Raw genomic sequence first — 288,358 nt, forward strand, 5'->3', positions numbered from 1 at the left:
ATATTGACATCAATTATATAACCATCAAAGTATTTACTAATCAGTTTTTCTTTTCCATGTAGTCCATATTTTCACATAAATCTAACCTCTGTATCTATCAACTATCCATTTGTAAAAAAATTCCCAAGTCATAAAATATTCCGAGTCTTCTTTTTCTTTGATTTTTAGGGTTAACCTATCCATTTCTGTGCATTCCAGTATTTTTTTTTATTATATTGTCATCAGTAGGGGTTTTTCATTTTCCCCAGTATTGTGCATATACAATCCTGGCTGCTGTTAAAATATGTAGAATTAAATATGTATTACCTTTATTTAAGTTTTCTGGTAACATGCCCAACAGGAATATCTCAGGTTTCAAGTCTATGTGTTGTTTTGTCATAGTTTCCAGCCATATGTGAATTTTTGTCTAGTATTTTTTTGCTTTGGGACACGTCCACCACATATGATAATATGTACCTGGTATTTGGCAGTTCCTTGATTGGGTATTGTTTACTTCTTGATTGTTGGTTTGATGTTAATCTTACTGTTAATCTCTGCTCATTTGGGTTTTATGAGAATGGGGAGGTGTTCTAGTCTTTCTGTCCCCGTTTTGGCTCCAAGGACCCCTCATTTCAACCTTAAGGTACAAATATTCTTTATTGCTTTAATTCCTGCTTTTCTACTCATATGCATATGTGGTGTATATTAGCACATTTTCTGGCTAGGAAAAAAATATTTCTACCATGGAAAAAGATAATCATGTGTTCTTCCCTGTACATAAAATGATAATTTTTCATTATTGATACAATCAGTAGTATCTTCAAAAGAAGAAATGACAGGTACATTATTTGGGGGAAGCAAAAGCCACAATATTTATTAGATACAGCCTCAAAAGAATAAGGGATGTCATTCTAGAAAAAGTTGGGCATATCCATCAATTTTCAGTTTCTTTCCATTTTTCATTAAAAAAAGTGTTTTGCCTATTTCCATATCCATTTAAGAACTCGGCCAAAGAGGGAAGAAACACACCCCAAAATCATATTATGTATTTCCTTGGCTACATGCCTCTAAACTTCACATTTTCTGTGCACGCTTTCCCCCCAAACACATCTTTGAGTATATAAATTGTCAACAACCTATGCTGAGTTGTACCACACAACTCTGAAAATGTGCACTTGAAAGGTTGAATGGGATGTGATTGTAGAAAAATTTGCACTAAGTAAATTTCTCCTCCATTCTTATTCTGGGCAAGATTCCAAATTACTGTCTACCTGAGCACTGCCACAAATGTTTTGACCAAATCCGATGACTGGGGTCATGCTGAGAAGCTGGAAAGAAGTCATTGTAACCCAAAGCCATTGCTGTGAGTAATTGCCCTTTCCCTTGTGGATGTGATGGTGCAATACTGTAACGTAGCTTCACCTTTTCTTGTCTCCCCAAATCTCTACCCCCTTTCAGTTAAAGTCTACTTAGTAATAGCAACCTTTCAAACCCCATTCCATAATCACAGCATGGATCCCGAGGCTCACTAGGTAAAGCTTCTTTTATACTTCTGCAGATTGTGTGTATGAATTCTTTTGAGCCCCTCGATATTTCTATTTAAAAGTCTTTCAACCGAGAGAAAATACAAACATGGCACGGTCTGATAAAAGCCGAGGAAAGGTCAACATTGCTCAACCTACGCAAATTTGAACGGGCTCCATGGAAGATCCCCCGGGGACTTAATGACAATGGCCGCATCGTAAGGATGCTAAGGCTTGAGATGAATGCAGATCATCAACCGGAATAACACAATCCACAATCAATTGCAGAAAATACGACTTCAGCAATAGAGTGGTTAATGCTGGGAACACTCTACCTGATTCTGTTAGTTCCTCAAACCCCTGTATCTTTAACCTTAAACTGTCCACCGTGGACCTCACACATTTCCTAAGAGGTCCCTAAGGGGGTGTGCATAAGTGCATCACCGTTCCTACCGTCCCTGTCCTACTGTCCCCATTGAAATGTACTCATTTTATGTGTCCATGGCCATGTTATACTTATTTATATCCATCTATGTGTACCAATCTCATGCGAAAATTTCCATGGCTGTACTAATGCCTGTTACCTTGTACATGTTGACAAATAAAATAAATAAAATAAAATAAATAAAATAAATAAAATAAATAAAATAAATAAAATAAATAAAATAAATAAAATAAATAAAATAAATAAAATAAATAAAATAAATAAAATAAATAAAATAAATAAAATAAATAAAATAAATAAAATAATAAATAAAATAAAATAAATAAATAAAATAAATAAAATAAATAAAATAAATAAAATAAATAAAATAAATAAAATAAATAAATAATAAATAAATAATAAATAAATAATAAATAAATAATAAAATAAATAAAATAGAGCAGGAAAGGACCTTGGAGGTCTTATAGTGCAACCTCCTGTTCAAGCAGGAGACCCCTTCTTCTTCTTCTCCTTCTTCCTCCTCCTCCTCTTCCTCCTCCTCCCTCTTCCTCCCTCCTCCTTTTTCTTCTTCTAATCCTCCTTCCCCTTCTTCTTCTTCTTCTTCTTCTTCTTCTTCTTCTTCTTCTTCTTCTTCTTCTTCTTCTTCTTCTTCTTCTTCTTCTTCTTCTTCTTCTTCCTCCTCCTCCTCCTCCTCCTCCTCCTCCTCCTCCTCCTCCCTCCTCCTCCTCCTCCTCTTCCCTCCTCCTCCTTTTTCTTCTTCTTCTTCTTTTCCCACAGGTGCAGGGTTCGCTTTTCGGACCATTGAACGGCACTTTGCACCATCAGCTGCACCTCCAGGGCGCAGGCCCGCAGCTTGCATATCTTTCTTGATGATGTCTCGCCATGTCTCTTTTGGACACTGCGAGTTCGCTAGCAGCAGGAGATCTCATATCGTTTCAGAAAAGTGGTTGTCCAATCTCTTCTTAAAAACCAATGTTTGAATGATTATCAGCAATTCATCGATCCACCCACCCACCCATTTATTATGATCACAGAGCAGAATCAAAAACTAAAACATTAAAAATAAATAAAGCAGAAGAACACATAATAATATAATAATTATAACAACACGTAATAATAATATAACAACACATAATAATATGTGCTTACGAGAAAGAAGGACTAGGGGAGACATGATAGCATTGTTCCAATATCTCAGGGGTTGCCACAAAGAAGAGGGAGTCAAACTATTCTCCAAGGCACCTGAGGGTAGAACAAGAAGCAATGGGTGGAAACTAATCAAGGAGAGAAGCAACTTAGAACTGAGGAGAAATTTCCTGACAGAACAATTAATCAGTGGAACAGAAGTTGCCTCCAGAAGTTGTGAATGCCCCAACACTGGACGTCTTTAAGAAGATATTGGATAGCCATTTGTCTGGAACGGTATAGGGTTTCCTGCCATATTGCAGTCGCGAGGAGCGTGCGAAATCCAGCAGAGGCAGGAAGGTTCTCATCGTTCCCCAGTCGCTTTCGTGCCTTCGTCATCCGGGAGCGCCGACAACATTTCTGCCTCCGCCCTCCACAGCTCCCGGGTGCGGCCGGATGGATGTATATAATATTATAATATTATATATATAATACTATTATTTCATGAAGAGAGGTGAGGCTCTGCCTCCCCTGCCCCCCCTGACCGCACGTCCCTGCACCCTGGATGCCATTGACTCTTATCTACCACCAATTTGTTTGGAGCGTTAGTAGCTCAGATTCTTGTAGAGAGCTTAAGCTTGCAATCAATCTTTATACTCATTTACATTGCCCGGATCTCCGGATTTCCCTGGCATTTGACATCCATGTTAATTCCACCCACCCACCCAATATTCCAAATTTGTAAGCATCGCTTCCATTATTTTGTATGGGTAAAGGGCTTGTTGTCTACAGTTTATGTCCGTTCGCTTTGCTGCTTGCTTTCAGGAAGGAAAAAAAAAAAACACCCCACACACACACAGCTCTGTTAGTTTTTTGTGACTATCCTTGGATGGAAGCCATCAAGCTCAGATGCTGGCATATTTATCCTACATGGAAGCTTTGCCTGCCAGATTCTGCTTATATGTATAAAAGGAAAAGTGTTCCCACTATGCTCTTTCGTGTGGAGTGTGTTATATATAACTTGGATGAAACTCCAGAAGAGGTCATGTAAAATATGCACAGTAACATCCCCGAGAAGAGGTCATGGATTGTATGCGTTGTATGTACCGTCAGCTTCCTTTTCCCTTTCCTCTTCTTCTCTCCTCTTCTCATTGAGTGCAAAGGAGAATGAGAAGAGTTGCCGGATTCTCTCTGCTCATTGACCTTCAAAGGCACCCAGCAGATTTCAGCTTGGACTCTGACTCAAGCAGATGGCCTGTCCAGGCCGCTTTTCAAAAGAATTGATTCCTGAGCTTGCTCCAAGGAAGGGCCTAGCAATACAACCTATTAAGTGTGTGCTACTGGGAACCCAGCCATGGACCCCAGCTTGCTAAGAAGGGCTGGGCAGGATCCAACTGTAAGAATGGGTTGGAATTAGATAGGCCAGAACATTGCAACACATCCCAGGATTCCTTCCTTCCTTCTCTTTCCTTCCTTTCTTCTTTCTCTCTCCTTCTCTTCCTTCCCTTTCTTCTTCCCTCTCTTCCTTCCCTTCTTTCTTCCCTCCCGCCCTTCCTCCTTCCCTCCTAACTCCCTCCCTCCTTCCCTCCCTCTCTTCCTTTCCTTCCTTCTTTCTCCCTCCCTCTCATCTTCCCTCCTTCTTTCCTTCCACTCTCCCTCCCTCCCTCTTTCCAATCTAAATGTGAAATAGAAAAAAAAATTGGAAAATTAGATAGGCCAGAACATTGCAACACATCCCAGGATTCTTTCCTTCCTTCCTTCTCTTTCCCTCCCTCTTTACTTCCTTTCTTCTTTCTCTCTCCCTCTCTTCCTTCCCTTTCTTCTTCCCTCTCTTCCTTCCCTTCTTTCTTCCCTCCCTCCCCTTCCTTTTTTCTCCTTCCCTCCTCCCTCCTTCCCTCCCTCTTTTCCTTTCCTTCCTTCTTTCTCCCTCCCTCTCATCTTCCCCCCTTCTTTCCTTCCACTCTCCCTCCCTCCCTCTTTCCAATCTAAATGTGAAATAGAAAAAAAGATTTGGAAAATTAGATAGGCCAGAACATTGCAACACATCCCAGGATTCATTCCTTCCTTCCTTCTCTTTCCCTCCCTCTTTACTTCCTTTCTTCTTTCTCTCTCCCTCTCTTCCTTCCCTTTCTTCTTCCCTCTCTTCCTTCCCTTCTTTCTTCCCTCCCTCCCCTTCCTTTTTTCTCCTTCCCTCCTCCCTCCTTCCCTCCCTCTCTTCCTTCCCTTCCTTCTTTCTCCCTCCCTCCCAACTTCCCCCCTTCTTTCCTTCCACTCTCCCGCCCTCCCTCTTTCCAATCTAAATGTGAAATAGAAAAAAAGATTTGGAAATCTTTGCAAAATAGGAATAAGAGGACCGAGGCAGAGCAGAACAGAACCCGTTCTCCTGCACAGCAGGCAAACTCCAACCTTGTGTTTGTAGAGGATGTATTATACAGCAACTACGGACAAATAATGCCATGAATCTAAAAGGCAGCTGTGAACAAATGACCTCTTGCAATTCTCTCTTACATATGTGGGCAGAGAAGCTGTGTGTGTGGGCCCACAAGTGCATGTTAGAAAAATCCCCCTAGACTTTTTTCAGGGAAAGGGTTCATGGAATTATTTCTTTTTCCGAAAGAAAACATATTTCATTGCCTTTTTAATTCTTGCAAAAACTTTCTTTCCTTCCGTCCACTCCCCCCCCCCCCCGTCCCCCGTCCCCATTTGCTATCATGTTAGCAACAATTGTACCGGCTTCAGTTTTATATCCTTCCCATTGTCCTGCTTTCTGCCTATGATTAAGAAGGGATGGATAGCAGCAGAATATGTACAGGTATTCCTCGACTTACAACCAGTGATTGTTTGAAGTTACAACAGTACTGAAAACAGGGACTTACAGCTGATTCTCACACTTATGACTCTCACAGACAGGGAACAATGGATGCAAACTCATCAAGGAGAGAGTCAACTTAAAAACGAGGATAAATTTTCCGACAGTGAGGACAATCAACCGACGGAAGAGAAGTCGCCTTCGGAAGTTGTGGGAGCTTCATCCCTGGAGGCTTTCAAGAAGAGACTGGACTACCATCTGTCAGAAATGGTGTAGGGTCTCCTACTTGGGCAAGGGGGGTTTGGACTAGATGACCTACAAGGTCCCTTCCAACTCTGTTTATCTGTATCTGTACCTTCTTGCCACAGTTGTTAAGTGTATTGCTGCAGTTATTATATCAGTAATACGGTTGTTAAGTGAATCTGATTCCCTCATTGACTTGGCTTTGTCAGAAGGTCTCCTGCTTGGGCGGGGGGGTTGGACTAGATGACCTACAAGGTCCCTTCCAACTCTGTTATTCTGTTATCTGTTATCCTAATTATGGACATCAAGTCAACGATGACCCGTATGCACCTAAAATGGTGCTGCTATCCATTTACACACTTGCCTGCTAATCAGCTCATCATTTCTTTGTGATCAGATCCATGTGGTGGGACACTATTCCTCCAGAAGTCCTGCGGCTACATCTCTCTTTCTGGGAGTCAGGTCTTTGCGCATTTGGAAGCGATCAGGTTGAAGAAAGTTCTATGGCCGGCTAATTAGAGGAACTGTTGTGCTATTTCAAAAGGTGGAGCTGTCTTTGGGCCCGTTTATGGAGGAAACAGAAGCCGTGTACCTTGCAATCCTTGGATGGCAATTCCTTGCTTGCTTTTTTTTTTGTGAGGTGGGTTATTCACTCGGCCGAAAGCTCAAGCCAAAATGGCTTAGATGCCTGGCCTTGGTTTCACTGTGGAAGTTGCCAGTAATAACTTCAGGCAGCAAATGTATCTCAATGGGGAAGCGTAATTAGGTTGGGCAAAGGAAGGCCCAAGTTTAATCCACCAGCCCGTCGAACTAAAATTGCAAAAGGCATCTATCTTCATGGTTGGAGAGCTCCTCAAGCTGATTTAAGAAATATGAGAAATAGTTGGAGAATATATTTTTTTCTGAAGAAATAGCCTTCTGTTCCCATTCATTTCTTCACAACTCTTGCAATTTGTTGGCGGTTGTGGGGTTGTTCATGATTCTAGAGTTTGGTTTAAAACCTGATGGGGAAGAATGCTGAATATTGTGGCTGAAGCAACATCTAGAAGAGGGGTGTCAAACTCGATTTCATTGAGGGCCGCATCAGGGTTGGGTTTGGCCTTGGGGAGCCAGAGTGGGAGTGGCCAGGGTGGGCATAACCAGCTCAATGTCACTTGTGTCGGGGGTGCCTATAGTGACCTGAGCACTCTGCCAGAGAAAATGGGTACCTGAGCTTCGTTTTCGGCTGTGATGGCTTCTTGCAGCCCTCTGCCAGTGAAAGGGAGGACTTGTGCGTGGGCCCGATCTAAGCACCCCACGGGCAGGATTTGGTCCCTGGGCCTTGAATTTGACACCCCTGATCTAGAATGTTCCAGGTTTAATGCCTTGCTTCAGAGAACTTATTGTGAAGTTGACAAATATGCATAACTTTGTAAGAGCATATCTCACTATGGAAGATCTCCACTATTGACTTTAGTGATCTAAAATGTCTTTTTGCCTACAGATACTGTGGGAGCTCCAATGCTAGAGATTTAAAAGATGAGATTGGGCAGCCATTTGTCTGAAATGGTGGTATAGGGCAGGGCTTGGTTTCAACCGGCGTGACTGCTGGTTTGCTCATGCTGTGCGCATGTGCAATTCAATGGAAATTGTTCTGCGTATGCATAGAACTAAAAGAAAATGGCGGTGGTGATGGTGGCGACTGGGGAACCAGTTCAGAGGTGTGGCCAGCCTGGGTCGCTGCTGGTTCTGCGATGCAGGTCAGCATACCACTACCAGTTTGGCCGAACTGGGCCAATCTGGTAAGAACCAGCAAGCATGAATTCTGAAAGTTGAAGTCTACATATCTTAAAGTTTCCAAAGCGAAGAAATTTAGACAAAAATCCCATCTTCCTGGAGCAGCATTGCCATATTGGTGAAGAACAATGTAAACTGGGGGTGTCCAATCTTAGTAACTTTAAGACTTGTGGACGTCAACCCCAAGAATTCTGCACCACAGGTCTTAAAGTGGCCAAGATTGGACCCCCACCTCCCGATATAAACTGTAGTCTGACGTGCACGGAAGAGCTTCTCAGAAGACTGTGTGCAAAGTGTGAGGTTCATATTTCAACTCCCTGTCTCATCGTAAATATGTTATCCAGAGAGATTGTCAATTAAGTAAGGAGAAACTGAACATGTGTCTTCTTGATTATCAAAATATATCATAAAGGAAAAATGGATACATTTTCTTCGATGCCTTTGATGCTGGCCTTACTTCCCATTTCTCTGATCTGATCAAAGGAGATTGTGCTGTTATCTGAATGTGCTTCTGTGGCTAATTCATTTTCAGTGATGAAAGTTTACCATGGCAATAGAAACTTGTCGGAAGAAAATGACAGTGGCAGAGGAAAAAAGGTGTTTTTTAGATGCATCAAATGCCCATGTGAGCTATCAGGTAAGCTTCTTAGCATGCTTTCTCTGGGAAAATGGGCTCTTCAGATTATCTGTAGATTTGAAGTAGGATCTTATAAATCTAACGAACTGACAATGATGAATTAAAAGTGTGTGTGTGTGTGTGTGTGTGTGTGTGTGTATTTAAATCGGCCAGTTTCTTTTGTAGATTTTGTAAAACATCCTTTTCTAAACCATTCTCTTGGCTCAGTTGTAAATCTAGCTTTGATACGATTTCTATCTTGTCAGGCCAAATTTGTTCTACATTTGTCATTTCTTCAATATATCTTTTGCTCATTCAGGTAGTCTGTCCATAGAAGCAGAATTAATTGATACCATGGCTACTACTTTCTGACTCCATACTTCAAAACATCCTTAAATATTTTCATTGTTATAAGGTTTTGCAACGTTTAGTCCCCCCTAGTGTCCAGTTTTTAAAATCATGAAATTGCTTATTTTTGTTGAGTCTTGTAAAAAACAAAACACAATCTATTTCCCACAGGAAGCTTTTTTGTTCTTTTCCCCAAGTCTTATTGTAAAAAAAAACCTCAGTATTCCAGTTTTATGTAGACCCCCAGTCCGTTTATAACTTTCTTAGATCAAATAGTGGTAGTAGTTAATGAGCAATTTCTGAGAGTGATCACAAAATGAAGTTTGAAAACCTAGTGCCCTTTAAAAGTCTCCACCTGATAGAATTATTCAGCCAAAGTTTATTTCTTTATTTGCTTACACCCTGTAAGACAGAATCTTGCCAGACCAAACCTATGTTACTCAAAGCCTAACATATATCATGGGAGATTCTCAGGAGCGGCAGTCTTAAATCTCTTTCTCTGTTTCTGATGTAGCTGAGGGCTGGGTTTTGTCTTGTTTCACCCCCTCTTTGGAATGTGCTCCATAACAGAATAACAGAAGGGACCTTGGAGGTCTTCTAGTCCAACCTCCTTCCTTTCCTGGAAAGCTGCTTCATTCACACCATTGTAATTGCAAGCAAGATGGCTGATCTATTTCTCTGCTGACACTAAACCTGGGAAAACCTGTGTTCTCCTTATGAAGAGTAGCCACTGGAGCATATGTGAATAATCTCTCAGACTCTCCAGTGGTGGGATTCAATTTTTTTTTACTACCGGTTCTGTGGGCATGATGTGGCTTGGTGGGAATGGCTTGGTGGGTGTGGCAAGGGAAGGATACTGCAAAATCTCTATTCCCTCCCCATTCCAGGGGAAGGTTACTGTAAAATCCCCCTTCCCTCCTGATCAACTGGAACTCGAGAGGCAGAGAATAGATGGGGGCAGGACCAGTCAGGAGTGGTATTTACCGGTTCTCCGAACTACTCAAAATTTCTGCTACCGGTTCTCCAGAACTGGTCAGAACCTGCTGAATACCACCTCTGAGACTCTCCTTATCCAAAGAGATTCTAAAGAATCAGGCTATAGTATTTACCAGTTCCTTGGTCTTTACTCCAGTTATCACCTCCACTTTTGTGAGGGTTAACTTAAATTCACTATACCTCCTTGGAAGTCTGCAATTATTTATTTCTTTAATTTGAATTTTACGGTATTTTACGGTATGTTCATATTCTCAAAAGAACATTAGAGCAAATATAAATAAACTCAATGAAACGAACACATTCTCAATCCCCCTCCCCCAAATATGGACATTTTTCTGTCAAAAATTTGGAAACTATTGCTATCCAGCTCTCAGTGGTTTATCCCATTCTTCTTCTGTGTGCTAGTCAGAGTAACCTGTCACAATTCCCATTATCTTGAACCAGGACCACTGGGAGATTCAGCAGGAGCAGAGGGCTGGACTAGATGACTTCTGATGCCTCTTCCAGTTCTATGTTTCTATGATCTCTGCAAAAGATCAGTTGGAGGCTATCTGCTTCTTCCAGCACCAGATGGAATCTCTCTGCTGCTTTTATTACAAAATATGACCTGTATGCTATTGAACTAACACAAATATTACTTCAGAACAATTACTCAGTCTACCTTTCCATCTCAAAGGAGGTGAAATTCAGCAGAGGCAAGCCGTCTAATTTCAAATAAACCACAATCGCAGCTTACTAGCTTTCTCCAGTCTAGGATCTTTGAAATGCATGGATCCCGTAACTCCACTAGAATCGCCAGCTGAGAGAGGAAGGCTGACTCAACTATGAATTTCTTTTCCCTTTTTTCACTATCATTTTTCTACGGAGAAGTGGCAGTTTTTAAAAGTTGCATGTTTCAAAAGTGCCAAGCCCTCCCAAAATATGTTCTTCGACCTCATATATCCAAAGAGGTGATTAGCATGACTGGTTTGATGATTTGTGTGAGGGAAAAAAATGAAGTTTCTGACTCCACTTCCCACCCAGAATGGAATCCTGAGGAAAAAGGTTGTGTGTGCAGAATGTAATTTCCCAGGATCTGAGCCCATGACAGGTTCTGTCTTCAGACAGAAATGTTCCTGATTCTTTCTCCAAGCATTTCTGCCATTTTGGCTAACAGCAGAGGAAGTTTTTCCCGCGTTCTAACACCAAACCAGATTTTATGTCCAGTTGTGCTTAGCTAGGCTGTAAATGTTTTCCTACAATACAATACAATAGCAGAGTTGGAAGGGAGGTCTTCTAGTCCAACCCCCAGCCTAGGCAGGAAACCCTATACCGTTTCAGACAGATGGCTATCCAACATCTTCTTAAAGACTTCCAGTGTTGGGGCATTCACAACTTCTGGAGGCAAGCTGTTCGAGATACACAGAAAAATAGATCAGTTTCTCTGGATTAAAGTACATCCAGCCACTTAGATAAGAAAGTTGCATGGACTTTTTTTCTAGTTTTAGTAACAAACATATTATGGGGTTGTGATAATTGTCCCTGAGAGATGTCCCACAAACATCCAGGTACTGCGTGGTACGGATATAAATTTTATGGCGTACTACAATTTCTCTGATCCTACATCGATTCTTGCAGTGGCCAAGGCTGTTTCGATTTCTATCCCTTTTTCTTTAAGGGAATGAAAATAAAACAGAATTAGACCCATAATTCAATGCAATCCAATTGGATATGGGTGTCGGGTCAGTTTGGTTTGGAAAACAGAACAGTTGTTGTATGTATACCCAATTGGAAATCTCTTCCAAAGCATCTCATTATTGAATATTTGCTGATCCTTACGTTTCTTTCTGCTCTTCTTGGTTTAGCAATTGCATTTTCAGGATTTTGGGCAGATACTCCTGTCCACCTTTGACTGAACAAACAACATGGTCCCAAATGGATCAGGCTGATTTTCTAAAAGTCTAAGAGAAATAATGTCAGTTAAGGAAAGGAGGACTCCATTAGACCATTAATTGTCAGCCTTACAAAGTAGACCAGAAAGGAAACAGAACCAGGTGAGCTAATTCTACTTTAAGTCTACATTAGCAAATTCTTGCAAGTCTGAAGGTACAAGTACTCCCTGGTTCCCTTACACCCTAGAGAGTAGGGAAGGGTCTTTTTCTGACCTTTTGCCCCACCCGCTATCCAACTGTGGACTATGCTATTTATTATCTGACACTCCCTAGGCAGCGTCTCTATCTTAGTCCCCTTAGTCCCCTAGGTTCATTATATTACAGTCATTGCATCGTTACACTGTCAATTCACTGAATTATGGTCTGTCACTATAAACTTGCTTGTCCTGAAATTCAAGGGAAAAGATTTGTTCTGACCGAGGCTTCCCAAGAGCATGAAGCCAACTCTTTGTCCAGACAAAAACCCCTTTTATTAATTTACTGTGAATTCTGCTCATTCACATCCAACAAAGTCTTTCAAGGGAGGATTTATAGTCACAGACCTTATCTGGCTTGGAGAGCTGCCAGGCTGATATCTGCAAGGAGTCTCAGAGAGTCACAAGCCAATTAAGCAAACTAATTGTCTCCTGCAAACTCCACTCCCCTTTCGCTCCTCTTTTATTTCCTCTGGGAGGGGCCATTGATCATCCACCTGTGGCCTTACTCCCAAGTCAACCACTGTTCTTTAGCTGTTCCCTTCGTCTGGCAACTCTGCGCATGCACACACTGGGAACAGGTTCCAGTTGTTTGTCTGCCTCACTGATGTCTGACTCCGAAGGCAGCTGATAACTGTCAGATGGCTCTGGCCCCCTCTCTGCCTCCGACACAGAGCCCTCATCAGAGCCTTCCCCAGACTCCAGGACTGGCCCATGTTCCTCCCCAACCTCCTCACTGTCCGGATCTGCTGCCAGCTCTGCTGGTGGGCAAGATCAAGCAAGTAAATGTTCATGCCAGCCATGAGAAATTTGCAGCGTTTGGGGATTTCAGTGGTAATACCCTAACTTTAAGCCTTTCCAAGAACCTGGAAGCCAGAATTGCCTAATCCTGGTGCTGAATTCTGAAAAAAAAACAAAAAACAATCAGGTCTTTCACTTTGCTTCTTCCAGGCTTACTCTTGGCAATGCCCAACACTGCCACCTGGGCAAAGCCATTATGCAGCCTACGGCATCCACATATTATGATTCTCTCAATAAAGATGATTATTTTAATAGGGTTCCTCCCAAGAACGTAGTTTAGGCTGCCAACTGGGCATATCAATCTCTCTGTTGCTTAACTGGAACACATCACCATCTCTTTGCTTTCCTTTTAGTTTGCTCAGCCAATTTCTACAGGCCAGCAACTTCAACTGGCATTGGAATAATTTGTATACTTCCAGAGTATTCTGGGAATAGTGAACCGAAGGGCACCAGGAGCTGTACAGAAGTTGGACTTCATCTCATCAGCTGAAGACAACTGGCAAACAAAATATTGTGCCTTATTTTTTTTCAGCATGTTGGACATTACGTTTTATTCCCCCCCCCTCAATAGTCTACGAAAAGGAATATTACATACTGATGTGGTGTTCTGTAAGTTAAACAACTGTAAATGTTTGAAGGCACGTCTGACCATCCTCAGGTTCCTCAGAAAAGACGAAGAGTATTTGGACACAATAGATTCCTGCCAAAGAACAACAAAGAATGAAGGAAGGCTGGTGGCATCCGTAACTCAGAGGACCAGGAAGTGGTCTCTTATTGCTGGAACTGGGCAATTCTTTTCATGTCATCCCTTTGGAGGTTGAGATACAGACTTCTAGAGAAGGGTTCACATTCAGCATTTCAGGAACAGCAAATAAAGAAGCTCAGGCTTTCATGAAGAAAGCTAATGGATGTTCTAAAGAGTAAAAGAAAGATGTGCCACTGATGTAACAAATGGAAACAGCAATCTGCAGATTAGACATGAGATCATTGGACACATATTGTCTCCCAGGTTTGAAGGCATGAATATATTGGAGAAGCTGACCTGAGTAATCAAACCTAGTACGCCAATGGTTCTCAATCTGTGGTCTGCAGACCTCTGGGGGCCCCACAATGTCATCATAGGGATTACACGAAGGCTTGAAGAAATGTATAATTTAAATCCTGGGGGTCCGTGGCCATAGTCCATGGCCACAAAAAGTATTTCAAGGGGAGTTGTGGTAAAGAAAAGGTTGAGAAGCTACTGTACTATGCTATTCTCTTGTTTCAGATAGATGCTGTGTTCAACCATACTTTCAACTGAAACTCATGGCCCCCAAAAGGAAGATAACATTCTGGAGGTGAGCCAATGTCCCAAGAGATAGTATCAATCATTGGACTGTGTTTTACACCAGGAGTCTCCAAACGTGGCAACTTTAAGACTTGTGGAGTTCAACTCCCAGAATTCCACAAGTCTTAAAAGTTGCCACGTTTGAAGACCTCGAGACTAGAAGATCTCAAAGGTCCCTCCCATGGCTATGCTTTTATGCAACTACTCAAAATTTGGCTTTGAGCATAGAAGTCATTTAAAATGTTGTGGTCCATTATTCTTGGGATGGTCTACTTCAGTGGATCGCAACCTGTTTTAGATGTACAGATGTTTTACAAGTCAATAGGGATTTTTTGGGGTGTGTGTGTGTGAAGAATTATGGATCAAAGTATAGGATGGGGAAGCCTGGTCTAATAAATCAAAAGTTGGGATGGATGTTCAGGGGAAAACATCAGAAAATTATTGGAACCTTTTGTCTTTTAATAAGATAAAGTCTCCTTCAAATGGTGTTATCTGCTGGATGTATCCATGGAAGGACTTTGACAATGGTACAAAACAAGCTTGTTGTTGCCTTCTTGGATTTCTTCTTCTTCTAAGTTTCCAGTCTAGCCCATAATAGAGGGACATCTCATAATCTCCCATCTAAGTGCTAATCAGATCTGATGCTGCTTACCTTTTGGGAAATCAGCCAAAGTCAGTGAGATGTTGCCTTACAACTGAGCATGGCCTCTTTTAAAACCCGAGCCATTATTAGGAAACAGGATTGCCTTTGGCACAATATTTATATTAAGGGAAGCCGTCACCTACCTCCTTCTTACCCCCTAACCAGACATTTGAGGACCTGCAATTTTAATGAAGAGAACAGATGCTGACATGCTTTCGTGTGCACACGCCAGCTCCTCCTCCTACAACTGGGTGACATCTCCTCTCCCTAGCTTTCAGAGGATGATTGCTAATTATACCCTTGGCTTGGATGGCAGGTGTCTGACTTAATTCCAGTTGCATTGCCTTGTGGTGAGATCATTGGGAGTGACCAGCTCAATTATAGGGGAGAGTGTGCTGGGCTATCCAGCCGCACGGAGAAAGTCTGGGCTTGGAGAACAGAGGGAAAATGCTGGGAAATGTAGCCAGAGATGGAAGAGGCAGAGTATCCAGCAAGTATCATTGTAGCAAATATAAGATGCCTTTTCTAACTCGAGTCCCCTTGAGATGCGTGGAATTCCACTTCTAGGAATTTCAGCACTAGATGTACTGGCTGGGAAAGCCCACACATTTAGAGGCTTGCAGTTGGGAGAAGAATTGTGTAAAACACAGTGTTTGGCAGGAAATGACCATATTTTCCCCCAATTGTTTTCTTTTAATTGGATGGCAATGTTTTTTTTTTCCTTCAAAGGAGAACATTTTAGGGAAATTGCATGGACGCAGCACATGAATTTTAAGCTATTGCCTTCCTAAAAAAAAAGATGGCTGAGACTTATGTCTAAGCCTTTGAATCAGGGATGAAATCCAACAGGTTCTGGAGAACCGGTAGCAGAAATTTTGAGTAGTTCAGAGAACTGGCAAATGCCACCTCTGGCTGGCCCCAGAGTGGGGTGGGAATGGAGATTTTGCAATAACCTTCCCCTGGAATGAGGAGGGAATGGAGATTTTGCAGTATCCTTTCCCTGCCACGCCCACCAAGCCAGGCCATGCCCACCAAGCCACGCCTACAGAACTGGTAGTAAAAAAAATGAATTTCACCACTGATTTGAATATATAATACAGTAGTTTCTAACCTCAATGGCTACCTCCCCTCCTACAAATAACCCACTCCTAGGAAGATATCAACAAGGAATTTTTTTTCCTGGGGGAAGGGTCCTAGCAGGATCCGGGGCAAGCCATGTACCTATGGTATAGTGCAATCCAAGCAAACTTAATACAGCCAATACATGCAGTGGTGGGATCCTGTCGGGTTAACAACTGGTTCAGTGATGCTCTGAGCTTTAACAAAACATGCCTTCCCCGTTACTTCTGGGGAGTTACACAGCTGAGGAACAGTAATCCACTCTGTCAGGTGAATCAGTTGAAAGGCTATAGGTAAGTAAAGCACAGAGGAGGGGAGGTGGGCAAACCTGATTGTCGAACCGGTTTGTTCCCCAACTGATTGTCGGAGTTAACGAGTCATCCGAACCGGTCTGAACCGGCTGAATCTCACACCTGAATACATGTAATCCTCAATTTACAACCAGAAATGGGACCTGAATTTATGTGGTTAAGCAAGGCGGTTAAGTGAGACGTACTCAATTTTATGACATTTTTGCCATGATTGTTAAGTGGATCACTGCAGTTAAGAGAATTAGGAAGTTGTTAAGCAAATCCACCCCCCCCCCCCAATTGATTTTGCTTGCCAGAAGACAGCTAGGAAGGTTACAAGTGGCGATCATGGGACACTTCAACTATTGTAAATCTATGCTAGGTGCCAAGCATCTAAACAAGGGTTTCTCAACCTTAACTATTTTAAGATGTGTGGACTTCCAACTCCCAGAATACCCAAGCCAGCATTGCTGGCTGTGGTATTCTGGGCATTGAAGTCCACCCATCTTAAAATGGCCAAGGTTGAGAAATACTGATAAACTATGGTCACAGAACCAGGGGGAATGCTGCAAGGGTTTTAAGTGTGTGGATCTGTTGTAAGTTTCTTTTTCTAGTGCTGTTGTAACTTGAATAGTCATTATATGAATGGTTTTAAGTTAAGGGCTAGATGTACTCCAGGACAGGACTCCACCTTCTACTCCCCAAAGTTTTCAAATCTCTGGAGAACGAAGTAAACAAATAGAAGCCTCTTCTACAGGAGAAGAAAACATTTGGAATGGATTGCAAATTTTGGCAAAATACTAGCAAAAACACCTACGACATTTATCTCTAACTGGAAAGGGTTGGATGGTACGATAATTTGGAATATTTTAGAAAGGAATGTGGCTCCTGACAACCTGAGTGGGAGAAGTCTCTCCTCTTTCCCTGTAGGACCCAACAGTCTGCTGTGCATACCACCTATTCGTGAAGGCTGTCCAGCCCAATCTAAATGAAAGACAGACCCATCAAGTGAGAACAGAAGGCCTGGAAATTACCCAGGAGGTAAATTTTGATGACAGACGTAACATATTGATCTAGACTGAGAAGTGTCACATGGGAATTGTTTATCTTGCTAGGTTGAGCTTATTAATTAGACGAAAGTTAATAGTTGTTACAATTATATCTAGATTTGCATATAATGATATACCCATTAGCATATTTCAATGTTCCTCAATCTTGGCAGCTCAAAGATCTGTGGAATTCAACTCCCAGAATTCCCCAGCCAGCTTAACTCCATGCACATTTTAACGTTGAAAAACACTGGCATATCTGAATACCATTTACCTCCTCCTTGTTAGACTGACACGTTTTCTCTTTCTGGTGGCAAACATTTCTTGCTAGTCACTGGAATTTTGAGAATTATTTCTGCAAGTTGTAGGCCTTTTACCTAAACGTGGCTTTTGGGGGGCATCTTCTCACAAATTCCAGCAAATTTTCCTTGAGAAATAATCCACAATGGAATAGAACAGCAAGAGCATTAGATCATAAGAAAGGTAACGGTAAAGGTTCCACTTGCATATATGTGCTAATTGTTCCCGACTTTAGGTGCTCATCTCCGTTTCAAAGCTGAACAGCCACTGCTATCCAAACATGTCTCTATGGTCATGTGGCCAGCATGACTAAACGCCAAAGGTGCATGGTATGCTGTATCTTTCCCACCAATTTTTCTACTTGCATTTACATGCTTTCGTACTGCTAGCTTGGCAGAAGCTGGGACAAGTAACGGGCGCTAGGAATTCGAACCGCCAAACTGTCAACCTTTCGATCAACAAGCTCAGCGTCTTAGCCACTGAGCCATCATGTCCCTTTTAGATCATAATAGCTCTATAAAAATTAAAACAGAGACTCTAGGAACATTTTCACCTGTTCCAGCTGGATCTCTTCCTGCATCTCTAAGCACCATTTTCTCCTAACCCTGCTGCTGACCACAGCTATATTTCAACTACTTAAAAATGAGAATTAAAAACCAGGAAGAATTGGAAGCCAGTTCTTCTGAAAAGATCAGATTGGAAACAATTCTTTGCATGCATTTCTATGCATGGGTGATAAGGAAGTGAGCTGGAGTATATGAAGATTCATCACCACTCTCATTAATGCAACCACCACAAAGATTCTTGTGCCTTTGATGCTAAGGACTACGTGGGTGTGCTAAAATATTTAGCTGAAATATTTAGAGGCTGTCAGAGAAACCTGTTTTGTCAAGGGCCCCATTTGTTGGAAGAAATGTACACCTGGATTCAGTTCCAAGTGGGGAAAAAGACATGGGATGCATGGAAGTTGCTTGGAAAGGAGGTTTATTGATGAACAGGATCACATGCCTTGAAGATCTTGGGCGAAGAGAAAGGGAAGAGATGCTGAGAGTGCTTGGGTTTTATGCCCTCTCTGGGCTTTTGAATTTGAGCTTGTATTCTGATTGGTTGTCAGACTCTCATGGGGCCATGCAGGGGCAACTCTGTAGGCTGTCCTGAGTCCCAAGCTTGGTTGAGCCTTGCTGGGTGATGATGTAATGAAGGGGCTTTGGGCAATTCCTATTATGGCTCTGCCTGAAGGAGGTAGATCCTTGTTGTGTAGAATAGACTGGCCAGGCCTTACTGGCCCATTAACAAAGGTGTGTGTGTGTGTGTGTGTGTGGGGTGAGTTTCTGCCTCCCTTTTAGGGGAAAATATTTAATATTTCCTAAAATATTTCATTTTTCTAGGAGAGGGGTGGGTGCTAACTTCCAAGAGTGTATTTATGTCTGCCCTACTACCAGGCATGGGAACAAGGACTTGCACGTGTGAAAGTTTATTGGAGAAATCTGTCTCCAGAATTCCCCCATTATGTCTCTTGATCTCTGATTTTGAGGAACTTTCGATTACAAAAACAATAGTTTGAAATTTCCTGTCAGAACAATTAATCAGTGGTACAGCTCGCCTCCAGAGGTTGTGGGCGCTCCATCGCTGGAGTTTTTAAGAAGAGACTCAACAGCCGTTGAATGGAATGGGATAGATTTTCCTGCTTGAACAGTGGGTTGGACTAGAGGACTTCTAAGGTCCCTTCCAACTTTATTATTCTGTGTTCTGTCTACATCTTGCAAATTCTCTCGCTGGGCTTGTTTATCTAAATCTGTCCAGTTTTTTTTTAATTCCATATTCCAATCCAGCTGTCACTTAAAATCAAGATTGCTCACAACTGTATCAGTTGGATACAGTTTGAGCCTTTCCTTGAATACTGGCTGCATTCCTACTTATAGGCAGCATGGGTCCTCCTGGATGGAAGAAAGGTTCAGCTCTCAAGGCAGCTTGGCTAAGTTCCAGCCCAGGTGCTCCCATTCAAAAGAGTTGGCACGCCCTCCGTGTCCTTAGCCCAACCTGCTCATCGCTGCACAAAGGAGGTGAGGTTAGGTTGCTGTGAACAGCTGGGATGACATACACAAAGTAATGTACCTTTCACACCTGACAACGCTTGTCTTCCTAGCTGTGCTGTGGTGGGACCAGCTCTTTGGCAGACAAAGTTAATTGAAACCCCACTACCCAGGCAGTTCCTGGGGGAGACAGTGAGTACCACCAGCCTTCATACAAAGACAGCCTCAATTCTCACAAGAGCTACTTCCAACCCTAGGAAAATCAGGGGTGGAGGTACTGGGCAGGGAAAGCTGCCTGCATGCATGCTTGCCGTTGAGATTCTTGGCTTAGACTATGACTGTGTTAGCCCAGAGGGATGCAAAGAAGACAGCAACTGTCTCTCGTATTTTCTTACTTGCCAGATCTTATTCTCCAGAAAAGTACAGTATATCAGCTGCAAAGCCAAGACAGATGAGCTGGCATCAGTACTGCGTTGACAATCTCTTACTTATTTAACCATCCATTTATTCCTAAGATACACTAACATGGAAAAATTGCAAAGCATGGAGAGTAGCTTGTTGCTAAATGCAGAGAAGACTAAAATGGCAGAGATTAAAGTTTTTTAGTTTAGAATACCACATTGCAAGTGAAGTGCAGAAAACTACAATTACGATAAAAAATAAAAAGCCCGGGAGAACTCAACAGTCTTTGCCTGGTGCCAAAAAGATGACAAAGGAGGCCGTAGGCATGCCTTTTGGGGGATGCATTCCAGAGATTGAAGGGAGGGCTGACTGCTACCAAAAATGCTGCTTGCTGTATCCCAGGAGCATTTCCTCCCATGCTTTCCTCTGGACTCAGACGAAATATATCCAGGAAGGAATACTTTGTTCAGAAATTGTGATCCTCAAGTTGTACAGAGCTTTCCAGATTAGAAGTGAACTGGTAGCCAACATCCCTGATGCAATGCTGCTGTAACTTAATTATAACTTCCAGTTTATAACACTTTATAACTTTAGAGACATTTTTGCATATGAGGGAGAAAAATGTAAGAAGCTGCCTTGTACCCGGCTGAAGCATTGATTCACCACTCTCAATGTTTTCTTACTGGGATGCATCTCCCCAGGTTCCTCAAATTGAGGTCTTTGGTATTGTTTTTCATCCCATTCTTTGACCTGGAGATGCCAAGCAGCTCTAATTGGACCCCAAATATATAAAACATGTTTGCCCATTTGCAATGGGTACCACCCCACTTCATTTTCCCTTTGTGGTGTATATGGTTAGTTTTTGCAATTGGTACTCAGCTTATTTTCAAATGTGCGATTGTAATGATCAGTTTGTTCACAGTTTGTTTGCTTGGAAAACTGGAAATGATCCATCCATCCATCCACTTTCACATTTCTAAACTGCCTCAAAAGTTAAAACTGGCTGCCCTTCTCAAAAGAGGGACTCTGGATATGGAGCCTGTTGAAAGAAAAAATCAGTGATGATTTGGGGATTAAAAAGGACAAAAAGGTTGGGGAAAAGTTTATGAGGGCAATTACTTGATAGAATAGTGGAAGACATAACTGTTCCCACCCACCCCTTTTTTCTCTATTTCTTGTTTTCAATTTTTGGTCTTGTTTGTACTGTATATTTTTCCTCCATTGAAAAATTATAATTTCACACGATTGTGGATTTTGGCGATGTATTCACTAGGTAGCCTTTTTGAGCGTTCCCTTTCGTAATTTAAGAAACCTAGATGAGTCTTTTGGGAACTCTGGCAAAAAACCATTAAGACTAATAAAACCGACACCGTGTATTAACTATCGCTGTATTTGAGAAATGGTTTAAAAAGAGAAGAAGAAAAAAATTACGGGCGAAGGAAAGAGCACTCAAGGTTAGGGCAGAAACAATGGCCAAATCTGAAGGACTTAATTGCAAGGAAAATGCAAAATAAAAACGAATGCTAAAAACCCAGAGGCGCCTGGGTTGAGATAATTATCTGTGAATTTGTCGTTTTGCCGTAGTGTGAAGTTAGTCATTAGAGCACTAGAAGCTAAGGCACATTAGGAAGATTACTTGAGGCTAGCCAGCCCTTGCATTTATTGGTGTGTAGTGAGGCATGTTGTGTCATCTCAGGACACCGGGGTGAATGCTCCCTTGCTTAAGCCAGGTGTCTGCTGCAAACGGGCAGAACCAGCGCTGGTTCTTGCTGCTTCCAAGCCTATCCACCCTTATTCACGTCATTATCGTTTTTTTTTTCATTGCAACGGAGACATCCGTTTAAGAGTTTCTGAGAAAACAAGGTTTATTTATTTTATTTTTATTATTTTACTTGTCAAGCGTGTATAAAATGACAGATATAAACATGATTATGAATACAGGGAATGGACGCAAATAAATGGGGACATTAGGAGAGGGACGGTAGGCATTTTGGGGCGCTTATGCACGCCCCATTCAAGAGAAAAATAAGGTTTTTCCTTCATGACGGACGGATAACTGTCCTCCGTAAAAGGTAAGCGGAGAAAGGTGTGCCAGCTTCTTGGAGCACGAGGGCTTTGAAAATTCCCGCCGAAATCCGCAGGACTTCATTCTGCATCGACGCAAAGCGCGTCAGGCGGCATCCCTCAATGTGGGTCAACGTTGAAGAGCCGCTGAGGAGACGCTCCTAAAGGGCAAGCCTGGAGAGGAAACGTGGGCGTGGCCAACCGTCTTTTCGCTCGCAAGAGAGTCAGTCAGCGGAGGAGGCGGGGCGTCGACTGCCTCGGCGTGAATGGTCGAGGCCGTGGGCGTGGCTTCGCTCACGGCGGTCCGGCTGGTGAGATTCGTTGCCCTGGGTTACCCGCGGGTAACTCAAGAAGCGTAAGACCTCACAGAGGGGAGGTTCCCTTCGCCCGCCAAGCGCGTCTCTCCCCTGCCCTGCCTCCTTTCCTTTTTTTTTTCAACGCTGGCTTGGGATCGAGCCAATGAGCGAGCGCGGAGGTCTAGGTCATGTGCTGCGCTCCTTCCAATCAGGAGGCGGCACAGGGTCAGGTCAGTGTAACGATTTGGAGCAAGCCAGGGAGAAACCCGGGAAAAGCCAGCGGGGGGGGGGGGGGGAGGAGAGGGGAGGGGCTGGGAATAGCCCGGCGGGTGGGCGGGGTCAGGAGACCAGCTGGGGCCTCATTGCAAAGACGGGGAGGAAGCCGGCTAGTCGCACGGTAGTCCTGCCCGGCTCTTGCGGAGCAGCGTCTCGCAGACAATTCCCCCCCCCCTCCCAAGGCTTCATGCACCCTGCAGACCGTTGCAGACAAGGGGCGCAAACCGTCTTTCCAAGCTTGGTGTGAAGAGAGTCTCCTCCCCCTCCCCTTTCTCACCCTGGAGAATGCCGTGAAGGCACAAGAGGGACTACACCTCCCATGCGCCTGCAAAGCCGCCCCCCCCCCAGATCCGCTTCGCCCCCAACCCTGGGGAAAAAGCAAAGCGCATCGGCCGGGAGGGGGGCAGTTTGGTGATTGCAACCGGACGGTGGTGGTGGTGGTGGGGATATCGAGGCAGGGTCCCCGCCAAAGCCGCCTTTGGTCCGAGCGCTGTCCTCAGGCTGCTGCTGCTGTGCTCGCCTTTCCCTCGGCTGGGAAATACCCGGCGTGTTGTGGTCACGTGCCTTGCCGGACTCCCGGGGTCAGGGGACGGCCGTGGAGCCCGTGCGACTTTGGCACCGGCCGGCCAAGCAGCCGGAGAAGCGCGGCCAAAGAAGGCGGAGGTTGGGTGGGGGCAGAGAGGGAGGGAGGGAGGCGGGCACGCTGCTCCTCCTCCACTTCGCCTTCGTGCAAGGTGCTGGGCGGGGCCCCGCCTTTCTGCCCCCCCCTCCCCAACCAACCGGCCCAGCCCTTCCCTCTATCCCACCCCCCCTCCCCGAAGTGCGACCGGGTCGCCTGGCGGTCTCGTTGGCTGCCCTTCCAGCGCGCGCTGCTTGTCCCTGTGGCAGGCACGGTCCGTTCGGCTCTCGGGTGACGAGAGGGCAACGGAGCCTGGAAAGGGAAGAGGGAGAGAGAGAGTGAGTGGAGTGGCGGTCGCTCCCGCCGCCGTTTCCGCCGCTTTCCCCTCCTCTGCCGCCGCCGCCTCTTCCTCCTCCTCCTCAGCATGTTGCCATCCCGTCGGGTCCCCAGAGAGAGGCGGCGCCCGCTCGGGGCGGCACGAGCGCAGCAGCAGCAGCAGCGGGAGGAGAAGCAAAAGGAGGAGGAGGAAGACGACGGGTTGGCCAGGAAGATGACAGCGACGGCGACCAGGGCTGGCTGCCGCCCCGAGCCTGCCAGCAGCAGCAGCGGCAGCAGCAGCAGGTGCTAATCGTCAGAGCGCGCCTCTGGCTCGCCTGGCGAATCGGCTTGCCCAGTCCAGCCGGTGCCTGCCGGCTCCCGGTGCGAGTCTCCCCCCGTCGTCGAGGAAAGGACGGCGCGACCATGGTGGCGCTCGCCCCGCGCCTCCATCCCTGTCTCCGGACCCCTTAGCGCCGGATTCTCCCGCTACGCCCGAACCGTCGTTTGAATATTAATATATACATAGACATTTTCTTGAAATCCTCGTTCTGGGAAAACAATCTCTCCTCTTGGAAGAAGCGAGCGAACTGCTTTGGCCTCGAGCCTGAGGGGGTCTCCCCGGAAAGCTGTCAGGCAACCCTCGAAAGCCCGCCGCGTCTCTCCTGCGCTCCAGCTGTTTCATCTGTTGCACGAACGGGCGTTCCCCTCCTCGCCTTTCTCTGGCATTGGCTGGGCTCGCTGGAGAAAACCCGTCGCCTCCGCCTCCTCCGGCCGTTCTTGGCCCTTCCGCCGGAGCCTTCCGGAGAACCGGCCCGGCTTGAGCTGTGGGCTCCGGGCTCCCCGCCGCTCTTGCTTCCCTCCTCCCCTTCCCACCGCTCCCCCGACGCACCTTCCTCCCCGAAGCCGGCGAGGCAACGTCTCCAATCCCGCCTCCCTCGCGCTCTTTCTCTCCTTTTTTCCCCCCTCTCCCTCCCCGACCCACTTTGGTGCGATGCTGCTGCTGCTACCGCCGCCGCGGAGCGTCGCTTCCTAACGCGACCGTCTGCTCCGGAGCTGCCAGTCGACTCTTTTTTTGGGGGGAGGGGGCGGGGAGGTGGAAACCTTTGGCTGGAATTTGTTTTTAATTTTTCTTTTTCTTTTTTTTTTACAAAGGAAGACCGTCTCTTCCCTTTCCCGGGATATAAAGCGGAATAAAAGAGGGGGGGAAAGAGGGTGGGGGGGAAAAGGCGGTCGCGGGGGGGGAGGGGGAGGAACATGGATGAGAAGCTGCAGGCGCATCAGGTTGACATCGACCCGGATTTTGAACCTCAGAGTCGGCCTCGCTCTTGCACCTGGCCGCTGCCTCACCCCGACTTCCCGGGCGAAGAAGACGATGGAAGCGGCGGTGCGAGAGGAGGAGGAGGAGGTGGCGGAGGCGCCCCCAAGCACCCTTTGGCCGGCGGCCCCGAAGGCGCCGAGAACGCCGGCGTGGCGGCGGAGCGTGGCAAAGCGACCCCCGCGCTGCCTTCCTTAAGCGCGGACGTTGGACAGCTCCGCAAAGCGAAGACTTCGCGGCGGAACGCTTGGGGCAACCTGTCTTACGCCGATCTCATCACCAAGGCGATCGAGAGCTCCCCGGAGAAACGGCTCACCCTCTCCCAGATCTACGACTGGATGGTCCGATACGTGCCCTATTTTAAGGATAAAGGCGACAGCAACAGCTCGGCTGGATGGAAGGTACCTGGGGGTCCTCCCCCCCTTGCGCCCTCTTCCCCTCCCGCTTCCTACTCCTGCTTACCCAAGACCTAGTTTCCTTGAGAGGAGCTGGGGAAGTTTTACTACTCTCATCCTCCGTGGGGTAGAGGGGCATATTTTTCTTTGGTGTAGATGCCCAGGAGAAGGGACTGGCCAAGTAGTTTTTGTCTTCTGCTAAGAGAGGTTAATTAAAGGCTGTTCAAACTGCTGGTCCTCTCCCCTTTTCTTCCATCCCTAACTTGAGAGAAACAGCTTTGTAACATTAGTTAAGTGTCTGGAGTATTCAAGTAGTGGCAGGGATGGCCAACTCCGAAATCCTTCTAAGAGACTCTGTAGCATCCTTGCTAGCATATGTTGGGTCATAAAAGGGCCAGGCCCTTGGCTTTATTGCAAGAGTTCCCCACACCCCCTCAAACCAAACTCTCTCCGAGTCCAGAACTAGATTCCCGAGACCCTTCTAAATTGTCTTTGACCCAGGGAGGCAAGTAACTCTTGAAGCCTTGTCGAACGCAAACTGGTGAGCACTTTTGCATCTCTCACTGAGCCAGAGGAGGAGGAAGTATTGTTGGCAGTAGTGAAGAGGGTGTGAGTGATTGGTTTTAAATGTACATTTTTCTTTTTTTCTTCTTTGCACTGGGAAAGAGAGAGGTCATTTATCAGTAGCCTGGTCACTTATTCACCCGTTTTTTTTTGGCCGACCTCCCACATTTCCTTCGGCTTCTTCAGTGCCCAGCAGCCAGGAGGTGGGAGGGGGGGAAACGATTCCCTCCCTCTCAGATTGCAGTTAAGTGGCACCTGTCTGTCTGGTAGGGAGGGGAGCCAGAAGTACTTTTCGAAGCTTTCTTCTGCTCTGCTTGATTGAAATGCCACTTGGAGAAAGGACATTGGGGGGTGGGGGGGGGGAAAGGAGGAGGGAAGGTTGCTTTTCAGCTTTTTTGCTTTTGAATTTGGGCAGTGGGTTAGGTGGATAGGGTGAGGAGGGGGGATGATGTGGGGGTGGGAGATCTTTTTTCTTCTGGAATGCAGCTTGGATTCTTGGAGCCTCTATCATTAAACCAAGGAAAACTTGAAATGTGATTCCTTCTATTAAGTTACTCGGGTTTTCTCCACCACACTGAGCCAGTGAGACAAATGTTACTAATCCCATATGGATTCCATCAGGTCCAAAAGTGGACATTTAATAAAATAGCCCTCATGTGCTTGTTGCAAACTTTGTACATGGTCAACATCTCTTTCCCTGAATCAAAATGGAATTATTTCTCCTCCTCCTTCTTCTCCTCCTCCTCCTCCTCCTCCTCCTCCTCCTCCTCCTCCTCCTCCTCCTCCTCCTCCTCCTCCTCCTCCTTTCTCCCCCCTCCCCCTCCCGCTGCTCCTTCCTTGCTTTGGTTTCTCTTTAAGGTCAGTGGATGAAAATGTGGTGATTTGGAAAGCCATTGCTGTGATACACTCTTAATGGAGGGGCTTGAAACAGAGTTTCCCCCATGTGTGTCTTGGCCCTGGAGAACCCTTGTAAATCTGAAAATAAATGATAGGGGGAAAGAAGACAAAAGAGTCACTTGTGTTTTCTTTATCTCTCTCTTATCTGTTGGTCTTATCCAGAAGAGTTAAGCTACACACCTCTCTCAATTTAACTCTATCAGTAGTAATCAATTCCTCTTTTATTGTGATTTAGTGTAGAGTTGGGCTGCATTCCCTCAATTTACAAGGAAAATGTGTATGTGGGATTGGGTGAGAAGAGTGTACTTTTTCAACCAAGGCAACTGCAGTAACTCTCATGTGAGAAAAAGATATTTATGAAATACCTTTGAAAGGGGAGCAAAAGATGAGCCATATTAGCAGCAGAGGGTTCCCATTTTTTTTAAAAAAAATCTTTTTTACTCTCCAGTTACTCCGTAATGACTGTTCCATCAAGTATCTGTGATGGCATGATCCAAATATTTTCTGCTGGATCTCAGTTCATGGGAATGGCTGTAGGAACAGGTTTTTTTATTTGTGTTTTGGGATGTGGAAATAAAGGTTAGACCAAGAGTTCTACTGCTTACAACAATGTGCACTTCATAGTTGGCAGATTTTCCTACCCCATTCAGCCCAACCTTTTCCAGTCTGGTGCCCTCCAAATTTGTTGGGACTGGAACTCCTCAAGTTCCCAACCAACATGACTAAACAATCTGAAATCCTGGAAACTGTTTTCCCAGCACCCTTGAATAATGCGATTGGGATAGGCTTGGATCAGTCTTATGCAACCAACTGCTAATTTAAAAAAAATGTTTTCTAGTGCCCATTCACCCCATTCTCATTTTCTCTCTCTCTCCTCTGATCAAGAGTGGCTGATAGACCCACTCTGGGTTTTGTTTAGAAGTGTGCTTTAAACTGGTTATTCTATATCAGCAGGATTATGATCGGTGCATCCTTGGGTACCAAGGCTTGCCCAGTTCAAATCTGCAAGAGTCTTCCTTTTTCCATACATAATACAGGAATGCTTCCCAACCTTGGCCTTTTTAAGATGTGTGGATTTCCAGACTTCCAGAATGAATTCTGCGAGTTGAAGTCCACACCCCTTAAAACTGCTAAGGCCGAGAAGCACTGCAATATAATATTGAGTTGACCAGTGAAACTTTATAGGACTACAACGCAATATATGTTTATTGCTTTGGGAATCCATGGCATAGCAAGGACCTATGCCATCGCTTGGTCCCCTGACAATTAATACCCACAAATTTCTTCCCACCCCTGAGAATGTATGCTTCATGAGGCCCCACACGAAACAAATCAAGACCGTCTCTTTTTTGATGAAGCCAAAATGTTCTTTTCGTCCAAAGCATAAAAAACAATGAATCAAACCCAGCAGTGTATCTGTGTAACCGGTTAGTAGGAATCAGTGGGGATGGTAGCATTTTTACCTTGCAGTACTCTCTACCCATGGGGGAGTCGAGACACATGGAAGAGCTTCAAGGTAGCATCCAGACTTCCAGAGCTCTTATCATTCGAGGTCTACAAGTTCTCCGGTTCCCATGTTTTGGTTTTGGAAAAGCTCTAATGAAGTTTGCACAGTGCCTGGAATTCTGGCAATGAGAAGGTGGACACTTAACACTTTGGTCAGTACCTGTGCTAGTCCGAGCTGAAATCTTTTGCTCCTCTTCGTGGGGTAAATCAAAGGGATTCTGCCAAAGCATATCTCCGCCTTCCAATCTGGACCTGCCCGTACGTGTTTTTGTGAGATTTGGCATTGGTGCACTTACCAGGTTCAGAAGTTAAGCAGCTGCTTCCCCCCCCCCCCTCTCAAAAGGATTGCAACACCGGCACGAATCGGGTCCCACGAAGAACTGATATTGCAGATGAGAAATATTAGGAAATTTTTGCACTTTGGATTCTGAACTGTAGGGAGTTTTGTCTGTCTGTGTGATCCTGTACATTCCCTACATTAAAAAAAAAAAGTATGGTGTAACAGAGGTGACTAGATTCCATTGGAACAAACTCTGGAATGGGGTCGGAATGTCCGGTGAACCTGTTTTATAGATCTTTTGTGTTTCTTGGAACTAGGTTATGGGCCTTCGGCATGACTTACATTTTACATTTTGCTTTCGTTGTTCATTTGCTGTTTATTGTGGATTTTTGTGTGTCTGCTTGTTTTGGTTTTAAACCTCGTTACCTCCCTGGAGTCACTTATGTGAATGGACGGCCTTAAAAATAAATGATGCAACAAATAAATCGAGGGAAGAATTCATTGGAAGAAAGATCCAAAAGATATTCTAACGAGCGCTATTTTTCTAGTTCTGTTTCGTGCTTTTAAAGAAAAAGATTTGGTGCAGTAATAAGTGGGCTTTGCCCCAATCAAAGACATTTTAGATGAAGGTTTTTGAAAATGCTCCTATTTGAAATGGTGAATGATTGGTGAGGGCCTGCTTCATAGCTGCTTGCATTATCTTAGACTCTTCTCTTTTCGTGCTAAGAGTCGGAGCGTCAATTTACCGCATCTCAAGGTGGGGCTGGAAGAAAATGCTGTTGAAAAAACTCTAAAAATTGGCCAGAGTGTGCACAAATTGCCACTGATCATCTTATGAGGACCCAGATTGTTGGGGGCAATAGGCTGACTCTGTAAACCACTTAGAGAGGCCTGTAAATGCACCATGAAGCCGGTATATAAGTCTAACTGCTGTTGCTATTATGGCACCTGTCCAGATAACTCCTAGTTGAAATGGGCAGATACGACTTGGTAGTGCATGATGGTGTCTCACATGCTTGGTACTTGGTCATCCTGGGAACTGAGAAGAGAGGTTATCCCAAAGCTGCTTTTTCAAGAGGCAACTGGACTTCCTTCGTTTTTCCTTGAATGGATGCCTGAGAATTTTCATAGGCATCGAGAATAGAGGTTGCAAGATTTAGGAGTCCTGCGGCAAAGGAACTCTGTAGCTTTCTCTTTTGGCTCCCTGAAAATTGGCTTGAAATGTGATGAAGGAAGAAAAAAACTCTACAACCCCCTAACAAAGTGATAAGGTAGATCTTATCACAACATTATCTAAACACTTTCAGATAATTTTGTTTGTGGTCACAAGTCAAAGACTTTGGGTATCACTGTGTTTTGAACGGTTGCTGAGAAAGAGAAAAGATCCTTTTGGGAACAGTGAATCCGTCCTTCAGTTGTGTCACTAAAAGGAGTAGAAGCTGCATTGTTGATTACCGTATTAGGATTCTGTGATTTTGGACTTTTGGTATTCCTAATCCAGGCCAGCAGTTTCTTTCCGAGTCTATTTTGTCTGGGATGGTCTCTGACAATTTAAGCCCAGCTGCTGACTCTTCCTCATTGGTGATCAGCCCTGGTGTCATTTTTTTTTAATTTTGCAGTTTTACAGCGACACTTTACCAAAGTACATTGCCGAAGTATTTTCTCAGGCTTGTGATCCAGACCTACTACTGTATTGCCTGGTCTGTAATTTCTTCTTTTCATCCCTCATTTTTTCCCCCTTCTCTTTTTTTCCCCCTACACTTATTTTTCCCAATTCAATTTCCCCCTCCCTGTTCATAACTCTGAATTCTGGGACATTTTATGCAAGAGTCTTGCACAATATTCTAAACCCCAAACTGGGTCAAAACCAACCAAAATGGATACATTTAGATTGTATGCTACATCCAAACAAATAAACCATATTATGGTTTACTGCTGCTTATATATATTATGGTTTTCTGACTGCTTATATAACATGCTAAGACAATAGTTGCATTTCCCTAACATACTAAAGCTATAAGCCCTATTGTAGCCTAGTTTAACAAGTCGTGCAAACCCAGTCTGTATATCTGAGATTCAGAAGCATCACAGTTTCCTTTGCGTATGTGTGTGTGTGTGTGTGTGTGTGTGTGTGTGTGTATGAGGAGGGGGAATAAGGGAGGCTTCTTCCTACGGTAGTTACCTTACATAATTAATATCTTCTCTGGTCCATAATGAATTGTCAGCCATCGAGCCCTCTTCCCGATTCACCGAGAATTCCAAAGCATTTTCCTGTGTTATGGAAACAGCTTCTCCCCCTCCCTCTTACCAGCCGCTTCTTTGAAAGGTGGGATTACAAGGTAAGATTTAAAGCTCCCAGTTGCCCCCTCCATCCTCTTCCCTAAAGCCAATTGAGAACTTCAGCTCCTGTGCACCATTTAACTTGCATCATCGCCCTCCCTCCCTCCCTCCCACCTCGTGCTGTTAACGTAGATCTATTATCCTTCTGGGAGCAGGCTTCTGCTTTTGAACGAATTATTTAAGTGGGATGGGGAGGGGGTGGGTTTAGGCAGAGACAGGCAAAAGTTACCGAGTTTAAAACTTAACCCAGCTCAGCGTGTTATGTACAAACAGGCATCAGGTGTGTAACTCTGCCGGTTAAGCATGTTGTGTGGGCACAACCAGTCTCTCCATCTCTCTCGCTTTCTCCCCTTGCCTCCTGGCCTTTAACAGACAGCAAAAGCCTACACATTTGTTTTGTTTATTTATGATTAGATTTGTGTGTCGCCCATTTTGTCTTTTTCACTCTTTTAAGAGACTATGGGTCCTCCACAGAACGAGAACCGTTCAACTCCAGCTGCCTCAAATCAAAGGCTTCTAGGGCTAAGTCTCTGAGCTTGTCGATCAGAAAGGTCGCCAGTTCAGTGGTTCGAATCCCCAGCGCCGCGTAAAGGAGTGAGCTCCCGTTACCTGTCCCAGCTTCTGCCAACCTAGCAGTTCGAAAGAACGTAAAAATGCAGGTAGAAAAAATAGGAACCACCTTTGGTAGGAAGGCAACGCCGCTCTGTGTGCCTTCGGCATTTAGTCATGCCGGCCACATGACCACAGAGACATCTTCGGACAGCACTGGCTCTTTGGCTTTGAAACAGATCAAGATTGCACATTTGCTATTTTTGTTTGTTTGTTCCTTTGTTTTAATGGAGCCACATTCAGTTTTAAAAGCTTCTGAACTAAAAAGCCTGCTAGGTCCCATTGAACCCTAATAATCACCTCTGCAGAACAATGGGGCTTCGACGAAGCCAGGAGGAACTCAGACCCCAGGAGATAGGATAATTGATTTTTAATGTGCAGACCTGGAAAGTTTGAAGGAAGAGTATCCTTTTCTGCAGAATAATCTTCCTGCTATTGCCTGGAAGTGGTCCTAAAAGCAATGGGTCTTGTAACCTGTATGAGAGCGTGTAACCTGAATCAGGGATTCTGGATATCTTCCTTGCTGACATGCAGATCGCAACTGCTTTGGCCTGTGTGGCTTTGCGTGTGGGATGCTGGTTTTGTAGTTAAGGACTCAGTCTTAGGAGTTTGCGTAGTAGACCCTTCTATTTTGGGTTTTGGAACTGCGAGGCCGCGCACGTGTGGGGGTGGGGGTGGAGGGCACGGGGGCTATTTCCCCATCGTCGTCAGGCGCTGCACGGAAAGCCTCTTGACTGACAGTTCCTATTTAATTAGGGAATTGTTATTTTATCAATTCCAAAGCGCTTTGGAGTTTTCTGCTCCAGCTCCTGCATTCTACTTGTTAATGGGAAAACCAACACCCTCTGTCAAAGAGGCAGCAGCTCGGATGCATTTTAAAGCACTGTTTGTGCCGCTTTGACGTCCAAAAATATAACAATAAAGCTATCAGCTAGTGGAAGCCTGCTCGAGGCAGCTCTGACAGTGCCAAAACCTTAATTGCCAAGCCTCCCCTCCCTTTCCTCCCCCCTCCTTCCTACATGGGAAGGCTGCCCTTTGGTGATACAGTCTTGGAACTAGCAAAGTGGCATCAGGACATGGAGCAGGGGAGGAGGCAGATCTTGCCCGCCGTGGAAGCTTGCAAGGAAGCCTCCTCATTCCCTCTGCCCATCATTTCTCTTGCTCCTGAGCAAGGCGATGGAGAGAATGACGGCCAGAATTATACAATGTCCAGGTTCTAATGAGCAGCGTTAGGAGAAGGACAAGTCCATTGTTTGGCTTAGTCTACTGGTGTTGCAGCTGGTTGAGAGCCACTTGTGGTGATTGTCAGTCACGCGTGATTCCATCCCCCTAAATCAGGGGTGTCCAAACTTGGGAACTTTAAGACTTGTGGACTTCAACTCCCACAATTCCCCAGCTCCCAGAATTCCCTTGCCAGTCGGCTGGGGGATTCTGGGAGTTGAAGTCCACAAGTCTTAAAGTTCCCAAGTTTGGACACCCCTGCCCTAAATGGAGGCAACCAGATTTTGGGGGGGAGGGGGGACAGGTGGGTTGTAATGGGGAGATCAGAGTTAGTGTGTCATTAGAAACGGCTTCTAGTCTGCATAATCTTAATTGTAATTTCTTGGTTTTTTCTCTCTCTTTTGAAGACGTTTCGCTTCTCATCCAAGAAGCTTCTTCAGCTCTGGCACTGGGGAATGGAAGGTTGTCCTGTCAGAGCTGAAGAAGCTTCTTGGATGAGAAGCGAAATGTCTTCAAAAGGGGGGAAAAAACCCCAAGAAAGTCCAGTTGCCTCCTGAAAAAGCACCTTTGGGACAACCATGACCTGGATGACTGAGAATCTCTACACATTGCGGTGATTCTTCAATTATTCTGCATGGGAAGGGGGAGAAGATGTCTTATCAATTGATATGATGTCGGAGACATGATGGTTTGGAAGAAATTGCCAGGCTGTCCTATGGCTGAGGAGAGCTTCCTGGGCCCTGAACCAGGAAGTCACTTTATATGGGATTCATTTGTGCAACTTATTAAGCAAATCAGTTAAAGACATACTAGTTATCCGCTACCCACCTTTGGTTAAGTTTTCACTCTTCAGGGATTTGTTTCCTCTCTTCTGGTTTAGCCTCCTGTGCAAATTTAGCTCTGGGGATAGGCAACCTGGTATTCTCCTGATAGTTTCCCATCAACCTAGGAACCATGGTGAATGTCAAGTGTTCATGGGATTTGTAATTAAAAATACAGCGTGACACTAGATTGCCTATCTTTGCCTGTCCCTTTGGCCGATGGCCGATTCGGGGCATTGTAGTGATCTAGGAAATGGGTTCATTCCTAAATCAGAATCGAATTGTCAGGCAAATGTGGCCCTAAAATTTAGACTACGGAAGGGGGAGGACCACGCAATACATCTGTTCCTTTTCTTCTTTTATTGGCTACATTCCCATAACACACTTAACCTGATATAGGAATCACACTGATATCTGGGTTTTCTCCCAAACCCTAAAAAGGAGCAGGGTTAACATGGGAGGAAGCTAGGTTGACACAAGCCACCAAAAAATAACCTTAACCCTAGCCTAGCTTAGCATGCTCTGCACCAATGCATTTTTACCCGACCTGATTTTGTGTATATAAACATTTCCAATGTGTTGTAACTGAAGAAAAATCATTTTCTCTACTTGGAGAATTTCTCTGAAAGAGGTTTTCAGAAAGGAGCTTTGATCAAAACATGTATTACATGCTCCTCCTGTATTTCTGCTATAGGTTTTGTTTAAGTGTTCTTAATTCCTTCCTTCCTTCCCTCCCTCCCTCCCCCCTCCCCATTTTATACAGATAAGGTTTAAAATAAATTCCTTCCTTCCTTCCTTCCTTCCTTCCTTCCTTCCTTCCTTCCTTCCTTCCTTCCTTCCTTCTCTTCCTTCCTATTTTATACAGATAGGGTTTAAAATAAATTCCTTCCTTCCTTCCTTCCTTCCTTCCTTCCTTCCTTCCTTCCTTCCTTCCCCATTTTATACAGATAGTTTAAAATAAATTCCTTCCTTCCTTCCAGTCATCCATCCATCCATCCATCCTTCCTTCCTTTTCACCTTTTTCCAGAATTGCTTTTCAGGCAGTGCTAACTGCTGAAGTAACACAAACCTGCTAAACGAACGAGCTTTATGAGAGCATAAAAATGATACTACAGCAGTGAGTAGAGCTTTATTAAACCCCAGAGACAGGCTGCAAATGAACAGCTTGCTCTGCTCTTCATTCTTTTTTCCCTCCTATATTAAAAAAAAAACCTCAAATATAAATTACAATTAAGATGACACAGACTAGAAGCTGTTTCAGATGACATACTATAATTCTGATCTCCCCATTATAACCCACCGGCCCCTTCACCCACCCAAAATCTGGTTGCCTCCCTTTAATGGGAGTTTTGATGGAATCGTGATTGCCTAATGTTTGTCCTGCCCTGATTGCTCAGATGGGGTCCAGGGAAAAATATGAACTGGTGAAGATGGGGAGATGCCCCCCCTCCCCACTCCATGCAACTATTGTTTTTGAGTTGTGTTGCTTGAACGACAGGCTGTTTCCCCAGCCTTTAATATTGTTAGCAGAAAAGTGGGATTACACAGTTGAAACAGCATGGAATCATAGATTAGGTTCGCAAAAAACAATAAAACCCTTATAGGAACCCAAAATGCTTTGTCCACCTAGCAAACTCATTGCCAGTATGCACACTGGATTACCTTTGAGGTGGCAGCTGCTTTGCACGGTATCCTAAAAGCGAGGGCCAAGATCCTACACCTTGCTGAATTATAGTCTCCCTAATAGCATTTTAGCCTAGCTAAATATACAGTGCTAGCTGGATACCCATGCTTCGTGACAAAACTATGTCATCGGGTTATGCAGGAGAAATTGGGTTCACAATTTGTTGGCTCAGTAGTGGTTGGTAATTGAAGCACATAAGGGAATATTGCTCCCCCTGCCTTGGGTACGGAAGCAGTTCCATAGGTGGAAGGCGTAGACATTTTGGTGAGGTACCGACGTTTAGTACTGTAAGGAGCCCCAGACCACTCCTGAGTGAAGGAGTAGAACGTCTGCCAGTTTGAACTGAGGTAACGGAATGTGAGGCAACTGGCAGTTGGAACAGAGTTCTTTTCAGGTGGGGAGGGGGAGTAGAACGCCTTAGCATCAGAGCGTGCTAATTACTGTATAAGAAATACTAATGATCTGATGGTCATTTTGAAAAATCCTTTCTTAGCGAGCACCTAGAAGAGGGACGTACTGTACGTGCCAAATTTCAAGTTTGTAGGCTTTGCGGTTCTGGAGATTTCATGATGAGTGAGTGGTATTTGGCATATATATTTATTCGGCATATATATTTATTGGGGGAAGTCAGCCTTATCTTCTAAGAGCATAACTTTCCCAATGCCTTCTTCAGCACAGAATCGGTAACATAGGGTGCAACCATAGTATCCCTTCCTGAGGAGCGCCTACTTTCAGTATTCCTGGCAAGCTTCCACAGATCCACTACTGAAAAGCCCTCGTACAGTAAAAGCACTCTCAGCTCTTGCATCAGCAATAAAGAGAAGGAGTAAGACCTGCAACAAAATGCACCCAGAATCCTAGAATGGTACACTTGGAAGTGTGCTAATCCAACCTTCTGCAGGCTGCAAGAGAACCGAATGAATCATCCATGAGAGGAGACTGGGCTGTCCAATCTCATCTTCAAAACCTCGTGAGAAACTCCCCAAGGAGAGAAGCAACCTAGAACTAAGGAGAAATGTTATGACAGCGAGAGAACAATTCATCAGTGGAACTGCTTGCCTCCAGAAGTTGTGAGTGCTCCAACACTGGAGGTTTTAAAGAAGAGAGTGGACAACCATTTGTCCGAAATGATATAGGGTTTCCTGCCTGAGCAAGATGTTGGACTAGAAGAACGGTCATCAACTGTTGGTCCGTGGGACCACTGGCGGTCCGCAAGAAAGTTTTGGTGGTTCGCAGAAAAAATCTGCATTTTTTATATTGCACTAAATCAGGGGTCCTCAAACTGTGGCCCCTGGGCTGGATACCGCCCGCTGAAGCAATTATTCCTGCTCGCTGACAGGATGGGGTCCTTCAGGCACTTAGCTTGGCTACCTGTTTCGTAGCTCTAGCCCTTCCCTCCCTCCCTCCCTCCCTCCCGGGACTTCAGTGAGCTGTGCGCAAAACTTTGGCCCGGCTCCTTGAGAGACAGAGTTTGCAGCAGGCCGATCTAGCGCCCAGGCTGGCTACAAGACGAATATTCATTCTTGGCAGTATTTGAGATTCTTAGCTGCAATGGACAGCAAAGCTAGGGTTGACCCCAGGCGCTTCTCTCCGCTAACAGGTGGCCAAGCTAAGTGCCTGAAGGACCCCATCCTGTCACTAATTCATATTCATATTATGAATTTAGTGGTCCCTGAGGTCCGAAAGGTTGGTGACCCTTGGACTAGAAGAGTCCAAGGTCCCTTGGAGTTCTGTGTTCTATTCTGTGTTTTTTATTCTATGCGATGGAGAACCCACAACCGGCAAAGATAGTCTGTTCCACCCTTGCTCAGAGTTCAATAATAATAGAGGTTGTTTAAACAAAATATGCAACATTCTGGAAACATACAACCACCATTTGCAAACCTCCCAGCCTACTTACAACAAGCAAAAGTCAAAAGATATGATGAACGGTTACAGGAACTGGGCATGGCTAGTCTAGTGAAGAGAAGGACTAGGGGAGACAGGATAGCAGTCTTCCAATATTTGAAGGGCTGCCACAGAGAAGTAGGGGTCAAGCTATTTTCCAAGGCACCTGAAGGCCAGACAAGGAATAATGGATGGAAATGGATGACCAAGGAGAGATTCAACTTAGAAATAAGGAGAAATTTTCTGACAGTGAGAACAATCAACCAATGGAACAGAAGTTTCCTTTGGAGGCTGTGGGGGGCTTCATCACTTGAGACTTTCAAGAAGAGATTGGACTTCCAGTTGTCAGAATCGGTGTAGGCTCTCCTGCTTGAGTAGGGGGTTGGACTGGGTGACCTATAATGTCTCTTCCAACTCTGTTAATCTGTTAAAAATGATGAGGGCGCAAAGGAACACTTTTGGGCTTTTAAGATTCTGTTATTGTACCCTACAACAATGAAATGGGGTTTCAGTAGTCTTTGTGAAGTTTGGTTCCTGGCCTGGCATACTTTGAAGGGCTGACACTGGCCTGCACACTCTTCCCAAAATTGCCGCCAAACTTCAGTTCGTACAAAGGAGAAACATTCTTAAATACAGGGAGGCTAGCCACATAACTGTGAATGAAATCAAGTTTAGATCAAATTACATTTAGCCTGGTTCATGTCTCTGTTTTTGTTCCATCTATATTTCTAATGCAGGGGTGTCCAAACTTGGGAACTTTAAGACTTGTGGACTTCAACTCCCAGAATTCCCCAGCCAGCATGGCTGGCTGGGGAATTCTGGGAGTTGAAGTCCACAAGTCTTAAAGTTCCCAAGTTTGGACACCCCTGTTCTAATGTGACTGCTGATTCCAAACAGGCTGTGCCTCTTACAGCATAGAACCACAATATTTCAGAGAATGTGTTACGGCCTCCTTCTCAAAATGTCCAATCACTGGGCATCCCTTAACAACAGGAGGTAAATTGGGCAAGGCTGCTGTCCGTCACCTTTTCAGGGATGCTCTTCTTTACCTGAGCATACCTGGCAGGAGTCCAGGTAATTTGAAAGAATATGGGCTTATTGTATGCTAAAACTCTCTACAAGAATCTGAACTACTAACAGTCAAAGCAAATAGGTGGTAGCTAAGAGCCAACAGAATTGAAAGTGGGCTGGACTTCTTAGATCTCTTGTGGTATGAAGGCACTCGAGACTGATGACGTGTTTGATTCTTCCCTTGGGCTCAGCCTGATAATCTCCTACAGTGCCTTTTTCTTCTCCTTTCCCCCCCTGAGAGGGCAGATATTCCTCCCTCCAAAATCTGCGCTGCAACTCCCTATCATTTTTATTTTCTAAGCATGCCTCCAGGGTTTATACAATATTTCAAAGTGCTTTTGGAAATCAAGATTATGCCCCAGGTTGTTGTTTTGCTTTGAAACATGCTAGTTTCCCTGAGTATTTTAATTATGTAATCTATAAAATAACACTGGGCGGGGCGTGGAATGCATAGGGCAGCAAAGGAGGGGTGTGGGGGGTCACTTGTAGTGATGCAGGATTGGGAACCCAGGTTTCGCAACAGCCGGGGTGAAACCTGGCATCAAGCTGGCAATTTGGGATTAGGCTTCCTTGAGGAATTGGAGTTTTTAAGGGAACTTTTAGCTCCCCCCCCCGCCCCGTGAGACTTAAAAGCACACACTTTGCCTTTAACCTTCCCCCAGTACAGTGCTAAAAATGTCTAAAAGAAATGCGCCCTGAAGTTGTTTGCCTCATCCCTTCTGCGGAAAGGACGCTGGAGAGATTTCTTGGTCTCTTTCCCAGGCTTCGACTTCGCTTCTTTGAACGTCTTGTTTATAGCTCCCATCCTCAAATTGGATGGTAATTCCCCCTGCCCCCCCTCCCCTCCCCGCCCCGCCAGAGTACTCACTGTCTGGGCTTTTAGTCCAGCACAATCTCCCCTTTGATCCGCAGCCGCTGCCTGCCTATGCGTTCCCAGCTTCCCACCCCTTTCCGCGAACCAGCTGCTTTGTCTATGCCCTTTTGTCCCGCGGAAGGTGTCAGTGCAAAGCGGTTGGAGGCGAAAGGCGGCTGATGTTATGGAAGGATCCTCGGAGCAGTTTCGCTTGTGTCCTGCCCAAGCCTCTTTTGAACAGGAATCCGTTCATTATTTTGGGCTGCCTTGATAGCAAGGGGGGAGGGGGAGAGAAGGAGGGAGGGAGGGGGAGAGAGAGAGGAGGGAGGGAGGGAGGGGGAAGGAAGGAGAGAGGGAGGCGAAAGAGGAGGGAGGGAGAGAGAAGAGAAGGAGGGAGGGGGAGAGGGAGGGAGGAGAGAGAGGGGAAGGAGGGAGGGGGAGAGGGAGGGAGGAGAGGGGAGGGAGGGAAAGAGGAGGGAGGAGAGAGAGGGTAGGGAGGGAAAGAGAGGAGAAGGAGGGAGGGGGAGAGGGAGGGAGGAGAGGGTAGGGAGGGAAAGAGAGGAGAAGGAGGGAGGGGGAGAGGGAGGGAGGAGAGGGTAGGGAGGGAAAGAGAGGAGAAGGAGGGAGGGGGAGAGGGAGGGAGGAGAGGGTAGGGAGGGAAAGAGAGGAGAAGGAGGGAGGGGGAGAGGAAGGGAGGAGAGAGAGGGGAGGGAGGGAGAGCGAGGAGAAAGAGGAGGGAAGGAGAGAGGAGAAAGAAGAGAGAGAGAGGAGGAAGAGAGGGAGGGAGGAGAAAGAGAGGAGGGAGAAGGGACGGGGGGGGGGGGAAGAGATACAAAGATTGCTTTCACTGGCTGGAGGAGAAAAACAGATGAGACACTGCTAGGAGGGAGTCATGCTAGTTGGGAAGGAAGGGCAGGAATGGGGGTTGAATGGGAAAGGCTACCATTCAGGGATTAAAGCTCAGCTGGGTTTGGGCACCTCCCCTGCCAAGGTTTGAAGGATTTGTTTGCTGGGTGCTCCCTAGGCGCCAGAGAACGATCTCTCAGATCCTCTGGGTGGTAGCAAACTCAGTTTCCTAGCAGTGCTTTTGTCAGAGCATGGAAGAAGGAAGACAAGGCAGCCAGCCAGTGGTGTATTCTGCTCTCCCCCCCCAAACCCCAACTCTTTGTTTCCTACATGTGCCTCTCACGAGCTCCAACCTGATTCCCACTAGTGCCCTATTCTATAATATATGGTGTTTTCTAGATTGTTGCGGCAGCTTCCTTCTACCCTTTCCCACTGCATCATGCTCTTCTACCCCACTTCACCCTCTGTTCCATGGACTCCATGCCATGCCCTAACTCACAACAGAAACAGAACAACAGAGTTAGAAGGGACCTTGGAGGTCTTCTAGTCCAACCCCCTGCTCAAGTGGAAGACCCTATTCCATTTCAGACAAAGGGTTGTCCAACCTCTTCTTAAAAACCACCACCGACGGGAAAGGAAGACGACGTGCCACACCCAGTATGATTAAGAAAGCTGAAATGTTCTTTACCACGTATCCGAGGCTATAAAGTTTGTCGGATCAGAGAAACAGCTTCAAAATAGAGTTTAACTCCATCCTTGGCTCATTTTCTATACTTGTAGTGGTAGCTCAGTCTCCAAGTTTCTGTTGAGTTCCCGGTTCAGTTCAGAGCTCTGCCAGTTAAAAGGTCACTCCTGCTAAGCCTCAAAGGACTGTTCTAATCAAGCGTGCAATGCTTCTTTTTATGTGAAAGGGCCTTTTGGGGATTTTGATGGGTGTACTGGGGTCTTCCTTCCAGAAAACAAAGGATGGGGCAAGAAAACCATGACATGCAATCTTATTTCATTCCCATGTAATTTTTCCTCCTTTCTGTCCCATTAAAATTTACAGTTTGGGGAAAATAACCATCTTGGGCATCCTGAGGCCTCAGGCTTGTGTATCTCTGATTTATGTGATTGGAGACTTGTGAATGTCTTAGAGGGTACTAAGAAAAAAGGAAGAAGAAATGGCTGTGGGCCAAACAAAGCTCCTTAGGTCAATCCTATTTATTTATTATTAATTGTTTGAATGTATGCCTTGCCTTTTGTACTAATGGGGATGACCCGGAGATTATGTGAAATAATAAATCAATCAATAGGAGTACCTTGAGATTGACTGAATGATATTACCACCAGTAAGTAGAAGAACATTATGTACATCAGCATAGAAAATTCAAACTAGTTCAGCCGTTACCATCCTGGTGTTCCTCCAGATATAGAATCATAGAACAATAGAGTGGGAAGGGACCTGGGAGGTCTTCTAGTCCAACCCCCTGCTTGAGCAGGAGACCCAATACCATTTCAGACAAATGGTTGCCCAGCCTCTTTGAAAGCTTCCAGTGATGGAGAACCCACAACTTCGGAATGCAACTCATTCCATTGGTTGATTGCTCTCACCATTAGGACATTTCTCCTTAGTTCTAGGTTGCTTCTATATCAGGTTGCCTTTATTGACATCAGTTTGGGTTGTTGAAGAGAAACTCTGAATAGAGGAAGAAGCAGTTCATCCATATTTCTGTATTTGCCCATCTCATAACTATCTCAAGGGGATCTCTTTGTCCCTTCCGTATCTGAGATTGGCGCACAGCCACTGATCTTGAAGGAAGCGGCCAGACAAGAACTTGCCCCAGGTGATGCTCCAGAGGAAAAATGCAGAGATAACGTTGCAAGACTTCCTCTGGAGATGCACGTCTGACAATTTCCTGCTGGTAGTAAATCTGCCATGCCTTATTTCCTAAGGTTTCCCCTTTTCTTTCATTAGCGGAGATGCAGCTATGCTATCTTGTCATCATTCCATTTAGTGAAAGGAGAGGAGAATGAAGACTGGCTACCTGCCTTTGATGCTTTCCCATTGATCATTTGGGAGAAGTGCTAGCCAACTCCATGGGAAGGAGAAATACAGGATTGGCTGGGAAATTCTGGGAGTCGAAGTCCACACATCTTCATGTTGCTGAGGTTGAGAAACATTGACTTACTATAATGCACGAGGGTCAGGAGCACTGCTTCCCCAAAGATTTGCATATCATTAGCGAGTGAATGCTTATGGATGAAGCAGATTATAAGCCTTATGGAGCAATCTGGGTTAATTATATGGAAGTAGAAGGGTGTGATCTTTGGCAAAGGGCATAGAGCATAGGACCTTTCTATTTCTCTCTTCTAGTCTTTTATACTTCTTTTCCCATTTGTCTCTTCATACCTTTCTTCTTTGGCAGGTAATTCTGATTGAGTGTTGAATTGGCAGCCTCAAACTTTTAAACACAAAAACCACAGCAAAACCCTGTGGCCGTCAAGGCCTGAGAGGCAGGTGATTGTAGGGAAAACTACGGAAATTAGAAATGCATGGTTTGCTTGGCATATGCAGTATGAATAATGTAATCAATGAACAAGAGATCAAACTATGGTGTTCTGACCTAGCTTCCCAAGAGCAAACTCCTTGTCACAACAAAAAAACCTTCTATTAATTTACTGTGAATTCTGCTCATTCACATCCAGCAAAGTCTTTCAAGGGAGGATTTACAGTCACAGACCTTCTCTGGCTTGGAGAACTGCCAGGCTGATATCTGCAAAACCTGGCAAGGAGTCTCGGAGAGTCATGAACCAATTAAGCGAACTAATTGTCTCCTGCAAACTCCACTCCCCTTTCGCTCCTCTTTTATTTCCTCTGGGAGGGGCCATTCATTGTCCACCTGTGGCCTTACTCCCAAGTCAAGCCCTGTTCTTTAGCTGTTCCCTTCGTCTGGCAACTCTGCGCATGCGCATACTGGGAACAGGCTCCAGCTGCTCATCTGCCTCACTGATGTCTGACTCTGAAGGCAGCTGATAACTGCCATATATCCCTGGCCCTCTCTCTGCCTCTAACACAGAGCCCTCACCAAAGCCTTCCCCAGACTCCAGGACTGGTCCATTTTCCTCCCCAGCTTCCTCACTGTCCGAATCTGCTGCCAGCTCCTCTGGCCACTGGCGGACCACAACACTTGGGTGATATAAAGCAGGACTTAATGTTATACACAAGGCTGGCTGTATCCAAAAATCATAGGTTTTAAAAGGAATTGTAAAGACCAGTTTGCTGATGGAATGTAAAACTTGTTATCATTGTGCCCAAATGGCAGAGTCATAAATCTGCTCGCATTGAGAGAATCGATGACTGGAAGGGACTTTGCAATCTGGGGAGAAGCACACTTTATTTTGACGTTTATATCCTGCAATCCAGAAATGGCATTCAGAAACCCTAATGCCCCTCTCTCTCCAGTTCTGTGCGTCTGATTCTACAGCATTCTGTGGAGCAAACTCTGCATAGGAATATTCTGACTGACTGAGGCACATTAAGTTGCCGATTTAGGAGGCATTGAAGACTGCTTGGAAAAGACCAGCTGAAATCTTGCCTGCAGAGAGAGCTGTTAGTTGGTGCCCAAGGGCATGAATGCTTCCATCTGTTTACCTGGCTCTCTTTGTGAGGAGGGGAGAAAATAGCAGAGTTGGGCTGAGGAAGTGGGTACAGGGACTTGCTGGAGACAGGCTGGCTGCTATTCAAAACCCTCTTATTATGCAACCAGGGAAGAAAAGGTCTGGAGGAATCTCTGGGGTAGCTAACAAGCTTCTGGTTGTACCCAAAGGACCCTGACATATTGGGGATTAAAAGAGGAGATAGCAATGAGGAAATTTCTTGGGACGTTAATTTCAAATTTCATTATCTCCTGTGTCTAACAAAACCACTGAGGTCTCTGCATAGAAGCAGTGTGGAAGATTCCCCCCCTCCCTCCCCCCCCCCAAGATGCATGGAAGCACCATGACAAAGCAGGGTGGAGACATCAGTTTGTTTTCTTTAGGGGCCAGCTAAGGCTCAGTGGCTAAGACGCTGAGCTTGTTGATCAGAAAGCTCGGCAGTTCAGCGGTTCGAATCCCTAGCGCCGCATGACGGAGTGAGATCCCGTTACTTGTCCCAGCTAGCAGTTCGAAAGCACATAAAAAATGCAAGTAGGAAAATAGGGGTCACCTTTGGTGGGAAGGTAACGGCATTCCGTGCGTCATGCCGGCCACATGACCACGGTGACGTCTTTGGATAGCACTGGCTCTTCGGCTTTGAAACGGAGATGAACACCGTCCCCTAGAGTCGGGAATGACTAGCGCATATGTGCGAGGGGAACCTTTACCTTAACATTTACTCTGAACCTGCTTTGAAGGGGAAGCTTTATTTGAGCTTTCTCTTCCCACTTTGTGTAACGCCCACGATGCTACTTCCACAACTCAAGTAAGACCTTGCCTTGAACTCACCTACCAGCAAAGGAAATCAAAGGGCTTGTCTGCAGAGCGTAGAAATTACACCCCGGGCCCACAGGCATTTCCAGACTCATACATATTTTAGATATCCAGCATTTAAATCTAGGCACCAGTGCAAAAGATAACCCGGAAAGACGCCTGTAGTAATAATTGCTTAAAATCAAGTTATTAAAGCATGAATGAACTCACTGTCCTTTGAATAACTGATACACATATACTTGTCAATTGCTCTTCGGGATAGGTCATTGGTTTGGGTAGTAGAGCCACATAATTCCTTTTTTATCTCAGGGATGGGAAAGCTTAGATCAGGGATCAGCAACTGCGGCTCCAGAGCCACATGTGGCTCTTTCATCCCTCTGCTGCAGCTCCCTGTCCCCGGTCGGCGCCACAATTTTGAGAGGAGCTTCTGGGGTTTTTTTTTTGGGGGGGGGAAACATGGTGTGCCAGGAGAAGAGACTATTGCAAGGGGTGGGTTTTCCAGTCAGCTCCACAATTCATAGGGTTTTCGGTTAGCACAGGTGGGGGGAAAAGGATGCAGCGCTAGGAGGAGACTCTATGGTAGGGGAACCAGACTTCCAATCGGCTTGAGAATTGAACGGGGGGCTTCCAGTTAGGACCTTTGTGGTTCTTTGAGTGTTTAAGGTTGCCAAACCCTGCTTTAGATCAAAAGGGTGTTCAGAACATCTTATGGCACCTGCACAAAACCACAGCTGTGAGTAATGGGCTTTTTCAGATGATCAAGTGATAACATGGTGGGTATGTTCAGTCAAAGAGCACATCTTGACGGGGGTGGTTGTCTCTGGATAATGGTGTGCTTTTTGACTGAATTATGTTCAGTCAAAAAGTACACCTTTACCCAAAGACAGCCACCACAGACTAACCTTTCCTCCCCCCCCTGAACAGGTAAGCTTACTTTCTACCCAAAACATTAGGTTGCAGCTACTTACCACATGTTTATTATTATACCTGGAGGCATGCCAGCATTTAATCAACAAAGAAAGGAACTGAATAAAACAGGGAGGCTGTTGCACCCCAAGGGAGCCACCCTAATATACATGGGTGCCTACAAGCGCTACAGTACCTACTTTTGCCTGACCTGAAAATTGTTGAATATACTAAACATCACTGCTGTTGGATGAGCTCTTTGCATTAATGTGATCCCTAGGTAAAAGAGCCAAAAAGTGGCTAATGGAGGAAAATGACAACTGTAGACCATTCTAGCTTCCCAGAGGCTTCCCAGAGCAGGGGGCTGGACTAGAAGACCTTCAAGGATCCTTCCAATTCTGTTATTCTATTCTATTCTGTTCTGTTCTATTTTTTCCTATTCTGTTCTGTTCTGTTCTGTTCTGCTCTGCTCTGCTCTGCTTTGCTCTATTCTATTCTATTCTATTCTATTCTATTCTATTCTATTCTATTCTATTCTATTCTATTCCATTCCATTCCATTCCATTCCATTCCATTCCATTCTTTGCTGATTGATACAAAACAGAGGGATTCATACTGAGCATCTATGAAAGGTCTGCCTTGCCTATCAGTTGCCTATCAGGCAATATCTAAGTTCACGGTTGACTTTCAAAACTCTACGTGGTTTATGATTTGACTCTTTGTGAGATTGCCTTTCCTCTAAGACCCTGGTCAGCTGCATGGCTCAGCAAAGGTCCTTCTGAAGATGGCCTTTCCTTCCTGTTGCAAGAAAGGGCCTTCTTCTCTTGCGTTGGAGGTTCATTGACCACCCAACTCTTCCAGGGTTAGGTTTAGGAAGAAGATGCCTCTCAGATTTTCTTTTAAAAAGAAATATCTGTTCCTTGAGTGTTGGATTATCCAGGAAGGCAAGCTATAAATTCAGAAATAAATATATTGGCAAGGCTCTCTGCAGCCTTTTGGAATGAAGACTTTTTGTAAAGCAGGGCCTACCACCGCCCCCCCCCTCGCCCCCTCCCCCCAACCTCAATCAGGGGGAATGAATGAGCAGATGGCCCCCTGGAGTCTTACTTCACCTCCATCCAGTCTCGTCGGCAAAACAAGAAGGGACAGGCCCTCCTTCTCTGCTGTCGGCTAATTTGTCTGAATTCAGGGAGGTCAGCCCAGTGGGAAAGAGGCAAGTTTCGAGAAGTGGTGGGCACGAAGAGATGGGGAGGGGAAGGGAGGGGGGGGCAGTGAACTTCTGAACCTGAAGACTGGAGGAGACCAGTTCATTACCTTAAAACAAGTTTAAAAAAAAAGCCTCATCTTTCTAAAGCTGTCTGTCTGCAATTACAGCTTGGCACGCCTGCTTCGGAGGCCCTGGCATCCGTCCAGGTGGCAAGCGGCTTCTAAGAACCTACTCTAGTGCTCTCTCGCTCTCTCGCTCTCTCCCTCCCCTTTCCCTTTTTGTAACAAATCAAAGGTGTCTGCTCGGCTTCTCTGTCTCCAGCTCCCCCTGCTCTGCATGCTCCCGAGACGCCAGAGTTCTTCAAAAGCTGCCCTGAGCTTCCTCCAGCCGTTATGTTACCCTCCGCTTGATCAAAAATATTCTTCCTTTGCTTCTTTCGCTGATTCCTGGAGTGGCTCTGATTAGTGTCTTCTTCTAAAGCAGGGGTGTCCAAACTTGGGAACTATTGGTGGCTACAGACCAAATTATTTGGAAAGCGCCCAGTTGCCTTCTCTTAATTTCTTCTCCTGCTTACTATTATTAGCATAAGCTAATATTCATTGATTTTGTTGTTGTTGTTAGTTGCAAAGTCGTGTCCGACCCATTGCGACCCCATAGGCAATGTCCTCTACCATCCTCCGGAGTCCATTTAAGCTCACGCCTACTGCTTCGGTGATTTCATCCAGCCACCTCATTCTCTGTCATCCCCTTCTTCTTTTGCCCTCAATCTTTTCTAGCATGAGGCCCTTCTCCAGTGAGTCCTTCCTTCTCATTAGGTGGCCAAAGTATTTGAGTTTCCTCTTCAGGGTCTGGCCTTCGAAAGAGCAGCCAAGGAGCAGTTAGGGTTGATCTCCTTTAGGACTGACCAGTTTGATCGCCTTGCAGTCCAAGAGACTCGCAGGAGTCTTTTCCAGCCCCACAGTTCAAAGGCCTCCATTCTTTGGCGCTCAGCCTTCCTTATGGTCTAACTTTCACAGCCATACATTGCAACTGGGAAAACCATTGCCTCCTTCATAGTCAATAAAAGAATAAGAAAAGCAATACTGGGATACAATCCCCAAAAGATTCATTGATAGACTTCCTAATAAGATTGTGGTTTCAACCTGTCCTGTGAAAGAAACCAGGGCTTACTATGTAGACTTTTCATTTAAAGAAATTGTAGAGTGCCTTTCCCTGATCCAGGATCATTCAGAATGTGAACAGGGGAAGAGAAGGGTCAGGCTCTAAAGAGTGAACATCCCAGGACTGACCAGTTCACCTTAGTTCTTCTTCTCTTCTTAATTAGCTGCACTTCAGGTCAATTATAGTGAGTCAAAAGAACTTATTTGGATTAAGGTACATGGCGTTAAAAGAAAATGCAAAATAACTCATGATGAAAGATCTGCTGGAAGGACTAAGCAGACTCATAGTTTAAGGCAGGGACTTAAGAAGGTCCGATGGTCAGCTTTCAGAGTTAAATGGAGAAGTTACTTGTAAGTGACATAGAAGACCCCCTGAGATATTACAGAGCTTTTTCCAGAGTAGAGTCTTGCTAGATAGATAAATAGAGTAGGTCTATAAATGACACTAAATCAGCATGTTTTAACAAAGGTTTGTTGAGAAGACAGAGTAGCTGAGAGTATACAGCATGTCAAGCTATTAAGCAAAGTTTAATTATGAGCCACAGTGGCGCAGTGGTTAGAGTGCAGTACTGCAGGCTACTTCTGCTGACTGCCGGCTGCCTGCAATTTGGCAGTTCAAATCTCACCAGGCTCAAGGTTGATTCAGCCTTCCAGCCTTCCGAGGTGGGTCAAATGAGAACCCAAATGGTGGGATGCAATAGGCTGACTCTGTAAAGTCGCTTAGTGAGGGCTGCAAAGCACTGTAAAGCGGTAGATAAGTCTAAGTGCTATTGCTATAGTTTAATGAGTGAGTCTGGTCTGCAGCTTGCGCTAAGACAAACCCAAACATGCTATATTATGGCTTAGAATGATGTTTGAACCCAATTAATCGCTAACCTAAGAGGTCTGGCATCCATGAAAGGGAGAAAGGTAAGGAGAAAAAACACATTTCGGCACCAGCTGCTGTGAAAACCATTGTTCAGGTACACTATCATGGAAGATTGCTGGCTAGATTGTTTAGGAAGAAACCAAAGTAATTGATCTGTCAGCCAAGGGACTGTCTTGAATAGCTGCCAACTCTGTGGTAGCTGGGGAGAAGAACGCTAGGTTTTCCAGGTAGAATTTAGAAGGATACCTGCTTTTGTCCTTATTCAATGATGTCAAAATGTGACAGTTACCCTAGATCAGGGGTGTCCAAACTTGGGAACGTTAAGACTTGTGGACTTCAACTCCCAGAATTCCCCAGCCAGCCATGTTTGGACACCCCTGCCCTAGATCTACGATCACAATTGAGTGTTGCTAAGCAAGGCAGTTGTTAAGTGAGTTTTGCCCCATGTTACGACCTCTTTTTTCCACCGCTGTTAAGTGGATCACTGCAGTTATTAACTGAAGCACACAGTTGTTCAGGGAATCCAGCTTCCCCCCTTGACTTTGTTTGTCAGAAGCCGGCTGGGAAGGTTACAATATGGAGATCACGTGACCCTGAGCACAGTGCAACCGTCATAAATACAGGCCAGTTGCCAAGTGGTCGCAAGTGTGAAAGCCAATCGAGAGTCATTTTTTTCAGTGTTGTTGTAGCACCGAACGGATGGTTGTAAGTTGAGGACTACATGTAGTATTGGTTGCCACACAGTGGTGAAATTCAATTTTTTTTTACTACTGGTTCTGTGGGTGTGACTTGGTGAGCGTGGCTTGGTGGGCGTGGCAGGGGAAGGATACTGCAAAATCTCCATTTCCACCCCACTCTGGGGCCAGCCAGAAGGTGGCATTTGCCGGTTCTCCGAACTACTCAAAATTTCCGCTACTGGTTCTCCAGAACTTGTCAGAACCTGCTGGATTTAACCTCTGGTGCCACATGGTGATTGACGCCGAGTATGTAGAACTGTATTTAAAGTGACTTAATAACCATCATAATCTTGGCTTAACTTTGGCGTTGCTAGATGCCCTTGTCCACCAACTTCTGTCTTGCATATTAGTGCCTCCAATCAGGGAGTAGAGCTGCAAGGTGAAGTCCATGCTGTTGGGAACTCTTGCCTTCTTGCAAGAAAGCGAATGTTGACATACCTGTGGGCGTGCGCCCATTTGCACCCTGTGATTCCCAGAGAAGAAATGGAAGGAGAACATTCTGTGTTTTTTTTCTGACCACAGAATAGAGGAATGACACGGTAGCACAGCGCATTGTTTGCACGCCAAAGATCTAAAGATAGGGTTCCTGACAGGGGAAAGATACTAGTTTGAAGCTTTACAACAGGGCTGTGTCCAGCCTTGGCAACTCTTAAGACCTGTGGACTTCAAAACTCTAAATCTTCCCCATGCTGGCTGGGGGATTCTGGGAGTTGAAGTCCACAAGTCTTAATGTTGCCAAGGTTGGGCAGCCCTTCTTTATAGCAAAACCCCCAAACTTGCTGCTTTCTAATGTTGGATGTCATCAACTCCCATAATCCCTTGTCACAGCCGGAATCATTGAGAAATAGAAAATACATCAGTCCAGGAAAGATTGTTTTAGGGCATTGCTTCCCATCGTTGAAGACAAGACTGAGCTAGTGGAACAATAATCTCATGTTTTAGAAGACGTTTTCCCTGGATATTGCTGTTTTATGCTGTTCTCCATTTTTTATTCATCATAGATGATACCCTGGCGTTGCCCGGGTATTTATTTATAGGGGGGGAATGCCTGGACCTAACATAATTTCTAACGTTGGATTTTCTCCCTTACCAGAGGGAGCCCTCTTATGGAGTACTGTGAAGCTGTTACGATGGCAAATCCATTGCTCTGCACAGTTGGAAGCCATTTTGCGGCAGTACAGTAGAAGCCATTTTAAGGCACAACAGGCTGTATCTTAACAGAACCTCCCCCCCCCAAGGGGTGTTAGGGGTGTCTTACCCACACAGTATTTGTTTACAGACTGTAAGACATCTGTGTACCAAGTTTGGTTGAAATTGCTCGAAGCGTTCCAGAGTTATGCTGGAACATATGCCCACCCACCCACCCACCTTTATATATAAATATCTTGACCAATAATGGGATCTTACCATGATGGCTTCCGTGTACTCCCAACAGCAGTATCAGTTGCTCATCTCCTCCGATAATTTTTTTCTCCTCTGCTGCACCTCAGATTTATTCAAATGGCTTTTTCATTTGAAAATCTTGTTAGCAACTGACAGTGGATGAGTTAAGATTTCAGATCTTTTCTGGCCTCCCGCGTTTGCATTCTTAATGATGATTTATAATTAGCAGGGCGCTGATCGCATGCATCTCCAGAACTTGCCAGTTTTGAGGGACACATGCCAGAAGAACAGGTGTGTTATGGTGTCAGAGCAAGATTGAGATCGACGTTTCACAGAGAGAACTAGGGAGCTTCAGCTTTTGTTTTTGCAAGTATAACCTCCTCTGTTTTGGAGATGGACGGTTATTATTGGATCGGTCGCATTTCCCCGCATTATGGCAAGCTGCTAGTAACTTTATGGCAGCTTCTGAATGAGCTGTGTTCCTAATCTGACTCTAGCAGTTTCCTGCAAAAAAATAAAATAAAAATCTTAAGAATGTGTAATGCGTCATCTTTTAAAGCAATGGTTCTCAACCTTCCCAATGCTGCGACCCTTTAATACAGTTCCTCATGTTGTGGTGACCCCCCAATCATCAAACTGGTGTCTCGGTTCCTAACACCATCGAAAATATGTGTTTTCCGATGGTCTTAGGCGACCCCTGTGAAAGGGTCGTTCGACCCCCAAAGGGGTCCCGACCCACAGGTTGAGAACCGCTGTTTTAAAGGATCTGATGATAATCTTGCAATCTTTGACCGTGTGTGTATGTGTGTGTGTGTGTGTGTGTGTGTGTATCTATGTATGTATGTATGTATAATGTTGTATGATATGTTCTGCCTTACGTTTTTTGGCAATTAGCTGAAGTTAATTTTCCCTTTATTTATAAAAGAAATAATGAAGGGGAGAGCAGGTTAAGTAGATTCATACAGACCTTGATTTGGTTTCTCCTTTTTGGGGGGGTAGTTCAGGGGTGGGATTCAAATTATTTTACTACTAGTTCTGTGGGCGTGGCTTTGTGGGCGTGGTGTGGCTTTGTGGGCATGGCTTGATGGGTGTGGCAGGGTAAAGATGCTGCAAAATCCCCATTCCCACCACACTGCAGGGGAAGGTTACTGCAAAATCTCCATTCCCTCCCAACCCCACTAACTTGCTTTCTAGCTCTGTTCTCCTGTGCAAGGACAACAAAAGAAGACCCAGCCGATCAGCTGGGACTCGGGAGGCAGTGAATATATGGGGGCGGGGCCAGCCAGAGGTTGTATTTGCCGGTTCTCCAAACTACTCAAAATTTCCACTACCGGTTTGCCAGAACCAGTCAGAACCGGCTGAATACCACCTCAAGGATAGTTTATCCTGATGTGCAAACCCAGGCAATTTGGTTGGTTGTTGGCTCAGTGACTTTATTTCCTTCTTTTTATGATTGCCCATCACACAATACAATGACTCCAGGCCAGTGTTTCTCAACATTAGCAATTTAAAAACGCATGGATTTTAACTCCAAGAATTCCGAGAGTTGAAATCCACGCATCCTAAAGTTGCCAAGATTGAGAAACACCGCTCTAGGCAGTGAACGGAAAGATTAAAAGGGAACCTGAAAGACAATATAAATAGCTACCAGAACCAAAAAGACTACCGTGTGAGTTTATCTAACCCTTCTGTAGTGGTGATTGCAGTAGACTACAGGTGGGCTCAATTTTGCATGCCCCTCAATTTATAGAAGGCAAAAAAAAAAAAAAGAGGACCGAAGAGATGGTGGAATGGAACAGAGGGCAACAAATGAATGGGAGAAAGAAAAAAAAGAGAAAAAACAAGGTTACCTCACCTACCCATTACAGGCTTTCTTCCAGCACAAAAATCTGCATGCGGTCCTTAACATATGATCCTCAGAGTAATATGCCCTGGACAATAAAAACTTTTATCTCCCCCTCCCCCCCATCTTAGCTAAATTATAGCATTTGCTGTCAGAAGGTGTGATGAGTATCGATTTGGAGGGCAGGTTAATGAAGAATTGGGTTATGTGTGGATACAGGTCATAAGGATTATGTAATATTTCCAAATCAGAGATAATATATGCCCCTAAATATCACTTGAGGATGTGGTGGTTGAGTGGCTAAGATGCCAAGCTTGTCAATCAGAAAGGTTGATGGTTCGGCAGTTTGAATCCCTAGCGCCACGTAATGGAGTGAGCTCCCGTTACTTGTCCCAGCTTCTGCCAACCTAGCAGTTTGAAAGCACCTAAAAAATGCAAGTAGAAAAAATAGGGACCATCTTTAGTGGGAAGATAACAGTGTTCCGTGCGCCTTCAGTGTTTAGTCATGCCGGCCACATGACCACGGAGACGTCTTCGGACAACGCTGGCTCTTTGGTTTTGAGATGAGCACTACCCCGTAGGGAACGACTAGCACATATGTGCGAGGGGAACCTTTACCTTTAAATACCACTTGCTAGGATCCTGAGTTGGAAAATGCAATTATCCTCATGTTCTCTTTGTGTGTTCCCCTTAAATGCTCCACAGTGAGAAATTAAAGTAAGCAAAAACTCCTTTAAAAAAAACAACAGCATTCGTGTGACATTTGAAAGCCCAGAATGACTGATATATTCTTCTGACATCATCATTTCACATTGGGTCCTTTTGACGAAGTGATTTATTTTGAAATAAATCAAGCCACTCAATACCATGGTGAGTCATCCCGATTCTCCAGTTGGGTTCTTTGCTACCTATGTGGCCTTGCTGATCATGGGTTTGGCTCGATGGATCAATTAATCTGTCAATCTGTCAGATTGACAAAAAGAAAAAAAAATGAGTCATCCATTGGAAACATATTTGGAATCCAGTAGGAAACAAGCTGGAGGGAGATATTAGGAAGACGATTATTAGTATTGGTGGCACCCAGAAAACATTGGGTATGTTGCAGCTTGACAGGAAGCTTTGGGTTCCTGCTTTCAAAAAAATAAAATAAAATAAATGGCTCCGTAATTTAGTTCCTTTGGTGAGTTTGGCAGTAGAACACAATGGGACGAAATGAGTAAGGCTTTTCAAATCCAAAACCCAACTTTTCAGCAATGAAAATTACAGCCCCTTATTGCTCTGATTAGGAGGGACGCGGTGGCTCAGCAGCTAAGACGCTGGGCTTGTTGATTGAAAGGTCGGTAGTTTGGCTGCTTGAACCCCTAGCACTGTGTAACAGAGTGATCTCCCGTTACTTGTCCCAGCTTCTGCCAACCTAGCAGTTCCAAAGCACTTCTTTCGAGTAAAACGTAAAAAGTAAAAATGCAAGTAGAAAAATAGGAACCAACCACCTTTGGTGGGAAGGTAACAGCGTTCCATGCGCTTTTGGTGTTTAGTGCCACATGACCACTGAGACGTCTTTGGACAGCGCTGGCTCTTTGGCTTTGAAATGGAGATGAACACTGCCCCCTAGAGTCGGGAACAACAAGCACATATGTGCGAGGGGAACCTTTACCTTTACCTTATTACTCTGATTATCTGAGGAGAGAGTATAGAATCATGAATAAGTTTTGGACTTGCACTTTGTAGAAATCAGTTACCTAAAAAGGCTGTTTCTGGATGTGGTTGGATCCGGCCCACCAGGCCATCCTGGTCTACCATGTCACTCTTCTAATGTGTGAAGAGGAAAGATCAGGCCAACCTAACTTCAACCCTATCTACCCAATGCGAAGAGGAAACATGCCAGAAGTTTGTGGAGTGGCGTTTCAAGCTGGCCATGCCCATCCACTTGGCCACACTCACTCAGTCAGCCACACCCACCCAGTCAGCCACGTCCACCTGGCCCCAAGGTCAACCACAGCCCTGATGCGGCCCTCAAGGGCAGGAGTGTCAAACTCCTACAGTAAGAGAAGAGCAGGCAGAGCTGGGGGCGGAGTTAAATGCATCATTAGTTTGGAGTCATTGGGTTGAACTTGACCAGATCCTTGTGTATGGGCTAGAACAGGGGTGTCCAAACTTGGAAACTTTAAGACTTGTGGACTTCAACTCCCAGAATTCTGGGAGTTGAAGTCCACAAGTCTTAAAGTTCCCAAGTTTGGACACCCCTGGGCTAGAATATATCTTCTACGCTGCAATGTTATGAATAGTCCGGATTCTTCGCACCTGACATTAATCTGTTGGATAATCTAAGAATCGATGGAGTTCAGGAGAGGTTGGACTTGGAGCGCTTGTGGAAACACAACAATTTTAAAACGGTGGTGCATTTAACTCCACCCACACCCTCCAGCTCTGCCGGCTCTTTTCCTACATCCACCCGAGGAACGAATAGTTTGCTGGGCTGCTTCTGCAATTTTTCAAGTGGTCCAGTGATGCTCTGAAACGGCTATGCTTATATATCTTTAGGGGTGTTTTTTTTTCCTAAATCAAGGAATTTGCGATTTAAAAAAAAAATCATATGATTTGGATAGGTGTTCATTTCTTTGCAATGATTTAGTTTGGGAAAAAAGGGTTCACTGTTTGCGGGAATGCGAGCATGGCATCTGAATGCAACTCACGAAGTAGCTGGGTCCGTTTCTAGACTTAACGTAGCTTTTCTGTAGCTGCTGTGTAATGCTAGTTAAAGAGGCAGTTGCTTTTATGCATCACAAACAGGTGGTGCATTTGTACTCTGCATGTTCCAAAGAACTAAGGATGTGTTATAGTTTAAACAGGAATCCAGAACAAAATTTTTGGAAAGAAAAGGTGCAAACCTGGTGCCTGACGGCAACTCTTCAAAGGAGCTATATCTTTTTGTGTGTGTGTGATAATATAGCAGCTGCAGTGAGGAGCACTGAGTTCCCAAGAGAAGATACCGCTGCTTTAAAGAGTCATAGACAAATGCCCATTTATGTTCCTGCATACTCCAGGGTGACTTTATTTGATTATTTTTAAAATACTGCACAGTCCAGTAAAGCAGAGTTCCCCAACCTTTCTGACTTTGTGGACTGGGGGGGGAGGGAGGGGAGGAAAGGGGATGGTTCCGTGTGAGCGGCCAGCATTTTTGCTGCTTTCAAGGCAGATGCATCACTGAATATCTGAATTTTTAAGAACTTTTCCAGAGTAGTCAGTCCATGAGGAACTTTCATCATTGTTGATGGCATTGAGAAATCGGGTTAGGAAAATACCTTTGAAAGGATGACCCAGTGGGTCAGAGGTCGGTTAGTTTATCTTCAAAGCCTCCGTGGCTAGTAAATAGGTTAAGACCTGTAATGGTATCTGGGAATGGCCTTGGGAGACAGAGCAATGAGACACAACAAAAGGAACAGTCATATAAAAAGCAGTTTGGCCCTCAGCAGGAATGTGGGTGGGGCAAGACGTTCAGAAGAGATCCTCCCTAGTTTTTATTTTAAGAGGAAGAGAGGCGAAAAGTACTTTCAGATTTGCTGACTGACTGATGTCAGTCTTACAGTGCAGATCAGTAGATCAGATGGGGAACTTGACCAGATGAGCTAATTCTGTTTTCTTGTAAAATTTACATTAACAGAATTTTGCAAATCGGAAAGTACTTCTCCCCCTGCCCTCATCCTCTTCTCAGCCCCAAACCTAGCGAGGGTCTCTTCCAGGGGTGAAATTCAGCAGGTTCTGACAGGTTCTAGAGAACCGGTAGTGGACATTTTGAGTAGTTCGGAGAACCGGCAAATACCACCTCTGACTGGCCCCAGAGTGGGGTAGGAATGGAGATTTTGCAATATCCTTCCCCCTGGAATGGGGAAGGAATGGAGATTTTGCAATATCCTCTCCCTGGAGTGGAGAGGGAATGGATATTTTTCAGTATCCTTCCCCTGCTACACTCACCAAGCCACACACACCGAACCGGTAGTAAACAAATGTGAATTTCACCACTGGTCTCTTCTGACCCTCTTGCCCCTTCCCTCATTCCTGATGTGGGCTAAGCTGCCTTTTATCAGACTATTTTCTTGGTTGCCTTCTCTTCGCCCTAGCAAGATCATTCCCACATACCATTACGGGATGGCCGCTATCAGAAGTTCTACTCCACACAGCTTCTGATTGTCTTTAAGAATTTGAGGAGCCGTAATCCAACACTCCCGAATGGCACAGTGAGGAGACATGCACTCTTGTAGCCTTAATGGGTTCAGTAAAGGGCAGATTAATTCATAACAGAGCAAATTCATTCTTCATTGTAAGGGTCACATGTCACTCTTCTAATGTGCCGTTGCTTTGAAAGTCTGTATTTATAACTTCACTTTTATTCCCCATTCCTGCTAAAGCTCAGATCAGTCTAACTCTTCCCCATTTTACCCTCCCAACAATTCTCCAAGTTGAGGTCAGTTAAATGTCTAGTGTTAGAAGTGGCCTTTTAGCAGAGCAAACCGTTTTCCCATTTATTCCTCTCCTGTACCTTGATTAGCTAGGGTCTCGGGCAGAGATCTCGAGTTTATAGTTTATAAGAAGCTTATTGTTCAGATAGGTAAGGTTCCCAGGTCGCCCTACAAGAATAACAAACAATAAATATTCTATTGGATATGGTATTATGTGCTATTTGGTTCTTTTCATTGAAACTACCAGGGAGTGTAGTACGTTCTGCATACAATACTCATATTTGCATTCCTTCAAGCTCACAGTGTCCAGTCCTAACCATGGTAATTCAACCAGCTTCATTATTTAGGTTATGGTGTTTCCTTACTATTCACTTTACACCATCTCCTGATGTCACCTGCTGTCATTGAGATGATATAACAGCTGTCCTCATTATTTTATATTGGCACAATGACGGATGGTGCTAAAAGACGCCACGGGTATCTGGTGGAGAAATGTAGTCTTATGTGAAGCTTCCTGTCCAAATTTCAATGCCATTTGCTTGGGTTTAACATTGCCTTTCCCAACCTGATGTCATTGATGAAAGTTAGAGGGGCGTGGCCTAGTGGTAAAGATGTCACCTCCCACTCGGAAGGTTGAGAATTCAATCCTGGGGTAAAGGCAGATGTTTCCCTTCTAGGATGCAAAGAAAAAAAATATCTGCTGTGAACTCTGCGTAGTGTCAGGAAGGGCATGCGGCCAGTAAATGCTCCTAAACTCCATCCAGTCGCCCTGACCCTACCCCAAATTAAGGGATTATACAGTGATGGTGAACCTTTTCAGCACAGAGTGGCCAAACCAGAATATTTGCACGCATGCACATGCTGGAAACCCAAAGACCCCAAAACCAGCTGGCCGCTGCACATGTCCACTGGCCTGCATGGACATGTGCAGCGGCCAGCTGTTTTTTGGGTTTCCGGCACTCTGGCGCATGTGAAGACTAAGTGGCTGGTGCACATGCACACGCTGGAAACTAGAAGAGCAGCTGGCGATGGTGTGCATGCCCACAGAGAGGGCTCTGCATGCCACCTCTGGCAGGCGTGCCATAGGTTTGACATCACAGGATTATAGGATCGTAAAAAGGCAGTCACTCAGACAAGCTGAGAGTGTATTTCCCCAAAATCCTAGCCAGTGTGGTCAACAATCAGGGAGTAAGGAGGTTGTATTCTAACACAGATGGAAGACACCAGGTTGCAGAACATTGTAGAAACTACTCAATGTGCCAACTTGTTTTAAGTATTGCATACGTAATTACTTTGAGCCAGCTTTTTGAACTTGTGAAATTGGGTCTAGCCTATTGTCTCTGAAACAATAGCGGCAAACTTCACCTACTAAAATGATGCAAGGAACAAGTTATCTGCCCCGTATCGCTTTTTTTTTGAAAGGGTTCAAGGGAGCCAGAAACGTCACAGCTACGGTTAATTCAAGATTTCTTTGGACTGCTGCCCTATTCTCTTTTCCTTGGACAGACACAAAGGATTAACAAGCTTGTTAGGAAAATGACAGCCTCATAAATTCTTCCTTTCTCTCCCCCTCCACTCTTCCCACCCACACGCCTCCCTTTGAAATTGTCAAACCTGCTTGAGTCCCAGAGATGATGGCTGCTGTTTTATTTCCTCTGTCCTAGAAGTTGACTCTCCGTTCTGCGGCCTTGATTTATCTCTGCACTTTGTACTGATTGGATTAGAAGTTTAAATGCTTAAGAGCGCATAATAATATATTTTTCTTATTAATATTAAAAAATCATTATTGGCTTCTTCTTTTTTTTTATCGTTCTGCCCTGAATTGAATCTCCTGTTTGATTTATTCTCGCTCTCAAAGTGGAATTTAATGCTAATAGAAGCAATCATTGCTTTGTTTTGATTCTTTGACTGTTTGGAAAACTTTAGCTGCAAAAGGAAATTACAGCATTATTAAAGAGTCCATTAAAAAGGGGTTTGCCTGGTGTTGCTAGTGATTACCTGCAAGGCAGAGGCAGAAGAAAGCAAAGACAAAGGACTTGTTTTTTCTTATCCTCCTTGGATATAATATAATTATCCCAGTTATTATAATCAGGTCTATTATATTACAGGTATTAATTGCAAGTCCCACTGGTTAAATTTCTTGTGGGACATCAGGCTAATAATGAACTTAAAAGCCCTGGGATGCATAATTCTTTTGTTTTAACCTTTGTGTAGCTCTTTATGGTTCATTGAGGGCCAATATCCGGGTCTTGTTTAAAAACCCTTTCCCCTTTTGCATATGCCACTTAGCCTCCATACCTGATTCATTTGCAAAACGCTAGCTGGTGTGAGGTTTACTGCCATATAATATATAATATAATATCAGAGTTGGAAGGGACCCTGGAGGTCTTCTAGTCCAACCCCCTGTTCAGGCAGGAAACCCTATACCACTTCAGATAAATTTACTAGACTAGCCATGCCCAGCTTCTGCAACCGTTCTTCATATGTTTTAGTCTCCAGTCCCCTAATCATCCTGGTTGCTCTTCCCTGCACTTCAGACAAATGATTATCCAATCTCTTCTTAAAAACCTCCAGTGTTGAAGCATTCACAACTTCTGGAGGCAAGTTGTTCCACTGATTAATTGTTCTCACTGTCAGGAAATTTCTCCTTAGTTCTAAGTTGCTTCTCTCCTTGATTAGTTTCCACCCATTGCTTTTTGTCCTGCCCTCAGGTGCTTTGGAGAATAGCTTGACTCCCTCTTCTTTGAGGCAGCCCCTGAGATATTGGGACACTGCTATCATGTCTCCCCTAGTCCTTCTTTTCATTAAACTAGACGTACCCAGTTTCTGCAACCGTTCTTCATATGTTTTAGCCTCCAGTCCCCTAATCCTCTTTCTTGCTCTTCTCTGCACTCTTTCTAGAGTCTCCACATCTTTTTTACATCGTGGTGACCAAAACTGGATGCAGTATTCCAAGTGTGGCCTTACCAAGGCCTTATAAAGTGGTATGAACACTTCACGGGATCTTGATTCTATTCCTCTGTTTATGCAGCATAGAACTGTGTTGGCGTTCTGTGCTCCTTCGGTGTTTAGTCATGCCAGCCACATGACCATGGAGACGTCTTCTGACAGCGCTGGCTCTTCAGCTTCGAAAAGGAGATTAGCACTGCCCCCTAGAATCGGGAACGACTAGCACATATGTGCGAGTGAGGGGGGGAGAACCTCTCTACCTCCTCTCTTCCTTTCATTCACTTCCTAAGGATCTCTTTTCTCTCTCTCTTTCTCTTGCACCAAGTTGTCAGGGAAAGGAGGACAGATAGCTTTTCCAGAAATCTGAATTAATTACTTGCGATGGAATTAGGCAGAGGGCTGTTTGGGCTTCTCCGGATGCAGATTTCCAAGATCTGCTTTAGAGCAAGGCTGCCACTTAGGCAGAGAGATGGAGAGAAAAGAGGGCTCCAAATTCCAATGAGAAGAGACTGTATCTTCTGTGTTATCTGCACTCTGTTGAGGAATCAATGCCTGGGTTGGTTCTTGAATTGGTTCTGCAGGCGTTCAGCTTTGAGTGTGGATCTCAGAAGCTCGCTCAGCCTGTATCTGAATCAAGCAAGAGTTCTGCCTTTATTGTTGGAATGGGTATATGAAGTGAAGCCGGAGCGTTTTCTTATGTTTATTAATTTTTCTACGCAAAATTAGAAAACCTAAACAGAGATAGATATGGAGCTTTTTTTTTGGATTTGGTCAAGGCTGTAATAAATCCTTGCCAGGGATGTCTGCCCAACAGCTAATTCTGTAATGTTTTCAAGTAGCAAAGAAGAATGATTTTGTATAACAAAACATTCTAATTGTATGATGCCCGGCTTAATAATGTGTTTTTTATTGTCAACATTGTGTTGATCACGGGTTTTTTTTTTCTTGTATTACACCGTTTCTTGATTTCGTTGACTGAATTCAATCCCTTTTCAGAGCCGAAGACAGGAATATGAACACACACACACAAAATATGTAATGAGACAAGAAAAAGCATGTACAAATGCTCTTTCTCCTTTGCTTTTATTTATTTTCAAATATACAGGTTAAACATGGAAAGGAGAGGTTTTTTTTTTTAATGATTTATTTAGGACGACTTAAATATTGCCAGAAGATGTTAGTTTGGAAATACCTTAAGGTTGTGGTGGAGAATTTATGGCATGTGTGCCAGAAGTGGCACACAGAGCCCTCTCTGTGGGCACAGTTGTTGTCGCCAGCTGTTTTTTGCAGGCACCGGAAAACAGCCTGAAAATGGCCAAAAAAGCCCAGCCCAAAAACAGGGCATTTTTTGGGCTGTTTTCAGGCCACTTCTCGGGCCGAAAAACACCCTGAAAAACACCAAAAAAACAGCCATGCCGGCCAGCTGGTTTTCGGTTTTTCAGTGCTCATGAAGACCAGCTGGCTGGCGCATGCATGTACACTGGCCAGCTGATCTTCAGGTTTTTGGTGCTCTGGTACGTGCACCTGCGCATATATGCATGTGTGTTCCGGTTTGGGCACTCAGTGCCGAAAAGGTTCGCCATCACTGCCCTCCGACTTAAGAGGTCAAACTATTTTATCTCAATAGTAGGAGAAGATAGGCAATAAACATGCAGGTCGAGTGGTTATTCCAGGCTTTCTTCTGCTCTCCTACTGTTGAACTTTTGCACGCATGTTTTTTTGTTTTGTTTAAGAATTTGGATTTAAAATCACGGGAGTCCAAGAGCCTGACTTCAAATCCTGCACTTTTATGCAGGAGACCACACTCAGGTGGAGTGCTATGTTATTTGCCTTTTTCAGGTGGGCCTAGGAACATCCGGTTTCTTCTAAGGCTATCCTATCGCATTTGAATCTGATCTGTTCCACTTCCTCCTCCCTTCTACCTTGAACAGTCGCGATAGGTAATGTTTCTTGATAGGAGCGAAAGGAGAGAGTTATTCCGCTTCGTACACAATGCCTCTTTTGACTCTCATTTCTGAGTACAGGTGAGAGGCTCAAACGTTACAGTAAAGGGATGATTGCATGCCAACTTGGCAGATAGGCACAGTGTGAACTGATTTGGAGTCAAGAAACAACCTCCTCGAAAAGACTTTATAGCTGGCAACTTTTTCATTAGTTCTGCTCTTGCGCCTGATTGCTAACTCCCACAATCTAAGCATCCCTCCTGCTCCCCGTGTTACTTTATCCTTCAAGCTAGGAAAAATGCTAGTCTGGGGATTACCAGTGTCTCACCTTCTGATGGCAGATGTTAGCATATAATAAGGTTTGCGCAGGAGTGTCCTTACCATTAGACTAGAAAAAGACAAAGGCCTCTTTTGAGTAGTTCGGAGAACAGGCAAATAGGCTGGCCCCGCCCCTGCTGCCTCCCAGCCTCCCAGCTGATCTTCTTTTGTTGCCCTGAACAGGAGAAGGGAGCTGGAGAGCAGGTTAGTGGGGTGGGGAGGGAATGGGGATTTTGCAGTATCCTTCCCCCAGGAGTGGGGAGGGAATGGGGATTTTGCAGCATCCTTCCCCAGCCATGCCCACTAAGGCACGCCCACCAAGTAACACCACACCCACAAAGCCATGCCCACAGAACTGGTAGTAAAAAAAATATGGAATCCCAACACTGATCAACATCCTTTCTTCAGTTGAATTTAGGAGAGACGGTGCTATTGCCACAATCAAAACCAGGGTCATTGACCAGTTGCCTCCGATAAGGTTTGCACACTACATGGAATGGTGAACTAGCTGGTCTTGTTTGGGCTCGAGCGCTGGGTGCCCTTTTTTTTTTTACAGTTGACTCAGTCGTTCTGTGGACCAGGAGTCGGCTGCCAAAGGACAAGCATCACTTAGACCAGAGTCAGCAACCCGCATGTAGTCCTTTCATCCGTCTGCTGCAGCTCCCTGTTGCCAGTCGGCTCCACAATTGATAGGGCTTTCAGTTAGGACAGGTAGAGAAAAAGGATGCCGCCCTAGGAGGAGACTCTATGGTGGGGGAGAACCAGACTTCTGTTTGGCCGAGGAAAAAGGACACTGCGCTAGGAGGAGACTCTATGGTGGGGAACCAGTCTTCTGGTTGGCAGAGGAAAAAGGACGCCGTACTAGGAGGAGACTCTATGGTGGGGGAGAACCAGACTTCTGTTTGGCAGAGGAAAAAGGACACTGCGCTAGTAGGAGACTCTATGGTGGGGAACCAGACTTCTGGTTGGCAGAGGAAAAAGGACGCCGTACTAGGAGGAGACTCTATGGTGGGGGAGAACCAGACTTCTGGTTGGCAGAGGAAAAAGGACACAGCGCTAGGAGGAGACTCTATGGTGGGGGAACCGACCTGGTCAGCAAAGGAAAAAGGATGCTGCGCTAGGAGGAGACTCTATGGTGGGGGAACCGGACTTCCGGTCGGCTCCAGAATTGAATGGTGGGGGGGGGGGCTTCCAGTTAGGACCTTTATGGATCTTTGAGTATTTAAGGTTGCCGACCTCTGACTTAGAGACACTGAAAGAGAGAGGCATATCCTTGCTTTTGACTTTCAGCAGCCAATTGGCCAGTCTTGAATCAGGACTGCTGCTTGCTCTGGCATTTTATCTATCTATCTATCTATCTATCTATCTATCTATCTATCTATCTATCTATCTATCTATCTATCTATCATCTATCTATCTATCTATCTATCTATCTATCTATCATCTATCTATCTATCTATCTATCTATCTATCTATCTATCTATCTATCTATCTATCTATCTATTTTGCAGATGGAGATTAGCTTAATGCAGCCTTCTCAAATCTGGCTGCAATCCACTTGGCTGGATTTCACTTTCCTAGAAATCCGTGATCAACTTGTTCAGAGTTGTGAATTCTCAGGGAGGGGAGGGGGGGACGACGACATTGATACTGGTGGAAGCTCAAAGGTTGGGGAAATCTTACACTTACTGGCATTGGAACAAGCCAAGGATGAGCTCTCCCGTTCCTTCTTCTGTGCCCAGGTGGATAATACTACACTATTTTTTTTAAATGAAAAAAAAATCACATTTTGGCACGGCAAGTTAAAACAAGAAACAACCCTTCCAGTCCAGCCGGATGTCTCTGAAGCCCCATGTTTGTGAGCAACAGCTCTGTCTGGTTGGGGAGCCAGGGGCTTTGGGGAGCTACCTGCACCTGCCTCCTTCCTTCAGAGTAACACCTGCCTCCTCCGCTGAGGAAGGTTTGGGGTGGAACAAAGCCAGCACCTGCTGCAGGCCTCCAAGGAGCAGAGCTTTGCTGCAGTTGTTCCCTAAGAAGCTGTGGCAATCATCTGGGCCAAGTATAGCTCTGTTGGCATCTTTGGTAATTTTCTCCCCCCTCCAAATCTCCGTGATTTGAAAGACCCTGATCTGACTCTGGAAAGTCTTGGATGAAGGTGCTTTTTCAAGAGGCAACTGGACTTTGTTTTTCCTTGAAGACGTTTCACTTCTCATCCAAGAAGCTTCTCCCATTCCCTAGCCGGTCCTCAGTCTATCCAAGCTCCACGTCCTTCCCCTCCCTTAGGGCTAAATTGGGTGTGGGGAGCTAAAGTGGTTGTAGCCTGTAAGAGTTTGTGCCGTGAAGGGGCATTTCCCTGAACCGAAGAAGCTTCTTGGATGAGAAGTGAAATATCTTCAAGGAAATCCAATTGCCTCTTGAAAAGGCACCTTGGATGATTGAGAATCTCCATGGACATCTCGGATGAAGGACTTTGTGTGTGTGAGAGAGAGGGGGGGGGGAGAGAGAGAGAGAAAGAAAGAGAAATGGAGAGAGGGAGAAAGGGAGAGATGAAGAGAGATGGAGAAAGAGAGAGAGAAATGGAGAGAGGGAGAGAAATAAAGAGAGGGAGATAGAGGGAGAGACAGAGAGAGAGAGGGAGACAGAGAGGGAGGGGGAGAAAGAAAGAAAGAAAGAAAGAAACTGAGAGAAGGACAGGGAGAGGGAGGGAGAGGATGAGAGAGAGAGAGAAAAGAGAAAGAGAAATGGATAGAGGGAGAGAGAAAGAAATGGAAAGGGAGAGGGTGAGAAGGAGAAAGAGAGAAATGGAGAGAGGGAGAAAGAGGGAGAGAGAGAAAAAGGGAGAGAAAGAGAAATGAAGAGAGGGAGGGAGAGGGAGAGAGAAAGAAAGAAACGGAGAGAAAGACGGAGAGGGAGGGAGAGGGTGAGTGAGAGGATAAAAAAGAAACAGAAATGGAGAGAGGGAGAGGGACAGAGAGGCAGAGAAAACAGAGGGAGAGATGGCTTTTCCAGGTGACCAATTGCAGTTCATCTTCCTCTCCCTTCTATCTGGATTCCTCCAGTCCGCTGGCCTTCCCACGACTTCCCTCGTTCCTGCACTGCCAGCAACTAGCATCCTCCCGCATGTCACAGTGCTCCAGATAGCGTGGCTGGGGCTGGCGGTCTCGCTTGCTGTTACAGGCATGTTGCCCGTTTGCTCTTTGGCAGTTTCTCTGCCTGGACTGCCCCCCCACCCCCAAGTGCATGGAGGTTTTCCTTAGTTCGGCTCCTGCCAAGGCGGAAATGAGGCTTTCTGTGCTCTCAGGTACGAAACAGGCACATTGTACTGGGAGCTCCTGAGCCTCTCAGTCCCTCTCTCTCTCTCTCCCCCTCTGTGGGTGTTTTGCCTGTTGGGATTCAGCAGCTAGGGGGAAAATGCAAAAGCTTCCAGAACTACCTCAAAGTCTTCCCTCAGGGAGGGGTTGGGCTTCTGGGAAGCACCAACTCTCCCTTCCTTCCCCATTCAAATGGGGTGTCTCCAGTTAGTTAGAACCAGAGGTGGATTTCACATAATTTTACCATTGGATCGCCACGCACCGGAATTGTAAGCGTGCACGCCAGAGGTGGCTTGCTCCCGGTTTGGCCTGGATCAGGCGAACCGGTAGTAGCGGTGGTGGGAGGCTCCGCCCATCCACCCACCTGGAGGCTTCTGCACATGCGCAGAAACGTTGGGTGCACATGCGCGCACAAGAAAACTAGTAGTAAAAAAATTACTCATACACTTTGTTCATGCACACGGCTTGCACGTATGTGCACGGCTTCGGAAACATGGCTAAATAGGACAGCATAGCGCCGGGGCGGTGGGGTGTGTGGAGCCCATGCAGGTCACCACTACTGGTTCCCCTGAACCGGTCCGAATCGGCTGAATGTTACCACTGGTTAGAACTCTGAAGATAAGTCCTCCTTGCTAGAAGACTTGGATACGTTACAGAAACTAGAAGTACAGTTGTAACAACCCAGATTCTCCAATCCAGAACAATTGACATAATCCACCGCTGGCTGCCTCTTGAAGGATCCGCTCCATTTGTTCTAAACGGTACTATATTTATTTCATCTGTTATAACTTGGCCGTCATATTCTTTCCAAGAAGAGTGATGGGCCGCTGCCGTTCAGGAGGGAAACAGACTCGCTTCAGCAGTTCAAAATGAGTCAAAAATGTTTGTAGGTGTGCAATATAAGGATGCGGTGGCTCAGTGGCTAAGACGCTGAGCTTGTTGATCAGAAAGGTCGGCGGTTTGAATCCCTAGGACCGCGTAATGGAGTGAGCTCCCATTATTTGTCCCAGCTTCTGCCAACCTAGCAGTTTGAAAGCATGTAAAAATGCAAGTAGAAAAATAGAAACCACCTTTGGTGGGAAAGTAACAGCGTTCCGTGCGCCTTCGGCGTTTAGTCATGCCGGCCACATGACCACGGAGACGACTTTGGACAGCACTGGCTTTTCGGCTTTGAAACGGAGATGAGCACTGCCCCCTAGAGTCAGGAACGACTAGCACATATGTGTGAGGGGAACCTTTACCTTTAGGTGTGCAATAGACACAATAGAACAGCTTGCTATCCTTGGGTATACATCTGCGAATGGGTGTATTCGAAACCTGAAGTTCAGAGGAATCAGGCATTTTGGTAGCTTCAGACAACATTCCAACCCAGCATTTTTGTGAAAGTAAACAAATAAGCAATTAATAGAAGCAGTCATTTAATATGCTCACATTTACCAGAAAAAAAGGTGACACGATAGAAGGGCAGCCCTGGTTAAGAGTCGCTTTTCAGAGCGAGATGGGATTATTAGATACATAAAAATAAGTAAATAATCTGGAGTGGCAAAAATCAGGAGAAGGAGTCTGATAGCACCTGTTCCGGCGATCCAATTTTTATCAGAAGGAGTATGTTTTTCTTAAGCTTGTTGCAGCAAAACATAACTGATTTTCTGAAAGACAAAAAAAAAAAAGGGGGCATCTGATCTTTCATTAAACCACAGAGCTGGAAAGGGAGGGAGGTGCAGCGGTGAAAGAAATTAAGACAAATCAAATGCACAAGAGAAACCTAACAATATTTGAATGCACCATTAAGAGGGGAGGGGGCAAGAAACCCTGAATAGTCTATTCCTTGGCAGAGAATTCCACCACCTCAGTGTTGTAAATGAAGAAAGCTTGTTGCTGAAAATATTGGACGAAAATACATACTTGGTTGGAAAAGATGACAAAGAAGGAGTGAAATCCAGCAGGTTCTGAAAGGTTCAGTAGCGGAAATTTTGAGTAGTTCGGAGAACCGGCAAATACCATCTCTGACTGGCCCCAGAGTGGGGAGGGAATGGGGATTTTGCAATATCCTTCCCCCAGGAGTGGGGAGGGAATGGAGATTTCCCAGTATGTTTCCCCTGCCACGCCCACCAAGCCACGCCCACAGAACCGGTAGTAAAAAAAATTGAATTTCACCACTGTGACAAACCAACACATAGATCATTAACCCGAAATATTTTGGGTATAATGCAGGAGGGCTACGATAAAGGGACTATATATTTAGTTTTGCATGTATTGACAGCAGCAAGGATTTGTACAATATTGGAAAAAATGACAATACTCTTTTGGATGAGGATGTAATTTGGAAAATATTGGACTGTACATTGATGGACAGATTGACGTTAAAAATAAAGGACAACAAAGACACAGAATATTACTTAATATGGAATAGACTTCCCGGGTGATTAGAGATAAGAGGTAGTAGAAATTAGATGATGAAATATTATTGCTATGTGTGAATTAAATATCAAGATGTTTTATATTTATCAATCTGCTAATATAATTAACAGAATTACAAATAAGCCTATATAAAGAGAAACCTAGTTAAAATTGTTCTGTTACACTATTATCATCATTCTTGGTATATGTGTTAATATTTCTTTTTGTTCGTTCTAATATAATTAACAGAATTACAAATAAGCCTATATAAAGAGAAACCTAGTTAAAATTGTTCTGTTACACTATTATCATCATTCTTGGTATATGTGTTAATATTTCTTTTTGTTCGTTCTTCGCTTTTTTGCAAATGATATGCCCTGGCAATGCACTGTATTCAAAATGTTTACGAATAAAAGAAGAAGAAGAAGGAAGCTTGTTGCTTCTCTCCCAGCCAGCTACTTTTCAGATTACAGTAACGCCTCTTAATGGCGGGGGGGCACTTCGTGTTGCATTTAGAATGTGCCAGCTTCAATCCCCAGCGTGATTAATTAATTGTTTGTAAAGGTGTTCCCAATTAAATGGCCACGAGATTTATTAGACAAAAGCTTTCTTAAAATGCCATCTTAAAGCAGTCTCTCGCTCTCTCTTGTCTGTGAAGGAAAATCTAATGCATGGCACAGTGTGTCTTTTGATTTTCACTGCTGGCACTCTACTAAAGAGATGACTTTTCTATATATGCAATATGTATGTATGTATGTATGTATGTATGTATGTATGTATGTACGTATGTGTATATGTGTGTGTGTGTGTGTGTGTGTGTGTGTGTGTGTGTGTGTGTTGTATTTGTGCTGATAAATAAATAAAGGGAGACTAGTATAGATCTATTTCAAGCTATTTAGCTCTCATCAGCTAGCCATACCCTTACTGGGATTTACCAGTAAGGGTATGGCTAGCTGATGAGAGCTAAATAGCTTGAAATAGATCTATACTAGTCTCCCTTTATTTATTTATCAGCACAAATACAACACAAATATAAAAAGGCAACATTAAAAATAAAAATATGGTTTTCTACCTGGATGGTTTTGGTTGTGTCTTGTTTGGCCTGGGATTTTTCTTCATGTTGTTTTGAAGGCACTTTATCATCTGCCAACATTTTGTTCCTTGTTTATAGATTGCCTGCCAACTTCTAAAAGGAAATTGGGTGTATTCTATGGATATAAAGTGATCTTCCTCACCTGTCTTCTCTATGGAGATTTTCAGTCATCCAGGTCATGGTTGTCCCAAAGGTGCTTTTTCAAGAGGCAATGGGATTTTCTGGTTTTTTTCTTTGGTGATGTTTCGTTTCTCATCCAAGAAGCTTGTTCAGGTTTAACTAGATGGTGGGGAATGGAAGGATTTATACTCCTTGCAGACAGCTGGTTATTTGCATTCTTTTAGAGACTTGACGAGGCCACTTGGAGGTTTGTCTGTGTCCTCAGGGTCACCTGAGTAGTGGAAATGGGTGTGGAGCCTTCTTGGAACTGCTGAAAGGACTGTGTTGTAGATTGGAGATAGATGATGTTGTATCCCTCCCCCTCTGTTGAGAGAGGCCATCTACCTCAAAATTGAACAGCTCTCTCCAAGTGAGATCTCCAAGTGGCCTCAACGACTCTGTAAAAGAATGCAAATGGCCAGCTGCCTGCAAGGAGTATAAATAGTATAAATCCTTCCATTCCCCACCATCCCGTCAGAGCTGAAGAAGCTTCTTGGATGAGAAGCAAAACATCCTCAAAGAAAAGCCAGCAAGTCCAGTTGCCTCAGTTGACCCAACTTTCTGTGGGACAAAATTAGACCGACTGCTACTTCTCTTAAGCAAAGCTTGAGTTCATTGTTTAACCATCACATCTTCTAATTATTAATCAGCACACATGGCGCATACAATATGGTGGCAGCTGTCAAGCTTGCTGACACCCAGCACAAAGGGAAGGATGATTGCAAATTGCACCTCGGGCCCAAAAAAAAAAAAAAAAAAAAAGAAGGGGAAATGAGTTCAATGGAGGGGGAGGACATAGATTGCGGTTGGAGAAGGTTTTTAGGTTCAAGACAAAAATCTAAGAATTGCCTTCAGAAGAGGCAAAGGAAATGTCCTTTTTTTCTTTTGAAGGAAGGAGGCGGCCAGGGATGCTCAGAAAATGTCAGTGTTGGTCTTGTTAGCCCAGCAAAAGGGAAGGGGATAAACAACAAACCATGGTTGGGCAAATCTTTATGACCTGTGGACTTCAACTCTCAGAATTCCTGAGCCAACCTGTGTCGGGGTTCCAAGTAACACCCCCAACGAAATAAAACTCCAAGGCCTGAAGTTCCTCAAAGTTCCAATTCATTAGAGATGTCATGTTGGCACATCTGGGAAAACTGGAATCTGAAAGCTTCCAGGTTTTCCCCACCCAGTTGAAAGTTCACAACCCTTGCCCCACAGCCACAAGTCCATCTCATGGTCCAATCCAAGACTCCAACGGAACTGAAGACAATCTTCAACCATTCCCATCCAGGTGCAGGCAAGTGTCCTTGATTCCCAGAAGAAAGAATGTTTTTGTGGCTCAAATTCTACCGCTCCAAGCAAACCCCCTCCCAAATTCCCAGACTAACATATGTGGCAGTCAGGAAGCTGCAAAAAGGGGGAAAAATGGCTTCCAAAACTGACAACCTGACTCAGGAATTCCGGGAATTGAAGCCCGCAGGTTGTAAAGGGTCCAGAGTTGCTCACCCTTGCAACAGGCTCTCCTGTTACCCTAAGCCTTCCATTATCTCAGCCAGCAGATGATAAGATTGAGGAATAGGAGGACGCGGCTTTCTTTGTGCACTGGAAGAAGCTGGAGATCACAAGCAGCGTCTGGGGATGGCTGTTGGGCAATACTTTAGGGGAAGTCATTCTGTTGACTTTCAAACATTCAGGCTTTCATTGAGGCTTGACAGTTGTGTGAAAGACTGATCAGGACACCAAGGTAGCAGTGCCTGATGCGGTGTGTGTAACAGGAGCTGTGTTTTTTGTTTTGTTTTTGAGTCAGAGCCCTTTCATAGATGTCACAATGTCTGAGAGCCAAACTGTGCTCTTGCGGCATGCATGGTATGGAAGGGTTTAATGCGTTTTCCTTTTGAAATAAGAGCAAGAGAAGGGAGGGGATAAGGACAGGGTGAATCTACGTGTATCTCTGGGTTAATATCACAGTCCCAATGATTCGCCTTCCCCTCATCTGAAGACTTAGAGCAGACCCTAGAAGAGGGCTGGTCCTGAGGAGCCACGTATAAATGTGGGACTGTTGTGGAGGGTCGAACCCATAGGGCGAACCTATGGCACAGGTGCCACAGGTGGCCCACGGAGCTCTCTCTGCGGGCGTGAGAGCTGTTGCCCCAGCTCAGCTCCACTTCGCATGAGTGCATGCCTCCTGCTGCTGACATGCACATGTGCAAGGGGTGGGGTGCATGGGTGCACGGTTGCCTTATGGGTGTGGGCTCGCACGGGTCTGCTGTTGCGTGCATGTGCTTTTGGCACGCAAGGACAGAAAGGTTAGGCATCACTGCCACAGGGTCACTGCCATGGTCTCCAGCATCAGAGAGATTAACAGAGATTAACAGAGTTGGAAGGGACCTTGTAGGTCATCTAGTCCAACCCCCTCCCCACCCAAGCAGGAGACTCTACACTCGTGATGATGGCTAACCTCTTTGTCACCGGGTGCTGAAAGTGCACGCACGCATCCACACACTTGGGATAACCGCAGCGCTGCGCGATCCCACCAGTGGCTTTTGGGGAGCCCTTGATTCTTTTACCTCCTGCACTCGGTTTGATGTGAGAAATAAAGGCGGTGGGAGCAACCCTGAGCTGTGGGGAGCATTCCAGTCTCCTCTCCCACACGCTGCTTTTGCATGACAACTCCTCCCGGGGAGCAACTGGTTTTGCAGCTCGAGCAAGTTAGGCACGAAAGCTTGCAAGCTGCATCTGGACAGGGCTGCCTCTCGGCTTCCCACCGCTTGTCCTCAGAGCACCCCTGGCAGGCAGAGAGCAGCCATGTGGCTGCCTTTCCCACTACCCTCTTCACAGCCAGCCAGGCAGCTCTGGAATCCCAGCCATAGGATCGACTTACCCGACATCATTCTTGGCTCGGCTGCGGTCCCTTGCTTTCTTTTTCCCTTTAAGAAAAGAAAAGAAAGAGAAAAAAAGGACGCAAGAGACCAAATGCTTGCAGAGGAAGCTGTAAGCCAAGCTTGGAGACAGCGGTTGAGGGCTCCAGAAATCTGCTAGGCTGATGGGCCAGGGAGAAGGCAAGGGGGCTTAATTTTGCATGCTCGTCTGTATTTATTTATTTTAATTTACGTGCCACCTGTCTCACTCCGCAAAAGCGACCGTGCCGATTCCTAGCTGGGAAATACCCGGTGAGCGGGAGAGTCCTATCCTGATTTGATGGCAGATTTGGCATTCACCCACCTGCAGGGCTCCAGGCAATCTTTGGCTTTTGTAAGTCAGTTTTGGCAGCTGTTTGCAAGGCCTTCTCCAGCCAGTTCTTTGGATTGGAAAAGTTGGCTGTCAGTTGCTGGAGAAACCCGATTGCCCAGTTTTTGGTACCTATGCAGCAGCCACCACGTCCTTGCATACTCTCTTGTGCAATAAAGCAGCAGAAGGCAAGGCAAGCACCAACGGATGGAAACTAATCAAGGAGAGAACCGACCTAGAAGTCAGGAGAAAATGCCTAACGGTGAAAACAAACCAGGCTTGCCTTCAGAAGTTGTGTGTGCCCCATCATGGGAGGCTTTCAAAAAGAGATAGGGCTGACATGGTGGACTAGATCAGTGGCCACCAACTGGTGGCCCATGAGAAAATTTTGGTGGTTCTGCAGAAATTTCTTTTGCATTTTTACATTTGTTTATATTGCACTAAATCAGGGATCCTCAAACCACAATCCCTCGGCTGGATACAGCCCGCTGAAGCAATTCATCCTGTTTGCTGATGGGATGGGGTCCTTCAGGCACTTAGCTTGGCTGCCTGTTTAGTAGCTGCAGTCCTTTCCTCCCTCCCGCCTTGGGAGTCCAGGCGCTTCAGTGAGAGGTGCACGAAACTTTAGCCAGGCTCCTTGAGATACAGAGTTTGCAGGGTGTGTGTGTGATCTAGCCCCCAGGCTGGCTATAAGACAAACATTCATTCTTGGCTGTATTTGAGATTCTTAGTTGCAATGGACAGCAAAGCTAGGGTTGACCACGGGTGCTTCTCTCTGCTAACAGGCAGCCAAGCTAAGTGCCTGAAGGACCCCATCCTGCCACTAATTCATATTAGTGATCCGCGGGTGCTTCTCTCTGCTAACAGGCAGCCAAGCTAAGTGCCTGAAGGACCCCATCCTGCCACTAATTCATATTAGTGGTCCGCGGGTGCTTCTCTCTGCTAACAGGCAGCCAAGCTAAGTGCCTGAAGGACCCCATCCTGCCACTAATTCATATTAGTGGTCCGCAGGTGCTTCTCTCTGCTAACAGGCAGCCAAGCTAAGTGCCTGAAGGACCCCATCCTGCCACTAATTCATATTAGTGGTCCGTGGGATTTAAAATTATGAATTTAGTGGTCCCTGAGTTTCCGAAAGGTTGGTGACCCTACACTAGATGACCTCCTTCCAACTCTGTTATTCCACGTTGCATAGGACAGTTCAAATTGCAAGTTCAGTATCATTTAGGTGTAATTCGGAAAACAGCAATGAATGTTGAACTTCCCTCTGGAATTTGATCCAGCTGTTTAACCTCTCCAGGAAATAAAATAAAACAGGTGAAAAAGTTGTTGCATAGGCTAAAAGGAGTGGCTTTCGTTTGGTGGGTAATCTTAACTTAATCTTAATCCAGTAGGAGACATGCACGATGCCATAGGTTCTGGAAAGTGGGGACAGCATTGGACTTCGGATGCAGTTTGGGCCATATGTCCACCAGTTCGCAAATGTGAGCGCACGGCACACCACCTCTGCGCATGTGTAGTTCCTTCTGCGCATGCACTTTTGGCAGGAAAAAAGGCCTAAATGGGATGCCATAGAGGCAGGTGTAGGTGGGCAGAGCCACCCGTGATTTCCGCTACTGGTTCAGGTGATTTGGTCCGAACTGGTAGAATACCACCTTTTTAAATATATATATTTAAAATTTTAATTTTAATTTAAAATTAAATTAAAAAAATATATTATATGTAACACAAATACATACATACATACATACATACATACATACATACATACATACATACATACATACATACATATATTAGTACAGCTCAGGTTCAAATCCCAGTAAGGGTATGGCTAGCTGATGAGAGCTAAATAGCTTGAAATAGATCTATACTAGTCTCCCTTTATTTATTTATCAGCACAAATACAACACACACACACACACAATCCTGGGTACAAATATACAATCTTATTCATTCTTTAATCTCATCTTGGCTTAATTTCCAATACCTTAAGTATCCAATCGACTAGAATATCACCTCTGATGTCCACCCAATTTCCTCAATGGGGAAAAAAAGGTCAAATACATGAAACGAGGAGCATAAAGCGATAAGACAGGCGTTGAAGAGCTGGCCTGTTCATTCTATGCTGCACCTTTTCTCCAAAGTGCCTCCTGGACAGCACCCCAATTCCTGTTCTTCTTCTGATGGTTGGGAACGGAAAAATCTTGATTTCCCAGAAGATACGGCTCCTAAACCTTTCATCTTCCTACGGAGGGAGAGAAATACGAATGTTATCCGCATAGGCTTACGAGTGAGGCAGCCTCTGGTCTTTGTACCTCCCAAAGAGAAGTAAGGTGATGATGGAGGTGTTGCAGGGGGAAATGTCCTAACCTAGACATTTGCTTGAAGCTAGATTATAGCTGTAGGTCAGAGGTCTTCAAACTTGGCAACCTTAGGACTTGTGGACTTCAACTTCTAGAATTCTCCAGCCAGCAATGCTGGCTGGAGAATTCTGGGAATCGAAGTCCAAAAGTCTTAAAATTGCCAAGTTTGGAACCCCTGCTGTAGGTGATGAATTTGGGGCGATCCTGCTACTCTTTCCTGGGCATCCCCTGCAACCTGTCACATTTATAGGTTGGGCAACATTCCCTGCAAGCTTTCGCGTTTTAAATAGCACTGTGTTTTTAAAATCCCCGTTACAGTCCAAAGATACATTTTTAAATACCTATCCAAGGGTACAGTGTAATTTCCTGGGGATATTTTAGGAGCCAAGTAATTGTTTCTTTTTTTCTTTTTAGGGGTTTAAAATAAAGGTCAGGTAACTTGGAGGTCCGAAGCCTGCAAATTACACTTAGCTTAGTTTTCTGTGCCCTTTAATGGGCCGTCCTTGGACTTTTCAATCAGGCCATCGGGAAGAGGGTGAGAACAGGAGAGAATAAGCAGCAAAAAGCTTTCTCTTTTGGGTCACACAATCTTGAATTATGTTCCTTTGTAGCTTCTGACAGATTACTCCTATGGAAATATGGCGTTCAGTAAGAAGGAGGAAGTGTTTTCCCACAGATAGGTTAGAGAAACACGACTGCCCAACAGATTAACAGAGTTGGAAGGGACTTTGTAGGTCATCTAGTCCAACTCCCCCCCCCCCCGATCAAGCAGGAGGTCCTACACCACTTCTGACAAATGTCAGTCCAATCTCTTCCTGAAAGTTTCAAGTGATGAAGCTCCCACAACTTTCAAAGGCAACTACTGTTCCATGGGTTGATTGTTCTCACTATCAGAAAGTTTCCTCCTTGTTTCTAGGTTGAATCTCTCCTTGTTCAGTTTCCATCCATTATTCCCTGTCTGGCCGTTGGGTGCCTTTGAAAATAGGTTGACCCCCTCCTCTCTGTGGCAGCACCTCAAATATTGGAAGACTGCTATCATATCTCCCCTGGTCCTTCTCTTCACTAGACTAACCATGCCCAGCTTCTGCAACTGTTCTTCATATGTTTTAATCTCCAGTCCCCTAATCATCCTGGTTGCTCTTCCCTGCACTTCAGACAAATGGTTATCCAATCTCTTCTTAAAAACTTCCAGTGTTGGAGCATTCACAACTTCTGGAGGCAAGTTGTTCCACTGGTTAATTGTTCTCACTGTCAGGAAATTTCTCCTTAGTTCTAAGTTGCTTCTCTCCTTCATTAGTTTCCACTCATTGCTTCTTGTCCTGCCCTCAGGTGCTTTGGAGAATAGCTTGACTCCCACTTCTTTGTGGCAACCCCTGAGATATCGGAACACTTCTATCATGTGTCCCCTAGTCCTTCTTTTCATTAAACTAGACGTACCCAGTTCCTGCAACCGTTCTTCATATGCTTTAGCCTCCAGTCCCCTAATCATCTTTGTTGCTCTTCTCTGCACTCTTTCTAGAGTCTCCACATCTTTTTTACATTGTGGCAACCAAAACTGAATGCAGAATTCCAAGTGTTGCCTTACCAAGGCATCATAAGACCTAGAAGGTAATGGCAGGTATGCTGCCCCCATACCCATCATTCTGACTCTCCCTCCTGCAATCTCTATTGATAGTGAGGTGTCACTTTGGAGACTGACCCTGCAGTGGGGAAGAAGGCCGCCCCCAAATGTAAGCCCTGCCAGCTCCTTCCTAAGTGAGTTAATGGCCCCTAACCAAGCACTTGTGGAAGAATTGAGATTCAGATGCTGTTTGCAGGAGGAGGGCAGTGTCTGCCAGCCTGAATAATTGATGGCACCATTAAAATCGTCAAATGTCCTTCTCTTCACGCCGGTTCTTCTGTCTGCAGAAGCTCCGTCTCATCCTTGCCAAGGGCTCCCAGACAGGAGGGGGATTGAGGCCTAGTGATGGGCCAAGATGCATTTGTCAACTTGGAGAGGTGGCAGTGAAGATTCCTGTCTGCTTCTTGGGGGGGGGAGGGATTCCTATGTTGCTCGATCCTGAATTAATGTCAGGGTTCCAAATAGCATCCAAAATTAAATCAGAGTCCAAGGCAAAGTATTGCTCAAAGTTCCAATTTATTAAGAGAGCCGTTGTTGGCGCATCTGGGAAAACCCGAATCTGAAAGCTTCCTGGTTTTCCCCACCCAGTTGAAAGTTCACGATCTTGCCCCCACACCCACAAGTCCATCACATGGTCCAATCTCCCACTGCCATGCTGGCAGTTCCACCCATCCAGTTCCGCTCAGGTGCAGAGGTGCAGAGACAAAGGATGACCTTGGCTTTCTAGAAAGAATGTTGTTATGGCTACATATCATCTAACTCCGTAAAATCCCCCTCCCCATTTCCCCACAATAGAAAATGCATAATAGAATAATAGAAAGTGTGGCAGGCCAAAGATCCAAAAGGAATATGGCTGCAGGCCTGACAACAAGAAGGTTTGGGGGCCCACAGCAGCCCAGTTTCTGCGCCTGAAAAAACGAGGATTCCCATGGACACAGCCTGGTTAATACAGACAGCAGGATGGGTTGGCCCCTTTGTGGTTGCCTTTCAGATGCATTCTGGTTGCTGGGACAGACCTCCCGAGATCAATCTTATCGCCATCATCGTATGAATTCGGCATCCTGCATAAAATGGGCTTTTGCCTACCGTCCGTTGGCCAAGGTTTAAATCCCACAAGTGCCTTTGTATCAGAGAAATGGGGACTGGGGGGCGGGGGGAGAAAGGGAATTATAAAGACATTTATGAGTCCCCTGCTGAATGATGCTAAGCTTGTTTAGTGAGGAACAAATCCCCGTGAGTTCAGGAGGATTTACTCCTTGGTGAAGTTTGCATAGGATTGCTGCTTCAGGCTTCTAATTAAATCAATGATGTTATCTTTCTCCCTATGAGAAGAACCATCTCAGCTACTAGTCTGTACATGTACAGTATTGCTTTAAATGGCCCAATCGCCCAATTTAGGATAAGATGCTTTCTTACTACCTTTAAAACCCATACACTGCCCAAAATAGGCAAATGGAAGAATAGAATAGAATAACGGAGTTGGAAGGGACCTTGGAGGTCTTCTAGTCCAACCCCTGCTTAGGCAGGAACCTCTATACCACTTCAGACAAATGGTTATCCAATCTCTTCTTAAAAACCTCCAGTGTTGGAGCATTCGCAACTTCTGCAGGCAAGCTGTTCCACTGTTTAATTGTTCTAACTGTCAGGAAATTTCTCCTTAGTTCTAAATTGCTTCTCTCCTTGATTAGTTTCCACCCATTGCTTCTTGTTCTACCCTCAGGTGCCTTGGAGAATAGTTTGACTCCCTCTTCTTTATGGCAGCCCCTGAGATATTAGAAGCAATGGGTGGAAACTAATCAAGGAGAGAAGCAACTTGGAACTAAGGAGAAATTTCCTGACGGTTAGGACAATTAATCAGTGGAACAGAAGTTGCCTCCTGAAGTTGTGAATGCTCCAACATTGGAAGTTTTTAAGAAAATGTTGGATAATCATTTGTCTGAAGTGGTGTAGGGTTTCCTGCTTAAGCAGGGGGTTGAACTAGAAGACCTCCAAGGTCCCTTCCAACTCTATTCTATTCTGCATTCTATTCTACTGCTCCATTTGTCAGTTTTCCCTATTTTCATCTGTGAAATGTTGGTGGCGCCATCATTATATTAACTTACATGAATACTAGCATTTTAGATGATGATGATGATGATGATGATATACACCTGATAGGAGCAGAGCACAGCCAGTACTTGCTAGATACTTAGTACTAGCTCCACTCCCCTTCCTACGTTCACCCGGGACTTCAATGTGCTGCCTGTGATGGGTTAACAGGAATAAAGCCCCTGCAAAAAATTTGATTTGAGAGAGCTGCAGGCCAAAAGTACATTTGTAACCTCAAGTGGCTACTACCTTGAAGACACTCCAGCTCTGTCTAGCAGCCGTCTGCAGCTAAAACCCTTTGATCCACTCACTCTGCTCTGGGGAGCAGACTGCAGTAATGGTGCTAATGCCCCCATGGCGACAGGGGTTTAGCTGCTAGACGGATGGAGGCAAGGACCTCTTTCCTCCCCTGCTGGAAAGCAGCTCAGCATGGGGAGGGCGAGTTGGGGGTGGGGGAAGAGAGGGTTTTGTGACAAAGAATGGATTCCTTCGGGCCTTAACTCTTGAGATGCCCAAATGCTGGGTGTGGAATGCGCCTCTGGAAGGTTGCATTGAGAAAGACATAGCAGCCTGTTCATGATTTCCAGGCCTATTAGAGTAAACCAGCTGGGTAAAAATGGTTGTGGGGTGTGTTTGTGTGTGTCATTCTTTGTATATAAAAAAAAGAAATCGTCAGTTCTGGGCCACTGAGTGATGTTGCTGCAGCATGGAAACCGCCTGGATTGTCAAAGGAAGGGTGTCCTTGAGATCACAATTTGTGTATGTACGTGTGTGAGAGAGAGAGAGAGAGAGAGGGAAAGTGAGAAACCCATTGCACTTTTCCCAACAAACGGTTTCTATTTAAAAAAGCGCTACGCTTTCTGAACTGCGGCTCACTTTAACAGAGGTGTGTGTGTGTGTGTGTGTGTTTACTATGGTGCAAGTGGATTTTAGTGCAAAAGGGAGAGGCCCGCAGACCCCAAAATGTAAAAGTGTAAAAAAAAGAGCCCTTCCTGTCCACAAATGCTCAAAAATTTGTCGATTGTATCTTTGTGGTTTTGAAGCAAGACATGTGCAAAACCGGCACGTCACACGCCTCAAATTGGGCTTCTCAGCTCATGAAGAAAAATGAAAGAAAAATTTCCATCCCAAGTGCAAGAAAAAATTACAGCATCCTGGCTGCACCCATGTGTGTCACACGGTCCCCCACCCCGTAGGAATTCTGGCAGCTGGAGTCCACGTACATCTGAAACCCGGGTCGTCGGATTAACGAAGGCTGGTTTGAAGCACAGGGACCCAGGGTGTCTGCTTTTTCTCTCTCGCCGTCCTATAATTTTAAAGCCCCTTTTCTCTTTTTCTTCTTATGCAAGTTGTGAGCAGGGGTGGGCTTCAAAATTTTTAGCAAGGGGTGCTCTGCCTGGTTGCTGGGTGGGCGTGGCCTAATTGGTATCCTGCACCACGGCGGCAGGGGAGGTGTTTATGCCCTCCCCAGGCTCTGGAGGCTTTCCTCAGGGCCTCTGGGAGGGCGAAACAACCTCCCCAGGCTCCAGAGGTCAGAAATGAGCCCGTTTCCAGATTCTGGAACTTCCAGTAAACACGTTTCCCCTCCTCCCTGAGCCTCCCCATGCCTCCTGCACTTAACCTGCATCCAAAACGGATTGCGTGGGGATTCCTGGAAGGGGAGGGGAAGGCGGGGCCAGCCAGCAGTGAGATTTGGGGGTTCTCCAAATTGCACAGAATCTTAGTTAGAGGTTCTCCCAAACCCCTGCGAACCCGCAGCGAGGGGGATCGTATGTCAGTCAATATACCGAACTGTCCTTGACTGATCTTGAGAGAGAGAGAGAAAAGTAAACTTTGAGACAAACCACTCAAAGGACCCCAAGAAACCACTAAGACCTCACTCCCCCCGCCCCCACAGGACCTTCTCAGCGATCTGTGAAATCAACATGATCTGCCAGCTGGTGTTGGAAAACAATCTAGTATTAAAATTCCATCAGACAATGTTGATAGGTGGTAGCGCAGCAAATGCATCCATTTTAATTTTAATACAGTAAATATTAATAAATATAACCCATACCAACAAAAGCTCTTTTTCGGGTTCACTTTCTCCATGGGAAGAATTTGTGCCTATGGCATGTTAAGTGGCCTTGAGGGAAATGCACCTGTTGCAGGAACTGGCCATGGCTAGTTTAGTGAAGAGAAGGACTGGGGAGACATGATATCAGTGTTCCAATGTTTAAGGGGCTGCCACAGAGAGGAGCGGGTCAAGCTTAGTACCCGAAGGCCAGACAAAGAATAATGGATGGAAACTGATCAAGGAGAGATTCAACCTAGAAATAAGGACAAATTTTTTGGCTGTGAGAACAATCAACCCATGGAACAGAAGTTGCCTTCAGAAGTTGTGAGAGCTTCATCACTGGAGGCTTTCAAGAAGAGACTGGACTGCCTTCTGTCAAAAATGGTGTAGAGTCTCCTGCATGGTTCACAGACGCATTTTCTCTCTCTTTGGAACTCAATCAGAAAGGATTTATTTTTAAAAATTTATTAGTTGTCCATTTGGCCAATGAATCTAGTCTAATTCAAACTTTGGCACATGAAGGGAATCATGAAAAAAATATGGGCAGATAGGAAGGAACTAATGGGGCTGTGTCAGTACAGTTGTTTAGTAAACTGGTTAAAACAAACAAGGGCTTAATATTGTGAGCTAAGGCCATGTGACGTTTCAGTCCTATCAGAGGAAAGCGATACTTGGAGAACTTCTAGGTCAGTGTTCCTCAACCGTGGTAGCTTGAAGATGTATGGACTTCAACTCCCAGAATTCCCCAGCTGGAACACTGCTCTATGTTGTTTTTGGAAGGTCCTAGATGTGTCCCCAAGATCTTTAAGTAAATGCTTTAAGTCACCCATCACTTCCTTGAAATGGGCTCTGTCCCATCCATTTTGTGGGGAAGAGCCTTGACATGCCATCATGCAAAGACTGCTCATCAGCAGAAGCAGTCCATTTCTGGTTTAACGTATTAAGTGCACCAACTTCTTAAACTACAGGTTGTGGCTTAACCTGCTGTGGGACCCAGCTATGTGTATTCCTTAAAATCCCACCTTTATTACTTTTATAAATAAGGCGATGAACATACCTAATTCTTCTTCATGCTCCACAACAAGCTTTTGAGGTGGGTTGGGTTGAGAGAGAGTGATTGGCTCAAAGTCATCCAGTTAGCCTTCATTCCTAAAATGGGACTAGAACTCACAGTCTCCTGGTGATTGGCCCAAAGTCACCCAGCTGGCTTTCATGCCTAAGGCGTAACTAGAACTCCTAGTCTCCTAGTGATTGGGTCAAAGTCACCCAGCTGGTGACTGAGGTAGGATTTAGAGCTCGCAATCTCAAACTCACAATGTCCTGGTCAGTTTGCCAAAGTCCCCCACCCAGTTTTCATGCCGAACACAGGACTAGAATTCATAGTCCCCCCCCACCAATTTCTAGCCTGGCGCCTTAAAACCACTAGACCAAACTGGCTGATCCAATAAAGCAAACCCTTAGCTCTGTATGGTATGTCCACCCTGATCATCTACCCACAACTTCCTGGGTTGCTAAGGACAAAGATAAGCCCTTTTTCTGCCTGAGACCTAGCTGGAGTTCAAAGTGGTGTTTGCTTTCCCTGAGCTAGGCAGCTTCCTGTCTTCTGAGTGACAGCTCTGGCAGCTCACCCTGAAGGGGAGGAGGAGGAGGAGGAGGAGGAGGCCAGGCGGGTGCAGCACGTGGGATGAAATGAGCACAGGGTGTCCTGGCCCGGACTGCGCTGCTATTTGGAACATTCCACAGTGGAGCTGGGAGGAAGCCATCTCCTTGGCAGACCATCGCTGACCCCGGCTGGGAGAGGCTTTTTAGCCCCGGGGTGTGTGTGTGCACACACATACGCATACTTGTGTGTTAGAGGGGGACTGTGCTGCTTCGCTATGCCTAATTGTGTGCATAATGAGCCTCATTCAAGCCAGCCAATCCTCCCTCTGGCAGCAGGCGGTGGAAGGTTTCCTTTGGCTTGAAGAAGTCAGGACAAAATGGTTGGAGAAGCAGCGTCCCCATTAGGTCAGACGTCCAGCAGCAAAGGCTGATGTCCCTCCTGGTCAACTGGGGTCATCCTTGGCCGGCCTCTGCCTCTTTCCGAGCAAGGATAGCTTATCCGGAATATGGATTGTGATCAAGTATTATCTTTCAGGCTTATTGTTAACGTGGTTTATTTAATTAATTTTTTTAAAGGAAAAATAAAAATCAGATTTCCCCAAAAAGCTAACAGGCAGCGTGTTTTTAACTGTGTGGCTGGATTAGATTGGATGTACTGTATTCCTAAATGCAGGAAGCAGATGTACCCCTCCTCCTGATGGGACAGAACCACTACGTTGCATTTTGTACAACAGGGCAATTCATCTTTGGGATGGATGAGCTTTCTCTAACAGGATTACCCTAATCCAGTGTGACTTGCAGATGTTGGCTGGATAAATCCAATCAGACTCCCTAGCAATCCTCTATTTGAAAATATTTGAGGGAGGCAGGCAAATATCTAGATAAACTATTTGTCCCCTTTATTTTACTATGCAAGGAAGGGGAGTGACCTAATTTTTTTTACTCTTGTTATGGAATGGCTCAGTGGCTAAAACACTGAGCTTATCAATCAGAAGGTCGGCAGTTCAACGGTTCGAATCCCTAGCTCCGCTTAACGGAATGAGCTCCCATTACTTATCTCAGCTTCTGCCAACCTAGCAGTTCAAAAGCATGTAAGAAATGCAAGTAGAAAAATAGGGACCACCTTTGGTGGGAAGGTAACAGCTTTCCATGCACCTTCGGCATTTAGTCATGCTGGCCATATGACCATGGAGACATCTTCGGACAGCGCTGGCTCTTCGGCTTTGAAACGGAGATGAGCACCGCCCCCTAGAGTCAGTAACGACTAACACATATGTGCAAGGGGAAACTTTACCTTTACCTATTTTATGTGAGTGAGTGGTGGGAAACGTTCTGGAAGGCACCAGGTTAGTGCATTGGCAGTGAGATAAACAAAATGATATTTTTTTTTTAAAAAAATGTCAGAACCAAAGATAGAAACATCCATTTAAAATGAATCACTAGAACACACTAAAATTAGTGAAATATTAAACCCCAGCTAGGTGGCAGCAACATAGCTGATCTTGGTTTATTTCCAAAAGCTAAGCAGAGTCTAATATGGTTAGTACATGAATGGTAGACCACCAGGAGTCCCACAGCTGTAGAAAAGACATGTTGGAAAAAGGTGATAGTGAATTACCTCTGTATTGTTAGCTTCAAAATAGATGGATACGTCTAGGAATTGAGTTCAAAACAAGGTTTGTCATAAAAAGCCGCAGCACCAAATTCATTTGGATTGATCTTGACCAAGATAAATTGAATCAGACTTGATCGATTATTGGATGAGAAGCAATTGAGTCTTATGGACTCGACGGGACAGTCACAAATATCCTGCAAGTGAGACAAAAGCAAACTCCTTCCTTATTGGGGTCAAGAACGGTGTTATTTTTAAATATACTTTTGCAGAGGCAATTTCATCCCTGAAATAAAACTATATAAGTAAAACAGTTATAAAATAGAGAAATGCACTTAAAAATTTAAAAGGGCATAAAAATCATTAAAAAAGAAAGTAGGCACCACAGTTTTGAAGTGACGCAATAGAACCTACGTGAAAAGAAAAGAAAAAAATCCCATGTGAAAAGTGGAAATCTATAATCTTATAAATTAGAATAGTGGCGCAAATTCATAATAAAACCAGTAGCTTTTATCAGCCTGTTGAAAACTTTGAAGCTGAAAATCATATTTGCCTTACTATCTCTTTTCTCCAAGTTGCAAAAGTTTTCTCTTTTTTCAAATTTATTTTGTGCACTTATTAAAATAATCCCGTTCCAGCTGTCAAGCAATGGCTTTTCAGGCAGCGAGCAATATTTCAAGAGAAGAAAATGCTGCTAAACAATTCCAAACCACAAAAAATAAAACCCCCATATAGAATTTGAAACAAAGAACATGAGTAGATTGAAAAAAAGGAGCTTTGCTCTACAGCTACGCAAACACCTCTGAGTCTAGTATTTGGCACCTCCAGTGGAAAAAAAAAACACATAGTCTTGGAAAAACTGTCTTTGCTGGAAATTTCAAAGAACGGTTGAGGTTATTGCTGCTGATGAGAATACGGTAGGCAAAATTGGATCGCCATCCCCACTCTGAAATTCAGAGGAGATGCTTTCCAAATAGGTTGGCTTTTAAAAAATCTTGGTTAGCTCTTCAGCAAAAATACTTTGACGAATGAAGACAAATATGCTTGTCGCAGGATAATGTTGAAAGACCCAATCTGGGTCGGTCATTGGAACTACAGGTTTACTCTTCTGAGCTACAGACGGGACGAAGCTAAGCACCAGATTGCAAGAACACAAGCGAGCGGTTAGGGGAGGAGAACCAAATTCATTGGTAGCCTCACATTGCAATGAACAAAGACATCCATTCAATTTCGCAGCTACTAAGATTGTTGGTCGATTAGGGACAAAGATAGCCAGAGAAATGGGCCCCTTGTCAATCAACAGGAGTGCTGATTTACCACCAGAGTATCAAGTGCTTAAGACCCGAGGACTTTGCAGCCCAAGGGAACAGCAGCCAATCACTGGCCAGCAACACACCAATCAACCAATAGGAAGGCATTACATAACTACAACTCATAGAATAGCTCAGAATGCATATTCCAGTATAGATAAGTTCCCTGAAGATGGACTTCAGCCCGAGTCTGAAAACTTGGAAGAGTAAACCTCTGGTCCCTGTCACCGACCCAGATTGGATCTTGCAAAAATGCTTTGATTTTATGAAGGTTTTGGAACAAGGAGCAAACAAACCAGGATTTGGCTAAGACGGAATAATAAACAGACTGTGAGAATACTAGATTCTGCAATTCATTTCTGAAACCATCCTTTAAGTTAGGGCATTCGATGGCCAAGCAGTATTGACAATTGTCATCTAGTACAGGTAGTCCCATGAGTCAGTTACCAAGTGTCTGAATTTTGATCACATGACGATGGGGATACCGCAACGGTTGGTAAGTGTGAAAAATGGTCTTATGTGACTTTTTTTCAGTGCTATCGTAACTTCGAACGGTCAGTAACAGAGGTAGTATTCAGCCAGTTCTCTCCAGTTTGGATGAACCGGTAGGGGCTGCGGCTGCGGGAGGCTCCGCCCACCCGCCCCGCCGTAATGCACGAGCATCACGCATGCACAGAAGGCACGTGCGAGCAAATCGTACGTGTGAGCACGCTCACATTTGTGAACCGGTAGGGAAGGTAGGTGAATCCCATCGCTGGTCAGTAAGTGAACTGTTGTAAACCAAGGACCATCTGTAGTCGTCTGGATTTTGGCAGGCCAATCCAATAGCTCTATTCCACATGCCTTGATATTCCCTATATCTTCAGAAGAATATTGTGTGAAATGTGAGAGCTCCATTTTTATTAAGACAGGATGATTTTAGTCCTGGTTTTTCTCTGCAGATGGAAAGGAGGCAGTTTAAGTAACCCCTGGGCCTTGAAATTTCCACATTCCGTAAGATGGCAGCCAAAACGTCATTAAAGAAATAGGCACATTTTAGATTTTTATCAAATTGAAGCGAAATTTAATTTCGGTTCTTGCCTTCGGTTTAACTAAAAGCCCTCAGCTGCCTCCTCGTCTGGTAGGAACAGATGAAAATCTTAATGTTTAAGCCTTTCCCCATTCAGTAATAATGCGTTTTCCTTTTCAAGTGATAGTAAGTGTAAGAAATAATCATTCTCAGGCTGCGATCACAAAGGAAAGTTAACCTGAGAATTGAATTTTGCTGCTTCTTGGATTTGCAGAATATGTTGAAATAATGAGATGGCCACCCAACTTTGTTGTTGTTAGTTGCAAAGTCATGTCTGACCAATCGTGACCACATGGACAACGTTCTTCCAGGCCTTCCTGTCCTCTACCATCCTCTGGGGTCCATTTAAGCTCATGCCGACTGCTTCGGTGACTCCATCCAGCCACCTCATTGTCTTTTGTCCCCTTCTTCTTTTGCCCTCAAATCATTCCCAGCATGAGGCTCTTCTCCAGTGAGTCCTTCCTTGGATCCCTCAAAATGACTTGGAAAAAGCTCTCTTAAAGTGACTTACAAAATGGGAAGCTTGGAAAATTGCAAAATGACCCGAAGAAGTCAAAATCCAGGGTTTTGGAGTGGTGCCTGTTAAAGTTCAGCAATAGTTTTGGTATGCCTAAGCATCCACGCAAGGGACGCGGTGGCACAGTGGTTAAGACGCTGAGCTTGTCGATCAGAAAGGTCAGCAGTTTGGCGGTTCGAATCCCTAGTGCCATGTAACGAAGTGAGCTCCTGTTACTTGTCCCAGCTTCTGCCAACCTAGCAGTTCAAAAGCATGTAAAAATACAAGTAAAAAAAAACAGGAACCGCCTTTGGTGGGGAGATAACAGTGCTCCGTGCACCTTCGGCATTTAGTCATGCCAGCCACATAACCACAGTGACGTCTTTGGACAGTGCTGGCTCTTCGGCTTTGAAGCGGAGATGAGCACCGCCCCCTAGAGGCGGGAACAACTAGCATGTATGTGCGAGGAGAACCTTAACCTTTACCTTTAAGCATCCACGCATATTATTCATGGCAACCCTTTCCGCTGTGGGAGTAGAGTTAATAGGTTAAAATAGTTGCAGGTAAGGGTTTGCTATTAATACTGTGAAGTGTGACATACCAGGGGACTTGAGAAATGCTTTTTATAAAAACGTAGTTGATTTTTAATCATACAGAGCCATATGCAATAGACGCAGGAAACACTAAATCAACAATTGAAGAACAGAAGACGACAAACGGCTTAATCCAACTTTCTCTAACCAGGTGTTTCTCAAACTTGGCAACTTGAAGATGGCTGGGGAATTCTGGGAGTTGAAGTCCAGACATCTTCAAGTTGCCAAGGTTGAGAAACACTGCTCTAACCTGTTACCTTAAGTACAGGTAGGTGTGACTTGCAGTTTAGTCGATAGTGGCTGGGAATTCTGAGAGTTGTAATCCCTATACCAGGGATGTCCAAACTTGGGAACTTTAAGACTTGTGGACTTCAACTCCCAGAATTCCCCAGCCAGCCATGCTGGGAGTTGAAGTCCACAAGTCTTAAAGTTCCCAAGTTTGGACACCCCTGCCCTATACCCTTGGCTCATTAGTCAATCATGACAGGAGGAGGATTTTGATTAGCCAACCTGACACATTTTTCGATTTGATACAAATCGAGAAACAGACCATCACCTTGCTTTGAAGTCATGGATTTCCCTGAGCAAAAGCTCACCCAGCTCTGGCCCATAGAATCAGCCAACTTCCAAGGCAACTTTATAGATTCAAGGCCAACTCTGAAAGAGGGAAGGGCAACAAAAGATGGTGAAAAAAATGGAACATTGAGTAATCATTTCAGATCTATTTTTTTTTTGTGTGTGTGCTTTTTCTGGGGAGGCCACACATTGTTAGAGACCGAAGATGAATTCTTCAACCCTTCAACCCTTACTTTGAGCCCTGGTCTGTTTTCTCCACTGCTGCACTTCGTCTCTAACTGAAAGTTTTGTGCAATAGTTCAAACGGTATTCTAGATCCGGGTGGGGAAGGATTTCATTCCGCGAGACATCCTGGAAAGATTGGCAGGATCACCTCCGAGATGTGGATTGCAAAAGCGCAGATAGCCAGAGGTCGATCTTACATTCCCTTAAGCAATTACCGGATACTTTTCATTGCCTTTACAGCTGTATTTTGGCTGTCAATAATAGCTTGCAATGGAAAATGACAAGCTACTCTAGACAGGCAGAAGAATGGTGTGATGTCAAGGTCTGAGGGGGAAAAAAAGAGATATCTCTCTTTTTCTCCCCTTCCCTCTTCCAATTATGTGCAAGCCCTATTTTTGTGGAGTGATTCCAACTTGGAGTTACTGCGTTTTCCAGGTACCACCGTGCGAAGGATAGGTTATCCACGCGGTAGAGAAGGGGCTAGTTACAAAGCAGTGATGACAGGACCTCAGCCTGGATTGTCTACAACAAGGGACGTTGGCTGCCCTCTTTTCCTCCAGAAGAAGACGGCTCCTGCAAGGTTAAAAGCAAAGAAAGGCGCTGCCTTGAACATCAGCTCTTCGCTAACCTGCCAGGACCCAATCTCACGGTTCTGCGTTTCCCTGGCAACAGTCGAAGGCATCCCTAACACCTAAAGCAGAGAATTTCCCCGCTTGTCTCTAAGGTGGTTGCAATGTCATCAGCCGTTTCCTGGGTAACACAGAATCCGGAAGCTAAGTCCTGACAGGTGGGGGGCTGGGGAGATGCTGAGTTTGGCAGCCCCCCTTCTGTCAGACGCATGGTTTTTGCTTTATCCAAAGCTTTGCTTGTTATATGATTGACTTGTACAGATGGAATTCACCGTTCTCCTGCTTAAGACACAACCTGTGTTTTCTCCCACTCCCGCAGCGCGAGAGGGTGCTCCCAAGGCTTAGCAACAGGCTCCCGAGGCAGTGCCAGGAGGCATCCCATAATTCCCCATACCCTCTTGGGGCCGGAAGACCTGAGATAGCCTGGCCATGTTAGCACAGGATTCTGGCGCTTTCAGCCTCAACTGCTTCGGAAAATATCTGATTGGGGAAATTAACTCCTTCGACTTTTTAAGAGACCCCACGTTTGGTTCCTCCCTGATGCTAAAAATAATGATTTGAGATAAGTCGCGTGGCACTTAGCGGTCAAAGTATCTTCCTCTCACAAAGTATCCTCCATAAGAATGGCAACTTCTCGTGGAAGCTGTCATTGTGGAAGACAACTTCTTTATCTTCAGCCATTGTGTCCAAGCTTGAGATGTTTGTTGAGGACGGGAGTGGTGGGTCAAGGGTTGTGAAGGCCCCCTGATTAAGATCAAGAGTTGGCTTTGAAGGCAGACTCGTATAGGGGAGCTGTGTTAATCTAGACTAGCCAAAATTTAGAAAGGTTCTGATAATACCGTTCAAGACCAGGTAATGCCTTAAAGATGCTTGCAATTAGAGGCTCAAGTTTCTAGTGGCTTTTAGTCTAAAGTTTTTTTTGTCTGAAGAGATTAAATCATCTTTTTTTTTTACATTCTTTCATGTTATGGTTATTTTTCTTTTAATTAAATTATTTCCTGTCCAACCATTCCTTGGGGGAGGGGGGAGGGGAGAAAGAGGCCGAAAAGACGCCTTTCTCTTTTATCTTCTTGATGCTTCCTCATTCTCCAGTTGCTTTCATAATGCAGCTTGGTTTTTTTTCTTCTTCTTCCAGAGAAGCCAATCTACTCAGTGTCATCATTTTGTAATCGGTTTTACAATGCACATTTCCTTGTTAATATTCCACAACAGAAACTGATAAAACATGGGTCTGAAATGTATCTTATCCAACAATCTACTGAATCTACAATGACCCAAAAAGACCTTTTACAAGAGGAGACAAAGAGAGAGAGAGAGAGAGAGAGAGAGAGAGAGAGAGAGAGAGAGAGAGGGAGGGAGGGAGGGAGGGAGGGAGGGAGATAAAGAGAGAGAGGAGGAGGGAGGGAGGGAGGGAGAGAAAGAGAGAGAGAGAGAGGGAGGGAGAGAGAGAGAGAGAGAGAGAGAGAGAGAGAGAGAGAGAGAGAATAACTTGGCAAATAGCTTTGAACCTATGCTGTGGAACTAGGGTGAGGCAGTTGTCACATTGATAGACATAACATCTCCATCAACCTGGCCTAGGTTTTCAACCCTATTAAGCCATGCAGTGTATGCCTAGCTATAAACCTACCACTCAGACAGGCTTGGCTGTATATTATTGAGCTGCTTATCCTCAACAAAGGAGGTAGAAATATAATAGATTTATTCTTGGCAAGAATCTCTCACTCTCTCTTTTTTTTTACTCTCCTTTGGCTTTTTAGTAGGCCATAAGAGAAACATCCTGCAGACAAAGCTGCATTTATTCCTACTCTGTTGCATAAGTAGATTTGTCGGTCCTTTCCAACGGCTTAGCTGGGTTTTCTTCTGAATCACTCTTCTTACTTCCCAGTTCAGCTCCACCCTCCCTTTCTGGGCTCAGAAGAAGCCTTCTTAGTGAAGCCAGTGATGTGTGTGTTTGTGTGTGTGTCTGTGTGTGTGTGTGTGTGTAACATTCCTCACCGTTAAGCAGGCGAGTCACTTAACGATGAGGTCAAGACTGCAACCCAGCCTGTGATCAACCTGAGGTTACTTGGACAGCTGCAGTGAGTTGTTCTAGCTTTGCACAGCTGCCTGGCTGGAGATAGAGACTAGATTGAATGTGCAGCCTTGGGGAATGTCTGATGGCTCATCCATTCTTTGTCCTGCCATTTGAGGGACTTCCCTGAATCTCAACACGTGGGACCATCAGTCATGTTCCAGATTCTTTTCTGCACGCATAGACCAGGGGTGGATTCCTGCCAGTTCTAACCTCTTCTATAGAAGAGGTTCCACAAATCTACCGTGCCAGTTCCCTCCCCCTGCCCGTCCGCAAATCATCAAGATGAACAGCGAGAGGAGGAATTCTGGGAGTTGAAGTCCACAAGTCTTAAAGCTATCAAGTTTGAACACCCTTGGGTTTTCTTTTCTAAAGTGTTATGGGTGCAAGGGTCTTGTAACTTGTCAGCTTTAAGACTTGTGTGCTTCAAATGCCAGAGTTTCTGAGCCAACATTCTGGTTGCTAAGCAAGAGCGTTGTTAAGTGAGTTTTACCACATTTTACAAGTTGACCACCCCCACCTAGTCACATGGCTGGCAAGCCACTCCCACCCGGTCACATGTCTGGCAAGCCACTCCCACCCAGTCACATGGCTGGCAAGCCACTCCCACAAAGCAGGCCACACCTGCAGAAGATGTTCTAAAAAAATTAGAAACCCACCACTGCTCTAGCCTATCCCAGCCTTCCATCTACCTCCTTGGGCTACATGGAATGAATACAGACACAGCATGGAGGATATAAGGGGATGTGGGTGGCAGTGATGGGGCTTGGCAATCAGATGTCTAATCATTATTTGGGTGTGGATTTGGGCCTCGTCTAAACATGCAGGAAAGAAAGCAATGAAATCCTGTGGTAGCTGGATGGAATGGAGAACTCTAAATAACAAAGGGGTAATGATATCAGTGGGACGCGGTGGCTCAGTGGCTAAGACACTGTGCTGGTCGATCAGAAGGTTGGCAGTTCGAATCCCTAGCACCGCATAACGGAGTGAGCTCCTGTTACTTGTCCCAGCTTCTGCCAACCTAGCAGTTCGAAAGCAGGTAAAAATGCAAGTAGAAAAAATAGGAACCACCTTTGGTAGGAAAGTAACAGTGTTCTGTGCGTCTTTGGTATTGAGTAATGGTGGCCACATGACCACAGAGACGTCTTCGGACAGCGCTAGCTTTTTGGCTTAGAAACGGAGATGAGCACTGCCCCCTAGAGTCAGAAACGACTAGCACATATGTGCAGGGGAATCTTTACCTTTTGATGATATTAGAGCATACCCCATCAACTAAAATGATACAACAGTGTTCCATATAGGCTGCCTTTTAGGTTCCTAGGTTTTATTTTTTTTAAAAAAATATTTTTAATGTACATGGGGACTTTTTAAAAAAAATTGAGATTTTTTTCTCTAAAACCTGAAATAATTTAGACCAGACACGACTCTGCTACCTCTTTCCCATCATTTTCAGGACTGTACTGGATTTTTAAGATTGAAAAAGGGAATAAAGGATGCATTCCATTTTTTTTTTTTGTTATTTGTTTTTGGTGGTGTGTGCATATTTGTGGGTTGTAGTCTTGCGAATGGTTACACTTGATTGCGGTTCATCTTTCTCTCCCCCTGCATGGTGTAGAAAAACAGTTTTAAAGTGACAGACAGAATGAACCATGGGGGAAATCCAAGGTTCTCATTGGATGAGGAGGAGGAGAGGAGGAGGAGGAGAATTGATTCATGTAGGAACAAAATCAGAAAGACTCAAGGCAGAATGCGTAGTGAAAGCATCCTAAAAGATGCAAAAGATACAACCGTCCACAGAAATATTAGCAGTCAGGGAAGTATTCAAACAAAATGCCAAGCCCCTTCACCAGCCCAGTTGGGTTACAACTGACTGACTTTCCATAGTTGTGTAGTAAATATTACATTATTGGAGGAATAAAATCCTGCCGTGTCCTGGATTGGCCTCCTCAGTGTTTTCCCCTCCCTCTAAACTATGTATAGGAATGATAAACAAGTACAAGTAGTCCTCCACATATGACCACAAAGGAGCCCAACATTTCTGTTGTTAAGTGAGACATTGGTCAAGTGAATTTTGCCTCATTTTACAACCTTTTACAAAAACTGAGACACAGAACAGGACAACGGCATCACCCTCCTTCCTTACATCAAAGGTACCACAGATAAAATCAGCAAAATTCTCCACAAACACAATATCAAGACAACCTTCAACACTGACCCAAAAATAGCCAACATCTTAAGAAACCCCAAAGACAAAATCCACCTAGAAAACCAAGGAGTCTAAGAAATACCATGCAAAATCTGCCCTGCAACATACATAGGACAAACGAACAGGAGAATAAATGCATGCATCGCAGAACACAAAGATGCAGTAAGAAAAAAAGAAAACACTTCCTCCCTTTTCCAGGATCTTAAAGCTACAGGACATGAAATTAATTTTGAAGGAATCAGGTTAATCTCCAAAACTGAAAACTTCAACAAGAGAATAATTATGGAAGCTATCAAAATAGAGAAACACCCCCACAACATGAATAAACATAATGATACCTCCCGCCTACCAGACATCTGGAAACCAGCTCTAGTCAACAAACAAGGCCCACCCACCACCCAGGCCATTACAACACAAAACAACAACGGACACACAGCCAGCACCAATCAGCACCAATCTACCAATCATGATACAACCACACAACCAATCATTCCACTTACTGAAAAAAAGCCAGCACTCCACATACCCCCACCAAGATTTATAGAAAGACAGCAGCTCCGATCACACTTTAAGCCCAAAACCCAGCCTGAAGATGGCGAGTGAGACCTCGCTGAAACGTTGCCAAGACAATCTCAATCTTACATTGGAAAAGTCCCAAATTCAACAAGACCAGCATACACACACACACACACACACACACACACACACACATCTGCTTTCTCTCCTTTCTTTCCTTGCCTGTTTTAACTTTCATGCCCTTTCCTGCATACATGCAGCTGCAACTGAAGCCTCCCCAAAACTAGTGTGTCTAAACCAGGGGTGTCAAACTCAAGGCCCAAGGGCTGGATCCGGTCCACAGGGTGCTTAGATCTGGCCCATGTGGCTGCCCTGGATACAGCAAAGGACTAGTCCGCCATGCTTCTGCCAGCTAAAACGGAGCTCAGGAGGGCCATGGGCAGTCCTCTCGAGCTCCGTTTTCACTGGCAGTGGGTTGCAGGAGGCGGTCACAGCCGAAAACGGAGCTCGGGAGCCTGTTTTTGCTGGCGGAGCACTGATGTCACCACAGGGAAACCCAACATGAGTAACGTTGAGCTGGCCACACCCACCCTGCCCCCCTCCACAGAAGCCAAACACAACCCTTATGCAGGCCTCAATGAAATCGAGTTTGACATCACAAGCAGAGCTCTGAATCTTTGTGATCCATCCATCCATCTTACACCCATCCATCTATAAACTCCCCCCCCCATTCTGCTGGCCTCAAAGTGCCTGATCCTTTTGGCAGCTAAAAGTGAAATGAAGATTGGGCACCAAAAGATTTAGATCAGCTCTTATCTCAGTAGGAGTGGCATACCCGTTTCTTCAGAAAGATTGGGCTTCACCTCCAGTCTATAGCTTGAAAGTGATCTTCCCTCCCTACAACATGGCTTTGCCACCAAGATCATAGATGAACACTATATTGGATGGTCACAGGGCCATCTTAGATATTGTGTTCAACCCAGGGGTGGGATTCAGCTGGTTCGGATCCGTTTGGGAGAACCGGATGTTAATTTTAATCTGATTTGTCGAACCAGTAGTTACAAGGACTGGCTAACCCCGCCCACCCCTCCCCTCCCAGGAGTCTCCATGTAGCCCATTCATCATGCCAGGTAAATGCAGGGCACGCACGGAGGTTCTGGGAGGGCAAAAAACAGGCCTACTGGAAGTACCAGAAGTCTGGAAATGGGCCTGTTCCCAGCCTCTGGAGGGCCTCCGCAGCCCGGGAGGCTCAAGGAAAGCCTCCAGAGCCTGGGAGGGCAAAAAGGCCCCTCCACCCCTTGGGGCAGGAAGCTGACTAGGCGACGCCCCCACGGCCACGGCCACCCAGCAACCAGGCAGAGAACCAGTTGCTTCAAAATTGCAATCCCACCCCTGGTCCAAACCCTTCTCAGTTCATGAATCAAAATCAAAGCTTCCCAAAGAGATGGTTATTTAGCTTCCATGTGGGCACAGCCAATGAAAGGCACTCACAGTTTTCCTGGATAACAGATTCTTGAGTGGAACTGCTGTTGTGGATAGGAATTTATTTGGCTAATGATATTCAGCTGAAATCAGCTTTCACGTCAGGCCATTAAATCCTGTCCTCCATTCTAGGGAAATGGAGAACCAATTTTGATCATCGCTGGGACCCATCTTTGGGAATTAAAAACTGCTCTCATATCTCCTTCCGTCTTCTGGATAAAGATACCCCAGTCTTCTGTCTGGCCTGATAAAATATAATTTCTTGTCTCCTCTTGGCCATTACTTTTGCCTTATATGGACAAATCAAATTTATTTGGATGATAATGACATCAATGCAAACAACTCCATTTATTTGAGTGCATCATTTCTCAGCATCTCCCAGAATATCCCAACCACTCTAACCCTAACCAATGTGACTATGAATTCTGGGAAATGCAGTCCTAATATATATATATATAAAATTTCCAGATTGGGCAAAACTAGTTTAGCAACTTAGCTCTATTTCTGGATGGGCTGACTGGAGATTGTAGGAATCATAGTACATCATTCTGGAGGACACTGAAACAGAGAAGGCTACTTTAAGTGGACAACTGTACAAAATCATTTTTGCTTTTATAGAAACACAGAATCATAGGGCTGGAAGAGATCTTAAGAGGTCTTCTAGTCCAACCCCTTGCCCAAGGCAGGAGTACTCTTACCATTCCTAGAAATGGAAGTCCCTACTTCCTCTCCTCACCATTACATATCTCCTATGTGTAGTTGCCAAGAGAACTTGGTCACTGTGAAAGTCAGAATTGTAGCATTTAGGGGGCAAAACACCAAAAACGTTTCTATGTCTGCTGTGTTGAATTTAGAAGTCAACTCCAAATTTTACTAAATAATTGGACAAATGCCATGAAATCACTTATAAACATAAGTTACATTTATATCATTCATTTTTTAAATTGATACCCCCAAACTCCAAAATCATTTTGTTGGTGACTTTTCTAACAGTTTGTAAATTACACTTTGCCTGTTTACAATACAATACAATACAATAGTAGAGTTGGAAGGGACCTTGGAGGTCTTCTATTCCAACCCCCTGCCTAGGCAGGAAACCCTATACCATTTCAGACAAATGGCTATCCAACATCTTCTTAAAGACTTCCAGTGTTGGAGCATTCACAACTTCTGGAGGCAACTTCTGTTCCACTGATTAATTGTTCTGTCAGGAAATTTCTTCTCAGTTCTAAGTTGCTTCTCTCCTTGATTAGATTAATGCAGGCAGAGAAATAGTGAGATAGCCATCTTTGGGTGAGATGCATGTCACATATTTGCTTTTTAACTATCTGATAAAAGAAAATCTGGAAGAAGTCATTTGCCCAATTCATCTTACCTTGTAAATTTTAGCCTTTATTGATCTTCCTGGGCCATATGGCATTAATTATCCATGTTCACAAAATATATCATTTTCTGAATTTGCAATATATTTTGAGCCATAAACTCAAGCAATAGTTCATATATGCCCTTGAAAACATGCACTCACAAAAACATACAACACAGCTGATCCAAGCATAAAAGTAACCAACATTAGCATGCTGGTTGAATCTACTAGGCTTGATCTGGTCAAAGGTATTGTGTGAACCAAGCCATGACTGTTAGCTTTGTCTCCCACTCCCATATAGGAAAATTTACTGCAGTTCCTAAGGCTGTGCAGGAGAGATGGATTTGTGATTGTCCAAGATTTCACCCCTGCAGAATAACTTGTGCGATCATGCCAACTTTAGAAGAAGAAAAAATAACTCTGTCTTTTTCCAAAGATGGAGGCACCTTTTGAATTCTGTTCAAAATAGTTAAAGTAGGAACGCTTTTATTAAATCATCATACTTGATTTCAAAAAGGGTATTTCTGAAAACATGGAAGGGAAATACCATAACATAGGTAAATGCATCCCTTCTCCCCAAATCAATTTCCAAAGAACTAACATATTCAAATGGCTCAGTGGCTAAGATGCTGAGCTTGTCGATCAGAAAGGTCGGCAGTTTGGCGGTTCGAATCTCTAGTGCCGCGTAACGGGGTGAGCTCCCATTGCCTGTCCTAGCTTCTGCCAACCTAGCGGTTCAAAAGCACATAAAAAATGCAAATAGAAAAATAGGGACCACTTTGGTGGAAAGGTAACAGTGTTCTGTGCACCTTCAGCATTGAGTCATGCCGGCCACATGACCATGGAAACATCTTCGGACAGCGCTGGGTCTTCAGCTTTGAAACAGAGATCAGCACTGCCCGCTAGAGTTGGGAATGACTAGCACATATGTGCAAGGGGAACCTTTACCTTTAACATATTCAAACGTTTGCTGTTGAGTGTCAGTGGGATTGGGGATGGGAGGGAGGAGATGTAGGAACTGGTGTGTGTGAGAATCTTGAGGCTGGCTGTTTTTACACAGTCCACTGAATTTGGGCAAGTATTACCAATTCAAAGAAACAAACAAACATTTTCCAGACCAAAGACCATGTTGCACAGCACGTATTCCCCAAAAAAGTAGCAGGTGGGTGGGCGGGACAAGAACAAAATTGATTTCATTTCATTTAAAATTAAGTGATTAAAATTAAGTGTAAGTCCAGTGTAAATTAGTCTGATTAAAATTAAATATGTCCAGTATAAATTAATTTAATTAAAATTAAATGTGGTTAATAGAATTACTCTCCACTCCTGGATTTGATTGGTTTCCTTTTCTGTCTCTTAAAAATTACAGTTCAGTAATGACTTTTGGAGGTTTCCAAGTTCTGCCAAAACTTGTGAGAGCCTCGTGCAAGCCTGTGAGAGTAGGTGATGCCCCTTCATAAACGAGGATAAATAGGAAGGAACTAGGAATAGCAACAGAGCACAAACCCACAGCCACACTTTGCCAGGAATTATCCAGAACCAAAGACAAGATACAGAAGGATGAAATACACAATGTAATCTACAAATTCAGTTGCAACCACTGCAACCTATTCCACATGGGACAAATACCATGCCAATTAAAAAACATTATCTACGAACACCAGCTGGCAGTCAAACGCCATGATCCCAAATCCTAAATCTCTGCCTACACTGACACCAAACAGCACCAGTTTGATTGGAGCAACACAAAAATGTTCGGACACGCTACCACCCACCACACTGGTGAGAAGCCTGGCGCTCCACAAGCAATCCCATCAACAGACACGCTGACTTACGACCAGCCTATGAACCCCTCAGCATCCAAATCAACCGCCCAGCCAACCTGGGACAGGCCTGACCCTCAACCAACCCATGCAACCCTTCCCAACCAGCAGTTCACCTCCCAAATGACCCTCACCTGATGTAACCTCCGCATCACAAGACTCTCATTGATGACTCACACCCGATCCGTCACAAGACCCGTTACAAGATCCTCACTTGACACATCCATACCTGACCCATCACAAGACCAGGGGTGAAATACTACCGGGTCTCCTGAACCAGTAGCAAAAAAATGCTACCGGTTTGGGTAAACCAGTATTTTCGACGGTCAACTGCGACACGCGATTTATATTAGCTAGAAAGCAGGATTTTTTGCCTTCTCACTACGGTAATCTAAATCGTTTGGCACAATGGATCCCCCCACCCACTACTTACCTTTGCAGGCACGCTGAGTAGCAGGCTCTGCCCACCCGCCTGGATGTCATCACGTCCATTTTTGACACTCTGCAGAAAATCCTGTGCATGCGCAGACGTGGCACATGCGCTCACATTTGCAAACCAATAGAGAAGGTAAGTAGATTTCACCCCTGCCCTCAACCAACCCATGCAACCCCCCCCCAACCAGCTCTTCACCTCCCAATGACCCTCATCCGATGTAACTTCCCCGTCACAAGACTCTCATTGATGACTCACACCTGACCATCACAAGACCCATTACGAGATCCTCACTTGACACACTCTCACCTGAAGCCCTTATAAACAGAACACTCGTCATCCCCTAAACTCCGCTGAAGACGTTACCTACCCTGGTCATGAAATGTTCGGAAATCAACCCAAAAGCTCAGAGAACAAACCTTCATCCTCAAAGGAGCATAAATGTTGGTTAAGAAGGAGGACAAAGGGGAATCATCGTGTAAGCTAACTTATAGGAATGCAGGTAGATGATACATGTTGAGAAATAATTACTGTAATGGAGGCTCAGTGTTCTACCTAGGATCGAACTCACAGCCTCCTGATTGTGAGGCGACTGCTACACCTCTAGGCCACCTCAACACTCCACAACCATTCACTTAGTGACCGTTCCAAATTACAGCATTGAAAAAAGTGACTTACGACATCAGTTTTCCCCACTTAGGACCATCCCCGTGATCACACAATCAAAATTCTGATGCTTGGCAACTGACTCAATCATTAATCAGTGGAACAGAAGTTGCCTCCAGAAGTTGTGAATGCCCCAACACTGGAAGTCTTTAAGAAGATGTTGGATAGCCATTTGTCTGAAACGGTATAGGGCAGGGGTGTCCAAACTTGAGAACTTTAAGACTTGTGGACTTCAACTCCCAGAATTCCCCAGCCAGCATGTCTGGCTGGGGAATTCTGGGAGTTGAAGTCCACAAGTCTTAAAGTTCCCAGGTTTGGACACCCCTGGTATAGGGTTTCCTGCCTAGGCAGGGGGTTGGACTAGAAGACCTCCAAGGTCCCTTCCAACTCTACTATTGTATTGCATTGTATTGTACGACTCATACTGATGACGGTTGCGGTATTCCAGGGTCACGTCATCACCTTTTGCGATCTTCCGACAAACAAAGTCAATGGGGATGCCAGATTCACTTAACCACCGTGCTACTAACTGAGCAACGGCAGTGATTCACTTAGCAACTGGAGCAAGGTTGTAAAATGGGCAAAATTCCCTTAACAACTGTTTTTGCATAGCGACGGACATTTTAGGCAGAGTTGTGGTCGTAAGTCGAGGACTTCCTGTATACTCTATTTTTACACCACAACATCTGTGCCACGGTGCTCTGGCCCTCCGTGCAGAGAAGGGGGAATGCATGATCTGCTAAGGCCTCCAGAGGTGTTGAAGACCTCCTACGTGGCCGAATGCCTGGTTTTTATGTGTAGGCTTGGAAGACGACCAGCTGGACTTTCAGGTCAGGGGGTGGGAAAATGAAAGAAGCTGGCTCTTCCTCAAAGGGATTTGGTTTATGCTGGTGTCCAGTGGCCGGCCGCTCCCTTCTTCCTATCCCAGGGCTTTTGGGCTGGAATTCTGCTGGAGCTCCCACTGGGAACGGCTCTGAAAGTCTCTTTGTGAATGAATACTTTTCTCTGTGGGACTCTGGCATTTCTGCTTTTGCCTACAGCGTACGTACTCTAAGGAAGGAGGGGTGGGGATGAAAATCTCTTCAGAGGCAAGATTTAAGCCCTACCCTTGTACTCTATTTATCATTGGGCGGTTGGGGGAGGGGGGGGGAAGGAGAGGTTATCTTGCAAACCGGACAGTGGAGTCCGTCTGAATATTTTAAAGAGCTCCATGTTATGTACTATTTGCCTCTGGAAGTGGTGGGTGCTCCATCCCTGGAGGTTTTTAAGAAGAGATTGGAAAACCATTTGTCTGAAAAGGTATAGGGCCATGATGGCGAACCTATGCCATGCACGCCAGAGGTGGCACGCAGAGCCCTCTCTGTGGGCACGCCGGATTTCGCCAGTTGCTCTTCTGGTTTCCATCAGCTGGTCTTTGTGGGCACTGGAGCACCAGAAAATGGCCTGAAAATTTGAAAATGACCCCCAAAATGCTCCCCAAAAACAGGCCATTTTGGGCTGGGACTTTTGGGCTGTTTTTGGACCAGTTTTGGGCTGTTTTTCAGGCTTTTTAATGCTGTTTTCAGGCCAGTTTTGGGCTGCTTTCAAGCCAAAAATGGCCTAAAATGACCTGAAAAAAGCCAAAAAACGCCCAAAACACAGGCATGCTCATGCCAGCCATCTGGTTTTTGGGTTTCCGGTGCTCCGGCGAATGCATGCGCATTCCAGTTTGGGCACTGAGTGCCAAAAAGGTTTGACATCACTGGTATAGGGTCGTTTGGTCATTTCAAGAGTGGAAAGTTCTGTTTGTCACTATAAGAGACTCTGTGGCAAGTGTTGCCTTGCTCTGCATTTGGAAACTAGTTATCTGGCAGCTCTCCACGCGAGATAAGGTTCGTGTTGATAAATATTCCTCTGAAAAGACTGTTTGCCAAGTCTTGTTGACTGTGAATGAAAGGAATTCTCAGTCATTGTAAATAAAAGAGGTTTTGCTGGGACCAAGGCTCTGCTTCATGCTTTTTAAGGAAGCCTGGGTCAGAACAGCCTCCAGCACCACAGTTTAAACCCTTCTCCTACCTGCCTTTTTCAGAGACGATGTTTCGGAGCCATAAGTAACCACTGGAAGATGACAATAGTCGTAAAACATTTTTTATGAGCCCAGAGATGTCTTTAAATGAGATTGGTAAACATTTTGAGCCGGATCGAATCCATCTCTGTGTTCCAAGCTGATACTTCCTACCACGCATTTGTCCTACGTGTTGATGTTTCTTCAGCAATTTTTGGAACAGGTTTCTGAAGCCTGGTCTTTTATTCTATCCTTATGTTTAAATTTCTCAGCTTTTGAACAATAGCACATGTTTCAGATTCTCAGCTTGATAAAGATAGCCCATCCAAACGGTTTGAATTCCAAAAGAGAAGAACCAACTGGGACTTTCCAAATTCTGTTTTTTTCCTACAGTTTACTGGAGGTTGGGCATGCTGTTGCTATACTTCACTCCCCAAACATTCTCATTTATATGTACCCTGTTACCCCGAAAATAAGACCTCCCCAGATAAGAAGCCCAATTAGGCTTTTGAGCGCATGGGCCCTCCCCCCAAAATAAGCCCTCCCTGAAAATATTGCAACACAGCAGCAGCCATGAGGTGACTACGCTCACTGCCTCCTGCACCTCAAAAATAATAAGATCCCCAAAAATAAGGCCAAGTACTTATTTTGGGGGTGGGGTCAAAGAAAATAAGTCACTGTCTTATTTTCGGGGAAACACGTTATGTCTGTATACAAATAGTCCTTGACTTACGGACACAACTGGGACCAGAATGTTTGTTGCTAAGTGCGGTGGTTGTTGTGAGTTGTGGCTGATTTTACACCCTTTGTGTCATGGTTTTTAAGTGAATCGCGGCAGTTGTTAATTGAATCAGGTGGTTATTGTCCCTGGGGTCGCAGTGGGTCGGACACGACTTTGCAACTAACAACAATAACAAAGCTATCTCCTTTTCCTCCACCCTGGGTATTTTTCCCTTACAATTTTGACAATAAAATTAACAACATTTTGCTTTTTAAAAAAATTGGAATATTGTTGATTGTATCAGTACACTAGCCTGTAAGCTTCAAAAAAGTAAATAACACCTCCCAAGATCCACAAGTCCGTAAAGTAGAATATACTATCTCTGCATTTCAGGTATATTGTGCTAGCCCATGTAAATGTATGCAAATTTAATCAATGTTTGAAATGTCTGAAAACCTTAAAATTAATGAATTGATTGGTCCTATTCAGAAGAGAGAAAAATATGGCATTTTGCATTTTTCTTGTGTATTGATATTGTCTTTCTAAGTGGCAGCATATAATGGAGCCTTATTCAGAGACGATGTGACAACTCTGCAGAAGAAAATTCTTGAAACTAAAAGGCATGTGCAGTCAATCAGAGCTCTTTTTTTTCTGTCTATGTTATATAAACATTTAATTGTGCCACAGAGATAGATGGCCATAATAAAAGCACCGGAAACAGGTTTTTTAAAGGAAGTTTTGCATTTCACACTGTAAGTTGTTAGTGAATACTTTGTCCAATGCAAACGTTTCACTAATTTTGCTGCAGCCTGTGGAATAAGATTCAGGTTTCTTATTTTCCTCATAGATTATACACTTGAGTTTATTTTGCACCACAGTTGTAGATAAGCATAAGTTTTACAACCAAGGAATGTGTGTTCTTTGAGTGAGCCCAGGGCCAAATAATTGGCAGAACCACAACAATTAAATTTGATTTAATTTTTAAATTAGGATCACACTACATTAATTAGATTTCCGTGATTGTCTCCATGGACAATTGTTTCATTTTCCCTTTTTGCCATGGTGCAAAACAAAACAAATAAAACAAAAAACAATTCAGCGCTAAAATTTGGGTTCAGGGTTTGTTTTTTGTTTTGTTTAATTTTGGGGACTTGCAGATTACAAGACTGCTGTTTGGGTAAAGAGATATTGTTGAACAGTTGAAGATATGTGGAAAGTCCCACCTTCAGCCTGTAAAACGATAAAAATGGACGGAGTCATTTAGAAGATTGACTACACAAACACATAATACACACAAGCACACACCCTGCTTTATGCTGGAATCTCAAATTGCCAACTACTCTAAACTCTGGGGAATGATAGGCAGATGTAGGCTGAGTTCAGCCAACAAAGAGAAAATGAAGCAATCTATATTCTGGTTTTGCTCGGCCATTAGTATAAGGTAGGTTAGCTGGAACACTCTTCTGTCACTAGATTTGGCAACAGACCAAACACAAATGTTTGAAATGGATCCATCTTTTCTATTTCCTCCACTTCCTCCACAATTTAATGCACAAACGCTGCAGCAAAGTGAGGAAATGACCACTGTTGTGGCCCGCCAGCCGCCAGCAGAGCGCACATTCAGACAATGAGGAGGTTTGGGAGGAACATGGACCAGTTTTGGAGTCTGGGGAAAGCTCTGATGGATGCTCTACATCAGACGCAGAGATAGAGCCAGGGTTGTCTGAGATTTCTCAGCCACCAGAGAGGCAGCTGCGTTTGGAGCCTGAGATGAGTGAGGAGGAAGAACAGCTGGGGCCTGTTCCAGATGCATGTATGTGCAGGGCAGTTAAGAGAGGGGAGCAACAGAGGACAAGGAGTCGACTCTGGAAGCAAAGCACACGTGGACACTGAATGGCCCCTCCCTGGCTGAGGAATAAATAGAAGGAAAGAGGAGTGGTGGTTGTAGGAGACAACGGTTCGTATTTCTGAAGATTTTGTTCATCATGTTTTGTGCCACAGAGACTGCTTGCCATAAATTAATTTACAGCCTTTTGGCTGGGAGCTCACGGGGTCTTGGAATTATCACAAGGAACTGATAAGGTCTGTTGCTTCAGTTAACTCCTTGAAGGACAATTTTTAGTGGTGAATGCAATTAATTCACATGAGGTAAATAAAGAGGGGTTTTTTTTTCCATGAGAAGAAGTCTGTTTCTTGCTTCTGCCAAGGTTGGGTCAGAACAAGCCCAGACAGGCTAGAAGTCTGTACCTGTCTAGGCTCTTAGCTTCTAATTTTATTCTTTCTTGCTCCGTATCTGGCCTCTGTTCAGCTGGTGACCCAGCTAGCTAGGGATCGTGGCCTTCCAAATGCTAGGCCTATCTTTAGGGTCCTGAAGTTGCAGGTGTCAGTTCCCAGCTGGCTAGCAATTCTGACAGCACATCTGAAGGTCGCCAGCTGGGGAAAGCTGAATTCATCTCTTGATTAAATTTGCATACATTTACATGGGTTAACACCACATCCCTGAAATGCAGAGATATACTCGGCTTTACAGAAACTGGACTTGTGGATCCCCGGAGGTGATATTATTTTTTTCAAAAACAGACTTATTCCTAACTGGGATTTTTTTTTTTAAAGAAAGTGGGATATAGTCTTTAAAAGTCATGCTCCCCTTTTTTCTCTTCTTGAAAAAGGATGTTTATATTCTTTGCACAAAAAAATAATTCTTTGCCTGTGGTTAATCGGGACGGCATTTTGCAAATGAATTGCTGGTTGGTTATTGAATTGTATGTGCAGGTAATTTTCCTAAGGCAGGTACTTCTACAGATTTATATTCAGCCACGCCATAGGTGCATGATAGAGATTACTTTAAGAGGTCCCTCTCCACTGTTCAGTTCTCCCTTTTCCAATGTTTCCAAAATAACTGTTGAGATACAGAGGATGAACACATATTCCTTTTACTCTTTTATTTTAAGGGAAGACCTGTGCTGCTGTTAGCCCTTCGGGGTAGTCCCAAATGAAGGAATACCAACCGTAGGAATAGCACCAGCCCTCAGACTTATATAATTATATACCACTTCATAGTGCTTTAAAGTCCTCTCTGTTTACAGAGTCAGCATATTGCCCCCAACAATCTGGGTTCTCATTTTACCGACCTTGGAAGGATGGAACGCTGAGTCAACTTTGATCTGAATCGAACTGCTTGCAGTCAGCAGAATTAGCCTGTAATACTGCATTATAACAACTGTGCCGCCACGGCTCAATACCAACTCTATCATTATTGTAAGATTACATTAACCAAATTTTGCAAAACTGAAATGATTTCTTCCCTCAGTTCCTCTTACTCTCCAGAAAATACAGGAGGGTCCCTTCTAAAATCCTTCCCACACCTCATTTCCTTTTGTAGGCTGAGAAAATTCTGCTGGCTACTCTGTATCCTAAAGTCATTCCCATATACTATGAGAGTTGCGATTTTGAAGTTTCCAATCAAGGCTGCAAACTTAGGAAACTTTGGGAGTCTCAAAAAAATTGTGTGTGTTGTGGCCCACCAGCAGAGCTGCCAGCAGATTCAGACAGTGAGGAGGTTGGGGAGGGACATGGGCCAGTCCTGGAGTCTGGGGAAGGCTCTGATGAGGGCTCTGTGTCGGAGGCAGAGAGGGGGCCAGGGCCGTATACCAGTTATCAGCTGCCTCCAGAGTCAGACATAAGTGAGGCAGACGAACAGCTGGAGCCTGTTCCCAGAGTGTGCATGCACAGAGTTGCCAGATGAAGGGAACAGCTAAAGAACAGGGGCTGACGTGAGAGTAAGGCCACAGGTGGACGATGAATGGCTCATCCCAGAGGAAATAAAAGAGGAGCAAAAGGGGAGTGGAGTTTGCAGGAGACAATTAGTTCGCTTAATTGGTTCATGACTCTCCGAGACTCCTTGCCAAGTTTTGCAGATATCAGCCTGTCAGCTCTCCAAGCCAGAGAAGGTCTGTGACTGTAAATCATCCCTTCAAAGACTTTGCTGGATGTGAATGAGCAGAATTCACAGTCGATTAATAAAAGGGTTTTTTGCCAGGACAAGGAGTTTCCTTCATGCTCTCGGGAAACCTAGCAGAACAGCCTGTTTGGAGCAGGTGAAAAATAGCTCCCAGGTTACCAAACTCTCTCCTGACCAATTAATTGATTAAACATTGCAGGCTGACTTAAACCCCTTTCCCCTCCTCCCTTCCCATTAGACAAATCTCAAGGCTTTTTCATTCTGCCTGTGGAACACTGCCTTAAATCTACGCTGTGACAGAATGCTGTGCACTGATTTATGGATCAGGCATCTTAGCAAACTGACCATAACAATGTTCCTTCTTCTCCCTTTCTTTTATTAGTAATAGATTTATGCGCTGTCTTTGAAGCTCACCCCAAAGTTTGAGGGTTTAAAAAAAAGCATTAGAAAATTTAATTTGGTGGCTCTTAACTGATCAACTTAATCAAGAACTGCGCTGTATATTCAGATAGCTCAATTTTTAGTCCTGGGGTAAAAGGACATAATAAAGAATGTTTGAACTCATAGATTTCTAAAATTCACGTTTTTCCCAGTCCATGCCAGGACTTATTTTATTTATTTATTTATTCATTTACAAGATTTATAGACCGCCCCCTCTCCTCGAAGGGACTCGGGGCGGTGTACAGGAGTCTCATTAAAAACAAATACAAAAAATAAATACCCTATACCCTTAAAAGCGAATTAAACCTAAACACAACTGAAGATGGTTAGTGGTTTCCCTATGGGATTTATATTTCTTTACAATAATAATATGGAATTTTCTGAGTAATTAATGGTAATGTCTAAAATCCAAGGAGCTACTGTGGTATAGTGGTTAAGGTGTTGGATTCAAACAGAGGTTTGTAACTATGATCTTTAACTATTGTGGACTTCAAGTCCCATAATTCCTGAGCTACCCATGCTAGTTCAGGAATTCTGGGAGTTGAAGTCCAGAGGTTGAAAAGAGGCCATTGTTGCTAACTCTGGATTGGAAGCACTGAATCCAGATTCTGTTGTGGCCCGCCAGCAGAGCTGGTGGCAGACTTGAATGATGAGGAGGTTGGGAGGAATTTGGGCCAGTCCTGGACTCTGGGGAAGTCTCTGATGTATGGACTGCGTTGGAAGCAGAGATAGAGTCAGGGCAATCTGACATTTCCCAGCTGCCTTCAGAGTTAGATATAACTGGGGAGGAAGAACAGCTGGGGCCAGATGCGTGTATGCGCAGAGCTGTTAGGAGAGGAGAACAACTGAGGACAAGGAGCTGACTCGGGGGGAATAAGGCACACATGGATGTTGAATGACCCCTCCCTGGCAGGGGAATAAATAGAAGCAAAAGGGAGGGGTGGTTGCAGGAGACAACAGTTCGGATTTCTTTCAGAAGATTTGCTCATTGTGGTTGTGGTTCATGCCTCAGAGACTGCTTTCCAAAATTTAATTTCCAGCTTTGCATCTGGAAACTCCCTGTCTGGCAAGTATCCCCAGGAACTGATAAGGTTTTTTACTGCAATTAACCCTTTGAAAGATTATTGCCTGGATTTTTCAGTGTGTGAATGTCAATAATTCACAGGAGCTGAATAGAATGGAATAACAGAGTTGGAAGGGACCTTGGAGGTCTTCTAGTCCAACCCCCTGCTTAGGCAGGAAAACCTACACCATTTCAGACAAATGGTTATCCAATCTCTTCTTAAAACCTTCCAGTGTTGGAGCATTCACAACTTCTGGAGGCAAGTTGTTCCACTGATTAATTGTTCTCACTGTCAGGAAATTTCTCCTTAGTTCTAAATTGCTTCTCTCCTTGATTAGTAGCCACCCGTTGCTTCTTGTCCTGCCCTCAGGTGCTTTGGAGAATAGTGGGGTTCTAAAGAAGGTTTTTTTCAGAACAAGGAGTCTGTTTCTTGGTTCTGCTAAGGCTCGGTCAGAATAGATTCTAGTCTCCTCTTAGAATCTTTGGCCCAATCACTCTCATTCAGCTCAACATACTTCTTAGATTTTTTTTGGGGGGGGGGATAATTTAAAAAGGAAACTTCTTCCACTTAATGCTTCTGGACAATAGTCAAGTTATAAAGCTGATAAAGTCCGTTGGCAAAAGGAACCCAATTTCAAAACAAAAACAGGGTCCAGATTGAAATCAAGTGTCCTACTGTCAACCTCAGAGCTAAAACTTCTTAGTAGACTGGAAGATTGTAACAACGATGCTGCTCTTATTTTCCTCTTGATGCCATCAAGATTATAGCTTGTGTGCTGGGCAAAGCTTTCTGGTGGTAGATGTCAGGTCTTGATAAGACCACACCTGGAATACTGGATCCAGTTTTGGTCACCAGACTATAAAAAGAAAATGTTGAGACTCTAGAAAGAGTATAGAGAAGAGCAACCAAGATGATTAGGGGACTGGAGCCTAAAACATATAAAGAACAGTTGCTGGTATGTCTAGTTTAATGAAAAGAAGGACTAGGGAGATAGCAGTGTTCCAATATATCAGGGGTTGCCACAAAGAAGAGGGAGTCAAGCTATTCTCCAAAGCCTCTGAGGGCAGGACAAGAAGCAAAGGAGGGATACCAATCAAAGAGAGAAGCAACCTAGAACTAAGGAGAAATTTCCTGACAGTTAGAACAATTAATCAGTGGGATAATTGCTAAATAAGCAGCTGTTTAGCATCTATCTACTGTATCTCCCTGCCCAAGGCCTTCCATTCCTTGCGACGTGCCCCCATTTGTCCCCACTTCTTCCCATGACAAAGAGGAGTCGGGATGGAGGATGGGATCCTTGCCAGTTTCCTCTGCAACCCAGGCAATGTGACTCTTCCTCTGGTCTTCAACCTGTGCTGACTTGCCACGGCCCACAAGTAATTTGGGAAGGGCGTGTGCTGGAGGAGTGCCTGGGTTCCCTTGTGAGAAGCGTGCGCTCGGTTGTGCTCTAATGACGGGGATGCGATAGGAACTCTTGGTGGAGGCAATTGAACCCAGGGGAGAGAATACTGTAATTTCATGCAAAAATTACAGGTTAGCTCAGCTAGATGTTCTGCTCGGCTTCTGGTGACCAGCGCAGAGGGGTAATTAAAACCCTGCCTGTTGGAAAGCCCACGGCTTTGTCGGCTCCTGGGGGAAATAGAGCCCCACGGCATCATCTCTCGAGTGATCAACTAGCACCCGTGGTAATTGCTATCCTGGAATGAGGGTGCCGCCTGGTTTTCGGGTTTGTGCAGAGCTCACCTCTAAGTGCTTAATTGCCCTGCTATTCTAATTCCTAACCTTCATCCACTGCACGCTGGGCAGCAGGCATGAGGCTCCCCAGTGGTCCTGCTATCAAGGCATCACCTGGATTTAAACTTGTTCCAGCAAGGTTGCCTTCAAAACATGCAGGTAGAGACAAACATCTGCCAAAAAGAAGCCTTCAGAACGTACCTCCTCTGCTTGTTATTTGTTGGATGAAAGAATTCAGTGGTTTACAAAAACAGGTAACTCTATCATCCAACAACTGAAACATATTCATACACACACACACACGCACACACACACACACACACAGGGAGAAAGAAAGAGAGAGAAGGAGGGAGGGAGAGAGGGAGAGAGGGAGGGAGAGGGGGGAGGGAGAGGGAAGGAGGGAGACGGAGGGAGAGTGTGAGGGAGGGAGAAGGAGGGAGGGAGAGAGAGTGGGAGGGAGGGAGAAGGAGGGGGGAGAGAAAGATGGAGGGAGAGAGTGGGAGAGCGAGGGAGTTGGAGAGAGAGAGAGAAGGAGGGAGGGAGGGAGAGAGGGATGGAGGGAGAGAGTGGGAGAGCGAGGGAGGTGGAGAGAGAAAGAGAGAGAAGGAGGGAGGGAGAGAGAGAGTGGGACAGAGAGGGAGGGAGAAAGGGAGGGAAAGAGAGAGGAAGAGATAGGGAGAGGGAAATGTACAAAACTTGAGCACAGAAAAAAGAGACACAGTATACATTCCCAAGAGATGCAAAATTTTGCACATGCATTTCTCTGACGTAGAAGAAAGGATTAATGATACAATGCACGTTTAAGATTCCTGTAATCTACTCTACATGGGTCTGGTTTTTAATGAGCAGTCCAATTGCAGATACCCACAGGCATGGAGAATCCAAGAGACAGAACTGATAAAACATCCTGTTGTGTGGAGCTAAGTCATTGTTCAGTTTCTTTCCTTTCTTTTCTGGGTTCTGTTCAAGCGACGTTTTCACTTTTAGAAGTCCTGAACAAAGAATGGAGAAGCTGTGCCCTTTCTTCCCCCAATTTTGCTAAATATCAGCTTCAGCAAGTGCTTGGCTTGGCCAATAGTGAGGGATTCTGGGGCTTGTAGTTCATCAAGGCCTGGAGAAGGACAGATTCACCACATGTTATTTCTTGCATGCGCCCAAGAGGTACGTGCCCTATGGAATGGGACAACTTGCCATAGCCAACTCACCATGGCCATCTTAATGCAGGACAGTTTAACAATTCTATTTAATTATTTAAAATAAATAAAAAATATTTTAATTTTTGTCATTCACATTTCATTCTGTCCCTCCTCTTGCATCCTTTCTTTAACGAGTCTATTCCACTACTTGTTTAATATTAGTGTAACTTTTGTCTTGCAGCAAGTTGGCCACGACAAGCTGGTCAAGCTGAGTTGGCCGTGGCGAATTGTCGTAGACCCTGTGCACCAATGCTTCTGCTTGTGACCTCTCATCCATGCCATGAGAATGCCAGACATTAGTGAAGGCAGGGAGGATTCAAAGTCAGTCTTGACAAAAGCACCATTGAGATGCAACCTCTGCCCTTTTAGGTCCCCAAGGGTTGATGCTCGTTGCCCAACAGCATGATGCTGCTTTAACCAAACAAGAAACTAGTGTTGTGGCCCACCAGTGGTCAGCAGAACTGGCAGCAGATTCAGACAGTGAGGAGGTTGGGGAGGAACATGGGCCAGTCCTGGAGTCTGGGGAAGGCTCTGATGAGGGCTCTGTGTTGGAGGTGGAGAGGGGGCCAGAGCCGTCTGACAGTTATCAGCTGCCTTCAGAGTCAGACATCAGTGAGGCAGACGAACAGCTGGAGCCTGTTCCCAGTGTGCATATGTGCAGAGTTGCCAGACGAAGGGAACAGCTAAAGAACACAGGTCGACTTGGGAGTAAGGCCACAGGTGGACGATGAATAGTCCCTCCCAGAGGAAATAAAAGAGGAGCGAAAGGGGAGTGGAGTTTGCAGGCGACAATTCATTCGCTTCATTGGTTCGTGACTCTCCGAGATTCCTTGTCAAGTTTTGCAGATATCGGCCTGTCAGGTGTCCAAGCCAGAGAAGGTCTGTGATTGTGAATCCTCTGGTCAAGAACTTTGTGGCTGTGAAAGCAGAATTCACAGTAAATCAATAAAAGGTTTTTTTTTGTTGGGGCAAGAAGTTTGCTTCATGCTCTCAGGAAGCCTCAGTGAGAACAACTAGTCGGATCCTCTGGGCACCCATATTACCAGAGGAGGCTGAGTTTATTGTGTATCTGCCTTTCTTAGAGATGTGGTTTTAAGCAGAAAGAACCTGGACATTCTCAGCCACGGTCCCAGCTCTGAGCGGCTAAAGCTATTTAAAGATCTTTGGGGAAACCTAAGACCTAGAATCAGAGGTTTTATTCTGCCGGTTTGGACCAGTTCACCCGAACCGGTAGTGGAAATCGCGGGTAGCCCACCCATCCCCCTGCCCCGGCTCTATGTCCTCCCATTTATGCACACATGCATGCTCACATTTGTGAACTGTTAGGGAAGGTAATACCACTCCTGCCTACATGCAGTCTGCAATATTGTTGAACCTAAATTGGAGAAATTGAGTGGGACTGTACTAAGTGACTTGGGGGTAAATTTGTTTTCCCCTTGCTGGGAAGCTTCTGTTTCATCTCCCCTCCCTCTTAGCTGTCCAGGAAGTTTCATAAAGTTCATCAGCAAACCTGATCTCAATTGTAATCCATTTTTGATCAGTTACACCCAGTTAAAAAAAAAACCAACAACGGCCGGGTTTGATTTTCCCTGTGCAGCACCGGCAGCTTTTATCGGCCCATCTGTCCTTGATTCTTCTAATCAGTTTCACACGGGTTTCGCAATCCCCATTTAAAAGATTGTGCCTGGCTTAATTTCCCCCTCTGTATGTACCAGATATAATTTCAACGGGCTGCTGGATGAAGTGATTGAGAGAGAGCTGCAGATCTTCAAACTCTGTCTGGACACATCTCACTCAGCTCAAGCTTGACCTCAAATTCCAGTGCAAACTGTAGCTGGAAGGAGTGTCACTTCTGAAGCTTAAATAGCGTGTGAAGCTCAGCAAAAAGTCTTTAGAGCTTATGTTGCATGCTTATTAAGCACTTAATTTCCAATTTACTGGCGTTTTGGAGCAAATGGAAATTGCAGTGAGCTTAATACAAACATTTTAATACTAACATCTGACACTGAAGATTTTTTATTATTAAATAATATCTGTTCCCAACCATGCAAAGTTGCAGCTGCCAGTTCTTTAACTGGTGTTGGCCTTTCTATGCATTCAGTTCTCCCCAAGAACTTAGAATGTTGTCATGGATTGGTGTAATCTATGTGTAGATCCAAGCAAGGTGGCCTTTTGCAACTGGCAGATGGAAATGTCAGTGCAGAGATTTTGTTAAGTGCTGTCCAAGATTGTTTTGGTATGGAACCAGAGGTGGCATTCAGCAGGTTCTGACCAGTTCTGGAGAACCGGTAGCAAAAATTATGAGTAGTTCGGAGAACCCGTAAATACCACTTCTAACTGGCCCCGCCCCCATCTATTCTCTGCCTCCCGAGTCCCAGCTGATTGGGAGGAAATGGGGATTTAGAAGAGCCGTGGTGGCAGAGAAGTTAGAATGCAGTATCGCAGGCTAATTCTGCTGACTGCCAACAGTTCAATTCTCACTGGCTCAAGGTTGACTCAGCCCTCCATCCTCCCAAGGTCAGTAAAACGAGGATCCGGATTGAATAGAATAACAGAGTTGGAAGGGACCTTGGAGGTCCTGTAGTCAACCCCCTGCTTAGGCAGGAAACCCTACACCATTTCAGACAAATGTTTATCCAGTCTCTTCTTAAAAACTTCCAGTGTTGGAGCATTCACAACTCCTGGAGGCAAGTTGTTCCACTGATTAATTGTTCTGACTGTCAGGAAATTTCTCCTTTATTAGTTTCCACCCAGTGCTTCTTGTTCTACCCTTAGGTGCTTTGGAGAATAGTTTGACTCCGTCTTCTTTGTGGCAACCCCTGAGATATTGGAACACTGCTATTATGTCTCCCCTAGTCCTTCTTTTCATTAATTGATTGTTGGAGGCAATCTACTGACTCTATAAACTGCTTAGAGAGGGCTGTAAAGCATGGTGAAGTGGTATAGAAATCTAAGTGCTATTGCTATTTATCTATGGCACTAACCTAAAGTTGAAGAAATCACATGTTAGTTTATTATAGTGCATGAATCTAGAGTAAATATTTTTCTAGCCCCTAATTGACTATTCTGATGGATAACCAATAACCAAAGCATTGGAAAAATATTCTGTTTGCCAAGTGAGGCTTTTAACTTAACTGCCCGGGATAGGATCTTTTGTGGCAAAGCATTGCTGGCTACTAAATTAAAACTCCTAACCTTCACTTGTGTCCTGTTTTCCGTGGGCATTTAATTCCTACCGTTCTCCTGTTTATAGGTCTCTTTTGAGCATTTTTGCTGTGGTCTTTTTTTAATCTGTGCTAAATTTACGCATAGTTAGACATCTGCCTTTCCCAGACACCACTCACTTGTGCTACGGCTTGTAAAACTAAAAGTTAAAAAGAGAGAGAGAGAGTGTGTGTGTGGGGGGGGGGGGGGGAGGGTTGTTGAAAAGATACACCGTGGGATGGTAAAATAGGCGGGTGTTTGTGGAACAGAAGATAACAAAGTCAAGAAAGCTGAAGAGGAGGTGGGCGTGAAGAACTCAGATTTTTAAAGATTTTTTTTTAAAAAAAATGTCCTGATAAATGTGGGGGAGGAAGGGTGGGACATTGACCAAGATGACGAGACTTGTGAAATGTTTTGCAACAGCTAATTGCAACCAGCAGCTAAATAAGCAAATAAATAAATAAATCAAACCCATACCTATATTAAGAGCCAGATCTTTTTTTCTAAGGAACCCAAAAAGAAGAAACCCAAAGGGAACCTGAACTGGTCTTCTCACTGTAAGGACAGCTACAAACCTGTGAACGGACGGAGACTTGAATGACGTGTGTCTAGTGCAGGGGTGTCAAACTCGATTTCATTGAGGGCTGCATCAGGGTTGTGTTTGATCTCGGGGGTGGTGGGTGGTCAGGGGTGTGTGGCCCGCTTGACATCACTAATGTCAAGGGCGCCTGTGGTGGCCTAAGCACTCTGCCCGTGAAAATGGGCTCCTGAGCTCTGTTTTCAGCTGGAGCTCCCTCTTGTAACTCTCTGCCACAGTGGTGAAATTCAATTTTTTTTTACTACCGGTTCTGTGGGTGGGGTGTAGTGGGTGGGGTGTGGCTTGGTGTGGGTGTGGCAGCGAAAGGATACTGCAAAATCCCCATTCCCACCCCACTCCAGGGCAGCAAATCGATGGAGATTCCACCCAGAGGTGGCATTTGCCGGTTCTCCAAACTACTCAAAATTTCTGCTACCGGTTTGCTAGAACCTGTCAGAACCGGTTGGATTTCACCCCTGCTCTGCCAGTGAAAACTGAGCCTGCGTGCGTAGGCGTGCATGTGTAGCCCTCACAAGCTCCCCTTTTCAGCCCGCATGGCCTCTTGCAACCCTCTGCCAGTGAAAACGGAAGACGTGGCCCTCCTGCACTCCATTTTTGCTGGCAGAGACATTGCGGGCTGGTCCTTCGCTGCTTCCAGGGCAGCCCCATGGTCTAGATCCTAGTACCCCCTGGGCCAGATGTGGCCCGGGGGCCTTCAGTTTGACACTCCTGATCTAGTGTAATTCTGTGTCTTCGGATGGTCTTTGGAGCAGTCAACTTTGCTAACCCATTGCTTTTGAGTTTACATAGTGAATCAAGTTGACCAACCTGATACACCTGGAAAACATGGAGTTGGGGTCGTGTGTGTGTGATGGAAATATAATGATTTCAGAGAGCCTGTAGGAATATCAATTGATGGCACTCGTGATTTCCAAGTTTTTGGATTTTCCTGTAAATTACCTTAATGATCCCTTGAAATCTTGACAGTTTTGTTCTGGTGGTTGAGGCATCAGGCTACAAATCAGGAGGTGGTGAGTTCTAGTCCCCACCTTAGGCATAAAAGCTGGCAGGGTGACCTTGGGCCAGTCCCCCTCTCTTAGTCCAACTCATCTCACAGGGTTCCTCTTGTGGAGAAAAAGATATGTGTGTGTGTGTAGCAATGATGATTGAAGACATAAAATAACCTGAAAATGGACTATGGAGTCAATAGGATTTTTGTGCTGTTGTTTCTTTGTTGTGCCGTTAAATTTGGGCTGACTGTAGATCACAGTCCATAGTTGTACTATTCTTGCTGGTTACAAGCCTGCCGTTCCTCATCTACCTGCAAGGCCTGGAGTGTTGAGGTGTGTTGTCATGGTGTTAATGCTTTGTCCCCAGGGAGCTTGTCCTGCCTTCCTCCTCTCCCTCCCCATTGCCTGCGATGCTCCTTCACCACCCAAGTGCTTTGGGAGACCTTTGTCCTTGTCATGGTGATTGTCAACAGGGGTTTTTTTGTGTGTGACTCCCTCTGCTCGGGCTGTCCAGGGAGAAGACAATGGCAAGCAGAACATCTGTGCCAATTAAAATAATACAGGCTCCACTATCAAGGTCCCCAAGGCCCGTTAACATCTTAGTTCCAATGGAAGAGGGTGGGGTGAAAAGGAACTAGTATCTATTATAGTGTTTCTCAAGCAACTTGGCAACTTTTAAGATGCTTGGACTTCAGTTCCCAGAATTCTCCAGCCAGTAGGGGGATTTTCTGGGAGCTGAAGTCCACATATCTTGCCAAGGCTGAGAAACACTGATCTATTCAGAGGATTGGGAGGGCAGGTTCACATTTGTGCAAGGAAAACTGGCACATTTTTGTGTCTGAAGGAGCATCTGGTTTCGGGTCTATATTGCAACGTGAGTATTGCAATGTGTTTTACCTGGATATGCGTGAAAAGTATCTTTTTTATTTTATTTTTATGACCCTGAAATCCCTTTTATCGGGGTGGAGTTGGGGGCAATTGAATGGAGCTGAGCATTTACTGGCCAGATTCCCTTCCTGATGCCTATGCAGAGTTTGTAGCAATTTTTCTCTTTGCACCCTGATAGAGAAACACCTGTCGCTGCTTGGGATTGAACTCTCACCCTCCCGAGTGTGAGACAAGCTCTTCACCTCTAAGCCACTGCATCACTCACAATTTGCAATATTTAATAAATTCTTAATTTTGAATGCTGCCAATACCTTTCTTTAAAAAATCTGCAGTGGTGGGCGGTTTGATTGGAGTACAGCATATTGACTTTGGGGCAGTTATGAAGTCTTAAAAAGGTAAAAGGATTCCTCTGCCAGTCATGTACAATTGTAGTGGGCAGCAGTCATCTCTGTTTCCTAGCTGAGGGAGCCAATATTGTCCGAAGACGCTTCCGTGGCCAGGTGGCTGGCATGACTCTATGCCCAAGTGCACAGAATAGAAATAGCACTTAGACTTATATACTACTTCATACTACATAGTACTTAGTAGTACCTAAGCAGTTTACAGAGTCAGCACATTGCCCCCAACAATCTGGGTCCTCATTTTAGCAACTTTCGGAAGGATGGAAGACTGAGTCAATCTTGAGACGATGACGAACAAACTCCTGGAGTGAGCAGTGAGTTAGTCCTGCAGTACTGCATACTAACCACCGCTCCACCATGGCTAAATGTTGCTATCTTTCCACTGAAGTAGTACCTATTTATCTACTTGCATTTAATACGTGCTTTCTGCTAGGTTGGCAGGAAGCGGGGCAAGAACAGGAGCTCACACCATCATGCAGCGTTTGGGTCTTGAACCACCAAAATTCCGGTCGACAAGCCCATTGTCTTAACCACTAGGCCACCAAGAGATCTTAAATCTGAAGGACTGTTTCTCTTCCTTTATGAACCCATCTGGGCATGATTGTTACTGACTCGTATTTCTATCAAAATCTTGTTTCACAGAGAAGCAATATATTACACGTGCAGTATATTTCTACTAGCTGTTGCAGCTAGTCAGCCATGCCTTCTTCATTGGTATTCTATTGCGTTCCCCTCTTTCCTCTGGCAGTCGGCATTTCTTAGCCTCTAAAGCTTCACAGACATTTTTAGGCTATTTTTGGTGGGGTTTTCTCATCCTTCCCAAGATAGATTTTTCTTTCCTAAAGTCTCGGGGTTCTCCCAGCACCGGCTGATAACTTCTCTCTGGCACGGGAGTGGTGCCATTTGGGTTCCATAACCGGCAACAGCACTCACAGTGGGAATGTCAGAAATAGACAGAATGTTATTTACATTCATCATCTCCTCTGTCTCCAGGGAATGGCAACTAAGGTATTAAGCATGCAAGTGTTATAAAAAATGCCACCCATGCTTCCAGCTTTTCCCCTGTAAAAAGCGCATACACACACACACACACACACAGACACACACATGAACCTACATTGACTGATGTTTCAGATGTTGGTATTTTCTTGCTTCACCAACGCACTGTCAAAGCTCTGCTCTTTTTTTTTTCCCTTTGGATGGGCGTCATGATACACACTAAAAAGCGGCAGGAATTTAATTGCGCAGTTGCAGCCTCCATCTTGGTTCTTTTTCATCCCTTGTTTCCACCACCACCGCCCTGCCCCATAATCTCTTTGGCCTCAATTATCACTCATTGGCTTCCATTGGCTAGGCAATTAAGAACTTTGGAACAACCCCAAAAGACCTACTGTCAGGCCTGCCGCCATCTTTTCTTTCGGATCTTTGGCCTGCCACACTTTCCATTATTCCTCTATGCATTTTCTATTGTGGGGAAATGGGAGGGGGGATTGTATGGAGTTAGATGCTATGTAGCCATAACAACATTCTTTCTAGAAAGCCAAGGTCATCCTTTGTCTCTGCACCTCTGCCCCTGACCGGAACTGGATGGGTGGAACTGCCAGTATGGCAGTGGGAGATTGGACCGTGTGATGGACTTGTGGGTGTGGGGGCAAGATCTTGAACTTTCAACTGGGTGGGGAAAACCGGGAAGCTTTCAGATTCGGGTTTTCCCAGGTGTGCCAACGTGGCTCTCTTAATAAATTAGAACTTTGAGGAATGCCTTGCCTCGGACTCTGATTTAATTTTGGATGCTATTTGGAACCCTGACATTAACCCAAATCTACACGTACATTATGCTAGAAGCTAAGTAGTTGAGAAAGGAAAGCCAGAATATACAGGTAGTCTTCGACTTATGACTATTCATTTAGTGGCCATTTGGAATTACCACGGCAGTGGTGGGATTCAAATGTTTTTACTACCGGTTCTCTGGCTGGGGCTTAGTGGGCATGGCATGATTTGATGGGCGTTGCTTGGTGGGCATGGCAGGGGAAGGAAAACCACCAGAGGTGGTTTTTACCAATTCTCTGAACTACTCAAAATTTCCGCTACCAGTTCTCCAGAACTGGTCAGAACCTGCTGAATACCACCTCTGTACCACAGCACTGAAAAAAGTGACTTATGACCATGTTTCACACTTACAATCATTGCAACAGCCCCGGCGGTCATGGGAGTCAAAATTCTGACACTTGACAAGCGGCTTGTGTTTATGATGGTTGCGATGGTCCTGGGGTCAAGTGATTACCCTTTGGCAACCTTCTGACAAGCAAAGTGTCCATGAGGAGACCAGATTCACTTAATGACCGTGTTACTAACTTAACAAGTGAAGTGAGTCACTTAACATCTGTGACAAGAAAGGTCGTAAAATGGAGCAAAATTCACTTAACAAATGCCTTGTTTAGTGACAAACATTTGGGGCTCAATTGTCTTCGTAAGTGGACGGTGAATGGCCCCTCCCATAGGGAATAAAAGAGGAGCGAAAGGGGAGTGGAGTTTGCAAGAGACAATTAGTTCATTCCTGCATTCTTGCCAATTATTGCGGCGCCTGGAAGATATTGGCCCAGCCACTCTCCAAGCCTGATCAAGGTCGGTAATTGTGAACGATCTTGAAAGACTGTGGGAGAGGACAGACTTTGGTGTAGAGGAATTGACTGTATATTAAATAAAAGGGGTTTATCAGGATGAGGACTCACCTTCGTGCTGCAGGGGAAGCTTAAGTCAGAACAGGAAGATTAACCCTCTGGTCCCAGTGCCTGACCCAAATTGGGTCCAGTACAGTGGTGGGTTGCAGGCGGTACACCCCGGTACGAGCGTACTGGTGCCTACCCAGAGCACTGGGTACCGTTCCCATACGGAGCTCCATAGGGCCCACCCGCCAGCCCGAGCTCGTTACCTATATTTGAGCTCTTCGGCGCTTCTGCACATGTGCATGGAGCGCATGGCGCCTGTGCGATGCTCCGCTGAGCTGCTGGAACGTAGCGGAGGCTCGTGGAGGCATTGCAAGAGGTAAGGATGCACACGCTGCACGCATTCATGGGGTGGACACCGGGCCCCGTTGCAACTGTATTGGTTGCAACAGGATCCAGAACCCACCACTGGTCCAGTACATTGTCATATATTCCATGAATGAGGCAGCTTTCACACTGCTGCGATACTATGCCTCTGTATAGACTTATTCTTCATATAAGGACATCTTATGCTCCTAAAACACCTAACTCTAAACCCTGAGTTGAATTGTGCCATTGCTGTTGCAGAAATCTGTTCTTCACTTGCTCCAGCCATTCACGGAAGAAACAATAACCTGGAGAGGACTTGCCTCTAGGGTTCTCCCTGTTCCCCCAATGGAGTTTTCAGCCACTGTTTCCTAGATCTCTTCCCCCCCCCCATTTTTTCCCAAGCTACATTCTGCATCTTGACGGGGAGAGTCCTGCCGGCAGCGTGGTTAAAAATAGCCTGGAGGAGGCTGTGCTTAAGCATCTAATCAGCCACCAGTCAATTGCCTTCCCGTCTGAAGAGCGGTTCATCAGAGGCAGGGCTGCCAGCGGAGATGGCAGTGGCAGCAGTTGCTAATTAACAGTTAACCTGGGGTTGCAAGAAGATCCCAGCCCTGGATGTGTCTCTAACTGGGAGGACCAGAATATAATGTGCCTGGAATGGATACAGCAAATGCAGCCCACAACTGGTGGATCCTTAATGACACACCGGTGGCAGCTTGCAGGGTCAGGCTTGATGATGCTGTCCACATGTTTTGGTGGTTTTACTCACCCTGGAGGAGGGAGGGGGGGAGGATGAGCTGGAGCAGATGAGCTGGAAGAGGGACAACAGCTCAAGCCTGAAAAGGTAGATACATGGAGTTTATGGATCAAGGCAGCATGCTGACATGGTTAAGCTATGTCAGGGGGTCCTGGCAGAGACAGGGTTTCTTGCTTGAGTAGGAGGTTGGACTAGAAGCCCAAGATCCTTCCAGCTCTATTCTAATTGAACTAAGGTCCTTGTCTAATTGAATTGTGAAGTCCCAAAACAGGTGAGCGTCTTCATTTTCCATTACTTTGTGGTCTCACCAGTTCTTGCTTGCAGACATTCTTGCCGATATTCCAAAGCACTTGTTGTTGCTACTTTGCCGTGCTGTTGTTTGCAGTCAGTCTGTGATCTTCTTGCAGCAGCTAAATGGGGCATCCCCTCTTTTGAATAGCAGAGTTGGAAGGGACCCTGGAGATCTTCTAATCCAACCCCCTGCTTAGGCAGGAAACCCTACATCACTTCAGACAAATGGTTGTCCACTCTCTTCTTAAAAAACTTCCAATGTTGGAGAATTCACAACCTCTGCAGGAAAGTTGTTCCACTGATTAATGATTCTAACTGTCAGGAAATTTCTCCTTAGTTCTAGATTGCTTCTCTCCTTGATTAGTTCCCACCCATTGCTTCTTGTCCTGCCCTCAGGTGCTTTGGAGAATAGCTTGACTCCCTCTTCTTTGTGGCAATCCCTGAGATATTGGAAGACTGCTATCATGTCTCCCCTAGTCCTTTTTTTCATTAAACTAGACATACCCACTTCCAGCAACCATTCATCACATGTTTCAGCCTCCAGTCCCCTAATCATCTTCGTTGCTTTTAATTGCTGGTTCAAAGGGAACAAAAGACTTTGATGCAATCCCCTCCCCTCCCCCGCTTTATCTTGGTTACCATGGGCCTCCCTCCTTTCCTCTCTCACCCAGGTGTGTATATGCCTTCCCAGCAGTTGTGCAGTATCCCTACCGCTACAAAATCCTCCCAGCAACTTATTTGTATCCATACGATCGCAAAACTATCATCCCCTTGGGTGTCTCACCTTTTGCAAGCTACAGTATATTCCCATGTTGCTTTAAGACATTGTGTGGTCTGTTGGAGTATGCAAACTCAATCCTTGGGGTGGTGGCGTAAACCACTATTTGTGGCTTGACATGATATGTTGCCGAATGTGCAATTTGCAAAGAATGATTAAAGAAAAGATGGCTTAAAGTAGTGCCCGATCCAGATTACTATGTCTGTAAAGTGGCATGTAGGCCTACATAGGGATGGTGTGGTGTAAATCAAAACATATGCTGCCTCATATCTGAAGCTATTTTCACACCCTTGTTTTCCATTTTTTTTCCTTGAGAAGAGATACCAGGAATAGAGCTTTTTCTGTTTCTTTGTGTGCCGCAGGAATCTTTCCTGTCATCTTTTTGTAGGCGAGCTAATCACCGGTCCTCGTTTATTTATTTAGCTATTTTACATGGTTGTCTGTCGGGCGCAAGCAACCAGAATCACTCGCGAATAAGACCGAGAAGACATTTTATTGTCGGTCGCCAATATTACAAGAATCTTTTCAGATTGTCTGCCTTCCCTTGCAAAATGGCCAATATTGACTTAGGAGCTCGATCTCACATGTTTCCTCCCCAAAACAGACTCTAAGCTGGAATGTCTTGCCATGGTGGCACAGTGGTCAGAATGCAGTACTGCAGGCTACTTCTGCTGCCTGCCGGATGCCTGCAATTTGACAGTTCAAATCTCACCAGGCTCAAGGTTGACTCAGGCTTCCATCCTTCTGAGGTGGGTAAAATGAGGACCAAGATCGTTGGGGGCAAGAGGCTGACTCTGTAGACCGCTTAGAGAGAGCTGTAAAGCACTGTGAAGCGGTATATAAGTCTAAGTGCTATTATGATTGCTGTTGCTACTTCCTATGGAGAGGCCTCCTCTCTTTCAGTCTGTGGTTCCACCACACTGTCTGCTTAATCCTAGGCTAGCAAAAAGTATAGCTAACAGTGCAATATTAACAAATCTCTCTAAGCACCAACTTATTGAGGTGCCTCACAATTACTTCTGCTCAGGGAACGGACATAGCTTTGTGGTTGCTAAGGGTTGACACTGACTTGATGATGCCTAATGAATTGATCACTACACCCAAGCCATACTTAGTGGCTTCATTCACGCAATACCCCGTAGCCAGCTCAGTTCCCAATCTTCATGCTGCATTTGCACGATAGGCCAAGCTTGGTTCACATTGACTTTGATAGCATGCCATGTGAAGCCAGCGTATTGGACAAATGTAAAGTTTAGAACGTTATGGAAGTCCACCAAGAAGGTTAGTTGGGTTGAACTGGTGCTTCATTGAGTCTGCTGGAATCACTTTGAAGTGACCTTTTCTGGTTCATCTCAAGGGTTTACTGCCATGGGAGAGGAAAGAAGGCTTTGGGGGCAACATTGGCATAAGCTTTTCATCTTCCAGCAAAGATTCCCATGCTCCGAAAATGCTGATGACATTCCGCATTTCAAGAGAGCATCGAGCACTTTTATCGTGCAACGCCCTGCAGTTGTTACTTTGCTTTTTTTAAAAAAAAAAATTCTCTTGTGGCACGCTCAGCTTCCAAGTGTCACTGTGAGAATGGGAAAGGGTGGAGCAGGGTGGGTGGCTGATGCGGTTGACTTTACGTCAGTCGCCTCTCCTGTCGGTTTGAAAATAGCTCTTGTGGTTTGTGGTCAGGAGAGAGGAAGTTGGACTGATTGGGAAACAGCCTGCCCCAGTCCTGAGTCTGAGAAATAGAAAACAAAGAGGGTAATCTTCACTTAGAGATCACAACTTGTCCCAAAACTAAGGGTGGAAGGTCTGCTGGCCCTGGTGATCAGAAGGTGCGCCTGAGTGAAGGCCTCGAAGTGGGCTACATAATGTAAAAGGTAAAGGTTCCCCTCGCACATATGTGCTAGTCGTTCCTGACTCCAGGGGGCGGTGCTCATCTCCATTTCAAAGCCAAAGAGCCAGCGCTGTCCGATGGATGTCTCTGTGCTCATGTGGCCAGCATGACTGAACGCCGAGGGCACATGGGAACACTGTTACCTTCCCACCAAAGGTGGTTCCTATTTTCCTACTTGCTTTTGAACTCCTAGGTTGGCAGAAGCTGGGACAAGTAAACAGGAGCTCACTCTGTTACACGGTGCTAGGGATTCGAACCGCCGAACTGCCGAACTTTCTGTTTGACAAGCTCAGCATCTTAGCCACTGAGCCACTGCCTCCCTCGTCGACTACACAGATGTATTTAAATAAAAGCTGGACAGGGGATTGTTTGGGATGCTCTGTTGTGTTCTGTCCTGCACTGAGCTAAGAGCCGAACTAAATTAGGGTTTCTCAACCTTGGTGGCTTTAAGATGTGTGGCCTTCAACTTCCAAATGCTGCCTATGGAATTCTGGGAGTTGAAGTCCATACGTCTTAAAGGTAAAATGACCCTGCGTGCTCCCTCCATCGAAGCACCTTTCTTTTGTTTCTCTATTTTTCCTTCTCTGATTCACCTGCAGTCTCAAGTGGGAAGCAGCTGCCAGACCTTGCTGTGTAAGACAGGAAGCCAACATGGACATGATGGAAAATATAACTCAGGTGATCTGTCTTGTCTGGCACAGTCCCCCGGGTAGGATAGAGAGAAGCCGAGCGATGCATTGATGATCGGCTCCTTTTCCCCTTAATCCAAACCAGATGGGTTTAGCTTCTGTAGGCAAAGGTTGCCTGCCATGCACTAGTGGCCTCCTGCTCATTAAGCACACTAATGAGATGTGAGCCAAGTTCCGAATGACAGGGCTGTGGAGAGGGGAAGAGGGAGGTACGCAGCAGGCCAGTGTCCGTGACAAGCAGGGGAAGAGCGGCTACTAATCCGCACTGATTTTCTCGCAAGGAGATGCCATACTGTGGGCCAAGGAGAATACAGTGAATGAGCACCCTCTTGTGCCCTGGAAGGTGTGGTTGATGATCATGCTTCTTAGAATGGAACAGACTGGAGTAGAATGGAATAGAATGGAATAGAATAGAATAGAATGGAATAGAATAGAATAGAATAGAATAGAATAGAATAGAATAGAATAGAATAGAATAGAATAACAGAGTTGAAGGGACCTTGGAGGTCTTCTAATCCAACCCTCTGCTTAGGCAGGAAACCCTACACCACTTCAGACAAATGGCTATCCAACATCTTCTTAAAAACTTCCAGTGTGGGAGCATTCACAACTTCTGGAGGCAAGTTGATCCACTGATTAATGGTTCTCACTGTCAGGAAATTTCTCTTTAGAAATGTTGCAGGATCTAATATGGGTCGGTTACAGAGACCCGAGGTTTTGTTTTCTGAGTTTTCGGTCACATGTTGCAGCCAATCTTCAGAGAACTTCTCTCTAGCAGATTGTATGCTGTTCTTTGTGTAATATTTATAGTGCCTGTTGTATGTGGCTTTTTAGATGTTGATTGGGGTGTGTCGATGGCTGGTTTTAAGTCATTGGCTGTCATTTGCTTGTGCTGCCCAGCCTCGCCTTCTAAGTACTTGATAGGCTAGTGGTAAATCAGCACTCCCGTTGAATGATGAGAGGCCTGTTTCCCAGGCTTCAATCATTTCCCTGGGTGTTTTTCTCCTTGCTCGGCCAACAATCTTAGTAGCTAAGAAATCGAATGTACTTCTTTGTTCACTGCAGTGTGAGGCTACCAATGAGTTCGGGTCTCCTCGTCTGACCACTCGTTTGTGTTCTTGCAATCTGGTGGTTAGCCAGGGAATGAGGCAGAGGTGGGTTGCTCCCGGCTCGGCCAAACCGGTAATAGTTTTTTTGCCTGGGTTGCAGAACTGGTGCATGCACGAAGAACAATGTACAGTGAACTACACATGCACAAAATGTGCATGAAATGAACCGGTAGTAAAACCAGCAGCAACCCACCCCTGGAATGAGGGAATGCGCAGCAGGCAAACCATGCATCCTAATCTGGAATGCTTGATGCTCTCTGAGCTTAGTTGTTTGTGTTCAGACATTTCATTATTTGGCTAGGTAGCATCATCAGTTAATGAGGATCTGTTCTGACCCCCCTCTCCACACTTGTGAATAAACCAGAACACAGGCTTGGCTGTTTGCCACTGTTTAATTACTGAGATAACGAATCCTTTGGCTGAGGGCCCAGACAACTCACGTTCAATAGAGCAACCCAGATAATTCAAATGAAGCAACGCAGATAGTTCAAACGAACCGACACGGCTAGAATACACAGATAGATTTTCTTAACTACTAATTCGAACGGTTGTTTCCTGCAAATGTCCCCTCCCAACGCCTCACCTATAATCTCTCTTGGGAGGGGCCAATCTACAACCACCCATGCTTAATCATCTTCTGTGAGTCTGCCTACGGAGTTGCTGCTTCCGTTTCTCAGCCCTTCTCACTCTAGCATCAGGGACAAACTGCCTTTGATCCTCCCCACTGCTCCATGCCTCAGGCGCCTCCTGGTGGCCAACCAGCCTCTCTGGTCCCTGCTCTGAGTCTGAACCCTGCACAGGGTCCTCCACATCGTCCAGGCAGGCTCATATGGTTCATCGCTATCCGAGTCCATCAGCAGCTCAACCGGATCCTGCTGGGCCACAACAGGACCCATGGTGTTACCTAGTTGTGTAATGAAACGTCTGCAGGAAAACAGCCAAGCTCAGAGAGCACCAAGAAAATCCACACAGTTCAACTCTGAGCTACAAACATTCCCTTCTATTGGTACATATCATCATGCTGTGATGCAAACTCTGCCCCTTGCATACAGGTTTGCAATATGTTAGTTGGGAAGTAGTGGGAGGCAAACCTCCCAGGTTTTAAGTTCCCTAAAATCAACTTCCTCTTCAGAGAAAATGTTTGTCTGCGAGAAATTGCTTTGCCCGGCTTGCTGTCTTCCTGAGCAGGTGACACCAGGGAGGTTGCCCCAGAACACCAGTGGGAAAGGGAGGGGTGATGCCAGGATTATGGAGCAGGGAGGCACCTGTGCCGGGATCGTCCTTCTTCTGTAAAGCTTTTCCCTTAATGGATTACGCAGAGACGTTGGGCCCAGGCTGTGCTGCTGTGAGCAAAGATTATCACAGCAAGAGCAGCATTTCTGGGGAGTTGGAGAATTAATTAAGGATGAAAAGACAGATTTATCAGCTCAGGATTGAATAGCTTAAATGCTGCCACTTTACTTGGCTTCTTTTTCTCACTGTCTCTGCCCCAGACAGGGATAACTGTGGGGCAGCACAAGGAAGCGGGCCCTGAGCTAATGCAGACTTTGCCAAGCTGGACTTCAGCTCCCATTCTGTCATGTCTGACAAACGTGGCTAACAGCCACTCCTAATGACTTAAAGGTCCACGTCAGTGTTTCTCAACCTGGATCACTTTTAAGACGTGTGAACTTCAACTCCGAAAATTCACCAGCCAGCATTGTATTTTGTGATTCTTTCTCCAGTTCTTTCTCATCTATTCTGCTGTCTACAGGCACTGCCACACCCACTATCCACATGCCACACCCACTATCCACATGCCACACCCACTATCCACATGCCACACCCACTATCCACATGCCACACCCACTATCCACACTATCCAGGCATTTTTGTCTTTTTAAACAATTATTACGTCTGGGGTGTTACATGACAGAGACTGGTTTGGACAAAATTCAGCAGCACTATTTCGTGCAGCTATTGATAAAAATAGGATCAACCGCCAACGTCCGATGACTGATATGACACAAGAAGAAGATTCTTGTTGATAGAGGAATGGAGTTTGTATACTTTTGATTTAGCTGAGAGGATTCTGGTGCTTAACATGGCACACCTACATACTTTTTAGTTCAGTGGAACGGATATGAGCTGGCACTGAATTGATATCCTGGCATATCTTTATACAAATCTTTAGAGGTTGCTGGCCTAATATTCAAACAAGAGGATGTGGATGTGACATCAGTTTTAGCCTGGGTGCGAGTTCTTGACTAAGGTTCTAAGTGGTGCTCAGAGCTGTTGCAAGAATCATGTTAATTTTTGCTAGCTGCAACTCGGCTCAGTACCTAGCCCCATTTAGTTAAGACTGGCAGAGTGCAACATCTATTTGTACCTGACTTCAACATTGGCAAGTCAGAAGGCGCTAATTGCAGAGTCATGAATTGCAAATGACAGCAGTCACTTATATACAAAGCCCCGAATGCTTTCCAAAGGCTAGGTAGTCAACTGAAGTACAGAATTTAGAGGTGGAAAATTGACTTGCTGGTGGAGAGGAAAGCAGATTTAAAATCGCTTCTAGGGAGTTTAGTTATACTCCACCATTGCGATGACATTAAATGTAGAAAACCTAACGATCCTCCACTGGGTTGAATGAATTCAGTCAAACAACTGCACATCGTGTTTTGCTGAATTGGAAAAGGCTGATTTAGTTGTATGTGTTACTTGGTGCATATGGGAAGATCTGTAGAGATTCTCAGTCATCCAGGTCACGGTTGTCCCAAAGGTGCTTTTTCAGGAGGCAACTGGACTTTCTTATTTTTTCTTTTCTTTTGAAAACCTTTTGCTTCTCATCCAAGAAGCTTTTTCAGCTCTGACAGGATAGTGGAGAATGGAAGGATTTATATTCCTTGCAGACAGCTGGTCATTTGCATCCTTTTAGAGGGTCCTTGAAGTGTTTGGAGACCCGGAGGACAACAGATAAAGTGCTTCAAGGACCCTCTAAAAGGATGAAAATTACCCGCTGCCTGCAAGGAATATAAATCCTTCCATTTTCCCACCATCCCGTCAGAGCGGAAGAAGCGTCTTGGATCTGAAGCGAAACGTCTTCAAAAGAAAAAACAAGAAAGTCCAGTTGCCTCCTGAAAAAGCACCTTTGGGACGAATGGGAAGACCCACTCTGCTGTTCCAAATTTAAGCCCATTGAACTAAGGTGAATGGGTAGGTGGACTATTAAATATGTCCTCGTCCTGAATGCCCACCCAAGCTGATCTGGATTTGGGTGTCCCTGGCTTTTCTTTCCAACATTTTCCATGAGGCATGTATGTTTGTGCCTGCTGCGTGCAAAATAAACAAATGGCAATTAACTTTAAAGCAATACCCATGATTAGCCCACCATCGAGGGCGCCACTGACTTGTGCGACCTCAGCTCTCATTAGCAGCCTGTCACCATTTGCTCTGGTCAGCCAGCATCACACGCATTGAGACTGCTCCCGGGAACTGACTTGTTAAGCAAGTGGCCTGCTATCAGGACAGGTGCTGGCAGAGGTGGCACTCTCTGTCAGCTGAATGACCTTCGCCTTCTGCAGTCCTTTTCTGAAATAAAGATAAAACGAGCCCCATCTGATGCCTTCCTAGCAAAAAAAGGACTCCTTTCCCAGTGCCTTCATCTGCCCCAAACACGTCTCCCGTTGGTGTGCATGAATTCTGAACATCATGCCTAGTGTTTTTATGGGGAAACTCTAATGCATCTCGCTCTCTATGGAGAGTACAGCTCTAACTGGGAAGCAGTTGTGTATGTGATGGTGATGCATATGAAGCAATAGCACTTAGTCTTACATACCGCTTTACAGCCCGTCTCTAAGCAGTTTACAGAGTCAGCCTCTTGCCCCCCAACAATCTGGGTCCTCGTTTTACCAACCTCGGAAGGATGGGAGGATGAGTCAACCTTGAGCCTGGTGAGATTCGATCTGCCAAACTGCTGCTAGCGGGTGATCAGCAGAAGTAGCCTGCAGTACTGCACTCTAACCACTGCGTCACCGCAGCTCTTGTACCCATCTTATCAAGCACACACTTACAATATAGGCAGAGATGCAAGGTATCAAATGCAACCCTAGTTGGAGATGCCTTCACAGAAACTCTTTAACCTGGCTTCTGAACGAACTCACATTCTGGGTTCACATATTCCACTGAGCCACAAACTCACTGAGTAAGTTTGATCTGCACAAGATGTTAACTTCCCACCAAACCAAACCAAATCTAAGATTGAAAGTACTAAAACTTAGTGGGTTGTGTGAAAGCAGCTGCTAAGACTTAATCTGGCCTGATCGAATAGATTAGTGAAAAGAAGGACTAAGGGTGACATGATAGCAGTGTTCCAATATCTCAGGGGTTGCCACAAAGAAGAGGGAGTCAAGCTATTCTCCAAAGCACCTGAGGGCAGGACAAGAAGCAATGGGTGGAAACTAATCAAGGAGAGAAGCAACTTAGAACTAAGGAGAAATTTCCTGACAGTGAGAACAATTTATGAGTGGAACGACTTGCCTCCAGAAATTGTAAATACTCCAACAATGGCAGTTTTTAAAGAAGAGATTGGACAACCATTTGTCTGAAATGGTATAGGGTTTCCTGCCTGAGCAGGGGGTTGGACTAGAAGACCTCTAACATCCCTTCTAACTCTCTTATTCTGTCAATAGGGACATAAAGTATGTTTAAGTGACTGTCTCATCCAGGATATCCTAGAAAGAGGGAAAAGGGGAGATTATGATTGTGCACAGGAATTCTGAAAGAATGGAGTCTAGAGTTGAATTTGAGGATTTTTGCAGGGACCAGGGGTGGGGAATAGAAAAATCAAGATTGCAGCAACTGTTATGTGATCAAAGCCCACCTTTTTCTTTTACATCCACTCTATGTAAGAAGGGACACTGTGGCTCAGTGGCTAAGATGCTGAGCTTGTCGATCAGAAAGGTCAGCAGTTCGGCGCTTCGAATCCATAGCGCCATGTAACGGAGTGAGCTCCCGTTACTTGTCCCAGCTTCTGCCAAACTAGCAGTTCGAAAGCACGTAAAAAATGCAAGTAGAAAAATAGGAGCCAACTTTGGTGGAGAGGTAACAGCGCTCCGTGTGATTTCGGAGTTTAATCATGCTGGCCACATGACTACGGAGACGTCTTTGGACAGCGCTGGCTTTTCAGTTTTGAAACGGAGATGAGCAATGCCCCCTAGGGAACAACTAGCACATATGTGCGAGGGGAACCTTTACCGTTTACCTTTTATATAAGAAGGGGTGCAACTTTAATTGGCCAGCTATGAGAGGTGCTTCTGGATGGATTGGCATTAAATCAGGAGGAAATCAAACTAGGGAAGATTGGATTTGTGTACAAAGCGCCCAATGTTGGTTTGCGTTGAAGCTTCCAACTGGCCACCGAGAAGCCAAGCAGGGAAATCTTTTATTTATTCCATTTAACATCATAGAATTCTTTGCCGCCGATAACCCTTCAAAGTGACAGTGGATGTTGTGGAAAACCAAATAACAGAATCACGGCAAAACAATTTTATATGCTGAGAAGTGACAGCAGAAACATCACCAGGGAGAAAAGGCTGTGTGAAAAAAATAAGGTGCTTTTAATAACTGCCTTTCTTTTAAAGCAGCCGTTTGCATTCATGACGGCGATGAAAATATAACTTCGCGACCAGTCCTCATGCTTACGACCTTGGCAGGTCTGAAAAGGAAAAACTGAAGTCAGATCATAAGCACAGCTTAATGACTGAATGTCTATGGAGATTGTCAATCATTCAGGCCATGGTTGTCCCAAAGGTGTTTTTCCAAAAGGCAAGTGGACTTTCTTGGTTTTTTTTCCCCCTTGAAAATATTTCGCTTCTCATCCAAGAAGCTTCTTCAGTTCCAGGAGCTTCTTGGATGAGAAGCAAAACGCTTTCTAAGGAAAAAAACAACAAGAAGAAGTTGGAACCACTTGCCTTTTCGAAAAGCACCTTTGGAACACTTAATGACTGCTTCACTTAACCACCAAGCTGCTTGTCCCAATTATGCTTCCTAAACAAGCGGAAAGATTCTCTCTCTCGCTTTGTGTTTAGATTAGAATAGAATTCTTTATTGGCCAAGTGTGATTGGACACACAAGGAATTTGTCTTTGGTGCATAGGCTCTCAGTGTACATAAGGAGAATAAAACACATTCATCAAGAATAAAAACAGTGTTAGTCAAGATCACTAATAAGCTATCAAATCATACTAGGAAACAAATAAAAACAATATAAATTGCAAGATACAAGCAACATGGTTATAGTAATAAGTTGGAAGAGATAGGTATTAGGCAGGATGAGAAGAATAATAGTGCTACAGACTTAGTAGGTAATTTGACAGCGTTGTGGGAATTAGTTGTTTAGCAGAGTGATGGCATTTGAGAAAAAACTTGTGTCCTTGTGTCTTGTTGTTCTGGTGTGCAGAGCCCTATAGTGTCATTTTGATGGTAGAAGTTGAAATAATTTATGTCCAGGATGTGAGGGGTCTGTAGATATTTTCACAGCCCACTTTTTGACTCGTGCAGTTTACAGGTCCTCAATGGAAGGCAGGTTGGTAGCAACTGTTTTTTCTGCAGTTCTAATTGTCCTCTGAAGTCTGTCTCTGTCTTGTTGGGTTGCAGAACCAAACCAGACAGTTATAGAGGTGCAGAGGACAGACTCAATGATTCCTCTGTAGAACAGAATCAGCAGCTCTTTGGGCAGTTTGAGCTTTCTGAGTTTGTGGATGGAGGTGTGTGTGTGTGTGTGTGTGTGTGAGTGGGTGGGCCGACACTGTGTGTGTGTGTGTGTGTGTGTGTATGGATGGACATGTGTGTGTGCATGTGTGTGTGTATGAATAGAACTTGCCTTTTTCCTGCCTGAGCAGGGGGTTGGACTAGAAGACCTCCAAGGTCCCTTCCAATTTTTTTATTCTATTCTATGTTTATTTTAGGAAACCAGGTGGGGCAGAGTGCACGGTTCTGCAGCTTGGTCACATCACATAGAACAGCCTTGGGATGTGACCGCCTCAGGCCCTTTCCATCCACTCTGGTTTTGCAGCCTCGATCGTTTTTCCACGCTCCTCGTTTATCTTTCCTCGTAGCAGAAAATCCTTGAGAGTTTAATTTGCCCTGTTCTGGCTGGCAGGGAGCAGAGCCGGGCAATTCCAGTCTGGAGGCCCCTCGGTCTAGACCAACAGCTGCTTCTCACCAGTTCATTTCAGGACAAGCACGTGGTGTGCTGGGGAGAGAGAGAATGAGAGAGAGAGAGAGAGAGAGAGAGAGAGAGAGAGAGAGAGAGAGAGAGAGAGAGAGAGAGAGAGAGAGAGAGAGAGAGAGAGAGAGAGAGAAGCTTGCTGGGTGCAGCCGCCAGACTTGTGCAGTGTGTGTATGCACAAGTGTGCTAGGATAGGGGAACTGTCTACTGTAGACTGCATGACTTTTCCTGCCTGAAAAAGACAGGAAACCAGCAGAGGCTGCCTATTTAGCAAAAAAGCGCAGAGATAGCTCTGCTTTTCATATCTTCCTTGACTTCTTCTTCTTCTTTATTTATTTTTAAATGCAAATAATACAAACATAGTACATATACATCTAAATGCAAAAAAGGAAAGAAAGAAAAAGGGAAAAAATATTACAGTACACCCCTCCCCTCCCCCCCAAAGACCCTGTTTTCCCCCTTATATTTCTTTGTCTATAACAACTAAAAGATATACACTGTATTCCAATTGCGCCCTTATCCCCTCCAAAACAACATCTATTCTTGAGTAGGTTTTATTCCCTTTGCCTTCCACCAACACTGATTTTATAAAATCCCCCCCCAGATTTCATTATCATTATTTGCTTTGATCATCCCTTTTTAAAATTTAATTTCTGTTGTTAATTTATCATTTGTCGCCATGCTCCAACTTTCATTGTACCACTCATTTTTTGAATATCCCAATTTCGTCCCCAATATTTAGCCATCACTAATCTAGCTGCCATTATCAAATTTACAATCAATTCTTTTTTGCTTGTTTGTTTCAAAACTGTATATCCCGTTTTTCCACCAGAAACAGTCATGCGATTCTGGGTGACATGTCTAAATTTGCATATCTTCCTTAACTTCTGGGGGCCTTTACGCATGCAGTTTTTGGTAATTTCTGCACCCAGCTAGCCTCTGTGGGCAAGACAAGTGTAGATATTTTGGGGCCTCCTACTCTCGCTCTTTCTCAGAGCTGCAATTTCCCCAGAAGAAACCTCAAAGATGCTTTGTTTTTTCCCCCATCTCAAAAGACAACTGGGTCTTTTTTCCCCCTTCGGGAAGAAGAAGAAAACATTTTGCTTCTCATCTAAGAAGCTTCATCAGTTCTGATAGCGAGGGGATGGAAGGGTAGCCAGAACTGATGAAGCTTCTTAGATGAGAAGCGAAACGTTTTCTTCTTCTTCTTCCTCAAGAAAAAATAAAATAAACCAGGCCAGTTGCCTTTTGAAGTAAAAAACAAAAAAAGCACTTTAGAGGCGACTATGACCGGATGACTGAGACGGTCACCAGAACAGGCATTTCCACTGCCATAAATTGCCTCCTGGAAGTGTTCCTGAGATATTATCTGAATGCTGGACCTCTCTCGGTTGCAGGAGGCAGCATCTCACCAGCCCCAGGCCTACTGTGTGATTTTGCCAGCGGGAAAGATGTGGCTCTTTCCATTACTCATGCTATTAACTTTATTTATTTTTATTTCTAAAATGTATCATTTGCCTGCCCAATGGCAACTCTTGGGGTGACTAATGATTATAATAATATCCAAAATTCACGTTAAAAAAAACACAAGGAAGGAAGACGAGGAAATAACCCAATGATTGCAGAGATTTTTTTTAAAAAAACTGCAGCTATTTTGATTCAGCTTAATGTAAATAGGAAATCACCGGAGGAGGGGATTAGTAGTGGTTTTCTGCCTGGATGGTCTTCTGTAATGAGCCGAAGGACAGAAAGGGGGAGTAGTGAGCTTCCTCTCATATTTGGGCATACCAGGGGTTGTAACACAAATATATATATATTTGTTCAAAAGAATCACTGCTAACAAAGCACTGTCATAAAATTTACTCTGTTGAATAAGCTGAATGACAGGTTCATGTCATAGTTTGATTTATATAATGATCCTAAGCTGGGCTCCCACCGTGTGCTGAGCCATTTTTCTCTGATTTAGTTGATTGTATGAACCTAAATATGAACACTAGAAGTGGCCCTTGACTTATAACCACAATTGGGACCAGACTTTCCATAGCTAAACAAGATGGTTGTTAAAAGTGAATTGCACCTGATTTTTCTTCCCACAGTTGTTAAGCAAATCACTGTACTTGTTAAGCGAATCAAGCAATCATTAAGAGAATCCAGCTTCCCACCATTGATTTTGCTTGCTGGAAGCCAGCTGGGAACGCCGTAAATAGCAATCACTCAACCCTGGGACTCTGCAGCTTTCATAAATACGTGCTGGTTCCTAGTGCCCAAATTTTGATCATGTGACTCTGCAGATACTACCATGACCATAAGTGTGAGGACTAGTCATAAGTCACCTTTTTCAGTGCCATTGTAACTTCAGTCATTAAATGAATTTAAATCAAATGAAAGGGCAGGACAAGAAGCAATGGGTGGAAACTAATCAAGGAGAGAAGCAACTTAGAACTAAGGAGAAATTTCCTGACAGTTAGAACAATTAATCAGTGGCACAACTTGCCTCCAGAGGTTGTGAATGCTCCAACACTGGAAGTTTTGAAGAAGAGGTTGGGGATTTGTCTGAAATAGTATAAGGTCTCCTGCCTGGATTAGAAGACCTCCAAGATGCCTTCCAACTCTTCTATTCTGTTCAAACTTGATTATTCTATTCTGTTCTGTTCTGTTCTGTTCTGTTCTGTTCTGTTCTATTCTATTCTATTCTATTCTATTCTATTCTATATTTCCATTCCATTCCATATTTCCATTCCATTCCATTCTGTTACAAGTCAAAGACAACTACAACTGATCTAGTCTTTACTTAGCTGTCTTTCTCCTCAATTTCAAAAATCCCTAGTGCTTTTCTCCCTCTCTCTCTCCCCTATTTTTATGGGGAGCAGAGGGGGAAAAAGACTCCAATCAATTTGATTGTCTTGGAGATCTTTTTCCTGTATCTTTCCCCAATGCCACAATCTTTCTTTGGAGGAGGGAATAACAAGAAGGTGTTCTCCGTGTTCTGAATGGTTCTGCATTTTAGATTTATACGGCAAGGCATTATATTTTCCTGACAGTTAAATTGTTTTTCAGCCAGATATGTAGTGCAGATATCTTCATTCCCTTTATTTCCAGAATTCAGATAGGAATGCTGTTGCTTTAATAGTCAAACAGAATACAAGAGAGAGAGAGGCATCAGTGGAGAATACTGCTGGGTTTTGCAAAAAAAAAACCTCCACCTCTGAAAAACAGGAGGAGTCGGTTTAGTATGTTTTTCAGGCTAATAACTTTTATTAAAAAGGCATCAGGTGTGGGGAGCTATAGCTCAGCATTGCATACGGAGGAGTGGGCTTCAAAATTTTTTAGCAAGGGGTTCCCTGCCCAGTTGCTGGGTGGCTTAGTCAGCCTCCTAGACCACTGCGGTGGCGGCGGCGGAGGGGGGGGCGTTTTTGCACCACTTCACCGGGCTCTGGAGGCTTTCCTTGAGCCTCCTGGAGGGCAAAAATGGCCTCCCCGGGCTCTAGAGGCCCTCGGGAGCTTCTGGTAGGCCCATTTTTCACCCTCCCTTAGCCTTACATTCGTTTGACAACTGGTTCATATTTACGTAGGACAGTTGCGGTTTCCCAGAAGGTCGCAAAAGGGATCACGTGATCCCCTTTTGCGACCTTCTGACCAGCAAAGTCAATGGGGAAGCCGGGTTCACTTAAACAACCAACGTTGCTCACTTAGCAACTGCAGTGATTCACGTAACGAAGGCGGTAACAAAAGTCGTAAAACGGGGCAAGACTCACTTAACTAATGTTTCACTTGGCAGCATCAACTTTGGCCTCAATTGTGGCCGTAGGTTGAGGGCTACCTACATCTCTGCATTCACATGTGGAAAGGGGGCATCTGATCTCCGGTTATGAATGTTAATTCAGCTCTTTTAAGGGGAGGGGATACAAACATGCAACCTTTGCAACCTTGGAGCCTTGTCTCCTTCAGCAAAAGAGACTGTGAAGCTGGCCAGGTGGTCCTTCTCAAGCCACACACCCTTTGTCGCAATGAAAGCGGTTTGTGGCTGAAAGTTGTCCAGGAATAACATCGTTTTTTCTGTCTCTAAAAGCTCCGTCTGATCCAGATCGTAGGCTGGACCCAGCTGAAGTTATTTTGAATTCACACAGGAATGAAGCGCACTTGCGTAACTTGCTTTTATCTTATTTGTTAAATTCATATAGCTGCTCATCTCACATACAGTACGTGACTCAAGGAGAGAAGCAACTTAGAACGAAGGAGAAATTTCCTGACAGTGAGAATAATTAATCAGTGGAACAACTTTGCCTCCAGAGATTGTGGATCCTCCAACATTGGAAGATTGCAAGAAGATGTTGGATACCCATTTGTCTGAAGGGGTGAAGGGTTTCCTAGATAGAAGATCTCCAAGGTCCCTTCCAATTCTGTTATTCTGTTCTGTTCTAGTCCATTCCAGTCCAGTGTAGTCTAGTTTAATCTAGTCTATTCTGTATCTCTGATTACAGGGTAACAGAAAGGAGAAAGATAGTCACCTAAAGAAGATTACAGTTTAAAGTTCAAATAAGCTGAGACAGTAGAAAAGGAAGGAAATGGAATCAAGGCCAGCAAAAAATTAAATAGGATTGGTTCAAATGCAGGTGAGCCGAATCCTGCTATGTATTAACTACACATACCTATATAAATTATAATTGGGGATAGGTATAAATGCAAAGAACTTCGTGTTTGTGTCTGTCAGATTTCAGCATTTCTGATCTTTTCTTCCATGGAGTTTCTTCTTCATACTAACTGCATAACTTCTTCACAAGACGTTTAGATTGGTAGGTAAACTAAAGGTTGCATTTCATTTTACTGAATAACCCTTGATAATGTTTCAGGGCAAACTTACTCTCTCAGAAATAAGCATCTCTGTCTTCAATAAAAGTCGGTCCCTGAATTGCAATCACGCCCCATAAACTTAATTATCAATTTTTAATGGTGGTTGGCATGCAAATCTTAAATGTCTCTTTAGCTTTTTTTTTTTATTTGAGTGTTAAATGCTTTGGCAGGGTTCACACAATATAGAAAGCTAAAATAAAATGAACTTAGTTTGTTCGTTTGTTCACTTAGCAAAGATCACGTGAAGTGTGAATACCACTTTATAATGCCTTGGTAAGGCCGTACTTGGAATACTGCATCCAGGTTTGGTCGCCATGATGTAAAAAAGATGTGGAGACTCTGGAAAGAGTGCAGAGAAGAGCAACAAAGAGGATTAGGGGACTGGAGGCTAAAACATATGAAGAACGGTTGCAGGAACTGGGTATGTTTAGCTTAAGAGAAAGAAGGACTAGGGGAGACATGATAGCAGTGTTCCAATATCTCAAGGGTTGTCACAAAGAAGAGGGAGTCAAGCTATTCTCCAAGGCACCTGAGGGTAGAACAAGAAGCAATCAACTAGAGAAGCAATTTAGAACTAAAGAGAAATTTCCCGACAGTTAGAACAATTAATCAGTGGAACAACTTGCCTCCAGAGGTTGTGAATGCTCCAACACTGGAGGTTTTTAAGAAGAGGTTGGATATCCATTTGTCTGAAGTGGTGTAGGGTTTCCTGCCTAAGCAGAGGATTTGACTAGAGGACCTTCAAGGTCCCTTCCAACTCTATTATTCTAATGACTTGTTTGTTTGCAATACCATATTGTTGAAGGAAGCTCAGCTGTTAATACAGTGTATAAATCAGACCACTGCAATTAGCCAAAGTAGGGCTGCAGAGGTTTGTGGCAGGTAGGTAAAAATTCTAAAATACGTATACCTAGTTATTTAATTCTGGTAGCCTGGATTTAAGGTTACTGTGCTGTTGAGTGGAGATTCTTTCATAGGTGTCCATTTTATTAGAGATGTTATATTGACGCATCTGGGAAAATCTGAATCTGAAAGTTTCCAGGTTTTCTTCACCCAAGTGAAAGTTCAAGTCCCTGCCCAGCACCCACATGTCCATCACATGTTCCAATCAGGCACCATCCAAAACTGGAGATGCCTCCCAGTCACACCACTCCAGGTGCAGGGCGAGGTGTCCTTGACTCTCTGAGAAAGGAATGTTATTTAGGCTATACATCTCCCATAGTCCATATAATCCCCACTCCCATTTTCCCACAGCAGAAAATGTGGCAGGCCTGAAGGCCCAATGTAAAAAATGGCTTCCAGGCCTGATGGACGGAAGGAAGGAAGGAAGGAAGGAAGGAAGGAAGGAAGGAAGGAAGGGAAGGGAAGGAGGGATCCACAAGCACCCACTGTGCTTGTGGATTGAACACATCTGAACCAGTCCTTGGTGCTGTTCCTGTACCTTTAAGAGCCCCTAAGCAGAACATTGTCTCAGAATGGGAATAGTGGGAGTCTGTCCTGACAAGTGAAAGAGTCGTGGTGGCGCAGTGGTTAGAATGCAGTGCAGCAGGCTATTTCTGCTGACTGCCAGCTGCCAGCAGTTCGACAGTTCGATTCTCACTGGCTCACGGTTGACTCAGCATTCCAGCCTTCCGAGGTTGGTAAAATGAGGACCCAAATTGTTGGGGGCAATAGGCTGACTCTGTAAACCACTTAGAGAGTTCTGAGATTCTAAGCTTACCGCTTCTAGGGGGTGGGGGTGGAGTAAGGGGCACTACACCACCTCATACCTGTCAGTTGGGTACTAGTGCTTTTGTGCGCGGTCAGCTCTCTGGACAGCTTCTGTCTTGCATTTCTCATTCCGACAGAGCAAGCTATTCGGTTGGGGCAACTGCTCATCACTGCCCATCGCCACTGTTGACCAACCTGGCTGTAAAGGACACCAGGAGAACTAGCGTCAAGGGCAGCTTGTTCCAGATGCAAATTGATAGTCAAGTCACTCATCAGAACAATGCCTTCGCCTGTCCTCCCCTTAATCCTTTTACAATGGGACTAATTGCTAATCAGACTGATTTCACACTGGCTCTTTTCCCTTGACAGCCAGCCACCTTGGAGGAAAGCTCTGGGAGAGAGAGAGAGGCGGGGTGTGGGGGGTGTGGGGGAGGGAAGGGAAGGCACCAGCAGTCACCCTGGCGCATAGCTCCCCGGCGCCCATTTACACAATGGCCTCCTGCTCCAAGTCTGGAGTGATCCACTCCCTTCAGCTTGTGCCTTCCCAGCTGGCAAAGGGGACTCTGATGGCTGCAAGCCCGCATAACAGATGGTCTTGCTTGGCTTCTGACAGTGTGTGTGGGGGCGGGCGGGGGGAGGAGGGGTTCTGTTAGAGGCCTTTGCCTGCCTGATGGACCCCATTTGGAACGCCTTCACGTTCCAGGATTTCTCTGGCTAACTCCATATCTCTTGCTGTGGGGCCACTCATTCAGCGGAGGCAGCATTTTTGGCTTCGTGCAAATCTCTCCCCTTCCTCTCTTTGTCTGCCTTTTTTGCATCGGGGATTAAAGGACCGCGACATCCGATGGAACAGTGCATCACTCTTGGCAGAGTGGTGGCTGCCAGTTCCAGATATGGGGCTTCCCTATCCAGAGCTCAGCGGTAAATCACTGCACCCCCCAGCTGAACTCAGGGTCTCTAAGCTAGGAAGTAGATTATTACCCTGTCTCCAGGCACAGGCGAGTTAGAAGGAAAGCAAAAAAGGCAGCGCCTGGGCCCGATCGGTGTCGAATACGCGAAGGCTGATCTCTACCGCCTTCAAACCTATCGCTTTTTTCCTCCTGGCTTTCCCAGGAATTTAACCAATTTTCTGCATGGGGGCTTAGCGGCCTTGAGGCGGAGTGGTGATAGAGTGTTTACTGAGCTACCAAATTTGGCTGAGAACAGCTGGCTCTCCGCTTACTTCTCACACATGGGGCATGCTGGCTTGCCAGAGCGGCTCTCTGGAGGCTGAGCTGAGTGGTGGCAGCTGTCCTCCCTCCCTCCCTGTGGACTCCTTCCTTCCTGGCAGAGGGTTTGTTTGCTTGCAAGGACAACCTGGTACTTCGCCTCTTCTCTGCTCCCATCACCTGTGGTCACATGGGTTTCATCCACCTCTGCTCCCAACTTCTCCTCTGTAGGATTCTGAGTTACACTTAAGAACGCAGCCAAAGGCCATAAAAGATACACCTGTTTACATAGCTAATGCTGGATGGGAGATGGCATTTTCCCCATGATAGCTGTCAATCAATTGATGACAGCACGTTTAAATTCACGTTCCCATGAGCTGAGTGTGGTTTCTTACACTTTTTGTTGTTGTTAGTTGCGAAGTCATGTCTGACCCATCGTGATCTCAAGGACAACATTCCTCCAGGCCTTCCTGTCCTCTACCATCCCCCGGAGTCCATTAAGCTCACGCCGACTGCTTCGGTGACTCCATCCAGCAACCTCATTCTCTGTCGTCCCCTTCTTCTTTTGCTCTCAATCTTTCCCAGCATCAGGCTCTTCTCCAGGGAGCCCTTCCTTCTCATTAGGTGGCCAAAGTCTTTGAGTTTCATCTTCTTACACTTCTTACACTTAGTTAAAGGTTAATCAAAGGACCTCATAGGATGCTTGGGGGGGGGGGGGCGGCGCAGAGATTCCTTCTTTGAGGTTTTTCCAAGAATTGTGTTACTGTCACTAGAGATGGAATCCTATCCTGAAACACTGTTGGAGAGTTTCTCTTCTGGAAAAAATTGAACAAATGGTCTATCCACTTTTTCCTATCCACAAATTTCGCAGATAATTTGATTAACAGAGTTGGAAGGGACCTTGTAGGTCATCTAGTCCAACTCCCTGCCCAAGCAGGAGATCCTACACCATTTCTGACAAATGCCAGTCCAGTCTCTTCTTGAAAGTCTCCAGTGATGACGCTCCCACAACTTCTGAAGGCAACTTCTGTCCCATTGGATGATTGTTCTCACTGTCAGAAAGTTCCTCCTTATTTCTAAGTTGAATCTCTCCTTGTTCAGTTTCCACCCATTATTCCTTCTCTGCCCTTTGGGTGCTTTGGAAATTAGCTTGGCCCCTTCCTCTCTGTGGCAGCCCCTCAAATATTGGAACTCTGCTATCATGTCTCCCCTGGTCCTTTTCTTCACTGAACTAGTCATTCCCAGTTCCTGAAACCATTCTTCATCTGTTTTAGTCTGCAGTCCCCTAAATTTCAACAGGCAACTTCGTGCCCAGATCAATTAAATGCATCAGTACCTAGAATCCTTTAAGTTCCCAAAGAGATATCGTAATGAACAAAGATAATCTTCTTCACCCATTCAAAGCTACTTGTTATGCTCTTTAGAATCAGCTAGCAACGTTTCTTGTTCTCCTTCCATTCCCCTTTTCCTCCCCGAAACCTCATTCCAATTCATGTGACCAGGTTAATTGGGGAAATCACTGTTTGGCTCCGTACACATGGTATTCCCTGCATCATACTGATTCAAGTGATCTCCAATTAAAAAGCCACTTGTCTGAATCTTTGGAGACCTGTCATGACAGATGCCATGGAACTAAATAAAGGAATTCAGAAAATTATGTTCAGGGAGCTCTTGACTTACCGCCATTCATTTTGTGACCATTCAAAGTTACAAACGGCACTGAAAAAAAGCAACTTATGGCCGCTTCTCACTCACACATTGAAGCATCGCCATGGTCACGTGATCAAAATTTGGATTGCTTGGCAACAGGCTCATATTTATGACAGTTACCGTGTCCTGGGGTGACCTTCTGACAAGCAAAGTCAATGGGGGAAGCCAGATTCACTTAACAACCACGTTGTGCCAAGGAAGATTGTCAAACGGGGCAAAACCAGGGGTGGGTCCCTGCCAGTTCTAACCTCTTCTATAGAAGAGGTTCCACAAATCTACCGTGCCGTTTAGAACCGGTTCCAGCTCCCTCCCCCTGCCCGTCTGCACATCATCAAGATGAAGAGCGAGAGGAGGAATTCTGGGAGTTGAAGTCCACAAGTCTTAAAGCTGTCAAGTTTGAACACCCCTGGGTTTTTTTTTTTCCTAAAGGGTTAGGGGTGCAAGGACCTTGTAACTTGACAGCTTTAAGACTTGCGTGCTTCAAATGCCAGAGTTTCTGAGCCAACATTTTGGTTGCTAAGCAAGAGCGTTGTTAAGTGAGTTTCACCACATTTTACAAGTTGGCCACGCCCACCCAGTCACATGACTGCCAAGCCACTCCCACTCAGTCATATGGCTGGCAAGCCCCTCCTACCCAGTCACATGGCTGGCAAGCCACTCCCACAAAGCAGGCCACACCTACAGAAGAGGTTCTAAAAAAAATTGAAACCCACCACTGGGCAAAACCTCCTCAACTGCTGTCTTGCTTAGCAACAGAGATTTGGAGTTCAATTGTGGTCGTACGTCGAAGGCTACCTGCATGGAGCAGGTTGGTGTCTGTGTTATTACTTAGCCTAAACTAGTTTTAAACTAGTTTTTTTTTTTTAGGGACACGGTGGCTCAGTGGCGAAGACGCTGAGCTTGTTGATCAGAAAGGTCGTCAGTTTGGTGATTTGAATCCCTAGCGCTGCGTAACAGAGTGAGCTTCCGTTACTTGTCTTAGGTTCTGCCAGTTCGAAAGCACGTAAAAATGCAAGTAGAAAAATAGGAACCACCTTTGGTGGGAAGGTAACAGCATTCTGTGTGCCTTCGGTGTTTAGTTATGCTGGCCACTTGACCACGGAGATGTCTTCGGACAGCGCTGGCTCTTCGGCTTTGAAACGGAGATGAGTACCGCCCCCTAGAGTCAGGGACGACTAGCACATATCTGCGAGGGGAACCTTTACCTTAAACTAGTTTTCCAAAATGCAGACTATGTTCAAGGCTTGGTCTACCTAAATAATATAAATACACAAACATACACAAAAGTTTAGAGCTTGGAGTAATATGATTCATCTTCTTAAAGGGCAGAGCGTATCACTTCCTTAAAACCCGGAGGCTCTTTTGCTCATTCGGCTGAAATTCTTGGATGTGCACTTCAAAGCTCTACCTGTCCCTGGACTCTATTTGGACTCTGTATTTTGTTTGTGTTCTCCTGTATTTCATTTGCCTTTTGCATTTAATTTGCATCTGGGCCTTCACTAAGGCAACATCTCCTCCTGATGCAGTGAGTGATGAAATAGTCACTGAGGGCCACCTTGAAGATAAGCCATTCAGTTAGCATTCACACAACCAGTTTTATCTATATCTGTATCTGTATCTGTATCTGTATCTATATCTATATCTATATCTATATCTATATCTATATCTATATCTATATCTATATCTATATCTATATCTATACCTACCTACCTACCTACCTACCTACCTACCTACCTACCTACCTACCTACCTACCTATATTGCATCCCTCCCTCCATATCTATCTATCTATCTATCTATCTATCTATCTATCTATCTATCTATCTATCTATCTATCTATCTATCTATCTATCTATCTACCTACCTACCTACCTACCTACCTACCTACCTACCTACCTACCTACCTACCTACCTATATAGCATCCCTCCCTCCATATCTATCTATCTATCTATCTATCTATCTATCTATCTATCTATCTATCTATCTATCTATCTATCTATCTATCTACCTACCTACCTACCTACCTACCTACCTACCTACCTATATTGCATCCCTCCCTCCATATCTATCTATCTACCTATCTACCTATCTACCTACCTACCTACCTACCTACCTACCTACCTACCTACCTACCTATATTGCATCCCTCCCTCCCTCCATATCTATCTATCTATCTATCTATCTATCTATCTATCTATCTATCTATCTATCATCTATCTATCTATCTATCTATCTATCTATCATCTATCTATCTATCTATCTATCTATCTATCTATCTATCTATCTATCTATCTATCTATCTATCATCTATCTAAATTAAAGCCAGGGGAATATGCATTGTGGATCTTGATCTTGGCATAAAGCTAAGAGGATTTCAGTCCTTGGACTCTTCACCTGCTATCTACATTGATAATAAAATCCCTATTTCTTCTACACTGAAACAGGGTTGTTTTTTTTTTAAAAAAATGTGTGGTGAAATTTATGTATTTCTTTGTTTATTACATTTATTAAACGCCTCATAAAATAAATTCTCTCGGCATTGCACAATTCAATTAAAGGCAATAATAGTACAACAAAAACACAATAGATCAATAAAATTCAGTATAGCGTTAAAATAAAAAAACCCACCAGCCTATCGGTACAGCTTGATAAACTACCATTAGGTACTAAAACTGTTTTTTTTACCCCCTTAATCCTTCCAGTGGACTTAAACAATAAATCTTAAATGATTAGAAATGCTTGCTTTAGGATCAAAGAGGGAGGGGGCTTTCCTGGCCTTCTTCGTAGCAAGATATCCTCTTTTCCCCCCAAAATGGAGGCAGCAAAAGCCATAAACCTTGGTTAGGGCTGTGGTACCAAAGGGAGCTTAGTGAGTCTTTCCTCTTGTCGTGTTTAATTAGTTAGCCGAGCCCCGTTATATTTGAGTGTCCCTGCAGAAGAGGATTTCACTTCCAAAGTGTTGTGAAGAAAGCGTAAAAATAAGTATAACAATTCTATTTTTGAAAAAAATAATAGCTGTTCTGAGATGGAGCGGAGTCACTGCCAAACTTCTCGTTCTGCTAATTGTAGAGCAGACTGCTCACCCATTGCCGTAGAGGGCAAATACAGGTATTCCTCAGCTTATGACCACATTTGGGACCAGAATTTCCATTGCTGAGCGAGCTGGTTGTTAAGTGAGTTGTGGCTGATTTTACACACCTTTGGACCATGGTTGTTAAGAGAAGCACAGCAGTTGTTAAGTGAATCCTGAGGTCATTGAGCAAATCTGGTTTCCCCCATTGACTTCGCTTGTCGGACGCCGGCGGGAAAAGGTTGCCAATCGGGATCCCAAGACCCTAGGACTGGGGCGTCAAACCCAAGGAGAGTGCGACAGATTTGGCCCATGACGTTATTGGATCCAGCCCGCGGGGCGGTCCTGGAAAATATATGCTGGCCCCCATCGCTTCCAATGCGAAGAAGAAACATAGGGCCAGTGTGGCTTTGACCCGGTCTGCCCAAAACAAGGAGGAAACATAGGCAGTTTGGGGAGTGGCGTCAAGCTGGCCAGGCCCACCCAATTGGTCACGCCCACCCATTCGGCCATGTCTTCCCGGCCTCCCAAGGTCAACCACAGCTCTGATGCAGCCCTAAATGAAATTGAGTTTGACACCCCTGCCCTAAGACATTGTAACTGTTGGAAATATATGGCGGTTGCACACGACAGTGGGGATGCTGTGACAGCCGCGAGTGCGAGGACTGGTTGCTAGTAGCTTTTTACAATGGCGTTGCCATTTTGAATGGCCCCTCAACAGATGGTCATAAGTCGAGGACTACCTGTATCCTTTCAGCACCGTTTTTACCCATCTGAAGTGAGCTTCAAAATAAAGTTTTAAAGAGCAAGGGGTTGGATTAGAAGACCTCCAAGGTCCCTTCCAACTCTGTTATTCTGTTATGAAAAACATTGTAGGTCATTTCAATCGATCAGTCACAATAGAGCTGGAAGGGACCTTGGAGGTCTTCTAGTTTAACTCCATGCTCAAGCAAGAGACCGTATACCATTTCAGACATGTCCAGCCTCTTAAAAACCTCCAGGGATGAAGCAGACACAATTTCTGGAGGCAAGCTGTTCCACAGGTTAATTGTCCTCACTATTAGGAAGTTTCTCTTCAATCCCAGGTTGCTTCTCTTCTTGATTCGTTTCCATCCATTGTTCCTTGTCTTCCTTCTGGTGCTTTGGAAAATAGGTTGACCTCCTCTTCTTTGGGGCAGCCCTCCCAAATACTGGAATGCTGCTACCGTGTCACCCCCTTGGCCTTCTTTTCTCTAGACCAGCCAAGCCCAGTTCCTGCGACCTTTCTTCATATGTTTTATTCTCCAGGTCTTTAATCATTTCCACCCAATCTGGCAAAAGTACCCATTGAATCTGTGTCCTGATGGGGGGGCCTCTCAGAAGTGAAGTGTCACGTGAAGTGTTAATACCACTTTATAATGCCCTGGTAAGGCCACACTTGGAATACAGCATTCAGTTTTGATCACCACGATGTAGAAAAGATGCAGAGACTCTAGAAAGAGTGCAGAGAAGAGCAACAAAGATGATTAGGGGACTAGAGACTAAAACATATGAAGAACGGTTGCAGGAACTGGGTATGTCTAGTTTAATGAAAAGAAGGACTAGGGGAGACATGATAGCAGTGTTCCGATATCTCAGGGGTTGCCACAAAGAAGAGGGAGTCAAACTATTCTCCAAGGCACCTGAGGGTAGAACAAGAAGCAATGGGTGGAAACCAATGAAGGAGAGAAGCAATTTAGAACTGAGGAGAAATTTCCTGACAGTTAGAACGATTAATCAGTGGAACAGAAGTTGCCTCCAGAAGTTGTGAATGCTCCAACAATGGAAGTTTTTAAGAAGAGATTGGATAACCATTTGTCTGGAACGGTATAGGGTTTCCTGCCTAGGCAGGGGGTTGGACTAGAAGACCTCCGAGGTCACTTCCAACTCTGCTATTGTATTGTATTGTAAGTAACCTTCCTCTATGGCAGGAGCGGCCAACGATGGTATAACATTATGACTTGTGGACTTCAACTCCCAGAATTCCTGAGCCAGCATGGTGGGACTGGGAAACTATGTTATGCTGGCTGAGGAATAATAATAATAATAAAAAAACAGTGGCCTTGTTCCAGGACAAAAATTTCCAGAGCATGAAACATCCTTGTCTCACCAAGTTTAGAGTCTTTAGAGGACTTTCCCCTCTCTGAATGGTTGTACATGTTCCCATGTTTCTCACTGTTACTCAGCTGACAGCAGACAACACGGCCTGGGGAATGCTACGTGGGTGTTGCTTAGGGGGACAACACCCTTCTCCTTTTCTCTCTTTCTCTGAGTCAGAAAAAGACTCCCCAGCCAAAGCCTGCCATCCAGACTCAAAAATAGAAATAATTGTGCTGTGGCATGGCGGTGGCAACGATGCTGGGGCTCCCCAGGGTGAGATCATCTCCATCCCTGCCCCTCAGGACTGGAGTACTTGATCTCTTGGTACAGTAGACGCCGTGCCAAGAGCAAATCGGCTTCTTGCCATCCAATTCATTAAACTTGAGGTCCTCACCCTTCTTTTTTCGGCTCTCATTCTCCTGGCCCAACCACCGGTGCCTACGCATCCCTTCGTGGAGGCCAGGCGGCCTAGTTTGTCTCCTCTTAAGGGCCATTCCTGCTCTGTTGTCAACCATGATTTCGGAGCTAAACATCTCTAAACCCACCACCATAATTTCAGTTTTTTTTTTGCCTAAATGGAAAACTTTGTGAACTATAGGCTTTCATATCATGTGCAAGTGGCAAGTGAAAAGGACTGCTACCCAACCCTAATCATATTCATTTTTTTTTGTCAAAAGCCAAAGTTTACTTGCTAAGAAAGCAAAATGCTTCCCACAAATAGAAGAATTGGGTACCTATAAAAGGACATATGATTGGCTCAGTGGCTAAGACGCTGAGCTTGTCGATCAGAAAGGTCGGCAGTTCAGCGGTTTGAACCCCTAGCGCTGCGTAATGGAGTGAGCTCCCGTTACTTGTCCCAGCTTCTGCCAACCTAGCAGTTCAAAAGCACGTAAAAATGCAAATAGAAAAATAGGGACCACCTTTGGTGGGAAGGTAACAGCGTTCCGTGCGCCTTTGGTGTTGAGTCATGCCGGCCACATGACGTGATGTCTTCGGACAGTGCTGGCTCTTTGGCTTTGAAATGGAGATGAGCACCACCCCCTAGAGTGGGGAATGACTCGCACATATGTACGATGGGAACCTTTCCCTTTACCTAAAAGGACATATAGGTAGCTCAGGGTTGAAATGAGAGGTCCTTGTTGCTCTCTGAACTTGGGTGTTGTCTTGTAGACATTTCATTATCCTAGGTAAGATAGCAGTGTTGATCTTACCTAATATGGGTAATGAAATGTCTGCTAGAAAACAACCAAGCTCATAGATCATCCAGGACTCCTCAGAAGCGCTGGGTTCCCACCATGCTTAACCAAGGCAATTAAAACTTGAGTCACTGCATTGATACAATTTGAATATGTTGGTTATTTTTAAACGTGGTTTGCTTTATTATGTCTTAGTCTGTTGTGCATATCCACCCTGTTTATTTAGTTTACATATTAAGGTACTATAAACTGACAGAATAATTAATTCAGTAATCAAGTTAAATTTGTTATATGAACACAGCTGCTGAGTATTTTTTTTTTAAAAAAAGTAAGATTTTTTTTTTTAAAAAAATAAAAGCATTCATAGATCTCAATTCGTAACAACTTATTCCTGGCCAATGCGAAGGAGAAAATATGCTAAAATACTAATAGCAAATCCAAATCTAATAAAAATAATAAAGCAGGAAAAATATCTCAATCGATTAGTTTTTAAAATAGAGCGCCTTAAATTCCTCGGGGCATTAAAATATTTTAACTTTGCTCACCGCCTGGAGTTCAATCCTGACCAGTTGACTCATCCTTCCATCCTTCCGAGGTGGGTAAAGTGAGGACCCAGATGGTTGGGGGCAAGAGGCTGACTCTGTAAACCGCTTAGAGAGGGCTGTAAAAGCACTGTAAAGCGGTATATAAGTCTAAGGGCTATTGAACATTTCCTCTAGACTGGTATGCTGGAGCACGATGGAGCTAAATTGAAGCACCTGTCCAAAGGTCTGCATTGCATGTTCTCTTTGCAAAGTGATGTTGCAGCCTATAAGAAAACACAACGCAGCCTGTTCAGGTCCTCAACTTACGACCACAATTGAGCTCCAAATTTCTGTTCCTGGCTGAGACATTTCCATGTTACGACCTTCCTTGCTGCAGTTGTCAGGTGAATCACTGCAGTGGTGAATTTAGTAACACGGTTGTTAAGCGAATCTGGCTTCCCCATGGACTTTGCTTGTCGGAAGATCGCAAAAGAGGATGATGTGATCCTGGGATGGTCATAAATATGAGTCAGATGCCAAGCGTCGGAATGTTGTTCCTGCCTCCGTCAGGATGCCGTAATGGTTGTAAGTGTGAAAAATGGTCATGTCAATTTTTTCAGCGCCGTTCTAACTTCCAATGGTCACTGAGCGAACCGTTGTAAGTTGAGGACTACCTATGGTCTTCGCCACAAGAGATGTTGCTTGGCTGTGGCTCCATCCTGAAAATAAGTCCTTCCCGGCTAATAAGCCCATTCGGGCTATTGAGCGCATGCGCTAAAATAAGCCCTCCCGTGAAAATAAGCCCTCCCCTTAAAATAAGTCCTCCCCAAAAATATTGCAACAGAGCAGCAGCCATGAGGCAACCACACTCGCTGCCTCCCACACCTCAAAAATAATAAGACCTCCCCGAAAATAAGACCAAGCATTTTTTTCAGGGCGGGGGGGGGGTCCTGTCTTATTTTCGAGGAAACACAGTACTCTTGTTATGCTTCCTGCAGGAGTTGCGTTGCCAGAGTCGTACAAGTTGCCTCAAGCTTGAGTGGACTGGCCCAGTACACCGAGCCACTCTTAGAACGTATTGTCGCTTCTCCTTCCAGGCCTTCCCTTGGCTCTCCTCAGAGCAGCTGGCGGGCTGTCAGGTTCGACAGAAATGTGGAGTCCCCACGCAGCTCTTCTGCCGACTGCCTGTGATGCACTGTCACCTCCATCATGCTTTTGTGTAGTTCTTGGTGTCTTGCATTTCTTTCTGAAGAGGCCATGGGGGGGGGGCAGCGAGGAGAGGGGGGGGGGAGCATCCCTTTGCAAGAAACAGCCTCTGGCAGTTCTCCTCATGCATAAAATGAAGGTATTGCTGTGGCTTTTTCTGCTTCATGGGGGGGGGGGAGGGGAAAAAAAGGGAGCTGAACCAACCATTTTCTGGATCTTTCATGGAAGTTACCGGAGCTGGTTCCGTGGAGCTGCGGAATGCCTAAATAGGAAGTAGCAGCTGCCACCGTGCCTCTACTCATTGGCTCGGTCTAGATCAGGGTTGTGTTTGACCTTGGGGGGAGGAGGGGCTGGCCAGGGTGGATGTGGCCAGGTCGACGTCACTCGTGTCAGAGGCGCCTGTGGTGGCCCGAGCACTCTGCCAGCAAAAACAGGCTCCCGAGCTCCGTTTTCAGCTGCAACGGCCTCCTGCAGCTAACTGCGGGTCAAAACGGAACTCAGGGGGGGGGGGCACGTGCAACCCTCACAAGCTCTATTTCTGGCTGCGACGGCCTCCTGCAACCCTCTGTCAGAGAAAACAGAGCTTGGGGGTGGTGGCCCTGCACGCGGCCCTCCCCAAGCTCCATTTTCTCTGATTGAAGCACCATGGGCTGGTCCTTTGCTGTTTCCCGGGCAGCCCCACGGACCATATCTAAGCACCCTGAGGGCCAGATTCGGCCCCCGGGCCTTGAGTTTGAAACCCCTGGTTTAGATCCTTGGATACTTTCTGATGCTTCTTTTTAATAAGTCTTTATTTAAGGTCAGGTTCTCTGGCTTGCACCTCCCCAGAAAAATGTAGAGAAGAGGACAACATTGGATTGCCAGTTCACTAATGTTGTCAAAAGTGGGTTATTCATATATATATTTATTAGATTGTAGTTGAGGAACAGATCACGGCTTTGCTGGTGAAGAGGAAGATTTTCTCTTTTACTAGCATCCAGTTGGTTTTAAGGTTGAAGACGTTTCACTTCTCATCCAAGAAGCTTTTTCTGCTTTGACAGGTTTGTGGGGAATGGAAGGATTTATATTCCTTGCAGACAGCTGGTCATTTGCATCCTTTTACAGGGTCATTGAGGCCACCTGGAGCTTTATCTATGTCCACAGGATCTCCTGAGGGCCCAGATTGTTGGGGGCAACAGGCTGACTCTGTAAACCGCTTAGAGAGGGCTGTAAAAGCACTGTGAAGCGGTATATAAGTCTAAGTGCTATTGCTATATACCTCAAGAGGAAGATAGGGACTTTACTTTATTTTTTACTTTATTTTAAATTTCTAGACCGCCCCCTCTCCCGAAAGGGACTCGGGGCGGTGTACAGTCAAATTAAAACACAAGGAATACATAAGAATAGATATTAATTAAGGGAGAAGGTGATTTGTGCTGGTTTATGACGGAGACAGGCTCAATTCCCCCATGAATGAGACCCTCTATCTTGTTGTTTTTCCAAGGATGGCTTGTAATTTCTTTGACCCACCCTCTCCGTCTTACCTGTTGTCTTACCATTCTTCTACTTTCCTCAACCGTGTCCCTCCTAATCTTTTTGAAAGGCAGCAAGTTCAGAAAAAGGGTAGTCTTATTTTTAAAGATAGGCAGCCAACTTTGATCTTGTTCATGCTCTTTTCAGCGTCGGGTTTAAAATTGCTTTGGTCCTCTGGGTCACATTGGGGGGAAAGCCTTTTGCAACCTGGTGCCCTCCAGATGTATCGGGACTGGAGAATTTCCCCTGAATTCCCCGATGCCCTGGGGGAAATCAAGCAGGGCTTAATCTGAGCTATATTTTCAGGGCAGGCATGGCATTGGATCCAGGAAGAAAACTACAAACAGGAGAATTTAGCTGCTGTCTAAAACGGAAAGGTTTGAATCAGGCTGATGAATTTATTAGACCCAGCTCTGAGCTTAGTGCCTGAGTTCAGAGCCGTGTGTGTGTGTGTGTGTGTGTGTGTGTGTGTGTGTGTGAGAGAGAGAGAGAGAGAGAGAGAGAGAGAGAGAGAGAGAGAGAGAGAGAGAGAGAGAGAGAGATATGGAGAAGAGGGAGGTAGGGAGGGAGAGAGAGAGTGTGATAGATAGATGATAGATTAGATAGATAGATAGATAGATAGATAGATAGATAGATAGATAGATAGATAGATAGATAGATAGATAGATAGATAATTGGCACATCTGCAGGGAGGAGGGAAGTAGAATGTTAAAAGGTCTCTGCCTAAAATCCTGCCTCCAACAATATTTTTTTAAAAATCAACCTGGCTAAAAAGATAAGGCGGGAAGGAGTATGATGAGGATGGGGAGAAGGTGGGATCTGCTGTCAATCCATAAAAAAAAAACCCTTCCCCAATGTGAACCCCTCTGTTGGAGCCCCAACCCCCAACCCAAGTGTTGAAGCTCTTACGGAAGGTCAGGAGGGTTGGGGCCAATCTCACGGGGTGGGGGAGATGTTGCAAAGGACCCCGCCAGCTGGAATACTGTGGCCAATGGGGCCCCGCAGCAACATTATTGGTGGAAGTGATTCGTTAAATCTTCCTTGCTACGTGCCATACATTTTTGAGATACCCAGAAGAACTGCTCTTCCTGGGAAGGCTGGTAAATCCAACTAGCATTTGTACAAGGGACCGGTGCATATCTCTTGGCCCCTGCTGAGGCTGGTGGGATGGAAGGGGAAGACACTCATGTTAGTTGCTGCTCTCTGATCTTCCTCCCCCCCCCCCCCCGAGTCCCTCCCCCCTCTTCTTCCTCCTCATTCTTCCTTTTCTTCTTCTTCTTCTTCCTCCTCCTCCTTCCTCCTCCTCCTCCTCCTCCTCCTCCTCCTCCTCCTCCTCCTCCTCCTCCTCCTCCTCTTCTTCTTCCTCTTCTCCTCCTTCCTCCTCCTTCATTCTCCTCTTCCTTCCTTCCTTCCTCCCTCCCTCTTCCTCCTCCTCCTCTTCTTCTTCTCCTGCTTCTTCTTCTGGGTTTCCAAGTTGGCGTGCCTCGTCTCCTGCACTGCGGGATGGAAAGAGTTAACAGCCAGGCCCTACCTGCTATTGCATTTTAAAGATGCCGAGATGAAAGCCCATAATTTATTCTCCCCACACACGAAGGAGCAATTAGTTCTAAACACGGCTTAATCAGTCAGCGAGAGATTGATTTCTGTAGACTTGGATTTGGTGGCTGCTGGCAGAGTGCCAGCCTGCAAGCAGTCTCCAAATAAATGAAGTGCAGAGAAGCAAGCCATTCCATAATATGATCTATGGGCCTCTGTAACTTTCTTGCCTGCTCATTAGTATGCCTCTGGACAAAGGCACGGATTCAAACTCTGCGGTCGCCTCGTCAGCCTCTCACCGGGCAATTTTCGACCCCTGTGCCTCCTTCCAGCCCATCCCCCTGTCTGTATGTGCAATTCCTCGCTTAGTACATTCAGCCCAGCAGCTGCCTTCACCCAGTTCCGGACAACAACCAGAACAAAAGGAACACTCAACACACAGCAGACATCGAACAGTTGATAGGTGTCAGCTTCGGGGTTCCATAAAACTCTGCATCAAGCTCAGTGGAGAGAGAGAGAGAGAGAGAGAGAGAGAGAGAGAGAGAGAGAGAGAGAGAGAGAGAGGGAGGGAGGGAGGGAGGGAGGGAGGGAGAGAGGGAGAGGGAGAGATAGATAGATTGGAGAGAGAGAAAGAGAGAGAAAGAAATATTGGAGAGGGAGAGAGAGTGATTGGAGAGAGAGAGATTGGAGAGAGAGAAAGAAAGATTGGAGAGAGAAAGAGAGAGAAAGAAAGAATGAAGAGGGAGAGAGAGAGTGTGTGATTGAAGAGAGAGAAAGAGAGAGAAAGAAATATTGGAGAGGGAGAGAGAGAGTGATTGGAGAGAGAGAGATTGGAGAGAGAGAAAGAAAGATTGGAGAGGGAGAGAGAGTGATTGGAGATTGGAGAGAGAAAGAGAGAGAAAGAAAGAATGAAGAGGGAGAGAGAGAGTGTGATTGGAGAGAGAGAAAGAGAGAGAAAGAAAGAATGAAGAGGGAGAGAGAGAGAGTGATTGGAGCGAGAGTGAGAGATTGGCGAGAGAGAAAGAAAGATTGGAGAGGGAGGGAGGGAGGGAGGGAGAGAGAGAGAGAAGCATAGAAAAATATTTGCAAAAACCTTGACTTCTATGTACAGGAAGTCTTCAACTTACAACTGTAATCAAGCCCAACATTTATGTTGCTAAGTGAGACATTTACGGTGAGTGTGGCCCATTTTATGACCTTTCCTGCCACAATTGTTAAGTTGTGAAGTTAGTAACACAATTCTTGAGGGAATCTGGCTTCCCTCAGTGAACCATTGACTTGTCAGAAGGTCGCAAAAGAGAATCACATGACCCCGGAACACCGCAACCGTCATAAATATGAGTCAGTTGCCAAGAGTGTGAGTTTCAGTCAGGTGACCACGGGGAGGCTGCAACGATCACAAGTGTGAAAAAAATGGTCTTTCCTCAGTGCCGTCGTAACTTTGAACGGTCACTAAATAAACTTGACTTGGAAGTCAAGGACTGTCTGTTTCGCCCATTGTTGTATAAACCTAGGCTCAGTTTACCCCGTTAGATCAGTGCTTCTCGACCTTGGCCATTTTAAGAGGTGTGGAGTTCAGCACGGCTGGCTGGAGAATTCAGGGTGTTGTGCTAGACAATTTTAACTTTTCATCTTTTAAAAGCATTGAAGTCCAGAAGGATATGAAAGTGGAAAGAGGGATAACTTGCTTTAATCTCAGAAGACAGAATATGAACGGTCGGGATTTGGGTCACCAAAGTTTGCTGCAAAAATGGCAGCAGGTAGATCTTTGTGGAAATCCAGAATTTGATCACCTCTTAGCACAGCGACAGTTTGATCTTTTTTATTTCTCACTCAATATTCCCCTAACGAGCGGAAGGAAACTGTGGGATGAAGTGAAGGATTCATCATAAAGACTCTCGAGAAATTTATATTCAATTTCCTTTTTTCTTTCCTTTTTGATACTTCATGTTTCTCGACCGCCTCTCTCGCTCGCGGAAAGGTTGGGTCAGTGATTTTATTTAGATTCTACCCTTCCTAAAAAACAAAAAAGCCCAGCATGCCAAATTGATGGCAATTTTATTTTAATTTATTCTATTCACTAAGCAACCTTGCATGGCAACTGAAGTTGAGAAACAGAGTTGGCTCTCTCCATAGTTTTAACCCCGGGGAAAGATCTTGAAAATGGTTATCCCTCCATAGCCAGCTTATTAACTTCCCAAACACTCCAAATCAGCTAAGTCTTGTCTTTTCAAGCAAGTAGAATTGCACAAAAAAGGTTGGTACGTGTCTGGTGTAGCCAATGCTTCAGGTCACATATTGGTTGCCGTCTTTGCTCCACTAATGTTTGTTTATTTGATTTATTTATTTGTATCCTGCCTTTATTATTTTTTATAAATATCTCAAAGGGGCAAACATACCTAGCATACCTTTCTTCCTCTAACTTTTCCCACAATAACAGCCCTGTGAGCGAGTTGGCCCGAGAAAAGAATGATTGGCCCAAAGTCACCCAGTTGGCTTTCATGCCTAAGGCGGGATTAGAATTCCCAGTCTCCTGATGATTGGCCCAGAGTCACCCAGCCAGCTTCCATGCTTAAGGTGGGATTAGAACTCCCAGTCTCCTGATGATTGGCCCAGAGTCACCCAGCCAGCTTCCATGCTTAAGGCAGGATTAGAACTCCCAGTCTCCTGATGATTGGCCCAAAGTAAATGAACTGTTGTAAGTTGAGGACTACCTGCATGACATAATGCAAGAAAAGATCATAGCCAATCCCTGTTCACACTGTTATCAAGAATACAACTCAAGGACACCTCTAGAAAGTCCCCAGGAGTTGAGTTTGGCTTCAAGGAGATTTGACTATAATCACGTTAATGGAATATTTAATTTAGTTAATTAGGGGCTTATTAAGTTTATAGCTGATTTATTTATTTTTATCCTGGCCATTTCCCAGTCTTTGTATCGGTGCGTCCCATTTTGAGCAGGGTGCTGTTTTTTATATCCCAAATGTGTCTCTCGATTTGAGAAAAGGGGGGCTCTCTGCTAACCACAAGCGGAACTGAAAAGGTTTGGTGCATGTCAGCTGTAAAGCCAGGGGACGGGTAGCTTTGGGGTGGGGTGGGGGTAGAAAGGAGAAAGAATGGCAAGTGAGAGATGTGAGGATTGCTTCTGGCCAACAGTGATATATTTTTTTCTTCTTCTTCTTTTGGTCTTGTTTTGCTTGCAGAATTCAATCCGGCACAACCTGTCCTTGCACACCCGCTTCATCCGCGTGCAAAACGAAGGCACTGGCAAAAGTTCCTGGTGGATGCTGAACCCCGAAGGTGGCAAAACTGGGAAGACGCCCCGCCGCCGAGCCGTCTCCATGGACAACAACAGCAAGTTCCTGCGGATCAAAGGCAAAGCCAGCCGGAAAAAGCAGAGCCAGACCTCTCAGGAACGAGGAGAGGAAAGCCCAGCGAGCCAGCAGGCCAAATGGTCAGAGAGCCCCACCTCCCACACCGGCGAGGAATATGACGCTTGGGCTGACTTCCGGACACGGGCCAACTCCTCGGCCAGCACGCTGAGTGGCCGCCTCTCCCCCATCATGGCCAACCATGAGCCGGATGAGCTGGAGGAGGAGGATGGGACCCCCTCCTCCCCGCTGATGTACCCCAGCCCTTCGAGCACCCTGTCCCCCTCCCTGAACGCCCGCTGTTCAGTGGAGATGCCCAGGCTGACCGATCTCACCGGTACCATCAACCTGAACGAGAGCCTGGGGGAGAGCCTTCTCGATGACCTGCAGGACAACTACAGCATGAGCCCATCCCAGCCGCTTTCTGCTGGAGGACTTCGGCCCAGGACCTCCAACTTTGGCTTCAGCTCAAAGTGCTCCTCCGTGGGGGCAGGAGGTGGGGGAGGGGGAGGAGGTGGGAACACCTACTCTGGGACTATTTATAGCCAGCCCGCCATGAGCATCATGCGCCGTCTGCCCATGCAGACCATCCAAGAGAACAAGCAGGCCACTTTTGTCCCCATGAATTCCTACCGCAACGCCTCGTTGCAGGACCTGCTCTCCTCCATTTCCTATGCGCACAAGGAGGGGGAGCCGCACCTGCCCCCGGCCAGCAGCATGGGCCTGCCTCGCGGCCACAGACCAAACGCCCTGGTGTGTAGCGGTGGGGGTGGAGGTGGAGAGATAGGGTTGGTTCCCTACCCTCCCCACTCGTCCTCTCTCATGAAGAGCAACACGTTATACCACCACCCGTTACCAGCTGGCCATCACCCTCCTCTTAACAACAGTGCCTTACCGTCTCCGATCAGCCTTATGAGCCTGCCCGGTGACACTTGCAGCATGGTGAACATGGCTCACCACGGGCATCTCCATTCCTACGTCAGCAACCAGGGAGCGCACATGAGCTTGCTAGATTCCTTGCAGGGACCTTACCCAGAAGCCATGCACACCCCTGTTTTGAGTCAGGACAGATTCCCAGCCGATCTAGACTTGGACATGTTCAACGGGAGCTTGGAATGCGATGTGGAGTCCATCATCCTCAATGACTTCATGGACAGCGACGAGATGGACTTCAACTTTGACTCGGCTCTTCCGCCACAAAACGGTCTCAATGTGGCCCCTTTGCCCAGTGCCCCACAGCCCAGCAATCAAAGCTGGGTACCTGGATGAGGCCGGTTCAGGCTGCTCAGGCCCAGCAATGAGTGGGGCAAAGAGGGTCTTGGGGAAACGGAACTCTTTCCTCCATCATTCAGTCCTGCTCTTCTACTTCTTCTTCTTCTTCTGTTCTTTGCCTTCATTTCTTCAGCCAGGCTAGAGCCATCTGTTGAAACTTGACAACGACACTACACTACACATGCACGCACACATGCACACACAAACACATGCACACACAAAAACACACACACACAGACACAAAATGTAGGGTAAAATGTTTTGACAGGTACTGGCGGCTTCCCGCCTTGTGCCAGGTGTATTGTGCAGTAAGTCGGATCTGTCTTTGATGTGTGCAATAGGCACAACTTAGCCATGGCATTGCAAAGTCGCTTCCCCTTTCCCCCCTCACTCTCTCCCTCTCTCCCTCCGTGGGCATTTGCACTATTGCACAGAAAGGGAACAGGTGATCTGTGACCTGGAGAACAGACTAGAGCTATTGCCAAGCATCCATGCTAATTTAGAGCAGGGTCCCCAGCCCTGAGTCTGTGGACTGGCCCTGGGCCGTGGCATGCCAGAAACCAGGCCACGGGATGCAGGCAGTACATGAAACCACACCCCCTCCGGTCCATGGAAAAACCTCTCCATGGAACCACTTCCTGGTGCTCAAAAGGTTGGTGGCCGCTGACTTAGATGGCTTCCATACAAAGGTTTTAGAACAAGTTTTCTGCTGGCTTTCCACTTTCCTAACTATCTAAATTCTGATTTGATTTCTTCTTCTCGCTCATTCCTTGCCCGTATATGGCCCCCCATTTCATGCAGCGGGCAACAGCAACAGGGAAGAACTAATTTCTCGTGTGAAACCTAGGTTTATCGTGTGATAGCTCCATTATATCTCCATCCTTTTAGCCGAATTGCTGAAGATTTGCTCAACAGGTAGGAAAAAGAGATCTGAGGCATTTGTGGCATGGCTGGCACAGAAAGAAAACAACAACAACAACAACAACAACAACCTGGGTTTGTTTGCTATAAATCTAGCCACTGACTCTGCATTGCCCAGTAGACATGGGGGGTAACAGGACCTGAACTCGTCAACTTTGCTCATTTTCGTGTTCATTTTCATGCCATCTGGGTTTGCAACAGAAACAGCTTGCAGGATGAAATGTGCATGCACATGGCCATGTGGTAGAATGGGCCCTAATACCATTTGCTCCGGCATACAAATATGTGCAGTTTGCCCTTACCCATGGCATTTGGCATTGTGGCAGAGATGGCTGCTGGGATGGGCAGGTTAAGTAGGAAGGTGGAATGGAAAAGACTGGTGGCAGCTTATTTTCAGTGTTTGCACCTCCAGTAATGAAACACGTAAGGCTGAACCTAACAAGTAGCTAATATAATGCCCCCTAATAATAAATTTTGGTTATAGAAAGTGATTATTCCTGGCAATCTGGAGCAAGGAGGAAATGGGTAGTATCTTTTCTTCCATGCAAAGGAAACTGAAGGTCCAGAGTTGAATGGGCTGAAAGAAAGGACAATACAGTATCTGGAAAAAGCTTTATTAGAATAGGGGCACAAAAAACCCAAACCACAAGGTGATAAGAGAAAACTAGAGTTCCATCCAGACATGGCACGATAGATAATGAATAGATGCCAGGGTCAATGTGAGAAAAGACAAAATATCTGGGACCTGCCTAAGATCTCATTGGTGTTATTAGCCGTCTCTCGGCTTCCGTCTGTCTCCTTCCTGAGTGTTTTTTGCTGCACTGAGACCCAACATGGATATTTGGTTTCTTGAAATGTTCACCTTGAAATAATAAGCAAAAGGTTTGTAATTTGAAGTGTGGAACCTCTAGAGGAAGGGTAAAAAGTTCCCCAGAGCCTTTTAGCAGAATGTTCATTGTGTCCCTTTCTCATGTACATTCATGCTCTCAAGTCCACGCATATCTGAAATGAGAGCATGGATGGAATTATCATTACTGCAGGCTGCCCAACTCATTTTAAATCCCAGATCCAGGCAGGTCTTCAAAACAATCCAATCAGAGGTGGTATTCAGCTGGTTCAGACTGGTTCTGGAGAACCGGTAGCAGAGATTTTGAGTAGTTCGGAGAACCGGTAAATGCCACCTCTGGCTGGCCACGCCCCTGCTGTTGCCTGTCCTATATTGCCTTGTTTTTTTTTAGCTTAGCTGATTCGCGCAGCTGAGCAGATTGCCGCGCCTCAGGTGAGCTAAACAACAGCTCAGTTCACCAGTGCTGACACCGAGGGTGGTCTTTGAGTGCTGCACATGCACACAAAGTGCTCTCTCATAGAACCGGTAGGAAAAGATTTGGAATCCCACTGCTGAACCCAATATACAGGTTTATTTAAAAGTTTAGCATTTTAGTGCAAGCTAAAATCCAATCAGCATGGCTGTTGGCTGATAGCTTCTGTGTCCATTCAGTATAGAACAGGATGGTATTCAGGGCAAAATCAAAATGATAGTAGAATAGAATAACAGAGTTGGAAGGGACCGTGGAGGTTTTCTAGTCCCTGCTAAGGCAGGAAACCCTACACCACTTCGGACAAATGATTATCCAATCTCTTCTTAAAAACATTCACAATCTCTGGAGGCAAGTTGTTCCACTGATTAATTGTTCTAACTGTCAGGAAATTTCTCCTTAGTTCTAAGTTGCTTCTCTCCTTGATTAGTTTCCACCCATTGCTTCTTATTCTACCCTCAAAGGTAGATGAAAGAGATTGTATGTGCACAGAAAGAGTGGTTGGAAAGACCCCAGTTTCCAGCTTTATCTACAAAGCATGGTCCCCATTTATGAACAATGAAGAGAAAAACTGTGAGATGATCTCCTGACTTCCCTCCTTCATTTTTGCATTGTTGTTTCAGGTGTTTCTATCAGCCCCACTTTGATTCTTACCTGGGCCCGGTGTCCATAGGCCATCTGCAATAGGGAGGCATAGTTTTCTCACAATCACCTGAGTTTGTCATGGGTAGAGTTCACAAAACCAATATGATTTACTTGCTTGTGGTTTAGTGTGCGGTATGAATTGAGCCAGCGTGATCTGTAAACCAGGGTTTATGATTTAGTGTGTTGTATAAAGTCAGGTCAATTGTAGTCTATTCAGTAAACCATATTAAGGAAATGTTGACTTACATATTGGATAACTCACTTTTGCCCAGGAAAATAGCAGGCTAAGACTCCAAGTAGCCCATATTGCTCTTTGTTCTGGGTCTACATTATTGCCAAGCTTTAATCCTTCCCCTCAGAGGGTTTCTTCAGACCATTACACCAAATTTACTATATTTTGATTCCACAGGAGTCTCTCTCTCTCTTTCTGCTAGTTTTCATCTGTTTTTTTGTAATTACCACTACTACTGCATTCTACTACTACAATTGGGATCCAGCTCACGAGTTTATTTTGTACGTTCAGCCTCACTTTCCCCAAATGTAGGTAATGAAATATGAAACTGTAAACTCAGTGGCCATTTCTAGAACTTTCTGAACCTGAGGAGAGGAAGAGAGAGCACGGACTCTTAACGTATCATCATGTATACTGGAAAATGTGCAGCCGCTTTTAAATTAAACCCAGTGAGATTTGTGACTAAGGAGACTATTGCAGGGTGACATAACAACATCCTGCAAGATAAATACAAGTGGAAAAAAAAGAAGAATAAGAAAATGGAACTCCCGTTCTGTTGAGGTTTCTTCCCTCAGTCTTTTGTACAGGCAGACAGAGCATAATTCATTTGGGATGTTGGGTACCATCCACATTGGATTTCCATCTCCAGAAAGGGTCCCATTTGCTGAGTCATCTAGGTGACATGTCCTTCAAGTGTGCAAGAGCAGCAATATTTGCCCTGTGTGACATTTGTCACTTTTTCTGGGTGTCCAATGCAGTGCTGAGGGAACAGGAGAATCTGCGGGATGGCTGTGTGTTTAGAAATGGCAATATGGCGGACTTGTCCATCATCTGACTGGATGCTTTGGCAAAAAGAAGGTTTTGAAAGGCTGGGCAGGGTGCAATTTTTTTTTTTCTCCTTATCAGGGCTCCTTCAGTCAAACAGAAGACAATTTATCTTAGAAAATAGTTCAGGGGAGAAGAGAATTTAGGTGCAATTCTCAAAGCTAGCGTTCTTGCACTTGTGTAGTTAAAAGATGGCCAAGAAGAAAGTGTTTTTGTGTGTTTGTGTGTGAGTGTGTGAAGAACATGTATTTTGTTTCAGCTCTCTATAGTCCTCTGGCTCCCTGCCGTACCTCCATTAAATTTAACGGAAAACATTAGATAGAAACCCTTCCCATAAAGTATTTTCAGTAATGATAATACTGTCATCACAAATTTTTTTCCTTTCCCTGGTCCTCCTAATTGCTCTGCCCAGAAGTTTGATGGAAATTTATGAAAGATCATTTTGCCTGGCACTTTTTCAGGAAGGCGGGGATTAGTTGTTGCCTTTAGAAATGGATGTGATGATTGATTTTCTTCTGGATCCCTTTGTGGTCAATCATCCTCTAGGGCCAAATTGAGTGTCAACAGTCAAGCTGGCTAACAGATGCAGCCTTGATCATCTCAATTATTATTAACTTGACTTGGTTTTTTTTACATATCGCCTAAGATGTGGGGGGGGGGGGAACTGCCTCTTGCCCTATGTCATTAAGCTACTGACTCTGACCTCATCTTCTCTAAGCTGCTGCCCTCCAGAAGTGCTGGATTTTCACTTCTGTAATTTAAACCACTTCTTCTAACCTGATAACCTTCCAGATGTGTTTGGATTTATAGGCTCCAGAATTCCTCAGCCAGCATGGCGCTGAGGGATGATGAAGCTTGATGTCCAAATCAAAGGGAAGAAAATAAAGTGGGGCAAGGCTGCCGTAGTCATTTCCAAGCCAAGTCTCATCTGCATGCTTTCGATGGGTACGTTGTGTCGAGCAAACTAAACCTCTAATGAGAGCACTGAGGTACATTAGTGTGCCCACTGTCCCTAGATTCCACAGGGTATGGCTCAAAAAAGATGGATTTTTTAAAAATGTATAAATGGGACCTTCGATCATAATATCATGGGTGCTTTGATAGCTTTTTAGACCATACCCAGTGGGCAGTTCTGCTGGTGTGGCCAGAAATCAGCAAGGAAGTGGTTCCTTTTTCAGTGCAAAATTAGGATGGTTCCCCTCAAAAAAAAAAAAAAAAAAAAAAACCCACCACGTTCTTTTGTCATGCCTGTATTTAGGACAGTTTCTTTTCTATTTTTTTTTTCTTTTTGTCATCCTGGATTCAGTTTAATTCACACGTTTGGAGGGATGGTGGAAATTTCTTCTCAAGTAGAGGAATTATTATTAGACGGACTTAAACTCATGCCAGCAACCTGATGCTTATAGATAGAGAAACATTTCTTTAGAGAAACATTTTCTCTAAAGAAAAAACCAATATCTCTACTGTTGAAGGAATGATTCTGTAATCATAACTGGAGGCCATCGCTCGGTACTGATATTCATAGGGCCTATTGTTCCCTTCCCCCCCCCTCCTTCTCACAACTTCCTGAAAACTCCTCAGGACCAGGAAGGACTGCAAGGCATGGTAGATATTAACCCAAGATGGCCGCCACAATGATTCTATTGAAGCTCACCAAGTTCTTAGGCATGCCCATGTAAGGGTGTGTGTGTGTGTGTGTGTGTGTGGAGCTTCGGGTGCACGATTGCTTCTGCTCATCCAAAAGGGGTGGGGCTTTGATTGCATCATCGTGGCTCCCATGCTGGCTTTTTGACCATGCCCTGTGCACATCCCTACCTGGCGAATAGAACATGTTCCTCAACCACTCAACCTGTACACGCAACCAAGGCAGCGCTCACATAGCCGCACATGAAAAAGATGCTCAAAATGTGCTCCATTTCCTTTTCTTAACGAAGCCAGCACAAAAGAACTCATGAAACCAGGATAGATCTTCCAAACCAAAAGATACGTTTCATGGCAAATAATGTTTAGATGTTGAAAAATAATAATAATCCAAACTCAAAAAAAAAATCAATCTTCTGTATTCTATTACTCTGTAATATCTTATATATGAGGTCAAGAGCAGCCACACTAGCGTTCTGCAGCTGAAGTTGGTGGTCAACAATGTCCTAAACTATAAAGTGGGTAACGTTTTGGCTTAGTTTATTGGGCAAGCTTAACCATCTATGGCTTATTCAATGAAACAAATGTAAACGAATCAAGTGCAAACGTAGTCTCTACATCCCATAGATTGCTGCGTGACTTCTGATTAAATTGTGCGGCTGACTCTTCTTGGGCAACGTTGCCTTGTTTATTACATCAAGATTGGTTTAGGTGCCATGTTTCAAGGTCATAGGAGACTGACATAAATGCAAGGGTTGGGGGACCAAAACATTCAGCTTATTTTTTTCAGGAAGTTGGGAGGTTCAAAGACCATTGCTGAAACAAAATATAGGAGGTATATCAAGTCTCCCAAAAACTGACACACCTATTTTGAGATGTTATGGCTATGTTCACCCAAAAGATTTAACCCGATTAATGCAGTCGGTGGGTGCCAATGCACAACATGCTAAGCTTGACTAGTGTTAACCTTGGTTAGTATTTCTGTGGCTTAGTGTGTTGCGTAAACCCAGGCCATTTGGTTAGTTTATGGTTCAATGTGTTGTACAAACTGAAAAAATGGATTCATCCAATCTCTAGGTTACAGGTGTTCTGTTCTGTAAAGAAACCTGAGGCTTCAAAAACCCCATTGTTTCGCCATCAAAGGTTGGCAGGGGTGACTTTGCAAGGCTCAGCTGTTTGCACAAATGAGACAGGTGGTTCTTGTGTTGCTCATATTAGACCTCTTGGACAAAGTGCAACCACAGCAGACCAGCACGGCCATCTCGACCTGGCCTTATCGCTTGCATCAGCTTCATAGCTCCATGGGGCAGGAGAGAAATAGAAGCACGGAATGCCAAGCTGCTTTCAGGGATGGGGTCTGTGAAATCCCAGACCCTCATTGGAGGGGGCATCCCGATGTCCCAATGTTTTGCAAAGAAGGTTGTCCCAAACCAAGTTCCCCCCACCCCCCCCAGTAAAATTAAAAGAAAAAAGTGTGTCTTTCTCCTCCTCCTCGTATTTATAACTGTACAGATGCTGGGGCGGGGGTGGGCTTAGGGGTTTTTCAACAGGCTGTTATCTCTCACCACACATATATTGTACGCAATGTAACCTTGATCGTGCTATTCTAGTTTTTGTGTATGTGGCAATGTAAAGAACTGTGTATAGTGCATTGTACAGCATATTTTCATGAATAAAATTTGTTTTAAATATGACGAGGAGTAGCGTGTTATGTGATGAGGGATGCAGGGCCTGAAAAGCCATCACCTATTGAATGTTGGCAAATGTTTCGCTGTTGCCAATATTGGAGTTATATTTAATCCTGCGTAGGAGTTGGAAAGATGGCACCACATTGGCTTCTTCTTCGCCTCCAGAAATACAATTCATTTATTCATTAAATTTATATGCTGCTCATCTTACTATCAAGTAACTCTTTAACCATCTTCTGAGCCCCAATTTTCTGCATCTAAACACTGCTAGTCGTGCCAGTTTTATTGGTAGCAGAGGAATCATCTGAACTTACTAGATCCAGACCATTTTCACACAGTATTTAGATTGATATCCTGACTCGTATACAAGAAGTCAAGCAATGTATGTTTGATCCCACCTCCCATTTTAACAGGCCTGTGAGGTACATTGTCCTGAATGAGTGACTGGCCCAATATCCAATCCAAGGAGCTTCTTTCCATGGTTGAGAACCCCATTCTGGAACCAGATTTTGATTTTCTGAAAACCAGGTTCTAGACCATATGATTCCACCGTGTTTTCCCGAAAATACGACCTACTCTGAAAATAAGCCCTAGCTGGATTTTTTTTGGGGGGGAGGGCCTAATATAAACCCTATCCCCAAAATAAGACCTAGTGAAGGGGTGGTCATGGACAGCACAGGAGGCAGCCCAATTGCGTGTCCCCCAGCGATCCCTGAGATGTGCCGGCTCCTTCCTTTCCCCAGTCACCTCACAGAGGTTTGGCTCCTTAATCACAGCCCTGATTACGCTGATCTGATTTTAGAATCTGTTTCTGAACCAGATTGTCCCCATTTCTAGATCAGCACCTTTCCCATTACCCCACCTTGACTCTTGGGTTGAGAGGGAGGGACCATCCTAGAGTGCTCCAAAGAGTTTCTATGACTGAAGGGGTTCTAGAACCTGGTTCTCGCCAATCCTAACCCAACACTTGAACTTGACTCCTATTGTACCTAAAATAATGCCTCTATCTGTCGTGGTCTTATTTACCTTTGCCTTCTTTCAGGAATTTTTCAGAATTGATTTCTTAGTTTATCTCCCTGCGTTTTCCGGGGATCCAAATCCAAGAATTCTGACCCTGCTTAACTTTTCAAGATCACCTCTAGGGTGCTGCCCTCTGCTGTGATATTGACACAGTCCTTGGGAAGAGAAAAAAGAGCCAGCCAAGTATGAATCTTCCACCAAAGAATCCTGCATCCTGGAACTCCCTAGAGCAGAGATCTTCAAACTTGGCAACTTTAAGACATGTGGACTTCAACTCGCAGAATTCTCCAGCCAGAATTCTGGCAGATGAAGTCTATAAGTCTTAAAGTTGCCAGGTTTGGGGACCCCTGCCCTAGAGAAAAATGACCACCAAGGACCTTTCAGCTTTTTAAATGTTGCAGAAGGTGATGCTTAGGCTGCAAACCTTTGGTCAACAGAGTACTGTAAAGCAAGCCACATTTCAAGCGATGTACCTGGCAATTCCTCAAAGAGTTTTAATATAGGAAAACCTCATGAGTCAGGAGGGGGTTCCTGGCCTTTTCTCCTCCCTTCCCCCACCTGACCTGAACGATATAAGTAACCAGAAGGGAAGGGAAGAGAAGAGAAAGCTGAGCAACATAGTTGAGCATAAATTTAGCTATCTCTATCTGAAGAATTCCACAGAGGAATAGCAATGAAAAGGGAAATAAAAATAGACCAAATAAAAGCCTATTTATAGGCAAATTAACGCAGGAAAGCCGAAGTTAATGATTACTTTACAGATTGGGGGGGAAAAAAGGCAAGAGAGAACACAGGCAGAAGTACATATGTAATATACACATTCAGCTCCTCACAGTTAAGAATAAAAATGAAAGAAGTCACAAAAATAACAAAGGTAGGCCAAATATTTATATAAAATTAGGTATCTAATTGAATCTAGAATTATCTACAACTTTTGCATCAACATGATATATGTAAACTTGTCTCTCTCTCTCTTTGTGTGTGTGTGTGTGTGTGTGTGCTAAGTGGAGTTGCTGCCATATCACTGAAGCTGTTTTCTGTATATAACACTACTGTGTTAGAAAACTGGACTACCAAGGTCAGCCTCTGGCCAATCTAGATGACTTTGGGTTGCAAATGAATGAATGGTCTATTATTATATGCACCTCAAAACCCTTTGTGGTCCCTTAGTCCTGTTTTTTGAGAATAACAGATTTGGAAGGGACCTTGGAGATCTTCTAGTCCAACCCCCCAGGAAACCATTCACCATTTTAGACAAATGGTTATCTAATCTCTTCTTAAAAACCTCCAGTCACAACTTCTGGAGGCAAGTTGTTCCACTGATTAATTATCCTAAATGTCAGGAAATTTCTCCTTAGTTCTAGATTGCTTCTCTCTTGATTAGTTTCTACCCATTGCTTCTTGTCCTACCCTCAGGTGCTTTGGAGAATAGCTTGACTCCCTCTTCTTTGTGGCAACCCCTGAGATATTGGAAGGCTGCTATCATGTCTCCCCTACTCCTTCTTTTCATCAGACTAGACATACCCAATTCCATATAAAGCAACCGTTCTTCATATGTTTTAGTCTCCAGCACCCTAATCCTCTTTGTTGCTCTTCTTTGCACTCTTTCTAGAGTCTCAGCATCTTTTTTTACATCATGGCGACCAAACCTGGATGCAGTATTCCACGTACGGCCTTGCCAAGGCATTATAAAGTGGTATTAACACTTCACATGATCTTGATTCTATCCCTCTGTTTATGCAGCTTAAAATCGTGTTGGTTTTTTTGGCAGCTGCTGTACACTGCTGGCTCATATTTAAATGATTGCCCCTTAGGACTCCAAGAACCCTCTCACAGATACTACTGTTGAGCAAGGTACCACCTATACTATACCTGTGCTTTTTGTTTTTCTTTCCTAAATGTAGAACCTTACTTTTTTCCACCATTGAATTTCATTTTGTTAGATGGCACCCAATGTTCAGGTCTCTCAAGATCCTTCTGTATCTTAAGCCTATCTTATGGAGTGTTGGCTATCCTTGCCAGCTTGGTGTCATCTACAAATTTGATGAATTCCCCATTTATTCCCTCATCCAAATCATTGATGAAGATAGGTCCATGTCTACCAAAACGTTTATGCAGTGCCCTGGTTTTATGAGCTCAATTGCCTTGGGCACTCTTTTCCCTCCATACTATTAGTGAAAAACACAAGTGTGTGTGTTTGTGTGCACATATGTATGGTTTTTTTTTGCCAGTTTTAGACATTAACATGCATTTATTCATTTACCTGTCTATATGGGAAAACATGCCCAAATCTTTTATCCTAGCAAAGTAAGCTTGCTGGTGTTTCCCACCATTCTGATCTCAGGTTAACGGTGAATTGTTTGCATCTGTGATAAAAATTCATGCTATGTTCTTCTTACATCAGAGTCCTCAATGCTCTCTGAACTTGGTTTTTTTCCTTGCAGACATTTCATTATCCAAACTCTTTTTATATCAAACAGAGTTAAACATTTCAGGGGTTCTGTATTTGGGTTTTGTTGCATGAGTAGGCCAGAACATGTTCCAACGTTTCTGGTGGGCCCACCAGCATAAAGGTTCTGGAGACTCCCACAAGGGCAAGTTAATGGACCAGCACAGGGGTCAGCAATCTTAAACACTCAAAGAGCTGCAAAGGTCCTAAATGGAAGCCCCCCTTTCAATTCTGGAGCCGACTGGAAATCTGGTTCCCCCACCATAGAGTCTCCTCCTAGCGCAGCGTCCTTTTTCCATTGCTGACCGGAAGTCTGGTTCTCCCGCCATAGAGTCTCCTCCTAGCGCAGCATTCTTTTTCCTCTGCTGACCGGAAGTCTGGTTCCCCCACCATAGAGTCTCCTCCTAGCACAGCGTCCTTTTTCCTCTCCTGACCGGAAGTCTGGTTCCCCCACCATAGAGTCTCCTCCTAGTGCAACGTCCTTTTTCCTCTACCTGTCCTAATCAAAAGCCCTATAAATTGTGGATCCGACCAGCAACAGGGAGCCACAGCAGAGATATGAAAGAGCCACATGTGGCTCCCGAACTGCGGGTTGTGGCCCCTGGACCAGCGAAAGCAGTTCTGGAAGCGGCTGATGAATCATTGGGAAAGAGGCTTCGATAATTCCATGTTGAAAGTAAAGCCTCAACCCTTCCTAAGCATGCACCACTTCATGCTTTGCATCTGCTTCTCACCCGCCTTCTCAGGAGAGGCGACTTCTGCTGTGGAAACAGAGCCCCGTGTCTACTTGCCCCACCCTTCCTAGTCATCCCACATTTTGGTGGCTTTGAAGAAAACTGTCCTGTGCGCTTGGCACTTTCCCTTTGAAAATGCAGAGCTGGATCGATGCCCATCCTGGTTCCCAAAGAGCATTACGGGCCTTGTTGCCTTGGCTGCTCCCTTTCAACCCCATAAGGCACTGCCCTCTTTGGGAGAAAGAAAAACACACACAAAGAAATGACGAAGCGCAATAGACCATATGGTCCAATATAGCCATAGCCGCCAATGTGGCCAATTTTCTGTATGTTACCATATGGTGTGGCGTATTTAGCAAAAATATAACTTGACTGTTTCTCTTTCCATATGGGCATTCTTTTGCTTTAATTAATAACAGCAAGGAGAAACTCTTTCAAAGGCATCCAAAATTCCTGCAAATGAAATATTTTATGACAGAAACATGCCCCCTTAAGGTCCTCTGAGTTACTTGGAACATGCCCTGAAAGCCAGCTTCCTCCACCCACAATTTGGCAAAGAGTTTCTTAACACATTTACTCCCAGGACTGCCACAAATGTTGTGTCCCTTGTCCCTTGATTGATGAGTCTGGAAGCAGTTGCATGACTCTCAAAGAGCTGACTGGAGTTCATCACTTCTTGCAATTGAGTAGGTTCATAACCAGAAAAAAAGTGTTGTTGTTGTTTGTTGCGAAGTCGTGTCCGACCCATTGTGACCTCATGGACAACCTTCCTCCAGGCCTTCTGGTCCTCTACCATCCCCAGGAATCCATTTAAGCTCATGCCGACTGCTTCGGTGACTCCATCCAGTCACCTCATTCTCTGTTGTCCCCTTCTTCTTTTGCCCTCAATCGTTCCTAGCATTAGGCTCTTCTCCAGTGAGTCCTTCCTTCTCATTAGGTGGCCAAAGTATTTGAGTTTTCATCTTCAGGATCTGGCCTTCTAAAGAGCAGTCAGGGTTGATCTCCCCAAGACTGACTGGTTGGATCGCCTTACAGTCCAAGGACTCGCAGGAATCTTCTCCAGCAACATAGTTCAAAGGCCTCAATTCTTTGGTGCTCAGCCTTTCTTATGGTCCAACTTTCACAGCCATACATTGCAACTGGGAAAATCATAGCCTTGACTATACACACTTTTGTTGTCAGAGTGATGTCTCTGCTTTTTAGTATACCATTTAGATTTGCCATAGCTTTCCTCCCCAGGAGCAAGCGTCTGTTAATTTCTTGGCTGTAGTCTCCAGGAAAAGGTAGAAGGAACCAAAATATATACAGTATTTTCTTCCCAGTAAGCTTGGACTGTGTTGGGGTTCTTTGAGGTTCTTCTATGCACACTCTGCTTTATTGTTGCTCACCTATAGGCCAAATGAAAGCAAACTGTTTGCACCATTAAACATATACCCTGAGAATTATTAGGGGGGAGGCATCTCTTTCTCCCACACAAATTATCTAAACTTCACTGTCTTGATGATATTCCATCACAGAGTAGCATGCTTTGTCGACTCTTTCCATGGTTTCTCTTCCATCTTCATTTTGCAAAACGGAGCTCCGGCCCCTCTTATCTGACTATTGCCTTGGTAGTGGCTCTTCCTTCTGTTCCTCAAGGCCATTCCCTATTCTTTCTAAAAGGCAGCTTATCTCATAAATTGCATCTCAGTCTACCTGACAAGAACACTGGGAGACAGTATTTCAAACCATTTAAAAAAAAAACACCTCCACCTAAATAAACTCACCATAAATAAGGCTGGGAAAATTATTCTTACCGTTTGCAAGATCCCGGATTTACCTCTAAGCTAGCATAAAACACCCCTTACTGAACTTCTCCGTAGTTCTTTCTTCCTTGATCTTCCTCAAGCGTTCTTCTGATGATTTTTAACGAGTCTCTTATGAATCAAGCAGTTGTTCTTTTGCTCTCACCTCTGCAGTGATCTTGGCTTGGTGGCCAAAGGCAAGAGGCAGTTTTCTAAACTTTTCTAGCAATGTTGACCCATAGCATAAGAAGATCATTTTATAAGTGAGAACATTTTTATAAAGTGGATGCAGACCTAAGGCTCGGCTGGTACTTTGCCAAAATATTCTGAACCCAGCTGATGGTGGTATACAGGTAGTCCTCAACTTACAACTGTTCGTTTAGTGACTTCTCGAAGTTACAACAGCCCCGACAAAAGTGACTTATGACCGTTTTTCACGCTTACAACCGTTGCAGTATTCCCATGGTCACATGGCCAAAATTCAGACGCTTGGTAACTGACTCATATTTACGACGGTTGCAGTATCCTGGGGTCATGTGATCCCTTTTGCGAACTTCTGATCAGCAAAGTTAATGGGGAAACTGGATTCACGTAACAACTCTGTTACGAATTTACCAACTGCAGGGATTCACTTAACAACTGTGGCAAGAAAGGCTTTAAAATGGAGCAAAACTCACTTAACAAATGTCTCACCGAGCAACAGAAATGTTGGGCTCAGTTGTGGTCATACGTCGAGGACTAGCTGTATTCAATAAGTCCTAATTGTGCAAACAAGGACTGAACACAATGTGTTAAGACATATTTAGTACAGCATCCAACTGAAGTCATGCTCGATGTAAGTCCCACTGATTTCCGAGGATTTCACATTATCACCAATAACAATAGCAGCATATTTTGGATCTAGTTCTTTGGCAATGATGTGGATTACTTGTGGTTTCAAGTGGTACAGGTATACCAGAGACAATGAAGCAGTTGGTTTGAGTTTGCTGCTCTTGTAGTAAACACACCCAAAGACACATAGAGACACACGAGTTGGAGACATTTTGCTTCAAATCCCTGCTATTTTCAGAGACCTTGTTGAATGATTTATTCGTAAAAAGGCCCATTATTTATACCAAAGAAAGAAGACAGAATGGTTAGCTTTTTAAGTGCTTATAATGCATTCTATGGTACCGAAGTCTGCCTGACATCATTTATAATTGTAGAATCTCTTCACCTCTCTCTTTCTTTCCCTCTCCTCCCCCCCTCAGCATCTCATTTTATTTTGTACAGGGAGGGGGGAGGTCTATGCTCTCCTTCAATATCAGCATGGAAGGTGATAGGAAGCTCAGTTAATTAGCAGAAGTTGACAGATGTGCCAAGGAGAGGTAAGGTGAAATATCACTCACAATGCTGCTTCACAGGCCCCTAAGTGGGGTGAGAGGACACTTCCTCCTTATCTCGGTCTCTTCCACGCAGGGAACGGAGGAAAAAAAAAGATGTTCAGAAAGGCCTTATTGTCATTTGACACACGTCTTCATCCAACTTGGGGCGGAATTTCACACAGTTTTGAGTTCACCATTGGAATAAAAGCTGGAGACAGATTGTTTGACATTAGGACATTGTGTGGTGGCCCAGCCATTATGGTTTGTGCAATATGATTTACAGGTAATCTTCGACCTGCAACAATTTGTTCAAAGTGACAAAGGCACTGAAAAAAAGTAAACACATGGCTATTTTTCACACTTATGACTGATGTAGGTCATGTGTCCACGGTCATATGATCAAAATTCAGACGCTTGGCAACTGACTCATATTTATGACCGTTGCAATGTCCCAGAATCATGCGGTCACCTTTTGCGGTTTTTGTGACCAGCGAAGTCAATGGGGAAATCGGATTCACTTAACAACCATGTTATTAACAAGCCTTTCATTTAACAACTGTGGCAAGAAAGGTTGTAAAATGGAGCAAAACTCAGTTAACAAATGTCTCATTTAGCATCGGAAATGTTGGGCTCAGTTGTAGTCATAAGTTTGAAGACTACCTCTATTGACATCCATTATGACATACGCAACCAATTTTAGACTCTACAAATCCTGGTTTAAAGCTAAGGTTCCCCTCACATATGTGCTAGTTGTTCCCGACTCTAGGGGATGGTGCTCATCTCCGTTTCAAAGCGAAAAAGCCAGCGCTGTCCGAAGACGTCTCCGTGGTCATGTGGCCGGGATGACTAAACGCCGAAGGCACACAGAATTCTGTTACCTTCCCACCAAATGTGGCCACTATTTTTTCTACTTGCATTTTTACCTGCTTTCGAACTGCTAGATTGGCAGAAGCTGGCACAAGTAACGGGAGCTCACTCCATTATGCAGTGCTAGGGATTCGAACCACTGAACTGCCGACCTTTCTGATTGACAAGCTCAGCGTCTTAACCACTGAGCCACGAAGGGTATTTACACGAAGAGGCCCCAAAATGTTTGAGGAGGCTAAACATTGGTCACCAAATTAGAATGTAAGAGAGTTGAAGTGGAAAATTACTAAATGCACACTAAATTCTGTGTGGACAGAAGTAATTTTTGTAGGCACATTTTGTGTCGTCATTAAACAGGCCATCCGGAGAGTCTCTGAGAATAGATGAGTTCAGATACTAGTTAAGTGAGAAAAAGCCAAGGGATGAAAATTTCCTGACTAAAGTTCCTTTTGTGGCTATAACCCTTCCTCACAAGACCTCTAATCAGATACTTCATGAGCTGCAGCTGGGCCTTGGGTGGGGCCTCCAAAAGAGTCTCAAGGACTTCAGTGTTATGCTCTTAACTGTCAAGGTTTGCTTGACCTGCTTCATTCTTGGACTTGGATTTACTTGACCAGGTATGTCATATTTTCACCTTCTGAAACCTTCTTCTGTGGTTGTCCTCAAATGATTATTCTATCATGTATTGTCTGTGTGTGTTGAAGCCAGCGGAGGATAGATCTAGCTGCTGTTGTAAATTAAAGCTATTTTTTTCCCCACCTTCTGCTGCAACAAGTGAACTCTACCCTGGTTTTAAAAACAGTTCCTTTAGTCTATCTTGAACCTCTTGAAAACGAGTCTTTGTATAAGTCGCTCTTCAGTCAGGAATAATGAAGATGGGTAGTTAAGTGTTTAAAATACAGGCCTCTCAACCACCGCCGTAATGCTCTGCCTTTTTTTAAAAAAAAACATAATGTGTTGGATAATTGAATGCATACAATTTTATGTACTTGCTAAAATGTTTACTTTTTCATATTTTTGGGAGGTGAACATGCAGGTGCTTGGCTTTGAATGATGCTTTTAGGGCGCCCCTCCCTACTTTTACATCTGCATCTTGAGCATCCCTGCTGCTTCACTCCTAGTATTTAGGATAGTTAACTACTAAATGGTTACAGGCTATGTTAGAGTATGGTAAATATTTCAGTGTTTGAAGTCACTCCCTTCATAGCCTCAGTGTTGACGTCAGGACTGTCTCTTGTGTCCACCAGAAGCTACCTTGAACAGGTATCCTTTCCCCGTGTCGCACCTATTTTTGGGACCACTCCCCCCCCCTTTTTTTTGTTTATTTGATTCAATTTCTCTGTAGTAGGCAGCTGGGAAGACCTGGCCAGCTCTTCTGGAGACATGAGTAGGTGGCTTACTAACATTTTTGAAACTAGGCTGAAATGTGGATTATTTTATTTGAATAATTATTAGAGGGTTATTACCCATAAGGAGGACCACAAATAAATTATGTAGTAGAAATTTTAAGGCCTGGAAGAAGAGCTCTCTGACTTTCTCTTGGGAAGTCCTAGTCAGTTCTTCAACGCAACATTGCCAAATTGAAGAGCAAGTTGGAATGAGAGATCCATCTGAGTTATCTCAAACATAAATAAAAACTCTCCTCTTGTTTGATCAGAGATTAAGATATGGGATGAGGATTTCACTTGTCTTCTCTTCTCCAGCAAGCTGCATAGATGATTAGATAGGTCTAAAATGATCTCTTGTGTAGGGCAAGGGCAAGTTAGATTGATGGCTAAATAAGATCGCCCGGGGTTGCAGATAGCATTACCAGTTTTAGAGTTGGATTCTAAAGCCGAGAAGGGTAGTTGTTGTGGATGGCAAGGTTCATCAAGGAAGGGGGGTTATGCAAAATGTCTGAGGGTATATTGTGGAAGATGGTGCAAGGCACTCCCACTTTTAAAACTGTTTGATTTGTATTTATTAGTTTGTCAAACATGTACAAGATAGCAGGTATTAATATAAACATGGACATGAATGAAAGAAATGAATACAAATAAATGGGGACAATAGGGCAGGGATGGTAGGCTGGCTGGTGCGCTTATGCACGGCCCCTTTACGGACCTCTTAGGAATGGGGTGAGGTCCATGGTAGACAGTTTAAAGTTGAAGCTATGACAGTTTGAGGATGTAACAACGGAGTCAGGTAGAGCATTCCAGGCATTGACCACTCTGTTGCTGAAGTCGTATTTTATGCAATCGGTTTACCTTGAGTTTGTATCAATTGTTTGTCCGTGTATTATTGAGGTTGAAGCTGAAGAAGTCGTTCACAGGTAAGACGTTGTAGCAGACAATTGTGTGTACTGTGCTTAAATCATAATGCAGGTGGCGCAGTTCCAGATTGTCCAAGCCCAAAATTTCAAGCCCTACTGATGGCAGTTCCTGTGTTTATGAAGATTTTTATTTCAGTTTTTATTTGCAAAGATTGGTTCACAGGGAAGGATTCAGGAGAGGGGTTTGCAATCAATGGCCCACAGAATTTGTGCTTGCTTTCTAGTGGCTTTCCTTTGAATTGACAAGAAGACAGTTCTTTACACTGATAATGGAGTCTCCACCCGAACATCTTGGTGGGGTAAATTGGCTGTAAATTGGAAATAGCTCAGTTGCTGAGATTCGTGTAACCCTACCTCTTTCATCTCAATACATCTTATTAAGGAAGGCCGTCTGAGAGTCTTGTTTGGAAGAAATATTTTTGTTATGAAGCAGCTGTCGATGTTATGTGGCATGTCACTATCCCCAAAAGTTGGAAAGCTAGCAATTGTTATCAGACAAAAGCTCTAATAGCTGCGAGAAAGAGGTTTAGGAGGTTACTCGAAGCCTTAAGTTGCCAGTATCCTCTCTGTGGAATCCCTATCCTGGCTGGTTTCTCATAGATAGTAACCTAAAGGTAAAGGCAAAGGTTCCTCTTGCACATATGTGCTAGTCGTTTCCAACTCTAGGGGTCGGTGCTCATCTCCGTTTCAAAGCCGAAGAGCCAGCGCTGTCCGAAGACGTCTCCGTGGTCATGTGGCTGGCATAACTAAACACCGAAGGTGCATGGAACACTGTAACCTTCCCACCAAAGGTGGTTCCTATTTTTCTACTTGCAGTTTTTACATGCTTTCAAACTGCTAGGCTGGCATAAGCTGGGACAAATAACGGAAGCTCACTCCGTTACGCAGCGCTAGGGATTTGTACCGCCAAACGGCCGACCTTCTGATCGACAAGCTCAGCATCTTAGCCACTGAGTCACCATGTCCCTTCCCTACCAGTTCACAAATGAGAGTGTGCCCTCATCCGCACATGTGCTCAGCCTTCCACACATGTGCTTTGGCTATCTATATGTGCTAGTTGTTCCCGACTCTAGGGGGTGGTGCTCATTTCTGTTTCAAAGCAGATGAGCCAGCGCTGTCCAAAGACGTCTCCGTGGTCATGCGGTACCAACGCTGTTACCTTCCCACCAAAGGTGGCCCCTATTTTTTCTACTTGCATTTTTACATGCTTTTGAAGTGCTAGGTTGGCAGAAGCTGGGGCAAGTAATGGGAGCTCACTCCGTTACACGGCACTAGGGATTCGAACTGCTGAAATGTCGACCTTCTGATCGACAAGCTCAGCGTCTTAGCCACAGAGCCACCATATCCCTAACCTACTCTGCAATTTATTTTAAATCTATTTTCATGTACAATTCAAACCAAGGCCAGTTTAAAGATCTATTGCTGTCAAAAAGTCAAAACCTACCCTGATTAATTTACTGCTTGCATTTTAGATAAGGCAAGATAAAAAAAAAATTAGGGCATCCGGAATAATGTAATGTAATCAGCCCCTGGATGAATCAAAGGCACAACTTGTGCAAACACTCACACATGCCCAAATGCACACAAATATAAATGTAGGCACACATGCAGAGTGCAAACACATTTTCAAGCCAATTAAATTCCCTTTGCAGAAAGCTCTTTCACCCACATTCCCCGGGATGGAAGGGTGTCTGTTTCTTTGGCGCTTGGGATATGAATAATTAAAAACTCAACGTATGTTAAAATTACAAACCGTATATGGTAACAGTGGCGGGCTTGCACAATTAACTTGAGTTTTCTAGCAAAAATAAATAAATAAATGAATGAATGAATGAATAAAATTAAATTTAAAAGGCAAGGAGAAATAACACTCTGTTCAACGGGGCTCCCCTGGTAAGCAAATACAAGTTTTCCCGAACCAGCCAAGGAGGAGTTAAAGCTATTTGGCAGAGACTAACCCATTAGGCCTAATAATTATGAAATTATAGAGGTACTCAGGTGACTGTTAATTTCACACATACTGTTCAGCTCTGTGGCTAATGAGGGCCTGAAGAACTCAAGTGCCTCATCTTTCTTGTTGAATGGTGACCTGCAATTAATGAGCTTCTGCAAGAAAAGGCAGCATTTTGCACTTGGGGCTAATAAGATGGCTTTTGTGAGGCAGCATTGTGATACCATGAGCTTTTGAATGAAGATTAAGAACTCTTCCACCCCCCCCCCCACTTATTTATGAGCAGCACTGCATCCCAGAGATGGCACATGGTGAGAAGTGGCCTGGCTGCGTGTGAGCAGACCCCCCCCAAAAAAGTAACTTGAACATTGACTTGTTCAGAGGCAGGAGAAAGCACCCTTTTGTCCTTTCTTTCCTTCTGCTGCTTTTCTCTCTGGCTGTGGAGACAATTTAAGAATGGGTCGTGGCCTGCCAGCAGCCAGCAGAGCTGACGGTGAAGAGGTTAGGGAGGAACATGGGCCAGTCCTGGAGGCTGGGGAAGGCTTGGACGAGGACTCTGCGTCAGAGGCAGAGACGGGGCTGAGGCTATCTGGCAGTTCTCAGCTGCCTTTGGAGCTAAACAGCAGTGAGGCAGAGGAACAGCTGGAACCTGTTCCCAGTGTGCGCATGCGCAGAGCTGCCAGAAGAAAAGAACAGCTAAGAAACCAGGGTCGACTTGGGAGTAAAGCCACAGGTGGATGGTGAATGGCCCCTCCCATAGGAAATAAAAGAGGAAAAGGGGAGTGGGCTTTTGCAGGAAACAATTCGTTCGTTCGTTCATTCGTTTCAGGAGTGTGAAGATCTGTCCGTGAATCCCAGAGACTCTGTGCCAAGTCTTTCCTTGCCACAGCATCTCATTTGGGAAATATTTACATGGCAGCTTTCCAAGCTAGATAAGGTCTGTGGTCATAACTTCACCTTTGAAAGACTGTTTACCAGGCCTTGGCTGAATGTGAATGAGAGGAATCTGGGCCGAACCAGGAGCAACCCACCTCTGGTCTGGAGGGGGGAAAGAGGCATTTGAGAAGAAGGAAGCTTGTTGCTAGCACAGAATGAGTGAACAATGTTTGACTCTCTGCCTCCCCTCTGTATTAAGTAGGTGGATAGATGAAAGTCCTAAACAATGTTTAGAGACTTGCATAATGAATTTTATCTTCAAAGGCTTCTTCCTTGTAATTTGCTGCTTCCAACATTCTGCCTGGTGTCATGCCTGCTCTCTTGCTTTCACTGTATAGCAGGAGCACTAGGCTGCCTATCATCACCAGACAACAGGAGACGGGGGTTTGGGTGGGAGGGGGTGGGAGGGGGAGGGGAGGGACAGAAGGAGCAATGTTTGCTAACGAAGAAGGAGATGTGCCATATTGGGAGCATCTTGGCAAGTTAATGCACACTGAGGGGTGCTTACAACCTGTCATAAGCTGGCATCCCGTCAGTTTTGTGCGTCTTCCGTTGCTCAATCTTGTCACATTGAATCTGTCATTTGGGCGTCTATAACTGTCTGGTTTGGTACAGCAACTAAACAGGACAGGTATAGACTCCAATGGATAGTTAGGACTGCTGGGGGGGGGAGGGGGGGGAACCAAACAATTGCAACCAGCCTGCCTTCCATAGAGGACCTATACCAGGGGTATCCAAACTTGGGAACTTTAAGACTTGTGGACTTCAACTCCCAGATTTCCCCAGCCAGCCATGCTAGCTGGGGAATTCTGGGAGTTGAAGTCCACAAGTCTTAAAGTTCCCAAGTTTGGACACCCCTGAGTCCTATGCAGTGTGTGGGTTAGAAAGAGGGCTGAGAAGGTATCTGCAGATCCCTCACACCCCTCAGGTCAATTGTTTCAACTCCTCCCTTCGAGACGCCACTACAGGGCATTGCATGTCAAAACAGCTACAGATACAGGGACAGTTCCTTCCCTCGGGCCGTCACTCAGTACTGTCTTAGGTCTAAGTATGTTCATCTATCTCCGGGATGGTGAACCTACGGCATGCCAGCCATCGGCCTAGTTCAGCTCTGCTGTGCACGGCCAGCTGGTCTTCAGGTCCCTGCCGTGCATGCGCGGGTGGTGGGCCGTGTGCGGGAGGCCTGGGCATGCATGCATGCGTGTGGGATGCATATGGGGTCTCACATGTGCATGCACGGGAGGGTTGGGGGGGTATGTGGAAGGCCCACACTTATGCACTGGGGTGCGTGCATGCATGGGGGCTGCACACGCATTGCATTTTGGGGGTTCAGGCATGCACATGTGCATTTGCGCACATACACATTTTGGGCACTGAGTCTGGAAAAGATTAGCCATCACTGATCTATGTTGTATGGCATTATTATTATTATTGTTATTATTATTATTATTATTATTATTATTATTATTATTATTATTATTATTATTATTATTATTATTATTATTATTATTATTATACGATTGTATCACAGCGGCCGGATTTGGCATTGATTACTAGTCGGGCCCCACCCAGGGGCCTAGGACGTCATAACGTATTTTCGTAATATACGTGCAGATCCAAGCAGTGCAGCTTTTTGCATTTGACTGATGGTGATTTTGTCAAGTTTTAACTGTTTTAAATGTAATTCCAGTGCTTTTGGAATAGCACCCAGAGTGCCGATTACCACTGGAATTACCACTGCTGGTTTGTGCCATAATCGTTGGATTTCAATTTTTAAGTCCTGGTATTTCGCGACTTTTTCATGTTCCTTCTCCTCAACCCTGCTATCACCTGGTATTGCGATGTCTATGATTGTAACCTTCTTTTTCTCAACCAGTGTGATGTCTGGCATGTTATGCGCCAGTATTTTGTCTGTTTGTATATGAAAATCCCACAGGATCTTGACCATCTGATTTTCGGTGACTTTTTCAGGCTTATGTTCCCACCAGTTTGTTGTTGTTTTAATAATATAATTTTTGCACAAATTCCAGTGGATCATTTGTGCTACTGAATTGTGCCGCAATTTATAATCAGTCTGCACGATTTTTTTACAGCAGCTGAGTGTGTGGTCAACAGTTTCATCAACTTCTTTGCAGAATCTGCATTTGGCATCATCAGAGATTATGATGATGATGATGATGATGATGATGATTACTATTGCTACTACTACTACTACTACTACTACTACTACTACTACTACTACTACTACTACTATTATCCTTCTCATCTTCTCTACCAACCCTACCTTCTCAGTATCATTATTATGTCTATGGAGATTCCCACTCATCCGGGTCTCAAAGGTGCTTTTCTGAAAAGGCAATTGGATTTTCTTTGTTCCCCCCCTCCCCCAAAGATGTTTTACTTCTTCTCCAAGAAGCTTCATCAGATGAAGAACTGATGAAGCTTCTTGGACAAGAAGCGAAACGTCTTTGGAGGGGCAGGGACAAAGAAAATCCAGTTGCCTTTTGAAAAAAGCACCTTTGAGACTACCGTTATTATGATGACGTGATTCTGTTGCTTTGCATTTACACCGAGAGCTTCTGCACTGGAGATAAATTCCTTGTGTGTCTAATCATAGTTGTCCAATAAAGAATCTCCTCTCCCCTCCCCTCCTCCTCTCTCTAGTCTCCTCTCTTCTCCCCTCTCCTCTCTTCTCCTCTTCTCTTTCAGGAAGCTTCTGATCAAAATTAGAGGAAGGGAGGTAGGAAAGGCAGTGAACTATACCTGGTCAAAGAGTTTATTTTCAGCATTTATCAGAAAGGACAACAGGCATGCTAGAAGCAAAACTGGGAGTTTTTAAAGCAATTTGGTGGCCCTGTGAGACTTGAAGATGCACAGAGGAGGGGAGAATTTAGTTTCATGAATCAGACCCAAGTAGTGTGACATTGTCCAAATCCATCCTTGTCCAGGCTGAAGGACATATTTCATCCCACGGTTCTTGTGTCTATGGTGACAAGCAATCGGGTGTGAATTTGTATGAGCTACAGCATGTCATGCACATCCAGATTTCTACGGCAGAGCAAATCCCAAGGAGTTGCACTGGGATTTCCTCTGATCATTTAGTTGTGTAATGGAGGGAAATGTTTCTCCTGTATTTCCTGGGATTTTTGCATGTCTGTTCCAGGAACTGATTTTTCCAACAATCTTAATAAATGCTGGGAAATAAGTATTCCATGTCAACGTTTTAGATGCTGAAAATGACAGGAGGGGGGGGGGGAACCCATTTTATTTAACCTTTCCAAATCAGCACACCCTCCAGATGCATGGATTAATTCACAGAGGTCCCAGCCATGATACTGGTGGATAGTATGTCAGCACCAGAAAGGCTGGTCCAGTTATTGTATTAAGCCATAAGCAGGAGGGATCCTGCCAATAATGCTATTCAGCCAGTTCTATCCGATTCGGGCGAACCGGTAGTGATGGCGGCAGGAAGCTCCGCCTACCTGCCCGGAGGTTATCACACCCGTTTTTGATGCTCTGTGCATGCGCGGAAGGTCCTGTGCATGCATGGAGGTGATGCGTGCAAGCAAAGCGAGCACTCACATTTGCAAACTGGTAGCGAAGGTAACTTGATTTCACTCCTGGATCCTGCCTCTAGAAATTCAACTCCTGATAGTGTGAAATTAATGAATATAACAGTGATTATTAAACTGCAAAGTAAGATGCTTAGTGTGTAGGGAAACACGGGGATGTGGAAAAGCAAATAATGCTCAAGCTACGTATATTTATGTATAGTTTATACTTGACTGGGGGCAACAGGGTAACAGTGTTCCAATATCTAAGAGGCTGCCACAAAGAAGAGGGAGTCAACCTATTCCCCAAAGCATCTGAAGGCAGGACAAGAAGGAATGGTTGGAAAATAATGAAGGAGAGAAGCAACCTAGAACTAAGAAAAAAATTCCTGACAGTTCGAACAAATAATCAGTGGAACAACAGAGTTGTGAATGCTCCAACACTGGAAGTTTTTAAGGAGAGATTGCACAACCATTTGTCTGAAACGGGTTTCTGTTTGAACAGTGGGTTGGACTAGAAGACCTCCAAGGACCCTTCCAACTGTTCTCTTATTCTTTAGGCTAAAATACAACTTCTATAAATCAACTTTGAAAGGATGAAAGTAGTGTACAATGCTTTTTTTTTAATCACAAGGAAAGCCCATAATCTCTGAATCAAAGAAACTAACTGTTAACTTGAGTCTGGCACGTGGCACCTGAATCCCACAACTGCAACATTTTGAGAGGTGGCATGGTGAATGAATGAGGTTGGTCTCCTCCTTGGTTTTCCTGGTCTATTTCCTAAAGCAAGTGTTTCATTGGATCTAAGAAGCATGGCGTTCCAGAGCGACCACTGCTCTGCTGGCCACTTTGCAGGAGGTCGGAAGGGTGGTATCTACAGAACGCACAAACAAATGGAAGTCAAAGGAGGAGAGACGACACTGTTGCAAGTGGGAAACAAAAATACAAGGTTAGAGCAATGGTCTGAGGAATTCTGGGAGTTGAAGTCCACATGTCTTACAGTTGCCAAGCTTGGAGTTAGAGTTAGCAGTGTGGATTGGAAAATTGGAGGAAAGGCATGTCACTACGTTATTTTGTTTGTCTACTTGAGCCTCTATTATGAGTTATACTGTAGAGAAGTTTTTCTTATCTGACAATGATTTACTGTGCATGCTTCTTAACACGTTTCATATATATCACACACATTCCAGAGACTTCTTTACTTTTGTTCTTCTGTTCGTCTGCCAAGAAGGTGGACGATAATTGCTCTTGCCAAAATGTAACAATTAGATAGATTTGTTTATTTTTTCTTATTTTTATATTAAAAGTTCTGTTTTTAATTAGAACATGTTCTCGGGTTTTTATTTTCGCTTTTTCGGAAGATATGCTGTTTGGAAAGCCGTCGATTCTAGACCTCATTAGCTCAGGGTGAAATTTCCCCTGGCAACAAGGCAGATCTTTTGTGGCCCATGAATGTCCATCATTTATCCCTTAGCTCAGTGATGGTGAACCTTTTTGGCACTGAGTGCCCAAACCGGAATGCGTGTGCATGTGTGTGCATTGGAAAGCTAGAAACCCAAAGACCAGCTGGACGGCATGTACATTCCTCTTTTGGGGCTGTTTTTCGGGCTGTTTTCAGGCCATTTTCCAGGCTGTTTTTGGCCTACAAACCAGCCTGGAAACCAACCTGAAAATGGCCCGAAAACCGGCCTGTTTTTTGGCCCGTTTTCAGGCCATTTTGGGGGGCAGTTTTCTGGTGCTCCAGTGCCCACGAAAACCAGCTGGCTGGTCCATCAGAATCCAGAAGACCAGCTGGCGACGGCGTGCATGCCCAAAGAGAATGCTCTGCATGCCACCTCTGGCATGCGTACCCTAGGTAGGCCATCACGGCCTTAGATGAACAAGTTCCATAATTGCAAGCATCAATAAGGATGCAGGGACACAGGGACAATCCCTCTTTCTCCCCCTGTGCCTAAAAAGGGGGTTGTGGCATGGGAGTTAGGAAACTGCAAGAATGCTTTCCCTTTTTTTCTTAGCAAAAGGAAGGTGGCCAGGCAAAAGCCAAGGGAGCAGCAGGAACCAAACAAAGGGCTATATATCATAAGGGTCGGAAAAGCAAGCTTGCAGCTACCAATTCACACCTGTTAACTGCTGGGTGCCCCTCACCAGGCGTGCCATTTAAAGCAACTTTCTCCCATGCAGTTGTGCCATTCGCCCATTGTTTGGTGCCACCTAACTTGGCCCGTTGGAGCTCTCTCTTTAGCAAGCTTCGGAAGGAAGCACTTTTGTCAAGTTTCAGCAGCCACAGAAGTGGAGATCCCCCCCCCCCACGTTGTCAAAAATCAGCCGTGGTTTAGATGCACAAAGCAGGCAAGTTGGTGACACCGCTGTAGTATTTATTGATTGGATTTATACCTCATCCTCCTGCCAAAAACCATGCTTTGGGTGTCTGCCAATAAGGATGCAAAACCAAGTTATGTAAAACTGTCATTTAAAAACAATTAAATCATAAACAAGGCAGCGAAATCTCCTCAGTGAAGAGCTTCAGTAGAAGGATTAAGATAGTCCCCTCCGAAGACTCCCTATTATATTACATTGTATTGTACATTGGGATATAGAAACTCAGGGTGCTGATTAATCCAGTTGGGTTGGATCTAGATTTGTTTGTTTGTTTATTGGATTTATATGCCGCCCTTCTCTCAAAGGACTCAGGGCGACGTACAACATTAAAAAAAATGCATATTACAAAAGGTAAAAAGGAAATTAAATAAAGTATCCAAAAACAAACCCAATTAATATTAACAATAAAATTTTTAAAAATTTGATTAAAATTAACAATTACATGAATCATTTATTTTATTCTGTTCAGGCCAGGCCGGCTTGCTGGAAAAGCCAACTTTTTAGGGCGCGTCGGAAGGACCGGAGGTCTGGGATTATGCGAAGCTCCGGGGGCAGCTCATTCCAGAGAGAAGGCGCTCCCACAGAGAAGGCTCTCCCCCTGTGGGTTGCTAGTCGACACTGTCTGGCCGACGGCACCCTGAGGAGGCCAACTCTGTGGGATCGCACTGGACGGTGGGAGGCTACTGGTAGCAGTAGGTGGTCTCGCAGGTACCCTTGGCCTTAGCCATGGAGCGCTTTAAAGGTCATAATGAGTACCTTGAATCATACCCGGAAAACAACCGGCAACCAGTGCAGGCTGCCTAAAAGGCGTGTAACATGGGAGCACCTAGGTACCCCCATGATAACCTGCACAGCTGTATTCTGGACCACCTGAAGCCTCCGGATGCTCTTCAAGGGCAGCCCCATGTAGAGAGCGTTGCAGTAGTCCAGGCGCGAAAGGACGACGGCATGAGTGACTGTGCACAGAGCAGATTTGGGGGGGAAGGGGGACAAGGATCTGTTTTTAGGCTGAGGGTTGTGCCTGATCCTGCAGTGAGGCCTGGGATCATCTTTAACCAAGTTGGTAGCCTCGGGTTGAGGAAGATAAAAGCCCAAATTTGGTTTAACTTAACCAAAAGTGCCCACAGAGAGGGCGCTGCATGACATCTGTGGCACGCGTGCCCTAGGTTTGCCATCATGGCTATAGAGTCTCCTGCTTGTGCAGGGGTTTGGACTAGAAGACCTCCAAGGTCCCTTCCGACTGCATCCTGTTGCTATTCTGTTATTCCTTGCTTCTTTATCAACAACGGTTGTTATTGCTTTCCTTTTATAGCTGGATCTCCATAATAACAGCTTCAATCTCCATGTCTCCCCCACCTCACCTTCCCCTCCAACAAAGAGTTTCTAACATTCACAGTGGCTTCCCATTCCCATTCTTTTGCCACTCACCGAGCGCCTTTGTATCAGGGTCAGGTCTCCACCTTATCGACACTTCCCCAAAGATGTGCAGAGGGGGGAAGGGACCATCTACAGATGGGAGGCACATGTGGGATGTATTGTGGGGGCTGGGGAATGGGGTCAGGGCTTCCTGGTGTCCTGCAAAGGGACACATGGCGCTTATTAGCCTGTCTTTTCAGAGGAACTTTGATTGATGGGGGAAGGCAAGCTAACCGACTATCAAAGCAGGCGTAGTACGTGTGAACCAGACACCAATTAGCGATGCCTTTTTAAAGGCTGCCTTGTTAAGAGGGGAATGAGGGGAGAAAGAATGAAATTGGCCAGAAAACATGGAGCTATTTAACCTTAATTAGAAGGAAGGTGTAGGCTTTGTTGCAAAAGCGATCTCTGAAAAGGTTTTTTTTTCCCTCCCCCCTCCCCTCTTTTATTTCCTTTCTCTCCTTCACCCTCCCCAATCTCGCCCCCTTCCTTCCTCCCTCCTTTCTCTCCCCCCCCCCACTCCCATGGCTCTTGCTTGTTATAGACTTGTTAGAGTTTATAAGATTGGGCAGGAGGCTAACTTGTCGAAAATGCCTTTTATGCCACTTGAATGCGAGGCTTCCTTATTACCAGCCTGCCACATTGCCAGGGACAGCGGCAGGAAAGGAGCGGAAAGCGCGTCGCGCTGCCAACTGGCTATAAATTTCATGAACATCATAAATGTAAGTGCTTTCTGGAGAGCTATACAGATTGCACATAAAAGTCCCCCTTCTGTCCCTGTAAAACGGGGGAAAGAGGGCTTTCTTGGCAAATTAAAAATTGTGGATTGCGTTTGCCGCCAAGGCGAGGAAGCAGAAAAGTGGCAAGGTTCCTACTGGCCTTCTGCAGCTGGGGGAGGGGGGAGTTCTGCCACCACCACCACCCCTTTCTACTTGAGGGCTTCCCCCCCCCATTTGAAGGCTTTGGGACAGTTACATAAATGTGCTGAATATTGGGGTCCAGGGGATGTATCCATTGATCAGAATCTCTTATTGACTTCCCTAGAATCTATATATATAAAAGCAAAATACCACTCATGCATCATCATGAAATCTCCAGAACCGTAAAGCCTACAAACTTGAAATTCATCATGTATGTTCCTCTTAGCGTCTAGGTGCTCACTTAGAAAGGATTTTTCGAAATGACCACCAGAGCATTAGTATTTCTTATATTACTGTTAACACGCTCTGATGCTAAGGAGTTAGATGTTCTACTCACCCTCCCCACCTGAAAATAACTCTGTTCCAACTGCCACTTGGGCAAAGGAGTTGCCAGTGCATGACTCATCTGCTCTGTAGGCTGGGATGAGGATCAATGGGGCCAGCCTGAGGCAGAGAAGGGGATAAGATAGGAGAGGCCTCTGTGGGGCAAGCCTGAGGGAGAGAAGGGGAGAGGAGAGGCCGATCGCAACTACTCATTAAGGTTCAAGCTTTAACTGTCAATTTATCAAGCCCACACATAGTTCCGTAGTGAAGCACAGGTATCCAAACGGCTAGTACAATATAAGTGGAAAGTGGCAGCAGAATGGGGATTTGAGTCATAGGGCTGGACGGGACCTTGAAGCTCTTCTAGTCCACCCTGTACCCAGAGCAGAAATTCTCATCTCATCTAGGACACATCATTGTCTCTCCTTTTCTTGAAGTCCTCCAGCGATGGAGCACAGTTCTAGGGGGCTTAACAGGAAAATTCTCCTTATTTCAAGTTTGTCTTTCTACAAAGCTATTGCTTCCTGCCTTAACTTCAGGTCCCCTAGAGAATAAATCCACACCAACTGCCTTCTCACATCCCTTGAGCCTGGGACTCAAGACAGCTTACAAATTTACCACTGCATGGGAGCCTGACAACCAACCAGAATACATGCCCTTGCCACAGGAACAGGAAGCAGGTTCAAAGCCCAAGAAAAGTATAAATCTCTCTCTCACACACAAACATGTGTGCTCTATTGCTCAGGACTTCAAACCATGTGGTCCTGTCCACTATTATACCATCTTTCCAAACAGCCTCCATGTTTCCACTAGAGGATTTTAAGAAGAGATTGGACAGGACCACATGTGTCTGAAATGGTATGGGTTTTACCTGCTTGAGTAGCGCGTTGAACTAGAAGACCTCCAAGGTCCCTTCCAACTCTGTTCTATTCTGTTCATATAAAGTCATCCAGACCAACTCTTTGCTCAGAAGAATCATTGGAGCACATCTGTCAGGAGACTATCCATACTCTGCTTGAGGACCCTCCAACAAAGAAAAGCTCACTATTAGCTGTGGCAATCTGTCCCCTGTGAAGCCATTTACAAATCCTCCAACTAATGTGGAAATGGCACAATCTGTAAGGGACAGAATGCAAAAGTGGGAAGCTGGTTATTGAGGGATTTGCAGAGATGGGAAATAGCATTGACATACATCTCCATCGGGGATGCGGTGGCTCAGTGGCTAAAATGCTGAGCTTGTCGATCAGAAAGGTCGGCAGTTTGGTGGTTCAAATCCCTAGCACCGTGTAATGGAGCAAGCTACCGTTATTTGTCCCAGCTTCTGCCAACCTAGCAGTTCGAAAGCACATAAAAAATGCAAGTAGAAAAATAGGAACCACCTTTGGTGGGAAGGTAACAGCATTCCGTGCGTCTTCGGTGTTCAGCCACATGACCACGGAGATGTCTTCGGATCGCGCTGGCTCTTCGGCTTTGAAACGGGGATGAGCACCACCCCCTAGAGTCGGGTACGACTAACACATATGTCAGAGGAGAATCTTTACCTGATATCTCCATCTCTACAGTAGGCACGGCTAGGGAACTCTCCCAGGTAAATATCTCCTGAGCTATTTGTAGGCAGTGTACGTATAAAATATTGGGCAGTTTTATCAGTGAGCCCACTCAGCCTAAGGCAGCATTACATGCAGAATCAGATTTCCAAAATGCTGCCTCCTATTGTTGTTTTTTTAACTTCCAGATTAGTAATCAGGTGGAAGCATCTCATAGATGACAGAGTCTGAAGCATTAGGTGCTTAGTTGGTTGGAAAATTTGGCCTTCAGCTTGACCTTTTGCTGAGCCGACTTCTGTGGGTTTCTTGCTGAGGGAATTTCAGGGTTAAAAAATATGTAAGCTTCACAAGTAGATTAGCTATTCTTTCAATGCACACAATGAGGGCAGCCTCTTGAGCCCCTTTGGCCTTTTAACTCCCCCCCCCAAAAAAAACTCCAACCCCAGTTACCTACAATTGAAAAGGAATACAGTTGATTTGATGGCATCGGCCATAAAGTATTCTAATTTCTGTTTTGAATTCTAAACTGTTTCTCTTAGTAGCCTCTGTACACTTAGTTTATTGCATCCAATAGAGCTAATTCCAAAGCAAAAGGTAAAGGCTCCCCTCGTACATATGTGCCCAACTCTAGGGGGCGGTGCTCATCTCTGTTTCAAAGCCCAAGAGCCAATGCTGTCCAAAGACGTCTCCGTGGTCATGTGGCTGGCATGACCAAACGCCGAAGGCGCATGGAACACTGTTACCTTCCCACCAAAGGTGGTCCCTATTTGTCTACTTGCCTTCTTATATGCTTTCGAACTGCTATGCTGGCAGAAGCTGGGACAAGTAACAGGAGCTCACTCCATTATGAGGCACTGGGGATTCAAACCCCTGAACTGCCGACCTTTCTGATCGACAAGCTCAGCTTCTTAGCCACTGAGCCACCGCGTCTCTAATTCCCAAGGAAGCTTTTGTAAATTTACAGTTGTAATAGAGGGGAGTGATGTCATTCTGAAGGGCTTAAGTCTTCCAGCCTTTAAAAAAAAACCTGCTTTAAAATTATTTTTTTACATATATACCTGTCTTTTTCCTAGATATATATATATATATATATACGTAGTATATGGATGTAATTTCTTGCAGATATGAAGAGCCCATGTCTGTCATACTTTGCTTTCAGCTCAGCTGTTGCATTGTATGCCTGAAAATTGTTTCTCGGGACATCAACATTTCAAGATCTGTACACACACACATTCAGTTGTGTGTGTTTGTGTTCAACCAGGATGTGTCTGTGTTGTTAACGTAGACATCTTTCCTACTTCCTTGCTGCAGGGAGGGTTTTAATTGGAGAGACATAATTCAATATATTTAGAGACAAGTGAATATCTTTCTTGGTCCCGTCTTCAGTCTTATGTTCTCCAGATGTGTTTGGGTTGACATGGGTGTGAGTAGATCTTTTGGCCATTAATCAGTAAGGCTAGGTGCATCATCATGCTAGGCTACGGCTTGTAATGGAGTAAATTTCAATTCTCTGGCTTTACTCAACATGTACGAAATAAACCATGATTTGCATCTCTTACCTACCACTGCCTATGTTCTAATCAGTGTTTGAGATAGATTAAATCAAGTCTCTTTTAGATCGTAGAGTTGGAAGGACCTTGGAGGTCATATAGTCCAACCCCCTGCTAAAGCAGGAGACCCAACACCCTTTCAGACAAACCATTGTCCAGTCTCTTTTGGAAAACCTCCCATGATGGAGCACCCACAACTTCTGAAGGCAAGCTATTCCATTGGTTGATTGCTCTCACCATTAGGGCATGTCTCCTTAGTTCTAGGTTGCTTCTCTCCTTTTAAATGCGTCCTTACCCTACCACGCACGTACATCTTGACGAAGTAGAATATCATTTGATCACTCGCCTCTGTGACCTGGATCCTCTATGGAGCTAGCGACAAACGAATTAGCCTGCTTGTTTTCCGTACAAAATTGTGTTCTGTGGTTAAAAGCAAATCTGGAAGCCGAGGTAGCAAGATAGTAGTGAGGCTAAGAAATGTGATTGTTCTGCCCCAAAGGAATGACTCCTTGTCTCATTTTGCATTTAGCTACAAATGCATTGGAGTTGTCATGAGCACAATGAGCCATGGATTACCCTAAGCCAGTGCTGAGCATTCGCAACACTACAGCTTAGTGCCTTGATGGTGAACCTATGGCACACATGCCACAAGTGCCAAGCAGCACCCTCTCCGTGGGCACATGACCCATCGCCCTAGCTCAGCTTCACCATGCATGCCTGCATGCCTCCCGTCAGCCAGCTGGTCACTGGGTCTCTGGCACACATGTGCAGGGGGCAGGGGGCATGTGGGAGGCCATGTGTGCATGTGGGGGGGCTGTGGCACATGTGGGCAGCACACACGCATGGAGGGCAGGCGCATGCACAGCTCTGCATTGCATTTTAGGGGTTCTGGCGCATGTATGCGCATTTGGACATGTGTGTGCACTTTGGGCACTCGCTCCAGAAAAGGTTAGCCATCACTGGCTTAGTGGATCATCAATGCCATTTCAGAAGACAGTTCCTGCTTGCGTCGGATGTTCCTGGACAGTTCTCCTAGGACAGCTGATGCATGGTCTTTGAAAGCTAGTAGATCTGCATCATTGTCAAGTGACCTGACATGCTGACCCTTTTCTCATCAAGGCTGACAGCCCGAAATCATGCTTTGCCATTTTCCCCACCTTTGTCAGCTTTAGTGGGACATGCTTATCCCTCCATGCTTATTAACCTCTCTCTCTCTTGAGTTGTTACTCCTCAGTCTGGTCCAGTTATTTAGATATATTCAATTAAGCCTTGGTGAAGCTGGCGTGTTTGGCCATCATGTTTGTTTCAAAGAATGGATCCTTTTGATTAAGGCTTTCTCTGGGCACTGATTCCTTGTTTGGCTGTGATTTCACTGCATTGCCCACGCTGCCAGATTGAACTCCAAAAATCTAGGAGGGCACTGTGTTGCTACATCTGCTTCAAGATTTGCTTTAACTGCAGAACATGGGCCCAGGAAGCAAGATTCACATGCGGTTTTTTAAATTTAAAATGAATTTTAATTCCAAGAATCGAGGTTTAGGGCACAGAATTTAAAAATGCAGATAGGGATCTTCCAGTCCACCTTTATCATATATATATATATGATAAACATTATTATATATAATGTTAAGATGCAGCCTGTTGTGCCTTAAAATGACATCTACTGTACTGCTTTAAAATGGCTTCTTCTGTACAGCACAGTGGAGTTGCCATGGTAATGGCTTCACAATACTCCAGATGGGAAACCCTTTAAAGCTAACTCTAGGACCTCTCCTATTCATAAAAGCTAGCATGACCTCTACAGAGAAGAGAGGACTATTCATAGCCCCTTCATTAAGATATTCAGAATTCAGGTTATACTATTGGATTCTTCCCAGCTCCTATCCATAGTTTTTGATTTAACTCCATGGGCACCCAATGCTATACTTCCGCCCTAACGGGGCTCCCGTCCTTTCCTGGGAAATTCCGATCAACATTCAGATGCTTGGCAACTGACTCAACACAATGGTTGCAGTGTTCCAGGATCATGTGATCCCATTTGGTGACTTTCAAAAAGCCAAGTCAATATGAAAGCCACATTTACTTAACAAACATGTTACTAACTTAAAAACTGCAGTGATTCACTTAACAGCTGTGGCAAGAAAGGCCGTAAAATGGGACAAAATTCATTTAACAAATGTTCCTGCTTAGCCACAGAAATTGGGGGCTCAATGGTGGTCTCAAGTTGGGGACTGCCCGTGCTTGGTTTCTTGGATCCTGAGCATTGTCCACCCAGTACTTCAGGATGCTCAAACTTGAGATCAGATATGGCTGTACATGAAGCAGACACACCAATTTTCTATTTCTATGGTTGATCTAGTTCACTTTGGAAACCTGGAGGATCCTAGAGGTCCTTTGGATGGGTCTGAACCAGGGGTGAAATCCAGCAGGTTCTGACAAGTTCTGGAGAACCGGTAGCAGAAATTTTGAGTAGTTCGGAGAACCGGCAAATACCATCTCTGGCTGGCCCCAGACTGGGGTGGAAATGGAGATTTTGCAGTATCCTTCCCCTGCCGTGCCCATCAAGCCACACCCACAGAACCGGTAGTAAAAAAAAAAATGAATTTCACCACTGGTTTGTACTATGATCTTTCAAGAATTCTTTCTCTGGTTTCCTGAGACGTTGATGGTCGTGGACGACACAAGCCAACACCGTGTTTGATTTTTCATCCTACTTACATTCCAAACCCAATTCTTTCATCTGAGCCATTACCGCGTGACAGGTAGATATTATGCATTTCCTGAATTAGATATTTGACCAACAGACCGTAACTGCAGTGACAGGACTTCCAGAACTACTCAGGCATGTGGAAATGGTCCAAAAAGCACAACCAGCAGGCAGAGAGCGTGCATGCACATGGGGGAGTTTAGGGTAAGGCATTCTGTACTTTGGGAAAGTAGAGCGATAAGGATTGTCTGAATCCCATGACTGCTAATTGGGAAGATAAACGCATTTCCCATGGGAAGAAAGACCCTGTTTAGACATTTGCCCAAGGGACTCACGTATAGGATAAACGATAGCCATAAGTCACAGCTTTTGCAAGAACAGCTCTCATTAGACCATCAGGTGGAGGCACTCCACCGCCAGGTAAGTGCCATGCATTCAAAAGTGGCATTGTGTTTTCCACTCTGTTATTTTCCTGACCCACTACCATTTGGAGAATCATATTCTGACTGCTCGTGTTCCTTATGCTGATCCAGATAGGCATGGCAGCCCATTATTAGCAAGAGAGAGTGTATGGGGAGGGTTCATTTCTTTCCAGGGCTGCTGTGGTCCATATGGAACACTTGGCTTACTTTTGCCATCAGCATCTTCAATTCCAACTGCTTTCAATCCTTATAGGAATCGCTTTTTCCTCCCTTATTCCTCTGCTGCAGAATTTTCTCAAAATGTAACTGAAATCGGGGGCGTTTAGCATGGGGCACGGTGGCTCATTGGCTAAGACCCTGAGCTTGTCGATCAGAAAGGTCAGCAGTTTGGCGGTTCGAATCCCCAGCGCCGCGTAACGGAGTGAGCTCCTGTTACTTGTCCCAGCTTCTGCCAACCTAGCAGTTCGAAAGCACGTAAAAATGCAAGTAGAAAAATAGGAACCACCTTTGGTGGGAAGGTAACAGCGTTCCATACGCCTTCGGTGTTGAGTCATGCTGGCCACATGACCACGGAGATTTCTTCGGACAGCGTTGGTTCTTCGGCTTTGAAACAATGAAGAGCACTGCAGGGATGGGTTACTACCAGAATTACTGCCAGTTTGGCATGCAAAAAAGACCCCAGAGGGAGAGGCTCTCTGCAGTAGTACAAATGTTCATTGCAAGTATATGGCCCAGGGGCCATAGTTTGCGGACCCCTGGTTTAGTGCAATATAAAAAATGCAAATACGTTTTCTGCAGACCACTAAAATTTCCTCACGGACCACCATTTGGTGAGCCCTGATATACTGTATTCAATACACAATTCAGGACAGAGAGAAAATTGTACCATTTGTATTTTCTCAATAACTTTACACCTCTTCACCTGACTGATTTATTCCCTACAAAAAGCCAGGCTCAGTTCAGCTTTTATCAGTGAGTTTTATCTATTTCCAACTCATTTCTAGTTTGTCAAAAAGGACTAGCTGTTAATGTTAATAATGTTCGTTTTAAAATTATGATTTTGGGGGGGATTGCATGTACTTTTTTTTTCTTTGCTAGCCACTTTGAGTTTCATGTGTGCAAAGGCAGAAGGTAAATTAGAGGAACGAATATGTCAAAGCAGTATCGTAAACCTAGATCATCTGATTCCATAACTTAGTGTTCTGAAAGAGGAACATCCATCTGCCTCTGGGTATCTTATTATTAGACCTGCTGCTCAGTGACAGAAATCTTAGTCAATAAATCATTCAGATGATCTGTATGTGCTTGTAGAGGCAGGGGGCAGGCGTGGGAATTTTGCATATTTTCTCCACATGTTGAGTCATCCTGGGGAGAAAGGTTGGGTGATTGGGCGGCAAAGACTTTTTACGTAGGGCCAAATGACACTGAGTTGTCAAAATAGTATACACACCATGCTAAATTGGATGCCTTTGAATAGATATGGACTCTATTCAGAAATGTGACTGGCTTTCACACTGATGCATACACAATTTTTCACATGATCGAAAACCTTTGAATATAATTTATGCCATTTTTCAAATTGGTTCGCAGCTCCAAATTGGATTCGATCAATTCAGCAACCTATTTCAAAAGAGGGCATTGAATCAGTCTGAATCAGCTGAGAAACTCATGTTTCATGAGGGCTGATTTGCAGACTTCTGCAGGTGGAAGCACCTGTTTAAAAAGTAAGCTGGTTTTGACTCGATTAATTATTTGCTATAGGGACACGGTGGCTCAGGGACTAAGACGTTGAGCTTGTTGATCAGAAAGGTTGGCAGTTCGGAGGTTCAAATCCCTAACGCCGCGCAATGGAGTGAGCTCCTGTTACTTCTCCGAGCTTCTGCCAACCTAGCAGTTCAAAAGCATGTAAAAAATGCAAGTAGAAAAATAGGGACCACCTTTGGTGGGAAGGGAACAGCCTACTGTGTGCCTTTGGGGTTGAGTCATGCCAGCCACATGACCACGGAGACGTCTTTGAATAGCGCTGGTTCTTTGGCTTTGAAACAGAGATGAGCACCGCCCCCTAGAGCCAGGAACGACTAGCACATATGTGTGAGGGGAACCTTTACCTTTACCTAATTCTTTGATGGATAGATGATTGACCATCATAAAAGTTGTAGATCCCACCAGTAAATTGGGCAGTATATGTCTGTGAGAAGACATCCTGGAAGAAAGCAATGAATTGTTTTGTTGTCCTGAAAACCACCCAGATGTGTCCACAGAGCCTTTAGGAGACAAGCTCAAGCTGACGTGTAGATCTGTCGTTGTTACACTTTCTGTAGCAGGAAGCTTCAGGCTGTGGAGAGAGTTGATGGAGGTGAGGGAAGAGGAACCACTTAACTTGCCTTGTTGCTAATCATTTAGCTGCTCAAAACCCCATTTTGAACTGTTCCCCCCTTTGTAATAGAAAATACAAGGTAATAGCAGCCAGTGATGGAATTGGGCAATTGTAAAACAGGAGGAAAAAACGACCTTTGGCTGCCTGCGTCACTTCACCTACAGCCCCATCATTCCCAGATCACAGTCATGAAATTCATTGGCAAAATAGCTGATTTTTTTTGTACCCTAAACCTAGAAAAACGAGAGCCAAGATTGTTCACTTCTTTGCTTAGGTGATGTTCCATATCTCTACCACATCCTCTGTGGCTCCTGGTACTGAAAAGAAAAGTATTGTCGGAAGAAATGTCTATTTGGGTTCAGTTCCAAGCGGCGAGAAAGACACTGGAAACATGGAGGCTGCTTGGAAAGATGGTTTTTAATGGTGGACAGGACCACGTGGTTTGAGGTCCTGGGCAAAATGAGCACATGGGTAGGTAACTTTGTAGGTTTGCTGGGTGATGTAATCTTCCCAGGTGCCATGTGGTGAGATGGCTAGAGGGCTAATCCTAGCATGTTGTGAGGGCCATGTCTTAATCCCATCACCCTGGAGCTGAAGGGGAGTGGGCAAGGAGCTGCAGGAAGTGACTTTGTTTTAAAAACATGTTTCTCCTTTTCTCATCCAGGGAAATATAATATTCTGCCTTTCTAATATTTCCTATAATATTTTGTTCTTCTAGGAGAACTTTCTACAGTATCTTAGAGGGTCTTCTGACCCTAAAATGATTGTCCACCTTTATTGTCCTCAATTTAGGACTTAATGTTCTTTGGAGGATTCTACTCTTTAGATTGTAATTTGTCTGCTAGACAAGACTGCATACCTTCTCCCCAAACCTGCTCTCTGCATATAATTATTATTAGATTTCATCCATCCATCCATCCATCCATCCATCCATCCATCCATCCATCCGGAAAACATTCTGTATGTGATATAATCTTCCCATTTCCTCCATAAGAACAATCCAGTGAGGTGGGTTGGAATGAGAAAGAGCGCCTACGCAGCTTTCAGGCCTAAGGCAGAACTAGAACTTACTGTCTCCTGGTTTCTACTGCACATGAGCAGCATTTCCTCCAGAAAGAGGAACACCTAAGAACTTGGACCTGTGTAGCTACTGAGCTGCAGTGGCGCAGTGGTTAGAGTGCAGTATTGCAGGCTACTTCTGCTGCTTGCCAGCTGCCAGGAGTTTGGCAGATCGAATCTCACTAGGCTCAAGGTTGACTTGAGTCTTCCATCCTTCTGGGTAAAACGAGGACCCAGATTGTTGGGGGGCAAGAGGCTGATTCTGTAAACTGCTTAGAGAGGGCTGTAAAGCACTGTGAAGCGGTATATAAGTCTAAGTGCTATTGCTATTACACAGGCATTCTGATGGATTCTCCGCAGGCTGCATTCAGGGATGACATCCATCTAGTAAAACAGCATTCAGACCTCTAGTTCAAACATCCCTCAGATCTGCCTACACCTAGAGTTTGAGAGCTCATCTCTAATAACGGCTGGAGCAGAAATGGTTCTAAGAAAAGCAAATTGCGTCTGTTTAAAGCTAAAATGAATGTTAGCGACCAGTTCAAATCCAACCCAGTCACATGTTTCTCGGGTGGAGAAAAACACTGGAGCCGAGCTTTCAAATCTACAGTCCCTCCCATCAACCATACTTGTATTCAGTTGGGAGATGCAGTTTGTCTTTGCATCTCTGCCTTCTGCAATGTATTCCAGGTTGCCCAGTGTATCTGAGGTGATGCTCCCGAGTCACACACTTGCACTAGTTACACACTTATACACCCCCCCACACACACAATTGGGTCCTGTGAAGGTCAGCCCTACTAGCTCCCGGTGCAGAATGAAAGTTTATGTGCCTGCAGCTTTGGGACATAAGTGAATTTTCTCCCCCTCTTAGGAAACTCGGGGCAATTCCGCATCTAGCAGAAGTGGAGAATATTTTCCTCTTCTTCCTTTCCCCCCCTCTTGCAGCTCCGCTTTGTCTTTGTGCCTTAAACAGCAATTAAGAACAAAAGCGGAGCTTCTTTCACTCCGTCTGAGGCCTGTCTCCTCCAAGCCGCGTTGCTCTGATTTCCATCTCATGCATATCTTATTTAACATTCTGGATCCTGTTTTGAGTGCCCCAATATTTTAAAATAAATTGCCACATGTAAAAGGCTTAATGTCACATTCTGTTATTGTGACTGTTAAAAGAAAAGTGAAATCTTCAATGGGGCTAGTGGAGCAGAAGCGATCAAACAGTGGGAGGTCCTATTAATGTGTATTGCATTTCATTATTCTGGCGCAGCGTGTCAAGTCTCGCCTCATCAGAAAGCATGCAACAGATCAGAGCATTAACTCCTTGCAAGCAAATGGGAGAGGGAGAGAGACGCTTCGCCCAAACTTCGATTTTTTTTTTAGAAAAAGGACTTGCTTTTTGTGTGTGTGACAAAGTCCTTGCGTCGTTGCTTACAAAAACAGGTGTCCATTAAGGCAACGCAGGGGGGCTTGGAAGCTGAGCCACACTAGAGATGCAAACAGCCTTTTGCCTCTGGGGGTCCTAGATGCGTCATCCAGACATTTTGAAGTGACATAGCAATAGCACTTAGACTTATATACCGCTTCATCAGGGGTGGGTTGCTGCTGGTTTTACTACTGGTTCGCAACCCCCATGCGTGCAGACACGCGCTGCATGCGATTGCACTGTTCAATGTAAATTGTTCTTCACACATGCACGGAACAATTTACAGTGAATTGCGCAGACGCAGTCACTAAAAACCAAAATGGTGGCCGCCAAGCAGTGACGAGGGAACTGGTTCAGGGACTTGGCAGGACTGGGTCGCTGCCAGTTCTGCAACTCAGGCTTGAATTCCACTTCCAGTTCAGCCGAACCGGGCTGAACCAGGATCAACCCATCTCTGTGCTTCATAGTACTTTACAACCCTCTCCAACGGTTTACAGAGTCAGCCTATTCAGAGGTGGTATTCAGCAGATTCTGACCAGTTCTGGAGAACCGGTAGCAGAAATTTCGAGTAGTTCGGAGAACCAGTAAATACCACCTCTGACTGGTCCCGCCCCCATCTATTCTCTGCCTCCCAAGTCCCAGCTGATTGGGAAGAAAAGGGGATTTTGCAGTATCCTTCCCCTGGAGTGGGGAGGAAATTGAGATTTTACAGTATCCTTCCCCTGCCATGCTCACCAAGCCATGCCCATAAAACCAGTAGTAAATTTTTTAAAATCCCACCACTGAACCTATTGCCCCAAACAACCTGGGTCCTCATTTTACCCACCTCGGAAGGATGGAAGACTGAGTCAGCATTGAGCCTGTAAGATATAAAATGCCAAATTGTTGGCAGCCGGCAGTCAGCAGAAGTAGCCTGCAGTACTGCCCTCTAACCAATGCTCCACCTTGGCTCAAATCTAAAAGAGTGCTTGGTACATAAGCAGAGGTTGTTTTCTAATAGAGCAAATCCTCTTGGAAATGAATCCAAGGTGTGTGGCGAAATGGCTTGATTTTTGGGGGGAGTTGAGGTAGCACCTCAGATTGGATGGGAGAAAGCAGAGTGCTGTCGTTCACACATCCTGTTCTCTTTCTCTATCACTCTCACACACACATTTTGGGGGGAAAGATATATTTGCTCTGTTCTTTGGGGAAGAAAGCACATGTGTGTATATATATATATATATATATATATATATATATATATATATATATATATATATATATATATATATATATATATATATATATATATATATATATATATATATATATAGAGAGAGAGAGAGAGAGAGAGAGAGAGAGAGAGAGAGAGAGAGAGAGAGAGAGAGAGAGTATATCAGTATTATCAGCAGTGTGAAGAACAGGTGGGAGCCAACTAATTCATATGAGCATGTGGAAGGCAGATGGGTTTCCTTGCAAAGATTCATGGGGAGGGGAAGCAAGAGACTTGAGTTCTAGATACAGAAGGTAACTGTAGGAGATGACCAGGCTGAGCCCGGGGGAGGTGTCAAATGCTTCATCAGTCATGAGTCCAGTTGCACCCATAAGAGATCTAAGTCCAGCCCACCTGAAATTCCTTATCTACTGCCAATTTTTCTTTCACTGTTAGTAGTACAGATTCTTGCAGAGAGCTTATGCTTATGCTAAGCCTATACAGCAATAGCGCTTAGACTTATACACCGCTTCACAGCGCTTTACAGCCCTCTCTAAGCAGCTTACAGCATCAGCCTCTTGCCCCCAACAATCTGGCTCCTCATTTTACCCACCTTGGAAGGATGAAAGGCTGAGTCAACCTTGACCCTGGTGAGATTCAAACTGCCAAATTGCAGGCAGCTGGCAGTCAGCAGAAGTAACCTGCAGGACTGCACTCTAACCACTGCCTGTCATTGTTTTTCCTCTTTGCCTTCATGTCTAATAGTCTTCAGCAACCTCTTTCCCATAGACTGGTCTAATCCCTCCTGTTTAAACTTTCTACACTGGTAGCCACCGGCACATCTCTGTAAGCCAATTCCATCACTTAATTAAGCATTTTATAAAGGAGTGGTTGCTTTGTCCACTCTGGTCCCCTGCCGAGCAATTTCATCAGATAACCCCAAGCTCTCTCTCTCTCTCTCTCTCTCCATTTGATTCTTGATTCCATGCATAATTTTATTGTGCAATGCTTTTTTAATGAAGCCTGTTCATGCTACTGCCAAGAAAAAAAGAGATATTTTTTTAAAATAGAAAAGATACCTTCATTCCTCAGTTTTTCCTTTAGTAGCTCAAGGTGACATTAGCCTGGTTTAAAATACTATCCTACCAAACAAAAATGTACATTAGCTAGAATCTCTGTGGTTCTAATCCAACATACTAAATAGTACTAGGTTTTTTTCCCAGCTTGATCAGAAAGATACTGCTCTCCATTTTTAAGGGGGGGGGGGAGGTGGAGGAGTAGAAGCAACCTGGACCTTAAGATGCAGAGGAATAGTGATTTTTATTGAAGTTTCTCATTCCTAAAGAATTCTATCCTTCTCTCTGCAGGAGGAATAAAACCCTCCAACTTAATGTTGTACGGTGGTAACCATGAAGACTCTTTATCTTGCTTGCAAGAATTTACGGATATCCTCTCCTCTCTCTTTAACTTGGCTTTCCGCTGTCAGGGAAGTTAACCCCCCCCCCCAGAAGTGAGTTTCACAGAAGTTTACCACTGCTTTGCTGCGTGTGTGCATGCTTGCTTAGTGAGCGTGCATACCTTCCGTGCATGTGCGCTGCCTTCTACGCATATGCTTTGCTCGCACACGGCTTTCATGCATGTGCATGGCTTCAAAAATGTGGCTAAATAGGACGGCATAGAGCCGAGGTGGCCCACCCGCAGATGGGCATGGCCTAGCTGGCCTCCTGCATTATAGAGGGGAGGAGTTTCCCTTCCCAAGGCTCCGGAGGCTTTCCTCGAGTCTCCGGGAGGGCAAAAACTGCTTCTCCTGGGCTCCGAAGGCCCTCTGGAGGCTGGAAACAGGTTCATTTTCCAGACTTCCAGAACCTCTGGTAGGCTCGTTTTCCATCCCCCTCAAGCCTCTACGCAGGCCCTGCACTTACCTGAAGGGGCTGCATGGAGACTCCTGAGAGGCGTGGGGCATGGTGGGCATGGCCAGCCAGGGGTGGCATTTGGGGGTTCACTGAACTGGGCAGAATCCTAGCTAGAGGATTGTGTGAACCCATGCGAACCCCCAGCAGCCCACCCCTGGCTTCAGAAGAGGTATGTATGGGAGCATGTTATAAGCTCTGACTTGTTCCTGTCACGATCGACATTGGAAAAAATGTCCCTTTGGCCCCTGTCGTATCTAAAGGCAACTCACTTAATCTGAATCCATCCTCTGTTTCCAGCTTCAGTGGCAGCGGGAGCCTTCTGCTAAAATGCCATCCAGAGGATGGGTAACTTGCCAAAAAAGAAGGGAGTTCTGTTTTATGACGTAAGAAATAGCCGTAGCAGGAGAGAGAAGAAGGAGGCGCAGTGAAAGTCTCTTGCAAAAATGTTGATTCACTCTCAAAGGTGCTTTTTCAAAAAGGCAACTAGACTATGCTTTTTTCCATCAGGAAGAAGACAGAGGAAGAATATAGAAATCTGGGTAGAGAGGATCATGGGTTTGAAAGAGGCCATCCATGTTAGAATTGAACAGCTCTCCCTCAACAGAGGGGGAGGACTAGGACCCACCTTCCGTCTACAACACAGTCCTTTCAGCAGTTCCAAGAAGATCCAACACCCATTTGCACTCCGACTGAGGTGGTCCTGAGGCCACAGATAAATCCTCCACAGCCCCCAACAGCTCTCACAGAGAGCGCTAACGACCAGATGACTGCAAAGAAATATAACCCTTCCATTTCCCCACCGCCCCCACCCCAAATCTTGTCAGAACTGATGAAGCTTCTTGGATGAGAAGCGAGACGTCTTCTTTCCCAAGGGGGGGGAGGGGAAACCATAGCCCAGTTGTCTTTTAAAAAAGCACCTTTGAAACAACCACAACCTGGATGATTGAGAACCTCTATAGATGTTGATTCACGATGTTCAAATAATCTCAGCTGCGTGCTTGGCCAGTCTGCCTGGTAATAGTGTCTTAATCAGGAAAGGAACAGCACAAGCAGAGGGGCCCCTTACTAATCTGTGCATGTTGACCCTTCAATGCACCTTGTATCATATAAATACAGCAACTGGATGTCTTGCTGGGTATCCTTCTGGTTTTTCAAGCCTCGTGCATAGTTCAAATGTTTTATCATGTTGATTAGCAGTTGCTGCACAGCATGTTTTTAATGTTTCAACACCCGGTGTTGTGGGAAGGGCCAATGAAATAAATATACGTTTAATTATATCGGCCATTTACATTTTTATTCCTGTGAGTAGCTGTCGTGGGGGGCCCCAGGACACTGCTTTGCCTGGGGCCCATCGTGCTGTTTAAGACATTCCTAGCAGTTGCGTCTCTCCTTGTCTGGATATGCAAGTAGAGAAATGATGGCTTGCTGTCCAGTTTGCAACCTGCTCATTCACATTCCACAGCCGGTAAGGTGGCTTAGATGTCGTAGGGTAATTATTATTTCCCCCTGTTATGGAGGAAGGATCAGCCCCCTTTCCAGATTTGACTGTTGGGAAATGGTATAGGTGTCATAAATGAATTGGCAGTGACAGGGCTGGTGCAGTCAATAAATCAGGGGTGTCCAAACTTGGGAACTTTAAGACTTGTGGACTTCAACTCCCAGAATTCCCCAGCCAGCATGGCTGGCTGGGGAATTCTGGGAGTTGAAGTCCACAAGTCTTAAAGTTCCCAAGTTTGGACACCCCTGCAATAAATGCAGCATTCCAAGTGGAGATTCCTGTAACGAGCCTTCAGGTGGTGGTGGCGGTGGTTTTGAGCCTCAGGTGAGTCTAGGTGCGAGAATAATGTCACAATTACAGCCCTTTTTTTCAAATCGATAAACGGGATTATTTAGGGAGGTTGGTGGGTGGGAAGTAGCGCTGGTCGACATCGTGCCCATCAGTGATGGGACCTTCGCTGGGTCTCCAAATTTGTCCCGAAAGGTCTCTTTCAACTCCTATATGAGGCTCTTTAGGAGAATACTAAACAGGCAACAAAAGGGAGGGGATATTCCTCCCCAAACGATTTTTTGTAATAATGTGGCATAATGGAGAAAGTGATACAGGAGGGGGTGGTGGAGAAGAACTCAAATGCACAGGCAAAAAGGAAAGAAAAAAACTCCTATCATCTGTACATCAAAGGCAAAGACGGCTATGCTGCATTTTTATTTACTGCTGCTCTACATTGATAACTCTAGCATTCTTCCTGCAGAATAAATTCCAGGCATTGTGTTCTTTGCTCCACTCTCTGGAGCATTGCATTCCAAAGGGGATCACCAAGGCAAGGTGGAATCAAGATTGGGTGTGGGTCGTGGGACATTTTCTCTCTTCCTCCCTGTACACACACTCACTCCCAAATCCAACATGGCGCTGGTACAATGCACCTATCTTTATTATTTCTTCAAGCATGAATTAGATAACAGATATAAACATGATTATGAATCCATGAAATGGATACGAATACAAGGGAATATTAGGACAGGGGCGGTAGGCACACTGGTGCACTTATGCACGCCCCTTAAAGACCTCTTAGGAATGGGGTGAGGTCAACAGTAGATAGTCTAAGGTTAAAGTGTTGGGGTTTTGGGAAGAAACCACAGAGTCAGGTAGTGCATTCCAGGCAGTGGTGGGTTTCAAAATTTTTTAGAACCTCTTCTGTAGGTGTGGCCTGCTTTGTGGGAGTGGCTTGATGGCCATGTGACCGGGTGGGAGTGGCTTGCCAGCCATGTGACTGAGTGGGAGTGGCTTGGCAGTCATGTGATTGGGTGGGCATGACCAACTTGTAAAATGTGGTGAAACTCACTTAACAACGCTCTTGCTTAGCAACCAAAATGTTGGCTCAGAAACTCTGGCATTTGAAGCACGCAAGTCTTAAAGCTGTCAAGTTACAAGACCCTTGCACCCCTAACCATTTAGAGAAAAAAAAGACCCAGGGGTGTTCAAACTTGATAGCTTTAAGACTTGTGGACTTCAACTCCCAGAATTCCTCCTCTCGCTCTTCATCTTGATGATGTGCGGATGGGCGGGGGGGAGGGAGCTGGAACCGGTTCTAAACGGCACTGTAGATTTGTGGAACCTCTTCTATAGAAGAGGTTAGAACTGGCAGGAACCCACCCCTGATTCCAGGCATTGACCACTCTGTTGCTGAAGTCGTATATTCTGCAATCGTGTTTGGAGCAGTTTACCATCAGTTGGTATCAATTGTGTGCTGGTGTGTTGTTGTGGTTGAAGCTGAAGTATTCATTGACATGAGCAAAGCAAAGTTGATGGCGGCAGGGGTGGGTGAAGAGAGCACGGCAACATTTATTCAAATTTGGGGGAGGGGGAAGGTGCAGGGGAAACAAAAACATAAGACTCTCAACAGCTGGTGCTCTTTCTTGGTTTGCTAATATGTCAAATTAGAATTAAGGGAGCCCTTGGCGTTAGCTGGTCTCCTAGGGGCCTCTCTTCTTTAAGCAGTGCTGGGTCCCCAAAGTTCTCCAGGTTGTCTCTCTCCCAACTTTTATGCCAGGCAGTTAGGAGAATACTAAACAGGCAACATCGGGGAAGGACATATTGTTTCCCCCAAACAGTTTTTCTGCAATAATACAGCATGACGGAGAAGGAGCCATCCTTGTTTTAATCTTCTATTTCCCCTGCTTTGACCTTGCATCGCTCTGGGGGCAAACCCGGGAATGAAAACAGCGGTTCGCCTCCCCGAGTTCTGTTTGAAACCTCCTTTGTGGATGTTCTTTCACCTTTGCTGCAATTTGCCAGTGGCGATGCTGCTTTCAGTGGAAGCCAAATGGTTTAAACCTCAACTGGTGTTTTTTTTTTTTTGCTAGCTGAAAGAAAGGAAAAAGGAGCGAGAAAGCACGCTGAAGCATGCATGCCAATCAAGGATACATTTGGGGATACATTTTTTTAGAGGGGAAGTGCTGCAGATTGATAGGCGCATTTATATATTTATCCCGGTGACCTTTTGGAGGAAGGAGAGAGGAGACCTTCCTCAGGGCTGAGCTTCGGGGGCTACCCGTGGCCACTTTGTTGGAAGAGCTCAAACGTGGACTTACAGCCTGGAGATCCAAATCGATTTGTTGTTCTCCTTTTGGCTCCCGTTTGGAAATCTCCCCCCCACACACATACTTCCTGTCTCTCTGAATTAATACAGTGGCCTGACTTGTGGTCCTCCCCTCCCCCTCGATCTATTAAAAATTGTTTATTCCCTTTCCCACCCACCCCCTCCTTCCTTTTCCTTCCCACGTGCGGCAGCTGTTTTTCCTGCTGGCCCAGGGCTGCCACGAAAAACGGATTGGCTCCCCTTCATTGCTTTCATAACCACCATTGCCTCTCGGCTCCAACTCACGTCGTCGTCTTGCGGGGCCCAGAGAGGAAGGGATTCAGCAAAGTAGGAGCCGAGTTTTTGAAACTGGAGGATGTTTTGAATAATCAGCCTTAGATCAGAGGGTCTGGAACGAAGGCAGCTCTTGCCAAGAGCGCCTCTCACTCGGAGAGGAGTGCTCCGTTTTTTTATTCATCATTTCTTTTAACTCCGAGAATCAAGGCAGGGATAGAGACCCAGAGCTCGAGGTGGCAGGGAGCACACAAAGCACGTGGCAGCCCAGGGTCCAAAGTCTGGCCCCTCCCGCTGCTTAATCTATTAAAAATAAATTTTCCTAATTGTGCTCTAAAAATATAAACCTGGGTTGGAAAGGATCTGGTAGCAGATGATGTCAAAGGCTTCTGGTGGAATGCTTGGATGGTGTGCCAGGATATCTCCCGGGAGCTTGGAGGAAGGTTTTGTCTTCCTATCTCGGCTTTAAAATCAACATGAAGTTTCTCTTGGGTCTGCAAATTGGACAGGAGGTTTTTTTTTGAGGGGGGGGGGGAGAGGGGAAGGGCCCACTTCTCCCTTCAAGATTTGGGTGGACAAACTGCATGCAAAGCCCTACACCCATTTTTGCATCCTCTCCAAATAACCTTCAGAGAATGCTGCTGCTGGTGTGTGTGTGTGTGTGCTTCTCACAATCGAAGGCAGGGGTCAGCAATCTTAAACACTCAAAGAGCCATTTAGACCCGCTTTCCACAGAAAAGAAAACAGCAGGAGCCACAAAGCCCTTCCCGTGCCAGGGAAACTAGCCTATGTAGTTGAATTAAACGTTTTCTTCTGAAACTTTTCTTGGAGTTATCCATGATTGGCCTACTGGTGGTCGAAAAGTTCAGTAAATCGTGTGCTGGCAGGTATCGTACATTGGCGACTGTGAGGTATATTTTAAGGGATAGGGAGCTGCAGTAGAGGGATGAAAGAGCCACATGCGGCCCCAGAGCCCCGCTGTCCCAAAGAATGAAATCAGTGGAGTAAATGTCATAGTAGTTGGATGCTCCTGGGCAGAGGGTAGATTAGAGGGCTTCTGAGAATGCTGGGTTAAGAGGAAACTCTTTGCCAAGCTTTGAATCTGACATCAAAGAGATGCCCTTCAGTTCCCTGGTGTTTAGAAAGCCCATTGTTAGGAAAATTGAAAGTCTAGTTTCAATGGAAATGTAAAGTGGACTGAATACATGGCCTCGTCCATGGTTAAGAGCTAAATACTTTGGACAGATAGTCCTCAACGTACCACCTACAATTGAACTCAAAGCTTATCCTGCTCAGTGAGAAATCTGTTGTGAGTTTTGCCCTATTTTACAATCTTACTTGCCACAGTTGTGAAAGGAATCACTGCAGTTGTTATATTAGTAAGTGTCAGGGTTCCAAATAGCATCCAAAAGTAAATCAGAGTCCAAGGCAAAGTATTGCTCAAAGTTCCAATTTATTAAGAGAGCCATGTTGGGGCATGTGGGAAAACCCGAATCTGAAAGCTTCCCGGTTTTCCCCCACCCAATTGAAAGTTCAAGATCTTGCCCCCACACCCACCAGTCCATCACATGGTCCAATCTTTCACTGACATGTTGGCAGTTCCACCTATCCAGTTCCGGTCAGGTGCAAAGACAAAGGATGACCTTGGCTTCCTAGAAAGAATGTTGTTATGGCTACATAGCATCTAACTCCGTACAATCCCCCCTCCCATTTTCCCACAATAGAAAATACATAGTAGAATAATAGAAAGTGTGGCAGGCCAAAGATCCAAAAGAAAAGATGGCTGCAGGTCCGACAGTCACATGATTATTGAGTGAATCTGGTTTCCCCATTGACTTTGGTTGCCAAAAGGTTGCAAAAGGGACTCACATGAGGCTGGCATATTGCAACCGTCATAAATATGAGTCAACCGCAAAGCATCTGAATTTTGATCAAGTGGTCATGGGGATGCTGCAATGGCCGTAAGGGTGAAAAACAGTCATAAGTCACTTTTTTCACACCGGCAGCAACCTAATTGAACTGTTATAAGGACTACCTGTACAAGACTTGATATTGCGCTGATGGAAACTCAGATTGATCAATCACAACTGGCCAAATCACGATGAATAAAGCTGCTTTTCATAATCAGGAAAGATGTCCTCTGGGTGAACTTGATTCCTTTTTTTGAAGTTTTGTTGAGTTCACAATAAACTAATTAACATGCAAGCATGACCAGCTGAAATCTTATTAACACAATTTTCCAACTCTCCTGGGATATTAGCCCAGATGTTTGGCAGAGAGGCAGAGCAGCTCAGAAAGGACCTCTATAAAACAGGTGTGAAGTTTTTCAATACTCCTTTCAGGAATAAGAGGCAGACAAGAGAGGAAAGCTGAAATGCTAACCATCAGGGACCTCTCCATCAAAATGGCCATGGCATTAATATGTCATCTTGCAAACCAGAGATGGATAACCTTTTTGCAATGGGATTGTCCTTTTTAAAAATTATTCCCCCCCCCCAGTGGTCAAAAGTTACAAGGCCTTGAGAGGGAAGGGATAATTCCACAAGAGAGGATGGGAGGCAGAGATCTCAACCCGTGCCTCTCCATTGTATTGGACTTTAAAAAAAATAGATGCGCTATCAGCATATTGGAAGTTCAGCATACACTTTTTGACAACACATATGGAAAATTGCCCTGTGATACAAAGTTGAAAAGTTTTAGGTAAAGGTAAAGTTTTCCCCGCACATATGTGCTAATCGTCCCCGACTCTACGGGGTGATGCTCATCGCCGTTTCAAAGCCGAAGAGCCAGCGCTGTCCAAAGATATCTCCGTGATCATGTGGCCGGCATGACTAAACGCCGAAGGCACACAGAACGCTGTTACCTTCCCACCAAAGTGGTCCCTATTTTTCGACTTGCATTTTTACGTGCTTTCAAACTGCTAGGTTGGCAGAAGCTGGGACAAGTAACGGGAGCTCACTTTATTACACGGCGCTAGGGATTCGATCCGCCGAACTGCTGACCTTTCTGATCGACAAGCTTGGCGTCCTAGCCACTGAGCCACCGCGTCCCTGGCCCCGGTGTGGTATCTATCAGAATTCTAAATTTCCCTTTCCCCACTGAAATTCAGTGAGAATAATTAGCATTCCTTCGTTTGTGCACACGTAGACTTTGATTTTTCCACTGTTTTGATATTGGAAAGGTGATGCTTTTTCATTATGGAGGAGGGCAGAGCCATTTCCTGTGGGACTGGCAAGGGTTTTTTTTTCCTTCTTGGAGTTAGCTGGGCTCTTTGCTCTTGGACAGTGTGTGTGTGTGTGTGCGTGTGTGCGTGCGTGCGTGTGTGCGTGCATGTGTCTCTGCGCGCACTAAAATCCCACTTAATGGTGGGCCGGCCTTCTGAGTGACCCCTGACATTAGCCTAATTGTACCCTCCCTTTGGATTCAATCACTACCAATCTGGCAGAGGGAGCGAATGAAATTGGACTGGCAGTCAAAGCTGCTTTATTACGTTGATTAGACTTGAAAATACCACATTTAAATATCTTAGCATTTCTAAGGATTAGTGGATGTAAAGAGTCTGGCTGGGGGAGGGGCAGAGAAGCAGAACTTCTTTTTCCTGGGTCTATGATGCCTGCAGAGAACAAAATGCCTAATCTTACATCAGGAAGAAAATCTCTCCCTCCCCCTCCCTCCTTCTCTCTCTCTCTCTCTCTCTCCCCCCCTCTCTCTCTCCCTCTCTTCCTCTCTCTCTCCCTCTCTTTCTCTTGCTCCCTCCCTCTCTTTCTCTCTCTCTCTCTCTGTCACACACACACACACACCCTACCTGCCCCCCCCCATTTTAAGAGATGCATTGAGCAGGAAACACAACCTCAACAATGGGAATTGACTGGCATCCAAAGAGACGGTGGAGTAATTTTATGATGAATATTTGAGACCCCAAGGGGAAGAGGAAAGAGGGGATTGGCGCAGCAGGCCATTCTCCTGGTCGGGTCTGGCAGCTGGCCACGAGTGGCACTGGCACGCAATGGGGTGCACATTCACGGCTGGCGTGAAGAGGGTGGCGATGGCAGTGATGTTTAAGGGACTTGTTGCCGCAGTAGCCGCAGAATACTGATTCTGTTGAGTGTAACGTGGCTTTCTCCCCCCCCTCCCCAACTTTTCAACCATTAAAGAGAGAAATGATGTGTGTTCTCTAGGTAACGATCCCGGGTGACTTCTAAGAAAGCAAGATCTTCAAATTCCTTGACAGAATTGACCTGGGAAAATGAGAAGCAGAAAATATATTGGGACTTCGTAATAATTATAAATGGGCTCACAATCCATAATTGACTTGATATGGTGATTATGAGAGAAGATAGAATGCAATAATGGTTTGTGACAATTGAGCAGTGACTCAGAAAAAATGGATCCATTTTGCAGAGGAAGAAATTGAATTGGACAGAAAGCCTATTTAGGGTGCGTTCTCAAACACCCTTGTTTTCTTCGCAGATATAAATTCCTAATTCCAGCTCTCAAAATCCAACGGATACATTAGCATTTCTATTTTCATTGTGCTGTTTTGTTTTTTGTTTTGTAGCAAACACTATCAGGAATACAAGGTGGAAAACGAAGATACTTTGCCTGTACCTTACCCTGAAATTTATACTTTTAAAAAGTGGCAACGATGTTTTTTGTATTCTTTACCAGAATTCTATTGACCTCTCATGAAAAATCTCACCAGCAATGTTTATTTTCAAAACTTTTTATATCAGTTCATTAGTTTAAGCGCTTCTTCTGTTTCCCAGTGTTTTCTCTAAGTATTTTTTTTTTGCGGCTATTTATAATATTAATGAAGGCTTTAAATCTACAGGGGACATGATATCTTTTAAATAGCACACCAAAGAATAATTTTAGACTTCTTCAACAACTGTCATTTATTGACTATTCTGTAAAATAGCATCCTTCAACAATTTAATGATGAAAAAGGTAGAAAATTCATGTTAGGAGTTTATGTCTCTAACGATAACCCGGTCACCAACATAATGTAGAGGATGGACCCTCTTTTCAGGAGATGAAACACTGTGGATGCAACCCAGGGATTAAATACTACCGGTTTGGACCGGTTCAAATCAGTTCAGACTGGTTCGGAATGGTCCGGGCGAACCGGTAGTAAAAAATGCTATCAGTTCAGACAAACTGATATTTCTGACGATCAGCTGTGACATGTGACCTATACTAGCCAGAAAGCAGGATTTCTTGCTTTCTAGCTAATCTAAATTATGTGGCACAGCAGATTCCCCCCTTGCTGTTCTACTTACCTTTGCAGGGATCAGGGGTGAGTTCCTGCCAGTTCTAACCTCTTCTATAGAAGAGGTTCCACAAATCTACAGTGCCGTTTAGAACCGGTTCCAGCTCCCTCCCCCTGCCCCTCTGCACATCATCAAGATGAAGAGCGAGAGGAGGAATTCTGGGAGTTGAAGTCCACAAGTCTTAAAGCTGCCAAGTTTGAACACCCCTGGGTTTTTTTTCTAAAGGGTTAGGGGTGCAAGGGTCTTGTAACTTGACAGCTTTAAGACTTGCAAACTTCAATGCCAGAGTTCCTGAGCCAACATGACTGGAGGAGGAATTCTGGGAGTTGAAGTCCACAAGTCTTAAAGCTGTCAAGTTTGAACACCCCTGGATTTTTTTTTCTAAAGGGTTAGGGGTGCAAGGGTCTTGTAACTTGACAGCTTTAAGACTTGCGTGCTTCAAATGCCGGAGTTTCTCAGCCAACATTTTGGTTGCTAAGCAAGAGCGTTGTTAAGTGAGTTTCACCACATTTTACAAGTTGGCCATGCCCACCCGGTCACATGCCGGCAATCCACCCCCACCCGGTCACATGGCCGGTAAGCCACACCAACAAAGCAGGCCACACCTACAGAAGAGGTTCTAAAAATTTTTGAAACCCACCCCTGCAGGCATGCTCAGTAGCAGGCTCCGCCCACCTGCCCAGACGTCATCACGTCCGTTTCTGATGCTCTGCGCATGTGTGGAAGGACCCGCACATGCATGGAGGTGGCGTGTGCTCTCACACTTGCGAACCGGTAGCGAAAGTCAGTTGATTTCTGCCCCGATGCAACCAAAACTAAAAATGAAAGAATAAAAGAAGGACTTTTGGTTTGTTGTGCAAAAAATCACTTTTCCTTTCTAGCATTCTCCTGTTGCAGGTTTTATTTTTTTTTAAAAAATCCCTTCTAACAATTTTTAGAAGAAAATAATAATTTGGAACATGGCCAATGCTGGGATGGGATGACCTGGGGAAACCCCCAAAGTCTAAGCTAAAAGCTTTATGATTTATTGCTCAATTTTTCCATTTTTGCACTGCAAAATTGATCCAATTCAGAACACATTAGATCATTTTATTTTTTATTTATTTTTTAAAAAACAAATGTTAACTGATGTAACATGGCCGCCGGGGGGGGGGGGGGATGTTGCTTTTCTAGGTGTCTAGATGATTTCTGTGTAAAATTATTTTAGCCCACTTGGTTCATGTTTACTTTTCGTGGTGATGGGGCAAAACCATCTATGAAAGATGACTGTGCAGGTTTTCAGTCATCCAAGCCATGATGGTCCCAAAGGTGCTTTTTCAAAAGACAACTGAAGTTAATTTGAAGTTACAACTGCCAAGCCATCTTAGGGAGATATTTACACATGCGAGATTCGAACAGCTTGACACAACGGTCAGATATGGGAGATTCCAATCTATGCCCTACAATGGACGTCTCTGCATTTGCGGACCATTAGACGTAGAAGACCTGGCTCACATCCTATTTGATTGCTGCTTGTATAGGGGTGCATGTGTGAGAGATAGGTACCTTGGTCCATATACCAAATGACCCATTGGGATCCCTATATCAAAACAACTTACCTTGCCAGAACCTGAAAATAACAGACACCTACAACAATAGAAAAAGTAAGGAAGAGAGGAGGAGAGGAGAGGAGAGGAAGAGGAGGGAAAGAAGATAGAGGTGAGGAGAGGAAGATGGGAGGGAGAAGGAGAGAAGGAGAGAGGGGGGAGAGGAAGAGAGGAGTAGGGGAGAGGTAAGGGAAGAAAGTAGGGAAAGGAGAAAGGAAGGGAGAAAGTAGAGAAGGGAGGGAGGTAGAAAAGAAAGGGAAAAGAAGGTGGTGTCAAAACAGGTGAGGATGGTAAACAAAGCAACCCACATGGTATGTTATAACCCTGTAAATGGAATGACAAATGTATAAGAACGAATGCAAAAAAGAATAATAACTGTGTGAATGTACACCTATAATTGTATATAGAGAGCAAAAAATTAAGCAAAAACCTACCTTATGTGCGACTAGAACCTGAAAATAACATTTAACACAGCACAGTACTTAAAACAAAATGGTTTGGTTGAGATCTGCATATGTGGGACTGATTGGGGTAGATTGCAGGAGTGACAACAAAATATAATTTTATCATATTTTGTCTATATTTTAAATTATTAGATTCTATTCCAATTTCATTTTAGACTGTATTTTATTCCAATTCCATTTTAAATCGTATTTTAGTCCAATTTCATTTCAAATTGTGTTTTATCAAATTCCACTTTAAACTGCTTTTATCAAATTGTAGTAATAATTTGTTTCTGGAACTTTGCACTTTGATATGCCCCAAGGGCTAATCAATAAAGACTCCATGTTAAAAGGCAACTGGACTTTCTTTGTTTTTCACTGAAGACATTTTCAGTGAAAATCTCACCCAAGAAGCTTCTTCAGTTCTGACTGAATGGTGCAGGATGGAAGGATTTACATCCCTTGCAGTCATCTGACTGACAGCACTTCCATTCTCCGCCATTCAGTCAGAACTGAAGACGTTTCTTGGGTGAGAAGCGAAATATCTTCATATTTCGGAAAAAAAAAAGGCCCATTTGGCTTTTGAAAAAGGACTTTTGGAACAACTGTGAAAGATTTAATCTCCATGGGGAAAGGAATGAAATGGACTCTAAGCCTAAATTCTTTTCGTGAAATGCCTTTTATTTGAATGCGGAATGGTCAGGTCTTTTAAAAATGATTTTTATTGCTTTGTAAGATAATAAGATAAATGAAGTAATAAGATAAAAAGAAAATGATCGCTGAGGGCAATAATAAATAACAATAAAGAGAGGATAACAAAGCAAAGCAGAAAATAAAAGTGTAAAGATATAAAAAGAAATTAAAAACAAAAGAGGTATACATATGAGTATATCAGTCAAGTTTTCACAACAAACTAAAATTTGACCATCTGGATTAATATTGATCAGATTTCCCAGTGTTGGTAGAAGACTAATTCATAGGTAGCTAGTGTAAATATGTTTTCCATCCAAGAGTTTAAAACAGGTGCACTAGTGTCTTTCCAAAAGAGTAAAACTATCTTCTGAGCTGTTGTCCAAAACTTGACACTTATTCTTCAGAACTAAAATAGGATGTAGAATTAGGAGAAGAGGCATTTCTATTAAAAGGAAAACACACACAAACACACCGTTGTGTGTCAATCTAAGTGTGCCATGCTGAGGAATTCTGGTGTGGGTATATGGGGATAGAGATCGCCACTCCTATTGCTCTGTTTAGAGACTAATTCTTTTTTAAAGCAATGATCACAGGCTTGATATGGTGAACTTGGCTGAAACATCTTAAAACTGTAGTTCTAAACCAGGGGTGACAAACTCAAGGTCCAGGGGCTGGGCCGGCCAATAAGGTGCTTAGATATGGCCTGCGGGACACCCTGGAAACAGCGAGGGACTGGCCCACAGTGCCTCTGCCAGAGAAAATGAGCTCCCGAGTTCTGTTTTCGCTGGCAGAGGGTTGCAGGAGGCAGGTGAAGCAGAAAACGGAGCTTGGGAAACCATTTTCACTGGCAGATCACTTGGGCCACCACAGGCACCCCCGACACGAGTGACGTTGAGCTGGCCCCCTGAGGTCAAACACATCCCTGATGATGTGGCTCTCAATGAAATCGAGTTTGACACCCCTGTTCTAAGCCCATATGGCATGCACCATGTAGGAATATGTCTGTCAAACCAACACAATGGCAAAGTGCAACACAAAATATTTGGTTGTGTGCAATCAAAGTCATCTTGGCAAAAGAAAAGTGACATAGGGAACCGGATGGAATGCGAAGTCAAATGAATGTATTCAAATCCATGTTTAATTATTTAACTCTTAATGTCCCAGTGGCAGCTGGTGTAACAGCACTGTTCTGTCCTAATCTGGCGAATGGCTTGCAATTACATGTCTGATTGGTCTGAAAGAAGTCAGCTACGGTAATCATCTACCACTGGCATGGCTAGAAAGTGCTGGGTTGAGATCCCTTGCTTAACCTGGTTGTGAAAGGGATTTGCACAACAGCGCCTTGTGCCACAAACTAACCAAAGGGACTACAAGGCCATCTAAGGGACTGTCAAGGGACGCAAGTGACACTATATGTGTTGGGTGTGCAAAGCTGACATTGGGATGACGTCACATAATACAGGTAAAGAAATGCAAGTCATTTGTGTGGAATCACTGAGCCAAGTTACATCATTCACACAAGCTACATGGCGATGCAGTGGTGAAATTCAATTTTTTTTACTACCGGTCCTGTGGGTGTGGCTTGGTGGGCATGGTGTGGCTTGGTGGCCGTGGCAGGGGAAGGATACTCCATTCCCACTACACTCTGGGACCAGCCAGAGGGTGACATTTGCTGGTTCTCTGAACTACTCAAAATTTCCACTACCGGTTCTCCAGAACCTGTCAGAACCTGCTGGATTTCACCCCTGTGGTGATGTCACAATGCAGACACGCAGAGTTTGGAGTGTGACTTTCCTTCTGCAAAGCAAGTTCTTGATTGCCAATCTAGAGTCCCTTATATGTCTCCAGCCTTTCAGAGACTTAGTTTTTGTCCTTGTCCAGATCCATATGAAGAAAGCTCACCTTAGGCTTGGTGCTTCCTGGACAGAACCCGTGCAAGGCTTTTAACGGTCTTGTCGTGAGCCCAGTTTGTGAAAAAAAGAAAATGTCGGCGGAGGGATGAGGGAAGCCAGAGGAACGAAGTTCGCCTGTGCCAATGGAAAACTGGAATCTACCCATGGATGACTGAGGGCCAACTCACGCAACCATCTGGTAACTGCCGGAAAAGTCTGCCCATGTTGGATCCCTGCTCGTGGGGAGCCAATCTCATCTATTCATCTCCATATGCAGGGTCCAGCTTTTCTCCCTCCTCCCCTTTATTTTTTTGGCAAAATGTGCTTAAACGGCAACGTATTTGGACGCATACTCAAGGCTTAGTATACAGATAAACTATTTTTGAGGATTCAAAACACTTCTTGAAATGTTCTCCACAACCCTGTGGTGTTTGTAGATAAAGGGCTGAAGCAGAGAGATTCAGGGCAAAGAAAGTCCTAGATGGGTTCACAACTGGAGCAGGAGTCAGGCCATTTTTTTTCTATTTTGGGACAATCCCATTTTCTTTCTAGTGCAGGGGTGTCAAACTCAAGGCCCGGGGGCCAGTTCTGGCCCACGGGGTACTTAGATCCTGCCCGCAAGGCTGCCCTGGAAACAGGGGATCGCCAGTGAAAATAGTGTATGGCCCTCCCAAGCTCTGTTTTCGTTGGCAGAGGGTTGCAGGAGCCCATGGCAGCCAAAAACGGAACACAGGAGCCCATTTTCGATGGCAGAGCAGTCAGGCCACCACAGGTGCCACCGACACAAGTGATGCCAAGCTGGCTATTCCCCCCCGGCCATGCCCACCCTGGATCCCTGAGGTCAAACACAACCCTGACGTGTCCCTCAATGAAATCGAGTTTGACATCCCTGCTCTAGTGCACTAGAGAATCTGTATGTAAATTTCTATATGACCACTAGGTGGAAGCAAATAGATGCAAATGAGAGTATTTTGCTGCTCTCTAGTGGGAGCCTGGGATATGGCAAGCAAGGTTCTGTTGTCCCATTTGATGTCCCCTTCCTTTTTTCTGTTAGAAGTGGTTAAAAAAAAAGTAGAGACTGCTTTGAGAATCCTAACCTCTTTTTTGTTTTTTTGCTACTAGGCCTAGAGTGGCCTACATCTACTTAATGAGCTTTTGGCAAAATGACCATCAAATCTATACACCAGATCAATAAATAAATACATCTACAGTTGCATCTCCTATGCTTTGTTAGCTTTCCTGAGTACTATTAGCTTACAAGAAGAGCGAGGCATTTTTATGTCAATCAACTGAAAGGGTAGATTTTCAGTAGGATGACTATGGGATCTTCTATATGTAGGAAGGTCCTTTTTAATAAGAACTTATATAGGTCTTAATAAATAAGATCTGAGTCTTATTTATTTATTTAAACATGTACAAGATAAGTATAGGTAAGAACATAAACATGAACAAAGGAAGTAAATACAGGTAATTGGGGACAGTAAGGCAGGGACGGTAGGCACGCTGGTACACTTATGGACGCCCCCTTTACGGACCTCTTAGGAATGGGGTGAGGTCCACAGTAGAGGGTTTGTGGTTGAAGCTGTGGGGGTTTGAGGTGGTAACAATGGAGTCAGGTAGTGCATTCCAGGCGTTGACTACTCTGTTGCTGAAGTCGTATTTTCTGCAATCGAGTTTGCAGCGGTTTACCTTGAGTTTGTATCTGTTGTTTGCCCGTGTGGTTGAAGTGGAAGAAGTTGTTGATAGGCAAAACGTTGTAGCAGACAATTTTGTGTACTGTGCTTATATCTGCTGGCTTGGGAATTCTGGGAGTTGAAGTCCACAAGTCTTAAAGTTGCCAAGTTTGGACACCCCTGATTTAGATTGTTAACTTGGAGAGGCCTCCAAATTGATTTGGACAATTAGGGTACACGCACAACTCTTCTTTAAAAAAAATTTTTTTTAAAGATGATGTAGAAGACTGAGTCAAATTAACTTGATCTGGCTACTCAGCTTAGTAGTACAAACTGAGCTGAACTGATTATCAGAGTTTGTTGCAGAAAGCACACACAGATAACTGATTCAGCTGGATTCATTAACTTCTTTATATAAACACACGAAGATAAATGTACAATACCAATAGTAGATTCTTTCAACGTGCGCCTGAGGTGGACATCCATCCCTGTTGTAGAGTACCGGTTGCGACAGGATCTGGAACCCACCACTGATTTAAACATATTTTATAGTGTAAAAAGTTAAAGCAGCAGACAATGATAGCTAATTTGGAGAGTTGGCCAAATAGGTGGAAGTCATTTGGTTCCCATTTTTCATGGGAAGAGGTGGGAGGGGTGGGGTGGGTGTGGCCAGCCAGGGGTGGCATTAGCGGGTTCCCTGAACTGGGCAGATCCTTAGCTAGAGGATTGCCTGAACCTGTGTGAACCCACAGCAGCCCACCCCCCATCATTGGACTTGATGGTTTACGTCGCTCCTCCTCCTCCTTTTAGGATTCCCTGGTAGAATAGTATTTTATGAACACAAATTGGTAGCCTGTGTATCTGCTCAGAAAGAAGCCTAGGAGCGGGTGGCGGGTGGGAGGGGGGGTCCCATTTCATCCCAGCATCTGATGCCTTTAGGCTGTAAGTTGTCAAAGGGAGCTGTGCGTACAGATTTTGAAGCACAGAAGGGGAAGATGGTTGAAATTAAGCCGGAAGGTGGAGGGATAAAAATCCCTCCTGCTTTCTCCTGCAGAAGATGGCTGCCACCCCACCAGTTTTCCTCCTTCTCCCTGCCTAGCCAGGTAAGGGGCAGGGCTGGGTGGTAGCTGAGCCCCCCGAGAGTCCCTGGCAGGGATCCGGAGGAGAATTAGCCGCTCTGGCTAGGCAGGAGTGGGGGTAGGCTGGGGAGGGGATGGGCAGACAGAAGAGTGGATTTCTGCTTGAGTGGTTATTATACTGTCGATTTGAAGAGACAGATGACGGCAGTGGCAGAGGAGGCAATAATTGAAAGCACCATGAAACATTAATGAATGCCCAGGGACTGGATCAGGAGTTGTTAAAGCTCACTTCTCCCAAGTCATCTTTCTCTCTCTCTCTCTCTCTCCTCTCTCTCTTTAAAATCAAAATTGCTCCACTGCCCTCTAGGCATGGAATGTCTCTTCTCTTTTAAAACTTTGGAAAAGCTGGAACGAGTCTTGCTTTGGTGGAAGATGCTCTCCTTCTCTCAGCCCATTCCTGGGCCATCCCCCCACTTTGCAAGGCAGGACTGCCTCCCCTCATGCTGGAGGGGGAAAAAGTTTTAAAAGCATCCTAAGTAAAAGCATCCTAGGGAAAACTCTGCCTTTGTTCTCGGATTGTTTAAGGCAATTTGCCTCTGCCTCTCTTCACCAGCCCCGCGCGATGATTTTGTGCCAATCAGAAAGCAGCTCCAAGTCTCTTTGATCCTATGACAGCCTTGGCAGTTTGGGCCGATTGATCTTTAGCTCATCTGCCATGTCAAGGGAAAGCACAGTGGAGCTGGGATGTTCCTTGGATTTGGGGCAGGGTAACGTCTGTAACAATATGGAAAGGAGCTCCTATCTCACCCCACTTCCCAGCTCTTGGGTTTTGACTGCTCCAGAAGGTCCTTCGTTGGGATTGGTAATCTGCAGCAAAACCACTCAGGTTTCTTTGTTTTAATCTGAGCAGACAAGTGTTCCTAACATGAAGTAAGACATAGATGAAAAGAAGTGTGAGCAGGACGTTGGAGTTGACAGTATGGAGTGAGGACAACCATGGCTTTGGGGAGTAAAAGCCATAGTGGCAGTGGTGAAATTCATTTTTTTTTACTACCGATTCTGTGGGCATGGCTTGGTAGGCATGGTGTGGCTTGGTGGGCATGGCAGGGGAAGGATAATGCAAAATCTCCAGTCAGAGGTGGTATTTCTCCAAACTACTCAAAATTTCTGCTACCGGTTCTCCAGAACCTGTCAGAACCTGCTGGATTTCACCCCTGTGTAGTGGAATGGAAGGAGCTGGTCTCTTTCTAATGTCTTTCAGTTTGTTGTAGCACAGCTGGGGCCTCCTAATGGCCTTTATGAGAGTATGTAGAGAAGACTTTGGGAGACTGAGCCAAGGGATGCTGCCAAGAGACCAATCAGATAAGAGACAGCATAGCCCTGAGCTTTACAGTGGGAGAGACAAAAGGCCTGGAAAAGACCCTCACTAGTTTCTCCAGCAGTAAAGGAGATGTGTGTATGTGTGTATTGTGCTTTCACACTTGCAAGATTGATGTCAGCCTGATAGGGTAAACAGGATAGAATCACTACCAGATATGCTCAGGGGTGGGCTTCAAAAATTTCAGCAACGGGTTGTCTGTTTGGTTGCTGGGTGGGTATGGCATGGCCTCCTGCACCATGACAGGGGGGGCATTTTTGCCTTCCCCAGGCTCTGGAGGCTTTCCTCGAACCTCTGGGAGGACAAAAACTGCTTCCCCTGAGCTCCAGAGGCTGGAAACAGGCTCATTTCTGGCCTTTTGGAACTTCCAGGAGGCCCGTTTTTCCCCCTCCCCAAGCTTCTGCAGGGGCACTTACCTTGCACCCAAAACGGGCCATGTGGAGACTCCTGGGAGGGGCGGAGTGGGGAGGAGCGGGGTGGGTGGGGCCAGCCAGGGGTGGGATTTGGAGGTTCTCCGAACGGACCATAATGTTAGCTACGGGTTCTCCCAAACCCGGGCAAACCTGTAGCAGCCCACCCATGGATATGCTAATTCTACTTTATTGTGAAGCCACATTGACAGCATCTTGCAAGTCTGACAATACAATCCTTCCTCCTCATTCTCTGGTGTCCTGATTTGGGCTGCTTTTGACACAAATTTGAGTTGTTTTTGGATCAGCCTCAGTGGTGGGTTGCAGGCGGTACGCCCCAGTATAGGCGTACCGGAGCCTGCCCGGAGCTTACGCGACATTCCGCCGAGCAGCTGGAGCGTTGCGGAGGCTTGCGGAAGAGTCATTTGCAGCTACAACGCAAGCGTGCGCCGCACATATCCATATGGGCGACGCTGGGCCCATTCCAACCATACCAGTTGGAACGGGATCCGGAATCCACCACTGATCAGCCCTAAACTTGTGTGATCATTTGCAAGAGGAAAGAGCCAATTACTTCTTCTGTTTTAATAAATTGAACATCAAAATGGTGCCTTGGTGATATGGCAAGTTTGTAGTTAACCCTGATTGAAAATGTCGAGGTGTTTTAAACACCGAACAAAACAAACCATGGATGGGGGAGAAGAGACAATGGCATTGATATTGATAAGATAGCAGTGTTCCAATATCTCAGGGACTGCCGCAAAGAAGAGGGAGGGAGGGAGGGTGTCAATCTATTCTCCAAAGCACCTGAAGGCAGGACGAGAAGCAATGGATGGAAACCAATCAAAGAGAGAACTAATCTAGAAATAAGGAGAAATTTCCTAACAGTTAGAACAATTGATTTGCGGAATGACTTGTGGGTGCTCCAACATTGGATGCTTTTAAGAAGAGATTGGACAACCATATGCCTGAAATGGTGTAGGCTCTCCTGCTCGAGCAAAGGGTTGGACTAGAAGTCCTCCAAGATCCCTTCCAACTGTGTTATTCTGATTGGATTTATACAATAGCAAGGTTGGAAGGGACCTTGGAGGTCTTCTAGTCTAACCCCCTGCCTAGGCAGGAAACCCTATAACGTTTCAGACAAATGGCTATCCAACATCTTCTTAAAGACTTCCAGTGTTGGGGCATTCACAACTTCTGGAGGCAATTTCTGTTCCACTGATTAATTGTTCTCACTGTCAGGAAATTTCTCCTCAGTTTCTAAGTTGCTTCTCTCCTTGATTAGTTTCCACCCATTGTTTCTTGTCCTGCCCTCAGGTGCTTTGGAGAATAGTTTGACTCCCTCTTCTTTGTGGCAACCCCCGAGATATTGGGACACTGCTATCATGTCTCCCCTAGTCCTTCTTTTCATTAAAGTAGACATACCCAGTTCCTGCAATCGTTCTTCATATGTTTTAGTCTCCAGTCCCTTAATCCTCTTTGTTGCTGTTCTCTGCATTCTTTCTAGAGTCTCCACATTTTTTTACATCATGGTGACCAAAACTGAATGCAATATTCCAAGTGTGGAATTCCAAGTATAATACCAAGGCCTTATAAAGTGGTATTAACACTTCCAGTGATCTTGATTCTATCCCTCTGTTGATGCAGCCTAGAACTATGTTGGCTTTTTTGGCAGCTGCTGGACACGGCTCGATTTGGGTCAGTAGAAGTTCCTTCAGATGAGATAGGCATAAGATGGCACTGAAATCTTGTTCTGGGGTCCTCTATTCTTTCAGGATTTCTTTTATCCCAAGGAATCTTCTCTCTGTAATGTTGGGAAATGAAAAAAAAAAAGGCAGGGGAATTTCTACTATTTCATTTCTTTATCAGTGCCTGGTTGATAGCTGCGGTGGCACGAAGATCACGATGGCAGCTGAATATTTTACCTGGAGCAATTTATGCTGCAGGGCGAGTGAATCTGAAGGATTCCTTTCTCTCGGCTTCACCAGGACAGGCCTTTATCGAAGTCCAGGCTGAATTTCTGTATTCAAATAATAATGCTCTTCTATAATGGATGAGAACGGCTGTCCGGTTACGTGACTTCTTGTGGCTGGCTCCAGATGCCCCTTAGCGTGGTTCATTTAGTCATTCTCTAATTGCACAGATCAGTTGCTGGGCACAGATTTTTAGCAGCAAGGAAGCAAGGGCTTAGTCAACGGCGGGAGTAAATTTGGAGACATTTTGGCTCCTGAAGAGCAAAGTCGGTGAGAGTCGAATGTGCCCAATTATTGTGCATCATATTGAAAGCTGCCCAGAGCTGTTAAGGGAATGGGGGGCATGTAATTAAAGTAAAATAAAATAAATCAAGTTCAGTAAAAAGATTACAAGTGACAGGCAGATGCTGGGGCCCCTCTGTGCACTTAGAAACCAGCTCTTTAGCTAATATAGTATCCAGCTGATTTAACTCATAGAATAACAGAGTTGGAAGGAAGGGACCTTGGAGGTCTTCTAGTCCAACCCCCCCCTGCTCCAGCAGGAGATCCTGTACTTTTTCAGATAAATGGTTGTGCAGTCTCTTTTTGAAAGCCTCCAGTGATGGAGCCCGTACAACTTCTGAAACAAGCTGTTCCGCTGGTTAATTGCTCTTACCGTTAGGACATTTCTTCTTAGTTCTAGGTCGCTTCTCTCCTTGGTTAGTTTGCATTCATTGTTTCTTGCCTGGCCTTTTGGTGCTTTGGGAAATAGTTTTACCCACCCCTTGTGGATAAAACTTTGTAGGAGCCCCTCAAATATTGGAACGCTGCTATTATGTCTCCCCTAGTCCTTTTTTTCCCACTAGACTAGACATATTAAGTAGTATATCTAGGACAGGGGTGTCCAAACTTGGGAACTTTAAGACTTGTGGACTTCAACTCCCAGAATTCCCCAGCCAGCCATGCTGGCTGGCTGGGGAATTCTGGGAGTTGAAGTCCACAAGTCTTAAAGTTCCCAAATTTGGACACCCCTGATCTAGGATGTCTAGGCATACTGGACATTTCTCTCCCCCTTTTTTCCCCCCAACCAGTTTTGATTCACTTGGTTAAAGAGAGTTTGCTTCTGAAAGGAAAGGAAGAATTTTGAAGAAATGCTGAGGAATGGGGAATCACGTTCTTGCCCTTTTGTTTGTTTCCAAAGCAACGACCTCTTTTTCAACATACAATCGTCTTTCAACTAGACTGCAGCCTCCTTGGCTCCCCCCCCCCCCCTTCTCATTCCATCCACAAAACGAGAGTTTTTCCAAAGGGAAGACAGTTATCCCTAGCCAAAACTAATTAGAGAAACGCAGAAAGACCCCATTCCTGGTCTATGGTAGAGTTTCTTTCTTAAGGGGAGATGGGTTGGATTTCTTCCCAATGTCTTGGTCCATGAGCTGATTGGGCCCAAAGTTATTTTTTTTTTAAAAAAAGAAACTATTATTATGGGATTTGCTCACCTTACAGACCAGTGATGGCGAATTTTTTTGCCGTCGCCTGCCGAAAGTGCTTGCATGCGCACATGATGGTGCTTGCATGTGCCCTCACCCATAATGCAATGTGCATACGACCCCCTGCATGCGAAAGGAGGTTTTCCAGGCCCACCCCGGCATCCTGTTTTGGACCTGGAAGGCCTACTGCACCAACCTGGAAGTCAAACACAGGGCATGGCGGTGCTTCACAAAGCCCCCAAATGCAATGCGAGTTCCCTCCATGCATGCGCTCCGCCCCTGCTCAATGTGCACATGTGCCCCCTGCATGTGCCTTGCACCCCGTGCATGCGTGGCAGAGATCTGAAGACCAGCTGGCTGGCGGGAGGCGTGTGCGCATGGGCGGTGGAGCTGGGCTGGGGCGACGGCTGTCCTGCCTGCAGAGAGGGCTACCTGTGGCATATGTGCCCTAGGTTCTCCGTCCTGGTTATAGACCATTTACCCCTTTTCTCCTTTCCCATAAGACCAGCATATAATCCAATTGATTATAAATTCTGGAAATAAAAAAAAAGCAATTCTAATTTAAATGTATATATGATTGCACCACATCCAGTTTCTTATGGTGTTTGCTGGATAAATGGAATGTCCCGGAGAAACGCACGCAAAGCAAAGACTTTGATACATCTCCATGTAAAATCAAAGGATGATTTCCTTTCTGGAAGCATTTTATCAATGGCCGTTTAAATGACATCGGTCATTTCAAGCGATAGAGGGAGAAACAAACATGTTCCTGCTGGCTGGGGAATTCTGGGAGTTGACATCCACACATCTTAAAGTTGCCAAGTTTGGAAAACTAGAGAATTTGGAATATCTAGAGAGAAATTCAGAGAAGAAGACATCTATTCTTCCTTTGTGTAGAAATCTGTACGTTACACACTATGGACATTTTCCTGAAGAAAGAACGGTGCTGTTTTAAGGTCTAAGCGTTTGGGCAAAATTAGCCAGTGCTCTCTGCAATTCTGGAGCATTGAGTCCATCTGCCATTGATGCTCCTGAGTGATACAATTCATCGTCAGCCACAACAAATCAGGACCATAGATTAAGTTGCAGTCAAGGAGATTGATTGCTCAAGGCTACACGTGAGAATCTACTCAACTGACACAGAATGCTAAATTGGCAGGAGGTGAAGATCAGCGGAATTCAAGAGGAGTTGAACTTAGAACGTTTGTGGGAATGTAATGACTCCAGGCTGATGACTTGTTTAATTCCTCCCCTGGTCTGCCTGTTCCCCTACATTTATTCTGCTAATACCTCCTCAGCATCCCTGATGGAAGGAGACAGATTTTTTTTTTTTTTTAATGTGGGAAACAGATCTGCCTCTAAAGATCAACTTCTAAGTCAGGCTCAACTCCAAGCGAAGAGAGCCTTTTTCCTCTTGCTCCTTCCCTCAAAGCAAGGCTTGTTTTGCTGGAATTGTTCCTCCAGCAGCAGTCAGAGAACAATTGCCTCTGATCTCCAGTTGGCCTCTCTCCGCCACTGCTCAGGGCCTGCGATGGGAGAGTTCAAAAGCCCCATGGCCCAGAGGAGCATTTGAAGTTGGTTGTTGCAGCTGCAGCCCAATTATTCCCCCCCCCCCTAATTTCATTTAATTCTTTCAAGGGCATAAGTTAGCTGGAGAGAAAAAGAGCCATATTAAAACCATTCAAGCCACACGGCACAGTGCAGCATTGCAAGCTGTATCAAAAGCTCCTTTTGGAGTGAAAGCCAAGCCACAAGCACAGAGACGTGATGCTCCAGGCTCCCCCAGGAAGTGACAACCCATTTGGTGTCAGGCTGGAAGTGCTGGACTAAAGACCTTGAATTCCAGTCCTCTCTTAGACACATAACTGGTAGGGGTAACTTTGGGCCGGACCCTTCCTCTCAATGCAACGCTATTCACAAAGTCATTGTGCAGCCATATTCCTTTTGGATCTTTCTATTATTCTACTATGTATTTTCTATTGTGGGAAAATGGGAGGGGGGATTGTATGGAGTTAGATGCTATGTAGCCATACCAACATTCTTTCTAGAAAGGCAAGGTCATCCTTTGTCTTTGCACCTCTGCACCTGAGCGGAACTGGATGAGTGGCACTGCCAGCATGGCAGTGGAAGAATGGACCATGTGATGGACCTAGGGGTGTGAGGGCAAGATCGTGAACTTTCAACTGGGTGGGGAAACCAGGAAGCTTTCAGATTCAGATTTTCCCAGATGTGCCAACAGTTCTCCAGTTCTCCAAACTACTCAAAATTTCTGCTACTGGTTCTCTGAACTACTCAAACTTTCTGCTACCAGTTCTCCAAACTACTCAAAATTTCTGCTACCAGTTCTCCGAACTACTCAAAATTTCTGCTACCAGTTCTCCGAACTACTCAAAATTTCCGCTACTGGTTCTCTAGAACCTGTCAGAAACTGCTGAATTTCACACCTGGTCTAGAGCAGTGTTTCCCAACCCTGATACCTTGAAGATTTCTGGACTTCAACTCCCAGAATTCCCCACCCAGCTGGGGGATTCTGGGAGTTGAAGTCCAGACATCTTCAAGGCACCAAGGTTGGGAAACAGTGCTCTAGAGGCATATTAGGGATTGTGGACTCCCCCATTTTCCTGGCACCTGCACTGGTCTGTCTGCCTTTATTTTTTCTCTCCTTCTCTTCCCTCCTCCCCAGGATTTCCTTGGCTCTGCTTCCTTTTTTCTCTTATCCAAGAAGCTCGGTGTAGCTTTTTCCAAAGAAAGGGCCACCGCGCATCTCTGTTGCTCCCTAATCCCTCTGCAACAGCCGTCAAGTCTTTCTTCCCCATCCCTTTACGCTTCCTCCAGAGCTATTAACGCATCACCAGCAGATCCTCAGACCATAAATGGAGCCTGTGCAAAATATCCTCCCTGGCTTTATTAAAAATGCATTAGAGTTAACCCAGTTTGGGGGAACAGAAGCAGTTATTTCGACTGCCTTGGGAAGCCACTGCACATCTTCTTCCTTTAACAACTGTCAAGTGAAGTTCTTCTCTGACTTAACTCTACATTCAGCAGCGAAGTTGAAATGATCGCTCACTCCCTGGATGCAGCATGGCTGATTCGGGTTCCAGCAGCCTTTTCACTTTGAGCATAGGGTCATTGTGCTTTTCAATACAATACAATACAATAGTAGAGTTGGAAGGGACCTCGGAGGTCTTCTAGTCCAACCCCCTGCCTAGGCAGGAAACCCTATACCATTTCAGACAAATAGCTATCCAACATCTTCTTAAAGACTTCCAGTGTTGAGGCATTCACAACTTCTGGAGGCAAGCTGTTCCACTGATTAATTGTTCTAACTGTCAGGAAATTTCTCCTCAGTTCTAAGTTGCTTCTCTCCTTGATTAGTTTCCACCCATTGCTTCTTGTTCTACCCTCAGGTGCCTTGGAGAATAGTTTGACTCCCTCTTCCTTTGTGGCAACCTCTGAGATATTGGAACACTGCTATCATGTCTCCCCTAGTCCTTCTTTCTCTTAAGCTAAACATACCCAGTTCCTGCAACCGTTCTTCATATGTTTTAGCCTCCATTCCCCTAATCATCTTTGTTGCTCTTCTCTGCACTCTTTCTAGAGTCTCCACATCTTTTCTACATCGTGGTGACCAGAACTGAATGCCGTATTCCAAGTGTGGCCTTACCAAGGCATTATAAAGTGGTATTAACCCTTCCCATGATCTTGATTCTATCCCTCTGTTGATGCAGCCTAGAACTGTGTTGGCTTTTTTGGCAGCTGCTGCACACTTCTGGCTCCTATTTAAATGGTTGTCCACTAGGACTTCAAGATCCCTTTCACAGTTACTACTATTGAGCAAGGTACCACCTATACTGTACCTGTGCATTCCATTTTTGTTGCCTAAATGTAGAACCTTACTCTTTTCACCATTGAATTTCATTTTATTTGATAGTGCACAATGTTCAAGTTTTTCCATATGAAGCAATGTTGGGTTCCGGAACCTGTAGCAATCAACACTCAGCTGCTCGGTGGAGGTGTGCAATTGGCCTGTTTGCATCAAAAAGCAGTAAGGAACGCAAGCGGGTGGGTGGGCCAAATGAGCGACCGTTCTGGTATTGTGGCCTCTGATCCCAGCTACTACCGGTACACCCATACAGGGCCATACTGCCCGGAACCCATCACTGGTATGAACCTATATGCCCACCTGGATGAATGTTCCTTCCCCACATTTTGGTGGTTGAGATTTTTGGTTAATTCCAAGTTGTGCCTCCAAGTGCATTAAAATATATGGAGTGCTGCTCAAAAATATTGAAATAAGATCTATTTTATTACCTTTTGTCAGTTACTGAGGATTTAATAGCTGCCAGCTGATGAAAGGTTGTAAGCTGTAATCAGTAAACTGATGCAATGTAAGGCAAACATCTTAACACCTTTGTATTTTACTACCAGCAATTAGCATGCCCGTAGGATGGAACAGATTTTTGAATAAATGAAAGCCCTAACGGTTTAGACTGGAATTAGTCTGATTTGCCTATTTTTGTTTGGTTTCAGCACTGACAAGAAGTGGGGTTGGAATGGACAACCACTTGATGCCGCCATATGTTAGGATTATACTTCGATCAGGCTTAATCTGCGAAAAGAAATAGGTTAAAACATTTGGAGGACACATTGTATTTCTTATGTTAAGATAAAACTTTCCTATCAGCTGTTCAGTTCAAGTTCCTTTCTTACCTTCTTTCTTGATTTTGCTGCCTTTTTGGAACCAGCCCTTCTTGGAAATTACAATGTCTATAAATGTGTTAAAGGCAAAGGTTTCCCTGTCCTGTCATGTCCAATTCTAGGGGGCAGCACTCATCTCTATTTCCTAGCTGAGGGAGCCAGTATTATCCAAAGATATTTCAGCATCATGTGACTGGCATGACTATACCCCAAGGTGCATGGAATGCTGTTACCTTCCCACCAAAGTGGGACCTATTTATCTACTTGCATTTGCATGCTTTTGAACTGCTAGGTTTTCAGGAGCTGGGGCAGGAAGGGGAGCTCAACCCATCATGCGTCATGCTTGGCTTTCAAACTTCTGGCCTTCTGGTTGGCAAGCCCAAGGTCTTAATCGCTAGGCCACCATGCCCCTGAAACATGTATTACCTTTGTGCTTAAAAAATGCTACCCTCTGATGAGAGAGTCAAAAGTTCATCTTGGATGGGTAAGGTCAAACTTAACTTCATATCCTAGTGAATTGGCTAAATATGACTTCTAGTTGTTGCAAACCTCCAACATTAAATCTGGATGGAAGGCCTCTTTCTGAAGATGATCTCTATATCTCTGTTCATATCTTATGCCCAATCATGGTTTGTTGAACCCATAATTTATTGAATAAACCACTCGTTGCATACATACCACATGATAACCCAATACTTTACAAACTACAATGGCTGTTCAACAGCTAAGCTGGAATCATATTAGCTTTGTCTGAAGTGACGTAGGGTTTCCTGCCTAAGCAGGGGGTTGGACCTGAAGACCTCCAAGGTCCCTTCCAACTCTGTTATTCTATTCTAATGTGAAATATCCCTCTGAAGTTCTCCTCTCAAAAGCAAGTTGGCTGCCTTGCAGTGGCGTGGTTCCTCTTTATTTCCTTGGCACTGTGCCCAAGGATGCCAGCAAAGAGGTTTGCATCATTCTGAGAGCAGCTGACAAGAGTTTCTTCTGCTTGCTCACGACACATCTCAACATCAGGCAGCTCTGTGGGACTGCACGACACCCACCAGCCGTGAGTCAGCAGGACGACTCATAATAAATCCTAGATTCTACCGCATTTTCTCTCTTCCTCCTCCTCCTCCTTGTTTGGAAAATTGGGCTGAGAAAGGCAGTGTGGGCTCAGGAAGGACATGACAGTAAAGCTAGCCTATCTTGGACAGCAGTTGTTCCCAATTCTTTGTGCCACTGATGGCTTGCTATGAGTCCTTTTTATACCCTCCAACTGCAGTTTGGGGGGAGGCTGAGTGACGAGAACTGGTAGATCCTGGAAAAGAAGGGAAAGACTTCACCATGCTTGGTGAAAAGTCTCTTTGCTATCATTATTCTATGCTATATTACTGTAATTAGCTACACTTTATTTTTTAAAGACTATTTTAGGGAACACTATATGGAATAGCAACTGGGATCTAAGGCCATGAATAGAGAGTCCTAATTTCAGATCTTGGTTTAGCTCTAAAATGGTTTCATAGACCATGCAAAGCCATAGCGTGTTGCAATCCAAGTTTATTACATGTACAATAGTTCACATATAATGCTAAATGACCAGCCGTGATTTATAGGCAAACTTTATATAGAGGAGATCATAAATGAAAGCAAACAACATTATAGCTTAAGGCACACCGGCTAGGGAATTCTGGGAGATGAAATTCACACATCTTAAAGTTGCCAAGGCTGTGAAATGTTGGCTTAGGATAAAATGTGGACTTGGCCAGTGAGTTAACTAGAACTGAGTTACTGTAAAATAATGGGGGAGATACATACATTATCTATACGTCTTGAACCAAATAAAAATGATGAACTAAGCCAGAAAGCTACAATCCTTAATTTGAAAGACCTACTCTGTAATGCAAAGTGTGGGAGTGCTGATTTTGATTGGAGCAATTCTCCTTTTGCTGTGTGAAATGCTTACCCACGGTCAAAGGAACCAGAGTTTGCTATGCTAAGCCCGCTTTCTGGATTAATGGAGTTGTAACCACAGAGCTTGGTTTTGCATGGGATGTTAAGCTAAAGCGAGTCTGTGATGTGAATTCAACCACTCAATGGTCAGAGTCGTCTCCTTGATTAAATTTTCATGAGTTGGCATTCTAGTTTTGTGGCCCATTCAAACTTTCTACTTGAATTAAGCTTCAGAAGCGTAGTTAAAGGAACCTCTGCAGTCATTAAGCAAAGAAGATTCATGTGTTTACAAATGTCCCTCTTCACCTTCCCGTGGAACAAAAATATCAGAGTGTGGGGTTGAAAAATGAGAAATGTCATTTGTGTGCCACCAACTCAGCTAATTGTAGGCAGATGACATGATTATAACCTTGCCCACTGAAGCAGAATAACCACCTGATTTCCATGGGACATTTCCCATGGCGATTGGGATAATGGGACATGCCGGACAGCGGTCTCACCTGCCGTGCCTCAAGCAGGATGAAAGCTCACCTGTCCGCCTGTGACAAGAAGCAGTGAGACTGTGACCCCAGAGAGGTCAGCTGGGTCTGCTTTTGCTTCCTTCCTGCCAAGTTCCCTTCTTGAACTACTTATGATTGATTGTTGTCTCGGCAGGCCTGGCAACTACAGGACACGGGCAGGCTCTTTCAAGCGGCGTGAAGCCACCTGCAAAGCTCAAGCCGCGAGATGTGAGCAATTAACCCTTCTGCATGGAAAACGTGACTTTGATGGGCTTGTCGCAAACACCGGGGCTGGCCTAGCTCCCGGAGGGGGGAAGGGGGGCTTTTGAAAAGTGGTCATGCTGGCACAGAAGCAAAGAATGGTCAAAGGTTGTTCCTTGAAATGGTTGCAATCTGTTCATTGACTAGACCCTGCGCAGACCCAACCGGCTTTGTGCGAGGACGGCCACATCAGGCATTTTGCTTGTGCATTAGAAGGTGATGAACTGTGGTTGTTTTTTTTAACCCCAGTCCAAAGGCTTGGTTGTGTAAGGCAGACTGCTGCATATTGGCAGTAGGAGAAAAGACCCTTTCCATGAATCTGTTTCTGTTGTCAATATTCCGGAAGGACCCAACTCCAGTGAGACAGGCATTTTCTCAAACCTCCCATTTATTAGAATAGGTATACAGCAGGGGTGGCCTTTCAGGATTAGAACAGCTTGTAGGCAGAGAGAAACAGGGGCAGGATGAACATGACAGACAGAGCTCGGGCGAGGAGCAAGGACCACCCCCTCCTGATCCGAGAGCATGGAGAGTGGAGAGAAGGTGAGAACAGCGCAGACTGAGCAGGCTACTCAGGAGAAGAGTGCCCTGCTCATCTTCACAAGGCACACCTGGGGAATGAGGCTTAAGGGGATGCTGTGGGGCGGGGCGTTTGTTGGGAACAAATGTTGAGTCCCTGAAGTGTTGAGTGCCGAGACGTTTGCCAACTTTCCAAGAGTGTTTGCATTTTTTCTGGCTTTCTGGACTAATTACCTGGACCCTTTGTTTCCTGAACTCCTTGATTTGCCCCGCTGGATTTATTGCTGTGCAGCCTTGGTGTACAGAGTGCTGGGCTGGACTATTTGCAGCCAGAGGCTGCTTGAGGTGTGTGGCGGTGTTTGTCATGACTTTGTTCTGGGACTTGCCAGAAGCATGGGAGCATTTGGGGAAATTTGGAGCAATAAAGGGGTGGTTTGAACTGCCAGCTGCCTGTGTTATCGCTGTGCTGTGCCCCAGGTCATCACAATAACCTTGGTATCGGGTCTCCTGCTTCAACCAGAGGTTGGACTATGTCACAGTTTGTTGCAGAAAAATCAAATCCAAAAAGAGCATACAGATAACTGATTCAGCTGGATTCATTAACTTCTTTATATACATAATAACAGATGAATGAATGTACAATTCCAATAGTAGATTCTTTCAATGTGGTAGAAGTTACAAGCAGAACTCAAGCAGGAGAGAACAGTTTCATCTCAGAGTTCAGAGCAGACAGAGTAGTTTCAGTTTCAATTCTCAGCACAGACTCAGATCTGTTTAAGCTCCCATTGGCCAACTTAGTTGCTATGCCTATTCATTGGCTGACCTTGTTACCATGTCTCTTCCAGCCATGAATATTCTAACACTACAAGATCTCCCTTCCAACTCTGATATTCTGTTACCTGTCAAGTATAGTACTAACCAACCTTAGCACTTCAAGTAATGTGTGATAAAGGTTGTGGCTCCTCATTGTGGCACACAGGCAGTGTCTGGTGGGCTTTATCAGTGGTGGGATTCAGCCAGTTCGCACCACTTCGGGAGAACCGGTTGTGAACTTTCGGAGCAGTTTGGTGAACTGGTTGTTGGAAGAAATCATTAGGGCAGAGAACCGGTTGTTAAATTATTTGAATCCCACCACTGGGCTTTATGTAACGTGAAACTCTTCTGTGCTTCACGTAATGAGGACTAGTGCTCTGCTTGGCTGAAAATAAACTTCTGAGCCACTTTAGAAGCACATGTTCTCAAATGAAAGGATGCAGCAACCATTCTGCTGGGTAGAAGCCGAGATGTTGCAATGCTTCACAAAGAGGGTTTTTTTCTGTGAAAAGTTGGAGGGAAAGTCTTTGTTGAAAAGTTGCTTTCAGCCAGGAGAGGAAAGTAGTGAAAGCTACACAGAATGACTATCTGATTTTGATTCGGAAGAAAAGGCCTGCTCTTAATGAGATAAAGTGTTCTTTATATTTAACTTGACTTCCAAGCTATTCATTATCAATTGATCCACATACCATTCTGCCCCCTCCTTCCAAAACATGAAACAATGCTTCCCTTGGTACCAATTCTAACCATTCAGGAATTGTATAAAAAGCCGGTTCGTGTTTTGACAGACTATATAGCCAACACCAATCAAGACAATGCAGAGTGAGGGTGCTTGCTTTGACAGCCGGCATTATCCTCACTGAGTGAGTGAATGTTTTTGTGTCTTTCATAGCAACTCCTGAAACCCAAAGGTTATACGATAATTTCTACGAAAATTTTCCCCTTCCGTTTGCAATAGCCTTCATTCTAGATTCCGTTGCAAGATCTGAGCTTTCAGACACCACATGCAGGATGTGCCAGTTTTTCAGCCAAGAGACGGTAACACGTATAAACCAAATGATAAACTCACAGACTGAAATTTTGTTTAAAGCACTATAGTAACCCCTTTCCCCTGAAAATAAGACCTCCCTGGATAATAAGCCCAATTGGGCTTTTGAGCCCCCTGCCAAAAATAAGCCCTCCCCCCCCCAAAAAATATTGCCACACAGCAGCAGTCATGAGGTGATTACGCTCACTGCCTCCTGCATCTCAAAAATAATAAGACCTCCCCGAAAATAAGTCCAAAAGAAAATAAGACCCTGTCTTATTTTGGGGAAAATATGGTAATTTGGACAGGCAATGGAACCCCTACAACAGCCAATAGAATACATGTTATTGCACAGGAACAGGAAGCTCAAGTGCAAAACCCAAGAGAAGTTATAACCGCCCCCCATTCTCAACTCCATGTGGTCAGCTGTCCGGAACCCATATGGTTCTGCTTCATCATTAAACCATCTGTCCAATCAGCCTCCAGCCTTCGTTTTGTCTCCAGTGCCTTTCTCCCAGTTTGGAGCTGAACCAGGTGGATATTTTTTCCCCACACGTGCTTAGCCCAAACATTACAATAACACATCTTCCCTGCTATTTTTAAATGCGAGTGTGCCACAGCGCCAATTTCTCATGTGGTTCAGGATCAAAAAATAAATAAATAACCACTTACCCATTAGCAATGGGCAAGGAGCTTTGATGCTGCCAGAGCTTGGGGCTTTTCTGCTAGCTCTTAAGTCCGTTTCTGTTTTCCCCTCTTCCCTTTCAGATTTGGAAATGGCCTGGCTGTTGTTAGGAGGTGACTGATGTTAACACTACTGGTTATTCTTGTGCAGAGGAGGTTAATTGCATTTCATGCTTGGAGGCACTGGATAATCATTGTCACACAAGCCAGCCAGGATTTGTGTGTGTGTGTGTGTGTGTGTGTGTGCATGCAATGCTTAGCATTTTTTTGCAATGGGCAGAGAAGTATGGTATATCAATGCCCTTGGTACACACTGGGTGCTTGGCACCACCGGAACGGGACAACTCAAGATTTGGCCATGGCTAAATGGCAAGTTGGCCACAGTGAGTTTTTCTAGACCCAGCACCACATGGCACCGGATCGCTCCAACTACTCTGAGCTAGTGGTGAAATGCATTTTTTTTTACTACTGGTTATTTGGGCGCGGCTTGGTGGGTGTGGTGTGGCTTGGTGGGCATGGCAGGGGAAGGATACTGCAAAATCTCCATTCCCACCCCACTCTGGGGCCAGCCAGAGGTGGCATTTGCTGGTTCTCCCAACTACTCAAAACTTCCGCTACCGGTTCTCCAGAACCCATCAGAATCTGCTGGATTTCACCCCTGCTCTGAGGTAATCTTCACAATTTCAGAGTGCTTTTGTTTTTAAAAATTTCTAAGGTATTCCTTTCCCACATTTCCACTCTTGTAAAAGGAAAAGGGCTACTTTATTCCTTATAGAGCAGGGGTGAAATTTAGCAGGTTCTGACAGGTTCTGGAGAACCAGTAGTGGAAATTTTGAGTAGTTTGGAGAACCAGCAAATGCCACCTCTGACTGGCCCCAGAATGGGGAGGGAATGGGGATTTTGCAGAATCCTTCCCCTGCCACGCCCACCAAGCTACTCCCACAGAACCGGTAGTAAAATGTTTTGAATTTCACCAGTGTTATAGAGTTATGCTAGATCTGGTACTATGGATCAGTTGAAATAGCAAATTGTTAACCAAGACAGTTGACAAAGCTTCCCAGAGGAGAGTAGTAGTTCTTGTACGTATGAACTCTTCTGTTCCTACAACACAATTAATCGTGGTTGATGTGACACACTTTTTTTTTCTGTCACTGGAACAATGGGCACTGAATCAAACCAACAGGATTTTCCTGTCTCCCATCTAAGTCAGAAAAAAGGCAGTGACATCTCTGGAATTTAGGTCAGTTGAAGGAAAATCTTGAAATAAGTCCTTGGAGAAGGCCAATCATTGGCAACTCGCTGACTGAGTCCTTGAGAAAATTAGGATATTTTCTTATTGTTGATTTTGCTTTTAACTGTGGTGAACTCCCATTCCAAGAGGTCTAAAATCAAAAACCATTTTAATCTATCTTAAGGTGGCCCCGAGCGCCAAGGGCAGTTCCCCTACTGAAGAGTTTGCTGTTCTTATCTCATCCAAGCTTCAGTCCTTAGGAATTATTCTTACTCCATATGAGTCATTATCCGTATATGCAAACCTAAAAATAAGAGTGTACAATTATTTGAGCATCAGTTCTTACATTTCCCCATAGTGCCTGTAAAGTCAAGTGAAAGAGATCTAGCATAAATTTGACGCGAATATTGCTAAATGGCTGCAATTAAAGGGATGGTGTTGAATTTAGGGCTGTTTGGCCAAATCACTGCACCCTTTTCCAAACTATTTCCCCCCCCCCCCTCTACTTTGTCCACATTTTTATCAGTGCTCCGTAGTTATGGAGCACGCTCAGTAAAGGCAGTAAAGAGATCTTCTACAGGCCAAATATTCTTCCTTCATATCAATCATAAAGCCTGCTAGGTATAACTAAGCTTAATTCATAGATCAGTCTTTTCAACCAGGATCTCCCCAGATCTGCTATTTGGCTAAGAATTCTACATTTGGTCCTCCGGGCATATTTGAAGAACACTAGGCTGTAGGAAGCTTGTTTTTAGTTCATGTGTTTTAGATAAACAGAACACAGGATTTGTAGGAAGTATTCCAGAGTGCAGCCTAGGGCAGTGGTCAGCAACCTTAAACACTCAAAGAGCTATTTGGACCCGTTTCCCACAGAAACCTGGCTGTCTCCTGAGCACTCACAAAACTAGCGTAGGTATTTGAATTAAAGGTTCTGTTTTCTTCTGAAACTTTTCTTGGATTTATCCATGGTTGGCCTACTGCAGGTCAAAAAGCTCAATAAATTGCATGCTGGCGGGGGTTGCAGATTGGTGGTTGTGACGCCTGTTTTGAGTGACAGGAAGCTAGAGCAGGATGAAAAAGCCACATGAGGCTCCAGAGCCGCAGGTTGCTGACCCCTGGCCTAGGGCAGTGATGGGGAAACCTTCTCAGCACTGAGCGCCAAGGGAGTGTGTGTGCACTCGTCAGCCACGCAACCCAGAAGGGGAGCTGCAAAGGGGCCATGCATGCGCATGAGCACACCGGGAAATGAACTTCCGGTTTCCAGCCTGTGCATGCGCACCGGCCACCTAGGCTTTTGGTGACTGGCATGCATGGGTACACTACAGTCAGCTGGCCGGCATGCATGTCCATGTCAAAAAACATTCCAGTTTCCAGCACTGCCATGCGCACAAAGCCCATGCACACCAGGAACCCAGAAGAGGAACGGACGATGCCGCGCATGCCAGGCGAAATGGCTCGGCGTGCCACTTCGGGCAGACATCACGGGCCTAGGGAGACTTTTTCTTCAGGGAGAAAAATAGTGTTGGGGGAAAAGGATCTTTAGAAAGCAAAGATGGAATCACTCCTTTGTTTCAGTGTTGTGGCCAAAGTCATGGCAGGAACTGAGATTCCCACAGAGTTTGTGAACGGTTGCGCTGGATAAAGCATTTAACGATTCTGAATCTATTTGCATCAATAAATGCCTGACAAGGTAACAGTCAAATAAATATCCATTAGCGCTCATTACTCCATTTTAATTATGAGAGCTGGGTGGAAGCAATCATTTCCTGCTAAGGCAGCATTAAATGAAATTTGTGTCAGCTCCAAGGAAGGAAGACAGCAGAGCAAAGAAGTTCAGGAGGTGGGATCAGAGAGAGGCAGAAATGGGACTGTATGAAATCTCCCAAAGATGAGTTTCCAAAAGGCAACTGGGTTTCCTTGGGGTTTTTTTTCTTTGAAAATGTTTCTCTTCTCATCCAAGAAACCTCTTTAAAGCCCTAGTAAGATCACACCTAGAGTATTGCATCCAGTTTTGACTACCACACTATAAAAAAGATGTTGAGTCTCTAGAAAAAGTGCAGAGAAGAGCAACCAGGATGATTGGGGGACTGGAGGCTAAAACATATGATGAAAGTTTGCAGGAACTGGGCAGGGCTAGTCTAGTGAAAAGAAGGATCAGGGGAGACAGGATAGCAGTCTTCCAATATTTGGGTGACTGCTGCAGAGAAGACGGGATGGGGTCAAGCTATTTTCCAAAGCACCTGAAGGCCAACAAGGAATAATGGATGGAAACTTAACAAGGAGAGATTAAACTTGGAAATAAGAAGGAACTTTCTGACAGTGAGAACAATCAACCAATGGAACAGAAGTTGCCTTCGGAAATTGTGGGAGCTTCGTCACTTGAGATTTTCAAGAAGAGATTGGACTGCCATCTGTCAGAAATGGTGTAGGGTCTCCTGCTTGACCAGGGGGGTTGGACTAGATGACCTATAAAGTACCTTCCAACTCTGTTAATCTGTTAATCTGAATCTAGTTCAGAACTGAAGAAGCTTCTTGGATGAGAAGTGAAATGTTTTTCAAAGAAAAAAAATCAAGGAAGTCCAGTTGCCTTTTGGAAAAGAAACTTTGGAACAACCAGGACATGGATGACTCTGAATAGACGACTGTGTGAAATCTAACAATTGTGGTTCCCTTTTGTTTGTAGCCATCTGGTTCCTTTGTCAAAGTTTATCCAAAAGGTCATACATGTTAGGGCTTAACCCCAGTGTGGCAAACTGGCTGTAAGGATGACGGGGCTGTGTGCTCATATGACAGATTACTAAATTAAACAGATTTTTGGAGTTACCGTATAAGACGCACCTTTTTTGGAGTATAAGACGCACCTTTTTTCTTCAAAAAAGAGGCTGAAAATCTGGGTGCGTCTTATACACTGAATGCTGGTGTGGTCCAGCAAGGCTCACATGCTCTTTTTAATGAAGAGAGACCAACCTTCCAGAGTTTAGCTTAACAGTAAACCTAATTCAGGAGTTAGAGAAGAACAATCAGGGTAAATGCACATAGCATCATCCAAGGCTGTGATGGTGAACCTATGGCATGCTTGCCAGAGGTGGCACTCAGAGCCTTCTCTGTGGGCATGCGTGCCGTTGCCAGCTACTCTTCTGGTTTCCAGCATCCACATGTGCACTGGTCAGCTGGTCTTTGCAGGCACTGGAGCACTGGAAAATGGCCTGAAAAGCAGCCAAAAACCCAGGCCAATTTTCCAGGCCATTTTCAGTTTTGGGGGGCATTTTCAGGCTGTTTTGTGGGCTGTTTTTGCCCCGAAAATGGCAGAAAAATGTCCTGAAAATGGCCAAAAAAATAGGCATACAGGCACCAGCCACCTTGTCTTCTGGTTTCCGGTGCATGCAGGCGCGTTCCGGTTTGGGCACTCGTTGCTGAAAAGGTTCAGCATCACTGATCTAAGGTATCTTTAGAATCCACATTGAGGAAGAGGCGGATTGTTCGCTGCGATACTTGGTGTAGGAACAGAGATAGCTTTCATTTTTCAATTGGTAAAGTGTCGGCAGATGTGTTTCTCGGCTGGGTGTGAGGAGTTTCCCTCCCCTTTTTTTGCTTTCACAGCAGACTCATCCATGGTGTGATGCTTGTTGGGCTAAGGCCAAGGTACAAAAGCAGTGAGGCATTACATTAATAGCCTGCAAGGCACATGATGCAGCAAATTGGCTGAAACAAAATGAAAGGGTTGTGGGATGATGGAAAGCTGCCTTACTTACGAGTTTGACTTCCTTCCCCATTCAACAACTTGGTGATTATCCCAAAAGTGCTCTTTCAAAAGGCAACTGGACTTTGTTTTCCCTTGAAGACATCTTTGATTAGCTTCTCCCGCTGGCATTACTTTGAAGAGGGAGGTGAGAAGCTTCGGAACTAAAGGAGCTTCTTGGACTAGAAGCGAAACGTCTTCCAGTAAAAATAAAGTCCAGTTGCCTTTTGAAAAAGCAGCTTTGGGACCTGGATGACTGAGCATCTCCAGAGAGAAACCTATTGATTAGACAACCCAGTGATTGTCAAGAGGTTTTGGACACAAAGCCCTAATAGAAGTGGTGGGATCCTGCCAGTTTAGCAACTGGTTCGGTGATTGTGTGCTTCACTCTGTGCGCGTCACCAGTTTTAACAAAACGTACCTTCCACATCGCTTCTGGGGTGTAACACAGCTGAGGGGCAGCAATCTGCTCTGCCTTGTGAATCAGCTGAGAGGATATAAGTAAGTAAAGTGCAGGGGCGGATGGATGGACCAAGCTGATCGACGGAGCAAACCGGTTCGCTCCCCAGCTGATCGTCGGAGCTACGAACTGGCTGAATCCCACCCCTGCCTAACAGTGACCTGCAAGATCACTGGTAAGGGATTGTGAGAGTAGAACCTTCTTTAGAAGAACTCCAACCTTACTCCCTTAGTTGATTCTGCCTTGGAGATCTCCACAGAGCTTCAAATGGATGATTTTCCTACACGCCACTCATCTCCTCCTTTGAAGTAATGCCAGGAGGTGACCTGCATGCAGAACCTGCCTTTTGCCATAAGATGCTTGAACTCTATTCCGATTGATTGAAATATGTCCAAAAACCAAACCTGCAGAGCTATTTTAGCTGAGCATCTTTTTTTGCTGATGTTGAAAGCAGTGGCTAAAAAGGTCAGCTTCCTTCTATTAGGCATCGATAAACCAAACATTGAGCCAAACGTTTCCATATGGGAAGACCCCCAACTGGGCAGGGAACGATTAAACAAGACCAGTGGCATGCTTAATAATTGTGCAATACGTTATAACTGAGGCCAGGAATGTCGTTGAGCAATGACCAGCAAATGCTGTAGGGACTGACAATCTGGAGGCCAGGAGAGGCCTGAACCCTTGCCCTGCTGCTAGCTAAGAGCGCTCACAATTTGATCCGAGGGCAGCTGAAGCTGCAGCTGTCAGACCCCAGGAGATTTGGTGGCATTTCTTGGAAGCAAATGGCACAATGCTATCTGATTATCTCTGCGTTAAGCAGGTCCGTGCATGAGCTTCTGCAGGATATCTTCTTCCTTGCTCTCTCCTTTTCCTCCTCTCTTTCTGCCTCCTTTTCCCACTCTGTCTGAAACCAAAACTAGGGATGCCGTGCTCATCTCTGCAGGTGGATGAGCCTATAGACCAGGTGCTACGACAAAAAAAATCCCTTCCCTGGCCGTAACAGTGCTGGCGGTGAGCTTTTTCTCATTTGCAGGAAGGAAGGCAAGTGGAAGGACTCAGCAGCCCAACTGCCACTGCCCTCCGTGCACAAGCAGCCATTAAAATCACACACTAAGCACAGGAAGGGAGCAATTAGGTAGAACTCCTTGCACTCGCAAAGGATTAATTCTCCAGCTGGAGAAATACCCAGCCGCACACAACAGCAGAAGAAGCCTGTTGCAAGCACAATCTTTGGGGAGACCAGCACAGTCGGCTGGAGCACACACGGACGCACTCACACACAAATGCCAGTGCAAGATTCAGTTTTGCCTTTACTGAAGGAGAAAGAGACGGAGCAGGATCCGTGCTGCTGTGGATCTCGTTTTCCCACTCAGGACCCAAGAGTTCCTTTATTTTGCCTAGAATTCTCCTCCAGAGGAAGGCTTTCTTTATTTCAGTAGTTTTTGGGACCACTTTGCATTCTTTTTTTAAAAAATGAGGACCTCAAAGAGCAGGGATGGGCAACTATGGCAACTTTATGACCTGTGGACTTCAACTCCCAGAATTCCTGAGCCAGCACAGCCAATCATTGCCCACCCCTGTTGAAGAGCATTGGTTTATCTGGGTTATATCTACCAACGAGAGTGGTGTGGTGGCCTAGAGGTGGAGCTCTTGCCTCACAATCAGGAGGCTGTGAGTTCGACCCTAGGCAGAGGCAGGTATTTCTCTCTCTGGGCACACTGAGAATATATCTGCTGAACAAAGAAAACTCCACATTGGCAACAGGAAGGGCATCTGGCCATTAAAACACTCTGCTAGCTCCATTCAGTTGCCTAGATTCTACCCCACAAGGGATTATGGGGTCATTAAATAAAGATGGTATCTACCAATATTTATTAAAAACTTAAACTAAGATATTTAAACATATCTTAGTAAGAGTAAGGTTCTACATTTAGGCAACAAAAATGGAATGTACAGGTACAGTATATGTGGTACCTTGCTCAGTAGTAGTAACTGTGAAAGGGATCTTGGAGTCCTAGTGGACAACCATTTAAATATGAGCCAGCAGTGTGCAGCAGCTGCCAAAAAAGCCAACACAGTCCTAGGCTGCATCAACAGAGGGAGAGAATCAAGATCACGTGAAGTGTTAATACCACTTTATAATGCCTTGGTAAGGCCACGCTTGGAATACTGCATTCAGTTCTGGTCGCCACAATGTAAAAAAGATGTGGAGATTCTAGAAAGAGTGCAGAGAAGAGCAACAAAGATGATTAGGGGACTGGAGACTAAAACATATGAAGAATGGTTTCAGAAACTGGGTAAGTTTAGCTTAAGAGAAAGAAGAACTAGGGGAGACATGATAGCATTGTTCCAATATCTCAGGGGTTGCCACAAAGAGGAGGGAGTCAAACTATTCTCCAAGGCACCTGAGGGTAGAACAAGAAGAATGGGTGGAAACTAATGAAGGAGAGAAGCAACTTAGAACTGAGGAGAAATTTCCTGACAGTTAGAACAATTAATCAGTGGAACAACTTGCCTCCAGAAGTTGTGAATGCTCCAACACTGGAAGTCTTTAAGAAGATGTTGGATAGCCATTTATCTGAAACGGTATAGGGATTCCTGCCTAGGCAGGGGGTTGGACTAGAAGGCCTCCAAGGTCCCTTCCAACTCTACTATTGTATTGTATTGTATTGTATTGTATTGTATTGTATTGTATTGTATTGTATTTTTTTTATTTTGAAGACTGTCTGAAAGGCTTATGGGGACCCCAGGAGTCCCCAGGCCACACTTTGAGAATCACTGCTTTATTTTAAAGGTTGCCAGGGGCACACAAAAAATTAAAGAAAATGGACCCTCATAAGGACTCCTGGAGATTCCTGATGATCATTTTCTCTCTGCACAGAGAGAAACGGAAGGGTAGGGAAGCTCTCACTCCCCGGGCCACGTGCAGTGACATCCAAGAGCAGCAGGAATTCCCGATTTCTCCCCACTGAGCAGTTGATTGGCAGAAGAAACGGGGTCACCAGGAGCCTCCTCCTCCTCCCTCTCCATCAACAAGGAAACTGTATCTCAGTGTTTCTCAACCTCAGTGACTTTAAGATGCGTGGACTTCAACTCCCAGAATTCTTAAATCTTAACGCATGCTGGCTGGGAAATGCTGAGACTTGAAATCCATGCACCTTAAAAGTTGTTGAGGTTGAAAAACACTGTGGTAGCTGATGGTGGAATATGAGCTTTTGAATAGGGGTGCAAATGTATGTTTTGCTTCCCCCACCACACACACTCCATGATGCAATTGGGTAGTTAATGTAGCCTTCAAATGACTTATTATTTTGCCTCTTGAGTAGTGTTCCTCAACAGAAACTAGGAAGTCTTCTGCTCTTTCCTATGGGCCTTTCAGGGAGGGACCAAGCACTCAGCTGGAGGTGCCGACCAGCTTCACTAACCATGTCCCACTGCTAAGTCATAATGTCATGCCACATGAATTAATCCCCTGTGGCTGATTCACAAACCGGGGTACTCAACAAACCATGATAACATAAACCATTGCTTACCAGTCCCCTAATTCCTCAGTGAGGAGCTCATGGGATAGTATTCCCAACAAGCCAAAGATGGACCATGTCGTTTGATGTCTATGGAGATTCCCAATCATCCAGGTCATGGATGTTCCAAAGGTGCTTTTTCCAAAAGGCAACAGGACTTTCTTGGGGCTCCCCCCCCCCTTGTAAACATTTTGCTTCTCGTTTGAAGAGGTTTCTTCAATTCTAATTGAAGTTAAAACCGAAGAAGCTTCTGTTCAAACGGAAGAACTTAGAAGGAAAGAAGGTTCTTGGATGAGAAACAAAATGTTTTCAAAGAAAAAACTAAGAACATCCAGGGGTGTATTTTTTTTCTTTGGGAAAAAAAAAGCACTTTTGGGATGACCATGTGGTTTATTATCAGTGAGAATCATCAACAATTGACTACATCAGGGGTCTTCAAACTACAGCCCGTGGGCCAGATACAACCTGCTGAAGCCATTAATCTGGCCACATGGGACCACGAGGCTGTCCCGCCCACCCGCTGGCCCCACCTGCCTTCTGCACATCTTGATTTTGGCCTTCCCTGCCTCCAGAGAGAGAGGGAGTGTGTGTGTGTGTGTGTGTGTGTGTGTGTGTGGGAGAGAGAGAGAGAGAGAGAGAGAGAGAGAGAAACAGAGGTCCCTCATACACACCCCAAGGCAGCCACATCCCTTCACTAACCTGCGCTCCACCCCCACCCACCCCGGGAGCATAACAAATTAAACTTTAATTTGTGTGTATTGTTTGGATTGCTAAATTGAACATGCCCACCCAGTCACACGACCACTTAGCCACACCTGCCCGATCACATGACCACCTAGCCACACATGACCACCTAGCCATACCTACCCAGGCACATGACCACCTAGCCACACCCACTCAGTCACATGACCACCTAACCACACCCACCCAGTCACATGACCACCTAGCCATACACACCCAGCCAGTCTGCCCCCCCCCCCAATAGTCTGAGGGACTGTGAATTGGCCCCCTGTTTAAAAAGTTTGAGGACCCCTGGACTACGGTATCAATAAATGGCCAAGCGGGACAGCTTCCCCACACCCCCCTCCCCTCTATTTCCCTCTCTCTTCCAGCCTTCAGGAGTTGACAAGCGGCAAGAATGAAAAGTTCAAAAACGCTGCTTGGGAGATGTTAGGTGTCTAAGAAACAAAATGCTGTTTGGGTGGCGGTGAGGTTTACGCGTGCTGCTGCCCGTCTCACTTGCAGGCTGAAAAGGTCAGGTTTCACTGGGAGGGTGCCACCTTGTACCCCTGGAGTGGGTGACTGAAATCGTGCTTCCCTTAATGAGGTGACCTTCACAGCAGAGAAGCCATTAACTTCTGCTGGGAGAGAAGCTGGTCTGACATTAGCAGCTGTTTCTCGCCACCTGGCCCTGGACGAACAGGAAATGCCATCCGCAGGTGGCTTAGTGCTCTCTTGTCTCCCATTTCAGGGATATCTCTGGGCTGGATTTTGCCCCCAACAGTCTACAACAGGACTCTGGCTTACTGGCCCTGTGTCCTTAAAGCATAATTATGGCTTGTTGTTTGAAATTAAAAACAACTTGGAGAAAGGCAGAGCTCCACAAATTCAAAAAGAATGAGAACATGAAAGTTTTGATAGCAATAGCAGAGAGATGTTCAAAGTTGGCAACTTTAAGACTTGTAGACTTCAAATCCCAGGATTCTCCAGCCAGGTTTGGGGACCTCTGCAATAGCCCTTAGACTTATATACTGCTGTACACTGCGTTACAGCTGTTCTGACCTAGGCTTCCCCAAAAAGCACAAAGCAGATTCCTGGTCCCGACAAAACCCCTTTTATTGAACAAATGTGAATTCCTCTCATTCACATTCAGCCAAGGCCTGGTAAATAGTCTTTCAAAGGTGAAGTTATGACCACAGACCTTATCTAGCTTGGAAAGCTGCCATGGGAATATTTTCCAAATGAGGTGCTGTGCAAGGAAAGACTTGGCACAGAGTCTCTGAGATTCACGGACAGATCTTCACACTCCCGAAATGAACTAATGAATGAACGAATTGACTTATTCTCCAAGGCACCAGAGGGCAGGATAAGAAGTAATAGGTGGAAGTTTGTTAAAGAGAGATCCAACCTAGAAATAAAGAGAAATTTTCTGACAGAGCAATTAATCAATGCTTCCTAGGATGGTCCATCACTGGAGGTTTTCAAAAATAGACTGAACAACCATGTGACTGGATTGGTATAAGATCTCCTGCCTTGAGTAAGTAGTTGAACAGAAGACCTCCAAAGTCCCTTCTGGCTCTGTGTTTCTATGATTTAATTATAGATTAATAAAAGCTGGATTCACATAAAAAAGTAAAGGTAAAGGATCTCCTTGCACATGCATGCTAGTCATTCCTGACTCTAGGAGGCAGTGCTCATCTCCGTTTCAAAGCTGAACAGCCAGCGCTGTCTGAAGACGTCTCCGTGGTCATGTGGCCAGCAGGACTCAACACCAAAGGCGCACGGAACGCTGTTCCTTTCCCACCAAAGTGGTCCCTATTTTTTCTATTTGCATTTTTACATGCTTTCGAACTGCTAGGTTGGCAGAAGCTGGGACAAGTAATGGGAGCTCAGTCCGTTATGCGGCCCTAGGGATTCGAACCGCTGAACTGCCAACTTTTCTGATTGACAAGTTCAGCATCTTAGCCACTGAGCCACCGCATCCCACTTGGGTTCACATAGGAACTCACAAAATAAAAACAGATCACCATGTACTACCAGGGCTTAAAGTAACCAGATTTAACATGTGTGCATGAAGTCACTCAGTTCAGCTGATGAAATGTATCCTACTATCCTACATTATCCTAATGCAAACATAGTATGTTTGTATGTAGAGAAAAGTAAAGTCTTACACTTAGGCAAGAAAAACCAAAAGTACACATATAGACTGGGTGAAGCCAGGTTTAACAGCAGGAACTGTGAGAGAGATCTTGGAGTCTTAGAGGACAGCCAGTTAAATATGAGCCAGCAGTGTGCAGCTGCAGCCAAAAAAGCCCATGCAATCCTAAGTTGCATTAATAGAGGGATACAATCAAGATCAAATGAGGGACTAATATCATTCTATAGAGCCTTAGTAAAACTAAAATATTGCATCCAGTTTTGGTCACCACACTATATAAAAAGATGTTGAGACTCTAGAAAGAGTGCAGAGAAGAGCAACCAAGATGTTTAGGGGACTGGAGACTAAAACATATGACAAACGGTTGCAGGAACTGGGCATGGCTAGTCTAGTGAAGAGAAGGACCAACGGAGACATGATAGCAGTGTTCCAATATTTGAGGGGCTGCCACAGAGAGGAAGGGTTCAAGCTATTTTTAAAAGCACCCAAAGGCCAGATAAGAAATAATGGATGGAAACTGAACAAGGAGAGATTCAACCCAGAAATAAGGAGGAACTTTGACAGTGAGAACAATCAACCAATGGAACAGAAGTTACCTTCGGACATTGTGGGAGCTTCATCACTGGAGGCTTTCAAGAAGAGATTGGACTTCCATTTGTCAGAAATAGTCTCCTACTTGGGCAGGGGGGTGGTGTGGAGTAGATGACCTACAAGGTCCCTTCCAACTCTGTTAATCTAATCTAAAGATAGTAGGTTGGTTGGATGTCCAGATATGAGCACTGATACAGCCTTTTTCCTATGCAAGCAAAAGATCCCGAGTTAGTTATCTGGCATAGCTGGGAAAGATTCATGTTTGAAGCCTGAACGAGTGGCAGTTGAATGCACTTGCAGACAACATTATGGTTTAGCAGGTCATAATAAAGCTAAATGGCCCAATCTGATTGAGGCTGGGTCAAACACTACACCAGCTATAGTTTGCTTAGCCTTGGTTAACTGAGCAATCCCAATTTGGATGAGTTTATTATGCAATATACTAACCCATGGCTTCTGAATTAGTGACAGGATTTACTCAAGGCAAAAATAAGTAGGCTACTTTTGGGCTGAGTATAATGTGTGAGCAATTTCACAAATTGTGCTGACCCCTGCTTTAACTAAAGCTTGTTGAAAAAGAGGCAATAATCTTGTTCACATTTAAAAAGACTTGTTGAACATTATAAAGTAATATCAGGGTAGAGATCCATGGATATTAGCTTGAGTTTCTTGGAGAGAACGAATGAATAAATATGTGCTAAAGAACATTTAGTTCTCTAAAGAGGGAAAGTGTGTTGTGCTGGCATCCAGAAGAGTCTCTTAAAAACATTTATTTAAAAAATTTATAGTAGTGCACCAATAGGTACTCACTTATGTACAGTACCACAAAAGGTATCCAGCAGTAAAGAAAGTCAATGTAATAAAATGTTAAAATAAAACTAGATTATAATGCTACTGCATGAAACAGAAATCAGATGCATGGGGTGAGGTTTTTTTTTTGGTTGAGAAGGAGAGTTGCTTTTTAAAAAATCAAAACAAAAATCAAACTAAAACTTCCTCTTTCCCGATTCTCTACGTTTTTCAGCTCTAATGGGTTGCCGAATTGATATTTTTTTAAAGAACGACTCCAATTTCCACTTAGTTTGAAGGCTGCAATTTTAAAACCAAATGGGTTAGCACCGAATGATGGTAGTTCTACCTCCCCAGCTGTAATTTGCTATCTATCTTGTTCTTGCAAATAATATGGGCAAAGATAAAGGAACTATTAAGGAGTAGCACTGAGACTTAGCTCTCAGTCTGGTCTTATGTTCAAATTGCCAGGAGGCAGCCTGGTCCTAGGCACATGCTTTGAATGCCAATGTGTGGCAAAGCCAGTGATATAGGATTGTGGCAGTGTAAGATAATGAGTGGACACAATTGTTGGCACCATCCGGGAGACAACTTTACTTCTTGGACCTGGTTAGTACTTCAGTAGGAGACGGTGGTGGGTTCCGGATCCTGTTGCAACCGGTACGGTACAATGGGGCCAGGCGTCCACCACATGCATGTGCGCAGCAGATGCACAGCGCATGCCTACTTACCTCCCGCGATGCTCCAGCTGCTCGGTGGAGTGTTGCGCAGCTGCCATATGCTCCGTGCGCGGAAGCCCCGATCGGCTCAAATATAGGTAAAGATGGCGGGTGGGTGGGTGGGCCCTCTGGAGCACCGTACTGAAACGGTACCTGGTGCTCCCAGCAGGCACCAGTACACCCGTACTGGGGCGTACCGGTCATATCCCACCAGGGAAATGCCAAGGTTGTAGACTAGACTCAGAAGTTAGAAAACAATAGTTTCCATAGCAAATAACTGTAAAACTATTCCTTATTGATGGCAAGAAAGCAATGTGGTTATATCCATGGATGCACCAGAATAGGGCAGAGGTGGTATTCAGTAGGTTCTGAGCAGTTCTGGAGAACCGGTAGCGGAAATTTTGAGTAGTTCGGAGAACCGGTAAATATCACATCTGACTGGCCCCGCCCCCATCTATTCTCTGCCTCCTGAGTCCCAGCTGATCGGGAGGGAAGGGGAAGTTTGTAGTATCCTTCCCCTGACACGCCCATGAAGCCACACCCACCAAGCCACACCCACAGAACTGGTAGTAAATATGTTTGAATCCCACCACTGGAACAGGGTGTCAAACTCAATTTCATTGAGGACTGCATCAGGGTTGTGTTTGACTTCAGGGGGCTGGAGTGGGCATACCATGAACGATCACTAAAGGAATAGTTGTAAACTGAGGACTACTTATATGCTCTTGAAAAGATGCCTCATGATCTTCCAGATCTTTTATTCTACCCTGGGAAAGTTGGCTGTTGTGTAGAACACCTCCACTTTTTACACCCAGAGACTCATCTGGCAACAGGGGAGTAGCAAGGGAGAAACGTCTTACCTTCCGCACCCTGCCGTTGAAGTGAGATTTCAGCGCTTCAGACCTTGCCTCGTCTGCACTTCTGTTCAAAGGGAGTGAAGCCCCATCCATTTCTACAACCCGATTAGCATTTCCATTGTTGCGTGACTGTCTGAAAGACAGTCGCAGCTAAACAAGCCAGTCAGCTCGTGCTAATTTGCATGTTAATGAAGCCCACAGAGTACAGCCCACGAGAACATTCGCAGGGTGGGAGTGCAGCCCATACAGATAGATCTACACAATGCAACCTCTTCCTCCATTAAGAGAGAAAATTCAGACTACACAGATGGTCAGATGACCGACCGATCGACTGACAGACAGACAGACAAGGCAGGCAGGCAAAAAGACAGCCAGGCAGCCATACAGACAGACAAGGCAGGCAGGCAGGCAGACAGACAGGCAGGCAGGCAGGCAGGCAGGCAAGCAAGCAGACAGACAGGCAAATATAGGCAAGGTGAAGAAGTAGGACAGATCTCTTGCTTCCTCCTTCTCATTTTGTAGCATGAAAAACAGGGACTATAGGCAGAAAAAAAATCACTGGATGCCTACCTTGGAAACATAAGTACAGGTAGCAATAGCAATTGTACTTAGACTTAGGTACTGCTTCACAGTGCTTTTACAGCCTTCTGTAAGCGGTTTACAGAGTCAGCCTCTTGCCCCCAACAATCTGGGTCCTCATTTTACCCACCTTGGAAGGATGGGAGGCTGAGTCAACCTTGAGCCTGGTGAGATTCGATTGGCCAAACTGCTGGCAGCCGACGATCAGCAGAAGTAGCCTGCAGTACTGCACTCTAACCACCGCGCCACCACAGCTCAGTAGTCTTAAATGCTTCATTTAATGGCCGTTCAAAGTTACAACAGCATTAATAAAAGGGACTTACGGCCATTTTTCACACTTACAACCATTGCAGCATCCCTACGGTCAGGTCATCAAAATTCGGACGCTTGGCAACTGATTCACAGCTATGACGGTTGCAGACAGTGCCACCTTTTGTAAACCTTCTGACAAGCAAAGTCAACGAGGAAGCCGGGTTCGCTTAACAGTCTTGTGACTAACTTAACTCTGGGAGGTTGTACAATGGGGCAAAAGTCCCTTAACCAATGTCCCGTTTAGCAACAGAAAGGTTGGGTTCAGCTGCCATCGTAGGTCAAGGACTATCTGTATTTCAGGGTGGTGAACACACATAATATTCTTTCCTTCTCCTGTTTTCCACTTCAACAACAACCCTGTGAGGTGGGCTGGGCTGTTGGTGGTTCCTGGCTTTGCAATTGCACCAGGCTAAATAGAAACCTGTCATGTTGACATTATTTTCTCCATCCGGCTTCGGTACCTTTTGTTTTATGCATGAAGCTTTGCATGCTCTCTTGGGGGCACTAGTTTGTGTGATTTTGTTTGCAGCACCACCTTAGATGTGCTTGCTTGTTGTTCTTTTTCCAAGTAGTTTTTCTAACACTGCTGTAAACATTTCCACCACCTTCTCCTGTTGCACATGTATTTTTGTTGCCCAATGTTTGTTTCTTTCCATAAAGAACTCCGTTGCACAATCCAGCAAAGTGCCACACAGCTAAAGCCTAATTGTAGCCTAGTTAGATAATTTTTTATTACAGACAACAAGCAGTTTACAACTAAAATGGAGCTAAAGTACAATACAATGGAATATAATAAAGCTCAGGAGACAAATTTCGCAGCCCAAAGAACAATGAATGACACATACTGAGGCACAAAATTTAGCAGCTCTACAGGTAATATCGGCGAAGAGATCAGCTAATAGATAATACAGATACTAGTCAGGCTCCCTGTCGGCATTCCCTGGAGGACGCCGTAAATCAGCAGAGCTTAGCAATTGCTATAAAATAAGCAATATAGCATTGTATGTCAATGTTTCCACCATGCCACTCCCGTAAGGGCAAAACCATCGTGAAAAAGGAATGTGATGGAATCTTCCATCACAGCAGCCACGCAGAAGCGATTCTAGATGGATTTGATATCAGTGTGAGGGTCTGTTGAAATAAATGTCCATCTGGATTCAGTTCCAAGTGGGAGAAAAGACACTGGAAACATGGTGGCTGTTTGGAAAGATGGTTTTAATGGTGGACAGGATCCAGTGGTGGGATTCAATTATTTTTACTGCCGGTTCTGTGGGTGTGGCTTGGTAGGCGTGGCTTGGTGGGCATGGCAGGGGAAGGATATTGTAAAATCTCCATTCCCTCCTGATCAGCTGGGGCTCGGGAGGCAGAGAATAGATAGGGGCGAGGCCAGCCAGAGGCGGTATTTACCGGTTCTCCAAACTACTCAAAATTTCCGCTACCGGTTCTCCAGAACTGGTCAGAACCTGCTGAATACCACCTCTGATTCAGTTGCAATTAAGAGCAAGTGAGATGTATCTTTGTCCTGGCCCCAACTTTTGAAAGAGCTTAGATCAGGCCTGGAAAAAGTTTTGCATCCTTGTTGTTAAACCAGCCAAATTGCTTTAAATTATTCATTGCTCCAGGAAAAGAATATTCAATAAACCTTCTCTTTAAAATTATAACTTTTGGAGAACTTCAGGGGGATAAAAAATCCACGCTTTTTGTATGGAAGTGGGTCCTTGTATGAATCAACTCTGGTGTATTATAATGTAATTGAGATTAGAGAGTTCACAGGATGGTTAATTGTTTATGCAAAAGCATTACAATATGTAAAGCATTATTTTTCCCTGCCACCAAATTATATTCAAGACTGCCAGAAAATGAGTGTGGGTATGTGGTTTTCATTCTTTTTAAAAAAATAATAATAATAAAGTTATATGAGGCAGAAACAGGGGGAAAAAGTGAATACTGATACTGCAACAGTAACAGATGGAAATGCAACCACTTGGAAATAGATCTGAATGAATTATAATGTACTAATAATTGCTAAGTCACTTTCTTAGAGGCGCTTGGAATGGAATAATACTTTGTGTTCCTGGGGTGGATAAACCTGTATGATACATGGAGGAGGGGGGCAGAGCTGTTAAGACGTTAGCCTTACAGGTGTCTTCAAAATGTGTAATTTTGTGCAACAAAATAATGAAAAGAAGGACTAGATAGCAGTGTTTCAATATCTAAGGATCTGCCACAAACCAAGGGGAATCAACCTATTTTCCAAGGCACCTGAAGGCAGAATAAGAAGCAATAGATGGAAACTAATGAAGGACAGAAGCAACCTAGAACTAAGGAGAAATTTCCTGACACTTAAAAACAATTACTGGTAATCAGTGGAAACGCTTCCAGAAGTTGTGGGTGCTCCAACACGGGAGCTTTTTAAGAAGAGATTGGACAACCATTTGTTTGAAATCCCAAAGGTGCTTTTTCAACAGGCAACTGGACTTCCTTGTTTTTCTTTGAAGTCCTTTTCCTTCTCCATCCAGGAAGCTTCTTCAGCTAGGATGAGAAGCAAAATGTCTTCAAAGAAAAACCAGAAACTCCAGTTGCCTCTTGAAAAAGCATCTGGGAAAACTATGACTTGGATGACTGAGAATCTCCATAGATGTTTGTCTGAAATGCTATAGGATTTCCTGCTTGAGCAAAGGGTTGGACTAGAAGACCTCCAAAGTTCCTACCAACTCTGTTATTCTGTTCCCAGCCTGAGCACCAGACTATTTCTGAAAGGATCCCTGCTCACACCCGGTCTAGAACTTCTCCATAGTGTTCTTGTGAGATGAATGTGAGTATACACTCTTTTCTTATTTTCAATTTGAGGCAAGGTTTGGCCAACAGCCTTAACTATAAATCCAGATTAACCTGACCTACTACCGTTGATGTGTTCACAAAAAGGATATGGAAACAATTAAAGCAGAATATAGTATAAGGTGATGCTCTTATCTGGAACACATATTAACACAAAGGCTGCATTTACTGCAACTTACCTGGACCGCAAACCTATGCGGGTCTGCTTCTTCATTAAATCATCTTTTCAATCAGGCCTTCATGTTTCCAGTGTCTCTATCCCGGCTTGGAAGTGAACAAGGTGGATGTTTCCTCCAACAGCAGAATGCTGCAGATTGCAGAAGGCAATTCTGTGAAATACAGATTTGAGCAGATAGATGTATGCTGGTTTGGATGACATGGATTTTAACTACTGTTCTTGGTTTATGCAGAAGCATAATATAAACCAATTAGGTTAGATTCATGTAATCAAACAACCAAACCAAGATTAATCTTAATCTTGGGTGCGAATGAATCTGCTAGGCTTTAACATGGCTTGGTTGTGTGGGTTGTAGCCAACAAACACAAGTGGAAAGCTGTTTCTTCAAAAGAGCAGCAAATAAAACCGCTCGGGACTAGCAGGTTGCTCTGCAAATCTGCAATTTACCAATTCTGCCTCTTTGCTTCTAAGTCCTGTTTTGATCTTTCTCAGATATTTGGGAATAATTACTGATGCCTATAGATGTCTGTTAATTGCATTTTACTTGATGGAAATCTTGCATTTTATAATTAATATTTGCTTAGTCATTTCCCCTGATTAATCAATATCCAATCTTGGATCACCCAGCCTTCCCTGATTGGCGCTTTATAGCATAAGGGAGGAAAGTAGGAAGGCAAAAGAAAGGAAAAAAAAACATCACCCTTGAGAGAAGTTTTGCTGGGGAATAAAGAGAGCAAAAGAAGGGCGCGTATATCCATTTCAAAGCTTTAAAAATGGGTTTTTTTAACACCTCAACTGAGAAGCTCATCAGTGCAAGCGGCTCTCTACGGTGCGTGAATAAACACACTCACGGCTTCTTTCCTGGGATACCTATAAAAACTCAGGCGGTGTCATCCATGCACGGTGCAAAATGTTATCCCTATAACAACTACCTTGCATGGTAAATTGGGACAGAGAAAGAGTGAGTAACTCCCAGGTCACTCGGTGAATTTCATAATCAGTGGGGATTTAAAGCTAGGTCTCTTTGGGAGGAAATCCACAAGTGCGGTGTTAGAGATTTACGCTGGCTGAGGGGGTCATAAATGGAAGCCAAGCAGCCCTTTCACAGAGGAGAATTTTATAAGACAGAAATAAGTGCACGGATAGTCCTCGACTTACGAATACAGTGGGGACTGGAAAACTTTGTCGTTAAGTGGGTCATCACATGACCACAATTTGCAAGGTTTCCTGCAGGCTTCCCCAATGAATTTGCTTGTCAGAAGCTGGCTGGGAAGATCACATCTTGCAACCACATGATCATAGTATGCTGCAACAGTTGTAAGCCAGCTGCCAAGCGCTTGGATTGTGATCACATGGCCACAAGGATGATGTGATAGTCATGTGATTGCTATTTGTGACCATCCCAGCCAGCTTCTGACAAGCAAAGTCACTGGGGAAGCCTGCAGGAAGCCATACAAATTGCACTTATGCCAGTTTTTCCACACTCATGATCATTTTAGTATCCCCGTGATCACGTGATCACCATTCAAAGACTTGTCAACTGACTCATATTTATGACCGTTGCAGTGTCCTGGGATCATGTGATCAATAACCTTTTGCAGTCTTCTGACAAGCAAACTCAATGGGGAAGCTTAGCAACCATCTTACTAACTTCACACCTGCAGTGATAACAACTGTGGCAAGAAAAGGCAAAAAAAAAAAAAAAAAGGAGCAAAACTCATTTAACCAATATCTTACTTAGCAACACAAATCTGAGGCTCAATTGGGCTCATAAGTTGAGGACTACCTGTACATCATTTGCTACCTCATTTCTGTTTCCAAAAATGTTCAAAACATTTGCTTTTTTAGGGTTTGATTTTCTAGAGTGAATGGATTTAATGGATGCCTCCTAGATGAACATGTGGTTTTAGATGTTTTCCTGCTCTGAATATTTGAAGTGGTTCTTGGGTCACTTGCAACAGTCGCCTATAAAAATGCACATACTTAGAAGAAGCACAGAGGCCGTTTTTTATGCAGGTTTTTTTTTTTATGGGCAGGTTGAGGCAGTATATATTTACGATGCAACGCATGCAAAACTCGCATAGATTGCAAAGAGTTTCTCCTCCACTTTATAGCCTGGGGGAAATTATTGTCAGTCAACTTTCTCCCACCTTACGGCATGATTGAAAAGATAAATAGGAGACCGTTAATACACTTGATAGCTGGAATAATGTTTTTGAAATGGCAAGGGGACGCCAGTATCACCGACAGCCCTGGGCAAGAATTTCTCTCTTACTCCTTTGCTGGTGAGCCAACTTTCCAGACATACAAACATGGCAAGATGCAACTGGGGAAGGGCTGAGGTCTTGCCGGTGTCCTACACTACAATGGCTCCTTATTTGGGAGTGGTTTTAGATGGGGTGGGCTTCATAAATTTCAGCAATGGGTTCTCTGCACGGTTGCTGGGTGGGCATGGCCATGTCAGCCTCTTACACCACGGCAGGGGGGGGGAAAAGGTGTTTTCGCCTTCCCCAGGCTCGAGAAGCTTTTTTCGAGCCTCCGGGAGGGCAAAAACGGCCCTCCAGAGGCGGCAAATGGGCCTATTTCCAGTCTTCTGGAATTTCTGGGAATTTCCCCCCTCCCCAAGCCTCTGTGCAGGGCCCTGCACTTACCTTTGTTCTTTTAAATCGGCCTCCTAGGGCTACCATAGAGAACGACCACGCTGGAAGGATGGGACTGAAAGCTTTGGCAATCTTTTGCATTTGCAGACAACATTTTTATTTTTTAAAGAGGTGTATTATAACCATTGAAGACCTAAAACATCTATTTTTTTTTAGTGGAGGGCTGCAGGGGGAGAAAGTAGTGATGGAAGCTACAAACGCTCTACAAGCTATGGATGTACTACTAATGCAGCATAAATTGAGTAGGTCTGATTTTCCAATTTTTCAAATGGGTTGCCTTCCCTACTTGGATAAACCCGGGATTGAAACGGAGGCCTGAACAAAGACTGAACCTAAAATTTAAGATCTATTGTGGAGGGGCCAACCTCATAATAGTGGACTCCCAACGTATTCTCTGAAATAAACGAGGATCTACCAGGAATCTCTTGACATAGATTAATCACACTCAACTGTTAAGAAGGGCTGAATACCATACATTAAGCAAATGCGGGAATAAAATAATGGTCTGGATAGAGCACACCAGAAGCTCACCTTGACTGAAAAAGCCCAAAGTCTGGTAGAACAAGTGTCCTATAATAGTGTTGGCCTTATCCACTAACCAGGGGTCAGCAACCCATGGCTCTGGAGCCGCATGTGGCTCTTTCATCCCTCTGCTGTGGCTTTCTTTCGCCGGTTGGCTCCACAATTGATAGGGTTTTGGGTTAGGACAGGTAGAGGGAAAAGGATGCCGCGTTAGGAGGAGACTCTATGGTGGGGAAACCGGACTTTCGATCAGCTCCAGAATTGAATGGAGGGCTTCCAGTTAGCTTCTTCGTGGCTCTTTGAGTGTTTAAGATAGCCCACCGCTGGGCTAACCAAATAGGAATCAATATTAGCTGGCATAATTCTAACTTACTGTAAAGCTACATTAACAGAAGCTTGACATTTGAAGGTACAATTCTCCATCTCTTTTACAGCCTGAGAAACTAGGGAGGGTGTCTTCTGAGTCTCCTGCTCTACCCCCTGTACAGCTGAAGGCTTTGTTTTCTCTTATTTGACCCTTCCCTTGGCAAAGTCTCTTTGCCCCATCTCCCAAGGTCTTTCCCGCGTGCCATCCCAAGTAACTTCATCCTGCCATGCATTCCCTCCTTCTCTTTCTTGGCTCCTCTTTCTGCGCTGGCATAATTTGTGGGCCATGTGGCTGGAGTCCTGTGCCAGCATCAAAGCCAAGGCATGGCCAACTGCAGCAGGGCAGCCTAGGGAAGGGTTAAGTAAGCTTTGAAGGCTCTGACATTTTGCTAATGGGCTGTGTTAATTGATTCGCTCATTTCCATTTGTTCCCGTTAAAGAGAGACAGATGAGAGTGATCCTGCTGTGCGGTGGCTTGGCAAGGGGCATTGCCACTGTGTACAGATGTGTTCCTGACTCATTTATTAGCACCGGGCCTCTAGGCTTCTAACAAAGGGGTTGTTTGCAATGCAGCTGGATTTCACAGCAAGCAGGTATGGTCCCAGATTCCACAGCGCATCTGGATAGTTGGTTCCTTCTGTGTGAACATAAACCTGACCCAAGGGAGGACTCAAGTCCCTTGAATGGGCCATATAGGTATATATTAGGGCTCTAGTCATTGCCATAAATTGCAGCTCCTATATGAGTATTTGATTGCTTGCATCTTGACAGAGGCAAAGGGGAGAGGAGGCAAAGGGGAGAGGAGGGCATCATGCTAAACCCCACCTGGATCAAGGAAGGAAGAACTACGTGGATTTAAATCAAGGTTCTCTGAACTACTCAAAATTTCCGCTACCGGTTCATCCAAATGGTCCGAACTGGCTTAATATCACCTCTGATTCCCTCCTCCTCTACATTTAAAAGCTTCCAGTATCATGTGCTTTCACAGACCATGAGATTATTTCATCCTTCTCATCATCTTCTCCAGACAGTAAAGAAACAAGAAAGCATCAAATTGTTGTTTTGAACTTCCTAAAATGTTCTTTGAAGGTCGGCTTAGTGGGTCTATCAATCTAGAAACTGGACAAGTGTACTAGGAATATGGTAGCATTAATCAGGGTCTCTACCATGGGAGGGGTATCTCGGTGCACATGTACAGTTTGTTGCACCTGGACAACAACTGCACCCTTAAAACATTTAGAACTATTAATTTTGGCTAGAAAAGCTCCTGAAATTCTTGGCAATTGAGGTCAGACTGAAACTCTCCCTTTTGTGCTTCCATTGGCAAATCAAAACCAGAGAAGGTCTTCATTCAGACAGGACTACTTGCTTGATGGGTATGGTTTGTGTTTTTGGAACGTGTTCAACCTTTTAACTGCATTTTGATGGGGTTTTAATTTTCATATATTTCCACGATTTTTAAGTGCCTGAACTGCCGTGTATTGATGCCAGGAGAGGGCAGATTATTTTAGCAGCGTGCCTAAATGATTTTTGAAGTTTACTTACTGGAGGTTATCACCTTGAGTGACATTCATTGACAGAAGGCTAGAGTGATGGTGGCAGTGATTTATATCAATAAATAACCAGGTACTCATGCATGCTGGGACCAAGATGGGTACCTTAGGAGGAAAGGAAAGTGAAGTGGTTCCAAAACTCACTCAGTTGTGTAAGGAGGGGTCAGCCAGCCTGAGATGGCATTATCGAAATCCCCTAGAAGCTGTCGGCAGGAAGAGGAAATCAGAGATATACGGAGGCTTGCATTTTGCTGTGCAATTTGGCGATCCATTGTTGCCGTGACAACCACACAGCACTCGTTTGCTACTGTCTTTGCCAACACAAAGAAAGGGAGGCAAGCAAGAGAAAACATCAAGTGGTGCCTCTCGCCACTTAACCCTTCACCAAGACCAAACCTAGTTACCTCATGGTTAAAAAGTTACCAGAACTACCCACTTTTTTCTCCTCACTCACTCCTTCATCCTTCTTCCATTTTCCCCACTCCTGCTGGTCATGTCTCAGATGCAGGGACATTTAAAAAGTTAACACACTGGCTGTGGTTGTGTAGTAATGGCTGCCATCTTGACTTTTTGGATCCTCTCAGATACCATCTTGATGCTTTTTTTCTGTCTCACCTTTTAATGGCTGTGAAAGTTGGACCATAAGGAAGGCTGAGCGCCAAAGAAATGAGGCCTTTGAACTATGGTGCTGGAGAAGACTCCTGCGAGTCCCTTGGGCTGCAAGGTGATCAAACCGGTCAGAGGAGATCAACCCTGACTGCTCTTTAGAAGGGCAGATCCTGAAGAGGAAACTCAAATACTTTGGCCACCTAATGAGAAGGAAAGACTCACTGGAGAAGAGCCTAATGCTGGGAAAGATTGAGGGCTAAAGAAGAAGGGGATGACAGAGAATGAGGTGGCTGGATGGAGTCATTGAAGCAGTAGGCGTGAGCTTAAATGGACTCCTGGGGATGGTAGAGGACAGGAAGGCCTGGAGGAACATTGTCCATGGGATCGTGATGGGTCAGATATGACTTTGCAACCAACAACAACAAGATGGTAACCAGGACAGGATAGGATAGGATCAGTGACGTGCGGTGAGGTTTATGGCTGGTGAGGCTGGTGACGTCATCAGCGCGAGCCACGGTCCCCTTCATTCCCCTCCTTCCTGACTCCTGAGTCAACATGAAGGGGATCACGGAGGGCGCTCCGCGGGACCTTGGCTCACGCTCCGCGGTCCCCTTCATGTTGACTCAGGAAGGCGGGGAATGGGACCACGTGTGCAGGAGGGAGTCTGAGGCTAGAGGAGCCTCCTGCACACGTGGTCCCATTCCCGGACCATGTGTGCAGAAGGCTCCTCAGCGCGTTTTCCCTTTTCCCTTTTTTTATTTTCATGATGAGAGGGGTGAGGCTCTGCCTCCCCTGCCTCCCCTGACCGCACGTCCCTGGATAGGATAGACCCAGATTCTTTACAGTGTGTTCATGGCAATATGGCAGTTAGGAAACTCTTGGGACAGTGTGACACAACAAGGGAGGAGAGAAGAAGCAAAAATGCTGCCTCCATTGGTATTTGCGGTGTATGCTTTATCTGGACACCCTTTGAAGCAGCATAGTCCAGCTGATCTCTATTTTTCTGGTCACTTCTTCAAATGGCAAATATGTTGACCCATCTCTGTTGCTAGGACTCTGGAATTTAAGGTAATTCTTGCCTTACCACAACAATTGAGCTCAACGTTTCTGTTGCCAACATTTCCGTTGCTTCACTGACTTGTTAAGTACGTTTCCCCCATCTAACAACCTTTCTTGCCACAGTTGTCCAGTGAATCATTGCAGTTGTTAAATTAGTAACACGGCTATTAAGGAATCTGGATTCCCCATGAACAACAGTCATAAGTTACATTTCTTCAGTGCTATCGTAATTTGAGAGATCACCAAATGAAGAGTTGTAAGTGAAGGACTACCTGTATTATATTTTTTCAAGGATCATTTTGCATAGTCCTGGATTGTAATCTTGTGTCTTTAAAAAAAATAGCCAGTGACATTCATCTAGGAATTTTTGTGTTGTTAAAATATGTCCACACCTATCTACAGTTTAGAGTAAGGATGGGGAACTATGACCCTCTTATGACCTATGGCCATGATGGTGAACCTATGGCACATGTGCCACAGGTGGCATGCAAAGCCCTCTCTGTGAGCATGCTAGCTGCTGCCTCAGCCCAGCTCCACCATGCATGTGTGTGTGCCTCCCACTGGCCAGATGGTCTTTGGGTCTCTGCTGCACATGGATGGGAAGCAGGGTGCATGTGGGGGACACCACATCTCATTTTGGGCCTGGAAGGCCTCCTGCACCAGCCTGGAAGCCAAAAAAATGTGCATAGGGGACTCCCACAGTACATTTTGGGGTTTCTCGTGTGCGCTTTGGGCACTTGGCACCAAAAAGGTTAGCCATCACTGACCTATGGACTTCAACTCCCAGAATTCCTAAGCCAGCATTAAATGTGTTCAAACAGCAAGGACAACAAACCCCACCCTTGGGTATAATACGATTTTCGTTTTCTTGTTCTTCTTGAAAAGGGGGATTTCTACCATTCTGCCTTCTCTCATCAGCTGCCTTTAGACGTGCCATGGCTACAATTTTTAGAAATCACAGCTGACCGTCCTTTTGAGAATAGTGGTCCCCACATATCTGGAACACATCAGTTTGGAGAAGGTTGTTTTCACATCTGTGGGTGTTTTTCTAAATAATTAAACGCCTGGCAGGATTTTTGGAATGGCTCTCTTATTCCCTTGGACTCTTTTCACCACACACCCAAGCACTCATGTTGCCCAATAAATAATCTAATTTTTGCTTTGGTCTCCTTGTAATTAAGATCTTTACTCCACGCTCTGCTAAACTGACCAGTCATAGTGTCAATGATTTACAGAGCAGAATTGCTTCGAGCTTTAATTGCATGTTGCATCTTGGTCATGACAATGATAGTGACCCTCCCCCACCTGCCACTTTTCAGGAAAGATGCATCTGCAGGACAGGGGACTTTTGTGTGCGTGTGGGTACTTAAGTACATCACAATAACTCTAAGTGCCCTTTTCAAGCAGGGGAAGGTCACTTTGAAGAGCTGTAGAAGTTCTCTCTGTACCAATTAGTTGGCCTCCTTCATAAATTTTTGTAAACAGTTGATATTACCAATGGCTACCAAGATTAAGGTCAAGAGAGTCTGTTATTGAGAGATTGACAATTGAGAGGTCAACAATGATCCAAGCAGTATTGTCGTATTGAAAGGAGAATTCTTGAAGCAAAGGAAAAATCCCAATATTTCTCTTTTGGTGTTACAATGCAAGTTCTCCCCTCCCCCCTTTTCTGTATCATGTTGTTTGTTTGTTTGTTTGTTTGTTTGTTTGTTTGTTTGTTTCTTCAAGCATGAATTAGATAACAGATATAAGTATAAACATGATTATGAATCCATGAAATGGATATGAATACAAGGGAATATTAGGACAGGGGCGGTAGGCACACTGGTGCACTTATGCACGCCCCTTAAAGACCTCTTAGGAATGGGGTGAGGTCGATAGTAGACAGGCTAAGGTTGAAGCTGTGGGGGTTGGAGGCTGTAACAACAGAGTCAGGTAGAGCATTCCAAGCGTTGACCACTCTGTTGCTGAAGTCATATTTTCTCCAGTCAAGTTTGGAACGGTTTACCATAAGTTTGTATCTATTGTGTGCTCTTGTGTTGTTGTGATTGAAGCTGAAGTATTCATTGACAGGTAGGATATTATAGCAGATAATTTTATGTCCTACGCTTAGGTCAGATTGAAGATGGCAAAGTTCTAAGTTGTCCAAGCCCCAAATTTCAAGTCTGGTGGCATAAGGGATTCTGTTGCGAGCAGAGGAGTGGAGGACTCTTCTCGTGAAATATCTCTGGACTCGTTCGATTGTATTAATGTCTGATTTGCAGTGCGGGTTCCAGACAAATGAGCTGTATTCAAGGATTGGTCTAGCAAAAGTTTTATATGCCCTAGTTTGCAGTTCAATCCTGTTGTCCAAAGGGGATGGAGCTGCTGATGAAATACCACAAAGTTTCTTTCATCCTTCTAACATTCAGCCTCTCTGGAGACTAAGTTGAAATGTTCTAAGTTGGAATGTTCTGGCTTTACAATGGTGACCCATGGAAGTAGGTATGGCACTTCCATGGATCCATTACGTTGATGTTTTTTGACGCTGGTCATTTTTTTCACTTGGCTTTGACTTTAGTGGCTTTACATGTTGACAGTTTTGTCTCTACATACATCTTTACTAGATTTACTGATGGATGTAGTTTGGTTGACATTCCTTTTCTCCAGTGAGTTTGAACTCTCAAGGTGGCTAACAATTAGCCAAAAGAAAAGATTAAAAATAAAAGTGGACCCTTTGAGTCATAAATGAAGAGCAATTTAAAAAAAAACCCAACAAATCAAAGGCTGACCAAAGAGCGGTGACAGAAAAGAGAACAGGGACCAAACACAATTCTGGAATTAGTATTTATAGCTTTTTTATTAATTTATAATATAACATGCAAAGAGAATACAAAAGTAAATATTAGCGAAATTAAGGAAGGAAAAAGGGAAGTGGATAGTGGGGAAAAGGAAGGGGTGGGGTGGGAAGGCATTGACTTCTGACTCCTTTGGTGCAATAAAATAAGGCATTAATATCTACCCTCAACTTTTTACTTTTCTATAATAATAGAAACTAGTCACTTCTATAACAACAAATCTATCTAATCGGTAAAACCCAAAATCAAAGTTTCATTTTTTTCCACCTCAAGCACAAAGTCCAGAAGTGGTTTCCAAGTAAGAAATAAAGGTATTTGTGTTTTTTTTTCTTCTTCTCACAATTCTGGAATTAGGAGACGGGTAGGGGGAGTCAAACCAGTTCAAGATAGTGGCCACAACTAAAAGAGTTACTTTAATGGTACAAAAAAAGCGGGGCAGGGTTTGGGTTATATGGTTGCACTTGCATTCTTGACATTTTTGACTCCCCTCTGAGCATTGGCCTTTCCAGGGGTTTGGTGTGGGTGTGGGTGTTACCATCATCGCAGCACTGTAACAATTGCATGCATGCCGAAAGGGATGTGGAGCTTTCAGTGCAAGATTTCAATGTTACTCTGGTCATTCTGTTCCTTCTGATGCCTTGCGCCATTTTCTTTTCTGACTTGTGTGTCTCCAAACAATGAGCATAGACATCTGAAGATTTCCCTTGACTCCCTAGACAAGAGTTCGGAACACTGTTTTACTTTTCCCAAAAACAAAATATGGAAAACATCCAACTTTGTAAAAGTCACACATGTCAGGCTTCCTGGGTAAACCGGACAGGAAACTCAACTAGATGAGCTTAAATCTACTCTTTTTTTATGAGGCTGCATTAACAGAATCTTGCAAGTAGGAATCTCCCATCGCCACAGTTTAACTGCTTAATCCATTAGGGTAGGTCCTTCCTAAGATTCTTCCTCTGACCATTAAGCCTCTGGGGGCCTCCTGCCTATCTTGTTTCATGGTTTCCTAGGCAGCATCTCTCCCTCCTTCCCCAAGGCCATTCCCACATTCCATTACACATTTTAATACAGTGATGCTGCCAAATGCAGACTTGCTTTCTAATAGCCTGTCTCCTTCCTTCCTTCCTTCCTTCCTTCCTTCCTTCCTTCCTTCCTTCCTTCCTTCCTTCCTTCCTTCCTTCCTTCCTTCCTTGGAAAACATTTCTTCCCCCTTTGTCTTACTCTTCAGCTTTGTCCCCCCTTACAACAGCACAAGTTATTTACCTTAATTAAGTCATGCAGAAGGAAAGAGCAGCTGCCTACTCTATGCCTGCAAAAATATTGCGCGCTGCTGGATTCGTAAAACAACTGATTAAAGACAATGTAATTAATTACTCCTTGATGAAATAGTAGAAATTATAATTAAAAATGTGCTGGCAGAACCTTGCCTTCCATAATTACACTGTTTCTATAAAGGGGGTATTAGTATAAATATGCCACATTCAGGACTAATATGTCCTTCTCCATAGCACCCTCTCTTGGGAGGTTAGGGGTGATGTAGATCTGTGAGTGAGATGCTTATTTGTTTTATTTGCCTTGTAAAATCGTCACTGGGAGCATGTTTGGTATAATAGTTAAGGTTCCAGGCTAGAGACAGAAGACCATGAGTTCTAGTATCGCCTGAGGCACAAAACCAGGTGGGTGACTTTGGGCCAGTCCCTCTCTCTCGGCCACAGGAAGGAGGCAAATGGCAAACCCCTTGTGAAAAACCTTGCCAAGAAAACTGCCAGTCCAGGCAGTCAAAAACAACTCCTTTTCCCGACAAGGAGAATAAATCTTCAGCGCAAGAGGGAGATGTGTTACTGGCCAATTGGAGAAAGAGATAATATAGAGGAGACTCAGAAGACCACATGAGTTGAGCTGAAACTGCTGTGGCCCACCAGGGGTCAGCAGAGCTGGCAGCAGATTCAGACAGTGAGGAGGTTGGGGAGGAACATGGGCCAGTCCTGGAGTCTGGGGAAGGCTGTGAGGAGGGCTCTGTGTCAGAGGCAGAGAGGGGGTCAGAGCCGTCTGATAGTTATCAGCTGCCTTCAGAGTCGGAAATCAGTGAGGCAGATGAACAGCTGGAGCCTGTTCCCAGTGTGCGCATGCACAGAGTTGCCAGACAAAGGGAACAGCTAAAGAATACGGGCCGACTTGGCAGTAAGGCCACAGGTGGATGATAAATGCCCCTCCCCAGGAAATAAAAGAGGAGGAAAGGGGAGTGGAGCTTGCAGGAGACAAATAGTTCGTTTAATTGGTTCATTACTTTCCGAGACTCCTTGCCAAGTTTTGCAAATATCAGCCTGTCAGCTCTCCAAGCCAGATAAGGTCTGTGACTGTTAACCCTCCCTTGAAAGACTTTGCTGGATGTGAATGAGCAGAATTCACAGTCAATTAATAAAAGGGCCTTTTGTCGGGACCAGGAGTTTAATTCATGCTCTGGGGAAGCCTCGGTCAGAACAGAAACCATCACAGCTACAGGGAAGGCAATTGTCCCTCAATTACCAACATCATGGAAATGGTGTCAAATCCCACTTTTTTTGCCTTTGCTTTTCTTCCAGCAGGGACCTTGTAATCTTTTTCTGGCTTATAAATATTTAGTGGAGTCCCCATTAGGGACCTGTAGTACATTGCAACACCATATTCTGTTTGAAAGAAACTCTTTTTGCAGCCTTCATCAGAGACTCCCAGAAGGGATCAAGCTATCTGATCATAGTTTGTCGCTAACTTGGCTTTGAGTTTATCCCCTTCAATCGCTGGTTGTTGTTTTTTCATGTGAATTTCTTGGCTTGGGTTTTTGTACAACTTTGGCAAAGTCACTGAACTTTATTGTGGTCATTAACCGGCACAAACTTTTTGCAAAGTGCCTCTGGCTGAGTTCACAAAACATGCTCAACCAGTTTACTTTAACTAACCTCACAGATCTATTTGCTGAATAGCTAAACTCCGGGATGGTTCACTTGGGATGGTTTGGGGTTTTTTTTTGTAGCTGGGTATGATATGTGAATCCAGCACATTATGTCAGTTTATCACTCACTGTAAGAGTTTTTTGTTAAATGTATTTGTAAATACTGCTGCTCCATCCAAGTCAGGTGGGAAAGAACAGAGCCACACATTAAGTGCCAGTTAAAACTAATTTATATATATGTGGTACTTTGCTCAATAGTAGTAACTGTGAGAGGGATCTTGGAATCCTAGTCAACAATCACATAAATATGAGCCAGCTGTGTGCAGCAGCTGCCAAAAAAGCCAACACAGTTCTAGGCTGCATAAACAGAGGGATAGAATCAAGATCACGTGAAGTATTAATACCACTTTATAATGCCTTGGTAAGGCCACACTTGGAATAATGCATTCAGTTTTGATCACCATGATGTAAAAAAGATGTTGAGACTCTAAAAAGAGTGCAGAGAAGAGCAACCAAAATGATTAGGGGCCTTGAGGCTAAAACATATAAAGAATGGTTGCAGGAACTGTGCATGGCTAGTCTGATGAAAAGAAGGACCAGGGGTGACATGAGAGCAGTCTTCCAATATCTCAGGGGCTGCCAGAAAGAAGAGGGAGTCAAGCTATTCTACAAAGCACCTGAGGACAGGACAAGAAGCAATGGGTGGAAACTTATCAAGGAGAGAAGCAATTTAGAACTGAGGAGAAATTTCCTGACAGTGAGAACAATCAGTGGAACAACTTGCCTTCAGAAGTTGTGAATGTTCCAACACTGGAAGTTTTTAAGAAGATGTTGGATATCCATTTGTCTGAAGTGGTGTAGGGTTTCCTGTGTAAGCAGGGGGTTGGACTAGAAGACCTCCAAGGTTCCTTCCAACTCTGTTATTCTACATTGTATATTCCTATGCACAGGAATCTAGTCAACCAAGGGTTAGTCGTATTTTGGCACTAGATAAGGGTTAATGGAATTTTAGATGGGTTGGATTTAATCTGCTTATGGCAATGTAGAGACTCTAGGCGGATGCCTCTTTTGACAGTTTCCTCTTTCCTGCAGTTTCCTGTTTATTTTTATTTTTAAGGCTGTTGTTGGATTATTTTTGTAATCTAATATTTGTAAGTTATACTTATTTATTTGACTCAATTTATCAGTCGCGCCCTCTCCGCGAAGGGACTCGGGGCGACGTACAATCAAATATAAAGGCATGTGGCATGGAGGAGGTAAATACATCAACAATTAGCAATATAAAAAGTGAAAGCCACAAAGTTAAAATAAATAACAATAAAATTAATACAATTAAAACAATTAAAATAACCAAAAAATTTAAATATACAGTTTAAAATTGCCAGGGAGGTTAGAAGTTCTGATTAAGCCAGGCCGGCTAGTTGGAACAGGTGGGTCTTGAGTTTCGTGCGGAAGGAGCGGAGATCCGTCGTTATCCTGATATCTGGGGGGAGGTCATTCCAGAGGGCTGGGCCCATCACAGAGAAGGCCCTACTCCTGGGCGCCGCCCTCTGGCACTGCCTGGTGGACGGCACCCGGAGGAGTCCCTCTCTGTGAGAGCGGATTGGTCGCAGGGATGTATGGGGCAGGATACGATCCCGCATACTTCATAGATAAGTAACCTTCATTGTAAGTCACCTTTCAATGACCAATGATAGTTTCACCAGCAACAGTTTCTCAAAAGCCTCTTCTCCATTGAAAGAACCAAGAAGGTCAACAGGCTGGAAACCAGGAAAGCATGAATTCTAGTCCCACCTTAGACATGAAAGCCAGCTGGGTGACTTTGGGTCAGTCCATCTCTCTCAGCCCAACTCACCTCGCAGGTTGTTGTTATGGGGAAAATAGGAGGAGGAAGGACTGTTAGGTATAGTCAACACTTGAAGTATTTATAAAAGTAGTAAAAGTGGAATGAAAACAAATATCTAATCCCTAAAGTAAGTTCGTAATCCTCAAAGGCATTGAGAACGGGCTGAAAAACTACTGGAAATTTTCTCTGCTGTATTTTGTAATGATCCCCTTCCAACAATGCAGAAACTGGGGAGAATCCTGGCCCTGAAGGGTGTCGCCTCTCAGGAAAATGGGCTTAGAAGATCATTTATTAAGGTTGCCGGGCGAAATATCAACAACCTCAGATATGCAGATGACAGCACTCTAATGGTAGAAAGTGAGGAGGATCTAAAGAGCCTCTTGATACGGGTGGAGGAGAGTGCAAAAGGTGGCTTGAAACTCAACATCAAGAAAACTAAGATCATGGCAATCGGCCCTCTCAGTTCCTAGCAAATAGATGGGGAAGAAATGGAGGTAGTGACAGATTTTATTTTCCTGGGCTCCAAGGTCACCGCAGATAGGGACTGCAGCCAAGGAATTAAAAGACACTTGCTCCTGGGGAGGAAAACTATGGCAAATCTAGGCAGCAGACTAAAAAGCAGGGACATCACCCTCCAACAAAAGTGCATATAGTCACGGCTATGGTTTTCTCAGTTGCAATGGATGTCTGTGAAAGTTGGACCATAAGGAAGGCTGAGCGCCAAAGAATGGAGGCCTTTGAACTCTGGTGCTGGAGAAGACTCTTGCGAGTCAATCAATCAATCAATATTTATTTCTAAGCCGCACCCTCTCCCGAAGGACTCGGGGCGGCGTACAACAAAACAAATAAAATACAAAGTACAATACAATACAATACAAATCTGGACAGGACATACATATAACAAGGACGTATATAAGACGTATACAAGACGTATACGAGTCCCTTGGACTGCAAGGCCATCAAACCGGTCAGTCCTAGAGGAGATCAACCCTGACTGCTCTTTAGAAGGCCAGATCCTGAAGATGAAGCTCAAATACTTTGGCCACCTAATGAGAAGGAAGGAGTCACTGGAGAAGAGCCTCATGCTGGGAAAGATGGAGGGCAAAAGAAGAAGGGAACGACAGAGAATGAGGTGGCTGGATGGAGTCATTGAAGCAGTAGGCATGAGCTTAAATGGACTCCAGAGGATGGTAGAGGACAGGAAGGCCTGGAGGAACGTTGTCCATGGGATTGCGATGGGTCAGACATGACTTTGCGACGAAAAACAACAACACATCCTTGGGGGGGGGAGGTGTCTAATGTCAAGGTATCTGTTAATACCTCCTCCCAGTTCATGGCAGCCTTTTGTGAGTGTAGTATTCGGACAAGCAGAGTAGGTAAATGCCTAGAGGTCAGTAGAGTCTTTGTAGAATACACAGCCTCTTCAGAGATCCTTCCCAGTTCCAGAATGGAGACGCTGTGTTGCGTTAAATGACAACACAAAACAAACACGAGAGGTGGAGGCAAAAGAGGAGCACGTGCCTTCCAACAACTTCTCCCACCCCACTTCACCTTTCAGGCAGCTTCTATTCCCAGCCTGAAAGGGGACAACACGTGGGAATACTTTGGAACTAAATCATCCTCTTCCCCAGCTCTTCTTCCTCCTCTTTGGTGCAAATCAAAGATCTCTGAGCTGCCAGGAGCTCACAAGAGTGCCTCTCCCCCCCACTCATCCCTTGTTCATTGCAGCCCACCCCCCACATCCCAGAACTGAGATGGAAGGCACCAAGGTTTCAGAGGCAATCAAACTCTGACAGGCCAGCCTGGGGGACAGTCAGGAGGAGCAGGGAAGATGGAAAATGAGAAAGAGAGAGAGGGAGGGAGGTAGGAAGAGAGGGGGGAAGGGGAAGGGAGGGAATGAGAATGAATGAACAAGATGCGGAGAAGGAGAAATGAGAAAGGGGGGGTATCAGCCCTTAGCTGCCGTTGCCTCTGCAGGCAATGTGCTTGTTACTCCCCATTGGATCTGCTAGTTTAGAAACAAGGTACACAACATGTGGGTAAGGCAGATAATCTCCAAAGCGTCCCTGTGATTAAGTGAAAACCCGGAAATTGAGATGCTTAGACAATTACCAGGCTCAGCGTGAAAGGGATGGCAAAATCAAAGAGGAGAGGAAGCCTTGTGATTTGTTCCCCCTGAAAACCGTGCCTGCTTTCCCCCCAAATGGCTTGTCCTCTGTTGAAAATGAACCTGAAGTCAGAAAGGAGTCTCGCTTGAGGCGGCTCTTGGGCTCAATGGGAAAGCTTCACACCGCTTCTCCTGTGCTGCTCAGGCAGGGGAGAGAGGTCTCTGGCCACCGTTGTTTTTTCCTGAGATACCTAGTTCCAGCTTTTGATAGTCTGGAAAAGCGTGTTAATAGGTCTACCTCCCTGCCAACAGTAGTAAGTCCATACAGATAGAAAGTCCATACAGAGAGTGGTAAGGACAGCCGAGAAGATTATAGTTATTCATGATACTGCTTATAAGCGCTGTATGCTTAACCCCCAAAGCATTGTTAGAGATGCCACACACCCACTTTACAGTCGGTTTCTGTTACTCCCATCTGGGAGGAGGGTGCCAGGTATTTCTAGGAGGACTACCAGATTCTATAATAGCTTTGCTCCCTATGCCATCCATCTGGTAAACTCACAAGATTTATTTTTCTTGCCATGTACATCTGAACTAGATGTTGTTTCTCTGTGTCATATAATGCATGTGGGTATATGTATAATTTTGTATCTATCATCTATCTATCTATCTATCTATCTATCTATCTATCTATCTATCTATCTATCTATCTATCATCTATCATCTATCTATCATCTATATATCCATCCATCCATCCATCCATCCATCCATCCTCTCATGTTTATGAAGTGTATGTTGGAGGCGGAGACCGTTTGAGAGCTGCATGCAACAAAATTTCATTTTAATGTATGCCAATTAGTGTACATTCAAAGTGACAATAAAGCTGTTCTGTTCCATTCCGTTCCATTCTGTTCTGTTCTGTTCTGTTCCGTTCCGTTCTGTTCCAATCCATTCCATTCCTTTCCATTCCAAATTAATCAGCAGATGAGCTGATTTACGAAGACTGTATTGCTAGTCTTCTTCTCATCCTTCCTATTACCCATCTCCTTCTACTTATGACTATAACCTTGCTGCTTGTATCGTTACGATTTATATCATTTTATTTAGTTTCCTCGTACGATTTGATTGCTTATTTAGTACCCTATGACTATCACTAAGTATATCTTATGATTCTTGATGAATGTATTTTTTATGTGCACTGAGAGCTTATGCACCAAAGACAAATTCATTGTGTGTCCAATCACGTTTGGCCAATAAAGAATTCTATTCTACTGTGAAGGAGAAAAGCTTCATGCTAACATGCATTTTAGGGATCTTCCCCAATTAAAACCGGGTACTCCAACTCTATCCTTTATCTATATTTTTCTCCAGTCTTTTAAGCTGGTTATCTAATGTCTACCCTGATGTGCTTCACGATGATGTTCGTCCATCATGTTCGAAGAGGACCTTGACATCTAACACGTTGTGGGCTGTCCATGATGTGTCCTCAGGTGGCTGGTAAGGCCTATACGGGCACGAAATGTGCTGCCACATGTCAGGCAGATACTGTATGTGTGGGCAGCATTGTTGTAGCATTTGCAGCTCTGGCTTTGCAGAGTGTTCACTTCTCTTGTGCTTCAGTTGTTCTTCTGTCCTCAGACGTGTGGCAGGCTTGGGGGATCAGCGTGCGCCATGTCGATCGGTCTTGTGCCATGTACAGGTTCATGGGGAGCTAACCCTAACCCTAAGTGGGTTTTCCCCCCAATGGGATTTTCCCATGTATTTTACCAGGAAACGTGGATAAGGCAGGCAGGAAAAGTCTTTGGCCTCCTAAGCATACTGAAGCGCTCTGAATCCGTTGGCAATATCCATTTTTCTGTACGGGTTCATGGGGAGCTAACCCTAACCCTAAGTGGGTTTTCCCCCCAATGGGATTTTCCCATGTATTTTACCAGGAAACGTGGATAAGGCAGGCAGGAAAAGTCTTGGGCCTCCTAAGCATACCGAAGTACTCTGAATCCATTGGCAATATCCATTTTTCTGTACAGGTTCATGGGCAGCTAACCCTAACCCTAAGTTGGTTTTCCCCCTAATGGGATTTCCCTATGTATTTTACCAAGAAACGTGGATAAGGCAGGCAGGAAAAGTCTTTGGCCTCCTAAGCATAATGAAGCGCTCTGAATCCGTTGGCAATATCCATTTTTCTGTACAGGTTCATGGGCAGCTAACCCTAACCCTAAGTGGGTTTTTCCCACAATGGGATTTCCCCATGTATTTTATCAGGAAACGTGGATAAAGCAGGCAGGAAAAGTCTTTGGCCTCCTAAGCATACCGAAGTACTCTGAATCCGTTGGCAATATCCATTTTTCTGTACAGGTTCATGGGCAGCTAACCCTAACCTTAAGTGGGTTTTCCCCCCACTGGGATTTCCCCATGTATTTTATCAGGAAACGTGGATAAGGCAGGCAGGAAAAGTCTTTGGCCTCCTAAGCATACCGAAGTACTCTGAATCCGTTGGCAATATCCATTTTTCTGTACGGGTTCATGGGGAGCTAACCCTAACCCTAAGTGGGTTTTCCCCCCAATGGGATTTTCCCATGTATTTTACCAAGAAACGTGGATAAGGCAGGCAGGAAAAGTCTTTGGCCTCCTAAGCATAACGAAGCGCTCTGAATCCGTTGGCAATATCCATTTTTCGGGACGGGTTTATGGGGAGCTAACCCTAACCCTAAGTGGGTTTTCCCCCCAATGGTATTTCCCCGTGTATTTTACCAGGAAACATGGATAAGGCAGGCAGGAAAAGTCTTTGGCCTCCTAAGCATACCGAAGTACTCTGAATCCGTTGGCAATATCCATTTTTTCTGTACAGGTTCATGGGCAGCTAACCCTAGCCTTAAGTGGGTTTTCCCCCCAATGGGATTTCCCCATGTATTTTACCAGGAAACGTGGATAAGGCAGGCAGGAAAAGTCTTTCACCTCCGAAGCATACCGAAGCGCTCTGAATCCGTTGGCAGTATCCATTTTTCTGTACGGGTTCATGGGGAGCTAACCCTAACCCTAAGTGGGTTTTCCCCCCAATGGGATTTTCCCATGTATTTTACCAAGAAACGTGGATAAGGCAGGCAGGAAAAGTCTTTCACCTCCTAAGCATAATGAAGTGCTCTGAATCCGTTGGCAATATCCATTTTTCTGTACAGGTTCATGGGGAGCTAACCCTAACCCTAAGTGGGTTTTCCCCCCAATGGGATTTTCCCATGTATTTTACCAGGAAACGTGGATAAAGCAGGCAGGAAAAGTCTTTCACCTCCGAAGCATACCGAAGCGCTCTGAATCCGTTGGCAGTATCCATTTTTCTGTACGGGTTCATGGGGAGCTAACCCTAACCCTAAGTGGGTTTTCCCCCCAATGGGATTTTCCCATGTATTTTACCAAGAAACGTGGATAAGGCAGGCAGGAAAAGTCTTTCACCTCCTAAGCATAATGAAGTGCTCTGAATCCGTTGGCAATATCCATTTTTCTGTACAGGTTCATGGGGAGCTAACCCTAACCCTAAGTGGGTTTTCCCCCCAATGGGATTTTCCCATGTATTTTACCAGGAAACGTGGATAAAGCAGGCAGGAAAAGTCTTTGGCCTCCTAAGCATACCGAAGTACTCTGAATCCGTTGGCAATATCCATTTTTCTGTACAGGTTCATGGGCAGCTAACCCTAACCCTAAGTGGGTTTTCCCCCTAATGGGATTTCCCTATGTATTTTACCAAGAAACGTGGATAAGGCAGGCAGGAAAAGTCTTTGGCCTCCTAAGCATAATGAAGCGATCTGAATCCGTTGGCACTATCCATTTTTCTGTACAGGTCCATGGGCAGCTAACCCTAACCCTAAGTGGGTTTTCCCCCCAATGGGATTTCCCCATGTATTTTACCAGGAAACGTGGATAAAGCAGGCAGGAAAAGTCTTTGGCCTCCAAAGCATACCGAAGCGCTCTGAATCCGTTGGCAATATCCATTTTTCTGTACGGGTTCATGGGGGGCTAACCCTAACCCTAAGTTGGTTTTCCCCCCAATGGGATTTCCCCATGTATTTTACCAGGAAACGTGGATAAAGCAGGCAGGAAAAGTCTTTGGCCTCCTAAGCATACCGAAGTACTCTGAATCCGTTGGCAATATCCATTTTTCTGTACGGGTTCATGGGCAGCTAACCCTAACCCTAAGTGGGTTTTCCCCCCAATGGGATCTCCCCATGTATTTTTCCAGGAATCGTGGATAAGGCAGGCAGGAAAAGTCTTTGGCCTCCTAAGCATACCGAAGCGCTCTGAATCCGTTGGCAATATCCATTTTTCTGTACAGGTCCATGGGCAGCTAACCCTAACCCTAAGTGGGTTTTCCCCCCAATGGGATCTCCCCATGTATTTTACCAGGAAACGTGGACAAGGCAGGCAGGAAAAGTCTTTGGCCTCCTAAGCATAACGAAGCGCTCTGAATCCGTTGGCAATGTCCATTTTTCTGTACAGGTTCATGGGCAGCTAACCCTAACCCTAAGTGGGTTTTCCCCCTAATGGGATTTCCCTATGTATTTTACCAAGAAACGTGGATAAGGCAGGCAGGAAAAGTCTTTGGCCTCCTAAGCATAATGAAGCGCTCTGAATCCGTTGGCACTATCCATTTTTCTGTACAGGTCCATGGGCAGCTAACCCTAACCCTAAGTGGGTTTTCCCCCCAATGGGATTTCCCCATGTATTTTACCAGGAAACGTGGATAAAGCAGGCAGGAAAAGTCTTTGGCCTCCAAAGCATACCGAAGCGCTCTGAATCCGTTGGCAATATCCATTTTTCTGTACGGGTTCATGGGGGGCTAACCCTAACCCTAAGTTGGTTTTCCCCCCAATGGGATTTCCCCATGTATTTTACCAAGAAACGTGGATAAGGCAGGCAGGAAAAGTCTTTGGCCTCCTAAGCATAATGAAGCGCTCTGAATCCGTTGGCACTATCCATTTTTCTGTACAGGTCCATGGGCAGCTAACCCTAACCCTAAGTGGGTTTTCCCCCCAATGGGATTTCCCCATGTATTTTACCAGGAAACGTGGATAAAGCAGGCAGGAAAAGTCTTTGGCCTCCAAAGCATACCGAAGCGCTCTGAATCCGTTGGCAATATCCATTTTTCTGTACGGGTTCATGGGGGGCTAACCCTAACCCTAAGTTGGTTTTCCCCCCAATGGGATTTCCCCATGTATTTTTCCCGGAAACGTGGATAAAGCAGGCAGGAAAAGTCTTTGGCCTCCTAAGCATACTGACGCGCTCTGAATCCGTTGGCAATATCCATTTTTCTGTACGGGTTCATGGGCAGCTAACCCTAACCCTAAGTGGGTTTTCCCCCCAATGCGATCTCCCCATGTATTTTTCCAGGAATCGTGGATAAGGCAGGCAGGAAAAGTCTTTGGCCTCCTAAGCATACCGAAGCGCTCTGAATCCGTTGGCAATATCCATTTTTCTGTACAGGTCCATGGGCAGCTAACCCAAACCCTAAGTGGGTTTTCCCCCCAATGGGATTTCCCCATGTATTTTTCCAGGAATCGTGGATAAGGCAGGCAGGAAAAGTCTTTGGCCTCCTAAGCATACCGAAGCGCTCTGAATCCGTTGGCAATATCCATTTTTCTGTACAGGTCCATGGGCAGCTAACCCTAAGTGGGTTTTCCCCCCAATGGGATCTCCCCATGTATTTTACCAGGAAACGTGGATAAGGCAGGCAGGAAAAGTCTTTGGCCTCCTAAGCATAACGAAGCGCTCTGAATCCGTTGGCAATGTCCATTTTTCTGTACAGGTTCATGGGCAGCTAACCCTAACCCTAAGTGGGTTTTCCCCCCAATGGGATTTTCCCATGTATTTTACCAGGAAACGTGGATAAAGCAGGCAGGAAAAGTCTTTCACCTCCGAAGCATACCGAAGTACTCTGAATCCGTTGGCAGTATCCATTTTTCTGTACGGGTTCATGGGCAGCTAACCCTAACCCTAAGTGGGTTTTCCCCCCAATGGGATTTTCCCATGTATTTTACCAGGAAACGTGGATAAGGCAGGCAGGAAAAGTCTTTGGCCTCCTAAGCATACCGAAGTACTCTGAATCCGTTGGCAGTATCCATTTTTCTGTACGGGTTCATGGGGAGCTAACCCTAACCCTAAGTGGGTTTTCCCCCCAATGGGATTTTCCCATGTATTTTACCAAGAAACGTGGATAAGGCAGGCAGGAAAAGTCTTTCACCTCCTAAGCATAATGAAGTGCTCTGAATCCGTTGGCAATATCCATTTTTCTGTACAGGTTCATGGGGAGCTAACCCTAACCCTAAGTGGGTTTTCCCCCCAATGGGATTTTCCCATGTATTTTACCAGGAAACGTGGATAAAGCAGGCAGGAAAAGTCTTTGGCCTCCTAAGCATACCGAAGTACTCTGAATCCGTTGGCAATATCCATTTTTCTGTATAGGTTCATGGGCAGCTAACCCTAACCCTAAGTGGGTTTTCCCCCTAATGGGATTTCCCTATGTATTTTACCAAGAAACGTGGATAAGGCAGGCAGGAAAAGTCTTTGGCCTCCTAAGCATAATGAAGCGATCTGAATCCGTTGGCACTATCCATTTTTCTGTACAGGTCCATGGGCAGCTAACCCTAACCCTAAGTGGGTTTTCCCCCCAATGGGATTTCCCCATGTATTTTACCAGGAAACGTGGATAAAGCAGGCAGGAAAAGTCTTTGGCCTCCAAAGCATACCGAAGCGCTCTGAATCCGTTGGCAATATCCATTTTTCTGTACGGGTTCATGGGGGGCTAACCCTAACCCTAAGTTGGTTTTCCCCCCAATGGGATTTCCCCATGTATTTTACCAGGAAACGTGGATAAAGCAGGCAGGAAAAGTCTTTGGCCTCCTAAGCATACCGAAGTACTCTGAATCCGTTGGCAATATCCATTTTTCTGTACGGGTTCATGGGCAGCTAACCCTAACCCTAAGTGGGTTTTCCCCCCAATGGGATCTCCCCATGTATTTTTCCAGGAATCGTGGATAAGGCAGGCAGGAAAAGTCTTTGGCCTCCTAAGCATACCGAAGCGCTCTGAATCCGTTGGCAATATCCATTTTTCTGTACAGGTCCATGGGCAGCTAACCCTAACCCTAAGTGGGTTTTCCCCCCAATGGGATTTCCCCATGTATTTTTCCAGGAATCGTGGATAAGGCAGGCAGGAAAAGTCTTTGGCCTCCTAAGCATACCGAAGCGCTCTGAATCCGTTGGCAATATCCATTTTTCTGTACAGGTCCATGGGCAGCTAACCCTAACCCTAAGTGGGTTTTCCCCCCAATGGGATCTCCCCATGTATTTTACCAGGAAACGTGGATAAGGCAGGCAGGAAAAGTCTTTGGCCTCCTAAGCATAACGAAGCGCTCTGAATCCATTGGCAATGTCCATTTTTCTGTACAGGTTCATGGGCAGCTAACCCTAACCCTAAGTGGGTTTTCCCCCTAATGGGATTTCCCTATGTATTTTACCAAGAAACGTGGATAAGGCAGGCAGGAAAAGTCTTTGGCCTCCTAAGCATAATGAAGCGCTCTGAATCCGTTGGCACTATCCATTTTTCTGTACAGGTCCATGGGCAGCTAACCCTAACCCTAAGTGGGTTTTCCCCCCAATGGGATTTCCCCATGTATTTTACCAGGAAACGTGGATAAAGCAGGCAGGAAAAGTCTTTGGCCTCCAAAGCATACCGAAGCGCTCTGAATCCGTTGGCAATATCCATTTTTCTGTACGGGTTCATGGGGGGCTAACCCTAACCCTAAGTTGGTTTTCCCCCCAATGGGATTTCCCCATGTATTTTACCAAGAAACGTGGATAAGGCAGGCAGGAAAAGTCTTTGGCCTCCTAAGCATAATGAAGCGCTCTGAATCCGTTGGCACTATCCATTTTTCTGTACAGGTCCATGGGCAGCTAACCCTAACCCTAAGTGGGTTTTCCCCCCAATGGGATTTCCCCATGTATTTTACCAGGAAACGTGGATAAAGCAGGCAGGAAAAGTCTTTGGCCTCCAAAGCATACCGAAGCGCTCTGAATCCGTTGGCAATATCCATTTTTCTGTACGGGTTCATGGGGGGCTAACCCTAACCCTAAGTTGGTTTTCCCCCCAATGGGATTTCCCCATGTATTTTTCCCGGAAACGTGGATAAAGCAGGCAGGAAAAGTCTTTGGCCTCCTAAGCATACTGACGCGCTCTGAATCCGTTGGCAATATCCATTTTTCTGTACGGGTTCATGGGCAGCTAACCCTAACCCTAAGTGGGTTTTCCCCCCAATGCGATCTCCCCATGTATTTTTCCAGGAATCGTGGATAAGGCAGGCAGGAAAAGTCTTTGGCCTCCTAAGCATACCGAAGCGCTCTGAATCCGTTGGCAATATCCATTTTTCTGTACGGGTTCATGGGGGGCTAACCCTAACCCTAAGTTGGTTTTCCCCCCAATGGGATTTCCCCATGTATTTTTCCCGGAAACGTGGATAAAGCAGGCAGGAAAAGTCTTTGGCCTCCTAAGCATACTGACGCGCTCTGAATCCGTTGGCAATATCCATTTTTCTGTACGGGTTCATGGGCAGCTAACCCTAACCCTAAGTGGGTTTTCCCCCCAATGCGATCTCCCCATGTATTTTTCCAGGAATCGTGGATAAGGCAGGCAGGAAAAGTCTTTGGCCTCCTAAGCATACCGAAGCGCTCTGAATCCGTTGGCAATATCCATTTTTCTGTACAGGTCCATGGGCAGCTAACCCTAACCCTAAGTGGGTTTTCCCCCCAATGGGATTTCCCCATGTATTTTTCCAGGAATCGTGGATAAGGCAGGCAGGAAAAGTCTTTGGCCTCCTAAGCATACCGAAGCGCTCTGAATCCGTTGGCAATATCCATTTTTCTGTACAGGTCCATGGGCAGCTAACCCTAACCCTAAGTGGGTTTTCCCCCCAATGGGATCTCCCCATGTATTTTACCAGGAAACGTGGATAAGGCAGGCAGGAAAAGTCTTTGGCCTCCTAAGCATAACGAAGCGCTCTGAATCCGTTGGCAATGTCCATTTTTCTGTACAGGTTCATGGGCAGCTAACCCTAACCCTAAGTGGGTTTTCCCCCCAATGGTATTTCCCCGTGTATTTTACCAGGAAACGTGGATAAGGCAGGCAGGAAAAGTCTTTGGCCTCCTAAGCATACCGAAGTACTCTGAATCCGTTGGCAATATCCATTTTTTCTGTACAGGTTCATGGGCAGCTAACCCTAACCCTAAGTGGGTTTTCCCCCCAATGGGATTTTCCCATGTATTTTACCAAGAAACGTGGATAAGGCAGGCAGGAAAAGTCTTTCACCTCCGAAGCATACCGAAGCGCTCTGAATCCGTTGGCAGTATCCATTTTTCTGTACGGGTTCATGGGGAGCTAACCCTAACCCTAAGTGGGTTTTCCCCCCAATGGGATTTTCCCATGTATTTTACCAAGAAACGTGGATAAGGCAGGCAGGAAAAGTCTTTCACCTCCTAAGCATAATGAAGTGCTCTGAATCCGTTGGCAATATCCATTTTTCTGTACAGGTTCATGGGGAGCTAACCCTAACCCTAAGTGGGTTTTCCCCCCAATGAGATTTTCCCATGTATTTTACCAGGAAACGTGGATAAAGCAGGCAGGAAAAGTCTTTGGCCTCCTAAGCATACCGAAGTACTCTGAATCCGTTGGCAATATCCATTTTTCTGTACAGGTTCATGGGCAGCTAATCCTAACCCTAAGTGGGTTTTTCCCACAATGGGATTTCCCCATGTATTTTATCAGGAAACGTGGATAAAGCAGGCAGGAAAAGTCTTTGGCCTCCTAAGCATACCGAAGTACTCTGAATCCGTTGGCAATATCCATTTTTCTGTACAGGTTCATGGGCAGCTAACCCTAACCTTAAGTGGGTTTTCCCCCCACTGGGATTTCCCCATGTATTTTATCAGGAAACGTGGATAAGGCAGGCAGGAAAAGTCTTTGGCCTCTTAAGCATACCGAAGTACTCTGAATCCGTTGGCAATATCCATTTTTCGGGACGGGTTTATGGGGAGCTAACCCTAACCCTAAGTGGGTTTTCCCCCCAATGGTATTTCCCCGTGTATTTTACCAGGAAACGTGGATAAGGCAGGCAGGAAAAGTCTTTGGCCTCCTAAGCATACCGAAGTACTCTGAATCCGTTGGCAATATCCATTTTTTCTGTACAGGTTCATGGGCAGCTAACCCTAACCTTAAGTGGGTTTTCCCCCCAATGGGATTTCCCCATGTATTTTACCAGGAAACATGGATAAGGCAGGCAGGAAAAGTCTTTCACCTCCGAAGCATACCGAAGCGCTCTGAATCCGTTGGCAGTATCCATTTTTCTGTACGGGTTCATGGAGAGCTAACCCTAACCCTAAGTGGGTTTTCCCCCCAATGGGATTTTCCCATGTATTTTACCAAGAAACGTGGATAAGGCAGGCAGGAAAAGTCTTTCACCTCCTAAGCATAATGAAGTGCTCTGAATCCGTTGGCAATATCCATTTTTCTGTACAGGTTCATGGGGAGCTAACCCTAACCCTAAGTGGGTTTTCCCCCCAATGGGATTTTCCCATGTATTTTACCAGGAAACGTGGATAAAGCAGGCAGGAAAAGTCTTTGGCCTCCTAACCATACCGAAGTACTCTGAATCCGTTGGCAATATCCATTTTTCTGTACAGGTTCATGGGCAGCTAACCCTAACCCTAAGTGGGTTTTCCCCCTAATGGGATTTCCCTATGTATTTTACCAAGAAACGTGGATAAGGCAGGCAGGAAAAGTCTTTGGCCTCCTAAGCATAATGAAGCGCTCTGAATCCGTTGGCACTATCCATTTTTCTGTACAGGTCCATGGGCAGCTAACCCTAACCCTAAGTGGGTTTTCCCCCCAATGGGATTTCCCCATGTATTTTACCAGGAAACGTGGATAAAGCAGGCAGGAAAAGTCTTTGGCCTCCTAAGCATAATGAAGTACTCTGAATCCGTTGGCGATGTCCATTTTTCTGTACGGGTTCATGGGGAGCTAACCCTAACCCTAAGTGGGTTTTCCCCCCAATGGGATTTTCCCATGTATTTTACCAGGAAACGTGGATAAAGCAGGCAGGAAAAGTCTTTGGCCTCCTAAGCATACCGAAGTACTCTGAATCCGTTGGCAATATCCATTTTTCTGTACAGGTCCATGGGCAGCTAACCCTAACCCTAAGTGGGTTTTCCCCCCAATGGGATTTCCCCATGTATTTTACCAGGAAACGTGGATAAAGCAGGCAGGAAAAGTCTTTGGCCTCCACAGCATACCGAAGCGCTCTGAATCCGTTGGCAATATCCATTTTTCTGTACGGGTTCATGGGGGGCTAACCCTAACCCTAAGTTGGTTTTCCCCCCAATGGGATTTCCCCATGTATTTTACCAGGAAACGTGGATAAAGCAGGCAGGAAAAGTCTTTGGCCTCCTAAGCATACTGACGCGCTCTGAATCCGTTGGCAATATCCATTTTTCTGTACAGGTCCATGGGCAGCTAACCCTAACCCTAAGTGGGTTTTCCCCCCAATGGGATTTCCCCATGTATTTTTCCAGGAATCGTGGATAAGGCAGGCAGGAAAAGTCTTTGGCCTCCTAAGCATACCGAAGCGCTCTGAATCCGTTGGCAATATCCATTTTTCTGTACAGGTCCATGGGCAGCTAACCCTAACCCTAAGTGGGTTTTCCCCCCAATGGGATTTCCCCATGTATTTTTCCAGGAATCGTGGATAAGGCAGGCAGGAAAAGTCTTTGGCCTCCTAAGCATACCGAAGCGCTCTGAATCCGTTGGCAATATCCATTTTTCTGTACAGGTCCATGGGCAGCTAACCCTAACCCTAAGTGGGTTTTCCCCCCAATGGGATTTCCCCATGTATTTTTCCAGGAATCGTGGATAAGGCAGGCAGGAAAAGTCTTTGGCCTCCTAAGCATACCGAAGCGCTCTGAATCCGTTGGCAATATCCATTTTTCTGTACAGGTCCATGGGCAGCTAACCCTAACCCTAAGTGGGTTTTCCCCCCAATGGGATCTCCCCATGTATTTTACCAGGAAACGTGGATAAGGCAGGCAGGAAAAGTCTTTGGCCTCCTAAGCATACCGAAGTACTCTGAATCCGTTGGCAATATCCATTTTTTCTGTACAGGTTCATGGGCAGCTAACCCTAACCCTAAGTGGGTTTTCCCCCCAATGGGGTTTCCCCATGTATTTTACCAGGAAACGTGGATAAGGCAGGCAGGAAAAGTCTTTCACCTCCGAAGCATACCGAAGCGCTCTGAATCCGTTGGCAGTATCCATTTTTCTGTACGGGTTCATGGGGAGCTAACCCTAACCCTAAGTGGGTTTTCCCCCCAATGGGATTTTCCCATGTATTTTACCAAGAAACGTGGATAAGGCAGGCAGGAAAAGTCTTTCACCTCCGAAGCATACCGAAGCGCTCTGAATCCGTTGGCAGTATCCATTTTTCTGTACGGGTTCATGGGGAGCTAACCCTAACCCTAAGTGGGTTTTCCCCCCAATGGGATTTTCCCATGTATTTTACCAAGAAACGTGGATAAGGCAGGCAGGAAAAGTCTTTCACCTCCTAAGCATAATGAAGTGCTCTGAATCCGTTGGCAATATCCATTTTTCTGTACAGGTTCATGGGGAGCTAACCCTAACCCTAAGTGGGTTTTCCCCCCAATGGGATTTTCCCATGTATTTTACCAGGAAACGTGGATAAAGCAGGCAGGAAAAGTCTTTGGCCTCCTAAGCATACCGAAGTACTCTGAATCCGTTGGCAATATCCATTTTTCTGTACAGGTTCATGGGCAGCTAACCCTAACCCTAAGTGGGTTTTCCCCCTAATGGGATTTCCCTATGTATTTTACCAGGAAACGTGGATAAGACAGGCAGGAAAAGTCTTTGGCCTCCTAAGCATAACGAAGCGCTCTGAATCCGTTGGCAATGTCCATTTTTCTGTACAGGTTCATGGGCAGCTAACCCTAACCCTAAGTGGGTTTTCCCCCCAATGGTATTTCCCCGTGTATTTTACCAGGAAACGTGGATAAGGCAGGCAGGAAAAGTCTTTGGCCTCCTAAGCATACCGAAGTACTCTGAATCCGTTGGCAATATCCATTTTTTCTGTACAGGTTCATGGGCAGCTAACCCTAACCCTAAGTGGGTTTTCCCCCCAATGGGATTTCCCCATGTATTTTACCAGGAAATGTGGATAAGGCAGGCAGGAAAAGTCTTTCACCTCCGAAGCATACCGAAGCGCTCTGAATCCGTTGGCAGTATCCATTTTTCTGTACGGGTTCATGGGGAGCTAACCCTAACCCTAAGTGGGTTTTCCCCCCAATGGGATTTTCCCATGTATTTTACCAGGAAACGTGGATAAAGCAGGCAGGAAAAGTCTATGGCCTCCTAAGCATACTGACGCGCTCTGAATCCGTTGGCAATATCCATTTTTCTGTACGGGTTCATGGGCAGCTAACCCTAACCCTAAGTGGGTTTTCCCCCCAATGGGATTTTCCCATGTATTTTACCAAGAAACGTGGATAAGGCAGGCAGGAAAAGTCTTTCACCTCCTAAGCATAATGAAGTGCTCTGAATCCGTTGGCAATATCCATTTTTCTGTACAGGTTCATGGGGAGCTAACCCTAACCCTAAGTGGGTTTTCCCCCCAATGGGATTTTCCCATGTATTTTACCAGGAAACGTGGATAAAGCAGGCAGGAAAAGTCTTTGGCCTCCTAAGCATACCGAAGTACTCTGAATCCGTTGGCAATATCCATTTTTCTGTACAGGTTCATGGGCAGCTAACCCTAACCCTAAGTGGGTTTTCCCCCTAATGGGCTTTCCCTATGTATTTTACCAAGAAACGTGGATAAGGCAGGCAGGAAAAGTCTTTGGCCTCCTAAGCATAATGAAGCGCTCTGAATCCGTTGGCACTATCCATTTTTCTGTACAGGTCCATGGGCAGCTAACCCTAACCCTAAGTGGGTTTTCCCCCCAATGGGATTTCCCCATGTATTTTACCAGGAAACGTGGATAAAGCAGGCAGGAAAAGTCTTTGGCCTCCAAAGCATACCGAAGCGCTCTGAATCCGTTGGCAATATCCATTTTTCTGTACGGGTTCATGGGGTGCTAACCCTAACCCTAAGTTGGTTTTCCCCCCAATGGGATTTCCCCATGTATTTTACCAGGAAACGTGGATAAAGCAGGCAGGAAAAGTCTTTGGCCTCCTAAGCATACTGACGCGCTCTGAATCCGTTGGCAATATCCATTTTTCTGTACGGGTTCATGGGCAGCTAACCCTAACCCTAAGTGGGTTTTCCCCCCAATGGGATCTCCCCATGTATTTTTCCAGGAATCGTGGATAAGGCAGGCAGCAAAAGTCTTTGGCCTCCTAAGCATACCGAAGCGCTCTGAATCCGTTGGCAATATCCATTTTTCTGTACAGGTCCATGGGCAGCTAACCCTAACCCTAAGTGGGTTTTCCCCCCAATGGGATTTCCCCATGTATTTTACCAGGAAACGTGGATAAAGCAGGCAGGAAAAGTCTTTGGCCTCCAAAGCATACCGAAGCGCTCTGAATCCGTTGGCAATATCCATTTTTCTGTACGGGTTCATGGGGGGCTAACCCTAACCCTAAGTTGGTTTTCCCCCCAATGGGATTTCCCCATGTATTTTACCAGGAAACGTGGATAAAGCAGGCAGGAAAAGTCTTTGGCCTCCTAAGCATACTGACGCGCTCTGAATCCGTTGGCAATATCCATTTTTCTGTACGGGTTCATGGGCAGCTAACCCTAACCCTAAGTGGGTTTTCCCCCAATGGGATCTCCCCATGTATTTTTCCAGGAATCGTGGATAAGGCAGGCAGCAAAAGTCTTTGGCCTCCTAAGCATACCGAAGCGCTCTGAATCCGTTGGCAATATCCATTTTTCTGTACAGGTCCATGGGCAGCTAACCCTAACCCTAAGTGGGTTTTCCCCCCAATGGGATCTCCCCATGTATTTTTCCAGGAATCGTGGATAAGGCAGGCAGGAAAAGTCTTTGGCCTCCTAAGCATAACGAAGCGCTTTGAATCCGTTGGCAATATCCATTTTTCTGTACAGGTCCATGGGCAGCTAACCCTAACCCTAAGTGGGTTTTCCCCCCAATGGGATCTCCCCATGTATTTTACCAGGAAACGTGGATAAGGCAGGCAGGAAAAGTCTTTGGCCTCCTAAGCATAACGAAGCGCTCTGAATCCGTTGGCAATGTCCATTTTTCTGTACAGGTTCATGGGCAGCTAACCCTAACCCTAAGTGGGTTTTCCCCCCAATGGTATTTCCCCGTGTATTTTACCAGGAAACGTGGATAAAGCAGGCAGGAAAAGTCTTTGGCCTCCTAAGCATACCGAAGCGCTCTGAATCCGTTGGCAATATCCATTTTTCTGTACAGGTCCATGGGCAGCTAACCCTAACCCTAAGTGGGTTTTCCCCCCAATGGGATCTCCCCATGTATTTTACCAGGAAACGTGGATAAGGCAGGCAGGAAAAGTCTTTGGCCTCCTAAGCATAATGAAGCGCTCTGAATCCGTTGGCACTATCCATTTTTCTGTACAGGTCCATGGGCAGCTAACCCTAACCCTAAGTGGGTTTTCCCCCCAATGGGATTTCCCCATGTATTTTACCAGGAAACGTGGATAAAGCAGGCAGGAAAAGTCTTTGGCCTCCAAAGCATACCGAAGCGCTCTGAATCCGTTGGCAATATCCATTTTTCTGTACGGGTTCATGGGGGGCTAACCCTAACCCTAAGTTGGTTTTCCCCCCAATGGGATTTCCCCATGTATTTTTCCAGGAATCGTGGATAAGGCAGGCAGGAAAAGTCTTTGGCCTCCTAAGCATACCGAAGCGCTCTGAATCCGTTGGCAATATCCATTTTTCTGTACAGGTCCATGGGCAGCTAACCCTAACCCTAAGTGGGTTTTCCCCCCAATGGGATCTCCCCATGTATTTTTCCAGGAATCGTGGATAAGGCAGGCAGGAAAAGTCTTTGGCCTCCTAAGCATAACGAAGCGCTCTGAATCCGTTGGCAATGTCCATTTTTCTGTACAGGTTCATGGGCAGCTAACCCTAACCCTAAGTGGGTTTTCCCCCCAATGGTATTTCCCCGTGTATTTTACCAGGAAACGTGGATAAGGCAGGCAGGAAAAGTCTTTGGCCTCCTAAGCATACCGAAGTACTCTGAATCCGTTGGCAATATCCATTTTTTCTGTACAGGTTCATGGGCAGCTAACCCTAAAGCTAAGTGGGTTTTCCCCCCAATGGGATTTCCCCATGTATTTTACCAGGAAATGTGGATAAGGCAGGCAGGAAAAGTCTTTGGCCTCCTAAGCATACCGAAGTGCTCTGAATCCGTTGGCAATATCCATTTTTCTGTACGGGTTCATGGGGAGCTAACCCTAACCCTAAGTGGGTTTTCCCCCCAATGGGATCTTCCCATGTATTTTACCAAGAAACGTGGATAAGGCAGGCAGGAAAAGTCTTTCACCTCCGAAGCATACCGAAGCGCTCTGAATCCGTTGGCAGTATCCATTTTTCTGTACAGGTCCATGGGCAGCTAACCCTAACCCTAAGTGGGTTTTCCCCCCAATGGGATTTCCCCATGTATTTTTCCAGGAATCGTGGATAAGGCAGGCAGGAAAAGTCTTTGGCCTCCTAAGCATACCGAAGCGCTCTGAATCCGTTGGCAATATCCATTTTTCTGTACAGGTCCATGGGCAGCTAACCCTAACCCTAAGTGGGTTTTCCCCCCAATGGGATCTCCCCATGTATTTTTCCAGGAAACGTGGATAAGGCAGGCAGGAAAAGTCTTTGGCCTCCTAAGCATACCGAAGCGCTCTGAATCCGTAGGCAATGTCCATTTTTCTGTACGGGTTCATGGGCAGCTAACCCTAACCCTAAGTGGGTTTTCCCCCCAATGGGATCTCCCCATGTATTTTTCCAGGAATCGTGGATAAGGCAGGCAGGAAAAGTCTTTGGCCTCCTAAGCATACCGAAGCGCTCTGAATCCGTTGGCAATATCCATTTTTCTGTACAGGTCCATGGGCAGCTAACCCTAACCCTAAGTGGGTTTTCCCCCCAATGGGATCTCCCCATGTATTTTACCAGGAAACGTGGATAAGGCAGGCAGGAAAAGTCTTTGGCCTCCTAAGCATACCGAAGTACTCTGAATCCGTAGGCAATGTCCATTTTTCTGTACAGGTTCATGGGCAGCTAACCCTAACCTTAAGTGGGTTTTTCCCACAATGGGATTTTCCCCTGTATTTTACCAGGAAACGTGGATAAAGCAGGCAGGAAAAGTCTTTGGCCTCCGAAGCATACCGAAGCGCTCTGAATCCGTTGGCAATATCCATTTTTCTGTACAGGTTCATGGGCAGCTAACCCTAACCCTAAGTGGGTTTTCCCCCCAATGGGATTTCCCCATGTATTTTTCCAGGAATCGTGGATAAGGCAGGCAGGAAAAGTCTTTGGCCTCCTAAGCATACCGAAGCGCTCTGAATCTGTTGGCAATATCCATTTTTCTGTACGGGTTCATGGGGAGCTAACCCTAACCCTAAGTGGGTTTTCCCCCCAATGGGATTTTCCCATGTATTTTACCAAGAAACGTGGATAAGGCAGGCAGGAAAAGTCTTTCACCTCCGAAGCATACCGAAGCGCTCTGAATCCGTTGGCAGTATCCATTTTTCTGTACAGGTCCATGGGCAGCTAACCCTAACCCTAAGTGGGTTTTCCCCCCAATGGGATTTCCCCATGTATTTTTCCAGGAATCGTGGATAAGGCAGGCAGGAAAAGTCTTTGGCCTCCTAAGCATACCGAAGCGCTCTGAATCCGTTGGCAATATCCATTTTTCTGTACAGGTCCATGGGCAGCTAACCCTAACCCTAAGTGGGTTTTCCCCCCAATGGGATCTCCCCATGTATTTTTCCAGGAAACGTGGATAAGGCAGGCAGGAAAAGTCTTTGGCCTCCTAAGCATACCGAAGTACTCTGAATCCGTAGGCAATGTCCATTTTTCTGTACGGGTTCATGGGCAGCTAACCCTAACCCTAAGTGGGTTTTCCCCCCAATGGGATCTCCCCATGTATTTTTCCAGGAATCGTGGATAAGGCAGGCAGGAAAAGTCTTTGGCCTCCTAAGCATACCGAAGCGCTCTGAATCCGTTGGCAATATCCATTTTTCTGTACAGGTCCATGGGCAGCTAACCCTAACCCTAAGTGGGTTTTCCCCCCAATGGGATCTCCCCATGTATTTTACCAGGAAACGTGGATAAGGCAGGCAGGAAAAGTCTTTGGCCTCCTAAGCATACCGAAGTACTCTGAATCCGTAGGCAATGTCCATTTTTCTGTACAGGTTCATGGGCAGCTAACCCTAACCTTAAGTGGGTTTTTCCCACAATGGGATTTTCCCCTGTATTTTACCAGGAAACGTGGATAAAGCAGGCAGGAAAAGTCTTTGGCCTCCGAAGCATACCGAAGCGCTCTGAATCCGTTGGCAATATCCATTTTTCTGTACAGGTTCATGGGCAGCTAACCCTAACCCTAAGTGGGTTTTCCCCCCAATGGGATTTCCCCATGTATTTTTCCAGGAATCGTGGATAAGGCAGGCAGGAAAAGTCTTTGGCCTCCTAAGCATACCGAAGCGCTCTGAATCTGTTGGCAATATCCATTTTTCTGTACAGGTTCATGGGCAACTAACCCTAACCCTAAGTGGGTTTTCCCCCCAATGGGATCTCCCCATGTATTTTACCAGGAATCGTGGATAAGGCAGGCAGGAAAAGTCTTTGGCCTCCTAAGCATACCGAAGTACTCTGAATCCGTAGGCAATGTCCATTTTTCTGTACAGGTTCATGGGCAGCTAACCCTAACCTTAAGTGGGTTTTTCCCACAATGGGATTTTCCCATGTATTTTACCAGGAAACGTGGATAAAGCAGGCAGGAAAAGTCTTTGGCCTCCTAAGCATACCGAAGTACTCTGAATCCGTTGGCAATATCTATTTAGAGTTATAATCTGCTTCACAGTGCTTTACAGCCCTCTCTAAGTGGTTCGCGGAGTCAGCCTATTGCCCCCAACAATCTGGGTCCTCATTTTACCGATCTCGGAAGGATGGAAGACTGAGTCAAACTTGAGCCTGGTGAGATTCAAACTGCTAAATTGCAGGCAGCCGGCAGTGAGGCGAAGTAGCTTGCAGTACTGCATTCTAACCACTGCGCCACCATGTATACCTGGAATCCACGTATTTCCAATAATTCTTGCAGATGACCAGTAAAGGAACCGATTTGAAATGATTTTTACTAGGGAATGAGCCTTATTCAGGGTAGCAAGTCTTTCTTTTGAATGAACACCATTAATAATTCACAGCAAAATCTGATTTGATTATATTCTGAGGAAAAAAGTGGTTTGAATGGCGTTGGGATTAATTGCAGAGATGATTGAAAGAACATCTCCTTATCAAAGTCTTCTATCCTTTATTTAACCTACACACCTTCTGAATCCTGCCAAAACTTCAGCCACTAAATAACAATGCAGTTTCAACTTGCCTTCAGTTATATTGTGATTATTCATTAGAGGATCATATTTGGCACCTATTAGCTAAAGATGTTCCATTATGCTTCGTGAAATGATGACGGTCCTAGGGCTGTCAACTGATGGAAGACTCACTTGATTGACTGTCAACCAAATAGATGAT

At 45.0% G+C, this 288,358-nt stretch overlaps 1 protein-coding gene across 1 annotated transcript; it reads left to right on the top strand.

Annotated features, from left to right (window-relative positions):
• Window positions 1–24,776: 24,776 nt before the first annotated feature.
• FOXO6 (forkhead box O6) lies at window positions 24,777–157,975 on the top strand (the record flags this gene model as incomplete). The annotated part of the gene is made up of 2 exons (XM_081962312.1): window positions 24,777–25,238; window positions 155,849–157,975. The coding sequence occupies 2 exons, from the start codon at window positions 24,777–24,779 to the stop codon at window positions 157,283–157,285; spliced, it is 1,899 nt and encodes a 632-aa protein (XP_081818438.1). The 3' UTR covers window positions 157,286–157,975.
• Between the last annotated feature and the right edge of the window lie 130,383 nt (window positions 157,976–288,358).

This window comes from Natrix helvetica (assembly GCF_964273705.1).
Source record: "Natrix helvetica genome assembly, chromosome: 9".
NCBI classification, from domain to species: Eukaryota; Metazoa; Chordata; class Lepidosauria; order Squamata; family Natricidae; genus Natrix; species Natrix helvetica.